This window comes from Dendrobates tinctorius, unplaced genomic scaffold, assembly GCF_039654945.1.
Source record: "Dendrobates tinctorius isolate UK_male_01 unplaced genomic scaffold, ASM3965494v1 ptg000016l, whole genome shotgun sequence".
NCBI classification, from domain to species: Eukaryota; Metazoa; Chordata; class Amphibia; order Anura; family Dendrobatidae; genus Dendrobates; species Dendrobates tinctorius.
This window is the reverse complement of record NW_027361684.1, coordinates 40,399,872-40,688,229: the sequence shown is the minus strand read 5'-3', so window position 1 is coordinate 40,688,229 and position 288,358 is coordinate 40,399,872. Positions and strand designations below refer to the sequence as shown.

The window sequence follows — 288,358 nt, the reverse complement described above, 5'->3', positions numbered from 1 at the left end:
GGACGCCTGAAGTACAGCAACCCCCGGATGTGCGTCACCCAAACCCGCCCTTCGGCGCCGCCCATCGCAGGGGAGACCAAGCCCGCCCCTCAGCGCCGCCCATTATGGGAGAGAGAGGGAAGACGGCGGCGAGCGCGAACCAGGGGGCGGGAAGCAGGAGCCGACGTGAAGAGGAATTGACGGCGGGCGCGTGACCGGGCGGGAGCGCGCAGGTGAGGGGATGCCGCAGCGGCCGCCGCAGCAAAAGGGGCATCGGCGGGCATAACCGCCGATGTCACAGTTTGGAGAGCCTTAAAATTACGTCCCACTCTTTTCGTATTGGAGCAGCAACGGAAGCTGCTATGCTGGGTTTTCAGGATAATAAGATAATGAAGATTGGAAGGTGGGAATCAAAAAGGTTCAAATTGTATGTTCGGCCGAATTTATATGAATGTTAACGTTTTATTCATTTTGTAGGTCCTATAATGGTGTGAATCATCGGACACTCGTATATTTATTGGGCCGAGAGAAGGGCGATGATGAGGTGCTATACAGAGAATCTCTCATTTAATACTTCTTTCCTCCACATTTTTTGGTTTAGCAGAAGAGGAATGTTATGGAAGAATTTGATTGTATTTATGCAACAGCTGTCGGAAAGTCATCCTTATCCGGATTTAATAATTTTGCATTTAAGGGGGAACCATTTGGGTAAAGTTAACACCCTTGATTTGTTAGCCTTCATGAGGAGGGATTTGAGTTTATTAAAAACGGAATTTTTTAAATCAGTTTTCGTATTTTTGGAAATTGTTCCCAGGCTTTTATGGGCAGAAACACAATATGTTGGTTTTAGAAAAAATAAGAAAAAGGGTCAACAGGAGTATGCAGAAGTTTTTGGTGCTGATTGATGGATTTTCTTACAGGCATGTCGATTTGGAGGAAAAGATCCCTGGAATGTACAAAAGGGATCTGGTGCACCTTTCGGATGTTGGCCTGGACATCTTTAACTTGGATCTCCAGGCCATCATCGAAAAATGGCTATGGCGTTTTTGGGGGGGGGCGATGCATGGCGTTTGGATAATCTCCCTGTTTTAGGGAGGATTGGGTCATGAGAGTAATTGTTTAATTCAGTGATGGATATATTTTAATGGTTTTAATGGTTATGATGAAATAAAATTGGTTTTAAGTAACTCAAAATAAACGCAACGGCCATTTTATGCCAAACTTAAAATTCTGTCTCCTGTGTGTTATATATCTTGAGAGTGGGGCCTGTGTTATCATGAACGCCCTCCCCTTAGTGAATACGAGGGGGGTCGCATGATGACATGGCTCCCGTTACTAACAATTTTATGTCAGTCAGATGGTGCGAGTTTTTTGTTTGGAATATAAAGAGTTAATAGTTTACAGTAAGCTGTGCAATGTCATGAGCAGGTTCATATGTTTTGAGGCAGTTGGTCTTCCCGCTCTTTTTGAACCCCTTTTTTGATTGGCTGTCAGAAGAATGAGCAGGAAGAACGTTAAGTATATAATAAGCTGTTTTGAGCCGTTTTTATCAGTTTACTTCAAGAAGATTCAACATCCCTCCCTCCCGCCCTATTAAAAAGTAATTTGTATAGTCGTGTCGTTTATTTGTGGGATAATCTCCCTGTTTTAGGGAGGATTGGGTCATGAGAGTAATTATTTAATTCAGTGATGGATATATTGTAATGGTTTTAATTGTTATGATGAAATAAAATTGGTTTTAAGTAGCGCAAAATAAACGCCATGGCCATTTTAAGCCAAACTTAAAATTCTGACTCCTGTGTGTTATTTATTTTGAGAGTGGGGCCTGTGTTATCATGATGTTGAGATCAATCTCTTTAGGGCCTTATAATCACTTCCAGGTTCCTTGCTCTTCCTTCTACTGCAGTCACATTGGCTTTAAAGCCCCCATTACACACTGCGATATCGCTAGCAATATCGCTGTAAAGTCACCGATTTTGTGACGTTGCAGCGATATTGCTTGCGATATCGCTGCATGTGATACTTACCTCCGACCCGCTCCCCCGCTGCTCATCGTTGGTCGCGCGAGAACTCCCTGGACCATTCCTCGTCGGCCACTGCCTGCTGGGCTTCCTGTGGAGAGATGACCGACGAGCGTGGAGCCGGGCGGGAGGACGTCTGGATCGCCGCGTCTAACAGGTAAGTAGCGACCCCCAACCCCTGCGATGTCGCTGGTGAGATCTGCCTGTGTGGCAGCTCACTAGCGACCACTTAGCGATGCACCAGCGATCCATATCGTCGGGACCGCTGGTGCATCGCTAAGTGTAACGGTACCCTAAGTGTGGGGTCATTATCCAGCTGCAGAATAAATTTGGAGTCAGACGCTTCACTGATGGTATTTCATGATGGATATTTATTTGCCTATGTTTCTCTGTATTTAGGCTGTGCGCTTACTTTGCGTTTTTTTAAGCGTTTTTGATGCGTTTTTCGTGGTCAGACCGCATAAAAACGCTTCAAAGAAGCATCCCAAGCAAAAAACGCGCGTTTTCTGGGAACGAGGCCCGTTTAAAAACGCTAACGTGGGCACATAGCCTAAATCATGACCACTCTTTGAAATGTAGCCCCAAATATGCAAGGACCCTGTGTACAGGTGGAGAAGATGTCTGAACACCCTCTCTGAAGACTCCTGACTGTATAGTTAATGTATGTGACCTATGGTTTTATGTGTTTTAGCCATCTGTAGGCTGGACTTTTCCTGTGTACAGGAAATGGTTAACTGTAGGGCCAGCCCATAGTCTGTGGAGGAGAAACTGGGCACTAGAAGTTAGTTCCTGTTTTTATAGAGAGTCTAAGTAGAGCTGCAAAGAAGAAAGGACACCCTCAGTCGGGTCTAGCCATAATTTTGTGTGTGCCAAGAGCAGACATATAAGAGAATGTGTTCAAGCATTCAAGTAACAGTGGCGGCAGTTCTCAATACCACAGCCAAAATGGGGTACAGGGCCGGACTGACCATCGGGCCCTTCTGGCAAATGCCAGAAGGGCCGGTGCCTGTAGCTGTAGTGGGCTGCTGGATCCGTTCCTGCTTCCAGGGCACTGCACAAAAATGCAGGGGCCCCCTCCTGCAATGACGCCACATGGATACAGGCAGCACCGGCAGCTCAGGTGTCGCAGAGTGATGATGTACGCTGCGGTCACCCAACCACAAGGGGGCAGGAGCGCTCATTATCCCCTCTGAGGACAGGATGAGACGCTGCACGGCCCTTCTGACCCCCCCAGGCAGCTCCGTTCTCAGGCTGCAATTGGCTGCTCTGTGCGCACAGGGACTGTCATGAGGTCACAGGAGGGGGAGGCGTCAAGGGTCACATGATCAGGAGCCTCTGTGTGTGTGTATGCAGGACTCTGCCATGCTGGTTGTAATGGTGCACTGCTAGATGCGGGTAAGTTTCTGTGTGGGGTCAGGAGGGGTTTACAGGGTGGATGTAGCAGAGCCGCGTGTGTACGAGGTGTACGGAGCGGAGCCGCGTGTGTACGAGGTGTACGGAGCGGAGCCGCGCGTGTACGAGGTGTACGGAGCGGAGACACGCGTGGACGAGGTGTAGGGAGCGGAGACGTGCGTGTACGAGGTGTACGGAGCTGAGTCGTGTGTGTACTTGGTGTACGGAGCGGAGCCACATGTGTATGGGGTATGCAAAGCGGAGCCGTGTGTGTATGGGATGTTCGGAGCGGAGCCAAGTGTGTATGAGGCATACAAAGCGGGCTTTTCGCACAGACACAGGAGTACACGGCGGAGCCCCGAGGAGCATTTTAAAACTCGCACATGACATTCCACAGGAAGTGATGTGCTGGAAGCTGACCGGAAATGAGATAATTTCATGAGGAGATTGTGACAGAACTAGGAATGCTTTAGATCCATCACCATGTCCTCCGACAGCGCAGACAGCAAGATCGCCTTGGAATCGGGGATGGCGGCCATGTGAGCGGATCATGATATCTCCTGCATCGGGAGGCTCAGGTGGGCTCTACAATGGGAGCTGGGTTGCTATAGTATCTTTATAGAATCTTTCTTTATTTCTTTCTCTCTGTTTCTTTCTGTCGCTGTTTTTTCTTTCTCATTCTCTGTTCTGTCTTTCCCTCATTTTATTTCTCTCTCTCTGTTCTTTATTTCTCTCTCTAATCTTTCTTTCCCCTCTTTCTTTCTTTCTTTCTTTTTCTTTCCTCTCTTTCTCTCTGTTCTTTCTTTCTTTACTTCTTTCTTTCTTTCTCTCTGTTCTTTCTCTGTCTCTCTCTGTTCTTTCTTTCCCCTTTCTTTCTCTCTCTGTTCTTTCTTTCTCTCTGTTCTTTCTTTCTCTCTCGCTCTCCTTTCTTTCTCTCTCTCTGTTTTCTTTTTTCTCTCTTTGTTTTCTCTCTTCCTTAGTACCACTGTGCCCACAGTACCAGCAAATGTGCCCATGATGCCAGCCACTGTGCCCTCAGTACCAGTCAGTGTGATCAGCAGTGCTAAAAGGGTGTGGTTGGGCATGGACATGGGTGTGACTAGTTGTGAAATGGGTGTGGCCGGGGCAAGGCCTAAAATTTGCAGTCTTTGTCCCTCTTTCCCTTCTCAAAAGTTGGGAGGTATGATAGGGGCGGCTATGACCAGGGGTCTGGTTGCCCAAAGGATAGCAGTTATGCCAGGAATTATGTCACCTTGCGTAAAAAAGGGGACAGAGCTTTGGGAGGAGTACTGCAACGAAAAGCAATAAATAGGACTGAGCTGAAATACTGGGCACAGCTATGACTACATGTTATTTAGTCGTGTTAATCTCTCACTTCTTGTAACCTACAAGTGTACAAAGATATTATATAGTCACCATGTGACTAGTGGGCCTGTGTAACTTCAAATGCCAGGGCTGAATTATAGTCCCAGTCCGGCCCTGATGGGGTACCAGCTGAAAGAGAATTTTGAAGCAAGTCTCCGTGTTAGGCCGGGGTCACACTTGCGAGAAACTTGCACGAGTCTCGCGTCTCAATACCCGGCACTGCTGCCGGCACTCTGGACCGGAGTGTACGGCTGCATGTATTTCTTGCATCAGTGCCAGCGTCAGGATGTATTTTGTGGGTGGAGATAGCGCACAATGTGTATGGCTCCCAAAAGATGGCATAAATATCCAAATGGCTCCTGGCAGAAAAAAATATTCCCCACCCCTGATTTAAAACATAGGACATCCAGGTAACGTGACCCCAGGACTAGAGAGATAAAAACAATGTTTGAAAAATTGAAAGGGGTTCACATGGTGGAATAAGCCAGGTCTGAGTGTGACGTCTCTAGTTGTAATCCTTCATCTTTGCTTTTATTTTTCATCCTGCACAGACAGTCATCACTTCTTCCAGCATGGACTCATCTCTGCATAAAATAACACATAGTTATCTAGAGCCCCGCTTCCAGAACACCTTCCCCACTTTTTCCCTTATTCTATACTACACAGCTGAATGTATCAATAAATACAGTTGAATTTCTATGTAAGTCTATGTTACAGGATGTAAGGAAACAAAGGTAAAACAGATAATACAGTATTACACGGAGGACATCAATATCATTTATGTATCATATCATTTATTGCTTTCTGTACAATAAATGCCTACTGTACAACCACAATTTAAAGGGAACCTGACACCTCCAAAAATTATATTTTTCTGCAGATTTATGGTAGTTGAAATCTACAGGTAAAAAGCACTTATTCTCCCAGCAGCCGCTGGCTTCCAGTCATCAGGGCAGTGAAGGGACCTGTAGAGAGAAAAAAACACATATCTAATACAGATAAGATAATTAATGGGTTATTCCCATCTTCATAGATGGATATGTCAGATACTGCTTGTAAAAATAAGTACTTTTGCATATTATTTCTTATCAAAATTTGCAGACTTTTTAAAAATTTTAACAGTTTTTTCTTTTGTTTACAGTTCGTTTCTTAGGAGACCGACCAACTCTGCTGTCTAGCTTATAAGTACTGTGCTGAAACTAGCTGAGATTAGGAGACAGTGCGCTCCTGGTCTCCATCAACTCAGTGATTACAAGCCTCATAGAAAACTGGGAAGCACTTTGCATGTTTTGCTTTTTAGTATCAATAGTACCGCTAAATAAAGAACAAATGATACCGCCAGATCATGAGCACTACTAATACCACTATACTACTAATGAAGGAATGAACTGGAGCAATGTACTAGGGTCAATGCTACTGCCATACAGTGACCATAGAGTGTCAGACTAGCTCTGGAGACTGTATAAGTGAATACAGAAATATCCTGTGACTCACAGGTGACGTTCTCTCTTCTTGTAGTTATTAATTTCCCTTTCTTCATCTGATCCAGATCACTATGATGATTTTGCCCTACAGAATGTAGCACGCAGAAATGTTTGTCTCATAGCTTTTTCACTATCCACCATTTAACCCTTTAGAAGAAGGAGCACATGAATGTTAATGCCATGTGTTCCTGTCCTGAAGGTCCAGGTCTGCCAATCCCTCTATACATTAATAATGTCCCCTTTGTGTCTCTGTAACACTCCTTTATCGCATTTCTATCATAGTAATGGAAACTCCCTGATACCAGGATAGGATGGGGGTCGCATGGTAACACAAGCGCTGTCTGGTTGTATTGTGGATTTTTTATTTGGTTAAAAATATGGCGTTTTCAATGGTCGCTGTAAATCACTTAGCAAGGTCAACAGGTCACTTAAGTCAGCTGTGAATTCTCACGTTCAAACCTCTTGCAGCTGGTATTTTTGGCGTTCTTTTTTCCAGGTGCTGATTGGTCACTTTAAAAAAAAGCGGAACAATTAGGAAGATAAAAGACCGAAGTCTGTGGTTCAACGTAGCTGTGCCAAACAGCTAAAGGCCCCGTCACACATAGCGATCTCGCTAGCGAGATCACTGCTGAGTCACAATTTTTGTGACACAACAGCGATCTCACCAGCGAGATCACTGTGTGTGACAACGATCAGCGACCGTCCCCCTGCCGGGTATCGCTGATTGCTGCAGGAAAGGCCAGGACTATTCTTTGGTCGCTGGTCTCCCGCTGGCCACCACGCATCTCTGCGTGTGACAGGCGGGAGATCAGCAATCTGCTGGTAACTAATGTACACATCGGGTATCCAAGGGGCGTGCGTCCCTTAGACACCCGATGTGTATGTTAGTTACCAGCACGCTGATGCAGGGAGCTGGTAGCTAACGTACACATTGGGTATCTAGGAACGCACGCCCCTTGGATACCCGATGTGTACATTAGTTACCAGCTTCTTGCATCAGCGCGCTGGTTACTAACGGGCATCGCTGTGCTGATCGCTGGTGAAGCTGTCTGTTTGACAGCTCACCAGCGATCACATAGCGATTCACCAGCGATCCTGACACATTGATATCGTTGTCAGGATCGCTGGTGAGTCGCTATGTGTGACTCCAGCTTAAGCTATGGAAAATCTTTAAAGCTGACATGTGCCTGAAACAGCCGCGGGTGGAATTGCGATCCATCCGCGGCTGTTAACTAGTTACATGCCACTGTCAATCTCTGACAGCGGCTTTTAACTCGCCCTTATCGGAAGTGTGTTGTAAATCCCAACTATCGGTGACATCGTCACATGATCGCGGGTCACCGATGGTTAGCAATAACAACCGTAGGTCTGAAGAAGACCTCTATTTTTGTCATTACCAGATTGCTATGAGCACCACCCCGTGGTCGGCACTCATAGCAAGTGCTCCTTTCTGCTCCACACAGGTGATCTGATCATCGCCTTTGTGTAGCAGAGGCGATGAGACAACTGAAGTTTCTAGTCTCCCATGGAGACTATTGAAGCATGCAAAAAGTAAAAAAAAGTTTTAAAAAATATTGAAAAAATAAAACACAATAAAAAAAATCAAATATATACATATTTGGTATCGCTGATTTCAGAATCACCCGATCAATATAAAAAAAATTAACCTCATTGCTAAACAACGTAACGAGAAAAAAAATTTAAAAACGCCAGAATTACTTTTTTTGGTTGCTGGTACATTGCAATAAAATGCAATAACGGGAGATCAAAAGATTGTATCTGCACCAAAATGATATCAATAAAAAGGTCAGCTTGGTGCACAAAAAATAAGCCCTCACACAACCCGAGATCACGAAAAATGGAGACACTGTGGGTATCGGAAAATGGTGCTTTTTTTTTTTTTTTACAAATTTTGGATTTTTTTTTTTCAACACTTAAATAAAAAAGTACCTACACCTGTTTAGTGTCTTTGAACTTGTAATGACCTTGTAGAATGAAAACGGCAGGTCAGTTTTAGCATTTAGTGAACATGGTAAAAAAAAAAAAAAAAAGGTGGAATTGCACTTTTTTTTGCAATTTCACTGCACCTGGAATTTTTTTTTAACCATTTTCCAGTGCACAATATGTTAAAACCAATGGTGTTATTCAAAAGTACAACTCATCCTGTAAAAAACAAGCCATGGGGGGCGTGGCCAGCGATTGAAGGAGCAGGACGTGCCGGCCTGAGCTCCTCTCAGGAAAATAATAACCTTCCTGATTCAGGGCTCTCTATAGCCGAACCGCCCTCATTGGGTGCCGAGGTACATTGAAAGGGACCTGGAGGATAACCCCCGTTGTTCCTGGGTCCGCCCGGTGCCTCAGGACAAGGAACACACTCGTGGCCTAGCTACAGGCCTGAAGCCTGCCCGGGTCACATCGCGGCTGCTGCGGTGCTGGGGGTCTCGAGGCGCCCTTCCTGTGACCGGGGACCAACGGTGGGAGAGAGGTGGCCACTTACCTTCTGCTGCCGTCCGGCGATCGCGCGGGGGGGAGCTCTCTCCTGGAAGCCAGGCACGCCGAGGGAGACCGCGGAGCTTGCTGAGGCCTATACATCCGGCGGAGCCGCGGCCTGGAGTGGGCGGGCGACCCGTGTCGTGAGAGGTGATAGATCCAGAGGTGACACCAGGAATGCGGTGAGGAGGAGGAGGCTGGCTGCTGCTGTGTCCTGGAGGTGGGTGACTGGCTGGGGCTGCGGGAACACGGGACCACTCCAGATTGCAGGAGGACAGCAGGAGCCATATTGTGGTCCACTTGTAGGACCCTCTCTGATTAGCAGAGTGCCTGAAAAGATGCGGGAGCCCTGCTGTATCCCGACCCTGACTATCAGAGGGCTATACAGTATGTTCTACCCAGTCCCCAATTGAAGGAGAAGCTTTGAGACTGTACGAGTTAATATAATCTCCAGTGATACCTTGTCTTTAGGTATAAGGACTCCACCTGCTGGCTACTTGATGCAATTGCACATACTTAAAAAGAAGGAAGAGAGAATATTTTCTTTTTCTCCTTTACCTATTCTCTTTTGTCTGTTTTCCTATTTTGGGATGTTACTCTGACCAACAGGCTCACACGCCCCCTTACTCCTGTAAAATTAAAGGGGTATTGCAACAGATCTGCACTATAGACATACTCTGTTCTATAAAATTTACCCCATATCTTGCTAAAATCCAACACGGAGGGCATGGACGATCCTGGTGGACTATAATTATGGAACACTAGATCTGTCACCACGGGCACAAGTATGCAACTAACCATATAAGTAATTGTCATGCGATAACTTTCAGAACGCAGGAGGTCTCTGAGCAATGCATCCCAAAAAATCTGCTACATCAGAAAGCAACACCCGTCCGATCACACAACTGATGACTCAACGTACAAAATCAGCTAATCGCACTATGTCAGCGTCACAATCAACCTCATTGAACATCGGGAGCTCCCCCCCAGAGGTCACAGCAAACTAACTTGACTACGCCAACAAACATGATTCCAATGACAATGGAGGACCTCCTGGCTACCATTCAGAAAACTTTCAGAGCTGAGTTATCTTCTGCTGTAAGCAATTTCACGCAGCAAATCCAGGATATTGTTCAAAGAACCAATGATTTGGAAAGAAGAATGGATGATACAGCAGATGTCACTGAACATAATAGAGAGCAACTACAGGAACAAGATGCTAGGCTCGAGTTCCTAGAGCTAAAGTGTGAGGACTTGGAAAATCGTTCTCGCCGAGGTAATATTAGAATTAAAGGACTGCCGGAAAGTAGCTCCAATCTAATGGAGGTTGCCTCAAATCTCTTCTGCACCCTCCTGCCCCAAGCAGACCCTAATTCTTTAAAAATAACCAGAATCCACAGGGCCTTGGGAGGTCCCAAATCTGATGCCTCACCTAGGGACGTTGTCCTTAAAATGCACCATGAAGAATCCAGAGACCTGATTCTTTCCGCTGCTCGAAAACTGAACAACTTACCAGGTGTCCCAGATACCGTATCTCTGTTTCCTGATATTTGCCCGGCAACTCTAATAAGGAGAAAAGCCATGAAAGATATAACTCTAGCCTTAATAAAAGCAAAGATTAAATAAAGGTGGGGATTCCCACTTGCTTTAATTTTCTATGGCAACTCCACCTATTCTCCAAGAAATTACGAAGAAGGGAGAAAAGCGCTGGAGAAAGCATTTCTGATTTGGGAGCCCTACCACAGAGACAGAGACCGCGCAGAGAGTGGATGGAAGTTCGCCATACTAGACTAATAGTCTAATTCTCGAGTCCACTATTGACGAATGTGCTGGAATATTCTCAAAGAGCAGCCAAAATGCTGAGATATCGTTCTGATTACCATTACTTTTCGATGCTTTTTATAACAATTTATGAATAATATTGTTTCCTTTTCCCATTAGTGGAGTGTTGTGCCCCTGGAGTAAATATGCCACTCCATTTTGGGCTGTTACTGCCTATGGTTCTGTGGCGCCCCTGATGTTCAGTCACCACAGAGGTACTGCACCTTCTCCTAGGGTGTAGTGCCCCACCATCCAGGTAAGGTGGGAACTCCTAACCACAATCCACATCTGCATCCCACACAACAGGGTAGTTCAGCACACCACGCAGTGGGTCCTCTCTTGCCCCCAGATTCTCTGGGAGCACCCCTGGTGGTTCCCTGCTTGGAACACTGGATGTGCTGGGAGGTGGGTGGAGTTAGATATAAAAGAGGGGGAAAGTGTAGAATTACAGGTCAGTCTGATAGGAGGTCAGGCGAGGAAGACAGTCAGTCAGGAGAGTCTGAGGACTGGTCTGGGAGAAGAGAGATCCCTAGAAGAGAGATAGAAGAAGGAGTGCTGCAGCTGCCTCAGTGACCTGAGCCAGCTGGCACGGGAAGGGGAGAAGAAGGAGAGAGACGTAGAACTGTAATCTAAGCTTCCATAGGAGAGAGAGAAAAGGGAACAGAGAGGACGTGGGTTAGAGTGAGAACCCTGCCTACAGGTTCCAGAGCAAGGCTGGGGCCCGGTCCCTGAGGTTGTACGAACACTTATGGTTCTGCAGCAGACACCGGTGGAGTAGTTGGCTGTAAATGCACTACTCCCAACCAAGACTTGAGGACACAACAGCAACACGGATAGAGAGCCGGGAGTGAGGCGTTCCCGAAGCAGGCTACAGCTGTCTGCCGTACAAGTAGAGTTCTAGGAATGTCTGTCAAGAGGCATTCCAGGGTAACTAAGTACTGGAGTGCTTCCCACTAAAAGGCGCATTTGGAGGAGTAGTAGAGAGAGGCACATGTTGGTGGAGTGTTGGAAGGGAGCATTCCATCTTGCCTGGAGGTTGGCTGAGTCTCTTCCCCGGAGGACACGGCACAGAAGCAGGCACTTGTGTGCACTACGAACTGTGAGTGAGTAAAGCTTTGGAACTGCAAGCCTTGGGGTCCTCCGCTTATTCACGCGCCAACACCACCAGCACCGCTACATCTGAGTATCAGCACCTAAACTGCCTGCGCTACTCCTACAGCCTCTTATTCACACTGCCCTGGGACTATAGCTTCACCTGTGGGGAGCTTTTACATCTTTGCTGCACCATATCATCAGTCCCAGTGGATCTGCATGCAGCGTTGGCTTAACATCTTATTTGCCAAACACCACAGGTGGCGTCACGAACTATTCATATAAACCCTTACATTAAACCACCATTTTATTGGGCGCCCAGGGCCACGAACCGGGTCACCGCCACCGCAGCATATCCCCCTGACACCGGCCCGGTACCGAGTACCCCACAGCCCTGGGAGGGCGACCCAGTTCCACTGATAGTGGGCCGGCGCACTATAGCCCACAAACTGGTCATTGGTTGTGACCATTTCTCTTGTATTTTTTGTTACCTTTCCTTCCCTTCTTTCCCTAAAAGAGTGTTGATGAGATGTAAAAATATTTTTAGTTTTGTGACTAAGGTGAAAATGCTTGTTCCAGGTCGTAGTTTAATTAGAAATTTCATTAGAACCTCTCTATACATACCTAACGTATAAGGTGCTATAGCACAATGTTAGGGGGTTCAACTCCCCGATAAAAAGAAAACGCGCCTTTATTGATTACCAGAAACATTCCCCTGATGTGCTATTCCTACAGGAAACTCATTTCTCTAATAACTCATCTCCCAAATTTTTTCATAAGCTTTACTCGAGATTTTTTCTTGCTACCCATGATAAAAAAACGAGAGGTGTCGCTATATTGCTACATAATTCCTTCCCATTTATAAGATAAGATAAGATAATCCTTTAAAAGTCCCACCATGGGGAAATTCAGAGCATTACAGCAGCAAGGCAGGAACAAGTACAGATACAGATGCATAAAGGCATTACATTGACAGTAGGTAGGTACTATACGAAAAAAAAGATACAACCGGACTATCACAACTTTGGATCTATCAGTTCACTGTTTGGGTCGTTCTCCGTTTTGGACAGTGCTGGTTATACAGCCTAACTGCAGCAGGAAGGAAGGACTTTCGATAGCGCTCCCTCTCACATTTAGGATGAAGTAGCCGGTCACTGACAGTACTGCACATCTTTGTCACGGTCTCATGCATGGGATGGGAATCATTCTGCACCATGTAGCTCACCTTGGCCAGTATCCTCCTGTCGCCTACTTCCTGAACTGGATCAAGGGGGCATCCCAGGACAGACCTGGCCCTTCTAATCAGTTTATCCAGCCTATTCCTATCCCTGCTTGATATGCCACTACCCCAGCACGCCACACCAAAGAAAATGACTGATGCCACAGCAGAGTTGAAGAAGGATGCAAGGAGTGCCCCTCTAACTCCGAAGGCTATCAGCCTTCTGAGCAGATAAAGCCTACTGTGGCCCTTCCTGTACACTGCATCCAAGTGATGGGCCCAGTCAAGCTTATTATTGAGGATCACACCAAGGTACTTATTTATACAGGAGGGTTTGGTCATGGACACAGAGGGTAGATATAAAATCCTTTGGGGCACGGTCCAGGAGAGGCGACTCTGTCTTGTGAATTGCTATGCACCCCCGACATTTCAAATGAAAACAAATGTATTGCAAGATCTTTAAGGTCCATATCCTATGATACTCTCATATGGGGGGGGGGCGATTTTAACCTGACTATAAACCCAACCCTTGATAGCTCTAATAAGGATAGGCCTGACATGTCAAGGAGGGAAAAAACTATCTTTGGCAATATCTTGCAAGCTCGTCTAGTGGATACATGGAGAGAATCTCATGGACAATCCACAGGTTATACCTATTTTTCTAGAGCTTTCCATTCATACTCCAGGATTGACTGGATTCTAACTAATTCAGAAAACATACAGTCATTGATGTATTCCAGACATGTCCCCTCCTCTTGGTCCGACCATGATAGCATACTCTCTGTATTTAAATTAAGCGTGGAAACTGCACGTCTGTATACCTGGAGACTGAATCAATCTTTGCTTTCTGATCCTCAAATGCGAATAATGGTTGAACATGAGCTCAATGCCTTCTTCCACTCTAATATCACCCCGGACACCTCTATGGGTAATGTATGGATGGCTCATAAAAAATATGTCACTGGTGTACTCATTAGGATAGCATCCCAAAAAAAGAGGAATCGTCTTAAGGAGCAATTGACTCTCGAGAATGAACTTTATAAATTAGAAACCGCCAATCAGTCACACCCCTCTCTATACTTAACTAAGCGAATCTATGACTTAAAACTACAACTAAACACTTTGCTAACGACTCGTACGGAAAAAGCAATCTAATAAAATGGACCAAATGCTTGCTCGAAAATTAAAACAGAAAGAGCGATTAAACTCTATTTTCTCCATAAAAGATGAACAGTCCAAAACTACTTTTAACCCGAACAAAATTTACAAAATATTTCAAACTTATTATCAAAAACTATACACTGATAGCACAAATTTTTCATTGCCCAAATTGGAAGATTTTCTAGCCAATGTACCACTACCTTCCCTAACTCCGGCTTACTTTGATACATTACATTCCCCTATCACTGAAGAGGAAATCACTTCTACTATAAACCATCTTAAAGCTGGGAAGGCTCCGGGCCCCGACGGGTTGACCGCATTATAGTATAAAAAATTTTCAAATATTTTATTAAAACATATACAAACATATTGCAATAATATGCTAACAGGCCAAGCAATGCCGTCGAAATTCTATACGGCGCATATCACTGTCATCCCAAAACAAGGGAGAGACCTATTGCTTACAAAAAATTACAGGCCAATATCCCTTTTGAACGTGGATCTTAAGATTTTCTCCTCCATAATAGCCAATAGAATTAATAAATGCCTACCTAGTCTTATTCACAAAGATCAGGTTGGATTCATCCCAACCAGACAAGCCCCGGATAATATCCGTAAAAACCTAAACCTTATACATAACGCCAACAAACGTAAAACCCCTTTAACCTTGCTAGCTTTAGATATAGAGAAAGCTTTTGACACCGTTACTTGGTCATATATGTTTAATATCTTGCACAAAATTGGGGTTTCACAACAATTAATCGACTCACTTAAACTTCTATACAACACTCCGGTTGCCTATTTAAAATTACCCTCGACTACTCCAGAACCAATAATTATCGGCAGAGGAACCAGGCAAGGGTGCCCCCTATCTCCAGCCCTATTCGCTCTAGTTATGGAACCACTAGCGCAGAAGTTCCATTTACACCCCGATATCACAGGCCAAACTATAGGTAGACATGAATACAAGGTCAGTCTGTTTGCGGACGACCTACTTCTGACCATGACAAATCCGAATATATCCCTGCCGAATCTCTTAAATACACTTAATTCTTTTGAGGAAATCTCAGGCTTAAAGGTCAACATTGATAAATCAGAGATTATGTTTCTGAATACTCCTCCTGCCGAACAAGCTTCAATAGTGGAGAACTTTCACTTCCGACATGCAAAACATTACATTACATATCTAGGAATTAACCTTACTCTATCTATTTACATAAGTCCACGCTATGTAAATATAATTATGCTCCCCTCTTCCAAAAACTAATGCAATCTTTGTCAAAATGGTCATCTCCATCGCTTTCCTTTTTGGGAAGGGTGCACTCGGTTAAAATGGTTACTTTACCTCAATTTCTATATCTGTTCCGATCCTTGCCTATTTCAATACCTCTAATGACATTCAAAATGATACACTCGCACATACTACTTTTTGTCTGGAACAATAAAAAGCCCTGTATTTCCCAGCAAATTCTGTTTAGACACAAAAGACAGGGAGGAGTCTCGCTACCAAATTTTACTCTTTATTATAGGGCAGCTCAGATCGTCCAGCTGGCAGGGGTAAACGCGCAACAACACACACCCATATGGCCACAAATAGAAAACTCCCAAATAGCACCTTACTCCTTGGAGAGTCTAATTTGGGCCACGGGGCCTTTACCGAAAGATCTGGCTTTACATTCGCCATATACTTTTCACTCCCTGCAAATCTGGAGAGCGACTAGGTTCCAATTTGCATTGCAATCTCATCCCTCTCCTCTCCTGAACCTGTTCAATAATCCCATGTTCCCACCAGGAGTTACATCCCGAAACCACGTATGGTGGCAGCAGAATAAGCTAACTAGGCTACAAAATTTAACTACCCACTTCAAACTAATGTCAAAACAAGAGTTCATCGCAAAATACCAAGTGCCGAGGTCTGAGACATTCCGACTTGAACAAATTTTTCATTTCCTGCAAAACCGAACGGTTGGCTCCTCAAACGTACAACCTACAACGTACGAATTAAAATGTCTATATGACCCACTTGGCAACGGCCTTATATCCCATCTTTATTCTATATTTAACAAACCCAGAGATTGCCTGAAATTGAAGACTATGGAGCAGTGGGAGGCAGACCTACGAATCTCCCTCACACCTCAAAGGTGGTTCAGATGTTATGAAAATATAATGAGGGGCAGTAATCAAGTTTCAATTACTGAGACTTCTCTTAAATTGTTTTTTAGAATACACTATGTACCCAGCTTCCTGCACAATATTTATCATTCGGTTCCTGGCAACTGTTTTAGAGGGTGCACTGATGATGGATATACTCTCCATATTTGGTGTCCGATAGTGAAGTCTCTATGGAAAGATGTAGTAAAATTAATTGATACTATCTTGGGTAGGAAACTACCTCTGTCACCGTCGGTTCTTCTGCTCGGGGACAGACCAATCAATGCTAACAATAGGACTTGCTGTCTCGTTGATTTTATTGCTATGGCAACAAGAAATCACATAGCTAGCAGATGGAAAACCAGTACGCTCTCAATCACGCAGGTGAGGAGAAGGGTCAATCTGATAATGTTATATGAGAAAATAGAAACCATCAGATCTGATTCCTTTGAAAACTTTCGAGGTATCTGGGATCCTTGGATTCAGGCACATAGAGATGATGACCTCTCCAAAATGATATCTCTATCTATATAATATACTGGCATGGCAGTGGCTCCTTACAATCAGAGACTCTAAAGCAGGTACACTGGTGTCCCACGTTGGTATTTCTCGTATTATCGACACTCACTTTAAATTCCCCACTTTCCCTTCCCATCCCATTAAGTTTAACTTAGTTGTGTTATAATTGTCTTTCTACACATATTCTAAATGAAGATTCTGTAGTCAAGGATACCGTATGACTTTAAGTGCCTTTTTCTTTCTATGTATTTCCCCCTGCGAGGGGATCCTTGTACTCTAATGTGATTGTATTTCATGTTAAGTGATGTTTTCATTTCAATAAACTTGTTGAAACTAAAAAACAAGCCATCACATGGCCATATTGACCGGAAAATAAAAAGTTATGGCTCTGGGAAGAAGGGGAGCAAAAAACAGAAGTTCAAAAACTGAAATACCCCTGGTCGTTATTGGGTAAAAATAAAGGATTTAGCACATTAATATATTTGTATTACAGGTGAGTAATAGTTTTTTACAGGTCCCCAGTCCAGTGGTCACCTCAGTAGGCCTATTCATACTTGCCATCACCCCAGGCATCTCTTCTGATTAGTAGACCCAGCCCTATTATTCAGAAGTGCTGGGGATGCCAAGAGAAGCTTCACATTGTTCCGGTGACAACCCCCGGACTGCCAACACCACGGCTGGACCAGGATCCTATAAATGGATTTTCTCAAGTCTAATTTGTAGGATTTATACACCCATATTTTTCCACACAATTGTCACTCTGGCAGTAGTTTTGCACCCATCACATTCATGTCCCACCCTTCACGTTCACCCTTCATACATGCACTTATTTCGTGTATCAACATCTAAATGTTTGCAGACCTTCCTTTCCATCACCATTCAAACTCCACACGTGATTTATTCCCTTACTCACATAAAAACATCAAATACAACTAAATCCTAAATGTTTACAGTTTTCATATTTAGTGAAGAATCTTACCTTTTCTTGGAGCTATAGATATCAATATGTGAATATACCTCTTCAAGGCAGCAGGTGGCAGTGTAAGCCCAATTTTGAGAACAATAGGCTGCATTCATTGCTGTAGCCAGGGCCGTATTTAGAGTTTATGCTGCCCTAGGCACTTTTCTTTCACATATCAGTTTTTTGCTATCAGTCACAATCCATCGTTTTGTGAAAAAAACGGATCAAGCAAATGATGGCGCTGGATCCGTTTTTTTCTCATAGACTTGTATTAGCGATGGATTGTGACGTATGGCCACACGTTTCATCCGTCTTTCGACGGATCCGTCAGAAATTCTGTGTCCGTCAGCTGGATACAGTGGACACAGTAAAGTTTTTTGTGTACGTCGGAAAGTCGGACAGAGATGGATCCAGCGCCATCCGTCGTTGGTTATAATGGAAGCCTATGGGCGCAGGATCCGTCGCTGTCCGTCAAAAGACGGATCCGTCGCCGGATTCCGTTTTTTGCAACTGAGCATGCCCAGAATAATTTCTATTCCTTTAATTTAACCCCAAAAGCCATTCTGACACAAATCTCTCTCATTCTCTAGAATTTTATTCCTTTAAATTCCTACAGCGACTGATGGAAAAAAACTGATGTGTGAATGTGGCCTAAGGCTATTTTCACGTCAGCGATTTTTTCCATTCGTGGCAGATCCGGTAGTTTTTCCACATCTACCATGTGACGGATCATTTACGGCAACACTGTGTTTGGCCTCATTCATTACCTATGGGATTTGCGGACATGTGCGGCACTTGCAAAGTATATATAGTTTTAGACTGACCACTTTTTTCCTTTGCACAAAATCATCCACATGCATGACAATGCACCATCTCATGGTACAAAGCTTACCTCTGAGTAATTGGCTGCTATGGACATACAAGTAGAGAAAACCATGGTGTGGCCAACAGTCTCCCCTGATCTCAGCCTTATTCAGAAATTTTGAAGTACCTTTAAGCCAAAAATCTAAGATAGTGGGAGGCAGTAACCATCAAAACAGCAGCTCTGGGAGTCAATTCTGACATCCTACAAAGAAATGCAAGCAGAAACTATCCAAAAACTCACAAGTTCAATAAATGCAAGAACTAAATCAGCCGATTATCATGAAAAGTCGAAGGCCGACTGAAACACGAAACCCAATGTAAGTCAATGGGGAAGAAATGTCGGCAGGGAGTGGAGGACAGGAAACACACCTAGAGTGGCCATTTTAATGCCAAAAGCATCAATTCTTATTACTTAAGCTTGTCAACCTTAATTTACTTTATAATAATAGTTAGACATTGAAAACTGGTGGTTATTTGGCTAAAGTTGTGGGGGGGGGTAGTGCTGGCTCCAGATTTTCATGGGCCCAGGGCCAAAGAGTGTCACTGGGCTCCTTTAACACGTGACACAATTCATGATCCTTTGATACGGCAGAGAAATAGCGGTACAGTACAATGAAAAATACTTAAATTCTTACATCACATGACTGATATCCATGTTAAATTCTCCAATAGCTCCAAAAACAGACAGTATATTCCTCCATACAGTATTATGGCCACTGCATAGTGCGCCATACAGAGTAATGAGGCCCATATATTTCTCCATACAGAATCATTGGTCCCATATAATGTTTGATACAGTATATGATGAGCTCCACATAATGCTACAGTATATGTTGTTCACCATGGATGAAGCTCCAGTGTCTTATGGGCCCAAATAATGCTCCATATATAATGGGCCCCATTTCTAATGCTCCAGTGTATAATGGGCCCTGTAAATGCTGCTCCAGTGACTGATGTCCACCTTTGGAATGCTACAGTGTATGGTGGGCCCCAGATATCATTCTCCAGAGTATCGTGCTCCCCAAAAATTGCTCCCAACCTTTAAAACAATTAAATAAGTCTCCTCGCTAGGGAATCCCTGTACTCTGGACTCCTCGTCGTCCCCATCTTCCATCTCTCTGCACTTGGACTGTTTAGGCAGAGGGCGTACAGACGTGATGTCATCGCGTTCTTTGACCAGAATGTCACTGTCAGGAAAAGTGTTTGGTTTCCGGGGGCAGTAAGTTGCAAAGCTGAACCTTAAAGGAATGTCCAGAAGGGCACCACCAGGAGGGAGTGGAGCCTGCAGCCTAATTGGACTCAACACGGGCAACCTCAACCATGCCATCCACAAAAAAAGCTGCACAGATTGCAAGCTTAATTCCGTTAACGAACGAGACTCAGGCATGCCCCCGCGGTTCGCGTCCAGCTTACTAGAGGGACACGCGAGGCTCTGGCACGCAAGATCGGCCAATAACAGGTCTGTCATGCCCTTACATGTCCGGGGCTGCACGCGTGCTACAATGAAAGGACCAGCGTGTATCGCTTACAGGTGCGGATAACACGCTGAACCCCGTTAGTGATGGGGATCTGGGATTACAATTCTTCCCCACGAACAAACATTTCCCAGTAAGTGCAGGTAAACTGTAATTCCAGAATTAGGCCTAAACGGCATTCCAGAAAGAATGTGAAAAAATTAAGTGTCCAAACCACAGGTGCTGTAGCTTGCTTAACAGCTGGGCTCCTCTGCTGAGTAGCACACAGTTCTTACATAAACAGTCGACATAGCTTGGTTCACGGGTGGCCAACTCTGCTGAGTAGCATACACAGTTACTAGGCCCAAAGTATTAAGTGGTGTAAATGCAGTCAAAAACTGGTTCTTTCATAAACAGGCGGCATAGCTCGGTTCACGGGTGGGCTCCTCTTCTGAGTAGCAGACACAGTTACTTGACCCAAAAGGATTTTCAGGACAATATGTGGTAAAAAATTATTAGAAACACACACGGTGTAGCTCCTTCACAGGTGTACTACACCGCTGGCTACCAGACACCGCTACTATGCCCTAAAACTGTCTATTATCATTGAAAACCATTATTAATGTGAAAAAAAAGATATGCTTTTGTTTAACGAAACGTTCTCGAACGGAAACTCGAACAGCCGAATTTTAATCAAAGTGTTGTAGTTCGACGAACGGATCTAACACCGCCCAAAACAGCTAGAATTTGAACTTGGCCAACAGTTCCACTCAAACACCACTCATCTGTAATCAGGAGGCAGACTCAGACAGTCTCAGGCACAGTATGGATTCGACAAGATTGCAGAAAGTTGAGAAAGGGTATAGTATCACCGGATAACAGGTATATATAGCATAGTTTAAACATTTAAAATCTCCGTGTTTATTTCCGGAGTCCGACAAAGACACTCACAGCCTCAGTATGGATTAGACAACAATCTAAAAAGTAGAAAAGAGGAAATGTTTTTGAAGCGTACACCAGTATACACTGTTGGGGTATTTTTAAATCTTCATATATATTTCTGTCTCAGTAAGACAGTCCAGACTCTCCGCAAGAGGAAACGAGATGGATAAAAGTACAGACATAAAGTCGAGTGATTGCAGAAATTTAGGAATTACTAATCGGGAAAAACTCCCGGGAGAATTCTCAGAGGTGATGCTGACCCTCATTTACTTTGTGTGTGGAGACAGTGAAAACAGTTCTTTGTGAAGAAAGGGTTGCTGTATCGCAGTACCGTTGATCCCATCACCGTTACTCATCTCCATCAAATTTTGATCACAGGGAGAGATGTAGACATGGTCCTCACTGCCTATCATAATCTGTCAGGTAACTTTGGAGTGCAAAAGACAGAAGCCACAGGCTGTAGGCGATTCTATTGGATTGGCTTGAGAGGGCACATTTAAAAATGTGGGCAGGAATGTCACATGTCTGTGAGTAGGAAAACTGTGAAAGTTGATGATAAACCACCACTGCATCTTATTGTGAGTCGACGTCCATAAGATCCAATGGATTGTAATGAATAAGAAAATGCTCACACAAGAATTGAATTTACTAAATTGATTTACTATATAAAGTGATAAGATCAAATAATAAACAATATAAAACTATAAATACATATGCATTAATCAGAAACAGGCATTATTCATAGACTATCTGAATAATGTAATGTATGAATAATGCCTGTTTCTGATTAATGCATATGTATTTATAGTTTTATATTGTTTATTATTTGATCTTATCACTTTATATAGTAAATCAATTTAGTAAATTCAATTCTTGTGTGAGCATTTTCTTATTCATTACAATCCATTGGAACCCTTACAATACAAATTGGTGTCAGAAGTGGGATTGTTTTGAATAAAAATGTTTGCAAAATTGAATAAGTTTGTTAAGAGTAGGAAAGCAGTTGAGAGTAGTGTTAGATCTTTGCCAGAATGGGTGTTACCAGGAAAGTGGACTGAAATGGCACAGGAATGTAACAAGTATATGGAGGGACAGCAGTTATCAAATCCCCAGGAAGTTGCTGCAAAATTTGATCTCTCAAGGTATGATGCAAAAGAGCAGAAAGCTGCAGCAGCTGTTGGATGGATTTTTGTGCAAGTGTCCCAAAGATTACAGATGGAGATAGATGATTTGCGTTTAGAGCTGCATACAGCTATAGAGCAAATGAATAAGCGTACAATCAGCCTTGAGAGACCAATTGAAACAGCATGACAATATGCAAAGGAATTTTGAAGCTTATGTATTGAAAAATGTGAATAAGAATAGGCGCAGGAGGAGACAGCGGCCAGTGTCAGATATTTGTACTGCACAGATTAGAACCATGATTGCACGCGAGAAATGGTCAGATTTGCTAGAATGGGAAGGCTCCGACAGCGAGACAAATGGGGAAGAAAAGCAAGCCAGACCGATTGTGACTACTAAAACTAGGAGAGAAGTCACACAGCGTAGTGGAGATAGGATGGATGCAGGAAACGCAGCTACAGGAGCAGAAGCTTCAATGACCGAAGTAACTAGGAATTATACAGCCGGAGAATTATCAGAATTAGCTACCAGGTACAGGCAGCAAGCAGGAGAACCTTTGTTAGCATGGATTCTCAGATTATGGGATCAGGGAGCCGATACTATAATTTTGAACCGTCTTGAGGCAATAGGACTTTGTAGTATTTGTACTGATCCTATGGTACGTCTAAAAATGAGACGTGCAAGGGACACTGCAGAGACTTTCTCTTTGCTGCATTTGGTGAGGGATTCTGTGGCACAAGTGTATGACTCTCCCATGGAATTAATACCACAGACACGATGGGAGACTCTTGCAGATGGAGTTCAGAGATTGAGAGAAATCGCAGGTATAGGTGGCATAACTCGCAATCCTTTGCCTGATCTGAATGATCACTTTGCTGTTGTTGAGGATTGGAAGGGACCAGATGCTGCAGTATTGACAGTATTGATGAAGAATAAGTTCATAGAGGGTGCCCCAGCGTCATACAAAGCCCCATTGTTCACTATGTTCAGTGCACTTATGGGAAATTCCACTACTGTCTACACAGCATGCAATCTAATCTCCCAGCTATCAGCTCTAGAGAGAGCAAAAGTATCAAAAAATAGTACAGTAAAGAGAGTAGATCAAGAAAGGAGAAAAGAGGATGATACTCAAATTAGAAAGAGCAGGACGGAGTTGTTTTGTGACCTGATAGCTAGTGGGGTTCCATTCCAGGAGATAGATGGGATCTCTACAAGTGACCTGTAGAGGAGATGGCAAGATCTGAGGAGGAAAGGTAAATTGCAACTCGCCAGACCCAAGAGGGTGGCGACAAATGAGATAGGGGGTTGGAAAGATAGAGGTGGGACACCTGATGGAGGCATGCAAAGCCCCCACTGTAACCACCCCTTGCACTCTTCCAATACCATGGCATACTACACCCCCAGCCAAGATTCCCTCCTGGACTAATTATAAAAGTAATTGAATATCCCTGAAAATTGTTGTTTGAACAGTTTTGCCATTTTTTGATGTCTAATGATGTTTGTTTTTATTCTAGAGTTTTTTATGAGAAATACTCCTGTGAGCATACTATGAAGTATGCGCTGGCTGATATATGATGATAAATACTCCTGTGAGCATACTGTGACGTATGCGCTGGCTGATATATGATGGATTGGGTTTGGTCTTGGTGATGCATAAATGTGCATTCCTCACCTGAGGGTTTGTAATAGACCTTGATGTTTTAAAAGGCAAAAGACCACAGCAGATATAAGATGATTCTGTATGTGGGAGCCATTGTGAGAGAAATCTACAAGGCAAAGAGGGAGTGACCGTACAGACAATGAATTTAAGACTGACCTAAAGTTAGATGACTGATAATATACTGGGGGGAGAGACAGAGAAAGAGATGTGACAGACCAGAGAGGGCATGAGGACATGAGACTATCTGAATAATGTAATGTATGAATAATGCCTGTTTCTGATTAATGCATATGTATTTATAGTTTTATATTGTTTATTATTTGATCTTATCACTTTATATAGTAAATCAATTTAGTAAATTCAATTCTTGTGTGAGCATTTTCTTATTTATTACAATCCATTGGAACCCTTACAATACAGACTGGAGTGTACGGGCGACCGGCGGATGTGCGAGCACAGTCTTCGGACTTTCTGGAGCAGGCCTGTTAACTCTGGATAATTATTGAGGAAGCACTGCACCACCAGGTTCAAGGTGTGAGCCAGGCAAGGTATGTGTCAGAGTTTTGAAAGAGCTATGGCTGCCACAAAATTCCATCCGTTATCACTAACTACCTTGCCTGCCTCAAGATGTAGACTGCCCAGCCATGACTCAGTTTGTCGCTGCAAGTAGTCGGCCAGTACCTCCGCGGTGTGTCTGTCGCCCAAACACATCATCTTCAACACAGCCTGCTGACGCTTACCACTAGCTGTTCGATAGTGGGACACCGAGTGTGCAACACTGGCAGCTGCGGATGGAGTGCTCATGTGACTGCGCTCTTTGGACGAGCTTTCACTTCTGGAGGAGGAGGGTCGAACGCCTACACCCAACTGTTTCCTATACCGTGGGCTAGGCATCACTGTCCCACTGCTGCTGTCCCCTGTGGACCCTGCATCCACCACATTAACCCAGTGCGCAGTGATGGACACGTAACGGCCCTGGCCATGCCTACTGGACCATGCATCTGTTGTGAGGTGCACCTTTCCACTCACTGATTGCTTGAGTGCATGGACAATGCGGTCTTTCACATGAAGGTGGAGGGCTGGGATGGCTTTGCGAGAAAAGAAGTGCCGACTGGGTAGGTCATAGCTTGGTACTGCGTAGGCCATGAGTTCACGGAAAGCTTTGCTTTCAACCAACCGGTAGGGCATCATCTCTAACGAGATTAGTTTGGCAATGTGGGCGTTCAAACCCAGTGTACGCGGATGAGAGGATGAGTACTTTCTTTTCCAACTCATAGTCTCTGGTAGGGTGAGCTGGACTTGAGAGCTGCATATGGTGGAACTAGCGGTGGAAATGGCGGACTGAGAGAGGGTTGATGATGGTGATGGAGTTGGTGTTCTTTCTGATGGCCTAGATTCAGTCTTTCGTAGCGATAACATTGTGATTCCCTGACTGCTTTGGTCTTGCGACGACACCTCAACATTTGCTGCTGGTGGTGTGCTAACCGGTGGACTTACAGTGGGGGAAACGATGTAGCGTTGTTGACTACCTTCATTGGGAGCAGTTGTACATGTGGTACGTGAGGTTTGGTAGTCCGTCCATGCTTGCAAATGCATGGTGGTTAAATGTCTAAGCATGCAACTGGTATTCAAATTTCTCAGATTTTTCCCTCGGCTAAAGGTCTTTGCGCACTTCTTACAGATAACCTTGGCCTGATCATTAGGATTTTGTTCAAAAAAGTGCCACACTGCACTCTTCCTACTATGGAAGACATTTTGAGGCCTTGCACACTGTGCAAATTTGACCGTCTGGCCTTGCTGTCCTGCAACTCTTTTGGCTTTTGTAACTCGTTTTTGGACTGCTCTGGGCCTGCCAGATAACAGCTGTTGCGATGTTGATGCCTGCTGTGGCTGCTCCTCCTCCACTTCTGAGCTATTGGCAGCGGCACCCTCTTCCCCCAATGGATGCCAATCTGGGTCAACAACTGGGTCATCCATCACCTCCTCTTCAATGTCATGTGCACCTTCCTCTGTGTCACCATGTAAGGTGGTGTAAGGTGGTATAGTAAGCGGGAAGGGGCACCTGAGTTTCATCAGGGTCAGATTCTGGCTCAGTACACTGCGAGGACAATGTAGTGCTCTGAGTGAATGTACCAGCAGATAAATATAGTAGTGGCTGTGCGTCAGTGCACTCCATGTCAGATTCTTCTTGGACTGGGTAATTCACGATTTGACTTGATAACCCAGGCATGGTATGTGAAAAGAGCTCCATGGAGTAATCTGTAGTGTGGCCTGCCGCATCCTTTACTTTTGGTAGGGGTGAAGGACACAAGGAAAGGTGTGGTTCCTGACCATGAGCCTCCAATGACGACTCAGTGCTTTTATTTTTTGAAAGATCAGAAAAGGAGGCGATAGAGCTGGAGGCTGTGTCAGCAATGTAAGCCAACACTTGTTCCTGAAGCTCCGGCTTTAAAAGTGGTTTACCTACTCCCAGAAAAGGGCGCCTTCGAGGCCTTGTGGAGCCAGATGATGACGCATGCTCAACACCTCCTGCATTAGGTGCTATTGTGCTTTTCCAACTACCAGCAGATCCACCACCACCACCATCATTACCAGCTGGCAACCCCCGCCCACTTCCACGGCCTCTTCCAACACACTTCCTCATTTTTGGGAAAATGTACCCAAAATACCACCAGCAATATGGTACTGTAAAACAAGGTACAAGGTGTATATAGTATTGGGGAGAATTTGAATCTCCCTACAGACTTGAGGACACTGAACTATTATCTCAGGCCCAGTGTAGATTACACCTCAATATAACAGGCTGAAATTGGATGGTGTATAAAATGTCTATATAGGACTGGGGAGAATTTGAATCTCCCTACAGACTTGAGGACACTGAACTAATATCTCATGCCCAGTGTAGCTTACCCCTCAATATAACAGGCTGAAATTGGATGGTGTATAAAATGTCTATATAGGACTGGGGAGAATTTGAATCTCCCTACAGACATGAGGACACTGAACTATTATCTCAGGCCCAGTGTAGATTATGGGTCGCCCTCCCAGTGCTGTGGGGAACTCGGTACCGGGCCGGTGTCAGGGGGATGTGCTGCGGTGGCGGTGACCCGGTCCGTGGCCCTGGGCACCCAATAAAATGGTGGTTTAATGTAAGGGTTTATATGAATAGTTCGTGACGCCACCTGTGGTGTTTGGCAAATAAGATGTTAAGCCAACGCTGCATGCAGATCCACTGGGACTGATGATATGGTGCAGCAAAGATGTAAAAGCTCCCCACAGGTGAAGCTATAGTCCCAGGGCAGTGTAGGTAAGAGGCTGGAGGAGAAGCGCAGGCAGTGTAGGTGCTGATACTAAGATGTAGCAGTGCTGGTGGTGTTGGCGCGAGATGAATGGAGGACACGCAAGCTTGTAGTTCCAAAGCTTTACTCACAGTCAGTAGTGCACACAGGTGCCTGCTTCCGTACCATGTCCCCCAGGGCAGAGACTCAGCCAACCTCCAGGCAAGATGGAATGCTCCCTTCCAACACTCCGCCAACATGTACCTTCCTGAACGTCTCCTCTATAGCGCCTTGTGGTGTGAAGCACTCCAGTACTTAGTTACCCTGGAATGCCTCCTGACAGATGTTCCTAGAACTCTACTTGTATGACAGACAGCTGTAGCCTGATCAGGGATCCCCTTCTCCGGAGTCCCGGCTCTCTATCCGTGTTGCTGTTGTGTCCCAAGTCTTAGTTGGGGGCAGTGCATTTACAGCCACTACTCCACCGGTGTCTGCTGCAGAACCATCAGTGTTCATACAACCTCGGGGTCTGGGCCCCGGCCTTGCGCTGGAACCTATAGGCAGGGTGCTCTCTTTCCAACCCTCGTCCTCTCTGTTCCCTTCTCTCCTTCGTTCCGTACTTTGCCTTTCTTTCTTATGGAAACTGTAGTTACAGGTCTACGTCTTTCTCCTTCTCTTCCTTTCCTGTGCCAGCTGGCTCAGGTCACTGAGGCAGCTGCAACACTCCTTCTATCCTTCTTCAAGGGATTTCTCTTCTCCCAGACCAGTCCTCAGACTCTCCTGACTGACTGTCTTCCTCGCCTGACCTCCTATCAGACTGACCCCTAATCCTACACTCTCCCCATCCTTTTATGTATCTAACTCCACCCACCTCCCAGCACATCTCGTGTTTTGAAGCAGGGAACCACCAGAGGTGCTCTGCTACCTTCTGAGCCAAGAGCCGCAATGTGGCCCTGCTGAACTATCCTGTGTGTGGGGTGCAGATGTGGAGTGTGGTCAGGAGTTCCCACCTTACCTGGATGGTGGGGCACTACACCTTAGGTGAAGGTGCAGTACCTCTGTGGTGACTGAGCCTCAGGGGCACCACAATTACACTTCAATATAACAGGCTGAAATTGGATGGTGTAAAAAATGTCTATATAGGACTGGGGAGAATTTGAATCTCCCTACAGACTTGAGGACACTGAACTAATATCTCAGGCCCAGTGTAGATTACACCTCAATATAACAGGCTGAAATTGGATGGTGTATAAAATGTCTATATAGGACTGGGGAGAATTTGAATCTCCCTACAGACTTGAGGACACTGAACTATTATCTCAGGCCCAGTGTAGATTACACCTCAATATAACAGGCTGAAATTGGATGGTGTATAAAATGTCTATATAGGACTGGGGAGAATTTGAATCTCCCTACAGACTTGAGGACACTGAACTATTATCTCAGGCCCAGTGTAGATTACACCTCAATATAACAGGCTGAAATTGGATGGTGTAGAAAATGTCCATATAGGACTGGGGAGAATTTGAATCTCCCTACAGACTTGAGGACACTGAACTATTATCTCAGGCCCAGTATAGATTACACCTCAATATAACAGGCTGAAATTGGATGGTGTATAAAATGTCTATATAGGACTGGGGAGATTTTGAATCTCCCTACAGACTTGAGGACACTGAACTATTATCTCAGGCCCAGTGTAGATTACACCTCAATATAACAGGCTGAAATTGGATGGTGTATAAAATGTCTATATAGGACTAGGGAGAATTTGAATCTCCCTAGAGATTTTAGCAAGCTGACAATGATGCTCTCAGTCCCAAGTATGGCAGCAGGCAGCCTTATAAGCAGGACTGTTGCACACAAAAGTGTGGAAAAATGAACGCTTGGTAACTGGGCAAAAAAGAAGATGAAAAGTATTTTTGCTTTTAAAAAAGCAGTTTGCACAGCAGTGTGAAACAGCAATGCAGCTGTCAGGGAGCCTTATAAGGCAGCCTAATAACCAACAGAGCTGATGCACCAAAATATAGCCTCCTCTTGCACTGCACACTAACTGGTGTGTTGAACAGGCAAAATCGCTAGCAGCAGAAGCAGTTTTTTGTATCTTCTTCCCTGCCTAACGCTCTCCCTATGGAATCATCATCAGCAGCAGCTCTCCCTATTCTGAGATCAGCAGAAGTAAGATGGCGGTCGGCGTGCAAGCCCTTTTATAGCCCCTGTGGCACCACACAAAGCAAGCCAATTACTTGCATGCCCTTTTCAAAGATGGCGGTTACCGCTGCCTATGTCATCGCGTTGCCCACAGTGTGCGTCCTCCATCATTGGCTGAAAAACGGCGCTGAAGCATCATTTCAAACGCGACTTTGGCGCCATGGTCGCCGACCTCGTGGCCGACCTCACACTATGGTCAGGTTTCATTTCATGAAACCCGACTTTTGCGAAAGTCGGCGACTTATGAATTTCACCGACCCGTTTCGCTCAACTCTAGTGATAGGTGATATGCTAACTTGTAACTTGGCCAGCTAAGGCTGCTTTCACACTATATTTTCCAATCTGTTTGAATCCTTGAATTTCCAGGACTCCCTGGACAGGCACTAATCTGTGCCAACGTATGTCCACGGACCGTTTTTTAACGGATCCATCATCAGTGACCAGAGATAGGGCTGGAAGGAGCTGTACCTTGCTTCTGAGCATGCTCAGTACAGCAAAACGGATGTGTTTCACAGATGTTTTTTTCACGGATCTGTACAGAGCCCTCTCCATAGACATCCATGTTATTTGACTTGGGAAAGCTACGAATCCGTATCCATCTGTGTCGGCGTTTTTCAAGGCAGCCCAAAATCGGACCATTCTCTGATTCTGGGTGCATGAAAAAACTGACACAAATGGATCAGTGACAAAATCTGACGCACATGGAGCCATAAAGGACCAATCTGTGCCCATAGGGATACATGGGAGGCCAAAACTGATCTGTGGCTATCCGTTTTAAAACGGATAGACACGGATCAGAAATTTAGCAGTTTGAAAGCACAATAACATGTTTTTGATTGAAAAAGCATTTGAATTCAGGAAAAGTGTCCTCTTAGACCGGAAACACACGGTGTGAGATGTATGTGAGATATTTGTACGTATCTTACATGACTCACCTGGGACGGTCGCAGGAGGGAGCATGTCAGCTGTATGTGTTTCTATGCAGCTGACGCACTCATGTCCAGAGAGCCTGCAGCTGTCCCGGGTGAGCCATGCGAGTATCTCGTATGCCTCTCGGTCTGTGTTTCCAGCCTTAGGCTACTTTCAGACTTGCGTTCTGAGGCGCAGCGCAGGCCCGCCGCTAAGCTCCACCCCGGCTGCGCCTCCTCCGGTCAGCTCCTCCTATGGGCGCATGACGCTGCATGCGACCAGCGTACCCTATATTTAGCGTTGGGTATGCTGGCTGTGCGCTGGTATGATTTTGCCAGCACTTGCGCCCTTTTAGCGCTGCGCTGAGCGTGCAAAAATGCAACACAGTGCGTTTGGCGCACGTCGGCGCAGCACCAAACGGGCGCAAGAACCGGCAAAATCATACCAGCGCATGGCCAGCGTACCTAACGCTAAATATAGGGTATGCTGGTCACATGCAGCATCATGCGCCCATAGGAGAAGCTGACCAGAGGAGGCGCGGCCGTGGGCGGAGCTTAGCGGCGGCCCTGCGCCTCGGAACGCAAGTCTGAAAGTAGCCTTAATGCTGCAAAATCAACAAATGGCCATTTGTACATAGTGTATAAGTATAGCAAAATAGCAGTCATTATTCCATGAAGTGCTACAACTCCTTCAGTCAACTGATCTGTGCTGGTGTCAATATTGATGGTCTATTATAATGATAGGATATCAATATTAAAATAAATAAATATTAATATATTAAATCATCAAATAAATCAATTAAAAACACATTTTTAGTGCATATAATGAGCATAGAAAGAGCTAACACAATGCTCCCAGCAAAAATATTCTTGCATAGCTATTATGGCAGCACGGTGGCTCAGTGGTTAGCACTGTATACTGTATGGTGGCTTAGTGCTTAGCAGTGTATATAGTGGCTCAGTAGTCAGCGCAACAGCTTTGTAGCACTGGGGTCTAGGGTTCAAATCACAACAAGGATGGCATCTGCAAAGAGTTTACATGTTCTCCCAGTGTTTGTATGGGTTTCCTACCTCACTCAATAGGATGTTTAGATTGTGAGCCCTAATGGGGACAGTGTTGATGATGTATGTAAAGCGCTGTGGAGTTAATAGCGCAATATCAATTAATAAATATTATTCTTAATATTATGTCACAATACCAGGATCTGAGGATCTTCTGTTTCGAGGTCACGAGCTCTCTGATGCGATGTTGCTGCCTGTCTCGCTGTCTTCCTCTTTTGACACTGCAGTGTGGTGGGCAAGAGAACATTAACTGGTTAATAACAAGAAGTATGGTGTCTGTGTACTAACTGAACTATAAACTCTCCCCATTCCATTGTCCAGCAGACATTGGAGGATTACTATATGGATTTTATTATTCTATTACTGCCCAGTCTCTGACTAAGGGCTCATATTCACTTGCGAGAAATACGGACGAGTGCAATTTGATTAAAAAAAAATATCGGATTGCACTCTGATCAATGTTATTCAATGGGTGATATCTCATCTGCGATTTTTTTCTCAGCTGAAATCGGACTGAGAAAAAAAATCGCAGCATGCTGTGCATCTCGGAAGCGACTCGCCAATATAAGTCATTGGGTATGAGAAGAAAAAAAAATAAAAAAAATCGCACAGCACTCGCACCATGCAATTGCTGTCCGATTTTTACGCACCGGTGGATTTGAAAAGCTGGCAATTCATATGAGGCTACAGTAAAATCACACTGACAGGTTAGAATAGAACAGATCGAATACATGTATACACATAGAATAGGTGTGTAAGATAGATATATATATGTCAGTGACACACACATATATATGTGTATTTATATTTCATACAGAGATATATAGAAGAAAAGTCGGTAATTCATTTGTCGGCTTCTGTAAAATCAATGCAGGAGCCGACATTATAGAAGAAATGGTTTACATACAGTAAAACTATGCAGAATAGTTCAATATATAGATATGTGTGTGTTCAATACAATTAGTATATTGTGTGTGCAAATTATGAGACATTTATGTATTTAATTAAAGATTATTTTCTTGGAAAAAAATTGCATGGGCTCCTGCACAATTTTCTGCGCCAGAGAGGGAAAGTCAGTGACTGGGGGCAGATATTACTAGCCTAGGAAGGGATCATGGTTATTGCTCCCACCCCCCCACCCCACTAAAAACACTCCAGAAAAGGCGCATCTCTAAGCTGCAATGCCTGCACATAAGGAAAGAGACAAAGCGAATCAGAAGAACTATACTACATTTCTAATTGGAGGTATTTGCTAATATTATTATTACACCTACTTCATATTAGGATAGGATCTTGGAGATTGGAATACCCATTTCAATTAAGATGAATCGCCCTATGATAAGGATAACTCAAATCATGCTGCCATAATATGTTCAATGCCAATTTTCACACGTGCTCAGAAGCTCAATCTATCATCTATACCTTCTTGCACTTGAGTGGTGGAGTGATTCCTGCTGTTATGCAGGTTGTCCATTGCCAGTCTATGTTCTAGATGAGAGGTGCCCAAGAAGCCACATAAGAAGCTGAGATTGAACCAAAAGCCCAAACTTATTGATTTATATCCATTTTTAACACTTAATATTGTATAAACTTAAGTATGCTGACTTGCTGCTTCTGTCAATATACAATATATTACGACAGGACATATTGTAACATATATTCTTACATGTAGCAGATGATTAAAACCATATACCTTTATTGACTGCATTTCATAAAGTTTATAAATCACACTGCTGCTGTTATTCAGCCTTGTACCTTGATCACAGCTCCCAACATAAAATGATTTCCCCATAGTTCCCCCACACAGTATGCCCCAACGCAGACTCTCAAACACTATAATATTCCCAAAAAGCCACCCACACAGTATGATGTCCCCACCAGGCCTCCGCCCCCCCACACTGTTTGATGTCCCCACAAAAGCTTCCCATACAGAATATCCTCCCGTATCATGATGTCCCCATAAGGCCCCTCACATAGTATGATAATTCCACACAGCCCTTCACGCAGTACCATGTCCCAACATATGCAATGTGATGCCCTCACTGTTTCCCTTACTATTTAAAAAGATTAAAAAAAATAAAACTACTCACCTAACTTTGTTCACCTGCTCTGTACAGTGTACAGCTAGCACAAGGTAGTGGCATCATCATCATACCTGCTGCGCTCAGACACACAGACACAGTAGTGGGAGAGGGAGCTGATGGCTCCCTGTTCCATCAATGTAGTCACCCATATCTGAATTCTGAGGATGGTGGTGCATCCCGAGTGGTGATATTGAGACGCCCGGTAAAGAGTGGTCGCGTGGTGATGGTTGCCACAGTTTCCAGCCTTTTGATTGTGCCAGGATGCAGACTTTACTGCAACAGTCAAGGGGCCACATGTGGCCCGAGAGCCACACTATGCTCAGGTCTACTCTAGATGTGGGCTTCACTCATCTGCACTGGATACACTAGGAGAACATTGTGAAAAGGATTAAAAACCAGCACAGCACTAATAACAAGTATGTAACAATAAAGTAATATCGGATTCTCATTGAAAACTCATGTTTTTCTAGATGTAATAAAATAGATTAATATTTAATTGTGGAGCACCACTTTATGTATAGTTCATTGGCCCATATATAGACAAGCATTTTCACCTTTTACAGACACAGAGACACCGTGGTAATCCAACTGCTTCATCTCTTTCTCCACATTTACTTACGGTAGTTCTCCATTATGATGCGTGAACCTTAACATTAACTAGGAAAATAACCTCGTATGAGATCTAGACCATATAAAAATTGTACTTTTAGGCCCCTTTAACCCTCTCTTTGATGCCACCCACACAGTATGATGTCCCCACCAGGCCTCTGCCCCACACACACAGTATGATGTCCCCACAAAAGCTCCCCATACAGAATATCCTCCCATATAATGATGTCCCCATAAGGCCCCTCACATAGTATGATAATTCAACACTGCCCTTCACATAGTATCATGTCCCAACATAGCCCATTATGCAGTGTGATGCCCTCACTGTTTCCCTGCTGCGCTCAGATGCACAGACCCAGTAGTGGGAGAGGGAGCTGACGGTTCCCTGTTCCATCAATGTAGTCACCCATATCTTAAATCTGAGGATGGTGGTGCATCCCGAGTGGTGATATTGAGACGCCCGGTAAAGAGTAAAAATTGGACTTTTAGGCCCCTTTAACCCTCTATTTGATGCATTTTTTGTTGCAGATTTGAAGCAACGCTTTTTAAGGGCAGAAAAACAATGTTGATTCTGAACTTACTACTGGTTTGGAAACACGGCTTTAGCATTCTAATTGCTGCCTCTGTTCTACAGCTACTAAACATGATAATTGGGGTTCTTGGTGCTCCCATGGTGTGCCTTAGTGTGAAGGGTTAAAACTAAAATCAGAGCTGAAGTTTCATTTCTCTGAAGGTTTCGTTTCTCCATTTTTGTTGCTGTAAGATACATTTTTGTAATTAGGATGAAAAAGTTCATGTTGTCATGAAACCAGACTGTTCCCATCAGGTGCAAGATAAGGGAACCGGGGGTGTAGAACTCTGAAGAATATGCCATTATACTACTTTTGGATACAGACATATATGTAGTTTTCCTGCAATATTATTGGCTTATAAAGTGAAATGATGCTATTGGTAGTTGAGAACTTTGCATAAATAAGCAAAAGATTATAAAAGAAGTGACTAAAATAAAGGGGACTAGCGATCTGTCTCGATCCTCCCATACAGAGACCCCCGTCTCCGTGTGGTCATTCCCAGTTGCTAGCAACACTCTGTGAATTAATTTGGAAATCACTAGATCAACCGTGAAGGGTTAATTTAGCCCTCCCTATCATTAGAAGCTCAGCGAACCGTTCTGCCCACTGGCATTGCATGTCCTCGCTTCCCTCACTGCTGATTGACAGCTCTCACTTTGCCTGAGCTTTCTCTGCCAACAGTGCTCATCTCAGACAAGCCTGTGATGTTATTTACGAATGAGGGAGGAGGGGGCATGCAAATCCAGTGGGCAGACTGGTGGGACTGAGCCTGATCCTGGGACTGAGCCTCAAAGCCACGGCAAGGGTGCATCCAGCATCCCAATTCGCATATGTGATAAACTTAAGTTTCTGCAGAACAGGGGTAGCGATTGCAACAATTTTTATAGGCGCTAAATCTCCTTCAAGGCTATGTGATTAGTATATGCTGTCAGTTTTGGCTGTGAGACTCCCTTTAATAAGACACACTGAAATCGTGAAACTATCCACTGCTTTTTGACTATTGCACTCCACCTAGGTGATGGTATATGAAAGAAGTGTAGAAGGCACAAGCTCCTATGTAGGCAAGTCTCTGTTTACCCAAGACACACGTTCTGCTAAGTGGAAACATGGAGTAAAGTTCATGCTTTGTTCTTTTAGGAATTATGTCATTTTGTGGATCTGACCTCTGCTCTGAAGGAAGGAACAATTGATTCATTTATTATTTACCCATTTAGTTCCCCCATGGAGTGTGTTTTCCAACCCTCATAACATGGACTGATCTGTATCTGAGATCTGCTCTCCATAATGCTACTTAGTTCATTCACACTGTTAGGCTGGCGGAACGCACCAAATAATATAGATGTTAATGAGGTGCGTTCGCAGCCTGGGGTCCACCATGCAGCGATGGAAACTGCTGCTAGACACTGGCGGATAGTGGCACTCTCTGGTTATCTCACCCGGAGTGTGCGAGGCGATCGCTGTTACTTCACAAGGTCGCACTAATATAATGTGAGCGCAAGCGAGGTGGTCACAGAACTCTGCCCAGAGGTATGAAGTCAGAGTCCTTCTGGACCCACTTGTGCACAGAGCCGCTGCAGCAGCGCTAGAGAGTGACGCTAGGAAAGTGCCGTGCCCTGTTAGCTGTCACAGGGTGCAGCAGATAGACTTGTACCGCCCAGAGGCACGGGAGATATGGCGGCACTATGGCGCTGACCTTTTTGCTGAACTGGAGCACGGTGGCACATGCTGACTCAGGCTGAACTAACCCTAATGCATACGTATCAAAGGAAGGGGTTATTTAATGAGTCAGTCACCAGTTACACGCATCCGTCATCACTCACACAAGTCTCAACAAAAGTCTATCTTAGGGCATGGCCGAGCGGCCATGCAAACCTTTTATAGCAGCGTCTGTTATGAATGGGTCACTGAGAAGGAGAGCAGGCCCAGGCTAAGTCACAGAAAACCAGAGAGGTTGGCAACTAAGCGGATTGCAGATTGCAGACCCCAGATCCTATCCACACAACTAGCAGTAGCCGTGGAGCATACCTACAATGATCCTAGACGCCTCGGCACAGCCGGAGAGCTAACTATGCCTAAAGCAAGAAAGGGGAATCTAAACTGCCCCAGAGCAAAGGAATAGATAGCCCCCAAACATATATTGTCGGTGAGACAAGATGAAAAAACACAAACGCAGGCACCAAAATAGACTGAGCAAATGATGGGGCCCACACTGACTAGACAGGACAGGAAAGGAAAGACACTGTCTGCAATCACGCAAAAAAACCTGCAAAAAGTCCAACACGTCTGATGCACAAAAACACTGAAGTCGCACGACTTCTCCCCCACTATATCAGCACTCTGGTATATTCTGAAAGCAGAGCAAAAAGAGACCAATCTAACAGGGGACAAAACAAACTGGCACAAGCAGTCACATAAGGGCGGTGATTCAGAACAGCCCCAGCCGGAGCTGACTGACCCGCACAAAGCAGAGATAGACAAAACCAGATCAAATGCAAACAGAATAGCAAATGAACCAATTAGCTGAACCATGCAGGGACAGAGCAGGAGACATCAGACCTCAGGAGGCACAGGAAGAAAATCACCAGCAGGGATAGAGGGAGTCGGCTGTCTTAAATCCCAATCTGAAACCCCAGATCTCCAATCGTCATCCTCATTATCATGTTGCAAGCCTCTGTCAATCAGATCAGCTCCATTACCTCCAGTAACAACCAGAGGGAGCCCAGAAAGAGAACTCGCAACCCCTCCGTCAATCTGACCAGCTCCACTACCTTCAGTAATAACCAGAGGGAGGCCAGAAAGCGAATTCACAACAAGCGTCCTTCCGGGACCTTCCTGACCTTCCTGATGGTCCAATCCGAGCTTAAGAAGGACCTGAGCATGTGACCTCCGATCTCCAATGAGAGATCGTCCCACGGGGGCATGCTCAGTGGACTGACAGGAGGACTTAGTCCCTGGAGTAGCTTGCTGCCAACCAACATGCGTTGATATAGCTGGACCAGAGGTGGCAGCAGCAACCAAACCTACAATGCTGGTGTGAGCAGAGCGCTGGGATCGACGAGTCTGCTGAGCAGGCTCCACTGCGGCCGGAGAGGAACGGGAGACCACCGAAGGCAAAGCTAGGGATTCCTGCTGTGCAGCGACAGGAACCCGACGCCTAACACACACTGACATATTTTCTGGTATTGTATCTCCGTGGACTACCAGTTTACTAGGCTGTAAGAAAGGTTTCATACAAATATTGTGTGAAAAATGTTGTATGATCCTGAAATGTCTAGAGAACCTGTGTAGAAGCATACAATCGCTGGAGCCTGTTACCACGGAGCCTGTACAGATGTGACTCTGGCCACATAATATTCACAATACTTTTTTTTTTTACTTTTGAACTCTATATACATCCGACCACCGCATGATATGGAGACATATTAAGCTACAGTAATGCTATAAAGACTTATGTGGGTGTTGTGTGAATAATAATAATAAAAAATGTGTCATAAGGTAAAAATTCAATATAAACCGTTCTTGTCATTTCAAGTGACTTTTCAGAAGAAGCTTTTATAGTTACCCAGATAATATGGTCCATCAAGTTCAACCAATGGAAAAGAAATTATAAAGTGCAGTGCTATATGTACAACTGTAACAAGGTGGCCCAGGGTGGTAGTCCCAGCAGAATCAACTAAGCCACAGTCAGTGTACACCCTGGTACCTTGTACCGAAATAGGCAGGAAAACATATTCCAGACACCGCTGCAGTCCAACAGGGAGAACAGTTTTAATAACAGAGGTAAATGAAGTACAAACAATGGCTTCCTGCTCTCTCCCTAGCTTCATCCACGGCCGTACCCACAACAGCCACGACAGCCAAAAGAGGCGGCAGTCCACCATGCCGGAATCTGGATGCTTGAAGTCCCTTTGGCGGAGCCCTTACGTAGTCCTGGGGCCCTTGTTACTGTCCTTAGAATCTGTTGCCCCAGACTATCCCCTCCTGGGGTCTGGCAATGCCCCGGCCATTGCTGCACATCTGCCCAGGGCAAACATGCCCAGGTTACTGACAGAGGAGCAGGAACTTCCTGCTCATTCTTGGGGCTGTTAACCTCACCCACCAGGTTAACCCCTCCTATCCCTAACACTAGAAATATGGGACACAGAAACAACATTAATAACAGATTAATACAATTACAGACATTGTACATGGCAAACACAGCACATACATTACATTAACACAGTCAGAGCTGCCAGTAGGAATTTCAGGGCCCCATACTGGCAAAATTTTCGGGGCCCCCTTGAGACTCCGCCCAGGCTCCACCCAGCCCTGTCTCCAACCCTCGAACTGTCCACAGTCCCACCACTCTCTCTTGGAAAAACTCCACTTCTCACCTATCACACATTAACAGTTCCCATCACCAGGTCACACATATAGCCAGCAGCTTTTGCTTTGGCCAAAAGATTTTTTTAAGCCACCACCGTAACAGGGTAGACACTTTTGGCCGGGCCCTACTCTACTGTAACCTATTAAATGTTTGTTAAAATATGCAATACACTTTAGGTATATTTTTATTTATTTTTCAATTTTTAAAAATGACCAATAATATCACATACAAGGGACAAATACCATGGCACCATGTCCAGACCACATATTACCACCACATAGTGACCTATAATACCACATACAAGGAACAAATACTGCTACACCATGTCCAGACCACATATTACTACCATAGTGACCTATAATATCACATACAAGGAACAAATACCATCGCACCATGTCCAGACCACATACTACCACCACATAGTGACCTATAATATCACATACAAGGAACAAATACCGCTACACCATGTCCATACCACATATTACCACCACATATTGACCTATAACAATACATACAAGGAAAAAATACCGCTACACCATGTCCAGACCACATATTACCACCACATAGTGACCTATAATAACTCATACAAGGAACAAATACCGCCATACCATGACCAGACCACATATTACTACCATAGTGACCGAATAATATCACATACAAGGAACAAATACCACCACACCATGACCAGACCACAAATTACCACCACAAGGTGACCAAATAATAGCACATACAAGAGACAAATACCACCGCACCATGCCCAGACCACATATTACCAGCACATGGTGACTGAATACTACAATACTGACCATTAATAAAAAAAACATAATACTATGACCATAAGTGACATTATACACAGGAGATCTGTATTTAGTATGCAGTGTCTGTGTATAGGTAATATAGTGATCAATGACATTATACACAGGAGCTCTGTATATAATGTACATGTAACACAGTGATCACTGGTGGCATTATACACAGGACCTCTGTATATAGTATACAATGTATAGTGTCAGTGTACAGGTAACACACTAACTCACCAGTGATGTCTCTAGGTGAAGTCCTTCATCCTTGCTTTTCATCTTTCATCCAGCACAGATCGCCATCACGTCTTCCATCCAGGACTAGTCTCTGCAGGAAATAACACAGTTATCTAGAGCTCCGCTTGCAGAACACATTACTTATTTTTTCCCAACTTCTACATTACACCACATGAAGAAAAAAAGGCAACATACAGTGGGGCAAAAAAGTATTTAGTCAGTCAGCAATAGTGCAAGTTCCACCACTTAAAAAGATGAGAGGCGTCTGTAATTTACATCATAGGTAGACCTCAACTATGGGAGACAAACTGAGAAAAAAAAATCCAGAAAATCACATTGTCTGTTTTTTTTTCATTTTATTTGCATATTATGGTGGAAAATAAGTATTTGGTCAGAAACAAAATTTCATCTCAATACTTTGTGATATATCCTTTGTTGGCAATGACAGAGGTCAAACGTTTTCTGTAAGTCTTCACAAGGTTGCCACACACTGTTGTTGGTATGTTGGCCCATTCCTCCATGCAGATCTCCTCTAGAGCAGTGTTGTTTTTGGCTTTTCGCTTGGCAACACGGACTTTCAACTCCCTCCAAAGGTTTTCTATAGGGTTGAGATCTGGAGACTGGCTAGGCCACTCCAGGACCTTGAAATGCTTCTTACGAAGCCACTCCTTCATTGCCCTGGCGGTGTGCTTTGGATCATTATCATGTTGAAAGACCCAGCCACAATGCCCTTGCTGATGGAAGGAGGTTTGCACTCAAAATCTCACGATACATGGCCCCATTCATTCTTTCATGTACCCGGATCAGTCGTCCTGGCCCCTTTGCAGAGAAACAGCCCCAAAGCATGATGTTTCCACCACCATGCTTTACAGTAGGTATGGTGTTTGATGGATGCAACTCAGTATTCTTTTTCCTCTAAACACGACAAGTTGTGTTTCTACCAAACAGCTCCAGTTTGGTTTCATCAGACCATAGGACATTCTCCCAAAACTCCTCTGGATCATCCAAATGCTCTCTAGCAAACTTCAGACGGGCCCGGACATGTACAGGCTTAAGCAGTGGGACACGTCTGGCACTGCAGGATCTGAGTCCATGGTGGCGTAGTGTGTTACTTATGGTAGGCCTTGTTACATTGGTCCCAGCTCTCTGCAGTTCATTCACTAGGTCCCCCCGCGTGGTTCTGGGATTTTTGCTCACCGTTCTTGTGATCATTCTGACCCCACGGGGTGGGATTTTGCGTGGAGCACCAGATCGAGGGAGATTATCAGTGGTCTTGAATGTCTTCCATTTTCTAATTATTGCTCCCACAGTTGATTTCTTCACTCCAAGCTGGTTGGCTATTGCAGATTCAGTCTTCCCAGCCTGGTGCAGGGCTACAATTTTGTTTCTGGTGTCCTTTGACAGCTCTTTGGTCTTCACCATAGTGGAGTTTGGAGTCAGACTGTTTGAGGGTGTGCACAGGTGTCTTTTTATACTGATAACAAGTTTAAACAGGTGCCATTACTACAGGTAATGAGTGGAGGAAAGAGGAGACTCTTAAAGAAGAAGTTGCAGGTCTGTGAGAGCCAGAAATCTTGATTGCTTGTTTCTGACCAAATACTTATTTTCCACCATAATATGCAAATAAAATGAAAAAAAAACAGACAATGTGATTTTCTGGATTTTTTTTTCTCAGTTTGTCTCCCATAGTTGAGGTCTACCTATGATGTAAATTACAGACGCCTCTCATCTTTTTAAGTGGTGGAACTTGCACTATTGCTGACTGACTAAATACTTTTTTGCCCCACTGTAGTATCACTCTACACAGTAACAGGACCGCCCCCCCATTTAAAACAGTAAACTCAAAAAAATAAAATAAATACATCACTGTAGTAATAATATCCCTTAATTAGCCCCTATGGTAATAATATCCCCCATCCTGATCCCTGTGTGGCTCATTCCTGGCTTCAGCCATATGTTCTTTCATCCCACCCTCATGAGTATCCATTGTGTCCCATATGATCTCCCCTCCTGCCCCATCTGTCTAAATAGTATCCATCTTGCCCCATGACCCTGCCCCATCTGTCTTCAATCATGCGCCGTGTCTCCAATCATGCCCCGTGTCTCACATTTTGCCCCCTCCTGTGTCTTACTGTCACATTCTGCCCCCTCCTGTGTCTCACTGTCACATTCTGCCCCTATGTCCAGCATTCTGCCCCAGTGTCTTGCATTCTACCCCCAGTGTCCAGCATCCTGCCCTCAGCATCCAGCATTCTGCCCCCAGCGTCCAGCATTCTGCCCCCAGCGTCCAGCATTCTGCCCCCAGCGTCCAGCATTCTGCCCCCATGTCTGCATTCTGCCCCATCTCCAGCATTCTGCCCCAGCTTCCAGCATTCTGCCCCGTCTCACAATCTGCCCCCAGCGTCCAGCATTGTGCCCCCAGCGTCCAGCATTGTGCCCCAGCTTCGAGCATTCTGCCCCATGTCCAGATTTCTGCCCCAGTCTCCAGCATTCTTCTGCCGCATGTCCAGCATTGTGCCACAGCTTCGAGCATTCTGCCCCATGTCCAGAATTCTGTCCCAGTCTCCAGCATTCTTCTGCCCCATGTCCAGCATTCTGCCCCATCTCACAGTCTGCCCTCAGGTCCAGCATTCTGCCCCCAGCGTCCAGCATTCTGCCCCATGTCCAGCTTTCTGCCCCAGCTTCCAGCATTCTGCCCCATTTCACAGTCTGCCGCCAGCGTCCAGCATTCTGCCCCCAGCGTCCAGCATTCTGCCCCCATGTCCAGCATTCTGCCCCCAGCGTCCAGCATTTTGCCCCCAACGTCCAGCATTCTGCCCCCATGTCGGCATTGTGCCCCAGCTTCAAGCGTTCTGCCCCATGTCCAGAATTCTGCCCCAGTCTCCAGCATTCTGCCCCAGCATCCTGCCCCAGTCTCCAGCATTCTGCCCCAGTGTCCAGCATTCTTCTGCCCCATCTCACAGTCTGCTCTCATGTCCAGCATTCTGCCCCCATCATCCAGCATTCTGCCCACAGCGTCCAGCATTCTGCCCCAGCTTCCAGCATACTGCCCCGTCTCACAGTCTGCCCCCAGTGTCCAGCATTCTGCCCCCAGCATCCAGCATTCTGCCCTCAGCGTCCAGCATTCTGCCTCAGCTTCGAGCATTCTGCCCCATGTCCAGAATTCTGCCCCAGCATCCTGCCCCAGTCTCCAGCATTCTGCCCCAGCATCCAGCATTCTTCTGCCCCATGTCCAGCATTCTGCCCAGTGCCCGTCTCACAGTCTGCCCTCATGTCCAGCATTCTGCCCCAGCTTCCAGCATTGTGCCCCAGTGTCCAGCATTCTGCCCCCAGCATCCAGCATTCTGCCCCCAGTGTCCAGCATTCTGCCCCATCATGTTCAGCCTTCTGCCCCAGTCTCCAGCATTCTGCCCCAGCGTCCAGCATTCTTCTGCCCCATGTCCAGCATTCTGCCCCATCTCACAGTCTGCCCTCACGTCCAGCATTCTGCCCCAGCATCCAGCATTCTGCCCCCAGCGTCCAGCATTCTGCCCCCATCTCACAGTCTGCCTTGGGCCCCCAGGATCGCCGCTCTCATAAAAAAATAAATTTCTTCTTACCTTGTTATCTGGCCACTCTCCAGCGGCGAGGCTGAGGCTCCATCCCTTTCCCAGTCCCAAGTGGCACACTCACTGACTGAATGAGGAAGTGGAGGATCAGAGCAGTGTGTGACGTCAGGTGAGGGCGGCGCTGTGGCTGAACCATTGTGCAGGGGGGGGAATTGCGGCGCTGGCTGGACCACGGTGCGGGGGCGGGCCTGCCCGGGGGGCCCAGCAGGCGCTGGGTCTTCATTTTGAAAAAAGCTGCAGTAGCCTGAATAAAATGCAGGGGGGCCCTAGCGCAGACCAGGCTGTGACTATGTCGCCTTTTTTTCTTCATCTGGTGTAGTTTAGAAGTTGGGAAAAAGTTAAGTCGTTCTCTGCAAGCAGAGTTCTAGTTAACTGTGTTATTTCCTGCAGAGACGAGCCCTGGCTGGAAGACACGATAGTGGTCTGTGCTGGATGAAGATAAAAAGAGAAGATGAAGGACTTCACCTAGAGATGTCACTGGTGAGTCAGTGTGTTACCTGTACACTGACACTATATACAGAGTTGCTGTGTACAATGTCAGCAGTGATCACTGTATTACCTATACACTGGCACTATATACAGAGTTCCTATGTATATTGTCACTGGTGATCACTGTATTACCTGTACACTATACACAGAGCTCCGGTGTATATTGTCACTGATGATCTCTGTATTACCTGTACACTATACACTATATACAGTGCTCCTGTGTATATTGTCACTGGTAATCACCATATTACCTGTACACAGACACTGCATACTAAGTACTGATCTCCTATTGTTTTTCTTATTATTAACCCCTTCACCCCCAAGGGTGGTTTGCACGTTCATGACCGGGCCAATTTTTACAATTCTGACCACTGTACCTTTATGAGGTCATAACTCTGGAACGCTTCCATGGATCCCGGTGATTCTGACATTGTTTTCTCGTGACATATTGTACTTCATGTTAGTGGTAAAATTTCATTCAAATAACTTGCGTTTATTTGTGAGAAAAATGGAAATTTGGTGAAAATTTTGAAAATTTCGTAATTTTCCAACTTTGAATTTTTATGCCCTTAAATCACAGAGATATGGCACCCAAAAAACTTGATAACTAACATTTCCCACATATTTACTTTACATCAGCACAATTTTGGAACCAAAATTTTTTTTTGTTAGGAAGTTATAAGGGTTAAAAGTTGACCAGCGATTTCTCATTTTTACAACACCATTTTATTTTTACGGACCACATCACATTTGAAGCCACTTTGAGGGGTCTATATGATAGAAAATACCCAAAAGTGACACCATTCTAAAAACTGCACCCCTTAAGGTGCTCAAAACCACATTCAAGAAGTTTATTAACCCTTTAGGTGCGTCACATGAATTTTTTTGAATATTTAAAAAAAAATGAACATCTAACTTTTTTTCACAAAAAAAATACTTGAGGTTCAATTTTTTTTATTTTACCAAGGGTAACAGGAGAAATTGGACTGCAAAAGTTATTGTGCAATTTGTCCTGAGTACGCTGATACCAGATATGTGGGGGGGAACGACTGTTTCGGCGCATGGCAGAGCTCAGAATGGAAGGAGCGCCGTTTGACTTTTTCAATGCAAAATTGTCTGGAATTCAGATCGGACGCCATGTCACGTTTGGAGAGTCCCTGATGTACCTAAACAGTGGAAACCCCCTACAAGTGACCCCATTTTGGAAACTAGACCCCCCAAGGAACTTATCTAGATATGTGGTAAGAACTTTGAACCCACAAGGGCTTTACAGAAGTTTATAACGTACAGTGGTACAATTAAAAAATCATATTTTTTCCACAAAAATGATCTTTTCACCCCAATTTTTATTTTCCCAAGGGTAACAGGACCCTAAAAGTTATTGTGCAATTTGTCCTGAGTACGCTGATACCCCACATGTGGGGGTAAACCACTATTTGGGCGCATGGCAGAGCTCGGAAGGGAAGCAGTGCCATTTGACGTTTTTGGCTGGAATTGAGATCGGACATCATGTCGCGATTGGAAAACCCCTGATGTACCAAAACAGTGGGAACCCCCCACAAATGACACCATTTTGGAAACTAGACCCCCTAAGGAACTTATCTAGATGTGTGGTGAGAACTTTGAACCCCCAAGGGCTTCACAGAAGTTTATAACATAAAGCCGTACAATTAAAAAATCATATTTTTTCCACAAAAATGATCGTTTCACCCTCAATTCTTATTTTTCCAAGGGTAACAGGACCCTAAAAGTTATTGTGCAATTTGTCCTGAGTACGCTGATAACCCACATGTGGGGGTAAACCACTATTTGGGCGCATGGCAGAGCTCGGAAGGGAAGCAGCGCCATTTGACGTTTTTGGCTGGAATTGAGATCGGACACCATGTCGCGATTGGAAAACCCCTGATGTACCAAAACAGTGGAAACCCCCCACAAATGACACCATTTTGGAAACTAGACCCCCTAAGGAACTTATCTAGATGTGTGGTGAGCACTTTGAACCCCCCAGTGCTTCACAGAAGTTTATAACGCCCGGGCGTGAAAATAAAAAATTCGTATTTTTTCCACAAACATGATCTTTTAGCCACCATTTTTTTATTTTCCCAAGGGTACCAGGAGAAATTGGACCCCAAAAGTTGTTGTCCAATTTGTCCTGAGTATGCTGATATCCCATATGTGGGAGAAAACTACTGTATGGGCACACGTCGGGGTTCGGAAGGGAAGTAGTGACGTTTTGGAATGCAGACTTTGATGGAATGGTCTGCGGGTGTCATGTTGCCTTTGGAGAGCCCCTAATGTACCTAAACAGTGGAAACCCCCCACAAATGACCCCATTTTGAAAACTAGACCCCCTAAGGAACTTATCTAGATGTGAGGTGAGCACTTTGAACCCCCAAGTGCTTCACAGAAGTTTATAACGCTCGGACGTGAAAATAAAAAAATCATTTTTTTCCACAAAAATGATATTTTTGCCCCCAATTTTTTATTTTCCTAAGGGTAACAGGAGAAATTGGACCCCAAAAATTGTTTTGCAATTTGTCCTGAGTAGGCTGATACCCTACATGTGGGGGTAAAACACTGTTTGGGCGCATGGCAGAGCTTGGAAGGGAAGGAGCACCATTTGACTTTTTCAACTCAGAATTGGCTGGAATTGAAATCAGACGCCATGTTGCATTTGGAGAGCCCCTGATGTGCCCAAACAGTGGAAACCCCCAATTCTAACTCCAACCCGAACCCCAACACACCCCTAACCCTAATCTCAACCCTAATCTCAGCCCTAACCCTAGCCCTAACCCTAACCGTAATGGAAAAATGGAAATAAATAAATTTTTTTTTATTTTATTATTTTTCCCTAACTAAGGGGGTGATAACGAGGGGTTTGATTTACTATTTATGGCGGTTTTTATGTTTGGCGGCTGTCGCACGCTAAAAGACGCTTTTTATTGTAAAAATAGTTTTTGCATCACCACATATTGAGAGCTATAATTTTTCCGTATTTTGACCCACTGAGTCATGTGAGGTCTTATTTTTTGCGGGACGAGTTGACGTTTTTATTGGTACCATTTTCGGGCATGTGACATTTTTTGATCGCTTTTTATTCGGATTTTTGGGACGCAGAATGAACAAAAACCAGCGTTTCATGAATTTCTTTTGGGGGGGTGCGTTTACACCGTTCCGCGTGCGATAAAAATTGATAAAGCGGTTTTATTGTTTGGGTCAGTACGGTTACAGCGATACCTCATTTAGGTCGTTTTTTATGTTTTGTCGGTTTTATGCAATGAAAACTATTTTATAGAAAAAATAATTATTTTTGCATCGCTTTATTCTGCGAGCTATAACTTTTTTTTTTTTTTGCTGATGATGCTTTGTGGTGGCTCATTTTTTGTGGGACAAGATGACGTTTTCAGCGGTACCATGGATATTTATATGCGTCTTTTTGATCGCGCGTTATTACACTTTTTGTTTGGCGGTATGATAATAAATCATTATTTTTTGCTTTGTTTTTTATTTTTTAAGGGGTTCGCTAAAGGGGTTAACTAATGGGACAGTTTTATAGGGCGGGTCGTTACGGACGCGGCGATACCTAATATGTGTACTTTTATTGTTTTTTTTTTTTTTTTTTTTTCAAAAAATGGATTTAATTGAGGGAATATTTTTTTTTTTTTGTAATTTATTTGGCGATTTTTTTTTTAATTATTTTAACACTTTATTTTTTTTTACTTTATTAAATAGTCCCAGGTGGGACATCACTGTTCTGTGACAGATCGCTGATCTGTCAAATCACAGATCACTGTGACAGATCAGCGATCTGTCACAGGCAGTGCACAAGGCTCCTCATGCCTGCGCTTTGCAGGCACTGAGGAAGCCAGCTTCCTGCAGGCCCCCGAAGGCCCCCGTCACCATCTTGGATTCGGGGGCCTGCAGGAAAGGAGCCCCCGGCAGCAGCGCTGCAGATTGCGCTGCCGTGGGGGGCTCAGGGAACCACGGAGGGAGCCCCCTCCCTGCCGATGCTTCCCTTTAACCCCCGGTACACTGCGATCATGTTTGATCGTGGTGTGCAAGGGGTTAACGTGTCGGGGGCGGTCCGTGACCGCCCCTGACACATTGTGCCGGGTGTCAGCTGTGATAATCAGCTATGAACATAAGGATGAGTGACCTCATGGAGATCAACATCCAACACTGCGGAGACACCATCACATGTTTCTCAACGCAGTGATCTAGAGCAATGCCCCCATCCCTTATGGGAAATATGCAAAAGCATGTAAATCAACAGCCGCGGAGACACCATCACATGTTTCTCAACGCAAGCAATGACTAGCCAGGTCTTTCCCCGGGAAGGAACAACCACGGGAAGGGCAGTCTCCAATGAAGGAAACCACCTATGCCAAAACATGGTATCCATCCACAGACAGCTGTTTCGGGGTATTGCCCCTCATCAGTGTGGAGTAGGAAACTGGCTAGTAGGAGCAATGCCTAGTGAAAGGCTATGAACATAAGGATGAGTGACCTCATGGAGATCAACATCCAACACTGCGGAGACACCATCACATGTTTCTCAATGCAGTGATCTAGAGCAATGCCCCCATCCCTTATGGGAAATATGCAAAAGCATGTAAATCAACAGCCGCGGAGACACCATCACATGTTTCTCAACGCAAGCAATGACTATCCAGGTCTTTCCCCGGGAAGGAACAACCACGGGAAGGGCAGTCTCCAATGAAGGAAACCACCTATGCCAAAACATGGTATCCATCCACAGACAGCTGTTTCGGGGTATTGCCCCTCATCAGTGTGGAGTAGGAAACTGGCTAGTAGGAGCAATGCCTAGTGAAAGGCTATGAACATAAGGATGAGTGACCTCATGGAGATCAACATCCAACACTGCGGAGACACCATCACATGTTTCTCAACGCAGTGATCTAGAGCAATGCCCCCATCCCTTATGGGAAATATGCAAAAGCATGTAAATCAACAGCCGCGGAGACACCATCACATGTTTCTCAACGCAAGCAATGACTAGCCAGGTCTTTCCCCGGGAAGGAACAACCACGGGAAGGGCAGTCTCCAATGAAGGAAACCACCTATGCCAAAACATGGTATCCATCCACAGACAGCTGTTTTGGGGTATTGCCCCTCATCAGTGTGGAGTAGGAAACTGGCTAGTAGGAGCAATGCCTAGTGAAAGGCTATGAACATAAGGATGAGTGACCTCATGGAGATCAACATCCAACACTGCGGAGACACCATCACATGTTTCTCAACGCAGTGATCTAGAGCAATGCCCCCATCCCTTATGGGAAATATGCAAAAGCATGTAAATCAACAGCCGCGGAGACACCATCACATGTTTCTCAACGCAAGCAATGACTAGCCAGGTCTTTCCCCGGGAAGGAACAACCACGGGAAGGGCAGTCTCCAATGAAGGAAACCACCTATGCCAAAACATGGTATCCATCCACAGACAGCTGTTTCGGGGTATTGCCCCTCATCAGTGTGGAGTAGGAAACTGGCTAGTAGGAGCAATGCCTAGTGAAAGGCTATGAACATAAGGATGAGTGACCTCATGGAGATCAACATCCAACACTGCGGAGACACCATCACATGTTTCTCAACGCAGTGATCTAGAGCAATGCCCCCATCCCTTATGGGAAATATGCAAAAGCATGTAAATCAACAGCCGTGGAGACACCATCACATGTTTCTCAACGCAAGCAATGACTAGCCAGGTCTTTCCCCGGGAAGGAACAACCACGGGAAGGGCAGTCTCCAATGAAGGAAACCACCTATGCCAAAACATGGTATCCATCCACAGACAGCTGTTTCGGGGTATTGCCCCTCATCAGTGTGGAGTAGGAAACTGGCTAGTAGGAGCAATGCCTAGTGAAAGGCTATGAACATAAGGATGAGTGACCTCATGGAGATCAACATCCAACACTGCGGAGACACCATCACATGTTTCTCAACGCAGTGATCTAGAGCAATGCCCCCATCCCTTATAGGAAATATGCAAAAGCATGTAAATCAACAGCCGCGGAGACACCATCACATGTTTCTCAACGCAAGCAATGACTAGCCAGGTCTTTCCCCGGGAAGGAACAACCACGGGAAGGGCAGTCTCCAATGAAGGAAACCACCTATGCCAAAACATGGTATCCATCCACATACAGCTGTTTTGGGGTATTGCCCCTCATCAGTGTGGAGTAGGAAACTGGCTGGTAGGAGCAATGCCTAGTAAAAAGACTATATGAAGAGGAGGATGAATGAACTCATGGAGATCAACATCCGACACTGCGGAGACACCATCACGTGTTTCTCAACGCAGTGATTCTACAGCACTGCCCCCATCTCCATGAGTTCATTCATCCTCCTCTTCATAGTCTTTTTACTAGGCATTGCTCCTACCAGCCAGTTTCCTACTCCACACTGATGAGGGACAATACCCCAAAACAGCTGTATGTGGATGGATACCATGTTTTGGCATAGGTGGTTTCCTTCATTGGAGACTGCCCTTCCCGTGGTTGTTTCTTCCCGGGGAAAGACCTGGCTAGTCATTGCTTGCGTTGAGAAACATGTGATGGTGTCTCCGCGGCTGTTGATTTACATGCTTTTGCATATTTCCCATAAGGGATGGGGGCATTGCTCTAGATCACTGCGTTGAGAAACAAGTGATGGTGTCTCCGCAGTGTTGGATGTTGATCTCCATGAGGTCACTCATCCTTATGTTCATAGCCTTTCACTAGGCATTGCTCCTACTAGCCAGTTTCCTACTCCACACTGATGAGGGGCAATACCCCAAAACAGCTGTCTGTGGATGGATACCATGTTTTGGCATAGGTGGTTTCCTTCATTGGAGACTGCCCTTCCCGTGGTTGTTCCTTCCCGGGGAAAGACCTGGCTAGTCATTGCTTGCGTTGAGAAACATGTGATGGTGTCTCCGCGGCTGTTGATTTACATGCTTTTGCATATTTCCCATAAGGGATGGGGGCATTGCTCTAGATCACTGCGTTGAGAAACATGTGATGGTGTCTCCGCAGTGTTGGATGTTGATCTCCATGAGGTCACTCATCCTTATGTTCATAGCCTTTCACTAGGCATTGCTCCTACTAGCCAGTTTCCTACTCCACACTGATGAGGGGCAATACCCCGAAACAGCTGTCTGTGGATGGATACCATGTTTTGGCATAGGTGGTTTCCTTCATTGGAGACTGCTCTTCCCGTGATAATCAGCTGACACCCGGCCGCGATCAGCGGCGCTCACCACGTGGGTGCCGCTGATCGCGGTAGACGTACTATCCCGTCCATGGGCATAGGGGCCCGGGTCCCATGGACGGGATAGTACGTCTGATGTCAGGAAGGGGTTAATCATCAGCATTGTAGTATTCAGTCACTATGTGGTGGTAATATGTGGTCTGGTCATGGTGTGGTGGTATAAGTCTCTTGTATGTGCTATTATTCGGTCACTGTGGTGGTAATATGTGGTCTGGACATGGTGTGGCTGTATTTGTTCCTTGTATGTGGTATTATAGGTCACTACTGTATGGGGTGGTAATATTGTGTCTGGTTATGGTGCGGTGGTATTTGTCTCTTTGGATGTGATATTATTGTTCATTTTAAAAATTGAAAAATAAATAAAAATATACCTAAATTGTATTGTATATTTAAAAAAAAAAAAAAATTAATAGGTTAGAGTAGGGCCCTGCCAAGAGAGTCTACCTTGTCATGGTGGCAGATTAAAAAAATCTTTTGGCCAAAACAAGAGCTGTTGGCTATATGTGTGATCTGGTGATGAGAACTGTTAATGTGTGATTGGTGAGAAGTGGAGTTTTTCCAAGAGAGAGCGGTGAACTGTGGACAATTCGAGGGTTGGCGGTGGAGCCTGGGCAGAGTGTCAATGGGCCCCGAAAATTTTGTCAGTATGGGGCCCCGAAATTCCTAGTGGCAGCCCTGACCAGGACTCCACTTATTTGGAGAATGGGGATCCTTTTCTCCCTCAATTAGTACTCTAGAGACCAAGAGACCCTGGCACGCCTGTAACTCTGAGTGTTATAGCTGGCTGCATTTTACAATGCCCGTTTTTGAGACTCATTTTGCTTTCCTTGCCCACATGCTGTTTATTTTATATAGACATATGGGAAAAATTGAGTTACGATATACATACTCTACCTATAGGATACTCTCAAACAATAATGAGAACCGTCTAAGAAACAGAGAGCTTATTTGATTCCATTAACAACAATATACTCCAAAAAGTTTTCAGTAATCAAAAGACTTGCTTCCGTAAAAGTGCAAATTATCTTTATTAGGCCTCTTTCACACTTCCGTTTTTGTCTCTCTCTCTTTTTCCCGGCCAGCGGTTCCTTTAAAATTCTTCATTCTGCGGATCCGTCACAAAACGGATCCTGTGGCATCCGTTAACATCAGTTAGGAACGGATCCGCTTTTCCGCCTTTTTGGCGGATTTTAACTGACACAGAAAACTGAAGTGTGAAAGAGGCCTTAAGTGTAACAATGATATTTCTATAAAATAAAATCAAGGCTAAAAATTAGCGTAATAAGGAACAAGCGGGCAATCATACAACCATAATGCCATGGAGGGCGTCAAAATGAATGTAAGTAGACATGTAAACATACATCAATTGCTAAAGTGCATAGTGCAATATACAGCAGCATAATATAGCCAATTGTCATGCGTGTATGCAGACGGTAAAGACAGGCCAAAGTAAGGAAGAGGGTCAGAGATTAATCATCCCACAACATCACACTGAACAACATGTAACAACCAATCGGCGCAGACACGCTTTAAAGACTCCGGCCGCATCTGCAGAGCGTGTGGAGGCGGAACCTCCCCTGGAACCGCGACATCATATCCGGCGTCAGGAGGCGGGTGGATGGAGAACAAGTGTTCTGTCCATCTACATACTCTTCGCCCCCCACGGACGCCTTCTATGACGCGCGCCAAAGGGAGGACTGTCGGCAAATGCTACCCGCGGCAGGGAGAAGCGTGACCTCACACATAAATATCACATCGTCGCCATATTGACAAAGGGCAAATAGATGGGCAGGAGGGCAGGAGATAAGGAGCCCAGGGCAAAAACAAATCTCAGCTGTTCAATATGTAAATACATCGTCGTTTTCTTAAGAGAACGTTTCTTGGCCCCACACGATTCATTCCTCCATGGTCACCTCCACGATTTTCCAATTCCATTTTTCGCAAATATATGGCGGCAACACAATTACTCCATCAAACATCATTTGCTGCATCCATGGTTATTAGTACGGGGGATATATATCATGGTAGTGTTATAAAGAATACCCAATCATATAATATGTCAGGATGACGTCCGCTATATAAAAAAATAAAGGAAACACAAAAACACACATATTAAAATCAAATTAAAACGACTACCGGAACACCAAAAAATGAGCCCACTGAAAAAGACAAAGGGCAGCAAAACACCTCATAAAAATGATGAAAAACTAAGTTTTTCATTAAGACCATGTGGGGTCATGGTGTTAAGCCTAATAATCCACTTACATTCAAGTTGCGCCAGTCGGCGCTTCAGATCCCCACCTCTAATACCAGAATGTAACCGGTCAATACCCCTAACTTTGAGGAGATCCGAATCACAGGAATGGCGCAACCTAAAGTGGTGGGGAAGAGTCTTCAGGGACGCCACGTCATCAACTGATAGGGCTGCCTTAATGTCCCTAACGTGCTCCCTAACACGAATCCGAAGTTCCCTAGAGGTTAAGCCCACATAAATTAACCCACATGGACATGTCGCATAATATACTACATAGTCACTGTGGCACGAGATGTATTCTCTTATTTCAAATTGCTTTTTACCATCAGATGTACTGAAGCTCTTTTCTCTAATTATATTACGGCATGCTAGACAGGAGCCACATGGAAAACAACCACGGTAAGGTCTCCCAGTGTGAACCGGAAGAGAAGACTTAACCACATAGTGGCTCCTCACCAGCATATCTCTCAAACTGCTACTCCTTCTCGCTGTCATAAGTGGTCTCTCGGGGAGTAACTCCTCAAAGTATGGTTCTGTTTTTAAAACAGACCAATGTTTATTTAGTATAACGTGAATCACATTCCACTTGTTGTTATACGTAGAAATAAATCTAATTTGATGTGATTCATCCTTAAGTCTGCTGGAACCCGACAGAAGCCGGCCACGGCAAGATGCCCTAGCCCTTTGATATCCACGCTTGACACAGCGCTGGCTGTAGCCACGCGCACAAAATCTATCACGAAGGTCCAGAGCCTGTTTCTCAAAACGCTCATCCGTAGAGCTTAAGCGCCTGATCCACAGGAACTGGCCTATCGGGAAGGTGTATGGGCGGATGAGGCGTGCAGGAGGGCATTTACCGACGTCTCCTTACGAAAGACGTCAGTTTGAACCCTACCCCCACCCCCAACAAAAATCTGGATGTCCAAAAAATCAATACATTGTTTATGGAATTTATATGTAAGTCTGATATTACAATTATAGGCATTAAGATGCCCCATAAACCTACAAAGATCATCACTTGAACCCTGCCATATGATCAAAAGATCATCAATATAACGGTACCAAGCCTGTACCGAGGACGCGGCGCATGCACCATCGCCGAAAACCTCCCTCTCCCAAAAACCAAGAAAGAGGTTAGCGTACAACTGTGCACAAGCCGCGCCCATAGCGGTACCCCGCTTCTGAAGAAAAAAGCGATCTTTAAAAGTAAAAGAATTATGCGTCAATATAAATCTTAATAGCTTAAGAACCAAGGTTTGAAGGGTACCATCCAGATTACTTGTACTTACATAAAATTCAACCGCCCTTAGACCATCCTGATGTGAGATACACGTATACAAGGACTCTACGTCCGCCGTGACCAGCCACATGTCATTCTCCAGCACAAGGCCATCCAGTCTCAGGATGACTGGGAGGGGAGCGTCTCCACCAAAGGATGTAGATAGTAATCAATAAATTTACAAATGGGGTCGCAAAGTCCTCCCACGCCAGAGACAATAGGACGTCCAGGCAGAACTAACGGATCCTTATGTACCTTTGGTAAAAGATACAGTGTAGGTATCACCGGAGACTGGACAAATAGACCTTCAAAAACTTTCTTTGTGATAACTCCCCGAGATAATGCATCATCAAGAATCTTAAATAGTTCTTTCTGGAAGGAAGAGACAGGATTGAAAGAAAGTGCTTCATATGCCTCTTTGTTTTTTTAATTGAGTAAATGCTTCACGCTCGTACATCATGGTAGGCCAGACCACCACATTTCCCCCCTTATCAGCAGGTTTAAACACTACATCGGTTAAAGATTTTAATTCCAACAGTGCATTTCTCTGTGCCCTCGTTAGATTATCATTTCATCGTTAGATGATTATCATCATCGTTAGAGACCTTTCTGAGATCCTGCATCACTAATCTACAGAAAAGCTCAACTTGAGGACAGAGAGATAAGGGAGGGAATGTGGTGGATCTAGGAAGAATACAAGTGGGAAAATTACCTGTAGGAGTTTCAGAACTTTCATTCCCGAGTTCCTCAAGAATACGCAAGGCCTCCTGCTCAGCCATGCTATTGAGATCCAAATTAGAATCATTTCTAGAATGTAGTTTTTTGAAAATCAATTTTCTAGAGAAGAGAAAGAGATACTTCACTGCAGTAAAAAAAATCAAAATTATTATTAGGGACAAAAGTCAAACCCAATTTTAGAACTTCACACTGTGTAATCGTTAATTTATGTGAGTACAAATTTTTTACCTCAAGATTATTCTTACTCTTCTTTTCCAAAGATTGGGGTGGAGTAGTTTTCCTTTTATGATTATTTTTACTCCTAGTATTGTTTGCCACCTTAGTTGGTGCAAACCGCTCGTTCCATTTAGTACCTCCACATGCCCCCAACATGGAATCATCATCCACAGATGAAGCTGAAGAAATAGAGTTTGACCTTGTCTGTAAAGACTGTCCCTTAATCTTCTATCCAGACGCTTTGCGCCATCTATATACTTTATTGGTTTTATAGTCACCCAGATCTCTCTGGTATTTCTTTGTTTTAGCTTGAACAATCTCTTTCTCCCATTTCTGAAAATCCACATCAAGTTGACCATTCAATTTGGTCATAGCATCAGGTGTCAGCTGTTTAGTCAATGTTTCCTGAATGTTACCAATTTCTTTTTCAATTTCCTTAATGGCATTTTCATTTGATGTAATGAGCAATTGCATAAATCCCCTTGAACAAACTTTGGCCGTTTCTTCCCACTGACTCTTAAATTCATCATTATCCAAACTGAAAGAAGGGAAGACTTGCACTCGCAAACCTCTTGGGATTAACCCTTTTGATACGTAGCGTTCCAAAAAAGACTTATTCCACAACCACCGTGTACGTTTGTTTAACATGCCCTTTAACTTGACAATGAGCTCATCGGTGTCACCTGATTCGGAATTAGATACCAAGGTTGTATCCTCACTAAACACTTGTTCCAATTTTGTCAGCCACGTTTTATCCCGTGCCTGAAAATCCATCTGACCCAAAGAAGATGCTGTGAAAATACACAGTAAACAATTAATATGGACATATGGGAAAAATTGGGTTACGATATACATACTCTACCTATAGGATACTCTCAAGCAATAATACCTGAGCTGACTTGATAACTTTTTTTGCTTTTATAGATCTATTCAGCTCTTGTCATTTTTAAAATTACGAGCTAAAAACCCTCAGATTTACACTTTCTCAATCCTCTTTTTTGTCATTAACAACCTTCCTAAATGTAGCTGTAAGCCATGTGGGGTTTAATTTTGGTCATATATCACTATCTGACAGAAGCTGCTGCTAGTCAATGTCCTGAAGTGCAGACTTCGACTTGAGAATTTTGGCATTTTTAAAATTGAGTGTTTTTGCCCATCTTACTTGAGTTCGTTTTCTATAGTTTCAGCAAAATGAAATGACATTGTGGTCACTGATATTAAGTTATCATTAGACATTAACAGATTGAACAGAGCACCTCCTCTTGTTGGGTCTTCCACAATCTAGTCCATAAAATTATCCCACAACAAGCCGAGGAACTTTATCCCTTTGCAGATGAAGAACCACAACCCCAGTCAATACCTGGGTAGTTAAAATCTCCTAGAACCACTACTATACCAGCCTGTGCTACCTTCCCCATCTAAATATGCAGTTGACCCTCCAAATCTTCAGTGATGTTGGAGGGGGTGGAGTATCTGTAGATTACACAAAAATAATTTTCAGTCTTTACTGAAATTACTCTTTGTAAATTCTGCTCACAAGGCTCAAACTTCCTCAAAATCACTCCACCTCTACTGCCTATATCACGCTCACTTTCATTTCTCTTCCTCTTTTGCTATTTGCCATCTTTCCAAAACAGAATAAATCCAGGAAGATTTACAGCCCACCCATGAGAAGAGTCCACCCAGGTCTCTGCCACAACAACTAAGCCAATCTGTTTCTCCAGTACCAAGGACTCAAGCGCTTCATTTTTTTTCCTATCAGACTCCTGGGATTTGTGAACATACACTTACAGGTGATTCATTAAGGAGCATAAGCACCTTACTAAGTTGCATCATTTTTGGGCAACTTGGTAGCTGCGCAAAACTATTACGACTTTTGGTGTTTACATGCCACTTATGCCAATATGTGTGTGGTGTGGGCAGGACGTGACATGGTCATGATCACCTGTAAAATTCATCATAAGTTACACCACTAGAATGACATAATTTATTCCACAAATGTATGCCAGCACCTTGGCATGACATACATTTCTGGCGACAGCACACGCTGGATACCAGATGCATCTGATTTATTAAGTGGCAAACAAGGATTCCGGTTGGTGTACTCCAGCAAATTCTTTAAGACTTGGGTGCGCTACGCCAGTCTTATGAATTACCACCTTTATGTCTTCTTCCAGTTTTCCACATTCACTTTCAGAAATGCTAACTCCCACAAATTTGTGGACATGTGTTGTGACGACACAAAGTTTACCCTTAATTATGCCAGACTTATTATACAGTAGGTCACGTGACATGAGCCACTGTTCATATGAGCCTGTACATGTATACTCATGTTGTATGTTAATCTGTGGCATGCCTGCTGGTTAGGTATTCTATCAGCTCCCTCCAGTTTACTAGTCTACAGCCCTTGGAGGATAAAATACACAAGTTAATTGAACAATCTTTGTTAATTTTGTTGAATGCTTGCTGATTACATATTGTATCAGCCCCTGCTGTTTACTAGAGGACAAATATGCAGTTTAATAGAACATGAGGTATTACCTCCCCCCACCTTTCCCCACTGACTTGGGATAATGCCATAACGTTTGAATGACAGTTGTGGGTATAAAAGGGACATCTCTCCCTCTCCAGTGAGACTCTACAGAACAGCCGAGGAACCATGGCTTCAACTGGTAGAATACAGATATGCTCCACTGCCCATTACTGAACCCATAACAACATTTGAAGAACCCAAGGTGGGACAATCAGGTCACCTGGCCACATACCTCAGTGTGCTCGGTCAGGTTCCTAAGCTTGCACCTACCGCCTCTCTATGGTTGCCCAACAAAAGCGGGGTGCTACTGGTTGGGGTAGTTGGCTCTGGATGCCCCAAATTTGCAGATGTTCAAATCCCCGGCGAGGCAGCGGAATGGTGAGACACTGAAATTTGCACTCTCTTGTGCATTTGCTGGGACTGTACTATATATTGTTGACTGTTGGTGATCCAATAAAGTATTACCACAGTGTGTTCGTCTCACCCTGTGTTGTCCGAGTTGTATTATATCCACGGGGAAGGAGTACAGGCACTTCAGTGGGCTGAGCTCTGGCCCATGCGGTCTTTCTAAAGACAGCCAAACCAGTGAATGAGACCCTCATGTCTCCATTGTTTGCTTGAAACACATGGAACTCCCTGTCTACTACCCTAATCATCCTCCACTATAGTCTAATCCCGGCCATACAAATTAGATGGCTGTCGGCTGATGGTTCGTCCACAGCGATAGCAGCTGCTTACTCTACCATACACAGGAGCACTCATTCGGCCGAGCGCTCCTGCTCCGTGTGAAGGTCACAAACTGACAGATTTGCCAGTGGCTTTTCTCTGGGAGAACAGTCTGATAGGTAGTCTGAAGTTGGACATACACAATCAACATTCTCCCCTGACCATAAGTTCGCCGACGCCCACATACACATTAAGCTGTCGGCCAAAGTCGTCGATATCGAGGGGAGGGGATGCGGATGGTGGTTCTGGCCAACATTAATCTAATCCGTATGTGGTTTTGACACCTCTCTTCCCCTTTATTTTCTGTCTTGTCTCTCTTCCTGGTTTAAGTACAAATACTGAGCGTGAAAAGAAATAACACCATTTCAGTCCATTTTATGATTTGCATCTTATATTTTCACTAGGTTTCCCCTCTGCATGCTCAATCTATAATTATTAGTTGGTTTCTGATTTACTGGGTGGAGACCAGCAGCTAAGACGATTCCTATACACAGTACACAGACAGGAAATTCCTGCTCTTCTTTATGCATATCACACCCACAGAGTCAGCATGGAGGTCATTATACCGCACTGCTGACTAGTGTAGCTGTGAATCCAGCGTCAGGATTAGATAAATACACTGTGCCCTCTCCCTCACTATGTTTCTCCCCTATAGACTTTAATAGGCAGCTGTAAACCAAAGATTATTGCAGTTTTTCCAGAGTGTCTCAGAAGTGGAGAAAGAATATTTCTATAAGATACATTACAATGTTGGTTATGGTTATATTTTCTTGTCCTCTTGATTTAAGCAAAGTTAGTTGAACTACAGTGAGTATCTGGATTATACAGTGCCTTACGAAAGTATTTGGCCCCCTGGAACTTTTCAACCTTTTCCCACATATCATGCTTCAAACATAAAGATACCAAATGTAAATTTTTGGTGAAGAATCAACCAAAAGTGGGATACAATTGTGAAGTTGAATGAAATTTATTGGTTATTTTAAATTTTTGTGGAAATTCAAAAACTGAAAAGTGGGGCGTGAAATATTATTCGGCCCCTTCAACTTAATACTTTGTTGCGCCACAATTTGCTGCGATTACAGCTGCAAGTCGCTTGGGGTATGTCTCTATCAGTTTTGTACATGGAGAGACTGAAATTCTTGCCCATTCTTCCTTGGCAAACAGCTCGGGCTCAGTGAGGTTTGATGGAGATCGTTTGTGAACAGCAGTTTTCAGCTCTTTCCAAAGATTCTCGATTGGATTCAGGTCTGGACTTTGACTTGGCCATTCTAAAGGGGGCTTCACACATAGCGATATCGCTAGCAATATCGCTAAAGCGTCACCGATTTAGTGACGCAGCAGCGATATTGCTAGCGATATCGCTAAATGTGATACTTACCTTCGACCGGCTTCCCCCGCTGGCTATCTCTGATCGTGCGAGAACGTCCTGGGCCGCTGCTGGTAAGATCTGCCTGTTTGGCAGCTCGCTTGCGACCATTTAGCGATGCACCAGCGATCCTGAATGGGTCGTATCGTTGTCGGGATTGCTGGTGCATCGCTAGATGTAACGGGACCCTAACACCTGGATACGTTTATTTGTGATCCATTCCATTGCAGATGATTTTGCTTTATGTTTGGGATAATTGTCTTGTTGGTAGACAAATCTCCGTCCCAGTCTCAGGTCTTTTGCAGACTCCAACAGGTTTTCTTCAAGAATGGTCCTGTATTTGGCACCATCCATCTTCCCTGTTCCTGCTGAAGAAAAGCAGGCCCAAACCATAATGCTGCAACCACAATGTTTGACAGTGGGGATGGTGTGTTCAGGGTGATGAGCTGTGTTGCCTTTACGCCAAACATATTGTTTGGCACTGTTGCCAAAAAGTTTGATTTTGGTTTCATCTGACCAGAGCACCTTCTTCCACATATGTTTGGTGTGTCTCCCAGGTGGCTTGTTGCAAACTTTAAATGACATTTTATTGATATCTTTAAGAAATTGCTTTCTTCTTCCCACTCTTCCATAAAGGCCAGATTTGTGCAGTGTAAAGGCCCCGTCACACTAAGCGACTTACCAGCGATCCCGACACCGATATCAAGGTGTCAGGATCGCTGGTAAGTCTCTATGTGATCGCTGGTGAGCTGTCACACAGACAGCTTCACCAGCGATCAGCACAGCGATGCCGAGCGCCCGGCATCGCTTGCCATCGCTGTAGAAAATAGATTCAAAATAAAAAATATAGTTATTCTCACCTTCCGATGTCCCGTTCAGCCATCCTCTCTCCACGCTCCGGTCCCAGTGATCCTTTGCACGAATGACCGCGAGATGTCACGGTCTCGAGGGATAACAAAGTCTTGCGGTCATTCATGCAAAGGATCACTGGGACCGGAGCGTGGAGAGAGGCAGGATGGCTGAACGGGACATTGGAAGGTGAGAATAACTATATTTTTTATTTTTTTATTATTTTTTTACACCTGATCGCTGGTCTCCCGCTGTCACACACAGCGATGCGTGCTGGCCAGCGGGAGACCAGCGACAAAAGAAATGTCCAGAGATTTCTTGCAGCGATCAGCGATACCGGCAGGGGGGCCGCTCGCTGATCGCTGTCACACACAGCGATCTCGCTGGTGAGATCGCTGTTACGTCACAAAAGTTGTGACTCAGCAGCGATCTCGCTACCGAGATCGCTTAGTGAGACGGGGCCTTAAGACTGATTGTTGTCCTATGGACAGACTGTCCCACCTCAGCTGTAGACAGGGCTGCCATCAGGGCATGACAGCTCTTACATGTGTATGGTGCCCAGAGATTAGGGGGGCCCGACCACGCTGGCAGCCCGGTCTGCGCTAGGGCCCCGCTGCATTTTATTTCAGGCTTCTGTAGCTTTTTTTAAAATGAAGACCCAGCGCCTGCCGGTCCCCCCGGGCAGGCCCCCCCGCACCATGGTCCAGCCAGCGCCGCAATTCCCCCTGCACAATGGTTCAGCCACAGTGCCGCCCTCACCTGACGTCACACACTGCTCTGATCCTCCACTTCTTCATTCACTCAGTGAGTGTGCCACGTGGGACTGGGAGAGGGACAGAGCCTCAGCCTCGCCGCTGGAGCGTGGCCAGATAACAAGGTAAGAAGAAATTTTTTTTTTATGAGAGCGGCGATCTGGGGGGGCTCAAGGCAGACTGTGAGACGCGGGGGCAGAATGCTGGACGCTGGGGGCAGGATGCTGGACACTGGGGCAGAATGCTGGACATAGGGGCAGAATGGGACAGTGAGACACAGGAGGGGGCAGAATGTGACAGTAAGACACAGGAGGGGACAGAATGTGAGACACGGGGCATGATTGGAGACACGGCGCATGATTGAAGACAGATGGGGCAGAGTCTTGGGTCAGGATGGATACTATTTAGAGAGATGGGGCAGGAGGGGAGATCATATGGGGTACAATGGATACTCCTGTTCTTGGAGAACAGGAGAAGGCCCAGAAGACTGGAGAAGAGCAGATGTTGTTCCTATCTTCAAATAGGGGAAGAAGGTGTACCCAGGCAACTATAGGCCGGTGAGTCTGACTTCTATACCAGGAAAGATCTTTGAACAAATTATTAAACAACATGTATGTCAGTACCTGGATAAGAATGAAGTGATTAAACAGAGTCAGCATGGGTTTGTAACTAATAAGTCATGTCAGACTAACTTAATTTCCTTCTATGACGGAATCACTGATTGGGTGGATCAAGGAAATGCTGTAGATATAGTATATCTTGACTTCAGCAATGCATATCTCATACAATCCTTATTGAAAAAAATGACTAAGTATGGAATGGACAAGGCAACTGTTAGGTGGATTCATAACTGGCTTAGTGATCGGACCCAAAGAGTGGTCGTAAATGGCTGCACATCCAGTTGGAAGAATGTCTCAAGTGGGGTACCACAGGGCTCTGTCCTGGGCCCTGTATTGTTCAACATCTTTATCAACGATTTAGATGAAGGAATTGATGGTAAACTGATTAAATTTGCGGATGACACAAAGCTAGGAGGGATAGCTAATACTAGAGAAGAGAGAGGATTCAAAAAGATATAAATAAACTGGAGAAGTGGGCAGCAACTAACAGAATGGTTTTTAACAGGGAAAAATGCAAAGTACTACATCTGGGCAATAAAAATGAAAAAAGCATATACAGAATGGGAGGAATAGGCCTAAGCAACAGCAGATGTGAAAAAGACTTGGGTATACTAATAGATCACAGACTGAATATGACTCAACAGTGTGATGCAGCAGCAAAAAAGGCAAATGCAATTCTAGGATGTATTAACAGAAGCATACAGTCTAGATCACGTGAAGTCATTATTTCCCTCTACTCCTCTTTGGTCAGACCTCATCTGGAATATTGTGTCCAGTTTTGGGCACCACATTTTAAAAAAGACATCAACAAACTGGAGCAAGTTCAGAAAAGAGCGACCAGAATGGTGACCGGTCTGCAAACCCTGTCTTATGAGGAAAGGTTGCAGGATTTGGAAATGTTTAGTTTGCAAAAGAGAAGACTGAGAGGAGACTTAATAGCTGTCTACAAATATCTCAAGGGCTGTCACATTGTAGAAGGATCAACTTTATTCTCATTTGCACAAGGAAAGACTAGAAGCAATGGGATGAAACTGAATGGGAGGAGACACAGATTAGATATTAGAAAAAACTTTTTGAGGCTGTGTGCCCACGATGCGATTTTTAAGCGTTTTTGCCGCGATTTTCGGCGCGAAAATGCTTAAAAATCATGTACAGAATGCCCCTCATGCATTCCTATGGCATTCCGCACATGCTGTGCTAATGCTGCGCTTTTTTCCGCGGCGGAATCGCATAGCGGAAAAAAATCGCAGAATGGTCATTCTTTTGTGCGGAATCGCAAAGAATTGCCATGATTCCGCACCCATAGGAATGCATGAGAATCGCTTACTTCCCGCATGTGGCTATGCCCACCATGCGGGAAGTTAAGCGACTCATGTGCGGTTGGTACCCACGGTGTGGAGAGGAGAATGTCCTCCAGGCCCTGGGTACCATACCTCTGTAAAAAAAAAAGAATAAAAAATAAAAAATCGGGGTATATTTACCTTCCGACGTCCCGCGCTGCCTTCCCGGCCTAAGTGTTCCCAGTAATGCCTTGCGGCAAAGTCCTGTGATGACGTAGTCTTGCGTGACTCTCGCGGTCTCGCGAGATCGCTATAGTAACGCGAGACCAACGTCATCACAGGTCTCGCAAGGCATTACTGGGAATGCTGTGGCCCGGGATGGCAGCGCGGGACGTCGGAAGGTAAATATACCCCGATTTTTATTTTTTTTTTTATCATTTTTAACATTTTATCTTTTACTATTGATGCCGCATAGGCAGCCTCAATAGTAAAAAGCTGCTCACACTCGTCAAACACTATGTTTGACGAGTGTGACCAACCTGTCAATCACTTTCCAAGCGATGCTTCAAATCGCTTGGAAAGTGCTTGAGAAAATCGCGGCAAAATCGCGAACAGAATCGCGGTGAAATCGCGCGGAAAAAACGCGATTTCTGGGAAGGAGTCCGGTTTTTAGTGTGCGTTTTAACACGCAACGTGGGCACATAGCCTGACAGAGTGATCAATGAGTGGAACAGGCTGCCACGAGAAGTAGTGAGTTCTCCTTCAATGGAAGTCTTCAAACAGAGGCTGGACAGACATTTGACTGGGATGATTTAGCGAATCCTGCTTTGAGCAGGGGGTTGGACCAGATGGCCCAGGAGGTCCCTTCCAACTCTACGGTTCTATGATTCATGAGGGTGGGATGAGAGAACATATGGCTGAAGCCAGGAATGAGACACACGGGGATCAGGATGGGGGATATTATTACCATAGGGGCTAATTAAGGGATATTATTACTGCAGTGATGTATTTATTTTATTGTTTTGAGTTTACTGTTTTAAATGGGGGGGCGGTCCTGTTACTGTGTAGAGTGATACTATGTTGCCTTCTTTTCTTCATGTGGTGTAATGTAGAAGTTGGGAAAAAATAAGTAATGTGTTCTGCAAGCGGAGCTCTAGAAACTGTGTTATTTCCTGCAGAGACTAGTCCTGGCTGGAAGACATGATGGCGATCTGTGCTGGATGAAAGATGAAAAGCAAGGATGAAGGACTTCACCTAGAGACATCACTGGTGAGTTAGTGTGTTACCTGTACACTGACACTATATATTGTATACTATATACAGAGGTCCTGTGTATAATGTCACCAGTGATCACTGTGTTACATGTACATTATATACAGAGCTCCTGTGTATAATGTCATTGATCACTATATTACCTGTACAGACACTGCATACTAAATACAGACCTCCTGTGTATAATGTCACTTATGGTCATAGTATTATGTGTTTTTAATTAATGGTATTAATGGTCAGTATTCAGTGGCGGATTATAATGAGGTCAATTTGGGCAGTTGCCCCGGGCCCAGTGGGGTTAAGGGGCCCACAGCCCAGGCCAGTAAATTGCCCCATTATAATCCGCCACCGCGCAGGGCCGGATTATAGGCAGGGCAGGCGGGGCTTCAGCCCCGGGGCCCCCACCACAAGAGCTTCTAAGGGGGCCCCCACCACATTCCCGCTGGCTGCTGCAATGGCACTCCATCTTCTCCCCACCTAAAAGTGAGTGACCGTGGGGGCGGCATTATGTGCTCTGCTACCAGCAGCATCTACAAGTAGCGTGAACGCTGATGCTGCTGGTAGCGTGCAAAGGCTTGTGATGAGATCACAGGAGGTAAGGTGTCAGGGCCCCCGATCATGTGACCCCTGTCTCCTCCCCTCCTGTGACCTCATCACAGGTCCTGTGCGCACAGCACAGAGCACTAAGAGCAGCCATGTATGTGGAGTGCGGCTCTGCAGGTGGAGGTCGGTGCTGGAGGCTCCATTATTCTCTATGTGGAGTGCGGCTCTGCGGGTGGAGGTCGGTGCTGGAGGCTCCATTATTCTCTATGTGGAGTGCGGCTCTGCGGGTGGAGGTCGGTGCTGGAGGCTCCATTATTCTCTATGTGGAGTGCGGCTCTGCGGGTGGAGGTCGGTGCTGGAGGCTCCATTATTCTCTATGTGGAGTGCGGCTCTGCGGGTGGAGGTCGGTGCTGGAGGCTCCATTATTCTCTATGTGGAGTGCGGCTCTGCAGGTGGAGGTCGGTGCTGGAGGCTCCATTATTCTCTATGTGGAGTGCGGCTCTGCGGGTGGAGGTCGGTGCTGGAGGCCCCATTATTCTTTATGTGGAGTGCGGCTCTGCGGGTGGAGGTCGGTGCCGGAGGCTCCATTATTCTCTATGTGGAGTGCAGCTCTGCGGGTGGAGGTCAGTGCCGGAGGCTCCATTATTCTCTATGTGGAGTGTGGCTCTGCGGGTGGAGGTCAGTGCTGGAGGCTCCATTATTCTCTATGTGGAGTGCGGCTCTGCGGGTGGAGGTCAGTGCTGGAGGCTCCATTATTCTCTATGTGGAGTGCGGGTGGAGGTCAGTGCTGGAGGCTCCATTATTCTCTATGTGGAGTGTGGCTCTGCGGGTGGAGGTCAGTGCTGGAGGCTCCATTATTCTCTATGTGGAGTGCGGCTCTGCGGGTGGAGGTCAGTGCTGGAGGCTCCATTATTCTCTATGTGGAGTGCGGGTGGAGGTCGGTGCTGGAGGCTCCATTATTCTCTATGTGGAGTGCGGCTCTGCGGGTGGAGGTCGGTGCTGGAGGCTCCATTATTCTCTATGTGGAGTGCGGCTCTGCGGGTGGAGGTCGGTGCTGGAGGCTCCATTATTCTCTATGTGGTGTGCGGGTGGAGGTCGGTGCTGGAGGCTCCATTATTCTCTATGTGGAGTGCGAGTGGAGGTCAGTGCTGGAGGCTCCATTATTCTCTATGTGGAGTGCGGGTGGAGGTCGGTGCTGGAGGCTCCATTATTCTCTATGTGGAGTGCGGGTGGAGGTCAGTGCTGGAGGCTCCATTATTCTCTATGTGGAGTGCGGCTCTGCGGGTGGAGGTCGGTGCCGGAGGCTCCATTGTTCTCTATGTGGAGTGCGGCTCTGCGGGTGGAGGTCGGTGCTGGAGGCTCCATTATTCTCTATGTGGAGTGCGGGTGGAGGTCGGTGCTGGAGGCTCCATTATTCTCTATGTGGAGTGCGGGTGGAGGTCGGTGCTGGAGACTCCATTATTCTCTATGTGGAGTGCGGCTCTGCGGGTGGAGGTCGGTGCTGGAGGCCCCATTATTCTCTATGTGGAGTGCGGGTGGAGGTCAGTGCTGGAGGCTCCATTATTCTCTATGTGGAGTGCGGGTGGAGGTCGGTGCTGGAGGCTCCATTATTCTCTATGTGGAGTGCGGCTCTGCGGGTGGAGGTCGGTGCCGGAGGCTCCATTATTCTCTATGTGGAGTGCGGGTGGAGGTCGGTGCTGGAGACTCCATTATTCTCTATGTGGAGTGCGGCTCTGCGGGTGGAGGTCGGTGCTGGAGGCCCCATTATTCTCTATGTGGAGTGCGGGTGGAGGTCAGTGCTGGAGGCTCCATTATTCTCTATGTGGAGTGCGGGTGGAGGTCAGTGCTGGAGGCCCCATTATTCTCTATGTGGAGTGCGGGTGGAGGTCAGTGCTGGAGGCTCCATTATTCTCTATGTGGAGTGTGGGTGGAGGTCAGTGCTGGAGGCTCCATTATTCTCTATGTGGAGTGCGGGTGGAGGTCAGTGCTGGAGGCTCCATTATTCTCTATGTGGAGTGCGGGTGGAGGTCAGTGCTGGAGGCTCCATTATTCTCTATGTGGAGTGCGGGTGGAGGTCAGTGCTGGAGGCTCCATTATTCTCTATGTGGAGTGCGGGTGGAGGTCGGTGCTGGAGGCTCCATTATTCTCTATGTGGAGTGCGGGTGGAGGTCGGTGCTGGAGGCTCCATTATTCTCTATGTGGAGTGTGGCTCTGCGGGTGGAGGTCGGTGCTGGAGGCTCCATTATTCTCTATGTGGAGTGCGGCTCTGCGGGTGGAGGTCGGTGCTGGAGGCTCCATTATTCTCTATGTGGTGTGCGGGTGGAGGTCGGTGCTGGAGGCTCCATTATTCTCTATGTGGAGTGCGGGTGGAGGTCGGTGCTGGAGGCTCCATTATTCTCTATGTGGAGGTCGGTGCTGGAGGCTCCATTATTCTCTATGTGGAGTGTGGCTCTGCGGGTGGAGGTCGGTGCTGGAGGCTCCATTATTCTCTATGTGGAGTGCGGCTCTGCGGGTGGAGGTCGGTGCTGGAGGCTCCATTATTCTCTATGTGGTGTGCGGGTGGAGGTCGGTGCTGGAGGCTCCATTATTCTCTATGTGGAGTGCGGGTGGAGGTCGGTGCTGGAGGCTCCATTATTCTCTATGTGGTGTGCGGGTGGAGGTCGGTGCTGGAGGCTCCATTATTCTCTATGTGGAGTGCGGGTGGAGGTCGGTGCTGGAGGCTCCATTATTCTCTATGTGGTGTGCGGGTGGAGGTCGGTGCTGGAGGCTCCATTATTCTCTATGTGGTGTGCGGGTGGAGGTCGGTGCTGGAGGCTCCATTATTCTCTATGTGGTGTGCGGGTGGAGGTCGGTGCTGGAGGCTCCATTATTCTCTATGTGGTGTGCGGGTGGAGGTCGGTGCTGGAGGCTCCATTATTCTCTATGTGGAGTGCGGGTGGAGGTCGGTGCTGGAGGCTCCATTATTCTCTATGTGGAGTGCGGCTCTGCGGGTGGAGGTCGGTGCTGGAGGCTCCATTATTCTCTATGTGGAGTGGGGCTCTGCAGGTGGAGGTCGGTGCTGGAGGCTCCATTATTCTCTATGTGGAGTGCGGCTCTGCGGGTGGAGGTCGGTGCTGGAGGCTCCATTATTCTCTATGTGGAGTGCGGCTCTGCCGGTGGAGGTCGGTGCTGGAGGCTCCATTATTCTCTATGTGGAGTGCGGGTGGAGGTCGGTGCTGGAGGCTCCATTATTCTCTATGTGGAGTGCGGCTCTGCGGGTGGAGGTCGGTGCTGGAGGCTCCATTATTGTCTATGTGGAGTGGGGCTCTGCAGGTGGAGGTCGGTGCTGGAGGCTCCATTATTCTCTATGTGGAGTGCGGCTCTGCAGGTGGAGGTCGGTGCTGGAGGCTCCATTATTCTCTATGTGGAGTGCGGCTCTGCGGGTGGAGGTCGGTGCTGGAGGCTCCATTATTCTCTATGTGGAGTGTGGCTCTACGATTCGTGACCCCCGTCACGTGACGAGGGGGGCCCACAGAGTCTGAACTGCCCCGGGCCCTGGCTACCCTTAATCCACCCCTGTCAGTATTGTAGTATTCAGTCACCATGTGCTGGTAATATGTGGTCTGGGCATGGTGCGGTGGTATTTGTCTTTTGTATGTGCTATTATTTGGTCACTTTGTGGAGGTAATTTGTGGTCTGGTCATGGTGTGGTGGTATTTGTTCCTTGTATGTGATATTATTCGGTCACTATGGTAGTAATATGTGGTCTGGTCATGGTATGGCGGTATTTGTTCCTTTTATGAGTTATTATAGGTCACTATGTGGTGGTAATATGTGGTCTGGACATGGTGCCATGGTATTTGTCCCTTGTATGTGATATTATTTGTCATTTTTGAAAATTGAAAAATAAATAAAAATATACCTAAAGTGTATTGCATATTTTAACAAATATTTAATAGGTTACAGTAGAGTAGGGCCCGGCCAAAAGCATCTACCCTGTTATGGTGGCGGCTTAAAAAAATCTTTTGGCCAAAGCAAAAGCTGCTGGCTATATGTGTGACCTGGTGATGGGAACTGTTAATGTGTGATAGGTGAGAAGTGGAGTTTTTCCAAGAGAGAGCGGTGGGACTGTGGACAGTTCGATGGTTGGCGGCGGGGCTGGGTGGAGCCTGGGTGGAGTCTCAAGGGGGCCCCGAAAATTTTGCCAGTATGGGGCCCCGAAATTCCTAGTGGCAGCCCTGGCTGTAGATCTCTGCAGTTCATCCAGAGTGATCATTGGCCTCTTGGATGCATCTCTGATCAGTCTTCTCCTTGTTTGAGATGAAAGTTTAGAGGGACGGCCGGGTCTTGGTAGATTTGCAGTGGTATGATACTCCTTCCATTTCAATATGATCGCTTGCACAGTGCTCCATGGGATGTTTAAAGTTTTGGAAATCATTTTGTATTCAAATCGCCTTTAACCCCTTCCTGACATCCGACGTACTATCCCGTCCACGGTACCCGGGCCCGTATGACCGTGGACGGGATAGTATGTCTACCGCGATCAGCGGCGCCCACGTGGTGAGCGCCGCTGATCACGGCCGGGTGTCAGCTGATTATCACAGCTGACACCCGGCACAATGTGTCAGGGGCGGTCACGGACCGCCCCCGACACGTTAACCCCTTGCACACCGCGATCAAATATGATCGCGGTGTACCGGGAGTTAAAGGGAAGCATCGGCAGGGAGGGGGCTCCCTCTGTGCTTCCCTGAGCCCCCCACGGCAGCGCAATGTGCAGCGCTGCTGCGGGGGGCTCCTATCCTCCAGGCCCCCGAATCCAAGATGGCGACGGGGGCCTTTGGGGACCTGAGGAAGCTGGCTTCCTCAGTGCCTGCAAAGCGCAGGCATGAGGAAGCCTTCGGCACTGCCTGTGACAGATCGCTGATCTGTCACAGTGATCTGTGATGTGACAGATCAGCGATCTGTCACAGGACAGTGATGTCCCACCTGGGACTATGTAATAAAGTAAAAAAAAATTTAAAAAAAAATGTAAAAATAAATTAAAAAAAATCGCCAAATAAATTAGTAAAAAAAAAAATATTCCCCAATAAATTCATTTTTTGAAAATAATAAAAAAAACAAACAATAAAAGTACACATATTAGGTATCGCCGCGTCCGTAACGACCTGCCCTATAAAACTGTCCCATTAGTTAACCCCTTTAGCGAACCCCTTAAAAAATAAAAAACGAAGCAGAAAATAATGATTTATTATCATACCGCCAAACAAAAAGTGTAATAACGCACAATCAAAAAGACGCATATAAATATCCATGGTACCGCTGAAAACGTCATCTTGTCCCGCAAAAAACGAGCCACCACACAGCATCATCAGCGAAAAAATAAAAAAGTTATAGCTCGCAGAATAAAGCGATGCAAAAATAATTATTTTTTATATAAAATAGTTTTCATTGCATAAAACCGACAAAACATAAAAAAACGACCTAAATGAGGTATCGCTGTAACCGTACTGACCCAAAAAATAAAACCGCTTTATCAATTTTACCGCACGCGGAACGTTGTAAACGCACCCCCCCAAAAGAAATTCATGAAACGCTGGTTTTTGTTCATTCTGCGTCCCAAAAATCGGAATAAAAAGCGATCAAAAAATGTCACGTGCCCGAAAATGGAACCGATAAAAACGTCAACTCGTCTCGCAAAAAATAAGACCTCACATGACTTGGTGGGTCAAAATACGGAAAAATTATAGCTCTCAATATGTGGTGATGCAAAAACTATTTTTACAATAAAAAGCATCTTTTAGCGTGCGACAGCCGCCAAACATAAAAACCGCCATAAATAGTAAATCAAACCCCTCGTTATCACCCCCTTAGTTAGGGAAAAATAATAAAATAAAAAAAATGTATTTATTTCCATTTTTCCATTAGGGTTAGGGCTAGGGTTAGGGTTAGGGCTGAGATTAGGGTTAGGGGTGTGTTGGGGTTCGGGTTGGAGTTAGAATTGGGGGTTTCCACTGTTTGGGCACATCAGGGGCTCTCCAAATGCAACATTGCGTCTGATCTCAATTTCAGCCAATTCTGAGTTGAAAAAGTCATATGGTGCTCCTTCCCTTCCAAGCTCTGCCATGCGCCCAAACAGTGTTTTACCCCCACATGTAGGGTATCAGCCTACTCAGGACAAATTGCAAAACAATTTTTGGGGTCCAATTTCTCCTGTTACCCTTAGGAAAATAAAAATTTGGGGGCAAAAATATCATTTTTGTGGAAAAAAATGATTTTTTTATTTTCACGTCCGAGCGTTATAAACTTTTGTGAAGCACTTGGGGGTTCAAAGTGCTCACCACACATCTAGATAAGTTCCGTGAGGGGGTCTAGTGTCCAAAATGGGGTCACTTGTGGGGAGTTTCAATAGTTTAGGTACATCAGGGGCTCTCCAAACGCACATGACACCCGCAGACCATTCCATCAAAGTCTGCATTCCAAAACGTCACTGCTTCCCTTCCAAGCCCCGACGTGTGTCCATACAGTAGTTTTCTCCCACATATGGGGTGTCAGCGTACTCATGACAAATTGGACAACAACTTTTGGGGTCCAATTTCTCCTGTTACCCTTAGGAAAATGAAAAAATTGGGGACTAATTGATCATGTTTGTGGAAAAAATACGATTTTTTTATTTTCATGCCCGGGCATTATAAACTTCTGTGAAGCCCTTGGGGGTTCAAAGTGCTCACCACAGATCTAGATAAGTTCCTTAGGGGTTCTCGTTTCCAAAATGGGGTCATTTGTGGGTGTTTCCACTGTTTAGGTACATTAGGGGCTCTCCAAAGGCAACATGACACCCGCAGACCATTCCATCAATGTCTGCATTCCAAAACGTCACTACTTCCCTTCCGAGCCCTGACGTGTGTCCATACAGTAGTTTTCTCCCACATATGGGGTGTCAGCGTACTCAGGACAAATTGGACAACAACTTTTGAGGTTCAATTTCTCCTGTTACCCTTGGGAAAATAAAAAAAATGGTGACTAAAAGATCATGTTTGTGGAAAAAATACGAATTTTTTATTTTCACGCCCGGGCGTTATAAACTTCTGTGAAGCACTGGGGGGTTCAAAGTGCTCACCACACATCTAGATAAATTCCTTGGGGGGTCTAGTTTACAAAATGGTGTCATTTGTGGGGGGTTTCCACTGTTTAGGTACATCAGGGGTTTTCCAATCGCGACATGGTGTCCGATCTCAATTCCAGCCAAAAACGTCAAATGGCGCTGCTTCCCTTCCGAGCTCTGCCATGCGCCCAAATAGTGGTTTACCCCCACATGTGGGGTATCAGCGTACTCAGGACAAATTGCACAATAACTTTTAGGGTGCTGTTACCCTTGGAAAAATAAGAATTGAGGGTGAAAAGATCATTTTTGTGGAAAAAATATGATTTAATTGTACGGCTTTATGTTATAAACTTCTGTGAAGCCCTTGGGGGTTCAAAGTTCTCACCACACATCTAGATAAGTTCCTTAGGGGGTCTAGTTTCCAAAATGGTGTCATTTGTGGGGGGTTTCCACTGTTTTGGTACATCAGGGGTTTTCCAATCGCGACATGATGTCCGATCTCCATTCCAGCCAAAAACGTCAAATGGCGCTGCTTCCCTTCCGAGCTCTGCCATGCGCCCAAATAGTGGTTTACCCCCACATGTGGGGTATCAGCATACTCAGGACAAATTGCACAATAACTTTTAGGGTCCTGTTATCCTTGGGAAAATAAAAATTGGGGTGAAAAGATCATTTTTGTGGAAAAAATATGATTTTTTAATTGTACCGCTGTACGTTATAAACTTCTGTAAAGCCCTTGTGGGTTCAGTGTTCTCACCACATATCTAGATAATTTCCTTGGGGGGTCTAGTTTCCAAAATGGGGTCACTTGTAGGGGGTTTCCACTGTTTAGGTACATCAGGGACTCTCCAAACGTGACATGGCGTCCGATCTGAATTCCAGCCAATTTTGCATTAAAAAAGTCAAACGGCGCTCCTTCCATTCTGAGCTCTGCCATGCGCCGAAACAGTCGTTCCCCCCCACAAATCAGGTATCAGCGTACTCAGGACAAATTGCACAATAACTTTTGCAGTCCAATTTCTCCTGTTACCCTTGGTAAAATAAAAAAAATTGAACCTGAAGTATTTTTTTTGTGAAAAAAAGTTAGATGTTCATTTCTTTTTAAATATTCAAAAAAATTCCTGTGACGCACCTAATGGGTTAATAAACTTCTTGAATGTGGTTTTGAGCACCTTAAGGGGTTCAGTTTTTAGAATGGTGTCACTTTTGGGTATTTTCTATCATATAGACCCCTCAAAGTGGCTTCAAATGTGATGTGGTCCTAAAAATAAAATGGTGTTGTAAAAATGAGAAATCGCTGGTCAACTTTTAACCCTTATAACTTCCTAACAAAAAAAAATTTTGGTTCCAAAATTGTGCTGATGTAAAGTAAACATGTGGGAAATGTTACTTATCAAGTTTTTTGTGTGCCGTATCTCTGTGATTTAAGGGCATAAAAATTCAAAGTTGGAAAATTGCGAAATTTTCAAAATTTTTGCCAAATTTCCATTTTTTTCACAAATAAACGCAAGTTATTTGAATGAAATTTTACCACTAACATGAAGTACAATATGTCACGAGAAAACAATGTCAGAATCACCGGGATCCATGGAAGCGTTCCAGAGTTATGACCTCATAAAGGTACAGTGGTCAGAATTGTAAAAATTGGCCCGGTCATGAACGTGCAAACCACCCTTGGGGGTGAAGGGGTTAAATTTCTCCACAACAGTATCACGGACCTGCCTGTTGTGTTCCTTGGTCTTCATGATGCTCTCTGTGCTTCAAACAGAACCCTGAGACTATCACAGAGCAGGTGCATTTATACTGAGACTTGATTACACACAGGTGGATTATATTTATCATCATTAGTCATTTAGGACAACATTGGATCATTCAGAGATCCGCAATGAACTTCTGGAGTGAGTTTGCTCCACTGAAAGTAAAGGGGCCGAATAATATTGCACGCCCCACTTTTCAGTTCTTGAATTTCCACAAAAATTTAAAATAACCAATAAATTTCGTTCAACTTCACAATTGTGTTTCAATTGTTGTTGATTCTTCACTAAATATTTACATTTGGTATCTTTATGTTTGAAGCATGATATGTGGGAAAAGGTTGAAAAGATCCGCGGGCCGAATACTTTTGCTAGGCACTAATATATATATATGTGTGTGTGTGTGTGTGTATATATATATATATATATATATATATATATATATATATATATGTGTGTATATATATATATAGCATGTTTTTTAATTTTATCTTTTGTCCACACGAAAACAAAAATAAAATAGGGATATATTTTATATTGATCTGGTCACTAGATTAAAATCACTCATTCAACTCAGTGGGCTTGCGAAAAAAAAAAAAATATCATGATTCCTCATGATTGTCATTGAGTACTTTTTCTTCCCATGTGCAAAAAAAATAAATAAAATGTATATCTGAATGACACGTAATTTTACCATTAGTAAAACAATATTAATATATCTAAAATATGACAAATAATATATATAAGATGGTGAGCGCTTCTGTTTAGCGGTGGATACACTGAAATTTCCCAGAGAAAACTTTATTAACAAATCAAAATGAAAATTCTGCAGACAATAGATAATCACCAAATGCATCCAGTATATCAGGGTGGACGTTGAGAAAATCAGCTTTCACAGACAGACCTAGGGACAGACAGTGCCCTCTCTAGGGTTATAAAGATACTGAAGGAAGTACCGATCACAATTAGAGGAAACTACACAGGAAACTGGGACTGCATGAATGATAATAGAGGATGCTAAAGACTTGTCATATGGGAGCTTGGGACACATTATTAGTGTGACCTAACAGAAAATGCAAATCGTAGAAGCCTTACTCCACATGAGAACGAAAAAAGCTTTCCCACTCTACCTGGGTTAAATGACAAAATGTAAAGAGTCTCTGATAGTGTGATATTACAAATTATTCTCATTGTAGGATTTTTTTTCTAGCCCTTTATCATTCAATGTCCCCACAGAATATTCTTGAGGTGTTCAAAAATGACAGCTTTCTAGTTGAAAAATTCTCCTCCAATGGAGAGTTTTTGGCGGACTCCATCACGAGCTGCAGCGGCAAACACTTTTTTTTTAAATGTTATAAAATGTGATGGAGGGAAAAAAACAAAACATTAAAAAGAAGCACTGAATATATGAAGAACAAGGTGGCTTTACAATAGCAAGCAATAGCTCAAGCCACATTTTTTTAAGCAATTTTTCATGTTTTAGAAGCAGCAGACCCACTCAAAAAAAAAAATAAATCTTTAAAAAAGTGTGCACTTATCTTTGGATTCCCAAGTAAAATTTTCAGAAACTCAAATGGCACCCTAGGAAAATAAACAACAGCAAACCTGACGTGTGATTCCACCCTATGGGTTTCACTTTCCTGTCTGGTCAAAATTGGCTGTTGTGACACCGGGAGCATGCTGGCCAGTACACCTGCTGTCCCTACCATATGTCACACAGCTTCTGGCACTTAAGACAGGATTTGTTCACAAGACTGTCGCACAGTTGCCTCAACAACTTCACCATGGACTTTCTGTATCCAACGTCAAGTTGGGCAGGAGAACAGCATTAGAGAGACGGTTTCAGATACATGAATTAAATAACTTTTTCATAGTGTAGGACGTAGGTGTAATTTTTTTTGTCCACTTTTGCAACCATATTTTTATTTTCTCAAAGTAGGTACAATTCAAATTGCTGCAATTTTGGCTGAAAAAAAAAACAACAATCTGGTAACAGATTGTATGGCAATAACAGGCGATTCCGTCAGCTAAATAGGAAAGGGTTCTTTACAGTTAGAGCAGTAGACTGTGGAATGCCGACCACAAGAGGTAGTAATGGCTGACACCAACTTTAAAAAAAAAAAAAAAAAGGGCTGGATGATTTCCCCTCATTGTGGGCTATAGATAATTTAGTGACAAAATGAACAATTGGTGGAGAAAGGTTGAACTTGATGGACCTAGGTCATTTTTCAACCTGTATAACAAACTGCATCCACCTTACACATTAGATCATCAGCTGGTTCAGTAAAATAGCAAGTCCAGCTGACATTCATCCAATGTGTATAGCCATTTTAAAGACCCAGATGCCCATTAGGCCTCATTCACACGTCAGTGTTGATTGTACATGTTGGATCAGTTTTTTGTACAATGATGCAGCCATAGCCTATGGTGTTCTGCACATGTCCGTTTTTTTCTGGTAGCGGAGAGGACGTTAGTGTTTAACATTGCAAAGTATAGCAGAAGCTTTGTCCTTCATTTCTTTATCCATCTATGAAAAACACAGATGACATTGATGGTAAAACCGGTCACACAGATGACCCACTGTTCCAAAACACTGATGACATTGGTACTATTACACCCCGCCCCACTGGCGTCAGTGTTTCATGCCAGACACCATAGCTCCAGACTTTTGACTGCAGTTGCCTCATTATTCTGAAAAGCTGCCATTTGGGTTCTGTCGAATATTTTGTTTTGCTTTAGATGAAAGCACCTGACGGAGAAAGCAAGGGAGTCAGACACAGTGAAAAACTAACAAAAAACAACCATCATACGGTGCCACTAGCAACCAGTAAGCTGTATGAGGGATCTGCATTCTCTAATAGTTATGAGATGTAGTTTATGGGCACAGGGTAACTAAATGAGACAACCCTTTGAATATTTCATTACTGTATTCTTATCGTAAACACGGTTTTTTGTATTTTTTTTTGTATTTTTTAGTTTATATTTCTAAGTATATACTTAATTGTATATTAGCCTGTAGGTGGCAGTGTTATTGAAGTCAATGATTTTGGAATAATTTCGTTCTTGTGACAAGCTCACATTCAGTTACAAAAAAAAAAAGCCATTAAGATAAGCAGAATTAATGGAAGTTTGGCTAGAAATGAGCCTTTTCCACAATTTTAAGCCTTTCATATATAACTAGTTTTACATTTAAATGCAATTTCTCAGGACATCCTCGCAGCATAAAGGGGACTCTATAAAGGCAGAAGTACATTTATAGATTAGTTAATAGTCCAGTATCTTTATTTTCCTAGTTGTGAGATTTTTGTAACATTTACGGTCACAACAAAGCCTTCTTGTGTAATGTAGATATTCCATGTGATCATGCCATGCTTTGTGTCCAGAATATAATGTCCCTTGTTTGGACAAGGAGATAAATGGTCAAGTTTATCCTCCTCCGTCCATGGCAGATGGAAACTTGGAGATATTCTCCCCAAATAGAACATCCAAGAAAGGTTGATGTTGACCAAATTTTGCATTTATGACTTACTTCTTCGTAGATCATTTTACACGATCTGTTTTGCCATTTTTTCCCTTATGCACATGTAAGCACTCATGGAAAAGCGTCCGGCTTAAACAGTTCTTCCCACTTGAAATGACAAGAAATCTGAGCAGAGCAACCGGACTTGTAAGAAACAAACAGCGAGGCTGCATCCAGTCACTTGACTCTCTGCAATCACAGCTGCTGACAGATGCATATCCAAGTCACTAAAAATATCACAGTCTCCTGGTGTCCAGTTGTCAAAGTACTACGCCTGCTGCCAGAACTATTGGAGGTGAAAACTGTAATGCAAACTAAGCCCCCCAGACAGCCAGGATGTCTCAATTTATTAGCTGCAGGACAGGGCCACATCCCCAGAAAGTGACCTTCCTGCAATGCTAATTACATAGCAGAGGTGACAGAATTGTCAGCGAACAGACAAACCTTCCTGGACAGAAATAGGCTCCCTCCTTAGAGATTGTTACCAAATCCTTCCTAACATCTGCTAGATCTGCTGTTACACAGTTAGCAGATCTATAAAGTTCAACCAAGAAATAGACGAGGACGAAGATATAAGGAAGAGAATCGGTAAACTTAAAAATTCTGTTTCCCCATTTTGATCCAGAGGAAATGAAAAAAAAAAACAAAAAAAAACAAAAAACACAAAACCATAAGAATATCCCTTCCGATTCCGAGCAGAGATATCGGATCAACATTAAAAATAAGGCTTACCGTATTTACAATGAAATAGGAACTGGGTAGAGAAATCATCTAAGCCAAAGGCTTACGAGTGTCAATATTGTGTAGATTGCTTCCATCACCTATGCAATTTAGATCACGTAATCTGGTAGCAGATCAGATTTATCCAGTAAGGCCAAGGTCACACTTGCAATTGCAATGCGAGAAACTAACGCGAGTCTCTCACCTAAGCACCCAGCACTGCCTCCGGCACTTGGATCGGTGTGTGCGGCTGCATGTATTTCTATGCAGCTGAGCACTCCGGTCCCGAGTGCCGGCGGCAGTGCCGGGTATTGATGCGCGTTTTTCTCACATTGTAGTTGCAAGTGTGACCCCGGCCTAAAAGCTTTCGTAGAAGGGTCTGTTAGAACTGATGACACCGCTGTACTTACTTTTATAAACCATGTTAAAATGTCTGTATAATCCTGGTATTAATACGAATCTTAAGAGTCCAGCTTAAAAGTGAAGGAGTCCAAGTGTATTCTGTACCCATGCAGCCTGACAGCTTATACTAAGCAGTGTGAGGTGAGAGCTCAGTAGCAGAGACACTGAGCTTTTAATCAGGCTAGATGGGTGGAGATTCAGTGTAAGATTTCATGGAAAAAAGCTTATGTATCCATTCTAAAGCATATTTTCAGTTTCCATCCTCCCTGCTGCTGCTGAAATCTTACACTGTTCAGTACAAGCTGCATTTAAAAGTCCAGCTTGGACTCCACTTTTTAGCTGGACTCATAGTATAATCTGGATTTTACAGCCATTCTGACATGGGTTTTTCAATGTAAAGTGCAGCAGTCATATCCAAGTGATCAATTTAACATTGTAAGCAATTTGTATTGTAAAACCTGATGACAGATCTACTTTGAAGAGAATCAGTCATTAGGATTTCACACTCCCCCCACAATCTATTTCTATCTACATTTACCTCATTCAAAGACAAACCCAACAATACTTTTACATGGGCAGTCTGTTCCTTTCTTACTGAGAAATCAGCTTTTGAGTCGATATACAAATGAGGCTGAAGGACTATGGTAGATCTGAAGCCTCTATCACTCCAGCTCTGTTCCTCACTAGCGCCACCTCATCCTACTTGACTGACAGTCTTTATTCTGTGTCACTTCAGGCAAAGGAGCTGTCAGTGAAACGGAAGAAGGAGTTAGGGTTGGGTAAGGAAAAGAGCTTGAATGTGAGGGCGAAATCCTGCTGACTTATTCATACTGGATCTGCACAAGTTTAGCTGCAATAAGGGAGCCCCAGCCATTTTCCAAATAAAGTGGTAAACTGCCACATTATCCAGTATGGGAATGGCTTTCTCCGTACTGACAATTTTACAATAGCCTTCACAGGGGTGAGCTGGTTATCATTCCTTACTATTGTTGTAGAACCAATATGGTCGCTCTGTGGGTTTGTCACTCAACTTTCTGAAGGCTGGGTCCACATGCAGACTTTTTGCAGCATATTAGCAAATAGTTGTCACAAGACCATGGCTGTTGATGGGAATATACTGAGACGTATGTACAAGAAATTACTAGAAAGTATTAAAGATTTGAAGTTTCAAGAAATAAATGAAGTGCTTATGTACAAGCCACCAAATTTTGTCCAATTCTATCCCATGACTTAATGGAGAATAAGTGAGCATTTGTTTTTCAGAAATCAGCCAGTGAAAAGAGGCTGCCAGTCACCAGACAAATTAGGAAAACAGGTGAAAGGAGTTTTACACTTGCTTTAAAAAAAAAATTCCTTTTTGGCAGCAGATCATCTTAATGTCATCAGCAAATTGCATTTTAGAACATATTGCCCTTTTCTATTTCACTAAATGGTTCTGGCAAAGTTTTCTTTGTGCAGACCCAGCAATTGGAGATAAAACTCATGAGTAGTTTGGACCATGTGGGTCGAACGTTAGGGTGTGTGCACACGCTTCGAATTCTGCTGCTGCTGGAGTGTAGCAGAGCACCTTTGGTGGCTCCCTGCTTGGAACACTAAACGTGCTGGGAGGCGGGTGGAGTTAGAATACATAAAAGAGTGGGAAGGTTTAGGATTTCAGTTCAGTTCGGAGTCAGTCAGAGAGGAGTGAGGAGAGAAGATCCCTGGGAGAGGGATGGAGGAAGGAGGTGCTGCAGCAGATCTCAGTGACCTGGGTCTGCTGGCACGGGAAAGGAAAGAAAGAGAAAGACATTGAACAGAAACCTGATCTTCCATAAGAAGGAAAGACTAGTACGGAACGTAGAAGTAAAAGGGAACAGAGGACGTGGGTTAGAAGAGAACCCTGCCTAGAAGTTCTAAGTGCAAAGCCGGGGCCCGGTCCCCGAGGTTGTATGGACACTAATGGTTCTGCAGCAGACACCGGTGGAGTAGTGGGCTGTAAATGCACTACTCCCATCTCAGACTTGGGGCACAACAGCAACTTGGATAGTGAGCCGGGACTTCGGAGTAAGGAGTCCCCAAAGCAGGCTACAGCTGTCTGCCATACAAGTACAGTTGTTGGGAACATCTGTCAGGAGGAACTAGGAGTACTTCACACTTAAAGGCACTATAGAGGAGACGTTCAGAAAGGCACATGTTGGCAGAGTGTTGGAAGAGAGCATCCTATCTTGCCTGGAGGTCGACTGAGTCCCTGACACAGCACGGAGGCAGGCAACCTGTGTTTACTACAGACTGTGAGTAAAGCTTTGGAACTACAAGCCCTGGTGTCCTCCATTCATTCCTGCGCCAACACACCTAGTACCGCTACATCTAGGTACCAGCTTCTACACTGCCTGCGCCTCCCCTCTACCCCTGCATCTACACTGCCCTGGAACCACAGCTCCACCTGTGGGGAGCTTCACCATCTTGGCTGCAAAACACCACCAGTCCCAGAGGATCTGCATGCAGCGTCGGCTTAACATCTCACTTGCCGAACACCACAGGTGGCGTCACAAACTATTCATTCAATTAACTACATTTCACCAATCTCCCTATTACTTGGGCGCCCAGGGCCACGGACCGGGTTACCGCTGCTGTAACATTCCCTTCTGAGAGACCGGCCCGGTACCGAGTACCCCACAGCCCTGGGAGGGCGACCCAATACCATGGGGGTGTCTTCTACCTAAGGATATTATGCAGCTCATCATATGGATGGCTAGGTGAGCCACGGTACATTGAATAGATCAGCTGTTTGTTGATTAACTCTTTTTGTCACCATTGTTCTGACTTGGGTACTCTTTGCTCTGTTCTGCTATTGTGCTCTGCTTGTAGTCTGTGGCCATTCATCTTGTGGATCACGTATACCCATACATATTAACTGACATATAAAAAATATTTTATTGTACATTTTACTACTTATGTAATAGATGAATTTTTGTATTAATAAATACTTATTTTTTCATTGTATATGGTAAACTCATTTTTCTCCATATCTTTTACCTGCCTGTTAGTGGTTAGATACAAAATTTTGTTTTTTGTTAAGTCCTGGATATACCCTTTAAGGTGTTCACACGTAGTGCTCATACAGTGATGTGACATTAAAAAACTGACCTATGCTTTTACTAGTGGGTCAGTCCCTCGATCCTTGTTCACATTCACGTCACTTGGCAAGTGAAAAGGTTTTAAATACTAGAGTAGGTACTGTCCCACAAAGGTTGCCGTGACGTGGCGGGATGGCTTGCACATTATTTTGATCAAAATTATGCTTACTAAATACCCTTATTATTATTATTATTACCTTTATGCATTATTTGCAGTTTATTTTTTACTTTTTATTTCAGGATATTTGTGCTTTTTGCTCTTTGTTTTCAGTGATGTGACATTGTAAAGTAAGATGTAAATTAAATATAGTCTCCAAAGCTGAAAATGATTATGTTAACAGTGTAAGAAATTAGTGTAGTTTAATATCAGTCGATAAGCAGTCTCCAATCTCCTTTGCTCCAATCCTGACATATAAACTTATACAACATAATGCTTAATGCACACATTTACCAACACAATAAAATCTACATTGCATAAAAAGTCAGTGCATACACAAGAGCACTACTAAGAGGAGGTGTAGAAGAAATGATTAAAAAGTGGTAGAGTGACTGTGACCATATTTCATCAATTTACATCTGTGCATAAATAGAAAAAAAAAAAAAAAGATCTAATCATGTCGTGGCATCTACTATAAGGGTGCAAACGATTAATTCAACTACAGTAAAAACATCAATGATCAGCACTCAAAGGGAACAAGTCAGCTCTCCTGACATATTGCATTAAAATATTTCTCTGCAGAGGTATCTTTAAAAAAAAAAACAAAACAAACCAAAACAAAAAAACACGACTTTTGTTGTGCTGTCCCCTCTTGGAAATGTATTTATACATGCCAAAAGACATTACCTGTGTCAATCCACACGCCAATAATTGGAGACAATGTTAGACTGTGTAAAGACACATTCTATTGACCAGGTTAATGCCTTCTTGGGAAAAATATACAGAGAAATATCATAATACCGAGATCTATGAAAAAATGATCCAGAATTGTGATTTTAGAATAAAATAGATTTAAAAAAAAATGGATGTTTAGTTTTAAAATAAAAATGTAAAAATTAAATATATAACGCAGAATATGCATACTCATGGCAACTGACTATAACACGTCGGCTATATCACTTTCAAACAAGAATATATTTATGTTTGTGAGGACAATAAAAACTTGACAAAGCTTTAACTAGATGAAGTCAAGTGGCATAAAATTTGCTGCATTCTTAATTAGCTACCCAATATCATGGGAGTAAAAACTTGATTCTGTATAAAAACCAGTATACACAGCCCTTTCATCAGAGGTCTTTTCATGTGATTATTGAGGGCACATGGAAACCCTGCAAGTCTGCTCTCCAATAAGGGCATCCAATGACAAGAGGACACATTGGAAAATAGAGAATTTCCACTCTATTATTTGGCTTTTGCTCAACATCACTTTTAGCCCAGCTCCTTTTGCACGGATTGGGATATTTTATAGGAACATTAGGTATTTGTCATTTGGCTTGGAAGACGCTTCTACAGTTTATGCTCCGTGTGGTGGCGTAAAATAAAAACAGACCTAAGACCTCTTATTAAAGAAAAGAACCCTAAAATGAAAAAGAACAAAGCTGCAGTGCAATCACTTTCACAAGAATGAAGTGTGTCCCAGTCCATTAGCACCAGACTGATCATCACAGCATTGGCTCACTTCTCTCTAGACTTTTCATTTCCTTGCAGCACAGGCTTGGTTGGTTTCAGATGGCTAGACAATGAGCCACCAGGGTGTCATTCAGAAAGACTGCAAACCTAATCACAACACATGCAGAGGTGACAAACCCAACACACCCCTCCATTTTTGTCAAACATTAACTGTCCATGGTTTAAAAAAAAAAAAAAAAAGAAAAAGAAAGAGTGGCCTGAGCACCTTGCGGACATTCCTGTCTTATCTGCCTCTCAGAAAGGAGACCATGGTGTCAAGACATGTTGTTAAGTGGCTGCTGTGATAAGATGAGGCTGAATGGAGGAAACATGAAGCAGTCACTGTTTAATGAATGGAAAACACGACCAGAACAATCCACGCTGGATGGAGAATCACTCAAAACGTCGTAGGTGGTTGTAGAGAGACTGCACGTAGGTGAATACACACATTGGGTCCGGCTTCCTGCCCATCATCAGCATGTCGTCTACTTCAATAAGTCTGTCACAATGAGCCAGTTTTCTGAAATAAGAAGAAAGAAAAATCATTAACTTGACCAGTGATGTATGGGAACCGTGGATAAAACACTGGGAACATCAACCTATCCTAGCCTACCAGACTGGGAAAAAAGCAGTGTACACTCACTGGCCACTTTATTAGGTACACCATGCTAGTAACGGGTTGGACCCCCTTTTGCCTTCAGAACTGCCTCAATTCTTCGTGGCAGAGATTCAACAAGGTGCTGGAAGCATTCCTCAGAGATTTTGGACCATATTGACATGATGGCATCACACAGTTGGCGCAGATTTGTCGGCTGCACATCCCTGATGCGAATCTCCCGTTCCACCACATCCCAAAGATGCTCTATTGGATTGAGATCTGGTGACTGAGGAGGCCATTTGAGTACAGTGAACTCATTGTCATGTTCAAGAAACCAATCTGAGATGATTCGAGCTTTATGACATGGCGCATTATCCTGCTGAAAGTAGCCATCAGATGTTGGGTACATTGTGGTCATAAAGGGATGGACATGGTCAGCAACAATACTCAGGTAGGCTGTGGCGTTGCAACGATGCTCAATTGGTACCAAGGGGCCCAAAGAGTGCCAAGAAAAAATTCCCCACACCATGACACCACCACCACCAGCCTGAACCGTTGATACAAGGCTGGATGGATCCATGCTTTCATGTTGTTTACGCCAAATTCTGACCCTACCATCCGAATGTCGCAGCAGAAATCGAGACTCATCAGACCAGGCAACGTTTTTCCAATCTTCTACTGTCCAATTTCGATGAGCTTGTGCAAATTGTAGCCTCAGTTTCCTGTTCTTAGCTGAGAGGAGTGGTACCCAGTGTGGTCTTCTGCTGCTGTAGCCCATCTGCCTCAAAGTTCGACGCACTGTGCGTTCAGAGATGCTCTTCTGCCTACCTTGGTTGTAACGGGTGGCAATTTGAGTCACTGTTGCCTTTCTATCAGCTCGAACCAGTATGCCCATTCTCCTCTGACCTCTGGCATCAACAAGGCATTTCCGGCCACAGAACTGCCGCTCACTGGATTTTTTTTCTTTTTCGGACCATTCTCTGTAAACCCTAGAGATGGTTGTGCGTGAAAATCCCAGTAGATCAGCAGTTTCTGAAATACTCAGACCAGCCCTTCTGGCACCAACAATCATGCCACGTTCAAAGGCACTCAAATCACCTTTCTTCCCCATACTGATGCTCGGTTTGAACTGCAGGAGATTGTCTTGACCATGTCTACATGCCTAAATGCACTGAGTTGCCGCCATGTGATTGGCGGATTAGAAATTAAGTCTTAACACACAGTTGGACAGGTGTACCTAATAAAGTGGCCAGTGAGTGTATATGGATGCTCCTTATTAAAGGGGATCAGTCTTATAAGTAATATATATCACTTCCGTACTTGCTTTAATATAATTAAGACATACATGTGCTCATCAATACAGGTCACCAAGAAAAAACATGACCGTCTCGGAAATAACATTTCTGCGTAAAGTACACTGCAAAGTTCCTTCAAAATTATTACACAAAAAGCCACTATTAGTGCTGTTACATGTGTGTGAGCTGTGGTAGATGCATGGTTCTGCCTCTCTACTTGCACCTTCAACCATGGTAGGTACAGTTGTTCAAATAAAACTATCCTTCCCCATTACCCAGTAAGCACGAGAGGGTAGGGTCCTCTACCCCTCTGTACCGGTCTGAAAATTTCCTTCATGTACGTGAGATGTATGAAACCCCTCACATGTAAGGAACCACAAATTTAATGGTTCTTTAAAAATAAATAAAATACTCCACAAAATACCAATGTGTGAAAGGGATGTCAGGCTGTATTCTACAGATGTGCAAATCAAATTTGCCTCAATTTTTTTGCAACTAACTGAGTCCAGGCTTTACTGGACAATCTTCAGCATCTCCTAAGCTGACAAGAGACGTGCCGGCAGGTGTCGGGAGACGTTGAAGACTGCTCAGTATAGACCTCACCGGAGATCGGGAAGATGCTGCATGGTTGGACAGGTGAGGCCCACAGAATGGAATAATAAAATTGCTTTGCATTTAATGGAAATTTCTGGCCAAATTCAAGACAACTGCCAAATCCTAATTTCAGCAGATTCGCTCATGCCTAGAGGGCTCACATGGAGTGGTTAAGGTGCACGACACAAAAAAAAAAAAAAAAACACAACAAGGTTTTACCACTGTGAGCTGCAATGTGGTAATTGGCTGTGCACTTTTTACTGCCATTTAGCATATAAAAGTTTTGAAAAACCATGAAGAACATGAAAAACTACCACATCGCAAAACTGAAGCCAACAGTGGTTCAGGTGTGGTTAAAATCATAGTGAAGAAACAGCATGTAGTTTTTCAGATAAGTGTGAATACACCTTCCACCAACCATACCAATTATGATTGACTGCCCAATGTACAGTTGCTTCTTGTTTTGGTTCTAGATTGAAAATTAACAGTTCATTATAATGTTCATATAAACCTTCTACTTTTAGAAATACATGAAGTGACAGGTTTACCACTCCTCCTTCTAAACTGTATTAATTACATCAAACCAATATGTCAGCCGTCTCTTTTATATCAGCTTAGGGACAGCAATTTAGTCCAACAGACTTCTTAACTTAGTTAATGAGATCTCAGCATTTCTCTCCCCCCCCCCCCCCCCCCAACAATGTGAATAAACATAATGGTCTCTTCGAAATGCGACTCTTCATTAGCAGAATACTGGGTACTGGTGTAGATTGTTTTATCCTGTGCCACATGGCTCATATAAAGCTCAGTTCATTTCTGACCCAAGCTGCAGATTAGGATTCATAACTGCTGGATTTATGACACCAAGGGCTCCCAAATCTCTGATTACATGGAGGGGATGATGATGAGGTTTGATGAAGCGTTGAGAACAATGCCAATTGCAGCCACCTGCTCTTCATGTGCTTGGATTTAGCCAGTGCTGACAGGGCTCAAGTCTGCAAAAACTGAGATTTTTGTCATTTTAGATTAGAACAGGCAAGTCAATCCCGCCTTAAAATAAGATGCAATCCTATTTGATGTGACAAAAAAAACCCTAAACCATTTGTTAAATGGGTTTTTAACTTTGGACCCTGCGTTTTTGTTAGAAGCCTACCCCAAATGGCCAGAGATGGCTAGGCTATCCCAATGCTCAGAGATTGCTAGGCTGCCCCAATGGTCAGCTGTGAGTCAGGTTGAAATCTCCTGCCGTGCTGTCTCAAGTGTGGTGCCCCATAATGTGACAACCCAGAGTCCGGTTGTCACAGTGACATTACCTCCCTCTAATGGGTAAAGTCATGCTTGGAGGTAGAAAGGAACCCCCATGCCAGGCAGCATAGATTTAATCACAATTTCCAGATGCAGGTCAGAAAAGGGAGATGCCTTATAAATTCTGGCCAGCAGAGGGGGTTGGTGAGTCAGCTAGAAATTAGCTGAGGGAGTTGTCATGGAAACGAAACAGCTGTGAGGAGAAAGGACAGTTTAAACGTGAGGACGTGAGGTAAAGAGATCGTTCTGGAAGATCCTGTCAGATAAAGACAGGCAGCTGATCTGTGAAGAGGGAAAGGACAAGAGCAGAGACAGAGACTCTAGGGAAGCTAAAAAATACTGCATATAGCAGACCTCTGAGTGAAGCGCTAATAAAGAGAAAAGGGACATCAGAGTCCTAGGCTGACAGGAGCTGTACGCCCTGATAGCCGAATCTGAAAGTACAGGGGATTGTAAATTCCTGTGCATATTAATCACCTGAGGGCATGGCAGCGGATAAGGAGCCCGGGGCCGACGGTGAAGAGAACAGTACCCATGGAACAGGCTCACGCTGACAGCCGTACAGGTTAGTGAAACCATCACGAATAGAGGTTTGCAGCATAGTTATATACAGCGGAGACCCACACACAAAGCGCAAAAAGGAAGGTCCTAAATCCCCACCTGGCAAGGTGGATCCCCTAAATGCCTCCAGGCGAGCCGGACTCATTCCAATCACCTGTATGTGGTACTCCGGACTGCAACCTATTACCAGTAAAAGGTAAAGAAACTGCACCTCTCCGTGTCTCTCATTTATCTGCACCCCAACGTTTATAGCCATTTTTACTATTTAACATCTTTGCCCTGGGACTATTGCTCTACCTGTGGAGGGCTACAACATCATAGCTGCGCCCAAGATCCATCCCAGAGAAGCAACACCGCAGCGCTGGTCACCTCTGACTAGAATACCACAGGTGGCGTCACGTATTTCACCATCTATAAACATTATCTTTATTTTTACCACATAAATACCACACAACTTTCCCCTATTCCATTTACTGGACGCCTCTGGGCCATGGACCGGGTCGCCGCCGCCGTGACACCGTCCCCCATTGAAGTCGACGGGCCCGGTACCGAGTACTCCCAGGCCCCGCGGGGCGCTCCAACAGTCTATGGGCTGCATGTTTAATACCGAGTGCCAGGGTGGTACCACTTTACTGCCCTATGCGGCGGCCAACCCTTTCCCCTGGCTGAAAGCTTTGGTTAAAGCATTGAGTCTTCAGAGAAAGAATCTGTGGGCCACTCTCCACTCTAAGCTTTAGGAACACAAGCTTTCTTGTCATTGAAATGTATAATAGAGTTACACAGAATGAAGAGGTATTTGCTGGAGGCACATTGACACCACCACTTCATTACACAGCAGACACCTAGTAACATGAATTGTGAAGAATTACCATGTCAATCCTACTATTTAGCACATCAATCCTGCACCCTTCAGGTAACAAGCACTGCAGAGAACAGTAATTGTTGGATCAATGGTGAGGAGCTATACATAGGAGAGAGAGAGGACTTCTACCATGCAATCTCTGTTGAAGGGAATCTGCCACCAGGTTTTTGCCACCCCATCTGGAAGCAGCATAATGTATAGAAGAACATCACGATTCCAACTATGTACACTGCTCAAAAAAATAAAGGAACACTAAAATACCACAAACTAGATGTCATTGAATGAAATATTCCAGTTATAAAGCTTTATTCATTACATAGTGGAATGCATTAAGAATGAAAAAACATAAAAATGATCAATGTAAATCAAAATCAATATTCCATGGAAGTCTGGATTTGGAATGATACTCAAAATCAAAGTGGAAAATGAAATTACAGGCTGATCCAACTTCAGTGGAAATGCCTCAAGACAAGGAAATAATGCTCAGTAGTGTGTGTTGCCTCCACATGCCTGTACGACCTCCTTTCAATGCCTGGGCATGGTCCTGATGAGAGATGTTCTCCTGAGGGATTTCCTCCCAGACCTGGATTTAAAAGGAATCTGTCACCCAATTTTTCGAGTATCAGCAGCCGGCACTGCCATCAGCGGCTTATCTACAGCATTCTGTAATGCTGTAGATAAGCCCCCGATATAACCTGAAAGATAAGAAAAATGAGTTTGATTATACTCACCCATGAGCGGTCCGGTTTTAGTCCGAGGGGTGTCGCGGTCCGGTCCGGCGCCTCCCATCTTCTAACGGTGACGTCCTCTTCTTTGCTGCCTGTCGTGGCTCCTGCACAGGTGCACTTCTCTGCCCTGTTGAGGGCAGAGCAGAATCCTGCAGTGCGCAGGCGCCGGGAGAGGTCCAGCGCCTGCGCACTGCAATATTCTGCTCTGCCCTAAACAGGGCAGAGCAGTGCACCTGTGCAGGAGCCACGACAGGCAGCAAAGAAGAGGACGTCACCGTTAGAAGATGGGAGGCGACAGACCGCAACACCCATCGGACCAAGATCGGAACCGCCGCCCGGTGAGTATAATGTAACTCATTTTTCTTACCTTTCAGATTACATTGGGGGCTTATCTACAGCATTACAGAATACTGTAAATAAGCCCCTGATGGCAGTGCCGGCTGCGAATACTCGAAAAATGGGGTGACAGATTCCCTTTAAGCAACAGACAACTCCTGGACAGTCTGTGGTGCACAGTGGCGTTGGTGGATGGAACAAGTCATGATGTCCCAGATGTGCTCGATTGGATTCAGGTCTGAGGAAAGAAAGGTCAGGCAAGTCCATAGCATCAATGCCTTCATCATGCAGGAATTGCTGACACACTTCAGCCACAGGAGGTTTAGCATTGTCATGCATCAGAAGGAACCCAGAGACCAGTGCACCTGCCTATGGTTTCAAAATGGGTCTGAGGATCTCATCCTGGTACCTAATGCAGCTAGGGTACCCCTGGCTAGCACATGGAGGACTGTGGTGCCCTTCAAAGAAATGCCTCCTCACACCATTACTGACCCACTGCCAAACCAGTCATGCTGGAGGATGTTGCAGGCAGCAGAACATTCTCTGCGGTGTCTCCAGACTCTCTCATGTCTATCACAAGTGCTCAGTGTGAACCTGCTCTCATCTGTAAAGAGCACAGGGCGTCAATGTCAAATCTGCCAAACACTGTGTTCTCTGGCAAATGCCAATCGTACTGCACGGTGTTGGGCTATGAGCACAACCCCCATCTGTGGACGTCAGGCACTCAGACCATCGTCATGGAGTCGGGTTCTAACCATTTGGGCAGACACATGCACATTTGTGGCATGCTGGAGGTCATTTTGCAGGGCTCTGGCAGTGCTCCTCCTGTTCCTCCTTGCACAAAGACTGAGCTAGCGGTCCAGCTGCTGGGTTGTTGCCCTCCTACGGCCCCCTCCACGTCTCCTGGTGTACTGGCCTGTCTCCTGGTAGAGCCTCCAGCCTCTGGACACTAAGCTGACAGACACAACAAACTTCTTGCCACGGCTCGCATTGATGTGCCATCCTGGATGAGCTGCACTACCTGAGCCACTTGTGTGGGTTGTAGAGTCCGTCTCATGCTACCACGAGAGTGAAAGCACAACCAACATTCAAAAGTGACCAAAACATCAGCCAGAAAGCATTGGTACTGAGATGTGGGCTGTGGTCCCCACCTGCAGAACCACTCCTGTAATGACGGTATCTTGATAATTGCCAATAATTTCCATCTGTTGTCTATTCCATTTGCACAACAGCATGTGAAATTGATTGTCAATCAGTGTTGCTTCCTAAGTTGACAGTTTGATTTCACAGAAGTGTGATTTACTTGGAGTTATATTCTGTTGTTTAAGTGTTCCCTTTATTTTTTTGAGCAGTGTATTAGTTTACTGGGTGCAGCAGTTGTGACTCAGTGTTTTTGGATGTAGCAGAGCTCAGAAATCTGCTCCTGCCAGCTTTCTGTGTACATGGTTTACTGACAGTGAGCTACTTATCAGAGGAGGTGGTGGGGTTGGACCAGGGCTCAGTCAAGCATCAGTCCAGGCAGTGATGAATGTATTTTGCGCACTATAAGATGCACTTTTTCCCAAAAAAATGTTGGTGAAAAAGGGGGGTGCGTCTTATAGTCCGAATGTACTTACCAAGAGTGTCGCGGCGGCAGGAGTTGGGGCAATTTTGCTGGTCTTGGGCTGGGAAGAGGGGGTGGTCGGTGGTCCGACGCTGTAGGGCGAAGATCTGACTCCCATTCCAGGCCGATATCCCATCTCAGGTGCAGAGATCTTAACCTGCCAATGCGCCGCCTCAAGCGGCCATTTTCCCAGAGGCCACCACATTGCAGCAATAGATGTGCTTTCACAAAATGTCGGCGGAGCCCCCCGCACCACCAAGCACCGCTGAACCTGCCACACAAGCCAGGGTTGGGAGTCATTGGACCACTAAACACCTCTTGTGACCCCGCTCCACCAGTGTTGCCGATCCCTCCCCTTCCCCCAGTAATTCGGACTGTAAGACGGACCCCCATTTGACAATAACTTTTTCTCTATTTTCCTTCTGGAAATTTTGCTTGTCTCTTATGGTGTGATGCATCTTATAGTCCAAAAAATACGGTATTTTTGGTGATAAAACCTTTCCGTGGCAACAACAGCATCCAGCCGCATAAGTGTCACATCCCTGAAATCTGTCTCAGCCCCTATCTTGTGCAATTCTCAGATTGCATAGCAAAAACCTGCTGACAGATTACCTTTATCGCATCGAATGACACCAAACTATGCTTGTCAACATCTTTATGAAGATATTCTCTTAAGTGGACCTTGTACACTGCAGGATTTATGAAAGTACTCAGTCTTAGTTATGATCAAGCATGGCAGAAAGCAATTCTGAATCACTGTATTCGGCACTAATATAAGGGCATCGTCCTTTGTATCTGCAAAGTCTAAAAGCGATAGGAATCAACATAGGTCAGGTTCATTCAGTGCAGATTTGTGTCTGCTTGTTTGTATGCCTGTTAAGTGACTATTATCCTGCAGGCTTGTTGAATTGGGGCCTAAACTTTATGTGTAGGTTATCAATCACATGCAGACTTTATGATACGGGTGCATAAAGCTCAATGTGGGGCCATACAATACATCCATATGTCTCAGCATGGATACAGAGGCATACTAAGTTTTGCAATTATATGGAAGCAATTCTCATTGAATACATTACTTCTAAGGCCGGGATCACACATGCGAGAAACTCGAATGAGTCTCACGAGTTAATACCCGGCACAACCGCCGGCACACGGATCGGAGAGTGCTGCCGCATAGCAATACATGCAGCCACACGCTCTGCTCCCGAGTGCCGGGTATTAACACGTGAGACTCGTCAGAGTTTCTCGCATGTGTGATCCCAGCCTAAGGGAAAATACAGTCATGAGATGGTGCTGCACTGAGGCACTACATGGCAGTAAACTTACGGGTCACCAAGCCCGGCCAGTCTTGGTGCATATTTATCTCCAACAGACTCTCCATCAAGTCTATTAAGGTGAATGTGCCTCTAAGAATTTGGTTCATCTTCCAATGCGTGTTCACCAGTGTCAGAAATGTGCTCTCTAGGCTGGGATGGGGGTGAATGAGTACATTTATACAATAATTTACATCACATTTGTGACAAATAATGAATGTGTCGAGGCGGTGTTCCGTATGGCCCCTCCCGCTAATATTTGCCAATTTGACAAAAAGTTAGCGGAGCTGCAGTAAAACTAATTGTTGCAACATTTGCATAAGTTTTGAACCAATGTATTAATTTATATAGCACCATTAATCCCATAGCATCCCTGTCCCCATTGAGGCTCACAATCAACACATCAGTATGTCTTTGGAGTGTGGGAGGAAACTGAAGAACCCAGGGGAAACCCATGGAAACACCGGGAGACCATACAATCTCCTTGCAGATGTTGCCCTTGAACCCAAGACCCCAGCTCTGCAAGACAACAGCGCTAACCACTGAGCCACCATGCTGCCTATTGCCCTAGGTGACTACTACTCAACAATATCTCTAAGAAATACTGCTGCTACTACTACACTGAGATCAAAATATGGAAGTATCCATAACGTCACACAGATCAGCAAACCTGCAATTCACAAGAACGGTCTCCTGGCAGGTGGTCCGTATCTACATAACAGATTCAGCATATGGCCATTACTAAGCAAAAAACACCACAAAACACATTTACTGTAACAGAACCGTGATTGTCATCAGTCTTTCACCAAGTTATAGGTAGTTAATAATTATGTTTTCATTCCCAAAGAGGATCACATTTTGTAACCAGCAGGTTAATGTATAACTGGCTGATCCCGACAAGATCTCGGAATAGATTGTATCCCTGCACCATGTTGAGCCATTTGATGCCTAGGAACGGTAGTAGTATACGATACATCACACATAGGAGCTGCTGCCGAAAGAACAATACTCTGCCTTTAGATGACATTAGGAATAGAAACCCGACAACAGATCGCTCCTCGTACAACCTACTCATGGTGTCAGCCACACACATGAGGACGTTTATATCCCACTGTAATGTAGCGGTGCTTGCCGAAAAGAAAGCTTTCAGAATGGCCACAGAGAGAGGCGCACATAGCACACGCATGATCGGCACCTCCTTGGGGAAGAGCAGAGGGGGCTCAGATAGGATGAAGTCATTCTGAAAACATTTCTGACACTAACACAAGAACGGAGCCCGGGGGCATGTGTACTCAGAGCAAAAGTGATTACATGTGCCAGCCAAGGTTCACACCGATATGGGACCGACTCCGATGCCCCCCTAAGTGTGAAGTATGTGCAGACCCCTGGGCCCTTCAGCAAAGTGTTCAGCCTCAGGTTACTGTGCATAGGCAAGAACGCCAGCATTTCTCATATTCTATATATAACAAGTAGTAACAGGATAGAAAGAGCAGCATTCCCTCTAAGCACAGATATACATGACCTCTACTGCATAACAGAGCAGAATATGGGAAACTATACCGTACAACGTCAGAAAACCTCCAGGTCAACAGCTATCGACCCTACCCATCTAGCCACAAAAACACCCTCCCGATGTGTACTCTCCGGATATGTGCACACGTTAAGCATTTGCTGCAGACTTTTCCACACTGAAAACGCACCTATTGGCAGGACAACACTGCATAACACACACACTTTTCATTCATAATTATTTTTCCATTCCATAGATTGGCTGAAAAAGACTGGACACATGCTGCACATCTGAAACGGCTCCAAATCTGCAAGGAACAGAACAGCAGCGTGTGCATGAGAGGATAGAAATCACATGCACTTTGCTGGGACAGTAAAAATTTTTTTTTTTTTTATGGCAAAAACCCGTTGTGTGAATATTCCCTTAAAATGAAAACCATTTCACTGAATTTCACCTAAAGTGAACCAAATATAATGCAATAGTGTATGTGACCATTTACCTACCGACCATCCATCCACCTACGTACCATCCATACAGTGGGGACAAACGTATTGGGACATGACATGTACAGGAGCTTTTATCACATCCCATTCTAAATCCATAGGCATGATTATGGAGTTGGCTCTCCTTTTGCAGCTAGATCAGCTTCCATTTTTCTGGGAAGCTTTTTTTCTACAAGATTTTGGGGTCTCTATGACATATGTTGCCCATTCATCCGCAAGAACATTTGTGAGGTCAGACACTGATGATGGAGGAGAGGGCCTGGTTCGCACAAACAAAGCTGCTGGATGGAGTTGAGGACAGGGCTTATATTTTCTTATGAATCTATAAGGATCTGCCGAGTACAAACAAAGTTAACATTTATACAAGGACAGCCTATATAGATACACTCGGACTGACAGAAGCTCTAGTGCCCATCACTTAAACTCTTCCAATGGCCTACGTGACGACAGATTTATGTTGTATTGTTAAAGCTTTGCATGTGAACGGCACAAACGTCAATGAATTTCATGTGCAAAATACCAACGATTAAACTGAGAGGACTATAAATGTTGCATATTTATTGGTCATACAGTGGTGCATTTTGTTAAAAAGGGAATCTGTCCCCAGGTTTTTGCTATGTAATCCGAGAGCAGCATTGTATAGAGACGGAGAATGTTTCCAGTGATGTGTCACTTACTGGGCTTCTTGCTGTCATTTTTATAAAATCCCTGTTTTCTCCGCTGCAGATGCAGCATGCTTTGAATGCATTGTGCATAAGCAGAAATATGTCAATCAGTGCTGGGGGTGAGGTTATACGGAGCGGGTGGACTACATGGCACGAGATATCTAGTCCTCTAGTCATAATCTCCTTCTGATAAAACACAGATTTTATTGAAACATCACACAGCCGAGTAGTGGACATCACTGGAATTAGGGTCTCAGTGCCTACATCATGCTGCTCTCAGATCACATGGCACAAACTTGCTGACATATTCCCTCCCGATTGTTGTATGCATGAAAGTGTTTTAGAATGTGTAGAGGTAACAGCAGGACCGGACCTGCATGTTGAGCTGCCCACTTCAGGGAGAATACCCAGCTTTCCACCAGGATTCACTATTACCTAAAATATTACAGTTTATTTAAAGAGCCCATTTCTAGGAAAATGAACTTCAATTGCAATGTGCAAAAACATGATCTGAAGAATTTCCAGAGGATTTTACATTTCAAGGCTTTATTCAGAAGTCAGTGATTTTTCTGGTTGGAAAAAACGGCACTAATTTCATCAGTGTCTTGTATCCTATTTTCGTCAGTTTGGTCATTGCGCCAGTTTTTTACCATCAGGATTTCATCAGCGATTTTCTGGCTTTCAGCTTCACTACATGTGACAGACGTCGAGTCTGATTGACGTCACAGAAGATTCTTCAGGTCGCAGCACCTTTTATTGTAATAAGTGAAGCTAGCTTCAAAGGCAAGGCAGGGGGGATCCATGACAGCTACATGGTAAAAGGATACCCGAGGTATTCGGAAGCATGACAAAATGATGTGCAAGGAATCGTTCAGATCAGGTTCAAAACTATTCTATCCACCATGTTCAAAGGAATTTCTTTCCATCCAGTCATGTGTTTTCTATTGCAAACTGACTGAATCATGATTTGTTTAACCTGACTTTTTGTTTCTGTAACACGACGACACGGATTTCCCTTTTCTTATAATGAATAAGGATTACATAATATTAAATACACTTTCCTTTAGATTGACTTTGTCCTGCGTGAGACATACTTTTTGTCTACTCTAACGCTGCACGGATACATGGCCGCCTTCACAATCACAGCAGGAAATGGTGTCAGAAAACAAGCTATTCTTGCAGATGAGGATATTCGGTATCCTTCCATGGATACAGCCTTTGTGAGGGTAGAGGCAAAGTAACAAGAATGTAGCTGAAGGGTGTAGAATGACTTCACTAAGCAATTAAGCAATTTGTGCCTAAACCAGCTTTAGAAGGAGTATGGACCATTGTATATTTATCCAATTAGGCTGAAACTTGTAGATTCGCTTAATCTTTAGATTCATTTCTTCTCTGATACAAAGCTCCTTTTCCTCCCCATATAAGAAACTCTCCGACTACTAGAAAATAGTTCAAGAAACAGAATGTTGAACCTAAAAACGCCAGACTGATACGTTTGAACAATTTTCTTGCAAAAACTGGGTGACATGTGGCAGCCATGACCCACAACAAAGGCAAGAATGAGCAGGTCAAGTTTCTCTTAGCATCTTTACCCGATGACCTATTCACTATGTTTCTCATCTACCTACAAAATAGGTGCTAAATGTTAGATCGCGGAGGCCCAACTGCTGCCACTACAGTGATCACCAGGGTGGGAGAAGCCACTCCTCGTCTTCTGACCATGGTTTTCATAATTCCTAGTGATTGAGTGGTGACCACGTGTCATCAAGATGGCCTGCTGGTACTTACCACAAGCTAGATACATAACATTTAACAGAGGCTGGACAGACATCTGTCTGGGATAGTTTAGTGAATCCGGCATTGAGCAGGGGGTTGGACCAGATGACCCAGGAGGTCCTTTCCAACGCTACCATTCTATGATTCTATGAACATTTACTCCATGTTTGACTAGCGTTATAAAGGAAAATCCCTCCACCATGTTCAGGAGAGAATATGAGCGGCTGGACATAGCTGAAGTTGGGAAAAGCTGAACCTCCGGCGATCCAGGAGAGAATATGAGCGGCTGGACATAGCTGAAGTTGGGAAAAGCTGAACCTCCGGCAATCCAGGAGAGAATATGAGCGGCTGGACATAGCTGAAGTTGGGAAAAGCTGAACCTCCGGCAATCCAGGAGAGAATATGAGCGGCTGGACATAGCTGAAGTTTGGAAAAGCTGAACCTCCGGCGATCCAGGAGAGAATATGAGCGGCTGGACATAGCTGAAGTTTGGAAAAGCTGAACCTCCGGCGATCTGCAATGATCAGCATGGTTTTATACTATAAAAAGATGCTGTCCAGGTGGAACTAGGACTTTAATATTTCTACATTTATAGGGTATTTGTAAAGACAAATGTGCTCAATCACACCTTCTCACAAATAAGATCTCCTGCCTTCAATCTTTTAAAATAAACTTACTAAACCAGGAAGAATTCCGTATAATAAAGGTTTTGCACAATCCGGGGAAACGGTTTTAAATAACTGCTGTGACTAAGCAGCGGGGAGATGTATTTTTCTGCACATGATTGCGTTTCCCATATAAAAGACCATTACGCATAGAAAATCATAAAATCTTGTTAATGAAAAGCAAACGTTAGATTGGCTTAACAAACAATGATTTTGTTGTGTGACAGACTAGATTCCCGCTGACCAGCGCAATGGAAAGGACACACCGCGGGGCCTCTCGATGCAGCTCATCTGATTGATCTCAAGCTTATGCTCAGAGAAAAAAAAGTGACAGCAATCACCAGATTTGATGTCAAAACTGAAAAGAAAGCTTTTTCATGCCTCCATGCAATCTAGCAACATTTTGACTTACAAATACAAAGATCAAAATGCGGCTTGTTTTTTTGTGCGTGGCTGACGGAATAAAAATAATTTTTCAATTTTACTATGAATCCTTGTGAGTATCAATTTCTACACCAAATGGATTCTTTGGTTTTGTGACTATAGCGCTCGGTCTCAAAAGTGTGCCGCGGGAACCGTTCCTTGTTATTAATCCATACTCACGTCACATTCACAATGTTTCCCGCCATAAGAATGATATTCCATTTATACAAGGAAACACAAAGGCCACAAAGATATTCAGCAAAGTCACTGGGTCTAATTCTGTTCTGTCCTTTGTGAACGGAGGTGGGAGAGCATATCAGTCAGGCTTACACAAAATATTATCCCGTAGCGTCCCCAACTTTTTACTTTTGCTTGGAAAAGGCTGCAACAATATCTTGATTTTCTGCATAAAAACGGTAACTTGTGATACTCAAAACACAATCTAAAATCAACCACCTACCTACGAGAGGAATATACACTGCTATCTATGTGCAGATACTAAATTATAGCCTAATGTGCAAGAAATTCCATCCCATTCTCCACTGCCGAGACTGAATGAAAGTTACATAAAAATGCCTTTGTCATGTGAAAAAAAAAAATCATACCAAGAAAAAATAATTTCAGAACTTTCACCTTCACTGTCACCCATAATCTGTACAAATCCATTGAGAAACAAATCATTTTGATAGGAAAATAAAAACCAAACTAAAATATGGCTGCATAAAGTGTGAAAACCCTCTTATTCACAGTGACTGATTAACCCCCTGAAAGGTTTAGCTGTTCTAATAAGGAGTTTCCTGACATTTTCTTAGTTACATTTTACAGCAAACAGCCATGGTCCGAAAACAGGTTACAAGACTGCAAAGGCATCTTATTGTTGAAAGTGATCAATCAGGAGAAAAGGTAGAAAAATAAACTCCAAGGCATTAAATATACCATGAAACACAGACTCATCAAGAAGTGTCTTACATTTTACACAATATTGACATTATATTGAACTGATCATTCCTCAAAAATTGTTGACAAGACAAGAAAATTGATCCAGGAGGCTGCCAAGAGGCTTGCAGCAACATTAAAGGAGCTGCAGGAATTTATGACAAGTACTGATTGTATACTGCATGTGACAAGAATCTCCCATATTCTTCATATGTCTGGTCTGTAGGCTTAGGAAGCAAGATGGAAGTATTTTCGTACAAAGAAAAACACCCAAGACTGGCTATGCTTTGTCAAAGCCTACATCACATCTGCCAAAAGCATGTGGGAAAACATGGTATAGTCTGCGGAGATCAAGGTTGACCTTTTTAGCTAGAATTCCAAAACATAGGTTTGGCACAAAGTCAACACTTCGCATCACTAAAAGAACACCATACACACAGTGAAGCAATGTGGAGACAGCATTATGCTTTGGCCTGTTTTTCAGCATATGAAACTGGGGCTTTAGTCAAGGTGGAGGGAATTCTGCACAGTCTCAAATATCAATTTTGTATCATAACCTTTAGGTCTCTGCTAAGAAGCTGAAGACTAATTTCACCTTTCAGCATGCTAACTACCCTAAGCATACCTCTAATTCAACAAAAGAATGGCTTTATTAGAGGAAGATCAAAGTTTTGGAATAGGCCAAACAGAGAACAGACCTGAATAAATATTAAAAATCATTGAGTTGACCTGAAAAGGGCGGTGTACCCAGGAGAGGCCCGCGCAATCTGTCGGAAGATTAGGCAAAAATTGCCAATTCTAGATGAGCCATACTGATAGACTCCTACCCAAACAGAATGAATGTTGAGGTACCCTTTGAATTTATGACAGCAAAGTACTAGCTTGCGGATGTGCATAGTTATGCAAATGGCGAACACAAGGAAAAATAAATTTGCCAAAAATTTACAAAAAGCGAACAATTGTTGGGTAACTCACCAAACCCTGACTAATGCACTGGCAGGATACAGCAAAGCCCCAATGATAAAGGCTGGGGCAGCACAGGTGCATTCCACTGATGACGGTGGGTTGTGAGCTTATCTGCTTTGGCCAAAATAGTAACCAATACCCCATTTTTTTATCATTTATCTTTTTTCACTTTTTATCATTTTTACAGGATACAGCTTAGCCCTTTATGTTGGCTTGGTTTTTTGGTGTGACGCATGTATACAGTGCTGAGCGGCCCGCCTATTTTGGCGTCATTGATAGGCTGCTCAGACACTATGCATCACACTTATCAGTGTGACTTATGTCTTATGCAAGCCTTATTAGTGTGCATTTCCCACTAGGCAGCCAGACCTTGATGGGTTAACTGGCTGTCTTCATCAGTGGAATGCACTTGTGCTGCCCCAGCCTTTATCATTGGGGCTTTGCTGTATCCTGCCAGTGCATTAGTCAGGGTTTGGTGAGTTACCCAACAATTGTTCGCTCATAGTTATGCAAAGAAATCATTTTAGTGGTCTATTCTAATACCCAAAAAGATTTTAGTCTGTTTTTCAATTGAATTACATAATTATAAGTGACCTTAAAAAAGAAAAAGATCTGAAATGGCTATTCTTGGTAGGATTTTTTTTATTTTACATGATAAAAACCTGGAATTTTAAAAGGGGTGTGAAGATTATTCAGATCCACTGGAGGAGTAGTACTCACTCAGCTGTAGAAAATGCTTGTTCAAAGTTGTGCTTATGATTTGAAGGCACCAGAGCATCGTAGTCAAAATATTCTGGGAAGAAAGAGTGGACCAGAGCACAGAACGCCATCCCATCACTCCAGCTGGATGAAAAGTTCTGCAGATCAATGTTCTAAAAGACAAAACAAACGATCACTCCACACATAATTGCAATAAAAAGATTGTGATAGAAAACTGAATTGAGATGCGCTTTTCACATATAATTATTCTGGCGCGCACTTCATTATATTGTATAAATTGTGAGTAAAGAGCACTGGGCTTGAGGAGAGTGTATTCTCTGTGCATTATGTCAGTGATATTGATTTAAAGGGGAAAAAAAAAAAAACTTCCATGGAGGTCAAAGCACTAATGTCCCAACTAAGATGTTCCCAAAACTGCTATTGGTAAGAGAAGTTTCATAAGTCCGCAATCACTGGCCCGAGTAAACATGTCACCCAAGAGTCAATATACTAGCAAAATGCTTATTGGTCAGCCCATTGGATGTGGGCCATTACATTACCATTGTTGGCAGCACATGGGCTCATGTAAATGGTGATGTGCTGCTGACAATACCCGTACTGAACGGGGACAAAACGACCTCATTAACAATTATTCTGTCCCCAGAAAGCTGTGTTGGTCCTGTTCAATCAGATAATAAATGACCAAGGATGGAATTCTATCTAGTCACTGCTTGTAACGCGCAGAATAATGCTTACATGTACCAGTGTTTTTGCATCTCATCTTTTCTCTAAGTATTTATTAAGGGGATTTTTACAATATGGGGAAGGGGAAAAATAATAAGAATACAAACATATGTGTATCCATTCTGAATAGACATAGAAGTATAACGAAGGGAAATCTCATCTTTTGACAGCAATTTTATTTTAGATATAACTTCATTCTTATTGAATTTTTAAAATAAAGTTACAGAACAGGAAAACAAACAAACGAAAAAAACTTAGAATAGTAGCACAGAATACGTAACAGTATAACTTGGCAATCTACCAACAATAAGGATTGGACTCAACACTGAAGAATCCACATCTTACGATCATATTTTGACAAGGACAATTTCACAAGAGCAGGGGAGACAGGGAATATTTCTAATTCAGCACAGATTACTGAACTACTCTTCATAACAAAGACTACGAACAAGCTCTTTGTACCCAATATGTGTTCCAAATAGTCCAGACTGCTCATGCATGCACTGGACCCCAGGAGGGAGAGAAAAGCTTTAAACACTAGAACCACTAAAAATTTGACAACCCTAGAACAGCGGGAAAGGGTCATTTTGACTCTCATTAGAAATATAGTCATGGCCAAAAGTTTTGAGAAGGACACAAATATTAATTTTTACAAAGTCTACTGCTTCATTTTTTCTAATGGCAATTTGCATATACTCCAGAATGTTATAAAGAGTGATCAGCTTAACAGCAATTACTTGCAAAGTCAATATTTGCCTAGAAAATGAACTTTATCCCCCAAAACACATTTCAACATCATTGCAGCCCTGCCTTAAAAGGACCAGCTAACATCGTTTCAGTGATTGCTCCATTAACACAGGTGTGGGTGTTGATGAGGACAGGGCTGGAGATCAATCTGTCATGATTAAGTAAGAATGACACCACTGGACACTTTAAAAGGAGGCTGGTGCTTGGCATCATTGTTTCTCTTCTGTTAACCATGGTTATCTCGAAAGAAACACGTGCAGTCATCATTGCACTGCACAAAAATGGCCTAACAGGGAAGAGTATCGCAGCTAGAAAGATTGCACCTCAGTCAACAATCTATCGCATCATCAAGAACTTCAAGGAGAGAGGTTCCCTTGTTGCCAAAAAGGCTCCAGGGCACCCAAGAAAGACCAGCAAGTGCCAGGACCGTCTCTTAAAAGTGTTTCAGCTGCGGGATCGGGCTACCAGCAGTGCAGAGCTTGCTCAGGAATGGCAGCAGGCAGGTGTGAGTGCATCTGCACGCACTGTGAGGCGGAGACTCTTGGAGCAAGGCCTGGTCTCAAGAAGGGCAGCAAAGAAGCCACTTCTCTCCAGAAAAAAGATCATGGACAGACTGATATTCTGCAAGAGGTACAGGGAGTGGACTGCTGAGGACTGGGGTAAAGTCATTTTCTCTGATGAATCCCCTTTTCGATTGTTTGGGACATCTGGAAAACGGCTTATTCGGAGAAGACGAGGTGAGCGCTACCACCAGTCTTGTCTCATGCCAACTGTCAAGCATCCTGAAACCATTCATGTGTGGGGTTGCTTCTCAGCCAAGGGAATGGGCTCTCTCTCAGTCTTGCCTAAAAACACAGCCATGAATAAAGAATGGTACCAGAATGTCCTCCGAGAGCAACTTCTCCCAACCATCCAAAAGCAGTTTGGCGATCAACAATGCCTTTTTCAACATGATGGAGCACCTTGCCATAAAGCAAAGGTGATAACTAAATGGCTTAGGGAACAAAACAGAGATTTTGGGACCATGGCCTGGAAACTCCCCAGATCTTAATCCCATTGAGAACTTGTGGTCAATCATCAAGAGACGGGTGGACAAACAAAAACCTTCAAATTCAGACAAAATAAAAGCATTGATTTTGCAAGAATGGACTGCTATCAGTCAGGATTTGATCCAGAAGTTGATTGAGAGCATGCCAGGGAGAATTGCTGAGGTCCTGAAGAAAAAGGGTCAACACTGCAAATATTGACTTGCTGCATTAACTCATTCTAACTGTCAATATAACCTTTTGTTACTCATAATATTGTTGCAATTATATTTCTGTATGTGATAAAAACATCTGGCAAACACACATAAAAACCAGAGGGCAGCAGATCATGTGAAAATATAATATTTGTGTCATTCTCAAAACTTTTGGCCATGACTGTACACTAAAAACTTCCAAATGGGAATTTTAATAACCTATTTATTTCACATAATCTTTCAATAGACTGAATCAACTAAAGACTTTTTTTTATTTACACAAAAGTTTCACTGTTCTTGTACATTTTCCACAAACAGCTTTGTGTCACTTCTTGCAGAAATCACTTGCCTCATTGCCTTTGCAGAGACGAGACCTATTTGGCACTTCTTCAGTTTCCTAGATGGCCCTGCTAGTGCAGCTTCGTATACTTGACATGGTCCTTCCTCTTGCGCTTTGCTTCTCTTCAGTTCATTAGCCAGTTGAAGAACGAACTTTTCATATCATCTTTTTGTCCCATACCTGATTATAGATGACCTATCATCTAGCCTGATGAAGAGACCTGAGTAGTCTCGAAAGCTTGAAATTTGCTACCATCTTTTCAGTTAGCCATTAAAAGGTATCAACCACTGAGGACACTCAATTCTAAATATTCTTCTTTAGATGACCTAGGCATTAATTGACATCATATCCAAGATGTTGGAAGAAACATGCATCCGCCATCTCCTGCATGAATTCTGAGTGGTATATTTTCACGTCATTTGGTCAACCACATCCACTCTATACATTGTGGAGTTATAGAAGGTTAGTGAACTGAGAAGAATGTCATTTTTCTTTTTCATCCCTTGGTACACAGTCAAGGTGGAGTCTGCATTTCCAATTGGTCAGAGGATGGTGGTAGACTACACTTCAGCATTGCCGTTTTTCAGCTCAAGAGGAATTTTACAGTGAATCTTATTTATTGTCCCCATCAATTTTGTTTTATTCTCTTGGAGCTGAAGTTGAAGAGACATGAAGAAATTGTCTGTCGCCACGTTCCTTCCTTGGTTTAGAAATGGATCCATGAGGTGGAAAACACTGTACTCTCCCCAGTGGCTGCTTGTTCGGACGGGCATAGTTTTTTCCGTGATATGGAAAGGTGTTGCAGACATTCTTTGTTTCTACATCTGCAGCAATCCAGAATTTGAGTCCATATTTGTCTGGCTTGTTTGCCATAAACTGAATAAATTTGCATCTTAGTTTGCTTGGAAGTAATTGTTTATCAATGGTTATGTTTTCTCCTGGGCGGTTACAACAAAGGCAGTTTTCCATAAACTTTTCCCAAATTTCAGAGACAAGTGCGAACATGTCAGTTGATACACAGGTTGATTTCTCATTAAAATAGAGGAATCTTAGAAGCTCCCGAAATCAGTCCCTCGGCATCATGACCTTGATGAATTTTATTCCCCAAGAATGTGACCAAAGATCATCCAGACAGGTATTCTTTGCACAAAAAGTACCTCGGGTGTACATGATGCCGATCATTGTCTCAAACTCCTGAAGTGACATACTCCATTTTTTGTTGTTTAGTTAGAATGAATTAATTACAGAATCATCCACTTGATGACAGGCGTATGTAGTAAGACCTCCTCGCTCTTTTAGGACATTCAGATCTCCTCCAGATAATGATGAGTTGGCATCTATGATTTCCCATTCAGTGCCATCTTTTGCAACCATTGTCAAAGATGAGGCATTTGACTGAGCCTGCCGAGATGGTTAAGGCAAAGATTGTGGTAGATATGGATTCACATTCATTTCTGCAGACAACTCCTCCTCATTTGGACCTTCATCCTCACTTGTTTATGGTAGAAAAATCAACATCTGAATCAGATACATCACTTTCTGATTCAACATTCAAATTTTCTAGGAAAGACAAAATCGTTTCCCTAGAGATATGAAGTTGATCAGACATGATTGAAGACGTCAAGGCCAGATTACAAAGTCTAAATGAAAAACTGAACACTATGAGAGCTAAATAGGACAAGTTTGGACCTGCTAAAACAAGTGTCAACATTCCCTGCTGTCTGAAACATCATACATTAGCATTCAAAGGAGAAATTTCACTGGGGTCAAATTGACTGTTCTGGGTATATTACACAAAAAGTCATGAAGAAAATATATATTTTGTAGGTTGTAATATATACTGCAAAGAGAACAAAAAATAAAGTCACAGTACTTGGAGGAAAATGGTAAAAAACTGAATAAATTATTGAAGAAAAAATAAAGGTAAGAGGTTATTATGACCCCTTCCAGCGTTCTAGGGTAAAAAAAATCTTTAATTCATAAATGGCCATTTCTTTAAAAAGTGTAACTGTGCTTTCAAATAACTTTTCAGAAAAAAGTTGCGCTATTACATGAGCAAGAACACAATTTTTTTTTTACCATTATGTGTCTTGTGTCCTGCATTTTCACCAGTTTTCCTTTTGCATGCTCTATCTGTGATCTGCTAGGTGGTTGTGGACAGAGGGGGAAGAATACGAGCTGCAGTGATTTCTCCCACAGGCAGCACAGTACAGAGAGGGGAATGCCTGCTCTTCATTAACTTTTTAGCTCAGAGACAAGCTGCATCAACATGGAGGACATTATACAGCAGAGCTGAGCTGTTTTAATCTGAATCAAGCTCTGATGTGAGACAACATATGTCTCAGAACTCTGTACAGTGTTTTTCTGTCTGCCTCTATCGCCTTCCCTGCTGCTTACTCCTCCTTCCCTCTCCATAGAGTATAATGGGTGGCGTCACAGGACACCGGCAATCTGTCTCCTCTGAGCACAAGGAGCTTGAGCTGTACTATTGATTTACGCAAAGTTTGTTGAAAGTACAGTTCCTTTTTAAACACTTTATCTACCCGATATTTACCAATGTATTCTAGAAGTATATGGTTATGAAAACCCTTCAGAAGTCCTATCATAGTAGATTTTACAGAGTTAATCATGGACCTCTATGAAATAGTTCATGTAGCCAAATCATCATAGTAGTAGTAGTATTTTGGCGAAACTATATGGAAGACTAGAAAATAAACTATTAAACACACAATAGGCCCCCCCAAAAATAAAAATGGGTATTAACTTAAAAGAACTTAGAAAGCAATGTTTGGTTATAAATACAATAACCACTAAAAAAGTATAACCCATACAAATATTTTATTATAATTTAAATATTTAAAAGAATTTTTTTTTTTACAGTGCATCAATACTACTGGACATTTTACAAAGTGAGGGGACCAGCATCATACATAGTATTCAGTAGTGTTTTTAAGCCTAATCTAGCAAGTTATAGCCAACAACTACATATCATAAAAATCTAAATGTCACTTTTCCACATATAATAGGCATAAATAGTAAAAGCAAGCAGGATGGCAACACTTACATACACGCCTCCTGATGAAGTTTTAATACGAAACGTGCGTTGGGGCGGTGGGGACCTGTCTCATCATTTTTATATATGTAAGTGTTGCCATCCTGCTTGTTTTTACTATTTATGCCTATTATATGTGGAAAAGTGATATTTAGATTTTTATGATATGTAGTTGTTGGCTATGACTTGCTAGATTATGCTTAAAAACACTACTGAATACTATGTATGATGTTGGTCCCCTCACTTTGTATAATGCCCGGTAGTATTGATGCACTGTAAAAAAAATTATTTTAAATATTTAAATTATAATAAAATATTTTTATGGGTTATACTTTTTAGAGGTTATTGTATTTATAACCAAACGTTTTCTAGAAAATAAATTAGAAGTATTAATTTTTATGTCATACTTCGCTTTTTTTTATTTCACAACTGTATATAAAACACAGACAAGCAGCTGGATTCTGCAGGAGTCGACATCCCACCTTGTAGCCAATGGTTTTAGAGCGGCACCATTCCAGGAGGATCTGCTTAATGCTGCTGGCACTGGCGACTCCAAAACTCTGAGACCTTTTCAGCTTCACCTTGGATTCCCCCTTGTGTCTATGAATAGCAACAAAAGGAGATTAATAATCTGAGGCTTGAATATGCAGCACGAGCGCGCTATGCTTTTATATGTTTTTCTAAACGATTTCATAGTGAGAAGTTTTAGGAAAGAAAAAAGCCAACAAATTACCATTTCAACAACTTCCATACAGGTTGTCTAGCTTAAATACCCTATTAAATGAAAAAAAATCAAGTCTGATGGAGTAAAAAAAAAAAAAAAAAAAAATGTATCCACACTACTACAGCTGGGTTATAGAAGTATATACTCGCAGACCAAATACTTCTGGACGTTTCCTACAGATGTATCCAGTGTAGGCTATACGCTGAATATAAAAACATTTGCAGTACATATCCCTCACTTGTCCTGATCGTGAAAGAGTAACCTTCGTTTTGATTTTCATTTCATAAAACAATAGTACATGTGAAAATAAGTAACTTTGTAATGTATCTTATCAGAGAAATCGGCTTCTTTCTCTGCCAGAATTGATCAGTCATTATCAAAATTCACAATTTGAGGTTAAATCTGTAGTCAGAGAAGACAGACTCTCCCATTACTGAGATAGGAGATGGCAGTTGTTATTAAAGGTTCATCTCCCTCAAAGATCCTTCTACAGTCTCATCTGACCTAGCCAGGCAATGATTATAGGGCCCTTTACACATAGCGATATCGCTAAAGCGTCACCGATTTTGTGACGCAGCAGCGATATTGCTAGCGATATCGCTACATGTGATACTTACCTCCGACCGACTCCCCCGCTGGATATCGCTGATCGCGCGAGATCAGCCTGGTCCATTTCTCATCGTCGGCTTCCTGCTGGCGCCAACGAGCGAGCCATGGACGCAGGTGGAAGACGGTCACCCTCGCCGCTGCTGCATCGCTAGTGAGATCTGCCTGTTTGGCAGCTCACTAGTGACCATTTAGCGATGCACTAGTGATCCTGACCGGGTCGTATCGTGGTCGGGATCGCTGGTGCATCGCTAAATGTAACGGGGCCTTAAGTCTGCAGGCAACAAAGACTATATCCATTCTAGTATTGTACAGAAATATAAAATACAATTGCAATATATAAAACGTACAAGGTCCAGGTCTCCCAGTAATTTAGGAACTAAATGAAAAATTTGGCAGAAATTTTAATTAAGAAATAGATCTATAGAGACAGATCTATAGAGACATCCATTTATCTAATGTGTTGTAAGACTAACATATGAAAGTACTTGTTACATAAATAACACATAACAATGAAAATCTATTTTATCCCTCAAGCTAAGCAATGACCCCAATGTACATAAGGAAAACAAACTGCATCACTTGCATTTCCCATAGGATTCAACACTCCCAAATTTACATTGAACTTGCTGAAAATGTCTCCAAACACACTAAAGTATAGCAGCTTAATACAAACATATATGAGAGCAAAGTAAAGTTTATAATAACCATAAAAAAAGGGAAAAGGCCACCCACGGGGGTAAAAGTACAGATGGTTCATATAACTTATGAATGATCAGACACTGTATGAAAAACACTCCAGAACCCAACAGTGAAGTCTACATTACAAATTATGCCAAACACTGCCCTGCGCCTGAAGGCAGCCCTGTGCAAAGAAGTAGACAGGCAAAATATATAATGTAAACTATTATAAGTATTTTTAAAAGTTAAAATACGTGTTGTTCACATTGCATTAGAGCAGTCCGTTCAACGCATGCGTTAAACGGACTGCGCTAACGCTACTTCTTATTCAACGCATGCGTTAAACGGACTGCGCTAACGCTACTTCTTATTCAACGCATGCGTTAAAACGGACTGCGCTAGCGCTACTTCTTATTTTGATCACGTTATGCGATTGTGCTAGCGCAGCTGCTCCATCTGCGCTAGCAGTGACGGGCCCTCGAAGGCTGCAGACCGCGTCCGAGGGTCCGTCACAGCATGACGCACATCGCTAACGCATGACGATTATGACATACGTTAGTGATGCGCTACGTCATGGCAGTCTATGGGTGCGTTAACGGATGCGTTACATCGCGTTAATGCCGCGTTGTAACGCAATCCTTTAAACGAACTACCATAACGCTATGTGAACCTGGCGTAACATTCTGCAGCGCTTTTCAGTTTGCACACATTATCATTGCTGTTCCCATTGGGGCTCATAATCTAAATTCCCTATCAGTAAGTATTTGGAATGTGGGAGGAAACCAGAGAACCCGGAGGAAACCCACGCAAACACGGGGAGAATATACAAACTCATTGCAGATGTTGTCCTTCGTGGGATTTGAACCCAGCACTCCAGCGCTGCAAGGCTGCAGTGCTAACCACTGAGCCACCGTGCTATAATTATTATAATTTGATTTCCGGAACCATGACAGCACCAGCAGAAGAAAAAAAATCTGCCCCCAAGAAAAGGAAACCTACAGAATACAAAGGCAGAATTATCTCCGTATGCCACATTGTGTTTACATAGATTAAGAGATAGCCGCAAAGTTTAAAGGTACTGTCACACTTAGCGATGTACCAGCGATCCCGACCAGCGATATGACGCGGTCAGGATCGCTGGTACATCGCTAAGTGGTCGCTAGTGAGCTGCCACACAGGCAGATCTCACCAGCGACATCGCAGGGGACGGGGATCGCTACTTACCTGTCAGACGAGGCGATCCTGCGTCCTCCCGCCCGGCTCCACGCGTCGCTCGTCGGCGCCACAGGAAGCGCCGCAGGAAGCCGACGACAAGAAACAGTCCAGGACGTTCTCGCGCGACCAGCGATAACCAGTGGGGGAGAGGGTCGTAGGTAAGTATCAGACACAGCGATATCGCTAGCAATATCGCTATAACGTCACTAGTTATAGCGATATTGCTAGCGATATCTCTTAGTGTGACAGGCCCTTAAGACATGATAATGCCGAAAAGACTTTCCTTCCAGAGGAAATCGAGCATCCCAGATCCAGATAGTGCTTAAAGTAGAGCCCCCGTTACACATAATGTGTCCCAGTGATCCCAACAACGATCCGACATGATGGGATCGCTAGGACATCGTTAGTCTGATCGTTGGGGAGCTGTCACATAGACAGCCCCAGCAATCAGGACCAGCGACGCTGGCCGCTGGTTTCTAATGTAAAGGTACACGCTGGTTTTCAAGGTAAACATCGGGTATCTAAGAGGTCCGGCGCCTCCCATCTTTTAGCGATGACATCCTCCTCCTTACTTCTCCGCAGGCATACTATATCTGCCCTATTGAGGGCAGAGCAGAGTACTGCAGTGCACAGGCGCCGGGAAAGGTCAGAGAGGTCCGGCGCCAGCGGACTGCAGTACTTTACTCTGCCCTCAATAGGGCAGATATAGTATGCCTGCGCAGAATCCGCGGAGAAGTAAGGAGGAGGATGTCATCACTAGAAGATGGGAGGCGCCGGACCGAACTGGACCACCGGGTGAATCATAGAATCATAGAGTTGGAAGGGACCTCCTGGGCCATCTGGTCCAACCCCCTGTTCAAAGCAGGATTCGCTAAATCATCCCAGTCAGATGTCTGTCCAGCCTCTGTTTGAAGACTTCCATTGAAGGAGAACTCACCACTTCTCGTGGCAGCTTGTTCCATTCATTGATCACTCTAACTGTCAAAAAGTTTTTTCTAATATCTAATCTGTGTCTCCTCCCATTCAGTTTCATCCCATTGCTTCTAGTCTATCCTTGTGCAAATGAGAATAAAGTTGATCCTTCTACAATGTGACAGCCCTTTAGATATTTGTAGACAGCTATTAATTAAGTCTCCTCTCAGTCTTCAGTTTTGCAAACTAAACAATCCCAAATCCTGCAACCTTTCCTCATAAGACAGGGTTTGCAGACCGGCCACCATTCTGGTTGCTCTTTTCTGAACTTGCTCCAGTTTGTTGATGTCTTTTTTAAAATGTGGTGCCCAAAACTGGACACAATATTCCAGATGAGGTCTGACCAAAGAGGAGTAGAGGGAAATAATGACTTCACGTGATCTAGACTGTATGCTTCTGTTAATACATCCTAGAATTGCATTTGCCTTTTTTGCTGCTGCATCACACTGTTGACTCAAATTCAGTCTGTGATCTATTAGTATACCCAAGTCTTTTTCACATGTACTTTTGCTTAGCCCTATTCCTCCCATTCTGTATATGCTTTTTTCATTTTTATTGCCCAGATGTAGTACTTTGCATTTTTGCCTGTTAAAAACCATTCTGTTAGTTGCTGCCCACTTCTCCAGTTTATTTATATCTTTTTGAATCCTCTCTCTCTCTTCTCTAGTTTTAGCTATCCCTCCTAGCTTTGTGTTATCAGCAAATTTAATCAGTTTACCCTCAATTCCGTCATCTAAATCGTTGATAAAGATGTTGAACAATACGGGGCCCAGGACAGAGCCCTGTGGTACCCCACTTGAGACATTCTTCCAACTGGATATACAGCCATTTACGACCACTCTTTGGGTCCGATCACTAAGCCAGGTATGAATCCACCTAACAGTTGCCTTGTCCATTCCATACTTAGTCATTTTTTCAATAAGGATTGTATGAGAGACTTTGTCAAATGTGTTGCTGAAGTCAAGATATAATCTAACTTGTTTTTCACATCTTTCAGGTTACATCGGGGGCTTATCTACAGCATTACAGAATGCTGTAGATAAGCCCCTGATGGCGGTGGCCGCATCTCATAGGGCAAAAATGAGGTGACCGATTCCCTTTAAATTTATTAAATTTGATTAAATCTAATATAACACAAATTCCCTTTAAGTTTCTTTTCTACATGTCAATTCCTAAAGCATTTTTTGACTAAAAAAAATAAAAAGCCTCCAAATTTGGTCACTAGATTTATAAAAAGTAGAAAAGCTACAAAACCCACAAACTTCTTCACTGTATGAATAAGGCCTTTAAAAGATGGCTTGGTAGATATTTTGGGCTAAAGTTCTGAACACTAAAGTAAGATATATACCGTATATACTCGAATATAAGCCGAGATTTTCAGCCCTTTTTTTGGGCTGAAAGTCTCCCTCTCGGCTTATATTCGAGTCATATACACCGGGGGGTCGGAGGGGGAGAGGGGGCGGGGGTGTCATGTCATACTTACCCGTCCTGACGCTGTCTCTTGAGCCCCCAGCTTCTCCGCGCTCTCTGTTCCTGCCTTCAGCGGTCACGTGGTACCGCTCATTAAAACTCATGAATATGCGCATATTCATGAGTTTTAATGAGCGGTATCACATGACCGCTGAACGCAGGAAGAGAGAGCGCGGAGAAGCTTGGGGCTCAAGTGACAGCGTCAGGACGGGTAAGTATAGCGATACTCACCTGTCCTGCGTCCATGGCTGCTTGCTGCTGTCTGTCATCGGTCAGTGACTTGAGACAGCAGAGGGCGCGGTGACGTGATTAGTGCGCGCCGCGCCCCCTGCAGTCTGAACGTCACTGACTGATGACGTGGCAGATAGCGGTGAGCAGCCATGGACGCAGGACAGGTGAGTATCTGACACCCAGCGACGGAGAGGTGAGTATGTAATTTTTTTATTTTTACATGCTGCAGCAGCGGCAGCACATGGGGGAATAATCTTTAGGAGCTTCTAATGGGGGCAGTATATGGGGGAACAATCTATGGAGCTTCTTATGGGGGCAATATATGGGGGAATAATCTATGGAGCTGCTTATGGGGGCAGTATATGGGGGAACAATATGGAGCTTCTTATGGGGGCAGCATATGGGGGAATAATCTATGGAGCTTCTAATGGGGCAGTATATGGGGGAATAATCTATGGAGCTGCTTATGGGGGAAGTATATGGGGTAACAATCTATGGAGCTTCTAATGGGGGCAGCATATGGGGGAACAATCTATGGAGCTTCTAATGGGGGCAGCATATGGGGGAACAATCTATGGAGCTTCTAATGGGGGCAGCATATGGGGGAACAATCTATGGAGCTTCTAATGGGGGCAGCATATGGGGGAACAATCTATGGAGCTTCTTCTTGGGACACCATATGGGGGAATAATCTATGGAGCATTTCCCACCCTAGGCTTATACTCGAGTCAATAAGTTTTCACAGTTTTTTGTGGCAAAATTAGGGGGTCGGCTTATACTCGGGTCGGCTTATACTCGAGTATATACGGTAATAGTCCAACTATGCCCTATTAATATTATTGATCTAAAAATATGATCATTGCAATTATGTAAATTTCGTCCCTTATATTATGTATCTATGCACGCAAAAAACATGGATTTTTATGAGTACTCACCGTAAAATCCTTTTCTCCGAGACGCTCATTGGGGGACACAGATACTGTGGGTGTATGCTTCTGCCGCTAGGAGGCTGACACTAAGTGAAAAAAAGAGGTTAGCTCCTCCTCCGCAGTATACACCCTCGCCCCTATTGCGGGCGGAAATCAGTTTGGTGCCAAAGCAGTAGGAGGACAAAAAATCAGCCTTAATACAGGTACAACATGTCCAAAGGAAAACACCACCCCTATATCAAATAAGAAAACACATTCATTTAAACAAGAGCCAACTGGCTCATAGGGTGGGTGCTGTGTCCCCCAATGAGCGTCTCGGAGAAAAGGATTTTACGGTGAGTACTCATAAAAATCCATGTTTCTCCTTCGTCTCATTGGGGGACACAGATACTGTGGGACGTCCTAAAGCAGTCCATGAGTGGGAGATTGACTCACCGATCCAAGCTACATGCACCTCCTGTTTAAAGGTGCGCCACCGTTGCTTGGAGACTCCTTCTACCCAGGCTTGCATCCGCCGAGGCCTGAGTATGGATATTATGTTTGGCAAATGTGTGCAGGCTGGACCAGGTTGCTGCCTTGCAAACCTGTTCTGTCGAAGCCTGGTGCCGAAGCGCCCAAGAGGTGCCCACCGACCGGGTAGAGTGCGCTGTGATCCCTGTCGGAATCGGCGTGCCTCTAATGCAGTAGGACTCCTGAATAGTCAAACGAATCCATCTGGCTATGGTCGACTTTGCGGCAGCGAGTCCCTTCCTGCGTTCTTCAGGGAGCGCGAACAGCGTGTCCGTCTGAGGAAAGGGTGCCGTCCGTGACACGTACCTCCGGAGGGCTCTTACCAGGTCTAACGTGTGAAGAGCCTTCTTCCCCACGGTGCACCGGTGCTGGACAAAATGAAGGCAAAGCAACATCTTCAGTGATGTGACAAAGAGGACACGACCTTCGGCAGAAGAAGAGGGGCTGGTCTGAGGACCACCTTATACCTATGGAAAGTGAGGAACGGAGCTTGGCAGGATAGAGCCGCCAGCTCTGAAACCCGCCTGATGGAAGTGATGGCCACTAGGGGAACAACTTTCCAGGAAAAGTACCTTAAAGCGATATCCTGAAGCGGTTCCAATGGAGCTTCCTGCAGAACACTTAGGACCATGTTAGGAACCCAGGCGTCCATCGGCGCCATATAGGGAGGTATCAAGTGGGACACTCCCCGGATGAAAAGTTTTCACCTGCAAATTGGTAGCAACCCTGCACTGGAACAGGACGGATAAGGCCGACATTTGTCTCATGCGGAAACCTGGGGCAAAGCCCGAGTCTAATGCTCTACCGACTGAGCTATCCGGGCTCTCTGAGCCCGACTGGAGAAAAACCAAGATGTTGGAGATTGAGAAACTTAGCGGAGAAACACCGCGGCCTCGACATCAAGCAAAGTACACCTTCCAGGTGTGGTGGTAAATTCATGCTGAAGCAGGCCTCCGGGCGCTAATCGTTGTAGCGATCACCTTGCTCCCGAACCCTGCCTGGGTTAGAATCCAAGATTCAACGGCCCTGCCTTCAATCACAGGGTCCCTGAGTTCGGGTGGCAAATTAGCCCTTGAGACGGTAGATCTGGGCGCTCTAGCAGGCGCCCAGGAACATCGGCGAGCAGCTGCCTTAGATCTGCGTACCACGCTCCACGGGGCCAGTCTGGGGCCAGCAGAATCGCCGGGCCCCCCTTCCGTCTTGATCCCTTTGCTGACTCTCGAGTAGTGGCAGTGGGGAAAATAGATATGGGAGGCGATACTGGTTCCATGGTAGAACCACGCGTCCACTGCGAATGCCTGCGGGTCCCTGGCCCGAGCGACATATGTGGGCACCTTGGCATTCACTCTGGAAACCATCAGGTCCACATCCGGAGCTCCCCACAGTTGACAAATCTGTTGAAGAACTTTGGGATGTAGAGACCACTCTCCGGATGCAAGACCCTGCCGGCTGAGGAAGTCTGCCACCCAATTTTCCACGCCCGGGATGTGGACAGCCGAAATCACCGAGTGGTTTGCTTCGGCCCACTGAAGAATGTGCTCCACCTCGCGCATGGTTGTTCTGCTGCGGGTGCCCCCCTGACAAATTATGTAAACCACCGCCGTGGCGATGTCCGATGGAATCCGGACGGGGCGGCCTGCTAGAAAGTGATGAAACTTCTGCAGAGCCAGCCGAATTGCTCGTATCCCCAATAAGTTGATCGGGAGGCGTGCCTCCTGTGGCGACCACCGTTTCTGGGTTGTGTGGTGGCGAAACACCGCTCCACAACCGAGGAGACTGACATTGATTGTCATTATCAACCCATGACATGGGGGGAACGGTTTCCCCTAGGCCAGAGAAGAACTGGTTATCCACCATCCGAACGACTGCCTGACTTGAGAGGACAGTTTGCACCACCGATCGAGCGTGAAAGGATTCTTGTCCCAGGCTGACACGAGGCGTGCTGCAGGGGGTGAAGGATGGAACTGGATGAAAGTTATCGCTTCGATTGCTGCCACCATTTTCCCTAGGATCCTTATCGCGGATCGGATGGTATGAGGGACTGGTTGGCGTAGTGTCCGGACTCCCTGCCGGAGACTAGCGCCCTTTCCTGAGGGAGAATTATCAACCTTCAGCAAGCGTCGAAGATCATTCCTAGGAAGGAGATCCTCTGAGCTGGCACAAGGGATGATTTCTTTGCATTGACCAACCATCTAAGCGGCAAGAGTATCTAGCATGATGTTGACACCTTCCTCACATGCCCGTATTGACGGGCCCTTGACCAAGAGGTCGTCCAGATAAGGCAAGATGACTATGTCTCGAGAATGTAGTGTGGCCCTGACAATTGCCATAACCTTTGTGAATACTCTGGGAGCCGTGGCTAGCCCGAAGGGTAGCGCTACGAACTGCAAATGCTGAACGCTGATGGCGAAGCGTAGCCACCTCTGATGAGGAGGAAAAAATGGGAATATGCAGAAATGCGTCCTGGCTGTCAATTGAGGCCAAGTATTCTCACTGCTCCATGACCGCTATGACTGAACATAGAGACTCCAGCCGGGAATGTCTGATCCTGATGAATTTGTTCAGAAGCTTCAGGTCCAAAAAACAGGCCTGACAGACCCGTCCTTTTTGGGAACTGCAAAAAGGTTGGAATGAAATCCCTGAGCTCTTCTGTGTTCCGGCACTGGAACAATGACTCCGTTGTGCAGGAGCGACTTGATGGCTCCCAATAGAGCCCTTACCTGGGTATCCACCCTGGGAAGCCGGGAAAGAAAAAACCATCTTGGAGGGTATCTGACAAATTCTATTTTGTAACTGGAGGACACCCAATTCTTTTACCCATGCGTCGTGAGCGATGTTGGCCCAGACGTGGTGAAAACAGAGTAGGCGGCCGCCCACTTTGCTGGTGTCGTCTGGTAAAGACCTCGAGTCATTTGGCCGATGATCCTTAGGATCTGGGTCCCCTCGATCTGGCCTGTTGAGCACGCATTCTCCCCAATGGGTTGGCTCTATATGGCCTGCTGCTCCCTATCCTGATTGGGGCGGCCTGAGGTGGCGGAATTGGGCCCCATAGTCCACCCGGAGTCTTTTAACGCATGACCCCGGACCGGTCTCCTATTCGGGTCCCGGACCAGGCTCAGGCTGCTTAGCGGCCACCACCTGACCAATGCTGTCACGCCCGGCCTAGAATGGCCGGTGGCACTGCGAAAGGCCCGAAAACGTGCCTGAACCGGGAGACGAAAAAACGATTTAACCTTCCGTTGAGGGAGAGACCCGCTCTGTCCTCCTGTGGAGTCGGAGATAAATTGATACAAAAATTGGCGGCCGCACCGATAAGGCAGGGAAGTCAAGGACTTCTTGGAAGTAGAATCGGCCCGCCATGTCCTCAACCACAGGGCTCTTCAGATAGAGATTGCATTAGCGGCAGCAAGTGCTGAACAATTGGCCGCATCCAAAGACGCATTCAATACATAATCTCCGGCCATCGTCATCTGACATTTGACCTCCGAGATCTCTGCAGGTAGATCCTGCTCCTGCGTGACCTTGTTTAATGTTTCTGACTATGATATCATAGCCTTGGCTACCCAAGTTGCTGCGAACGAGGGAGCGAGTGCAGACCCGGACGCCTCATATACTGAACGACCTAGGCTCTCAATAAGGCAGTCAGTGGGATCTTTAATCGAGGAAACCCTATGGACAGATAACCGGGTCTTAGTGGCCAGGCGTGAAACCGGAGGATCCACTATCGGGGATTCCATCGATTGTTTACGGAGGTCTGGAGCAAACGGATAACGTTTCGAGTGCCTTTTAACCCGAGAAAAAAGCAATTTGGGACGTTCTCTGTGCCGCTGCACTATGTCCTCAAACTCAGGGTGAGAGGAACAAATTCTGTGCAGCCGCTTCACCCGTTTACCTGCCACTTTACGCCCCGTAGCCGCTGCGGTATCTTCCTCAATCCCCAGGGTCTGATTGATGGCTTCTATGAGGCTGTCCACTGTTTCACGTGACCCTGGAGTGTCCAGGTCCATGGGCTCATCTGAGTCACAATCTGAGGTCTGCTCGCTATCAACCACTGGTGACGGGGAGCGAGAAGCAGATCTTACGGATGCCGAAGGCACCGGATAGACTGGGCGACACCGTGTGGATTCGTTTCCCCCGGGTCTGCCTGGAGTGAGGGTGGCCCCTGCAGGCCGGAGGCTCCTGTGAGGTGGAGGGTTCCCTCTAAAGGCGGCGAGACACTGTCCCTGCCCCTATCTGGGGCTTGAAGGGATTTTATTGCTCTCGTAAGCGACGCCATATACTGTGACAGTGATCGGGCCCACTCCGGGGCATTTGACACATTGGTCGCGGTCGCAGGGGAGGGCTCCTGGGCGCGTTTTGGATTCGCATAAATGCTGCTCTGCGCCCGCGGAAACGCAGACCGACAAGAGATGCATGCCGCGTAAAAGAACGTGTGCGTCTTTGCTTTTGTTCGGACATGCTGTATCTGTCCGCTGCTGGGGATATGGGGAGGAGGTAGCCTCTCGGGCAGCACTTACCCCAGTCCTGCGCCCCCCCATCCTGGATGCTCCTTTAAATCGCATGCCGACATCTATGGCGCGCACCAGCCTGTAAAATCGCTCTAGGGGCGGTACTCCCATCTTGCGGCCTAGCCCGTGCTCTGAAGCCGGGGCCTCGATTTTTACCGCCGCCGAGTGCGGGGCGGGCTGCCGGAAGTGACACGCGGCCCGGAGGGCGGAACTTCCGGCCGCGGCCTAGCTCCGGCCGAAGCCGCGGCCTCAATTTTTCCCATACCCGACCGGGGGGGCGCGGTACCAAAAGTAGCACTACTGACCGGCGCAGTGTTCCTGTCCTGACGGATCCAGATCCAGCAGGTATGTGAGGGGGTCTTTGATAAAAAATAGGACGGTGCAGGCACCCTAGCTCCATCTAACCCCTTCAGGGGGTGAGGAGAGGGACCGTCCGCCACCTTGCAGCACCGCCGTCTAGCGTTGGTGGAGCAGTGGGGGCCACACAGGCTAGTCTTGTGCCTCTGTGCAAGCCCATGGTTTCAATACCTAGGGGTGGACAGGGCTAAGTCTGGCATAATGTCCCACGTCGCGGGAGAGGATACGTGGAGGGATACTCGCACGTGGTCGCCCGTTGATGGTTTGGGGAAATCGGATCCTTTCAATAGGATGCGTTGCCCCTGTCTTATCTTCATAAAATAAAAAACAAAGAAAAAAATAGATGTCTGGGGAAAAGTCCCAGAGATGTCCCTCGGCGCGGGAAAGGATACGCGGAGACGATACTCAACACGTGCTCGCCCGTTGATGGTTTGGGGAGATCGGACCCTTTCAATAGGATCCGTCGCCCCTGTCTCATCTTCATAGTAAACTAGAAAAAAATAGTCTGGAGAGATCCAGACTGTGTGTGCCTCCATAGGACACTAAGCAAAAAACTGATTTCCGCCCGCAATAGGGGCGAGGGTGTATACTGCGGAGTAGGAGCTAACCTCTTTTTTTCACTTAGTGTCAGCCTCCTAGCGGCAGAAGCATACACCCACAGTATCTGTGTCCCCCAATGAGACGAAGGAGAAAACTGTTTCATACTGCCATCAATGGAACACTGCATAAAAGGGATAAAAACGTGAGCACTCCCATCCTGTAAAACATCTTTATTCAATTCCATTCTTCTTTACATGACTCTGCAATGAAGCTTCCACCCTGCCGAAATGTGCCCACTAGTTATATTTCCCTCCCAATGTGTTGGCTAATGTATGGCCGTTGTCTATATTTAGGTTTGAAAGAATAGTAAACTACATTTTCAATTTTGCATCAGTCACAAACATTTTTAAAGAACATAAAAACCACTCGTCTATAAAATACTAAATAAAATGTAGTCTGCCGAAATATTCTAAGCATGTAGTCACAAGATTAATAACCAGTGCATATTTACCCAAGAGATAATCATCCTTGACTACTCCTGTACCTGTCTCTGAAAAATGTAGACATCACAGACCATACAGCGCATGAATTCCATTGCCAAGAGGTACATTTTCTGACATACAGTGCACTTTCTTAAATGCAAGCTGAACGGATCAATGAGAACATTATAAATTAAAAGCAAGGCACCCACAGTGGTTAAATCTGCTAGCTCTATACATATAAAAATAGTTAAAAGCTATGAATGATGGATGGCAGTCTAATATAATCATATTTACTTTCAATGTTATCTACGCATACATACAGTGGCAACTAATGATACCGTCACATTTAGTGATGCACCAGTGATCCCGACAACAATTCGACCCGGACAGGATCGCTGGTGCATCGCTAAATTGTCGCTAGTGAGCTGCCAAACAGGCAGATCTCACCAGCGACATAGCAGCGGTCGGCCGTCGTTACTTACCTGTCAGATGCGACGATGAAGACATCCTCCCGCCTGCGTCCATGCGTTGCTCGTCGGCGCCAGCAGGAAGCCAGCAGGAAGTGGCCGACGAGAAACGGCCCAGGACGTTCTCGCGCAATCAGCGATAACCAGCGGGGGAGCCGGTGGGAGGCAAGTATCACACATAGCTATATCGCTAGCAATATCGCTGCTGCGTTACAAAATCGGTGACACTTTAGAGATATCGCTAGCGATCTCGCTTAGTGTGACGGCCCTTAAGAGTTTGGGCACCCCTGGTCCAAATTACTGTTATTTTGAACAGTTAAGCAAGTTGAAGAAAGGAAAGGCCTAAAGTTAAAGATGACATTTTCTTTGTATTATAGGCAAAAAAAAGTCAATTCTTACATTTTAAAAACTACAAAATGGAAAAAGGGCCAATGCAAAAGTTTGGACACACTTGGAAATCTGTGTGGTCAGATAACTTCGACCAAGGTTTCAGACTGTAAATTAGCAGATTATGGCTTGTTCACCATCATTGTTAGGAAAGGCGAGGTGATGCAAAATTTCTCAGCTTTATAAAAACCCAGCCTCTTCTAGCCTTGTACCAAAAAACAGGAGCCATGAATTATTCTAAGCAGCTGCCTAGCACTCTGAAAATGAAACTGGTGGCGGCCTACAAAGCAGAAGGCTATAAGAAGATATCAAAGCATTTTCAAGTTGCCCTTTCTTCAGTTCGAAATTAACAAATGACATTAAACAGGAATAGTGGAGGTCAAGCTAAAGTCTGGAAGACCAAACAAAATTTCACCAGTGAGCTGCTAGTAGGATTGTTAGAGAGGAAAATCAGAAACCCCACTAGACTACAAAAAACCTTCAGAAAGATTTAGGAGACAGAGTTGTGAAACATTGCTCTACTGTTCAGGGACACCACACAAATATGGCCTTCAAGAAAGTTAGAAGGAAGAAAACCTCTCCTGCGCACTCACCATAAAATTCAGAGTCAAAAGTATGCAAAAGAACATCTAAACAAGCCTGATGCATTTTGGAAACAAGTCCTGTGAACTGATGATCAAAATGTTTGGTGGAAAAAGGGCACAAAATATCAGGAAAAAACATCCTGTCAATCATTAAGCATGGGAGTCGATCAATCATGCTTTGGCGTTGTGTTGCAGCAAATGGCGCAGGGAACATTTCACGGGTAGAGGGAACAATGGATTCAATTAAATTTTAACAAATTCTTGATGCAAACATAACATCTGTGAAAAAGCTGAAGTTGAAAAAAGGATGGCTTCTTCAAATGGATAATGATCCTAAACACATGTCAAAATCCACAATAGGCTACCTCAAAAGGCACAAGCTGAAGATTTTACAATGGCCCTCACGGTCGCCTTGAACTGAACATCATTGAAAATCTGTGGCTAGACCTCAAAATAGCAGTGCATGCAAGACAACCCAGGAATCTCAAAGAACTGGAAGAATGGATGAAAATTCCTCAAAAAAAGAATTGAAAGACTCTTCGCTGGTTACAAAAAGTGTGGGTATGTACCATGCAGGGTGGCCAAACTTTTTCCTAAGTCCATTTTTCTTTTTGTAATTTTTAAAACCTAAAAAGATGAAAGGAAAAAATAAAATAAAAATATATAAATAAAATCTATATCTATATATATTTTTGGGCTGAAAATACAAAGAAAATGTGTCATTTTTAACTTTAGGCCTTTTAGAGATCATTTCATCTTCACCTTGCTTAACTGTTCACAACAGTAATGTTGACCAGGGGTGCCCAAACTTTTTCATGCCACTGTATAGTAATACACTGTCCAGCTTAGGACAGGATCTTGGCAAATTTATGCTCAATGACAGAAGGAGAAGAACGGGCGACCAGTCTGGACACATCTTTCTATTGACCAGCGACTGCAAGACAAAAATTTTAAAGACAGGTCTTGCCGGATGGTGACCATTTGCTAAAGCACCATTCCAGTGTTTTATTTATTTTTTTACTTCAGAACTTTGTGTCACTAATCTAAGATCCTTGACCCAGAAACCTTCCACTTACCCATCGCCCTCCTCAGCTCTTTGCAGCATACTGGTCCCATGCCGCAATATTGTGACCACAACTTCTCACTGACTGGAAGTCAGAAGTAATGGTTACTTACCCTCAAAGTAAAGCTATGAGAGCCTTGTTCTGACTCTTATAGACTTACATTGAGTTATGACTTCCTGAATGCCAAGCAAACACTGCAACAATCCCGCAGGTCACAAACTGCTGGAGACAGACCGGAACGGTGCCGATAGAAGATGAAGACGGTGGCTGGTAAGTGATGAAGACTAGGGGCAGGAAACATACATCAGAAACACCACTCCAGCGCTGCATTAACACCCCTCCCTCCCCCAAAGTTTGGGCTTTAAGTTTCACCTCACAAACTTTTGTTTGGTTAAAAACCACTATCTTTGATCAACTTTGGTTTATATGCATGGCCACGTTCAGGTCATTCTAAAAACACGCAGCGTAGGGAGTTTGAGTGGACTACAAGCTGCCGTTTACTGCAACCTATTGCTTGTGAATAGAACAAGTTACAATAGTCAGTAGTTGATGAGAGGAAGCATACTGGCAATTCAATTTATTGTACCTGCTCTTCTGCATCACTGAAATGCTGCCTCTGATAAACAGTGATTAAGATACATTTTTACATAAAAGAGTTTTAGCACCACTCCAGCATTTTTTTTTTTTCATTGCAGCACTGGAGTGGTGCTTCTATTCTAAAAGGTGCCCGCACTTAGTCTTAAGGCGCTTTCACATTGCGTTGTGTCCCCCCCATCGGGCCAAAAGTCCGAAATCCCCCTCAAAACGGGGTCTGGACGTATGCACCGACGGGGCCACAGACTGCAATTGACGGCAGAGTGAACGTGCTCTCTGCAGTGTGTTTTTTTCCCCAAGAGTGTACTCCTACAGGAGGCGGACACTCAGACGTAGTAGACTGCGTCTAACAACACTTTGTCAAACTTACCTAAATAGGAACATAAATGAAAGAAACTTAAAAGGGATAGGTGACAAATGTTAGATTGATAGATATCCCACTGATCACTAGGTTGTATGCTTGATTGGCAACCTTTTAAAACTCTCCTAAGCCGCAGTCTTGGAGAAAGAGGGGTAATCGAGTTAACAGTTTTTGAAAATGGTACGGTGAAACTCCCTGCAATCTAGTGACATTTAGGAGATAAAAGATTCTGGCTGGAAAACATGCTAATAATAATAATAATAAATTTTATTTCTATAGCGCCGACATATTCCGCAGCACTTTACATTTCAGAGGGGATTTGTACAGACAATAGACATTACAGCATAACAATAATCACAAAGATTATAACAAATACCAAGAGGAAAGAGGGCCCTGCTCGCAAGCTTACAGTCTATGAGGAAAGAGGTAGACACGAAAGGTGGGTGGTAACAGTTGTCCTGATTGTATGGACCAGCCATAATGTTAAGTGTGTAACAGTACAGACACAGAGGGCTAATGGATGCATAAAGCATGTGGGAACATGATGCGGGGAACCTGGTTATGGTAAAACTTTTGGCTGTGCCACACAGGGATAGATTAGGTTAATGTGTTGAGGCGATAGGCTAGTCTGAATAAATGCGTTTTCAGGGCACGCTTAAAATTGTGGCGATTGGGGACTAATCGTATTGACCTGGGAAGTGCATTCCAAAGAATTGGCGCAGCACGTGTAAAGTCTTGGAGACGGGAGTGGGAGGTTCTGACTATTGAGGATGCTAACCTCAGGTCATCAGCAGAACGGAGGGCGCGGGTAGGGTGGTATACTGAAACAAGGGAGGAGATGTAGGGTGGTGCTGAGCCATGGAGGGCTTTGTGGGTGAGGATAATAAGTTTATACTGAATTCTGGAGTGGATGGGTAGCCGGTGTAATGACTGGCACAAGGTAGAGACATCGGTGTAACGATTGGTGAGGAATATAATAATAATAATAATAATCTTTATTTTTATATAGCGCTAACATATTCCGCAGCGCTTTACAGTTTGCACACATTTTCATCACTGTCCCCGATGGGGCTCACAATCTAAATTCCCTATCAGTATGTCTTTGGAGTGTGGGAGGAAACCGGAGTGCCCGGAGGAAACCCACGCAAACACGGGGAGAACATACAAACTCCTTGCAGATGTTGTCCTAGGTGGGATTCGAACCCAGGACTCCAGCGCTGCAAGGCTGCAGTGCTAACCACTGAGCCACCGTGCTGCCCAATAGGAATATGATCCTGGCTGCAGCATTCAAGACAGATTGGAGAGGGGAGAGTTTGGTAAGAGGGAGACCGATTAGAAGAGAGTTACAATAGTCGAGACAAGAATGAATAAGAGAAACAGTAAGAGTTTTTGCAGAGTCAAAAGTAAGAAAAGGTCGAATTCTAGAAATGTTTTTGAGGTGCAGATGACAAGAGCGAGCCAGTGATCGAATGTGGGGGGCAAAGGAAAGCTCGGAATCAAGTATGACCCCAAGACAGCGGGCCTGTTGCTGGGGAGTAATAGTGGAACCACACACAGAAATGGCAATGTCGGGTATAGGTACATTAGTAGAGGGAGGAAACACCAGGAGTTCAGTCTTTGACAGGTTCAGTTTCAGATATAGTGAGGGCATGATGTTAGACACAGCGTTTAGACAATCGCCGGTGTTTTCTAGAAAGGCTGGCGTGATGTCAGGAGAAGAAGCGTATAATTGGGTGTCATCAGCATAGAGATGGTACTGGAAACCAAATCTGCTGATTGTTTGACCAATAGGGGCAGTGTACAAGGAGAAGAGGAGGAGGGGGCCTAGAACCGATCCTTGAGGAACCCCAACAGTAAGGGGAAGGTGAGAGGAGGAGGAACCGGCAAAAGATACAGTAAAGGAGTGGTCAGAGAGAAAGGAGGAGAACCATGAGAGAACGGTGTCCTTGAGGCCAATGGAACGGAGCATAGTGAGGAGGAGCTGATGATCCACAGTGTCAAATGCTGCAGAGAGATCCAAGAGAATTAAAATGGAGTAATGACCATTTGATTTAGCTGTTAGTAGATCATTGGAGACTTTAGTGAGGACAGTTTCAGTAGAGTGTAAAGAGCGGAAACCGGATTGCAGAGGGTCGAGAAGAGAGTTATCAAAGAGATAGCGGATAAGACGGGAGTGGACCAGGCGTTCCAGGAGTTTAGAGATGAAAGGAAAAATTAGAGACAGGTCTATAGTTAGCGGCACAGTTTTGGTCGAGGAATGGTTTTTTAAGTAGTGGATATATGATGGCATGCTTAAATGAGGAGGGAAAGATACCAGAAGAGAAAGAGAGGTTAAATATTTTAGTTAGGTGAGGGGTGACAGCAGGGGAAAGGGACTGAAGGAGATGTGACGGAAATGGGTCACTGGTGCAAGTGGTTGGGCGAGAAGATGCAAGGAGCCTGCTTACTTCTTCTTCTGTGACTGGTTCAAAATCAGAGAGTGAGCTAGATGCAGTGGGGGAGGGAGGACAGTGCATGGTATGAGGTGATTGGGAGATAATTTCCTGTTGAATCTGGTCAATTTTATCTTTGAAGTAATTGGCCAGATCGTCAGCTCCGAGCTCCGTGGTTGGGGCCTGTACTCTTGGGTTGAGTAGAGAATGAAAAGTGTCAAAGAGACGTTTCGGGTTATTGGACAGTGAGGTGATGAGGGTGTTGAAATAGGCTTGTTTGGAGAGGTGAAGGGCAGTGTTGTATGTTCGAAGCATAAACTTAAAATGGATGAAAATGCATGCTCCATAGGTTTGTGAACTTATACTATGTAGTATAGTGCTACTATATAAAAGGTGTGCATGTAAGGAACATTTCTCTTACTTGCTACTATCTTGTTCAAATTTCTCAAAGAAGGCTTTACGAACTTGGGTTCCAGAGGATCTTGGCAATGTTTGTGATCTCATTAACTCACGCTTCTTCTCAGGTTGACGATTCAGGGTTGGAGGTGGAGAGTGAGATTTTGGAGTAACATCAAAATACCTGTCTGTGCTGCAAAGCAAACAAAGACAACATTGACTACTGAGCTACGTGAACACCACATTACAAATAATGAATTGCAGTCGGAACAATAAATCCTACATGATCATTGAAAGCACATGTACCACCTACTGTTACAACAGAGCTTTCCATTCTTTGTCAGAAATGAATAATGCACACACCAGTCACTAAGCACATTGTATTTCCAGAACAATAAAATGCATAAGAATACACTTTCCAATGAATGTAACCACATTATTGTGTGAACTGATCAAAATAAAGTCTAAGCACATGCATACATGAACGAGAATTAAACGTAAAAAAATATCAAAAACAAATATGGTTGCCTTACTACAGCTAGAAAAACTTTTATTCAGCATATAAAACAAACTTTCTATGTAACACACATCATGACAAGGGCTATGCTTAAGCCCCCTATCCGCATTAAACTAATATTGTCTGAACCTATCAATATCGGACAGATTTGGCCGACAAATGCAGGTGTGGAAAACCTTTTTTCTGCAAAGGGCAATTTGGATATTTATACCATACTTTGGGGGCCGCACAAAATTATTAACTTGAAAATGACCCTGCTATATTTGTTCAAACATTTAATTAACTTTTCTCTAACGTGATGGCTGGAGCTGCATCTCTTCGGTGCGACATGTGGTGTTATGTGGTATGGATGATGTTGCTACTCGTAACTGCTTTCTCAGTCTTAGGCTGGTTTCAGACTAGCGCATTTTACAGGCAGCGCACGGCGCTGCTAATCCCCGCCCTCTGCCCGCCCCGTCCGGTCATTTCCTCCTACTATCGCACACGGCTGCATGCGATCTGCGCACCCTATCTTCAGCATAGCGTGCACTGGCAGGATTTTTGCGTGCGCTGCGCACTTTTGAAGGTGCGCCGAGCGCACCAAAATGCAACATGGTGCGTTTGGCACACACCGGCGCACCTTCAAAAGTGCACAGCGCACGCAAAAATCCTACTAGCGCACGGTCTGCACACCCTATGCTAAAGATAGCGTGCGCAGATCGCATGCAGCCATGTGCGATTTTAGGAGGAAATGACCGGACGGGGCAGGGCTTAGCGGCGCCGTGCGCTGCATGTAGAATGCGCTAGTCTGAAACCAGCCTTACGTCAGTCTGGAGAGCAGGCAACTATTTGCAATAAGTTTTGTAAAGAATTTGCAGCAGTAAGTTGCACCTGAACACAGATGTATATTACACTGCAAGTCTAGATACATTAGGAAATCCATCACTGCTCGCATTACATTTATAAATCTTAAGCACTGGGAGCTCTGCAGAATACATCACACAGGAGACACAGAGGCTGCTATATATACATCACACAGGAGACACACAGCTTAGGGCATACACATCAATGGAGATGCTGGGCATATACAGTATGTCACTGGAGACACTGGGCTGGGCATATACGTCACTGGAGACAAGACCGGTGAAAACAAGTTAAGTATTTGCTTTGTGATTTCTCCTGACACAACTGATGCCCTAAGAAACCTGAAATATGAATAGAGGCTCATCATAACTAGACAACCCCTTTAAGCCCATACCACAGTTTTAATTAAAAGACAGTTTCTTCTTTGGTTAACGTGGAATCTGCAGAGTTTATTTTAGCGTTCAACAATGTTTTACCGTCCTTGACAGTGTGTTTAGCTTAGGAAATGGCAGTGTGATAATTACAATTGTGTGCAGGTAAAAGTGACAGGCTGACAGTTTCTCTTTCCTTTTTTCAAAAGGCCTCAGAGGAAAATTAAACACAGTGTAAACTATCCTATGGAAAAAAAGGCATGATGCCTTAGAAGCTGAGGCTTCTAGGGTTCTGTAACAATGTCATTCAATATTTTCCATATGATTACATGCAAGCATTCCAGCAGAGAAGGAAATGCTGCAGCACGTAGCACAAACCTCACTGTAATTTGGCTGGGAATTTTAGCTGTGTTTTTAACAAGCAGCCTATGACTATATATGAACATAATTCAGAGATCTTTCAACCCTATAAAAGACAATTTTCAAAGCCGTCAGCATTTTAGAGCAGCTTAAACTTTCTTACGTTGATGGCAACACAGAATGATCAGCTACTTAAATGGTCAATGTGGTTTCAAAAACATCAATAGTGCAAGAAAATATAAAAAAAACCTTTGAATTACCGTTTGTCTCAAAGAAATATGTTTTTTTCCCCACTTAAATGCCACATCTTTTTAACTCCCCACTGAATTCCTTATCATTTACTTTGGGAAAAACAAAACACAACCTCTTGAAATTCATCTTGTTCAAGACAGACTGCCAACTGTGGGAAGAGAACAGCTGCCTATTGAAGTCAGAAAAGAGTGGAGAGGCACAGTTCGCTAGAAAGGCAGAGCGCAGAAGCAGCTTTCTAGTAAATATTGATCTGACCCCAGAGATGGATTCACTGCCACACTGCTCAGTACTGTAGCAAGAATTTCTTTATGCTACTGTTGCTTATGAACATGTGTTATATGAGATCAGAAGAGCAGGAATCCCTTATATTTCTGTCTAGTGTGTATGCGATACAGGGACGCCATCAGGGCATTACTGCCCTTACTGCTGTATGGGGCCTGGTGAGCAGCAGTACAGAGGTGGGCTGGAAGGTCTGGGGTCCCGCTCTTGTGCTTCTGGTCACCGGGCCCCATCGTGCACTAAAATGCTGTGCATTGCGGCGCACATGTTAGCGCTGGGACTCTGCTTCCTCAGTCTTCTCTGTACTTCCGGTCTGATGACATCATCACGTACTTGCTGACATGTACTGGACACTGGAAGCAGAGCTGCGCTGCTGGGGAATGACTGTAAGGCAAGTATGAAAAAGGATTGTTTTCTTAAATTGGTGAGGAAGGGGACTGCACATGATGAAGTTGGGGGTGTAAGGGGGACTGCAGATGATGGAGGGATAAGGTGGACTGTACATGATGAAGTAGGGGGGGTAAGGGGCTCCTGTGTATAATGGCACTTTGTATTGTGTTTTTTTTTATTAATGATCAGTACTGTAGTATTCAGTCACTATGTGGTGGTAATATGTAGTCTGGTCATGGTGTGGCGGTATTTGTTCCTTGTATGTGGTATAATTTGGTCACTATGTGGTGGTAATAAGTGATCTGGTCATGGTGTGACAGCATTTGTTCCTTGTATGTGGTATTATTTGGTCACTCTGTGGTGGTAATATGTGGTGTGGTCATGATGTGACGGTATTTGTCCCTTGTATGTGGCATTAATGGTCATTTAAAAAATTGTATTCCCTTAAAGAAAAATACATAAAAAAAAATGATATTTAATAGGTTAGAGTAGAGTGCTGCCTGGCCAAAAGAGTCTACCCTGTCATGGTGGCGGCTTAAAAATTCTTTTGACCAGCACAAAAGCTGCTGGTTATGAATGTGATCTGGTGTTTGATGGTAACTGTCAATATCTAATTGGTGAGGACTTGGTGGAGAAGTTGAGTTTTCCAAGAGTGGACGGTGGGACTGTGGAAGATTCCAAGGGTGGAGGCGGAGCTGGGATGGAGCCTGCGCTGAGTCTCAAGGGGGCCCGAAAATTTTACCAGTATGGGGCCCCAAAATTCCTAGTGGCAGCCCTGATGGGAAACATCATAGAAGATAATCTATATCCAAGAGCTTAGGGACAATAATAATAATCAGCGATACAGCCTGCAATTAAAACTGGAAAAAAAAATGCAGGATACAAGTCATATAATGGACAGAAATAGCATTAGTCTAATCTGAGCAGAATTAAAATTGCAAATCGACTTTAAAGTTCAACGACAAATTCGTACTGAACTCTGGGTCTTAATATTGAAACCACAGGTCCCCAAAAAGTGTTTTAAAATTATATTATATATATATATATATATATATATATAAAAATAATATATATATTCTCCTCCAGCTTTCCATGTATAATGGTCCAATCATTGTACTTTTGCAGGGTAGTACTGTAAAGTAGCAACCCAACAGCATAATGTTGCCACAACTATTTATAGTGAAGGTGTTGTCTTTTTTGTGGTGTAAGAGGATGGGAGGGTTTGGTTTACAACCAACTTTTGTTTTTAATATCCACCCAAAAAAAGATGCTACGATTGATCAGACAACAACATCTTCTCTTACTAAAATTAATGGTTTCTCCATAGCTTTTTTGCACTCCCATAGTGTTTGCAAAGTGTAGGCATAGTTTTCATTTTTTCTTAGTAACAATGGCTGTCTTTTTGCCATTTTACTACAAAACTGATTGCTGAAGGACCAGGGAAACAAATTTTGTATATCTGTTCAAAAGAATTACAGCCCTTTTCAAGGTTTTCCTCACTAGTGCCTACAGTACATAGTCCATCTTTTAGAGGAAACCTTGCGCGGTGTCTTATGCTTTGCCAATCTTTAAAAATCTAAAAAGATTGGAAGGGTTACATTTGGGGTAGAAGGCGGCTTTAACTGTGTTTCTATGGTTAGTGATTAGCAGTGTATTGTATCTATCCTTTGACTAATATGCGGCTTTCTATAAGTTATTCATTATATATAATTTTTGCCAGTAAAAAACATATACCAAATCAGTAGTTGGGCATTTAAAGAGCATCTGTTAGTAGAATCAGCCCTCCTAAGCTGTCTATTTGGGCATGTAGGTCATAAAAATGTCTTATTCCAGAGAAATCCAGGTTTTTCTTATATGTAAATGAGCTGTTAACATCTATGGGCCAGACACAAAGCTCCCTGAGAATCCGCCTTCAGAAATAATTTTTAAAATAAAAAGGAGAGTTACCTAAGTAAGTTTGATTAAATACATAAATAATGAATTCTCTAATCTCTATTAATGCACAGTTGTCATTTCAATAAACTTTTGACATTAGTATTGAAGCATACCAAACGTTTTGACAGATGGGGATCCGTGGGTCCAGATTACCAACAATCGATACAATAAAGTAGCAGAAGCTCTCAGCCGATCGCCTCAATCACCAACTATACTGTAGTATTTCTATGGTGTCTGTCTTCAGTATCAATGGAGAGCAGTGCTCGGCTCAGGGCTTTTTAGTGATTAGTCAGGAGATCACCAGTAGACGTCCTCAAACAAGTCATTTGACATGTCTCCAGGACTTGTCAAAACTTTTTTTTTTAAATGAATGACTTTACAGAGGTATTTGGTGAACTTTTCTAAACACCTGTTTTGTTAGATCTGTACCAGCTCTTGGGATCAGATAGTGAAGAGCCTTACCAACTATACACATTTATGCACGCAGGGCATAGGTAAGTTATGTGCAGTGTCTCACAAAATAAAGACATGTACAGTATGAATGCTGCATATATTCACAGTCTACTCTTCCCTGTAATTACTGTCATCAAGTGTGCAAAATATATTACCTGTTCAAATAATTGCACGAAACCCTTGTAAAAAGACCATTTCTCTTAAAGAAGACATGTCCTTATCTTCAGGCCAAGCCATCACTCATTCCCTGTCAGATGCAGCATTACATATTGGCACAGGCAGAGTCATACTGATGTCTTGAAAATCCAGAATAACCAGTTTTTTGGGTGGAAGTTCCTTTTTGTTTTCAATGATTTCTAAAGGTTTGATGAAATTGTTGCTTTAGGATTTTTGTGACTACCATCTTCACAGATGAAACGAGATGGAAGAATAATTTCCTTTGTGACAGGAATCCAGACCGACGGGGTGCAGAGACTTTGTCACCACTTGTGATAACAGGTCTGGGGATCAATGCTGTTATTTTTTCTTTTCACGGGATTTACAGATTTTAGTCTATAGGACGGGATTAGGTACAAATCCGGAGCTCATTATACAGAAAATGGTCAGAGAAGCTTCTTATAAACTATGATAACATATAGACAAAATGCACCCAGAAATCATAGTGAACTTATGTCTTTCACCTTCTACCAGTAGAGAAAATGATCTGGCGGAAGGTCTTTAATAAATCGTGTAAACCATAAATCAATATGACTTATAAAAAAAACATTTAGTACCTAATCCCAAACAGCAAATATACTGGATAAATGTTAAACCATAAATTCTATACATTTACCAGTATCCATGTCGCGTACATTGAAGTGAAAACGGCAACACCAAAATACCCAATAAAGCTGCTACCAACTAAATGGCATGCAGATAGGGTCTGATGAAGACATTGAAGGGGCTGCAGAACGAACACGTGCCATGGCTTCTTCAAACAGCTAATCCGTGTGAGTGCCAAAAATCATACCCCCCTACCCCCACTAATCGCTTATCTAACCATATTGCTTATCTAACCATATACCACTCTTTCAATGATGCAGATTGACTTACAAGGTAATCTATGCGCGTTTAATTGGAATCTGTCAGAAGAATCAACCCTCCAAAGCCGTCCACATGGACATGTAGGTTATAAAATGCTGAATTAAATGATACCTTGATATCTGGGATGCCTTATTCTCAAGAAATTCACTTTTTTTAAAAAATATGTAAATGAGCTGTTAATACTTATGGGCCGGACATATCTCCCCCAGAGAATCTGCCTTCAGGGATTACTCTGAAGGAGGCGTTGGCAGCGTCTGACATGTAGATCATCAGGAGAGCAGACTGTCAGTCATTACAGGTCTCGGATTGGTAATGCTCCTTTTTATTAAAATAAACTGGATGCAGATTTTAGGGGAGATGTCAGCCCCATAGGTCTTAACAGCTCATTTAAAATTTAAAACAAAAATGTGGCTTTCTCTGGAATAAAAACATTGGATTGCGGATACAGTGCGTTGCGAAAGTATTCGGCTCCCTGGAACTTTTCAACCTTTTCCCACATATCATGCTTCAAACAAAGATGCCAAATGTCCATTTTGGTGAAGAATCAACACCAAGTGGGACACAATTGTGAAGTTGAACGAAATGTATTGATTATTTTAAATTTTTGTGGAAATTCAAAAAACTCAAAAGTGGGGCGTGCAATATTATTCGGCCTCTTTAACTTAATACTTTGTTGCGGCACCTTTTTCTGTGATTACAGCTGCAAGTCGCTTGTGGTATGTCTCTATCAGTTTTGTACATCGAGAGACTGAAATTCTTGCCCATTCTTCCTGGGCAAACAGCTCGGGCTCAGTGAGGTTTGATGGAGATCGTTTGTGAACAGCAGTTTTCAGGTCTTTCCACAGATTCTCGATTGGATTCAGGTCTGGACTGTGACTTGGCCATTCTAACACCTGGATACGTTTATTTGTGAACCATTCCATTGTAGATTTTGCTTTATGTTTGGGATCATTGTCTTGTTGGAAGACAAATCTCCATCCCAGTCTCAGGTCTTTTGCAGACTCCAACAGGTTTTCTTCAAAAATGGTCCTGTATTTGGCTCCATCCATCTTCCCATCAATTTTAACCATCTTCCCTGTCCCTGCTGAAGAAAAGCAGCCCCACACCATGATGCTGCCACCACCATGTTTGACAGTGGAGATGGTGTGTTCAAGGTGATGAGCTGTGTTGCCATTACGCCAAACATATCGTTTGGCATTGTTGCCAAAAAGTTCGATTTTGGTTTCATCTGACCTTCTTCCACATGTTTGGTGTGTCTCCCAGGTGGCTTGTTGCAAACTTTAACCCCTTCACTACCAAGGGTGGTTTGCACGTTAACTCCCGGGCCAATTTTTACAATTCTGACCACTGTCCCTTTATGAGGTAATAACTCTGGAACTCTTCATGTTAGTGGTAAAATTTCATTCATATAACTTGCATTTATTTGTGAAAATAATGGAAATTTGGCGAAAATTTTTAAAATTTCGCAATTTTCCAACTTTGAATTTCTATGCTCCTAAATAACAGAGATATGGCACTCAAAAAACTTAATAGATAACATTTCCCACATGTTTACTTTACATCAGCACAATTTGGGAACCAAAATTTTTTTTTGTTAGGAAGTTCAGGGTTAAAAGTTGACCAGCGATTTCTCATTTTTACAACACCATTTTACTTTTAGGGACCACATCACATCTGAAGCCACTTTGAGGGGTCTATATGATAGAAAATACCCAAAAGTGACACCATTCTAAAAACTGCACCCCTCAAGGTGCTCAAAAACCACATTCAAGAAGTTTATTAACCCTTCAGGTGCTTCACAGGAATTTTTTGAATGTTTAAAAAAAAAATATGAACATTTAACTTTTTTTCACAACAAAAATTACTTCAGGTTCAATTTTTTTTATTTTACCAAGGGTAACAGGAGAAATTGGACTGCAAAAGTTATTGTGCAATTTGTCCTGAGTACGCTGATACCTGATATGTGGGGGGAACCACTGTTTGGGCGCATGGCAGAGCTCGGAAGGGAAGGAGCGCCGTTTGACTTTTTCACTGCAAAATTGGATGGAATTCAGATTGGACACCATGCCACGTTTGGAGAGCCCCTGATGTGCCTAAACAGTGGAAACCCCCCACAAGTGACCCCATTTTGGAAACTAGACCCCCCAAGGAACTTATCTAGATATGTGGTGGGCACTTTGAACCCCCAAGGGCTTCACAGAAGTTTGTAACGTACAGCCGTACAATTAAAAAAAATCATATTTTTTCCACAAAAATGATCTTTTCACCCCCAATTTTTATTTTCCCAAGAGTAACAGGCCCCCAAAAGTTATTGTGCAATTTGTCCTGAGTACGCTGATACCTCATATATGGGGGTAAACCACTATTTGAGCACATGGCAGAGCTCGGAAGGGAAGCAGTGCCATTTAACTTTTTTGGCTGGAATTGAGATAGGACGCCATGTCGCGTTTGGAAAGCCCCTGATGTACCAAAACAGTGGAAATCCCCCAATTCTAACTCCAAACCTAACCCTAATGGGAAAATGGAAATAAATAAAAGAAAATATATTTTATTTTTCCCTAACTAAGGGGGTGATAACGGGGGGTTTGATTTACTATTTATGGCGGGTTTTTATTTTTGGCAGCTGTCATACGCTAAAAGACGCTTTTTATTGTAAAAATAATTTATGCATCACCACATTTTGAGAGCTATAATTTTTCCATATTTTGACCCACCGAGTCATGTGAGGTCTTATTTTTTGCGGGACGAGTTGACTTTTTTATTAGTACCATTTTCGGGCACGTGACATTTTTTGATCGCTTTTTATTCCGATTTTTGGGACGCAGAATGAACAAAAACCACCGTTTCATGAATTTCTTTTCGGGGGTGCGTTTACACCGTTCCGCGTGCGGTAAAATTGATAAAGCGGTTTTATTCTTCGGGTCAGTACGGTTACAGCGATACCTCATTTATGTCATTTTTTTGTGTTGTGGAGGTTTTATGCAATGAAAACAATTTCTACATAAAAAATAATTATTTTTGCATCGCTTTATTTTGCGAGCTGTAACTTTTTTATTTTTTTGCGGATGACGCTGTATGGCGGCTCGTTTTTTGCGGGACAAGATGACGTTTTCAGTGGTACCATGGATATTTATATGCGCCTTTTTGATCGTGCGTTATTGCACTTTTTGTTCGGCGGTATGATAATAAATCATTTTTGCTTCGCTTTTTATTTTTATTTTTTAAGGTGTTTGCTAAAGGGGTTAACTAATGGGACAGTTTTATAGGGTGGGTCATTACGGACGTGGCGATACCAAATATGTGTACTTTTATTGTTTTTTTTTATTTTCAAAAAATGAATTTATTAAGGAATTTTTTTTTTTTTTTTCTTTTAAATTATTTTTACACTTTTTTTTTACTTTACTGTAATGTCCCATGGGGGACATCACTGTCTTGTGACAGATCGCTGATCTGTCACATCACAGATCGCTGTGACAGATCAGTGATCTGTCACAGGCACTGCTGCAGGCTTCCTTATGCCTGCGCTCTGCGGGCAGTGAGGAAACCAGCTCCCTGCAGGCCCCCGAAGGTCCCCGTCGCCATATTGGATCCGGGGACCTGCAGGGAAGGCGACCCCCGCAGCGGCGCTGCACATCGCGCTGCTGTGGGGGTCGCAGGGAAGCACGGAGGGAGCCCCCTCCCTGCCGATGCTTCCTTTAATCCCCGATACACCGCGATCGTGTTTGATCGCGGTGTGCCAGGGGATAACGTGTCGGGGGCGGTCCGTGACCGCCCCTAACACATTGTGCCGGGTGTCAGCTGTGATAATCAGCTGACACCCGGCCGCGATCAGCTGCGCTCCCCCCGTGAGCGCCGCTGATCGCATTAGACGTACTATTCCGTCCTTGGGACTTAGGTCCCAGGTCACATGGACGGAATAGTACGTCCAACGTAGGAAAGGGGTTAAATGACACTTTTTATGGATATCTTTGAGAAATGGCTTTCTTCTTGCCACTCTTCCATAAAGGCCAGAATTGTGCAGTGTACGACTTATTGTTGTCCTATGGACAGACTGTCCCACCTCAGCTGTAGATTTCTGCAGTTCATCCAGAGTGATTATGGGCCTCTTGGCTGCATCTCTGATCAGTTTTCTCCTTGTTTGAGATGAAAGTTTAGAGGGACGGCCAGGTCTTGGTAGATTTGCAGTGGTATGATACTCCTTCCAATTCAATAAGATCGCTTGCACAATGCTCCTTGGGATGTTTAAAGTTTTGGAAATCATTTTGTATCCAAATCCGGCTTTAAACTTCTCCACAACAGTATCACGGACCTGCCTGTTGTGTTCCTTGGTCTTCATGATGCTCTCTGTGCATCAAACAGAACCCAGAGACTATCACAGAGCAGGTGCATTTATACGGAGACTTGATTACACACAGGTGGATTATATTTATCATCATTAGTCATTTAGGACAACATTGGATCATTCAGAGATCCACAATGAACTTCTGGAGTGAGTTTGCTGCACTGAAAGTAAAGGGGCCGAATAATAATGAATGCCCCACTTTTCAGTTTTTGAATTCCCACAAAAATTTAAAATAACTAATAAATTTCGTTCAACTTCACAATTGTGTTCCAATTGTTGATTCTTCACCAAAAATTTATATTTGGTATCTTTATGTTTGAAGCATAATATGTGGGAAAAGGCTGAAAAGTTCCAGGGGGGCAAATACCTTGATACAGTGCGCTGCGAAAGTATCATTTTACTCAACTTTCTATGACCTGAATGCACACATAGATGTCTAAGGAGGGCTGATCTTACTGACAAATTCCCTTTAATTGACTGTTCACAAAAGCAGATACAAACTGTATGGGAAAAGAACGATCATTAATGCAATCAATCAAAACACAATACACAACAGGCGGCTCTGACCAGGCACTTGCAGTGGAGATGTATGGCCAGGAACAGAATCCCTTGCCGATAACATATAATTGCTTTATGTAAAAGACCTAACCAGCAGGAACTTGCCCGGTAAACTTCCATACAAAAAAAAAAAAAATTTAATATTATGAATCCTTCAAAAAAAGAATCTGCCACCACTTTTTCGTGTGAACTAAGCTTAGGATAATGGACAGTTCTTTATAAGAATTATGCCCATTACTTTTCCAATCCCCAAGTATGAGTTTGAGGCTGAGAGACCGTTTTATCGGCTTTATTCTTATTTCTTCAAACCAACGAGATGACTGCTGCAGTAGATTCTGTTTAGAGAGAAAGTAATGTTTCTCCAGCAATGGTGACAGGGCTTCTTCAAATTCATCCTTCAGACGCTCTGCTCAGGTATTGTTTTCCTGGGCTATGGATGAGTTAGTCTCATTAATCCTTTAAACCACATTGCCCAAGCGAGCACTAAATGCTGGACGGTCTATAAAAAGAAGAGACACCGACACACGAGAAATATTACATACATACCTTTCAGAGATTACCGAGGAGTTTGAAACACTGTAACTTTGTGTGGATTTTGTAGCAGATATGGTTCTTTCTATAAAAAGAAATAAATTATTTTTGTGATATTTAAAGTAAATATAAAAATGTTCAGATTCGTTTAATCAAGTACAGGAACTCAAATCTGTGATCCAGACGTATAAATACCTTACATGAAGGAAGGGACAACATGACGCGTCTGTTAGCCCGGGGTCACACTTGCGAGTGCAATGCGAGAAAGTCGCACGAATGTCTCGCCTCAGTAACCGGCACTGCCGCCGGCGGTTTGGACCGGAGCGTTCAGCTGCATAGAAAGACATGCAGCCGCGCACTCCGGTCCTGAGTGCCGGCAGCAGTGCCGGGTATGGAGGCGCGAGTTACTCGCATTACAATCGCAAGTGTGACCCCGGCTTAAAGCTGCGCTCACACTACAGATGCACTGTACATTGAACACTTTCACACAGAACCTATAGAGAAGCATGGTCATGAAGCCATCATCACCCATGTTAAAACAGCTTTCGTTGCCCATAACAGTGCAAAATGTCCAAGATGTGTCCCAATTCTAATGAATGGTAACTTGCCATGCATGGTTTCTCCTTCATTAGCGTTCTGTCAGCACTACTGGTGCAGAAACTTACTTCAATTCACTTCCCAGAATGCATTGTTCATGCCATAATCCAATGGTGGCTTTGCCTGCCTAAAATTTAAAAGTCCACATTTCTGGTATATCATGACTAAAGGTGGTGGACACACCCAAAATGAGTCAGTTGTTTTATTGGTGTAAGCCAATATTAATGTTATTTGGAAATTTAACATGTATCAATAAAGAAGATTTTTACATCCGTGGAGCTGGATCGCTCTTCCTTGTTTCCGCCTTCCTATTATGCCTTTAGTCAGTTTGAGAAATAGGAGAGTTGGAGCAGTGGGACAAAGACCACCTTCCTGTAATCTGTCTCAGCGCCTTTGCTGCTATAAGCAGATTATACTTTACAACATGCAGTTAGAAAGAAGGGAGACAATTAGGTCCTGATTCATCAAACAGTCTCTACGGCAATTCTTTTTTGCGTTTTTACACCAATCTTGCCTGGCTCTGCCAACTTTATGGCTGGTCAGAGTGGGCATTGTAGAGAGCGGCAGACAAATTAATCAATTTATGGCACAAAAGTGGAGTGAATTATGAAAAAAACCCAACCATACTCAACTGAAAAATGTACCAAATTAAACTAAACTAAAATGTTAAATTTGACACATCTTACTCCAATGTACCCTTCATCAAGACTGGTGGGTAAAACTCCAGTCTTCATGGATTATGGGGGTAGAGTATGGCACTTTGGAGTAATTTTGGGGGGATATGACATCATAAATTTTTTATGTGAACACACTGAAACAAAGCATGTGATGCATTCCTCACCACTGCTTTCAGTCCGCTTTTTTCTGCTGCTTTTATTTGAAGTACGGTAATAGAAGATTTTAGAGTTCTGAATTTATTAAATACTCCATATTAAATCGGTCTTTAAATCCATCAGCTTTTCTGATATTTCAACCTTCATAACTAATGAAACAGTTTTTTTTTTGCACTGTGACTTTCCAGATCTTCCTTCTACATTGACAACTGGGTGTTAACAATTGAGAGGGGGTCTCTGCGCACCAACACTGTCCAATCATTTACCATATCTGAATGTCACAAGGCAAACACCACCACCCCCCAGTTGGTAAATTCTTCCTACATTTTTCTAAAAACAGGAATGTCACAACACTATTAAAAAAAATGCTTTATAGTTTAGTGGGGAAAATCATTTACTAACAAACAGATCCTAATCAACCACAACAGAGCATAGTTTAAATGCCAAAGTTTACATGCCACCTGCATGTATATACACACACAACACCTAACGGTGATACAATAGTGTGCAACTAATTAGATAAGTATGTTAAAGTACAAGGAGAGACTCCAAATAGGGCACTTACATGTTTGTGTACTAGTCACGCTGGCTTCCCCGTCGCCCCAACGCACGTTTCGCTTCTTCGTCAGGAGGCGACTCTCTTTGTAATTGTACACAGGCTGTGCCTGTTTGAATTAAATAATTACAGTTTATGCTAATTTTATTAATATGGGCAAACGTGCAATATGGCTCCCTGTTTGGATAGCAGTAGCCCTGTCATGTCATCTGTGAAGATTTTGTATTTTTGGATATCACTCTGTAGCAGTTTGTGCTTAATAAAATTTGTAAACTTTGGCAATTTAAACTATGCTCTGTTGTGGTTGATTAATATTGTTTTGAGTTTTTGCCGTAATAATTTATTGTTTTTTTTTTTTGTGTTGTTAACAAACAGATCCTGTATGAAGAGGTTAAAAAAAAGAATATACATAATTTTAAGTGTATATATATTTTTCCATGTGCTGTCGAAGCTTTTTTGTAAGCATGAATAACTCCTGACATAAAACAAGCTATTACATCATAACTTATACCAGGTTTAGCTGAAAGAGGAGAAGGTTAGTAAATGACAAGCACATGTAGACAAATTCCACCTTGCTGGGATTATGTGTTGGAACTCTGATGCCTGCAGCGCATTAAATTCAGGCACCAACTGTGATGCTAATAGTTTATACTTAATGGCTATATTTCGCATGTCATCATATAATCCTTCGCCTTACGGCACTGAGGGAATTAAGAGTTTGAGAAGTAACAAGTAGAATCTCACCCGAGTTTGCCGTTACACCCATTGTCCTGACAATGCTGGCATTCCATGTCCTGACAGCACCTATCAGTTACACAAAGCAGAAAAAAATAGATACAATGAGGTGTTTAGATACCAATACTTAATCTTCACATTTACCTGGTCATCAGTCAATATTCACAATGATGTCATCCAAGTAATACCCATTTCAATGGAAAGTTTTTGCATAAAGGAAATCTGTGAGCAGGTTTTTGCTACATCATCTGAGAGCAGCATCACGTAGGCAAAGGGACTCTGAATCCAACAATGTATCACTTCTTTTACTGGGTGCAGCTGTTATGAGACAATGTTCATTCTAAGACATAGCATGAAGCAGAGCTGAGAGAGATAACCCCACCCACACCAGGTTTTCTATATACTGTCTACTGACAGTAAGCTGCTTATCACAGGAGGGGGCGGAGTTTGACAACTTTGCAGGTTCCAGCAAGTCAGGGCAATGATAATGTCCTAGTGATAAAACCTTTATTGTAAAGCAAAAAACAGCACACAGCCGGATAAGTAACACATAGCATGTGGTAGGGGTTAAAACACCGAACTCAGCAGTTTTCAGATTACATAGAAAAAACCTACTGGAGATTCCCTTTAAATACAAGGCTGTAGCAGTACAGTAGCGGCAAGAAAAGGAATATTCATATTCACTAGTAGGATTTTTATGGATAAAACGTGCGCTGCCAGACCATCATTCCTTACAAGTTGTGTGTTTAATATATTTATTTCCCAACGCGTTTCGAGGTCATAAAAACCTCTTCCTCAGGGGATGACATGTCATCCCCTGAGGAAGAGGTTTTTATGACCTCGAAACGCGTTGGGAAATAAATATATTAAACACACAACTTGTAAGGAATGATGGTCTGGCAGCGCACGTTTTATCCATAAAAATCCTACTAGTGAATCTGAAGATTTATGGCCACAGCGTGGTCATTTGGATGTGCAGCAAGCTGACCGTGTTTCTTTATGCCTGTTACTCTCCTATATATGGTGAGTATATTTTATTTTTTGAAATCTTGGTTTTCTCAGATAAGACCCTATTGCGCTTTGTTTCCTTGCAGTTTCAATTATAAGAAAAGGAATATGAAATTCTATTGGGATTTTTTCTTGTTTTATAAAAAGATGTTAATAGAACCAGGACAGAGCACTTGTACTTGGTTTGAACAATCACTCTTTGCTGACAGAGTCCCTTTAAAGGGTCCCAACAGGTATTCTCACTCATACAATTATAGCAACACATGTGAAAAGACAACTGCTTGCAGGATGGTGCAGGCGCCGATGCAACCATATGGTGGCCAACGATCATCATGTACGTGTCCAGTTAATGAAAAGGAATGGATGAAAAGAAATGGATTAACAATGCTGGCTGACCATTGTACAGTTGCCTCAGAGTCTCTCCATACCAACTGTCATATCAGACAGGAGAAAATGGTTGGTAGGACACCAACAAGACAAAAGTGCCTCTGCCATGTAAAATGTACCTATGCTAATTATCATTACCAGTACTATTTATGATTGACGGGGGAATAATGGCCCTTATTGAAGAGACCCAGTAGTGTACGAAGTCTAAAGGTAGGTTTAGATTACTCTATTTTGCAGCATTACACGCCGACCCAACCGTAAATAGCCTGTTTTTTAAGGGCAGGTTGTAATCATGATGCACACTGAATGAGTTTGTAATAAGTCACTGGTTGCACATAGACAGATGTTCCCAGCAGTGCGAGTCCTGTTTAGAGTTGAGCGAATTTGATCGGGACAGGGCTTATTCAGCAAGCTATAGCGATTACCAAATAGGCTGCAGAGGGAGCCCGGCTTCCTGGATCGCTCCGGCTGATCAGCTGTTCTGCTCCACAGCTGCATGTGTCGCGGCTGTGTGACAGTCACAACACATAGGCTCTCCACGCATGTGTCGTGCCGGTCACACAGCTGCGACACATGCAGCTGTGGAGGCGAACAGCTGATCAGACGGAGCGATCCAGGAAGCCGGGTTCCCTCTGCAGCCTATTCGGTAAGCGCTATAGCTTGCTGAATAAGCCCTGACCCGATCAAATTCGCTCATCTCTAGTTCCTCTTCACAGAGGACGATGTGCTGCTAAGAACGATGATCTCGTGTCAAAACGAAAAGATCATTTCATCAGATGAATGGGCGCTTTGCTCGCTCATCGGGTGATTGGCAGCCTGTTTACATTAAAGGTAAGCGGTCCTAGGAACACTTGTTATAGTGTAAGGATGCTTTTATTTAAAGGAAATGCAAGAGAAAAAGAAAAAGAATGCAAAGGAGAGGATAAAAGACGAGGCACCCATCTGTAGACAGTTCCAGAGTTCCTGTCCCTTATTACAGAGGAGGGTAGCTTGGTAGAAAGAAGTACCTTAGAAAAATCAAAGCTCACTGACACAAGTCAGCTGTATATGAAGATTTATTAAATGATAATGCTTTATGAAAAAAAAAAAAGAAATGCAAAAATACCTATCAAACGATAATTCTTCATACACAGTGGTGTTTCTTCAGTCGCAGTCAGTGTATGTCCCTTTTAGCTGCATCTCCGGTGACTCATTTAACAGGCAGTGCTTTGATCTGCACTGATAAGGGGCAAGAAAGCCAAAACAGAGCTCCCTACAAATGGACCTCTCTTCCTTTGGGAGGAAACTCTTGTTTGGTTGATAAGCTAATGTGCTTTATATGATCATGAAAATGGTTTAGTCGATGGTACTAAAAATGATCTGTAATGACTGATGGATATCTGCTCATTGTGTTGGAGTGCTCATACGTTCATGTGTCAACATTTTTCTTGGCATAAATGAATCACACATGAATGTGTGACTCTAGTCTTTAACCCAATGGCCTACTTGTACATATGGCAGTTTCTTCTTGTTGCCTCACCCATGTGTACCTTTGGGTCACGAATGGGTCAGCGGCTGATAGAAAAGTTCAGTTCGTAATACAGAAACAAATGACGTTATAAAGCAGATTATACTAGCCGGTCTTTCACACATGAGAATGTGAACAAACATTTTTGTCTTGACATTTTCTTAACTTCTAGAGCTTGCGCTATACTTGACAAGTCTGACATTTTAGGATAACAAACCCCATGTCAGATACATAGGTTATTTCATCAGTGAGCCAATACTCTGCTAAAAGATTGCATACAAATATACCTAAAATGTTGATTTAGGCAGAACCCTACATTTTAATAAGCAAAAGCAAAATAAACTGGAATTTGTAGGCTTCATCACCAACAGTTGGATAAAACCAATCATCTATGCCAACAATTTATCAATGCATTTTTTTCCGTGTGTTCGCAAAAATACCCTTAGAGAGTGAAGCATAAATGGGCTGTCCGGTACAAAAAACAAAACAAAACATGAATTTCATCAAAAAAACGGCACCACACTTGGCCAATAGGTTGAGCTGCAGCTCTTCCCAATTCACTTGAATAGGAGTTGCAATTGTGGATATCATCCATGGACAGTTGAGGCGCTAACCCAAGACAACCCCTTCAAAAGCTACTTTTCTGGCTTTGCTTGAGGTTTGTTTGTTTGTTTTGTTTTTCATAGTCCAGCTTGGGAGTTCTTCCACAGGCTAAAAAGCTGAAAATATTACAAAAAAAAATTGCAAAAAAATTGCATGTGATTTTCTACAAAAAAAGAAGAATGATTTCATTAATATTTGATAACACAACAAAATGCCAGAGCATTGAATCTGAATAGGCTGGCTGTAATAGTAGCCAATGTAGGGGACTTTTGCCCCAATCGTGACAGCCTCATAGGCATATAGGCGGCACGTGTCCAGTCCATGTATTGTGGGCCATACTCCGACCACAAAGTTATCATGTGGGAATGCAACCTAAGGTTATATATAGATGGACTGAGGTGGAGACAAGTTGTTGAAAGTGTATGTTATTGGCTCAGTGGTTAACCTTGTTGCTTTACAGAGCTGGGGTTCTAGGCTCAAAGCCCACCAAGGACAACATCTACAATGATTTTGTATCTTCTCTCCATGAGTTTCCTCCGGGTTCTCCAGTTTCCTCCCACACTCCAAACACAAACTGTAGGGAATGTAGATTGGGACAATGAATGTAAAACACAGCGGAATATTATGGTGCTAGAATATTGATCAAAATTTCCTTTACAATACCAAGACTTATCATTTCTCAAAACTTGGAAATATTATACGTCCTCAGGTTAGACAAGCAGCGGACCATTTTGGTAAGGAATGTTGTTCAACACATGCAAGTAAAATATTGTGTTGTCACAGCACAAAGGCCAATCTCTCACATCAATGAACTAGGATACCAGCCAACCACCTTTTAGTCGAGGACAATTGAAATCTCTCCTAATGACTGATAATTTTTACCCAATTATCAGTTACAGAAGTGTGATATGCTTGTAGTTGAAGGGAACATGATTGATAATCGGCCAATTATGTAGGATGTTCTCAAAGAAATTTAACTTAATTCCAAAGGAAAGCAAAGGAAGGTGCCAGAGGGAGAAAGTGAAAAACTAGAGCTGCAGACCACGAAAGGTCTTCTAAACAGAAGCCGAAAGACTAAAGACTGGATCTGTACTCTACCATTAAAGTGGATAGTTGTTCAAAAGTTGTATCCATACCTTTAAAACATTCAATAATTAGACAAAACTATTGTTGGTGGTAACTTTTGAAGTTTAAAATAGAGGTATAGGTACTAAATAATACAGTCCGATCACTTAGGGTCCCTTTAGACCAACCAATCGGCAGAACAATAATAAGACCACCTATGGGCAAACTTTTACCGGTTGTTTGAATGTCTGTTTACACAGGCAGACCAAAGGAAACCATGAGCACTGAGCATGCATTTTTCACCTTCATCAAGAAAAATGATCAATTAAGCAGATAAAAGATAACCATACTAGGCCGTGCATCGTCTGTGTTAATAGGACTCATACCACAAGGCAAGATGATCACGACATGAGCGCTTTTAAAACAGTTTGTTCGCAGTTATCTTGCTGGTAATGTAAACTTTTTTTTTTGCCATGGAAAAAAAACACAAAGGACAGAAAAAATGCACAAAAACGGAGCATGTGAGCAAGCCTTTTCAAAAGTATAAAAAATAAAAAGGGAAAATGTACGTTCTATTATAATTTTACCCCAAGTATATAAGCTATACCCCTTCTAATAAGACAGGGAATAGCTAATTGATCACAGGGGTCCAATCACTGGAACACACCCCACCGATCTTGATAACGATGCTTTGTAGAGCACAGTGTTAAGGTACTGTCACACTTAGAGATGCACCAGCGATCCCGACCTGCGATATGACGCGGTCAGGATCGCTGGTGCATCGCTAAGTGGTCGCTAGTGAGCTGCCACACAGGCAGATCTCACCAGCGACATCGCAGAAGGCGGGGGTCGCTACTTACCTGTCACACTAGGCGATCCTGACGTCCTCCCGCCTGCGTCCACGCTCGTCTCTCCACAGGAAGCTGACGACGAGAAACGGTCCAAGACGTCCTTGCGCGATCAGCGATAACCAGCGGGGGAGCGGTCGGAGGTAAGTATCAGACATAGCGATATCGCTAGCAATATCGCTATAACGTCACAAAACCTGTGACGATATAGCGATATCGCTTAGTGTGACAGGCCCTTTAATGAATAGAAGATAGAGCATGTACCCCCTGCAGTCCAGTCAGTGTCTATGGGACAACGTAGAAGACTAAAGAGGCAGCAACTTTTTGATCTGAAAATAATATGGATAGCCGTCCACATACAACTTCTAATAGGATATATCTGGGTGGTGCACAGCTTAAAATATAGCCTGACTTCAAAATGTAGGAATAGAAATGCAGAACTCACCCATATCCTTTGAATGAAAAGTTTGTAGTTTCTCTTCTCCCCTGTTTTAACCCGTTTTTACCTGCTTGCCACGAAGAAGGATGTCCATGTGTGTGAAATAAAGGACTGTTAATTCAAAGGATATGGGTGAGTGCTGCATGTCTATTCCTACTTTCTGAAGTGTCTATAGGACTGTCAGATATTCCTGGGGGCAGTTGAGGCAATGCTTATGGGGACAATGTATGAAAGTTATCCCTTCTCCAGAAAGAAGAAAAATACTCTATTAGCAAGATCCAAGTTTGGCTAATATGAAATTTTATTCCTTTTAAAAAGGAGATCAAAGTGCTAAACAAAGACCTGGGCCACCATTTAGATATATAGAGGTCCCTTTCCACAACATTTTTTGGCTTTGTGTTAAAAGGGTTTCCATTTTGAAAAACCAAAACAAAAACCACACACTCTTCCAGGTCTGTAGACTTGGCGCTGGAACCAGGTAAGAGGAGTAAATCAGTTTGTTTTTGATAAACGAACTGCACCTGTGGACATGGGTTTTCCCATTTAAGCCACCCTCAAACCTTTATTAAGTGTTAGGGCTGCAAATGAGTGGAACCCATTGGAAAACTTGAAATGATGGCGAAGAATTCTTAGGTTGTTCCCAATACCAATTTATATGGGCAACTGATTTGGGCATATAACTTTTCTTCTGAATGCTCACCTTGTGTATCGCTTTGTCTTGATGGCATTTCCATGGAACTTTTTGGTTCTGAGGTTTGTAGACGGATGCTGCCATTGGAAGTGGTAGAGTGAGGGTCTCCACATACTTTCGTCACTGCAGTGACCGGCATGTGTGGCATTCTGACTGACATGGCTGGCAAGTGTCCCTGTGTTGGAGGCGTGGGAGCCTCGGAGACAGAATCCAATGGCATCTTCGCTTTCTCTGTTGAATGTGTATGAGAAAAAGTATTAGATAAAAAAAAAAAAAAAGTCATTCAATAAATCAAGCAACATAAAAAAGGACCTTCTCTATATGGCATTGCTTCAGGAAATGTACACCATCTGAGATTATAAATCTACAATAAATCTACAATGCTCTACACTGCAGCCATTAAAGTATAGAAGAAAAGTGGCGCTCCTTGTGTGATGCCGTTATCCGCGAGGATAGAGTTAAGGATTGGCCATCACCGGGGTGGAGGACATGATGTGTGAAGGGAATGAAAGATGTGGCGAGTCTTGGACGCTGCTGAAAATTATTCCAAGAAGCAAGGATAAAAAACGGTTTAATCTTGCAACGTGTTTTGGGGTAGAATTTACTAAATAGACTGGAGTAAACTGTACTCCGAAACACTTTGCAAGAACAGTTTGTTTTTAATCCCCACCTCCTGGAATAATTTTCGGCAGCACCCAGGATCCACCACCCCTCTCCTTCCCTTTCTATTAAGCATAGAGGCACCAAAGATACAAAAGGTACCCCAAAACAACATTTAGAGGCCTACTGTTTTCACTAACTTCACTGTACAAAGTGAACGATTAATGTTGTGCTACGTCTTCTGTATACATACCAGCGTATGGTTGATGTCCATTTTCCACAACCGAGTTAGTAGTTGGCTTTGCAGCATCAACATCGTTGTTTGCCTCTGGCACGACACTCTGCCAAGGAAATGAACCAAATGTAACATGAATATGCCAGTTCATAGCCAATTTGTAATCACGTTTAAAGCACAAGGGTACAGATTATGTCAACTTGAATAATAGCAGGATTATAGAAGGCTTACAACCTAATACACTTTCACACTGGATGGCTAGCCAGGGCTTTATGAGATTTTACTGGAGTTATGTAGAAGAGTGCAGGGATTACATTAATGCTATGCTCAGTCAGTAAAAGATAGATTACTACTGCATCAATGTCAAGTAATAAGAACATTTGTGGGGATACTACTAATACTACATAAACTGCTATTCGTAACGTTAACAGATGAGGCTAATTGTTACTACATGTACTCAAAAATAGAGACTAGGTGATGTGACTGTGGACACTATGCCCAGGGCAGGGCCTATGGGGCGCAGCATGACACTGGGGTTCCCTCCAGGCCTACTCTAAACATACCAGTATATACATTGTGCCAACATTTTGGGTTGTCGGACTTCTACAATAAAAAGGTACATTTTAGTGCTCTTCCCCCATACCCATCAGCTTTACTGAATATGGGAACAAAGTACTTGGACTTGTCCAGTAAGGCCTTTTTCACATTTCCGTTTTTTGACGCCAGTGTAAATCCGCCAGAATGTGAAAAAACGGATCCGTTTCCGTTGAGAGAGCGAGAAAGAGATGCGCACTTAAAAATAGTGGACCGTCAATCCAAAACAACGTTTCAGGGTCCGTCTGGTCCGCTCGGGAACTGCTAAATTTTTCACGGATCCTTCAAAAAACGGATGCAACGGACGACCGTCAGTCAAAATCCGCTGATAATGCAAGTCAATGGGAAAAAAACGGATCCGTTTTTTTGCAAAACGGCAGATTTTGACTAATGGCAACAAATGGAAATGTGAAACAGGCATTAGCCTGAATTTAACCACATTCTACACAGCTGTCCAACTTCTAAAAAAAAAAAAAAAAATAAATATGTTTAAGGTAGCAATATGCATATTTACAAGCTCTAAGGCTGTGTGCCCACGTTGCATTTTTTAAGTGTTTTTGATGCGTTTTTCGGGGTCAAACCGCATCAAAAACGCTTAAAAGAAGCATCCCATTCATTTTAATGCATTTTGGCCTTTTTGTGCCAATGGATGCGTTTTTTACCGCTAAGGAAACGCTTAGCGGTAAAAAACGCAGCATGTTCATTAATTTCCGCTTAGGTCCGCGCTTTTGGCTATTTCCTATAGTCCAGAAGACGCGCTGAAAAAAAACGCATAAAAAATGCGCAAAAATCACGGGAAAAAAACACACTGAAAAAACGCGCGTTTTCTGGGAAGGAGACACGTTTCCTGAGCATTTAAAAACGCTACCGTCGGCACATAGCCTAATTTCTGTGGCTTCAGTGCTGGCTACTTAGGTGATCTCCTCCAGATGGGAAGCCATTTCATCCTGTCTGAGTCACTTGACTGCTGCATCTAATCACTCTATTCAGCATTCAAAAGGGGCTACATCTCTTCCCGTCCTGGCATAGACAACCATGCCCGTGCTGGAGTCAGAGGTTCCACCCAGTGAGCATACAGAGATTGTAAGCATCCATGCTGTTGGAAACATATGTTTATTAGTTGGACAATCATTTAAAGACGTTGTCCACTACTTGGACACCTACTACTCATACCCCACACTTGGTCCTAAAAATAATAAAAAAGGAAAAGAAAAAAAAAAGAATGGAATCCATGATAGCCCACACACAAGAGGAAGCTAACAAAATGGCTGCAAAATGGTTTCATTGGGAATTCTTATCCTCACCAATGCCCCAAAATATGCTAAGATAGATACTATGTTATCCTTTTACAATATTTAATAAGCCGGTATCATAGTTCATGCTCCGATTGCCTTAGTCATTTGTCCTAATGGACCCTATAAACATTTCTTCTCTTTTCTCTTCTCTGTCTTGTTATTTAGGCTAAACAGGTTGTCAATTGTCTTTTGCAAACTACTGTTGATACCGTATGGAGTTGTTTGTTTTCGTGTTACTACACAATTCTCTATTTCAGTAGTTACTATTCCATATGGCGTGCACGTTTTTGTTGTGTATTATAAAGCAATAAAATTTTGAATAAGAAAAAAAAAAAAGAAAGCAAGCCTATACTCACCTCCCGTGCCGGCGCAGTTACCGTGGTGTCGGCACTTGCGCTCCCTGAGGCTCTCGTGTGGTTGTTGTGACATGTAACGCCAGTGCCCAATCAGCCCTGGCGTCACTGTCCCCGCTTCTTGTCGAATTGAACACGCAGGGGAAGTCATCGATCAGCTGCAGCCTGGACTTCCTCTTCATGTTTGATTTGGCCAAAGGCAGAGACAGTGACGCCTGCGCAGATTGGGCGCGGGGTCACGTGTCACAATACCGCATGAGAGCCCTGAGGAGAGCGAGTGCCGACGCTGCGGGAACAGTGGCGGCACAAGAGGGGAGTATAAGCTTTATTATTTCATTAGGGCCAAGTGAGGGGTATGAGAAGGGGTTGTCCTAGTAGTGGGCAACCCTTTTAAGAATTATTTCCATAGATAGAGAAAATGGGCATTGATGCCCTCAAACTTGCCTAAGATTAAGACATTTTCTGCTCTAACAGAAATAAAAATACAAGTCCTAAATGGGAGAAAGAGTCTACAAAAAAAATAAAAATTTCTTACAAGGAATCTGTCAGATCACTCATGTTACCCAAACCACAGGCATCATGACCAGACTCCAGAGTTATTTCAGCAGTGTCTGTCTTACTCTAAAATGCTGCATATGTTCAGGGAAAATATACTTTGAAAAGTTGGCCGGGAATTTTGTGTCTCAGATGACAAGTCCAAGGCAGGTACCCAGTAGTAGCTTCTTCCTCGCAGGTCTCTCCCAATGTGTGCACAGGTAGGGAGACCTGTCAATCTGAAATACCGGTATAGGGACAAGCTGGACTACTCATCCGAGAGACAGACCCAGATTCCTCAAGACTTACGCTTTGCATGCCCGTCTTAATGAAGAGTGCAGTGCACCAAGTTAATTAAAAGGTGTATGCCTCTTAATGAGGAAGGCACATTTTCCAGTTCCAAGCACTACCAAAATACTTTTACTCCATTTAGGGCCTGCAGTGATACATTTGTCAGCCCAACTGGCCAAGCTATTCCCATTTCTTCCAAGAGTTGGTGTAGAGTGAAAAAAGTTTACAAAATGACAAAAGCCAAACTATGTCAACATTCTAAGCAGTTTTACAACAGAAAACTGGAGAAAACGACTTCAAGGATCTTGGCCTTGGTCCCCAGCCGGCTTTTTAAAGTATGCTCGTTTCACCGCTATAGGAGCAACAATGCGAGTTGGTTTATTTCTGTATTATTTATATTGCTCTTTGCTCAACAAGTTCCCCTTACGAATTTCCATTGTCATACGGTTTTATACGATCCCTTACAGGGCTAAAAAAAAAAAAAAAAACGTACACAAGGAGTGATCAACATTTTGAAACCAGGCAACATAATGTAAAGTATATACTTTTGTAGCAGAAGGTGGGAGCCTCTGAATACATCCGTTTCCTGTAAAGAAGGTGATGCAGGATTGTATACAAAGGGCTGGTAACAAGCACCTACTAGCACAATCATGCAGGACTCTAGTGCGCTGGCCAAGGAAAGATGATGTTATCACACAAACGCAATGTGCAACATATTACAGAGAATGTGGACGTTTAAAGCCATGTATATAATATACAGTGCATATATGTGTAATAATGTAGGTATACAAAATTATCAAAAGAAGCAAAAAACTTAATAATGCAAGTCTTAAAAGAAATCATTAATAGACACTATTTAAACCTCTTCCCAACCGGGTGATAGTACACTATTTTTTTTCTTTTTTTTTGGAGGGGGGGGGGGGGGGGAGGTAACAGTGTTCAGTGCTCAAAAAAATGACCTGGCAATATAATTGTCCAGTTCACTACGATTGTAATTTTCTTTTATCATTTAAGTGGCAATTTTTTCTTCCTCGCAAATGTGTTAAACAATAGGACTCTTGAAACAAAAGCGTGGCATATACTTGACATACAAATGCAACAAACCCTTCACATAACGAGACAGCTTCTAAAGGGAACCTGTCATTTTTAGGCAGCATGACACCGCAAGAGGCTCCTGTGAAAGGCCTTGTCTGCTAGGTGGGTCGCCTTTAGCTTCTCCTTTCCGTGCTTCATTTGATTGGCAGACAGGTCTCTATGCACACATAAGGAGAGACAGGACAAGCAGAGGCAGATGGGGAGAACTAAAGCTACGTTACCACGATGAGTTATTACCAAGTTTGATGATTGCAGATTTTCTGCACCTATTAAGTAAATTAGGTTACCTGTGTTTTTTAACACATTTTTTAGGCTACTTTCACACTTGCGTTTTTTTGCGCTGCGTGCGCAGAGCAAACGTGCATAAAAAAACGCATCATGCGTGTTTTTTTTTTTTTTTTTTTTTTAAACGCATTTTTTTTTGCGCATGACCATGCGCACGTCAGCTCTCCCATAGACTTTAATGTGTTTTCGGGTGAATTTTGTGCGCATTGCGTGCGCATGCATTTTTTTGAGACAGGTCGGACGCACAAAAAATGCAACAGGATGCATTTTGTGCGCCCGGGCGCCCACTAAAAAAAAAACGCATGCGCATACAAATGCGTACAAACGCATGTCACTGCGCACCCATGTTAAGTATAGGGAAAAAAACGCAGCACAAAAAAACCCAAGTGTGAAACCAGCCTTACATGTGTTTTTATTGTGTTTTTGACACTGCAGTTTTTTGTGTCACGATCCAACAGGGGTCAGTACAGCAGATGGCACAACACACACCGGGATGGAAAAAGGGAGAGGAAAGCCCTAACAATAGGGAAGTAGGGACGGGGCACCTCCTAGACAACAACCTGTGCCTATCCCAAAGCTCCTCTAATGCCCTGTGCGGGTCCTTCCCCCTCTGCCGTTGTCACATGCCTAGTTCCTTGCTGTCACTTCACTATACCCTGACTAGTGCACTGGCAAGCTCCACACAGCAGAGGACACGGATCCAGGACCTCACGCAGCCAATACACTGATGGCACTAGAGAGCTCCCAACTCCTCAGATGGTCTCCAGAGAAAAACTCTATCACCAACAGTCAGCTGACGCATCAGGTGACTAAAGGATGGTGGGTGTGGTCACCACTCACATGAGCTGACCAGCAACACGCAGCTGCCAGTAAGGAAACTGACATTAACCCCTGCTGGCCCAGAAGTAAAAACCACGTTTAAATTAAAGCAGAACCAGAGCGGTCACTACTCCAAAACTGAGTTGTGACATTTTGTCTTCTTGGGATGTCATGTTTTAAGCAAAGCTGATTATTTTTTACGCTTTCTGGTATTTGGCTTTGATAAAACTTTATTGATACAGTCATGTGTGGATTACACGCATTTTTTACCTGTGGATTACACACATCTTGTGCAAGTCTATGAGAAAAACCTGCACATAAAACTGAGCGTATCTGCAAGAGAAATTGACATATTGGAGATTTGAAACATGCACGCATCTGTTAAAAAGAAGCAGAGGGCATGAGGTTCCTATAAATCCCATCCACTTTGCTCTAAGACGCAGTGAAAATAGACAGTGTCAAAAATGTACCAAAAACTTGTCATGGGAACTCAGCCCAAATGTCTTTATTTGGTCCCTTTAACTTCACGTAAAAACCAGATTAGGGCTCAGATTCGTCAAGACTGGTGTTTTGAATGGCAGTCGACGAATGGTAAGCTGAAGTAAAACACGCCAAATTCACAATCCCTGTATTTAATAACACGTCACCAGTCTTTGGGAAAATCTTCATTTGGACAAAATTGATAACTTTGTTTGTCATGAACTACCTTGGCAGGTATAGGACTATATAAAAACTTTAAGGGTTAAACTACTTTGCGTTTGTACTATAATGTATAATGTATGTAATTGTTTATAAAATCAAATAAAAATAATCTGATTTAAAAAAAAAAAAAAAATTAAAAAACCCCCGCCAAATTCAATAAGAGTCTGGTGCTACCATGAGATATGTACACTCCAGTCACAGACAAGCATACAATTCTGTCATACTTTATGCCACTTGTGTAGGTCAAATTTGTGCCAGTCAGACATACCTCCCTACAAAGAAATGTTGCAAAAAAAAATGCAATCAAAATATCTTGTACCCCAAATTGGCATCAATAAAAACATTGGCTCACCGTGATGCACTTTTGGCATTGCCGTAATCGCACTGACTGGGCCACATCACATTTCCAAGTCATTTTTACCGTACAATGAATGCCATAAAAACAAAAAAAGGCATTTTTTTTATTTTACCATTTCATCCCACTACAAATTTTTCAGTACAGTGTACAACAAAATCAATGTCATCATTGAAAACTACAACTTGACCCCCACCAAGAAGTCCTAATACATCTATGTTGATTGAAAACAAAAAGAAAAAAAAAGTCAAGCCTCTTGTAGAAAGGCGTTGAAATAAACAAAAAAAGTTCAAGAGGAAAATTCCCATGTCATTAAAGGGTTAAAGAAAGTGTGAGACGTTTATATAGATAATGAAGGCATCTGTGTGTATCTAGAAGTTCTCTATGGTATTAAACATGATGGTGGGTAGATGACCTCATGGCGCAATGAAGTCTACAGCTGCTTTACTTCACATCAGCCTCCAACTCTGCACCAGGACACCGATTAACCATTAGACACGATTACTCTGCACACAATAATCTGACACCCATCATTCTAAAGGGGACTTTACACATAGCGATATCGCTAGCAATATCGCTAAAGCGTCAACGATTTTTTGACGCAGCAGCAATATTGCTAGCGATATCGCTACATGTGATACTTACCTCCGACCGACTCCCCCACTGGCCTGGTCCATTTCTCGTCGTCGGCTTCCTGCTGGCGCCGACGAGCGAGCCATGGACGCAGGCGGAAGACGGACACCCTCGCCGCGTCTGAAAGGTGAGTACGGCCGCCGACCGCTGCTGCATTGCTAGTGAGATCTGCCTGTTTAGCAGCTCACTAGCGACCATTTATCGATGCACCAGCGATCCTAACCGGGTCGTATCGTGGTTGGGATCGCTGGTGCATCGCTAAATGTAAAGGGGCCTTTAGAAGGGTTCTGTGATCCCAGACCTTTAAAAACTTTCTATTAGGCTGTGTGCCCACGATTTTTAAGCGTTTTGCCGCGATTTTCGGCACAAAAACGTTTAAAAATCGTGTACAGAACGGCCCCCATGCATTCCTATGGCATTCCGCACATGCTGTGCTAAAGCTGCGCTTTTTTCCGCGGCGGAAACGCATCGCGGAAAAACTCACAGCATGATCATTCTTTTGTACGGAATCGCAAAGAATTGCTGCGATTCAGCACCCATAGGAATGCATGAGAATCGCTTACTTCCCGCATGTGGCTATGCATTGCCCACCATGCGGGAAGTTAAGCGTCTCATGTGCGGTTGGTACCCACGGTGTGGAGGAGAGGAGACTGTCCTCCAGGCCCTGGGTACCATACCCCTGTAAAAAAAAAAATAATAAAAAAATCGGGGTATATTTACCTTCCGACAACCCGCGCTGCATTCCCGGCCTAAGCGTTCCCAGTAATGCCTTGCAGCAAGGTCCTGTGATGACGTAGTCTCGTGTGACTTTACCGGTCTCGCAAGATCACTATAGTAACGCGAGACCAACGTCATCACAGGTCTTGCAAGGCATTACTGGGAACGCTGAGGCCCGGGATGGCAGCGCGGGACGTCGGAAGGTAAATATACCCCGATTTTTAATTTTTTTTATCATTTTTAACATTTTATCTTTTACTATTGATGCCGCATAGGCAGCCTCAATAGTAAAAAGCTGCTCACACTTGTCAAACACTATGTTTGACGAGTGTGACCAACCTGTCAATCACTTTCCAAGCGATGCTTCAAATCGCTTGGAAAGTGCTTGAGAAAATCGCGGCAAAATCGCGAACAGAATCGCGGTAAAATCGCGGTGAAATTGCGCGGGGGAAAAAAACGCGCGATTTCTGGGAAGGAGTCCGGTTTTTAGTGTGCGTTTTAACACACAACGTGGGCACATAGCCTTACTATAATATCTAAAAAGGTTAAACAGCCAACGGAAAAACAAAAACAAAAATAGAATGCGTTTTTGTCCCAATTTCCCATCTTTCTTCGAGTAAAGATGGGCTATGGATGGCCATTAATGGTAATTCAATGATTCAATTACGGTAATTTAATGAAGATAATTTAAAGTAATAGAATATTTGCCATTTAAAGCGTACCTGTCAATATTAGTGGCCTAGTGACTGTTCAGAATAAGCAGTAAAACATTATTTCTGGCCATTCTAAAAAGACTTTTATTCTGTATATTACAATACCTTCCTCCTCTGTATGGTCTCTCTCTCTCTCATCTGTTTTATGCTAATCAGAGGAAAATAAAGGCTGATATTTCTTGTACACAGACATGAGCGATTTCGCTCTTGTTCATTTGGAGCACGTTCAGAACCAGCAGCAACAATATGAACATTATGCAGCATCACTTAGCAGTGCAGCTGTGCATGCAGCTCGGGGGTGAGAAAAAAAACACTATCTGGGAGAGTCAGTGTCTCTTTTTCAATCTGCTTCTCCAACTTAATTGGAAAAAGAAGCATATTTTTTTCAGATAAAATATATTACAATGTTTATATCTGCTTGTACTATTAATTTATACAAAACTGGTTGAAATATCATTGGCATTTAAGTTTCTATCAAAGTCAGATGACTTCATTCTTGAGAGCCATAAAGTTGACATATTTCATGCAGCTATGCAAGATAAAACCAAAAAAATGGCTGAAGTGATTTTTCACTTTAATACTTCCTTCACACAAATAAAAATGTTAAAAACAACAACACCACCACACAAAGCCTTATATGCACTGTTTTTCACATTTACAAATTACACCAAGCGGAAAAAAGAAAACGTATTTAAAAAAGTTCAATAAAAATGGCACAAAAATGCAGCACTTGTAAAAATCAAAAAATGTAAAAAATGTTTTATGTAAAAAACAAAAATGCTTGTAATAAAGGATTAAGATCAGAGTTTGTTACAAGCCAATAAATAAATAAAACTCCAAACACAAAGTATGTAAAGAAGGTCGATTTCTAGCCCTGATGGGAGGGTCAACTACTAATACACAAAAAATATTTTCCATCAGCTCAGGTTCCAGAAATCTTTATAGGAGCAAATAGTTTCCCAAATATCTGATTCTACCAGCTCTCCGCCATCTATAATGTTAGTTAAAAATTAGTAGACCTGGTATTATGTTACGCAACCAGTATAAGTATTGTTGCTTCATTTATCTCTGACTTTTCGATTCTGTTCTCAAGACAGGTTCATTCTGAGAGCGCAGAGCCTGTAATGGATGGCGGCTGTGTATTTTGGTCACTGAGCGGGTCCCTTAACCTCTGAAACTTAATTTAGAAATACTTCCCCGATTAGGCTTTAGACTCCATCACAATGTTCCCCGTGTTCAGCAAATAAATGTATCATTGTGGGTGCTATCAGGACAACACATACCACAGAGGCCCATCCTCCCACTTACACGGACACTTCTGTTTGGAAGCCTGCCGAGCATCTGCAGCCAGACACCCCTGGCTACATGATAGCACCAGCTTCCTTGTCATCACTCCAGAGCCAACTCCACATAATCAAGACCAGAGAGAGGAGCAAAATACGTGTGTACTCTCATCTAGCATATGTAATAAAGAGAACAAGAACTAAAATAAAAAAAGGTGGAAGAAAAAGTGTGGGAAAATTAATCATTCCTGCAATATATATATTAAAATTCATAAAGTTGTTTTACATTTAAAAACACACAAAGTTGTAACTTTGAAGGTATCGGAAAATATTAGGAAATTGAATAACACCACCTGTAAGGAATTTGGGTCATAAAAGAGAGAAGTCATGGGAAACAGAGTTCACATCCGGTATTCTGTGGATGTAGAAAGCAGAAGACTGGTTTGCTCAACCTATTAGCACAACGTGGAGCCCCATCAATTACCCCGAATTGAAATCCTGACGGTTAAAAGAGGTGCGAATCTCAGTGCTTCCCTAATACAGTGAAATCGCAATCCTAAAAATGGAGAGATCCAATTGAATATTGTTGAGTTACTAGTAGCACAATCAAAGAAAGTGCAAGATAGTCCATGATGTCAGCGAAACGCGATGCTGTTAACTAGAACATCCAGAATTTCTGCAGTAGTTCACCCATGACAAAAAAAAATAAAAAGTGAAAAGGTAGACCATAAAAAGTAAACGAGTTGTCCCAACCCATTTAGAAATGTATCCACCCACTTCATCATCTCGCGGTCATTACTCCATTTGCAGAAATCCATTGAGATTAGCGGATATTGCCTTACACAGTACTGTTAATATGCTATATTACACACCCCTACTCTTAAGGGTCTCTGCGAAGACCTTGTATGCTGTGTAAGCAAACCAAATATTGTACCGCTATAGGTGGTCAATTAAGTGAATGATCACAACCTTAGTTATTCTTATCAACTTTCTGGTAGGTGTTTCCAAAGCGCTGTGGTATTACTATATGTTTTGCAGTGATTTTATATAGCACTGTGCTTTACATTTTCATAAACAGCAGAATTGAACATAAACAAATTGCAATATGTTTTGGATAAATATGCCTCAAAACTGCTCAAATCTGTCTACAGTGAATAATGAATTTTCACCTTCTGCTTACAGAAGTCTATCGAGAGAGAAGGGCAAGAAACTGGTGAGCAACAGGAACAGAGAAAACCCAAAGTGAAATAGCTCAAGTTTCTAGTGCAGAGGAGAAGGAAATACTTAAAATGCAGAGTATACACCATATAATGGCCAAAAATAATGTTATTCCTTTTATACACACACGTCAACTCACCCTTAAGTCTCTGAAACGACAGTGTACTTTATTAATTACAAATATACATATATTTTTATACATTCATTCAAATGAGCTTAGCCATGGCTGTGCCAATTTGTCACGATCGATAGCTGCTGTTTAGAGAGCGCTCACCTCTAAGGGCATATTCACATGTGGCAGATTTATTAGGTTCATCTGAACTGGGCTTGTCAAAATCGATGTGCTTCCCACCATTTGGTGAAATACTTTACACATTAAATCTCCTACATGTGAATTCACCGTAAGACTAAATTCACATGACCATTTGTTTTCTCTCAACCTAGAAAATTGGTCCCATAATACCGATCAGACTCTTTCCACAGACCCATAGAGGTGAATGGGTGACTGCCATCCAATTTTCGGAGGCAAACCGTGCATGCTACAATTTTAACCTCGGACCTACTCGGTCCAAGGAAAAAAAAAAAACGAGTGCTATCCGGCAAAACGACGGAGAGCGCTCATCCCATTTTTCTGGTCACATGCCCCAACATGCGGTTCCCAGGTGGGAGACTTTACCCCAAGATGTCCATAAGGCATTTGGTCATGAAGACCTTCGCGATCGAGATGGGACAGCTCACCTTTCTCCTACCCTTGGAGCTGCCCATGAATAGAGATGAGCGAATTTGTTTGAATTTTGTCCTCGAATGTGATTTTGACAAATTCGAGCAATACTTGTGCTGAATGTATGTCTTATGATTGAACATATTCGGTCATTTCTACTACCATTGACTCTAATGACGTTCGGCTGTGTTCGACAAATCTTGCAAAAACAATATTCAGTTCCGATCGTATTCGGAACCGAATCCGAACAAATTCGCTGATCTCTACCCATGAATGACCCTACACACTGGGGATGTTGATACAAGCATAAGTAAACAGAGACTGGAGAAAAGTGATATAAATCATGTGTTGTAATGCTATGACCGCACTGATAAATATATTTGTTAAACTTACATTGCATTAATGAACAACAGCTGCACAGATCAATGTTTTACTATGGCAAATAGATCACCGCTCCCTACTGCACAAATACACAAACGGTGACATGTGCTATGCTGCCACTATGGACTCAGACTCCATCTCTGTTTGAGTAGACACACAAGTTTAAAAGGCAATAAACGGCATTCCTTTGTGTTAGTGATCTCTCATCAATGATTAACTGTACCATCCTCCTGCGTGCAGCGGCTGCGTCACACTCAACAATACTATTTGGATCCAGGCCGCAGTAATTTACAGGCCGGCTCCAGCGTTGGCTTACATGTCATAACATTCACAAGTGCTGTGGTCGTACTAGAAGTCTGCCTGCCAAAGAACAACAGTTTATTAACGCCATCATCTAATGCTCCTTAGACTCCCAAGCATAAATAATCTCAGGACAAATGCACCACATGCTGACGTAACTTACTGACTCAGAAGGCAAGCAGCAAGCTACAGCTTGTGGAGTGCTGAGAAATCATAGAATCATAGAATCGTAGAGTTGGAAGGGACCTCCTGGGCCATCTGAGCCAACCCCCTGCTCAAAGCAGGATTCACTAAATCATCCCAGTCAGATGTCTGTCCAGCCTCTGTTTGAAGACTTCCATTGAAGGAGAACTCACCACCTCTCGTGGCAGCCTGTTCCACTCATTGATCACTCTGTCAAAAAGTTTTTTCTAATATCTAATCTGTGGAATCAGGTAGCATCCTCTACATAATCAAGTCAATTAGGAGAATATTCACACACAGCAGATTTGTTGTAGACATTTCTATCAAATTTATCCCCATATCCATAATTTATTGAATGTTGGGGACTTCCCACTGATCGGGCCCCCACCGATCCGGCGATAGACTCATCTGAATTGAGAAAACGTCAAGTACAAGCTTCTTAGCGCTCTTCACTAGTCATGGAACTGATAGAAATAGCCACGTACAGTACTTGACTGACCAGCAGTCCCATAGAGAATGAAGAGCGTAGAGGTGTGCTTGGTCAACCTCCATTCCAATGAACCTACTTGTCCATATTATTGGGGGATTTCATCTGCCGGACTCCCCAATGACAAGTTATATCCTATTCTATGGAAAGAATAACTTTTGAATATTGGTAAAACCTTTTTAAGTCCTGCAATTTGCGAGGAGGTGCTTCTATGGATCAGATAACTTTATCCCACACAAGCATGGAGACTTGTCACAAAGTCTACAATCAAGGTCGCCCAAGTGAGTCTACGGATCTGAGAAAACAGGAAAAGAAAAAAAAAAAAAAAAAAAAAAAAAAAAGACAAACAGCACTCAGATGCCATCCAGGTGCTGTCAGTTTTTCATAAGCTTTTTGATGAGAAGCTTGAGAAATCTCCAACACTTTTTAATTTCATCCATGATAAACTAATGAAACTGAACAACTGATGGTAAAAACTGATAGAACTTGGAACATATCTAGCATATGAGAAAAATCAGACGTGAGAAGGAGCCCTGAACCTTGTCAAAGTAAGGCTATATTGACACATTGGTATAACACGTCCCAATGGTGTCATTTTACTTTCTCGGACAGTATACGGACCCATAGCGTTTCAATGATGCACACACACACACAGTGTTAAAAAAACAAATCTATGTCTCAAGTCCGTGAGAATCAGAGCAGGTACTAATCGCATCAGTTTCACGGATCAGACTCGGCCATTAATGACTATAGAGATCCATGTGAAACAGATGACACACAGAAGTCAGTTTTCCATCAAAGTTTTATCAATTATTAACGGATAAATTGTTAAGAGTCAATGGTAATAATAATAAAAACCTTCAGACGGTCTACCAGTTTTAGTTGGAAAAAAATAACGGGTGAGAAAATAAACTGATGCAACCAGAAGGCAACTAGTATGACACTTGACTGCAAGCCATCTTGTAAACTTCCGCATATGCACTGTGCATCTCTGAAACCGGGAAGTATACAGGGCTGGTTACGCAGGGAATTTGCTCCTACATCAGAGATTGCTGCTGGGTTTAAGAGTATGGGGGACCTGACAGGTTACCTTTAAAAGTCGCCAGGGACCAAAGTGCAAAAGGGACTAGTCAAACAGGCAGGGACTAGTCAGCTTTTTCTCACCTGATCCCATTAGGTGACAGGTTTCTCCCTGCGTGTGTGCATAGAGAGAGACCTGTCACCCCAAGGGAGCAGGCCATCCGATTAGTCTCCCATGTAGCTAATGGTCCCGTCACACACAGTGATCTCGCTAGCGTGATCGTGCTCAATCGGCCTGGGACATTTTTCGATCGCTGGTCTTCCGCTGGCCAGCGCGCATCGCTGCGTGTGGCAGCGAGAGACCAGCGATCAGCAACGCTGGAAGCTGGTTTTTAATGCAAACATCGGGTATCCAGGACCCGCGGCTCCTGGATACCCGCTGTTTACCTTGGAAGCCGGCGTACACGCTGGTTTCCAAGGTAAACAGCGGGTATCCAGGAGTCGTGTGGCTCTTACATACCCGATGTTTACCTTGGAAACCAGCGTGTATGCCGGTTTCCAAGGTAAACAGCGGGTATCCAAGAGCCGTGGCTCCTGGATACCTGATGTTTACATTAGAAACCAGCGTCGCTGGTCCTGGTCGCTGGAGGGGCTGTCTTGTGAGAGCTCACCAGCGATCAGTCTAATGACGTCCCAGCGATCCCATCATGTTGGATCGTTGGTGGGATCGCTGGGACATCGTTATGTGTAACGGGGGCTTAAGTTACTGGCGACTCTTAAAAGTATGTTTTTCTCTAAAATGCCGCAGAGTTTCAGAATCAAACATATGCTACCTGTGGATCGGGCAGCTGTCAGGTTTACTTCAATCAGTTCCTAACAGGTCCATTCTCATACACAGCAATTTTAAGAACTAATATATCCCAAACCATTACGGGAACAAGTTCCACAAGATAATCAATGCTATTTACTGCATCTTTGAGTGGTTTTAAGGTTATGGCTGCCTGATGTATTTGGCAGGAAACATACAGTACATGACTAATAAAAGATACAAGAGGTAGATTAAAATGTTAGAATCAGGAGGCAGACGTCTGCTGATGTGAGCAAATATTGTGCAAGTAACCCGACATACAGGTGCTTCTCACTAAATTAGAATATCACCAAAAAGTTAATTCAGTTCTTCAATACAAAAAGTGAAACTCCTATATTATATAGAGCAGGGGTCCCCAACCGCCGGTCCGCGGCCCAGCACCGGGCCGCTGCAGTGCCCTTGCCGGTCCGCGGACACAAGGGGAGCCAGGGGCGGTCAGTGGCGTAGCGGGGGGCTGGGGCGGCGCACAGCAATTCTTAGCGGCGGCCAGGGAGCGATCCAAGCAGCTCCGCTGCCTGCAAGAGGGAATAGCAGGAGCGGAGCTGCAAGGACCCGTCCAGCTTCCTGCCCGCCGCCCGCGCTTCCTGTCTCTGAGTGACACAGAGAGGAGAGCGCCGCTGCTGTGTGAGAGCAAGGACGCGCGGGCGATGCTGCGACAGGTGAGAGGAGAGAGGTGGTGTGTGTGTATATATAATGTGTGTGTGTGTGTGTATGTGTAATGTGTGTGTGTATGTCTGTCTGTGTGTGTACATGTGTGTGTGTATGTATAATGTGTGTGTGTGTGTGTGTGTGTATGTATAATGTGTGTGTCTGTGTGTGTGTACATGTATGTATGTGTGTGTGTGTGTGTGTGTTTGTGTAGCCTGGCCCTGGAGGAGATGGGGACATGAGGAGAAGGCCATGAGGGGAGTGATGGAGAGACGGCAGTGATGGGGTGAAGGCAATGATGGGGAGAAGGGAGTGATGGGGTGAAGGCAATGATGGAGAGATGGCAGTGATGGGGTGAAGGCAATGATGGGGAGACAGCAGTGATGGGGTGAAGGCAATGATGGGGAGAAGGGAGTGATGGGGTGAAGGCAATGATGGGGAGAAGGGGGTGATGGAGCACTTATTCAAAACCTATGGTGAGTTGAGTCACATTATAAATGTTATTTAATTATAAGTATGCACTGCTACACTACAACCGCGTCCATAGCCCCGCCCCCTTATGACCAAAAGCCCCGCCCCTGCCACACCTCCATCCCCGCCCTGCCGGGCCACGGAAGAATGGTCTTGCTTGAAACCGGTCCCTGGTGCAAAAAAGGTTGGGGACCACTGATATAGAGTCATTACACACAGAGTGATCTATTTCAAGTGTTTATTTCTGTTAATGTTGATGATTATGGCTTACAGCCAATGAAAACCCAAATGTCATCATCTCAGTAAATTAGAATACTATATAACACCAGCTTGAAAAATGATTTTAAAATCTGAAATGTTGGCCTACTGAAATGTATGTTCAGCAAATGCACTCAATACTTGGTCGGGGCTCCTTTTGCATCAATTACTTGTATATAATCATTGGCACCACAACCCAAAGACTCATCACATTTGGCCTAAATAAACCGTTTAGGTCAAGACTGGACACAATGGTAAATGACAAAAAGTATGTCAGGTGTAATTTATGCCATAAAATCTAGTGACAATAGAGAACTGGAAAAGAAAAAAACCTCAAAAAGAGACTCAGTACTAAAGCTTTTGTTCTAATGGCATGTATGAACAGTTAACCTATATTCCAGATTAGATAAGGAATCTACCGGAGATTTAATAATATTTCTGGAACAGTTCAAGAAGTTAATATTTAATTTATGAAATCACAGATAAAGATAGAATCAGACATGAATCCGAATGTGGCCGATACACAAGGAACCTTTCAGGACAGCATGCAGAGAACAAGCTTCCAACTTGGGAAAAGCTGGCAATTTTGCATTTACAATTGCCATGTTGATGAAACAGAACCAATGTTTCAAGGGGGTTATCTGGGACTTTTTTGTTTCCCGAATTTCCGCTAAGCTCTTAGCAGGTAACTGTGCTGTCCTGGGACGATCTCTACCGTCTCAGAGTGGTCGCAGACAGTTCCTTCCACAGAATCTTCAGCTGTCTATGACATGTCAACAGCAGTTCCTTCTCTTCTGCTGTGGATGGGGCATCACAACATCACAACTGAGGTCATTGATTGACAGCTGGCTCAGTCTAAAGCAGCAGGGAGTCGTCTGTCAGTCAATGTGGCGCAACGTAAAGTGTAGTCGACTGTGGTTTAATAGAATTTAAAAGGACTGCATAAATTATAAACTACTGTCATAACACCGCCAGAGAAAACATACTTTGAAAAGCTGGCAGGGGACTAGGCATCTCAGATGACTAGTGTGAGGCGGGTCAAAGACTGACAGGTCTAACCATTTTTGTACATGGCGAGAGACCTGTATAAGGGCAGAGAGAAGCTGTTTGGTACTACCTTCGGACTAGGTCAGTTCCTGGCCCACTTTTCAATTAGTCTTGGGCTGTCTATTGGCAGCTTCTACCACCCTGATACCCTTAAGCCACAAGTCTTTCTACATAAATACAGTGCCTTGCGAAAGTATTCAGCCCCCTGGAACTTTTCAACCTTTTCCCACATATCATGCTTTAAACATAAAGATGCCAAATGTTGTAAATTTTTGGTGAAGAGTCAGCAACAAGTGGAACACAATTGTGAAGTTGAACTAAATTTATTGGTTATTTTAAATTTTTGTGGAAATTCAAAAACTGAAAAGTGGGGCGTGCAACATTATTCGGCCCCTTTAAATTAATACTTTGTTGTGCCACCTTTTGCTGCGATTACAGCTACAAGTCGCTTGGGGTATGTCTCTATCAGTTTTGTACATTCAGAGACTGAAATTCTTGCCCATTCTTCCTTAGCAAACAGCTCGAGCTCAGTGAGGTTTGATGGAGATCGTTTGCAGTTTTCAGCTCTTTCTACAGATTCTCGATTGGATTCAGGTCTGGACTTTGACTTGGCCATTCTAACACCTGGATACGTTTATTTGTGAACCATTCCATTGTAGATTTTGCTTTATGTTTGGGATCATTGTCTTGTTGGAAGACAAATCTTCGTCCCAGTCTCAGGTCTTTAGCAGACTCCAACAGGTTTTCTTCAAGAATGGTCCTGTATTTGGCTCCATCCATCTTCCCATCAATTTTAACCATCTTCCCTGTCCCTGCTGAAGAAAAGCAGCTCCACACCATGATACTGCCACCACCATGTTTGACAGTGGGGATGGTGTGTTCAGGGTAATGAGCTGTGTTGCCTTTACGCCAAACATATCGTTTGGCATTGTTGCCAAAAAGTTCTCTGCAGTTCATCCAGAGTGATCATGGGCCTCTTGGCTGCATCTCTGATCAGTCTTCTCCTTGTTTGAGATGAAAGTTTAGAGGGACGGCCGGGTCTTGGTAGATTTGCAGTGGTATGATACTCCTTTCATTTCAATATGATCGCTTGCACAGTGCTCCTTGGAAATCATTTTGTATCCAAATCCAGCTTAAAACTTCTCCACAACAGTATCACGGACCTGCCTGTTGTGTTCCTTGGTCTTCATGATGCTCTCTGTGTTTCAAACAGAACCCTGAGACTATCACAGAGCAGGTGCATTTATATGGAGAGTTGATTACACACAGGTGGATTATATTTATCATCATTAGTCATTTAGGACAACATTGGATCATTGAGAGATCCACAATGAACTTCAGGAGTGAGTTTGCTGCACTGAAAGTAAAGGGGCTGAATAATATTGCACGCCCCACTTTTCAGTTTTCGAATTTCCACAAAAATTTAAAACAACCAATAAATTTCGTTCAACTTCACAATTGTGTTCCACTTTTTGTTGATTCTTCCCCAAAAATTTACATTTGGTATCTTTATGTTTGAAGCATATGTGGGAAAAGGTTGAAAAGTTCCAGAGAGCCGAATACTTTCGCAAGGCACTGTAAATAAGATGAAAAAGTGTCAGTTGTAGGAATTGGGGAGGGAAGAAGCTGCCAGGGAACAGCGTTTGTCTAGTCATTTAAGCCCCAGTCCTTCACTGGCTTTTAAAAAGTATATTTTCTCTAACAATGCAGTGCTGAAGATTAAAACATATCCAGCTGCACTGACGCAGACCCAGATTCATGCTGCCAGTGGTTCGTCCAGCATAAATCATTTCACAGAATCCCTTTAAAAGGTCTAAACAAAAAAAACCCAAAAAATAATACACTTACCTACCACACCCCCATCGTCCCACACTGGTCTCCTGGTTTTCTCTTTTATTGGGGTAACTCCAAGTGACCGCTGCAGCCAATCAACAGCCACTGATGATGCAGACTTCACATCAGTCAGTCGGAAGATACAAATTGCTCTTCTGGGTCAAGGTTTGGAATGTGAAGGCTGCAGCCAATTAGTGTCGTCTCATTGGTTACAGCGGTCACAGGATGACCCCTGCCAAAGAGAAAGACAAAACAGAGGACACAGGCAGTCATGCAGCCAAAGTCTGGTAGTATAGTGTACATTAAATCATAGATCATAGAATCGTAGAGTTGGAAGGGACCTCCTGGGCCATCTGGTCCAACCCCCTGCTCAAAGCAGGATTCGCTAAATCATCCCAGTCAGATGTCTGTCCAGCCTCTGTTTGAAGACTTCCATTGAAGGAGAACTCACCACTTCTCGTGGCAGCCTGTTCCACTCATTGATCACTCTGTCAAAAAGTTTTTTCTAATATCTAATCTGTGTCTCCTCCCATTCAGTTTCATCCCATTGCTTCTAGTCTTTCCTAGTGCAAATGAGAATAAAGTTGATCCTTCTACAATGTGACAGCCCTTTAGATATTTGTAGACAGCAATTAAGTCTCCTCTCAGTCTTCTCTTTTGCAAACTAAACATTCCCAAATCCTGCAACCTTTCCTCATAAGACAGGGTTTGCAGACCGGTCACCATTCTGGTCGCTCTTTTCTGAACTTGCTCCAGTTTGTTGATGTCTTTTTTAAAATGTGGTGCCCAAAACTGGACACAATATTCCAGATGAGGTCTGACCAAAGAGGAGTAGAGGGAAATAATGACTTCACGTGATCTAGACTGTATGCTTCTGTTAATACATCCTAGAACTGCATTTGCCTTTTTTGCTGCTGCATCACACTGTTGACTCATATTCAGTCTGTGATCTATTAGTATACCCAAGTCTTTTTCACATGTGCTGTCACTTAGCCCTATTCCTCCCATTCTATATATGCTTTTTTCATTTTTATTGCCCAGATGTAGTACTTTGCATTTCTCCCTGTTAAAAACCATTTTGTTAGTTACTGCCCACTTCTCCAGTTTATTTAAATCTTTTTGAATCCTCTCTCTCTCTTCTCTAGTATTAGCTATCCCTCCTAGCTTTGTGTCATCAGCAAATTTAATCAGTTTACCCTCAATTCCTTCATCTAAATCGTTGATAAAGATGTTGAACAATACAGGGCCCAGGACAGAGCCCTGTGGTACCCCACTTGAGACATTCTTCCAACTGGATGTGCAGCCATTTACGACCACTCTTTGGGTCCGATCACTAAGCCAGCTATGAATCCACCTAACAGTTGCCTTGTCCATTCCATACTTAGTCATTTTTTCAATAAGGATTGTATGAGAGACTTTGTCAAATGCTTTGCTGAAGTCAAGATATACTATATCTACAGCATTTCCTTGATCCACCCAATCAGTGATACCGTCATAGAAGGAAATTAAGTTAGTCTGACATGACTTATTAGTTACAAACCCATGCTGACTCTGTTTGATCACTTCATTCTTATCCAGGTATTGACTTACATGTTGTTTAATAATTTGTTCAAAGATCTTTCCTGGTATAGAAGTCAGACTCACCGGCCTATAGTTGCCTGGGTCCACCTTCTTACCCTTTTTGAAGATAGGAACAACATTTGCTCTTCTCCAGTCTTCTGGCACTTCTCCTGTTCTCCAAGAATTTTCAAAGATTATGGAGAGTGGTTCAGAAATTTCTTCTGCTATCTCCTTCAGTACTCTGGGGTGTAATTCATCTGGACCTGGAGACTTGAATTCATTTAGGTTAGCTAAGTGTTTCCTCACTATCTTTCTGTTTATAGATATCCTGGATTCTTCTATTCCCTTAATAGGACAGTGAATAACAGTTGGTGCTACATTTCCTTTCTGAGAGAAAACAGATGCAAAATAGGAATTTAAAAGTTCAGCCTTCTCAACATCCTGTCTTACCATTTCATCATTTTCATCCTGTAAAAATCCTATAGCATCTTTGACTTTTCTTTTACTTTTGACATATCCCCAAAATCCTTTATTATTGCTTTTGACATTTCTTGCAAGCCTCAATTCATTTTCAGCTTTAGATAATCTGATTTGTGCCCTGCAGATTCTGCAGACAGCATTATATTCTTCTTTAGATATGCCTCCCTCTTTCCATTTTATAAACATTTTTTTCTTCCTTTTTAGCATGTGCTTAAGTTCTGTGTTCACCCATCCTGGTTTCCTTAAATGCTTCCTATTCTTCCCTCTTTTCGGAATTGTTAACAACTGTGCTTTGAGAATTTCATTTTTCAAGATTTCCCATCCTTCCTGGACATTTTTGTCTTTAAGGATATCCAGCCATTGGATCCCTCCAATTATCTTTCTGAATCCCTTAAAATCTGCCTTTCTGAAATCTAACCTTGACGTCTGAGTCTTCACAGGTCTTCCGCCTCTAGTTATCCAAAATTCTAAAATAGCATGGTCGCTACCTCCTAGGGTTCCAGCCACTTTTACCTCCTCAACCATTTCCTCCCTGTTTATAAGGATTAGATCCAAGGTAGCAGTTCCCCTTGTTTTCTCCCCTACCTTTTGGAAGATAAAGTTGTCAGCAAGAGAGGATAAGAATTTCCTTGACCTGTTAGTTTTGCCTGAGAGAGATTCCCAACAAATGTCTGGATAGTTGAAATCTCCCATGACAACTATGTCATATTTTTTGGAGAACTTGGCCATTTGATGCATAAAGAGTTCATCCATATCTTCAGCTTGCACAGGCGGCCTGTAGTAAATGCCTACAATGGTGTCCTTTCCATTGTTCTGTCCTTGTATTCTTACCCAAACAGTTTCCACAGAACTCCCAGTCTCTGAAGCTTCAATCTCTGTGCAGAAATACGCGTTTCTAACATACAATGCAACACCCCCTCCTCGTTTATCAAGTCTGTTTCTTGCAAATAAGTTGTATCCTTCTAGTCTTGTATTCCAATCATGTGTATCGTCCCACCAAGTTTCAGTGATTCCAATGACATCATATTTCTTTTCCTGTGTTAGTAGTTCCAATTCTCCTTGTTTGTTGCCCATGCTTTGTGCATTAGTATAGAAACATTTTAGTTTGTGATTGGTTTCTCTTTCTCCAATATTTTTATTAATTAGATTCTTTCGTCTTTGTTCTTCCTTTCCACTTCTATTAGCAGAGTTCTCAATAGCATTTGTCAGGTGTATGGCTTTTTCTGGTCTTTTGCTTCCCTTCCCATGTTGTTCTAGTTTAAAGCTCTCGTTACAAGTGTAGCAAGGCGACTTCCAAATACATGCTTTCCAGTCTTCGTATGGGTGCACCCCATACATTAATATTTATTAGTGTATAGCAAATAACATACGGCGTGGTATAGATTTATGGGACACTGTTGAATAGAATTGCCTATATGAACAGTCAGGCCCTATTACTACAGCACAGATACACAAAAATTCAGCTACCCAAACAGTGCTCTGGAACAATTTTAAAATTTAAGAAAAAAAAAAACAAAGACAAAAAAATAACCACAAAACTTAAAAGATTCTGTTTAAGATTAATTAAATATTCCAAATCTGTTTTGACATGATCTTGTAATGTGAAGACACGGCCGTAATGACGCTGTCATACTGGTTACATTGATATCTTTGGTGAAGAAGTCCGCTTTGTTGTTGCTCTTTAACCACCATTTGCAGTTTTCGGCTTATTAGATTTTGGTGCACAGGGGCCGGACTGTACACGGGGGGTCTTTTCCTGTCTGTGATTCCCCGGCCCCCCTGTCTCCAGTCTGTGATTGATCTGCCTCCTCAGTTTAAGATCTCAGCAATGGCCGGTCATTCATAGAATGGAGGGGCCGGGAATCACAGACAGGGAGGAGAAGACCCCCATGTACAGTCCGGCCCCTGTGCACATATACCTAATTAGCAGAAAACTTCAAATGGTGATTAAAAGATGCAGACTTCTTCTCCAAAGGCATCGATGTAACCATTATTACAGCACCATGACAGCCACGTCTCTACCTTGCATTACAACACTGTGCTGACAGGTTCTCTTTAATATAGAAGTCGCTGTCTCTAGTTTGCATACAAGTGATTGAAGCCAGATAATTGAACATAGGCTAGACAAAGATGATTACGCCTTGATACTTCTGGCATGCAGCACATGCTTGCCGATTGAAGCGTACACAAATGGACAGGCTGGGCTGTCTGCTGTCATTCCTGTGCATTTTAATAAGATTCCTCCTTCCCTTCGAGTTTACAAGCCGCTCTGAAACAAAAGCCTCAGGCAACGACAGGTGCAAATTCAGAGCGGCCGAAACATAACACAGAAGGTCCTTCGAAAACACTAGGTTATTGAAAAGGATTTCTGCTGAAAAGCAAATGTAACCTTTCCCATAATAACGGGCTTAACCCGTCACTTACCAGCAAGTCCCCAGCCTCCTCACTCATTATTTAAGTATTTTAGTGCATCACAAGAAATTGGAATGTGCTCAAATTACCGCAGTTCATGAGCCGTAAAATAAATGTGGTGAAAACATTATCCTTCTGGAAACTACTGAAGGTTATGGAGGGGGCAAACTACACATGAGACTGCCGAGTAGGCCGGTAGTGTATGGCAGTGCTGTGCTATTTGACCTTGTCACTGCAAGTGTAGTCACCAAGACAGTCTACTTTATTCTTAGGTTTCTGTGGGGGCCATGATTGCACATTTGGAACTTTGTGCTGAGATTTCTTCATTAAAGACAGTTGAAAGTTTTATTAAATCTGCTACTGTGACGATATTCACAGAAGGAGCCGGCATACAGCGATGTACTCCGCATCTGTGCACAGGCTGAAAATGGTACATTGAACTACATCGAAGCAGCGAAACATTTAGGAGACTCAAAGGTCGACTATAACCTTACTTCCTACAAGTCAGGGGAGAAAAGATTTTCATATGGCTATGTTCACACACCCTTTTTTTTTGCACGTTCTTGAGCAAAAAAATTTTTTTACACAGTATCAGCAAAAGCCATGAGATTTCAGAAAACTATGCACACGCTTTTTTCCCCTCGACTAAATTTGAGATCTGTATTTTTGCTGCGTTTTTTGGTTAAAAAAAAATAAACTTTGTAAAATTTGTCGACAAATCAGGCATGTATGTCATCCGGGTCCAAAAAAAAAAAGAGGCAAAAACGGAGGAAAACCTTTTAAATGCAATGTTTTTTAGTGACGCAAAAGCAAATTATGGCTGCAGAAGAAAAAAAATAACGCTACAAAAATGGCATGTGAACATAGCCTTAATAAAAAACCTTCACACCTCCAACAGCTACAGGTAAAAAAAAAAAAAAAAGTGCAAAAATTGTCTACATTATCATAAATTTGTCTCCCATTATTTTCCTGTCACACTGAGGGTTTCCTCCGGGTACTCCCACACTCCAAAGACATACTGACAGGGAATTTAGATTGTGAGCCCCAATGGAGACCGTGATTATGATATCTGTAAAGTGCTGCAGAATATGATAGCGCTACATAAGTGAGTGAAATAAACAATACAATATGAAACCAATGGGAATTTTACTGCCTTTAGAATCCATGCTGCATAAATACATACATATACACACACACACTGGTAAATGTAGATGTTAGAAATACTTCTGATAAAATAAGCCTACTAGGCCTCCTAATAAATAGGCTTGCTGGATTGAGGTCGATTGCCAAGTACAATAATCACCAACATCTTGACTAGATTAAAGTTGCACAAGTCATAAGAACAGGTCTTGTTTTGAGGCACGTTAAAGTGAGTCCCATTTATAAAATGAGCGTAAAGCACATGAGCATACTGTTCCCAGAAACCAAGATAATGCTTTCATTTCCAGCAAGCAAACTTGGCAAGAAACGATGCACATTCTTTAATTTGCGCAGCTAATTACGCCATTTCTGTGTCATTCTATTTGCGGATTTACAGAAGTTGTCTATAAATCAAAGATTTACCAACCTGCTCCTTCAGTTCAATGCATTTTACGTTTGTGTGCAAGATTGATAGCACATGGACCTAGACAACTTAAAGAGGTTGTCCACTACTCGGACAACCCCTTCTGAATCCATGGGTTTCCATCCAATAAAATAATAACACCTATACTCCCCTCTGGTGACGATGCCATTCCAGCGATTGACAGTGACTCTCCCGAGGCTTGCGTGACATAATGTCAACTGTTCCCTGTTGTCAATCAGCGTTGGCTTCACTCTCTGTCCTTTGGAGTAATCAGACTATCGGAGCTGTGGCTGCTCGCTAACTTCCTAAGGATGTAAATTCCATCCGTAGAAGAGGAGAGAGAAGCCAGCGCTTATTGGCAGCAGGCATTGCATCACAAAATCACGGGAGCCCCTGGAGAGCTAGTGCCGACACCATTGGAACGGCTCCGGCACCGGAGGAGAGTACAAAAGTGTTATGTCACATGACAGTCCTTACCGATGGTGCGTGTGCATAATATACGGTATACAACAACAAAGATTGCCGCATGCACTTTTTTTCTCCCCCGGTCAGACCCGTCCATTGTAAGTTAAAAAAAACCAAAAAAAAAACAAAACAGTATTTTACACTCCCAGCAAAGTGAAAGATTTTCAAAACCTCATATACACTTATTTTTGATTTGAAGCAGTTTCAAGCCTGCAGCATGTCAATTCTGGCATTAATGCAGGAAAGAAAAAAACAAAGTGGTAAAATTGTGCGGTTTTTATGCAGGGACAGGACAGCTGCAAAGAAATGCATGGAACTGTCACACTCAGGTCGGGAGAGTCACTGGCCAATCTGTGCACTGCGTTCAGAGCTCGTTCCGATTTACACAGCCATTTGACTGCGCCTTAGTCAGCCCTCCAAGCACACCTGCTTTAGTAAATACCGCTATTTCCCATGAAGTCACAATGCTGGATGGCCTTTTCTTAGAACTCTGCTCTGCCACCAAGTAATACTACATTTTCTCTACAGTGGACATGTGTAGATCTCTGGTTGGCAATGGCTCTCTAGCTAAAAGTAGCCATCAACAAATAGAGTATAATCGTGCAAGCAGCTCTGCCATACAGTATAAGTAATGCAATGTAATTACCAAGTTACTCCATATTTATTTGAAAAGGGAGGTTTTTTTTATAAATTGACAAACTATCCTTATGTGGTGTTTATTAGTATTAGGCCGGGATTACACATGCGAGAAACACGGCCGAGTCTCGCATGTTAATACCCGGCACTGCAAACAGCACTCAGATCAGAGCGTGCGGCCGCATAGCAATACATGCAGCCGCATGCTCCACTCCCAAGGGTCGGAGGCAGTGCCAGGTATTAACATGCGAGACCGTGTTTCTCGCATGTGTGATCCCGGCCTTAGATTGGTATACAGAGTGTAACGTTCCTCCTTGCGGAGAGCAACACGTCAAGCCTGACATGCCGAGGTGAAGATTCTTAAGCCACAATGCTCCTCTGGGAAATATGCAAATTGTTGTCTAACCCAGATCCAAAGGAATGTTACCCCTTGGATCCTGGGTCAGCCGCCTCTCACCCAGCCAAACCAGATCTCACACTGTTTGCACTGATGAGGAGCAGTACAACGAAACACAGTGTCTGCAAATTGAGATTTTGGTTTTGACTTATCTTAAGCCATGCGTCAAGGCTCGTTATAAAGTTGATATTGACTTTTAGGATCATTACTTCCTATAGGTGGCGCTAGAGTTGAGGTCCTCCTCCTCTCTGAAGAGACAATTTGCATAATAGAGTGGGGAGGTTGAGCTGACGGACAGGTCTGCCTGTAGTGAAGGGCAGAGGGATAGCTCAGTGTAGGAATGAAAGCACTGAGATGTAGAGAAAAGGGTGCCGTGCTGTAGTGTGACCATTAGAGGGCAGTGGGGAGCGTAGGAGAAAGTGGTTATGTAACTGCCAGGGGTCAAGGTTACTGCCATTTGTTAAGAATAACTGTCAGGTAATAGTGGGCAGAGCTACCAGGGCTGGTAGTATAAAGGCTGAGGGAAGGTTCTAGAAGTTCCAGTCAGCCAGGGGAGCTCACTAGATAGGAGGGATTGCCGTAGCGAGGAAGACGGTAGAAGGCCCTCAGAGTAACTGACAGTGGAGACGGTCAAGGGGGGTGGCCCAATGGACATCAGCGGCAGACAGAGACGGTCTGAGAGTAACAAGTAACGCTGTACTTTGAATGGTGAAGCGCTGTGGTGAAAGTGCCTAGGGCAGCCACAGTGGGAAGAGCCACAAAGGACACCACAACGGTGAAACAAAGGAAGTGAAGGTATCCGGGTCTGTGTAAAAAGGAAATGTGAAAGTCCTGTAGTGAAGTGTGGAAGTCATCAAAAGGCGGTGAATAAAAAGGGACCTGTTGAACTCAATTTCTGTCTCAGTCTCCAGTCTGTCGGCATCAAGAAGTGGGTCACCCCCCAGTCCCGTTGGATCAGCACCACCTAATCGCCTCCCTCGGCCCCGACCCTACATTAGTTTGGTGGACATCCCCTTCACGGTTAACAATACACAGTGCCATACCTGTAGTCACCACTGTGCCCAATATTACAGCTCAGCCACTTTAAATTGTATGCAATGCTGTAGCAAACTGTAATACAAGGGACAGCCACTAGCGAACGTACGGAGCCACGCGAGGTAGAGAAAGACACGGATTGGCATGTCAAACAGCAGATCAAGGGTGGGTGATGTGGTTTAGACCCCCATCACACAATCTGTAAAATGGCATAAAGAGAGAATTTTTCTTTTTATTCTACCTATTTCAGGTCTTGTCAAATACTATTTTCATTGAAGAAAACAGTGTAAAAAAATTTTGAAAATCCCTTGAAATATGTCAACATTCTCTTGAAATTGCAGCACACAATTTGGTTGGTAAAGGACAAATTACCACTGCCATGCAGTCCTTGCTGTGCCCCCTACTTCACAATAAAGGTCAGTCTTAATCATCCAGCACTAATCAAGGGGGGATTAAGTGCTCCCACTGTCTATTAAAGAGGTATAAGCCATTAATCACACAAGCAGCTATCGCCTCCCATGCTGGAAGCAGTTCCAGCTGTAAGCGCTGCCTCAGGGGAATGCACAGAGCCAGCTGCGGTGAAGTGATGTCACCGGGAACCAATGGAGGCGGCTCTGACAACAGCTGTCTGGACCAGCAGACTTATTGCAGGATGCAGTTTACATCTAAACCCATTTCCTAGAACCAGACTTTGTATATCACAAGTGATTAAGAAAAAAAAAAAATGTTCCTGAATACTTGACGAAAGCACATAATATATTTAACCCTTTATTACTTTTCCATATACTGTAACCAAAAAAAAAATATGTGTACATAAATACTTAGCCCCGATACATGCATTCGTTATTAGGTCATGTTCAGAGTTGAAGATTTTATTGCAAAAGATCAGCAGAAAAACCCATTCACATGAATCATCCACTGTAAATTTGAGGACATACGGTGGATTTTTCAATCCTCAGCTTGATTATTTCACGAGATCTACCTGTGGAGTTTTGAAACTAAAGGTCTGTTCACAGTAGATGATTTTGAGGGATTAAAGATCATCAAATGGCACTCAGCGATCTTTAAATATCCACCATTGTTCTGGGCAGCGCAAGTCCCTTTTACACAGGATGTGCTGTCGAGAATGATGATCTACTGTGGAACCCAAAAGATCATTTCAACCGACCAACAAGCATTTCGATCATTTTTCAGGATATCGACTGCCTGTTTAGACTGCGAGATTATCATGAAAAGATCATTCCTCGTTCACAATAATTTTGCAATGTAGATGGACCTTAATACTCCCACAAATTAATTCCAAAGGCCCTTTGGTAGTAAAATGATAAGTACACAAGACTGACCTAAACGAGAACATAGCACCACCATAAATCTAGGCGTGCCTATACAGAAATCCAAATGTTTGTAGACGCTTTCCAAAAATAAACAGAAGAAAAGCTCGTCAACATACGGTTAGACTTTCTTTATGCTGCCAATTCCGTTTGGCAGATCAGATGAAATAGAAATTCAGTACTTTCTAGGAGAGTCATTGGTATGTGGAGTGTATAAACCCTGAGATCTACAGTGACAGAACTAAGCATATGTGCCAGTGCCAAACTCCAAAGCTTACACACATCAAATTTTGCGATTTTCCCCTCAGATCCCCTCTTTTGTCGACACATTACCCTTTTGTACAGTCTGAGAGAATAGACATATGGATGCTGTTTGGGTGGGCAACACTGGTAAAACAGGGAATGACCAAATGGCGATGTTATGGATAAGCCATGCTGCTTCATGTGCATGAATTATCCCTGACGCTTTTAGAATTAAGTACAATTCAGCAACACAAATAGGTTTAAATGGAATCTGTGTCAGTAGGATAAACCCTCCTAATTGGTCTATATGGGGATGCAGGCCATGGGAAGCTAAACAAAATGACATCTTGTTATTTGTGATCCGATGTCTTAGGCCCGAGAAATCCATGTTTTTCCTAATATTTTAATGAGGTGTTAAGATTTATGGGCCTGGAACATATCTATTTGAGAAACTGCCCCCAGAGCTTATTTTGAATGAGAGGGCACATTACCCTTGTGATGTGTAATGGCTGAGTCTTTCTTGATTTCACTGCAGACTTGCATGTGATTACAGTAACAGTGCAGCAAAGCTCAGCCGTGTCTCTTTGCAAACACATCTAAAAGGTGTCGTTCTCCTCTCACTGTACTTTCAGCTCATCCCCTCGCCCCAAACAGTCTGCCTGAGATAAAAGATTTAAAGTAACCAGTCACAAAAAAAAACAAACAAAAAAAAAACAACGGCTATTAACCTGCAGATACGGGGTTAAGTTAATTTTTTTCCACAGCGTACGGCTAAGGGAAAGTGCCGAGCAGGCTAATACCCCCATATTTGCAGGTTAATGACGTTTTTCTGGTGACTTGTTTCCTTTTAAGAAATGTTAGTTGCAGTCAGGCACAGCTCTGCAGACAGGGCTATGAGAGGAGAGCCACAATTACCGATGCGTTTGTAAGGGGACAAATCTCAGCTCTGCTGTACTGTACCGCGTTAGTTGATATCATCAACAGCTCTGCAGTGAAATAGGTAAAACAGGTTGTCAGTCACTGTAAGTCTTATTTAAAATAAACTCTGAAGGCAGATTCTCAGGGAGATCTGTGTCCGGCCCACAGATCTTAACATCTCATTTACAAGTAAAAAGGTGGATCTCTCTATAATAACATTTCGGATTGCAGATATCAAAGTATAACAATTTATTAAGGCAGGCATTCCGGTAAAAATAATAAAAAGGACCTACAATCCTGACTGTTCTTGGTTTAGTCTGTAGAGCGTTAGAATATAGTTGTTTTTTTGCAAATTACTTGTGGTGGTACACTAGGCATAGCAATGTGAAGCAATTTACTTGTATGAAACCACAAAGTAGCAGCTACACAGAGTGAATATTGGCCACAAAACCAGTGTCGCATCCACAGTCACCATGCAGTCTCAGCCTAAAACTAACCTCATCAGGGGATATAAAAGGACAGACGCTGCTGTCACGCTCGGCTCACTGACACCATTGCACAGCTCAGGGACAGTTCTTAATGGAGGGAGAGAGTGCTTGTCCAGGCCTCTGTGTGCACAGCTCAGACAACACCAGCAGCAGGGCAAAGAGGAGAGGCAAGGGAGACAGTGAAGGCAGGGGTACACTGTCAAAGGCCTGGGCCAATTTCAAGACACCCTCCCAGCATCCAGGCCCTGATGATCGAGTATTTTTGACAAGAAGGGAAAAGTTTTTAAAGATGGTTGCACAATACCTAGAAAACCAAAGCATCGTACTCCCTAATTGCCCTTCTATCATTAAACTAATGGGTCTCAAAGCTGAACACATGGCATGAACTGTCCATCTATGCCTTGGGGGTGTTGACCTGCCCTGCCACTAACGTCTTGTCTGAACGTGTTTTTAGTGCTGTCGGGGGGGTGGTCATAACAGACAGGTGTTTTCAACTGCTAAAGAAAATGCTGACAGGCTCACTCAAAAATGAACAAAGCCTGGATTAGTGTAGGGGTACCACTATATAACTATTTGAACATACACTCACTGGCCACTTTATTAGGTACACCTGTCCAACTGTGTGTTAAGACTTAATTTCTAATCAGCCAATCACATGGCGGCAACTCAGTGCATTTAGGCATGTAGACATGGTCAAGACAATCTCCTGCAGTTCAAACCGAGCATCAGTATGGGGAAGAAAGGTGATTTGAGTGCCTTTGAACGTGGCATGATTGTTGGTGCCAGAAGGGCTGGTCTGAGAATTTCAGAAACTGCTGATCTACTGGGATTTTCACGCACAACCATCTCTAGGGTTTACAGAGAATGGTCCGAAAAAGAAAAAAAATCCAGTGAGCGGCAGTTCTGTGGCCGGAAATGCCATGTTGATGCCAGAGGTCAGAGGAGAATGGGCAGACTGGTTCGAGCTGATAGAAAGGCAACAGTGACTCAAATTGCCACCCGTTACAACCAAGGTAGGCAGAAGAGCATCTCTGAACGCACAGTGCGTCGAACTTTGAGGCAGATGGGCTACAGCAGCAGAAGACCACACTGGGTACCACTCCTCTCAGCTAAGAACAGGAAACTGAGGCTACAATTTGCACAAGCTCATCGAAATTGGACAGTAGAAGATTGGAAAAACGTTGCCTGGTCTGATGAGTCTCGATTTCTGCTGCGACATTCGGATGGTAGGGTCAGAATTTGGCGTAAACAACATGAAAGCATGGATCCATCCTGCCTTGTATCAACGGTTCAGGCTGGTGGTGGTGGTGTCATGGTGTGGGGAATTTTTTCTGGGCACTCTTTGGGCCCCTTGGTACCAATTGAGCATCGTTGCAACGCCACAGCCTACCTGAGTATTGTTGCTGACCATGTCCATCCCTTTATGACCACAATGTACCCAACATCTGATGGCTACTTTCAGCAGGATAATGCGCCATGTCATAAAGCTCGAATCATCTCAGATTGGTTTCTTGAACATGACAATGAGTTTACTGTACTCAAATGGCCTCCTCAGTCACCAGATCTCAATCCAATAGAGCATCTTTGGGATGTGGTGGAACGGGAGATTCGCATCAGGGATGTGCAGCCGACAAATCTGCGCCGTGTGATGCCATCATGTCAATATGGTCCAAAATCTCTGAGGAATGCTTCCAGCACCTTGTTGAATCTCTGCCACGAAGAATTGAGGCAGTTCTGAAGGCAAAAGGGGGTCCAACCCCTTACTAGCATGGTGTACCTAATAAAGTGGCCAGTGAGTGTAGATGTGTATGAGGCCCTCCTTTATGTCTAATACAGGGCGTATCTGAGTCACTGTTCCATCTAATTTTTGGCAGTTCTAGCTTCCCTCATAAATTACACTGAAATTTCCAATTTAATAAACAGAAAAATTCAATTCTGGTTTACTTAAATAATTTTTTTTTTTTTTTTAAATCCTTTTTAAAATGTTGCCTTATATACAAGTCACTATGCAGGAAATATATTTCTTAACATTTTTTACCCTGTAAACTCAAATTTGTCGTTGATTATATGAATGTTCTGTCAGTCCGCTAAGTGGAGTAAAAGTGTGACACCATTGTTGTAAGCAGCGGTCTGGTAGTCAGAGATGCTTCTACGGGTCTTCCCCATGCTGTTCTCCTTCCATTTCGACATTTTCACTGCTCCCAAGACATTTGCAGGGTTTGCGGGAAAATGCTCGGATTTCCCGTTGACTCCCATTATACTCGTTAGGAATTGCTCGGTTTGAGTAATAAGCATCTGGGCATTTTAGTGCTCGCTCATGCCTAGTAATCAGGGATGTGTGGCCGTGGCTTACTCCCCTTTTCTTATTAAAAACACTGAGCACACATCTGTATGGGGAAATGGCAGGAACGTTTACGAAACATGCCCTCGTCTGGCAGCTAAAGATGTATGACCACGTATAGAATTACCGTATGTCCAATTTCCCTTCAACCAAAACCAAATTAAAAAGTTTGTCTGGCAAAAATTTTAATCAACTAACCGAAAACTGATCTGACCTGCATAAAAATCATGGTTTGCCAACTCCTTTATCATTGCTATGGATCCATGTGTACAGCATGTGAATGAGAGCCGAAAGAAAATTGTATTATATGAAATTGGAGGGTTTTATTTTACAAGAAGCAGACAGATGAGAACGATAATCTCTACTTCTATCCTCATGATATTTTTGTTTTTAAAAACCCTGACAATCCAACCTCACAGATCCTGGAATTGCGGTGAGTAGGTGGAAATCTGTACATGTAAAGGCGCTCACCTGTAATTCTGCTTTGAATTCGACTTCTATACAGTAAAGGTATCTGAATGTCCTATGAATCACGGTATGGAAGAAATAGCAGAAGGACTTAACCAACTAATTAGATGAAACATGCTTGCGTGTAAGCAGAGTTGCCATAACAATGACTAACGGCTTTTATCAGCAGGAATATCCTACATTTTATTGCACCTTTACCAGAAAATGTTACAAAATGTAAATTCACTTGTCACCATATTACCTACAATATAGCAGAAAGGAAAATCTGACTAATATAATAGCTTCTGGGGTAAATGTAATGGATGTGAATGAAACGCATGCTGGCTCAGCGCTCATATTAGGTATAATTTCCATTTTGATCACTGGGAACCAGCAGTAAAACGTAAATCAGCCCTACAATCTATTCTCAGATTGGTAGGACTATACATAGTGAAGTTTGAGGTGCAGCTATTTTTCTTAGCGCTCATTCAGACATCCGTTTTCCAGTACTAGCAGTGTTTAGGGAGCTGTCCATCTATATGTCGGATTTGTTTGGTTTTTTTTGTCGGGCCAAGTGGTGCGTGCAGAATCACAGAGACATGCCTGATATTGATACGGGTGTCGAACTGAAAATCGCCAAAGCAAGTCTATGGGTCTATGAAAAAAATAAATAAAATTTAGACAGCACACAGACGCCATCAGGCTGTTCTCAACAGAGAAAAACTGATGACATTGTTGAACTCGGTCCATTTTTCTCATACGTGAAAATAAATGGGCGTCAATGAAGCCTTGTATTTGGAAATATTCCCTCTACAAGCATGACCCATCAGAAGAATAAAGCATCTGCCATTGTGCTGTAAACATTGGGATGGTCCTAGGGTGCAGCGCAGGGGCTTGTGAAGAAACACAGAATTACAGAAGTCAGATTATTAAGGATAGGTCTCAATGGAAACATGGACTGGTTCCAATAGAAGTCAAAATAATGAAAACGGCTAAGTCCAGAAATTCTTAACTACAGTCTTTTCTGAAAACTGCAGTTTTTTTCTCTAATTTAGTGTTTGCATGTATACTATGGGGTATTCGTTTTACTTTTAATGCAGAAACTATGCATAAGAAGGAGCAATAAATGTCACAATGCTTTACAAGGTTTTGTTCACACCAACTATCCATTCAAATAAAGTGCGTCTACAGCTTAGCTTCATGACTGTACCTTGAATGCCAATGCATAGAGCCAGTGTGACTACTTAGTACGGAGCTGTACAACCTCCTTGTAAGCTTTTAGGTTCCATAGCTATGACCAAGATTATCGAAATCAAAACTAACGGCAAAATACTGGAGTAAAAGATTTTTAAAGTCACAAAATTTAATCTTGGTGTCTTTGTGTCCATTTATCCCAGCTATGCCAAAATGGATGGAACTGGGGCAGGACGAGGCGCAGTAGGGTCGTTGTGCCACAGCTCTTCTAATTCACGACGAGCTGTGGCATTCCGTACGTCAGAAATCTCACCCCAGTCCCTCGGGGGCGTGAAGTGAGAATCAGGAGCATCCACCACACCCCCTCATCAAAACCTCTCAGAATTATTGACAGTTTGAAGAATCTGGGCCAAAGTCTAATCAATCATGCTGTTTTTCCTGCAGTGGTATGATCAGTGCACCAAGTTTATAGGGCGGTTTTGTAATTATGGTCTGGTTTATTTGCTATTTAGTTTACTCCCTTTGCTTATATTACACCAACATATTCAACAAAAAACAGATGTAAAACTCATTGAATCCTATTCATTATTGCGCAAATATAGCGGCACGGCGGCTCAGTGGTTAGCGCTGCAGCCTTGCAGCGCTGGGGTCCTGGGTTCGAATCCCACCAAGGACAACATCTGCAAGGAGTTTGTATGTTCTCCCCGTGTTTGCGTGGGTTTCCTCCGGGTACTCCGGTTTCCTCCCACATTCTAAAGACATACTAATAGGGAATTTAGATTGTGAGCCCCATCGGGGACAGTGATGATAATGTGTGTGCAAACTGTAAAGCGCTGCGGAATATGTTAGCGCTATATAAAAATAAAGATTATTATTATTATTAAATATACTCCATCCCCCTTGGATTGATTTTATGTACGTCCATTTTCATGGAACGTTTTTGCAGAACAAGAAGATTTTGCACTCTATTAAAAAAAATAAAAAATAAAAAAAAAAATAAAAAAAAAGGTTAGAGGCAAAAATAAACAGCTTTTTTTTATTTTACACAAAATAAATGAACTGCATGCGCCATCTCAAAAGACTTTGGCACAAAAACTATCAACAAATACCACAAGCCAAAGAAAGAAGAGGTGAAAAAAAACAAAACAAAACAGATTTTACCTATAGTTTTCATTAAAAGTACTTACAAGTTTGTGTGGTCTGCAAATACAGTAGACTTCTTATGACATGCATAAAAGAGTAGCACACTCATACAAAATGATGTTTTTTGCAATGTTTGCAGCTTCAGTTTTCATTTGTTTTGTTTAGGGCTTTCAATCAAATGTTTCTATGGTTACAAAAGTGCAATTATAAGCATTTCAGCGCTACCATGAGTCCAGTGTCTGCCAACAGTAAAGTACAGTGTCTTACGAAAGTATTCAGCCCCTGGAACTTTTCAACCTTTTCCCACATATCATGCCTCAAACATAAAAGATACCAAATGTAAATTTTTGGTGAAGAATCAAAAACAAGTGGGACACAATTGTGAAGCTGAACGAAATTTTTTGGTTATTTTAAACTTTTGTGGAAATTCAAAAATTGAAAAGTGTGGGGTGCAATATTGTTCGGCCACTTTAACATAATACTTTGTTGCGCCACCTTTTGCTGCGATTACAGCTACAAGTCACTTGGGGTATGTCTCTATCAGTTTTGTACATCGAGAGACTGAAATTCTTGCCAATTCTTCCTTGGCAAACAACTCGAGCTCAGTGAGGTTAGATGGAGATTGTTTGTGAACAGCAGTTTTCAGCTCTTTCCACAGATTCTCGATTGGATTCAGGTCTGGACTTTGACTTGGCCATTCTAACACCTGGATACGTTTATTTGTGAACCATTCCATTGTAGATTTTGCTTTATGTTTGGGATCATTGTTGGAAGACAAATCTCCGTCCCAGTCTCAGGTCTTTTGCAGACTCCAACAGGTTTTCTTCAAGAATGGTCCTGTATTTGGCTCCATCCATCTTCCCATCAATTTTAACCATCTTCCCTGTCCCTGCTGAAGAAAAGCAGGCCCAAACCATGATGCTGCCACCACCATGTTTGATAGTGGGGATGGTGTGTTCAGGGTGATGAGCTGTGTTGCCTTTACGCCAAACATATCGCTTGGCATTGTTGCCAAAAAGTTCGATTTTGGTTTCATCTGACCAGAGCACCTTTTTCCACATGTTTGGTGTCTCCAAGGTGGCTTGTTGCAAACTTTAAACGCCACTTTTTTATGAATCTTTGAGAAATTGCTTTCTTCTTGCCACTCTTCCATAAAGGCCAGATTTGTGCAGTGTACGACTGATTGTTGTCCTATGGACAGACTGTCCCATCTCAGCTGTAGATCTCTACAGTTCATGCAGAGTGATCATGGACCTCTTGGCTGCATCTCTGATCAGATTCTCCTTGTTTGAGATGAAAGTTTAGAGGGATGGCCGTGTCTTGGTAGATTTGCAGTGGTATGATACTCCTTCCATTTCAATATGATCGATTGCACAGTGCTCCTTGGGATGTTTAAAGTTTTGGAAATCATTTTGTATCCCAATCTGGCTTTAAACTTCTCCACAACAGCATCACGGACCTGCCTTTTGTGTTCCTTGGTCTTCATGATGCTCTCTGTGCTTCAAACAGAACTCTGAGACTATCACAGAGCAGGTACATTTATAGGGAGACTTTATTACACACAGGTGGATTATATTTATCATCATTAGTCATTTAGGACAACATTGGATCATTCAGAGATCCACAATGAACTTCTGGAGCGAGTTTGCTGCACTGAAAGTAAAGGGGCCGAATAATATTAAAAAAAGAGAAGAGCCAGCACTGCCAGTGGTCAGAACGCATAACATGAGGTGCATATGCACATATCTTACTGCATTCAAAATGAGACATTTAGCAAAATATTGATCAATATATTGAGCCACCCCGCCACGGCAATCTCATATGGGGGGTCCTACTCTACATTTGTATTTATTCACTGTGCCATTGCGGCCTCCTAAATGTTTTAAAAGCAAGACCATATCAAATACAATCCATACATGGAGCATGACTGCATCACTCCCGTGCAGCCAGATGGAGCAGGTGCAGATGAAGGCCAACCAGGTCTGAACACAGACATCTCAGGCTTGACCTCCACACACTGCCTGTCCAGCAAACACAGATGAAGGGCAATGCAGGCTCAGACATGGATGCAAAAATAAATGAAGCCTGGGGCAGGGCGGGGCTGCCGTGAGTGTGCACAGCAGCCTAGATCAATCACAATAAACACAGAAAAGATGGCGAACATGACCAAGCGTGCACGGCAACAGTGGTGGTCAGCCACAAAACCAATTTGCAATAAAAAAAGAGAAGAGCCAGCACTGCCAGTGGTCAGAACGCATAACATGAGGTGCATATGCACATATCTTACTGCATTCAAAATGAGACATTTAGCAAAATATTGATCAATATATTGAGCCACCCCGCCACGCCAAGGCAATCTCAGATGGGGCAATCTCATATGGGGCCGTCCCACGTGGTTCTATATAACAAATGGACGCAGTATCCACCGAGACCCTTGGATTCGCGGTGGATACTGCGTCCATTTGTTATATAGAACCACGTGGGACGGCCGCAGGTGCCTCCTTGCAGTGTTGGTGTCTCCCTTAAAGCCCAGTCACTAAGAGCTCACAGTACAACTTATTGTACATTGATGAAGGTCCTAGACCGAAACGTCTGTATGTATGTACTGCAATTCATTAAAACCACCTTTCTGCATCAGAATCTTTTTGGTGTGTGCCAAGTCTATTTAAATTGAAGTTCACGGATTGGGATCCTACTTGTGCACCACCTCCGTTTACCAGGGTTGTGCCAACGGTTTTGTACTAATGGGTATAGTACTTTGACTTGGGATAAGTGCAATATATGGCTGAACTATGCAATTATAGCTATGTTACAATAATTTGTATCCCTCTTGGTCCCTTTTCATCCCTTGTGTGCCCCATGTTTTTTGCTCATGTACTTTTGTGTTCAACTGACCTTTATCTCACTGCTTTCCTGATTCCTGATCAATTATAATAAAAATGTTTTTTATTTTCATAATACATTGTTCCGGACTTTTTTTGATCGTTTTTGTTTCTCATATATGTGGTATCTTTCTGTTTGAAGCATGATATGTGGGAAAAGGTTGAAAAGTTCCAGGGAGCCAAATACTTTCGCAAGGCACTGTATTTTGAGTCAATTCATGAGTGGGGGCTTTTCAGCCAAAGGAGTGAGCTTGCTTATGACTGGGATGATTTAGCGAATCCTGCTTTGAGCAGGGGGTTGGACCAGATGGCCCAGGAGGTCCCTTCCAACTCTACGATTCTATGATTCTTTTCCTAAAAACACTGCCATGAATAAAAAGAATGGGATCTAAACAGACATTAGCTTGCGAAGGTATTCCATCCCCCTTGGCCTTAAGGCCCCGTTGCATTTAGCGATGCACCAGCAATCCCGACAACGATACAACCAGGTCAGGATCGCTGGTGCATCGCTAAATGGTCGCTAGTGAGCTGCCAAACAGGCAGATCTCACTAGCGATGCAGCAGCGGTCGGCGGTCGATACTTACCTGTCAGACGCGGCAATGATGACTTCTTCCGCTGGCGTCCATGGCTCGCACATCGGCACCAGCAGGAAGCCGACGACGAGAAAACGGCCCAGGACGTTCTCGCGCGATCACCGATATCCAGCGGGGGAGCCGGTCGGAGGTAAGTGTCACACATAGTGATATCGCTGCTGCGTCACAAAATCGGTGACGCTTTAGCGATATCGCTATGTGTAAAAGGCCCTTTAAACATATTCTCTTACAATAATATTTACACACAGGTTGTAAAGCAATTCGATTTTCTGTGTGATACATCAGCACTAGTCTTAATTTATGCCTAGATTTTTCTCAGTTCATTTCACCAACTTAAGTTTAAGGGATCAAAATAGCTAAAAAGTGGTTTGTGTATATGTATTCATCCCTTTTGCGATGAAGATCCTAAAAATTACTGGCGCAAGGTAATTACCTTCATAAGTCACATGATTAGTGAAAGGACGTCCACCTGTATGCAATCCAAGTGTCACATGGTCTGTCAGTATATACACACACATTTTCTAAAAGGCTGCAACAACATTAACCCCTACCCCTATTAACACTACCAAGGGTGGTGTGCACGTTAACTCCCGGGCCAATTTTTACAATTCTGACCACTGTCCCTTTATGAGGTCATAACTCTGAAACGCTTCCATGGATCCCGGTGATTCTGACACTGTTTTCTCATGACATATTGTACTTCATGTTAGTGGTAAAATTGCATTCAAATAACTTGCGTTTATTTGTGAAAAAAATGGAAATTTGGCGAAAATTTTGAAAATTTCGCAATTTTCCAACTTTGAATTTTATGCCCTTAAATCACAGCGATACGGCACACAAAAAACTTAATAAATAACATTTCCCACATGTTTACTTTACATCAGCACAATTTTGGAACCAAAATTTTTTTTTGTTAGGAAGTTATAAGGGTTAAAAATTGACCAGCGATTTCTCATTTTTGCAACACCATTTTATTTTTACGGACCACATCACATTTGAAGCCACTTTGAGGGGTCTATGTGATAGAAAATACCCAAAAGTGACACCATTCTAAAAACTGCACCCCTTAAGGTGCTTAAAACCACATTCAAGAAGTTTATTAACCCTTTAACTGCATCACAGGAATTTTTTGAATATTTAAAAAAAAAAAATGAACATTTAACTTTTTTCACAAAAAAAATACTTCAGGTTCAATTTTCTTTATTTTACCAAGGGTAACAGGAGAAATTGGACTGCAAAAGTTATTGTGCAATTTGTCCTGAGTACGCTGATACCTGATATGTGGGGGGGAACCACTGTTTCGGCACATGGCAGACCTCAGTAGGGAAGGAGCGCCGTTTGACTTTTTCAATACAAAATTGGCTGGAATTCAGATCGGACGCCATGTCGCGTTTGGAGATGTACCTAAACAGTGGAAACCCCCCAAGTGACCCCATTTTGGAAACTAGACCCCCCAAGGAACTTATCTAGATATGTGGTGAGAACTTTGAACCCACAAGGGCTTCACAGAAGTTTATAACGTACAGCGGTACAATTAAAAAATCATTTTTTCCACAAAAATGATCTTTTCACCCCCAATTTTTATTTTTCCAAGGGTAACAGGACCCTAAAAGTTATTGTGCAATTTGTCCTGAGTACGCTGATACCCCATATGTGGGTGTAAATGACTATTTGGGCGCATAGCAGAGCTCGGAAGGGAAGCAGCGCCATTTGACGTTTTTGGCTAGAATTGAGATCGGACACCATGTCGCAATTGGAAAACCCCTGATGTACCAAAACAGTGGAAACCCCCCACAAATGACACCATTTTGGAATCTAGACCCCCCCAAGGGTAAAAGGAGAAATTGGACCCCAAAAGTTGTTGTCCAATTTGTCCTGAGTACGCCGATACCTCATATGTGGGAGAAAACTACTGTATGGGCACACGTCAGGGCTCGGAAGGGAAGTAGTGACGTTTTGGAATGCAGACTTTGATAGAATGGTCTGCGGGTGTCATGTGCGTTTGGAGAGCCCCTGATTGTACCTAAACTATTGAAACTCCCCACAAGTGACCCCATTTTGGAAACTAGACCCCCCACGGAACTTATCTAGATGTGTGGTGAGCACTTTGAACTCCCAAGTGCTTCACAGAAGTTTATAACGCCCGGGCGTGAAAATAAAAAAAAACATTTTTTTCCGCAAAAATGATATTTTTGCCCCCAATTTTTTATTTTCCTAAGGGTAACAGGAGAAATTGGACCCCAAAAGTTGTTTTGTAATTTGTCCTGAGTAGGCTGATACCCCATATGTGGGGGTAAAACACTGTTTGGGCGCCTGGCAGAGCTTGGAAGGGAAGGAGCACCATTTGACTTTTTCAACGCAGAATTGGCTGGAATTGAGATCAGACGCCATGTTGCCTTTGGAGAGCACCTGATGTGCCTAAACACTGGAAACCCCCCAATTTTAACTCCAACCCTACCCCCAACACACCCCTAACCCTAACCCTAGCCCTAACCCTAATGGGAAAATGGAAATAAATACATTTTCTTTTAGTTTTATTATTTTTCCCTAACTAAGGGGGTGATAACGGGGGGTTTGATTTACTATTTATGGCGGTTTTTATGTTTTGCGGCTGTCAGACGCTAAAAGACGCTTTTTATTGTAAAAATAGTTTTTGCATCTCCACATATTGTGAGCTATAATTTTTCCGTATTTTGACCCACCGAGTCATGTGAGGTCTTATTTTTTGCGGGACGAGTTGACGTTTTCATTGGTACCATTTTCGGGCACGTGACATTTTTTGATCGCTTTTTATTCCGATTTTTGGGACGCAGAATGAACAAAAACCAGCGTTTCATGAATTTCTTTTGGGGTGTGCGTTTACACCGTTCTGCGTGCGGTAAAATTGATAAGCGGTTTTATTCTTCGGGTCAGTACGGTTACAGCAATACCTCATTTAGGTGGTTTTTTTATGTTTTGTCGATTTTTTGCAATGAAAACAATTTTATATAAAAAATAATTATTTTTGTATCGCTTTATTCTGCGAGCTACAACTTTTTTATATTTTTGCGGATGACGCTGTATGGCGCTCCTTTTTTGCGGGACAAGATGACGTTTTCAGCGGTACCATGGATATTTATATGCGTCTTTTTGATCGCGCGTTATTGCACTTTTTGTTCGGTGGTATGATAATAAATCATTTTTTGCTTCGTTTATTTTTATTTTTTAAGGGGTTAACTAATGGGACAGTTTTATCGGGCAGGTCGCTACGGACGCGGCGATACCAAACATGTGTACTTTTATTGTTTTTTTTATTTTGAAAAAATGGATTTATTGGGGAATATTTTTTTTTTTTTTTTTACTAATTTATTTAGCGATTTTTTAAAAATTATTTTTAACACTTTTTTTTTTTTTTTTTACTTTATAACCTTGTCCCAAGTGGGACATCACTGTCCTGTGACAGATCGCTGATCTGTCACATCACAGATCACTGTGACAGATCAGCAATCTGTCACAGGCAGTTCTGCAGACTTCCTCATGCCTGCGCTTTGCAGGCAGTGAGGAAGTCAGCTCCCTACAGGCCCCCGAAGGCCCCCGTCGCCATCTTGGATCCGGGGGCCTGTAGGGAAAGAGACCCCGGCAGCAGTGCTGCACATTGCGCTGCTGTGGGGGGCTCAGGGAAGCAAGGAGGGAGCCCCTCCCTGCCGATGCTTCCCTTTAACCCCCGGTACACCGCGATCGCGTTTGATCGCGGTGTACAAGGGGTTAACGTGTTGGGGGCGGTCCGTGACCGCCCCTGACACATTGTGCCGGGTGTCAGCTGTGATAATCAGCTGACACCTGGCCGCGATCAGCGGCGCTCACCACGTGGGCGCCGCTGATCGCTGGGACGTAATATTCCGTCCATGGTAATTAGGTCCAGGGTCACATGGACGGAATATTACGTCCATTGTAGGTAAGGGGTTAAGCAAGAGACACCACTAACCAAACACCATAAAGAACATGAAGATCTCAAATCATGTCAGGGAAAAAGTTGTTGAGAAGTGCAAGTCAGGGTTGGGCAATTTAAAAAAAATAAAAACAAACAAAAAAATATTATACAGTATATCCCAATCTCTGATGATCACCATCAAATCATGATCAAATGGAAAGAACACGGTACCACAACAAACCTGCCAAGAGAGGGTTGCCCACCAAAACCCTCAGTCAGGGCAAGGAGGGCATTAATCAGAGAGGCAGCACGGAAACCAAAAGTAACCCTGAAGGAGATGCAGAATTCCCAAGCAGAGACTGAAGTACCTGTCCATACAACCACAATAAGCCATACACTCTATAGAAGTGGCCTTTATGGAAAAGTGAGCAGAAAAAAAAGCAAGCCTCTTACACAAAAAATTTGTAAGGCTCATTTTCAACAGCAAAAGGTACCCATATATGATACACTTAGGGCAAGAACTTCTGAAAATCCGTATAGAAACAAAGAAAGGGCTGAAAAGAACCCTAAGATTATATACCCATTCAAAATTTAATTTTATTCAGCATGATTAAAACACATAAGAAATCAAGTACGGTAATAGCTTAGAGGCTGCTGAACAAACATGCAGGGAGATGTAATGCGGTGGAGACGCCATAAACAAGCAATTTTACCCTTAAGTACATACTATACACCAACATTCTCTGTTTAAAACTGATTGGGGAAGGTTAACCCTTAGTATCTTTATTATCTCAGGACTGATATTCGTACTTTATGTGTGTAGCATAAGGTGTTTATTGCAGTTTGTATTTAATAACGTCTCCCTGCATGTTTGTTCCGCAGCCTCTAAGCTATTACTTGATTTCTTATTTATAGGTTTTAATCGTACTGAATAAAATGTAATTCTTAATGAGTATATACTCTTTGGGATGTTTCTTAACCCTTTGTTTCTATAAGGCTTATTTTCAGTTTGCTAAAAGATATATGGGAGTCTTCCCAAATGTATGGAGGTAGATGCTAGGGTCAGATGAGACCAAAATTGAACCTTTAGGCCACCAAGGTAAACACCATGTCTGGCGCCAAACCAACACGGCTCATCACCCCAAGAACACCATCCCCACAGAGAAACATGGTGGTGGTAAAATCATGCTGTGGGGATGTTTTTTGGCAGCAGAGACAAGGAAAATGGTCTGTATCTAGGGGAAGATTGATGGTGCGCAATACAGGGATATTCTTGAGCTAGAACTGTCTCAGTCTGACAGTGATTTGAGACTGGGACAGAGGTTCACCTTTCAACAAGACAATTTAAAGTATACTGCTCAAGAAACACTCGATTGGTTTAATGAGAAACATGTAAATGTCTTGAAATAGCCTTGGCAAATCCCAGACCTTAATCCAAGTGAGAATCTGTGGTCAGGCTTGAAGATTGTTGTTCACCAGAGTAAACCATCCAACCTGAAGGAGCCAGAGCAGTTGTGCCATGAGAAATGGGGAAAAATCCCAGTGGCAAGATGTGGAAAGTTCATAGACTTATCCAAAGCCCCTTACAGGTGTAACTGCTGCAAAAAGCTGCACAAAAGCACCGATTTTAGGGGGTGAATAGTTAGGCACACTGAAGTTTTCAGTTATTTTGTCCTATTTATTGTTTGCTTCACAATAAAAAAACCCAAATGTTCACAGTTGTAGGCATGTTCTTTTCATGAACTGATGCAAACACTCAAAAAAGAGTGAAATTCTAGGTTGTGAGGTTGCAAAACAAGAAAAATGCCAAGGAGGGGAATACTTTCGCAAGCCACTGTATGTACCAGGATGGAGGATATATATGGGCGGGGACACGGTCCAAATCTTACATCGGTGCCCATCAGAATCTAGTTACGCCACTGGATCTAAAACTCATCCAATAAAAACTTCTCCAAACAAACAATCTTGGAGTAATTTGGCAATGAACATTGCTTTTTACAGCATGATTGAGATGATGTCACAAAAAGCATAACTAAATGGCTCAGTAAACAAAACACTGAAATTTTGGTCCCATGGCCAAGAAACACCCCCAGTCACAGTCCCAAGACAACCTGTGGCCAACCCTCAAAAAGTGAGAGAGCAAACAAAGACACAGAAATTGTGATAGCCTCTGAGCACTGACTAGGTAAGAACGGGCAGTCATCAGTCAAGGTTTTGTCCAGACCGCGCCAGGAGGACAGCTTGGGAACGGGGACAGGTGAATATCGCTATACTTACCCGTATAGCGATATTCACCTGTCCCCGTTCCCAAGCTGCTCACCGCTGTCTGTTGCGTCCTCTGTCTGTGATGTTCAGGTCAGAGGGCGAGGTGACGTTGTTAGTGCGCGCCACGCCCTCTGCTGCCTGAATGTCACAGAGATGACGTGGCAGACAGCGGTGAGCAGCGTGTGAACGTGGACAGGTGAATATCTCAGGTGTCAGGTCCTGAGCCAGCAGTGACGGAGAGGTGAGTAGGTCTTTTTTTTTTTTTTTTTTTTTGCAGCAGCATATGGGGGGCATATTCTGTGGAGCATCTTATGGGGGGCATATTCTGTGGAGTATCTTATGGGGGCATATTCTGTGGAGCATCTTATGGGGGCCTATTCTATGGAGCATCTTATGGGGGCATATTCTATGGAGCATCTTATGGGGCAGCATATTCTATGGAGCATCTTATGGGGCCATTATTAACCTTTATGGAGCATTATATGGGGTGTATTTTGTATGGAGCATCTTATGGGGCCCATCATGAACAGTATGGAGCATTATATGGGGCTCCTGATTCAATATAGATATTCCAAAACATTTAACCTACTGATGTCTCAATTAATTTTACTTTTATTGGCATCTATTTTTATTTTTGAAATTTACCAGTAGCTGCTGCATTTTCCACCCTAGGCTTATACGCGAGTCAATAAGTTTTCCCAGTTTTTTGTGGCAAAATTAGGGGGTGAGGGGGGTCGGCTTATACATGAGTATATACGGTAATCAGTTTACATACAGGTTTTCAATATCTCCGGAAATAGAGAGGAGGCGACTGAACGGTCTCATATAACATAACTAGAACAGATATAGTAGGAAATAGATCACCAAAGAAGCATAAATATTAAAGTTACTAATACAAGCCGCAACAGAACACGAACGCAGGAGAAACTTCCCAAACTATACGCAGAGCTGTCTGCTGTATTTTTGGCATTAGAACAGTTCTACAAAGAAAATTGACTGGATTCTCAAGAGCTTTACAGGAATGGTATTCTACAAAACATGACTAACATACATTCCTCAACATAAACTGCAGAACCAAAAAAGAAAAGTTATAGACATATGGAATTCACAGGATCGATACTTCTTGACGATATGCAAATGATGAAAAAAAATGGGAACAAAAATGTCAAAACATAGATTTATTCAGCATCAAGCACCACACACAGAAATGTACATACGTCAAAGAACTTATAAATGGTTGTCTGAGGAATATTCTGCCACACTGAATACCCTTGGGCAACCCCTGCTGTCAGCTCCCTTTGCAGTTGCTGACCACTGACATACCAAATGTGCTGAATGGGAGACAAGTCCTAGAACGTTGAGGCCATGCAGGCATCGGTCAGAAGCACGAGAAACACATACCCTGGTATTGTTGGGTCGGAAAAAAGGTCCGGAGACACTTTGTAGAAATAGCTGTACCACTGGTTCCACTACCAAGTCAGTGAAACACAGATGTTTACGGTAAGTTCACACTGGGCGTTTTTCAGTGTTTTTTTTTTGCAGCAAAACCTGATCTCTTGGCAGGAAAGAAGAATGTTTTCTGCGGCATTTTTGATGATAAAAGAAAAATAATTTTTTTCAAGGTAATATGAGCAGATTACGGATGTATAAAAGGAGATGACTAATGAATATGTACGTGGTCCTGATAATATTTCACAGCTATTTGGAGTACATGGACTAATCAAGTTCATTGAAGGTTTTTTCCTACTTAGTTACAGTTCAATTTTACATGGAAAAATTGGGCAAGAACTGAAGCAGGACAGCACGTCCATTGGGAATTAGGTGACATTGGAGGGTGGGCTGCTATCAGCTTACGGTACTTTTGATAGCAAGTCCTTTAAATTTAGCCCGAGCGCTCGGGTCTAATGGATTCTGTATATACATTCCTATGATCTCCATACATTACACAGCCGGTGGCTGTATTATTGCGGGGAGAATCATCATAGTGACAACTATTGACCGATCCACCTTTTTTACCATGATAAATCAGACAACCTGCAGCGATGAAAAGGGGGAGAAGAGGATGGAAAACATTACCAAGCTATTCCAGCCGCACTACATGGAGCACAGCAGGTGACTGTCAGGATGTGGTGAAACATTGTTCTTTATGGCAATGTCATGATGGCGACACAAACTGATCATCACAACAGGAGGAGAATGTGAATCACTACAACATATATGTACTAGGATACTTCCAGGGGGGAGTCCGGTATAAGATCCAACATACATTATGGTCCTTAACTCCTGAGTCTTCTAGAATAACTCATACACCACTGGGAGGTTTTGCTAGTATGGGAGCAATTTTACAAAAAGAATGATTCCCATCATAAGAAAATAAAAGTCCCCCACTACTCCGAAAATTAGACTTGTCCCAATACAATTATAGTCTGTAGTCTAAAGCCCCCGTTACACACTGCGATATCGCTAGCAATATCGCTGTAAAGTCACCGATTTTGTGACGTTGCAGCGATATTTCTAGCGATATCGCTGCATGTGATACTTACCTCCGACCGGCTCCCCCGCTGGTTATCGCTGATCGCGCGAGAAGCTCCTGGACCATTTCTCGTCGGTCGCTTCCTGTGGCGCCGACGAGCGACGGGGGCGGGTGGACGCAGGATCGCCGCGTCTGACAGGTAAGTAGCGATCCCCGTCCCCAGCGATGTCGCTGGTGAGATCTGCCTGTGTGGCAGCTCACTAGCGACCACTTAGCGATGTACCAGCGATCCTGACCGCGTCATATCGCTGGTCGGGATAGCTGGTGCATCGCTAGGTGTAACGGTACCCTAAGCCCGCAAGGGCAGGGCCCCTCACCCCTCTGTGCGAGTCTGCCATTAGTAGTTTTGTCACTGTAATTTACATTTATATTTTGTACGTAACCTTCTCGTGTACAGCGCCATGGAATCAATGGTGTTGGAAACCTAAAAAAAGTTTTCTCTGCACTTAGAATTGGAACAACAAACTACCGTAAATTATTTAGTAAATTGTGCATAGTCAAATTAATCAACACATATGAAACAATGTAACACAGGGTATTAAAAAAAGACAGCTTTCTAACACGTTATAGGCAATAATTTTTTTTTTAATTTTTTTTTTTTTTTTTTTAACATTAGAGAGGCTTTTGTGAAACAAACTATGTACCTTGTGTAAAGCAAGTATTCTGATGACAAATCAAACAACCACAAACAATCAACGTATGTTTTTTGTTATGCAAATTGCCTTTCAGAGAGGAAGAGGACTCTATAGCGCCACCTGTCGGAAGTAGCAATCCTACAAGTCAATATCGACCCTTTAAATGTTACTTAGCATAAAAGCCAAATCAGAATCTGAATTTGCTTGTTTTTTTAGTCATTTTATTGCATTTTTTTATGCACTTCTTAAATGCAGGGGGATTTTTTTTTTATTTTAAATGACATGTTTTACCAGGAATTGCCACAATTTTGTTTTAGCCAGAGGAAGCACATTTCAAAAATCACAAACCACAGAAAAAAGAAAAAAAAAAGCAGCATGGAGACCCAGCCTTAGTTTTGTGATATTTTGGCGTTGAACACTCAATAACAAATAGCAATATTCTTATTTTAAAACAAAAAATAAGATCATCAATATTTATAGCAAATAATAATAAACGCTCCAAAGATAGAATAATCCCTAGAAAAGACTGAATAGTCACAACAAACCCCGGCACCGCTGAGCAGGGACATTTGGATTACCTGAAACGCACAGGACATGCTGAGGATAAAGCTTCTGCGTAGCCTCTCTGCGGGACAGTCTGACACAATTACTGGGCAGGGGGCTACTTAAAGTGGTCAGCTATTTTTAACAATGGCATGAAAGGGGGAGGAAGGAAGGAATTCTACACCAAATGACCAGCAGTGAAAGACACAAGGGGAGCTCTAGATATAGCCACTCGATTAAAATTTCCTGGCAATGCTGCATTCTCTGAAGACATTCATTTAGGGAACAGGAACATCTTATTGAGTTATTTCATTTCATTAATTTTTTTTGTACTTTGCTGTCATTATACATGAAACTACACAACGTCTGACCTCTTTTTAATGAGAAAAGACTTCCATTTAATTCCCACAGCCTTGTATGTTCCATTATGCATTATTTCATCAAGTTACCGTACATTCTGGGCATTTTTTTTCCTGTAAGAATTTATTTACACAGTGAGATCAGTTGTTTTTTTCTTTGCGCAATCTTGGAGTACAAAAGTTGCAAAAACGGCGACAAGACAACAACCTGTGAAGACACCCGAAAACCATTTCCAAGTATATTACAGCCTCAGCGTGGTCCAGACATTGGTCCAATGACTCAAAGTAACAGTGTTGCAGCAATCTCAAGAATGTGCCGTCTTACACTTTTCGCAATCTCTGGAAGCTTAAGAAAAATAAAGGAGCAAAGTAGCAAAGACTTCACAACATATTGCAACGATTTAAAACTAGATTTCCGCGCAGAGGCTCAGAATCATCAACCTAGACTGCATTCACACCCTACCTGCACCCTCCATTCTTCTAATAACCTAAGATTTACATCCCCAATAATCCGAACTTCCCACTCCAGTCTCCAAGACTTCGCAGGTGCTGCGCCAATTCTTTGGAATGCACTACCCAGGGCAAGTCGATTATTCCCCAATACCCACAGTTTTAAGCGTGCCCTAAAAACACATTTCTTCAGACTGGCCTATCGCCTCAACATACTTCTCTAACTATCCCTGTTTTTTCCCATACAACATTTTTTTCAAAACCAGGTCCCTCGCATCATCTGTTCTCACACCCTTCATGCAATTAATAGCCCTCGGTGTCCGTTCACATACTGGTTGGTGACTGGTTCATGCAGCATTACATGAGCACACTATTTATTACATTGATGGTTGGACTGTACCAATGAAATCAATTGTTACCATTCACCTTTCGTGTCTACCTCTTTCCTCATAGATTGTAAGCTTGCGAGCAGGGCCCTCACTCCTCTTGGTATCTGTTGATTTATGAGATGTTATTCTGTAATGTCTTTTTTTGTCTGTACAAGTCCCCTGTAAAATGTAAAAAGTTCTGCGGAAAATGTTGGTGCTATAGAAATAAAATTATTATTCTTAACTGATTGTATAGGGCGGATTCATTAAGACTGGAGCAAGAGGCGCACGCCACAATGAATTTGGCACATCTTCTCCATGACGTATGCCTCGCCAGAAATGCTACACCAGTCAACGCGATGAATTTCACATGTGGGTGTAGCCATGCTACGGCTCATCAACCTGCTCTGCCTATTTAGGCAGAGCTGCTTCAAACTTGCACAAATGTTTTGCAACCTTATAAAGTGTTTTAAGCCAGTCCTCTGTCAAAAAACTTTGATGAATTGCCCCTATGTACGCCAAATATTTTGGTATAAATTTTGAGACATTTTAGTGGAACATGCGACTTTTTACACTAAACAGTTGCAAAACATGTTCAAGGCAAAAACGAAGAACATTTTTTAATTTTGTGCAAAACTCACAAACCATCTGCAACATTTTGAAGAATTCGGCACAAAAAAAAAACAAATTAAAATAATGTGACAAAAAAAAAGTGACTCTCCAACTGCGAGATCTGTATGAACCAGAACAAGTCCTATTCTGATCCATCTTTGCAGATCAGACTCGTATATACAAGCCACCAAAGGGATCTGTAAAACACGGATACAAAACGGAAGACTTCTTTCAGTCAGTTTATTCCAGATGGTAAAATTCACACTGATGCGGGAATGTAGCCTTACAGGAAAGTGGCTGTAATATACTGTACACTGCTCAAAAAAAAAAAAAAAAGAAGAAAAGAAAGGAGGGGGGGGGGGGGGGGGACACAAACAACACAATGTGATTCCAAGTCAACCACTCTTAAGTGAAATCAACCTGTCTAGTTATGAGGAAGCACTGATTGTGAATCCATTTCTCCTGCTGTTGTGCAAATGGAACAGACAACAGATAGAAATGATAGGCAATTAGTAAGACAACCCCTATAAAAGGAGTGGTTCTGCAGCAGGTGCCCACAGACCATTTCTCTGTTTTCATCCCCTTTGGCTGTTTATCACTGTTGCATTTTGTCATTGCTCTCACACCTAGAGGTACAATAGCATGAGGCGGTGTCTAGCAGAAGTTGCTCAGGTAGTGCAGCTCATCCAGGATGGCACAGCAATGCGAGCTGTGGCATGAAGGGAAGCTGTGTCTGTCAGCGCAGAGTCCAGGGCATGGAGCAGATGGAACTATGCATCAGCTCAAACTGTCAGAAACAGACTCAATGAGGGTGGTTTGAGGGCCCAACGTTCACAAATGGGTGTTGTGCTTACAGCCAAATACCATGCAGGGCAATTGCCATTTAACAGATAACACCAAGATTGACAGATTACATATTAGCGCCCTGTGCTCTTCACCGAGTAGAGCAGGTTCACACTGTGCACATTTGACAGAGTCTGGAGACGCCAAGGAGAATGTTCTGCTGCCTGCAACATCCTCCAGCATGATCAATTTGGCAGTTCAGTAATGGTGTTGGAAGGAATTTCTTTTGAGGGTCGCAAAGCCCTCAATGTGCTAGCTAGAGGTACCCTGAATGCTATTAGGTACCGGGATGAGATCCTCACACCTGTTGTGAGACTATGTGCTGGTGCACTAGGCCCTGGGTTCCCGGTGATGCATGACAATGCTAGGCCTCATGTGGCTGAAGTGTGTTGGCAGTTCCTGCATGATGAGGGCATTGATGCTTTGAACTGGCCTGCCAGTTTCCCAGATCTGAATCCAAACAAGCACATCTGGGACATTATGACTTGTTCCATCCACCAACGCCACGTTGCACCATAGATTGTCCAGGAGTTGACTGATGCTTTAATGCAGGAGTTGACTGATGCTTTAATGCAGGTCTGGGAGGAGATCACTCAGGAGAACATCCGCCGTTTCATCAAGACCACATCCAGGCATTGTAGGGAGGTCATACAGGCACACATTACTGAGCATCATTTCCTCGTCTTGAGGCATTTCAACTGAAGTTGGAACAGCCTCTAATTTGATTTTGCACTTTGATTTTGAGAATCAGAAGAGAGAGCAGAAATGCCATATTGGAGTTCAGATTTTGTTGGACTGGTTTTGAGGATGCCATGGCACACTGGAAGAGCCCCTGAGGTGCCAGAACAGAAATCCTCCCCATAAGTGACCTTATTTTACAAACTACACCCTACCAATGAATCCATGTAGGGGTGCAGTGATCATATTTACACATGTGCCTCACAGAATTTTATACCATTGGGCAGTGAAGAAAGAATAATTACATTTTCACCACTAAAGTTCTAGCCTCAAGTTTTCGATGTTTCTAAGGGCTAGCAGGAGACAGAAAAAAAAAAAAAAAAAAGGACCTCAGTTTGTTGTAAAACTTTCTTTTGAGTGCGCCAATACCCTACATGTAAATCGGGAAATACTTTTGAGGTACAGTGCGAAGATCAAAAGGGAAGGAGCGCCATATTATAGTGCAGATTTTACAGTTATGGTTTGCTGGTGCCATGACCCACTGAGTGAACCCCTAAGGTAACAGAACAAAAGAACCTCCCATAAGTGACCCCATTTTACAAACTAATACTCTCAATGAATTCATCTAGGGGTGCAGTGATCATATTGACACCACACATGTCGCAGAATTTTATACCATTGAGCAGCGAAGAAAAAAATAATTACATTTTTGCCGCCAAAATTTTGCTGTAGCCCTAGATTTTACACTTTCACATGGGGAAATTGGTAAAAATGGCAATGAAATTTGTTCCACAATTCTACGGCTGAATGTAGAAATACCCCATATTTGACTGTAGAGTACTGCTTAGCTATACGGCAAGGCTCGGGAGGGACGGAGCACTATTTGCCTCCTTGAGCGCAGACTTTCCTATAATAGTTTGTGGACTCCATATACAGAGCCCCTAAGTGCTAGAAGAGCAAAATACTACCTCAAGTGATCCTATTTTGATAATTATACTCCTTTGGGAATTTATCCACATGTATAGTGACGATTTTGACTCCATGGATGTTTTCCAGCTCTTGCTTCTGGAGACAAGCACCCGTAAAATTATTGCTACAGAAATGTCAAACGTGGATGCTAAGTGTGGTTTAGGCACACTGGGGCTAAGAAAAACAAGGGAGGCATTTGGATTTAGGAGAGCAGAATTTACCGAATTTTGGGGGCAATGAATCATTTTGCTTTTCAATAGCCTTAGTACTAGCACTATTGTGGAAGCCCCCTATATTTCCTCTAACAGATGACAGACCTGAGAGTGGGCTTGATTTTTTGTGGATTCAATTGAAGCCTCTGTTCTTTGGTTGGAAACATTTGGGATCGCATTTATCCTGCGCTCTGCGCTGAGCACTTTGGGGTTTCCATCTAAATCACCAAGTGACGTGATTGAGATGAAGGCAGAGTTACTCTGGACTATGTCTGGCTTCTGTTCAGCAGTATCCTTTTCAGAAGTGCGCAAAACTGTGGGCACCAGGCTTTTATGCAGGCCTAATAAGAAGGACAATGTTGGATCACAGGTCAAACATTGTCCACATCTGCCATCGGGGGTTCCGTCTGAATCAGATATTTCAGAGATTTATACGTAAATCCCGATGCAAGTGCTCAGCATAGAGTGCAGGATAAATCTGAGCCAAGCCTGACTGTGATCTTTGAAGCAATACCAGATTCATAGCATTTATGTTTGGCGGCTGTCACACACTAAGACGACGCTTTTTATTGCATTGCCATATTTTGACAGCTTTAATTCATCCATATTGCGGCCAAGTGTCATGTGACAGTTTGTTTTTTTGCTGAACGTGTTTTTATTGGTACCATTTTTGGGCACATGACATTTTTTCTATTCTGATTTTTGGGAGGCAGAATGAACAAAAAACAACAATTAAGGAAATGTTTCTTGTGGTACTCAATGCTGTTCCGCTTGTTGTAAAATAGATAAGGCAGCTTTAGTCTTCGAGTCAGCACGATTACAGATACACCACATTTATATAATTTTATAGAAAATTTTTTTCTCCCATCGCTGTATTCTGGGAGCCATAACTTTTTCATTTTTCTGCCGATGGAGCTGTATGGTGTTAGGCTAATTTCACACTTGCTTTTTTTTACAGTGCGTTTTTCCCGCAAAAAAACGCATTGAAAAAACGCATACAAATGCTGCGTTTTTTTCAAGCATTTTTATGAGCATGCATGAAAAAAACGCAGCGTTTTTATGCGTTTGTATGCGTTTTTAGTGCGTTTTTACCGCGTTTGCGGTTTTTTCCAACATTAGGTGGCCCCTCACACTAACCCAAACCATGACTTTACTAACCCTAACCCTGACCCTGACCCTAACCCTTAACCAAACCATACTAACCCTAACCCTTAACCAAACCATACTAACCCTAACCCTGACCCTAACCCTAACCCTTAACCAAACCATACTAACCCTAACCCTGACCCTGACCCTAACCAACCCTAACCCCCCTTAACTAACCCTAACTCTAACCCAAACCCCTAAATTCCATTGTCCAACTAATGGTTAAAAAAAAAAAACGCATGCGCAAAAAAACGCATACATAAGCATGCCAATGCGCACATATGCGCACCCATAGACTTATAATGGGTGTCTTGCTGTAAAAAAACGCATTGCGCGCATGCGTTTTTTTGAGGCAAGTCGGACGCCCAAAAAATGCAACAGGATGCATTTTGTGCGCCCGAGCGCATACCGCAAAAAAACGCATGCGCGTAAAAACGCGTACAAACGCATGTGTATGCGCACATAAGCGCATCCCATGCAAAGTATAGGAAAAAAAAACGCATGCGCTATTTAGCGCTAAAATACCGCGAAAAAAAACGCAAGTGTGAAACCAGCCTTAGGCTGGCGGAACGCACCAAATAATAAAATGATAATTAGGTGTGTTCACAGCCTGGGGTCCACCGTGCAGAGATGTTAAACTGCAGCTAGTTAATGGCGGAGTGCAACCACTCACCCGGTGTATACAGAAGCGAACTGTTACTTCAAAGAGTTCGCTGGCACCAATGCCGGAGCCTGTTAACTCCACAGGACTCGGCAAATGGAGCACTAGTGTAGAGTCTCAGGACTCTGCCCCCAGTACAGGGATAGAGTCCCTCTTGACTCACTAGCGTGCGGCACCGCAACTGCGTTGCCAGCAAAACAGATATATTTATAAACAAGCGTGCAAGTGTGCACAGAGCCGCTCAGGCTGACGTCGCCACTCTCCCCGGATTGGGCAGATAAGCGCACAGGTTGCGCACGGTGCTGCACAGGCAGTGGCTGTTACTTGCCGGCGTTGCCGCGGTACTACAGTGCCCCACAGGGGGCGACACCATCAGACGCGTGTGTGCTGAGAACTAGGAGCACAGTGGCATGAGCATAGCCACCCGTTGGCGTTGACTCTAACTCTGAATTCCTAACACAAACACAACCAGAGGGAGGGAATCATTTCATTTCACAGAAGTTTGACTTATTTGGCGTTATATTCTGCTTAAGTGTTCCCTTTATTTTATTGAGAACATACATATATATATATATATATATATATATATATATATATATACACACACATACATACATACATACACACACACACCAAAAGTTTGGACACACCTTCTCATTCAAAGAGTTTTCTTTATTCACATGACTATGAAAATTGTAGATTCATTCTGAAGGCATCAAAACAATGAATTAACACATGTGGAATTATGTAATTAACAAAAAAGTGTGAAACAACTGAAAATATGTCTTTATTCTAGGTTCTTCAAAGTAGCCACCTTTTGCTTTGATTACTGCTTTGCACACTCTTGCCTTTCTCTTGATTAGCTTCAAGAGGTAGTCACCGGAAATAATAATAATAATAAATTGTATTTTTATAGCGCCGACATATTCCGCAGCACTTTACATTTCAGAGGGGATTTGTACAGACAATAGACATTACAGCATAACAATAATCACATAGATTATAACAAATACCAAGAGGAAAGAGGGCCCTGCTCGCAAGCTTACAGTCTATGAGGAAAGAGGTAGACACGAAAGGTGGGTGGTAACAGTTGCCCTGATTGTTTGGACCAGCCATAATGTTAAGTGTGTAACAGTACAGACACAGAGGGCTAATGGATGCATAAAGCATGTGGGAACATGATGCGGGAAATCTGGCTATGGTAAAACTTTTGGCTGTGCCACACAGGGATAGATTAGGTTAATGTGTTGAGGCGATAGACCAGTGTGAATAAATGCGTTTTCAGGACACGCTTAAAATTGTGGGGATTGGGGACTAATCGTATTGACCTGGGAAGTGCATTCCAAAGAATTGGCGCGGCACGTGTAAAGTCTTGGAGACGGGAGTGGGAGGTTCTGACTATTGAGGATGCTAACCTCAGGTCATCAGCAGAACGGAGGGCGCGGGTCGGGTGGTATACTGAAACAAGGGAGGAGATGTAGGGTGGTGCTGAGCCATGGAGGGTTTTGTGGGTGAGGGTAATAAGTTTATACTGAATTCTGGAATGGATGGGTAGCCAGTGTAATGACTGGCACAAGGTAGAGGCATCGGTGTAACGATTGGTGAGGAATATGATCCTGGCTGCAGCATTCAAGACAGATTGGAGGGGGGAGAGTTTGGTAAGAAGGAGACCGATTAGAAGAGAGTTACAATAGTCGAGACGAGAATGAATAAGAGAAACAGTAAGAGTTTTTGCAGAGTCAAAAGTAAGAAAAGGTCGAATTCTAGAAATGTTTTTGAGGTGCAGATGACAAGAGCGAGCCAGTGATCGAATGTGGGGGGCAAAGGAAAGCTCGGAATCAAGTATGACCCCAAGACAGTGGGCATGTTGCTGGGGAGTAATAGTGGAACCACACACAGAAATGGCAATGTCGGGTATAGGTACATTAGTAGAGGGAGGAAACACCATTAGTTCAGTCTTTGACAGGTTCAGTTTCAGATATAGTGAGGACATGATGTTAGACACAGCGTTTAGACAATCGCCGGTGTTTTCTAGAAAGGCTGGCGTGATGTCAGGAGAAGAAGCGTATAATTGGGTGTCATCAGCATAGAGATGGTACTGGAAACCAAATCTACTGATTGCTTGACCAATAGGGGCAGTGTACAAGGAGAAGAGGAGGAGGCCTAGAACTGATCCTTGAGGGACCCCAACAGTAAGGGGAAGGTGAGAGGAGGAGGAACCGGCAAAAGATACAGTAAAGGAGCGGTCGGAGAGATAGGAGGAGAACCATGAGAGAACCTTGTCCTTGAGGCCAATGGAACGGAGCATAGTGAGGAGGAGCTGATGATCCACAGTGTTGAATGCTGCAGAGAGATCCAAGAGAATTAGCATGGAGTAATGACCAATGGTCTTCCAACAGTCTTGAAGGAGTTCCCAGAGATGCTTAGAACTTGTTGGCCCTTTTGCCTTCACTCTGCGGTCCAGCTCACCACAAACCATATCTATTGGGTTCAGGTCTGGTGACTGTGGAGGCCAGGTCATCTGGCGTAGCACCCAATCACTCTCCTTCTTGGTCAAATAGCCCTTACACAGCCTGGAGGTGTGTTTGGGGGTCACTGTCCTGTTGAAAAATAAATGATGGTCCAACTAAACGCAAATCGGATGGAATAGCATGCCGCTGCAAGATGCTGTGGTATCCATGCTGGTTCAGTATGCCTTCAATTTTGAATAAATCCCCAACTGTGTCACCAGCAAAGCACCCCCACACCATCACACCTCCTCCATGCTTCATGGTGGGAACCAGGCATGTAGAGTCCATCCGTTAACCTTTTCTGCATCGCACAAAGACACGGTGGTTGGAACCAAAGATCTCAAATTTGGACTCCTCAGACCAAATCACAGATTTCCACTGGTCTAATGTCCATTCCTTGTGTGCTTTAGCCCAAACAAGTCTCTTCTGCTTGTTGCCTGTCCTTAGCAGTGGTTTCCTAGCAGCTCTTTTACCATGAAGGCCTGCTGCACAAAGCCTCCTCTTTAACAGTTGTTGTAGAGATGTGTCTGCTGCTAGAACTCTATGTGGCATTGACCTGATCTCTAATCTGAGCTGCTGTTAACCTGCGATTTCTGAGGCTGGTGACTCGGATGAACTTATCCTCCGCAGCAGAGGTGACACTTGGTCTTCCTTTCCTGGGGCGGTCCTCATGTGAGCCAGTTTCTTTGTAGCGCTTGATGGTTTTTGCCACTGCACTTGGGGACACTTTCAAAGTTTTCCCAATTTTTCAGACTGACTGACCTTCATGTCTTAAAGTAATGATGGCCACTCATTTTTCTTTACTTAGAATTTGTATTATGGCAAGAAAAAAAGCAGCTAACAGTCTATTCAATAGGACTATCAGCTGTGTATCCAACAGACTTCTGCACAACACAACTGATGGTCCCAACCCCATTTATAAGGCAAAAAATCCCACTTATTAAACCTGACAGGGCACACCTGTGAAGTGAAAACCATTTCCGGTGACTACCTCTTGAAGCTCATCAAGAGAATGCCAAGAGTGTGCAAAGCAGTAATCACACAAAAGGTGGCTACTTTGAAGAACCTAGAATATAAGACATATTTTCAGTTGTTTCACACTTTGTTAATTATATAATTCCACATGTGTTAATTCATAGGTTTGATGCCTTCAGAGTGAATCTACAATTTTTATAGTCATGAAAATAAAGAAAACTCTTTGAATGAGAAGGTGTGTCCAAACCTTTGGTCTGTACTGTGTAATATAATATATATATATATATATATATATATATATATATATATATATATATATATATATATATATATATAAAAATTTCACGGCCCATAGTCCAACATTGGACAGAGTGCGATCAGATGTATTGCCACATTGTACTCGGACCGAAGATACACCCATCTGCCCCTGCCTTTACACCAAGTTCCCATGATTAGATTTCTGATGCCGAGTCTCATGTCCACTGAACTTTTTTTTTTACATTTTTTTTTTTAAATGCTCTATAAAATTTCCCCGTGGTACGTGTTTCAAATCTGCAGCATGCGAATTCCTCTTGCGGAAAAGCTGAGTTTTGTGTGTGGATTTTCCTCAAACTTGCATTAGATGTGGAAAATCCACAGGTAAGGCCTGTTTCACACATCCTTTTTTCAGCTCAGTCGAAATCTGCTAAAATGGCGGAAAACGGATCCGTAGGCGGATTGAAAGAAACGGGTGGCACCGGACCGTTGTGTTGACGGATCAGTGTAAGGTTGAATTTTAATGGAACCCGTGCCGAGAAAACGAGAGAGAGAAAACGAGAGAGAGAGAAAACGAGAGAGAGAGAAAACGAGAGAGAGAGAAAACGAGAGAGAGAGAAAACGAGAGAACGAGAGAAAACGAGAGAGAGAGAGAACGAGAGAGAACGAGAGAGAACGAGAGAGAACGAGAGAGAACGAGAGAGAACGAGAGAGAACGAGAGAGAACGAGAGAGAACGAGAGAGAGAGAGAGAACGAGAGAGAACGAGAGAGAGAGAGAAAGAGAACGAGAGAGAGAGAGAGAAAGAGAACGAGAGAGAGAGAAAGAGAACGAGAGAGAACGAGAGAGAGAGAGAGAGAACGAGAGAGAACGAGAGAGAACGAGAGAGAGAGAGAACGAGAGAGAACGAGAGAGAGAGAACGAGAGAGAACGAGAGAGAGAGAGAACGAGAGAGAACGAGAGAGAGAGAACGAGAACGAGAGAGAGAGAACGAGAACGAGAGAGAGAGAACACGAGAACGAGAGAGAGAGAACACGAGAACGAGAGAGAGAGAACACGAGAACGAGAACGAGAGAGAGAGAGAACGAGAACGAGAGAGAACGAGAACGAGAGAGAACGAGAACGAGAGAGAGAGAGAACGAGAACGAGAGAGAACGAGAACGAGAACGAGAGAGAACGAGAACGAGAACGAGAGAGAACGAGAACGAGAGAGAACGAGAACGAGAACGAGAGAGAACGAGAGAGAACGAGAACGAGAGAGAACGAGAACGAGAGAGAACGAGAACGAGAGAGAACGAGAACGAGAGAGAGAGAACGAGAACGAGAGAGAGAGAACGAGAACGAGAGAGAGAGAGAGAACGAGAACGAGAGAACGAGAACGAGAGAGAACGAGAACGAGAGAGAACGAGAACGAGAGAGAGAGAACGAGAACGAGAGAGAGAGAACGAGAACGAGAGAGAGAGAACGAGAACGAGAGAGAGAGAACGAGAACGAGAGAGAGAGAACGAGAACGAGAGAGAGAGAACGAGAACGAGAGAGAGAGAACGAGAACGAGAACGAGAGAGAGAGAACGAGAGAGAGAGAGAGAACGAGAGAGAGAACGAGAGAGAGAACGAGAGAGAGAACGAGAGAGAGAACGAGAGAGAGAACGAGAGAGAGAACGAGAGAGAGAACGAGAGAGAGAACGAGAGAGAGAACGAGAGAGAGAGAGAGAGAGAACGAGAGAGAGAGAGAGAGAACGAGAGAGAGAGAGAGAGAGAGAGAGAGAACGAGAGAGAGAGAGAGAGAGAGAGAGAACGAGAGAGAGAGAGAGAGAACGAGAGAGAGAGAGAGAACGAGAGAGAGAGAGAGAACGAGAGAGAGAGAGAACGAGAGAGAGAACGAGAGAGAGAACGAGAGAGAGAACGAGAGAGAGAACGAGAGAGAGAACGAGAGAGAGAACGAGAGCGAGAACGAGAGAGAGAACGAGAGAGAGAGAGAACGAGAGAGAGAGAGAGAGAGAGAACGAGAGAGAGAGAGAGAACGAGAGAGAGAGAGAACGAGAGAACGAGAGAGAGAACGAGAGAACGAGAGAGAGAGAACGAGAGAGAGAGAACGAGAGAGAGAGAACGAGAGAGAGAGAACGAGAGAGAGAGAACGAGAGAGAGAGAACGAGAGAGAGAGAACGAGAGAGAGAGAACGAGAGAGAGAAAGAGAACGAGAGAGAGAGAGAGAGAACGAGAGAGAGAGAGAGAGAACGAGAGAGAGAGAGAGAGAACGAGAGAGAGAGAGAACGAGAGAGAGAGAGAGAACGAGAGAGAGAGAGAGAACGAGAGAGAGAGAGAACGAGAGAGAGAGAGAACGAGAGAGAGAGAGAACGAGAGAGAGAGAACGAGAGAGAGAGAACGAGAGAGAGAGAACGAGAGAGAGAGAACGAGAGAGAGAGAACGAGAGAGAGAGAACGAGAGAGAGAGAACGAGAGAGAGAGAACGAGAGAGAGAGAACGAGAGAGAGAGAGAGAGAGAGAACGAGAGAGAGAGAGAGAACGAGAGAGAGAGAGAGAACGAGAGAGAGAGAGAGAACGAGAGAGAGAGAACGAGAGAGAGAGAGAGAACGAGAGAGAGAGAGAGAGAACGAGAGAGAGAGAGAGAACGAGAGAGAGAGAGAGAACGAGAGAGAGAGAGAGAACGAGAGAGAGAGAGAGAACGAGAGAGAGAGAGAGAGAACGAGAGAGAGAGAGAGAACGAGAGAGAGAGAGAGAACGAGAGAGAGAGAGAGAACGAGAGAGAGAACGAGAGAACGAGAGAGAGAACGAGAGAGAGAGAGAGAACGAGAGAGAGAGAACGAGAGAGAGAGAACGAGAGAGAGAGAACGAGAGAGAGAGAACGAGAGAGAGAGAACGAGAGAGAGAGAACGAGAGAGAGAGAACGAGAGAGAGAGAGAACATAAATGCCATAAACATAAATGCCTTCATAAATGCCAAACATAAATGCCTTCATAGTCACCCCTGAAACCCACCTGTCACACCACAACCAGACACTGCTGTACATGAGATCCACGGACAAACAACCCATAGAAAAGCCATACCTGACCAGTCTACACAACCAGCCACCATCCTACAAGTGGCCCAAACAGTTATCCACTGAATACACCAACATGACTAACAGAACCGAGATCCAAGAGCTACTTGTAAATTTCAACACAAGTAGTTACGCATCAAACCAGCAAGGGGTCAACGGGGCAGTGAATGACTTTAACAACATCCTATACACCATGGCAGAGCTAGCAGGCATCAGAAGAACCAACCCCAAGAAACCAACAAATAAACAAGGCCAAAAATGGTTTGACAAAGAATGTAAGTCACTACGCAACTCCCTAAGGGTAGCCTCAAACCAAAAGCACAGAGATCCAAACAACAGGGACCTAAGAGCGGCCCATGACATCCTACAGAGGCAATACAAACGCACTCTCAGGGAGAAAAAACAGAGGCATATCTGCCAAGAACTACAGAAGCTTGAGGACTCCCTCCAGGACAACTCATTCTGGGAGACCTGGAATCATATCGGCACAAAGCCCAAGCAGAGCACCCTCCACATCCAAAATGGCAACATCTGGCACAGCTACTTCAAAGGCCTCTACAAGAACATACCAGAAGAAGACCTAACCCCAGAACAGAAGCACCTAACCACTAAACTCAGTGACATGGAGGAGACAATCAAAGACTTCCAAAATCCTCTGGACATACCAATCAGTGTGCTGGAAATAAAAGACAGTATCAAATTTATGAAATGCAAGAAGGCCGCGGGCAGTGACGGCATCCTGCCAGAGATGATCAAATTCAGTTCCCCAGATATACATGCAGCACTGGCAAAACTATTCACCCACATCCTGAGTGCTGGCTACTTCCCAAAAAGCTGGAATCAAGGTCTCATAACGCCCATCTACAAGAATGGAGACAGATATGATCCAGCAAACTACAGAGGAATATGTGTTAACAGCATTCTGGGAAAACTATTTAACAGCATTATTAACAAAAGGATCATCACCTTCCTCACCCAGCGGGACACCCTCAGCAGAAGCCAAGCTGGGTTCATGCCAAACCATCGCACCACGGATCACATCTACACCCTGCAAAGCCTCATCAAGACCCACATCCATAGAAAAAAACAGGGGAAAATATTTGCATGTTTTGTGGACTTCAAGAAGGCCTTTGACTCAGTGTGGCACCCAGGTCTGTTCCTGAAACTCCTGGAGAGTGGAATAGGTGGCAGAACCTACGACATCATCAAGAGCTCATACACTGAGAATCGGTGCAGCGTGAAGGTGAATGGAAAGAGGACGGCCATCTTCCAGCAGTGCCGTGGGGTAAGACAGGGCTGCAGCCTGAGCCCAACTCTATTTAACATCTACATAAATGGACTGGCAGCGGCCCTGGAATCCTCCTCTGCCCCAGGTCTCAGCCTGCACGACCGAGAGGTGAAGATCCTGCTGTATGCAGATGACCTCCTGCTGCTTTCCCCAACCGAGAGAGGCCTCCAAGATAGCTTGGCCGTGCTGGAAACATTCAGCACCACATGGGCGCTGCCCATCAACCAAAAGAAGACCAAAGTCATGGTGTTTCAAAAGAGGAGTTCTAAAGAAACCTCCACTTCCTCCCTCACACTAAATGGTGCCACGCTAGAGAAGACAAGCAGCTATACCTACCTCGGTCTGGAGCTAAGCCAAACCGGGAGCCTCAAGCAAGCAGCAGAGACCCTGAAAGGGAAAGCATGCAGAACCTTCTATGCCATCAGAAGACAAATGTACCACCTCAAACCACCGGTGAGAGTCTGGCTCAAGATATTCGACAGCGTCATCACACCTATACTGCTACATGGCAGCGAGGTATGGGGTCCAGCAACCTATCCAGACCAGAAAAAGTGGGATTCCAGCCCATCCGAAGTCTTCCATCTGGAGTTCTGCAAATATCTCCTCCAGGTACATCGCAGCACCTCAAACATAGCCTGTCGGGCAGAGCTGGGCCGATTCCCCTTATGGCTCACTATACACAAGAGGGCGCTATCACACCAAGCGCATATACAGAACAGCAACCCCAGCTCCTAGCATCATAAAGCCCTGCTGAGCCAGAGCCAAGAGCAAGCCAGGAACCTCGGCAGCCAGCTCAACCAATGTCAGCAACACACCCTAACTAAAGCCCAAATAAAAGAGATCTCAGAGAGCTGCAAGATGCAATACATAGAGGGTTGGAAGAGTGAATTGGAGAACTACACACTGGCTCCATACCTGGAAAGGCTACGCCACCCCAAAGACAGGCAGACCCTGAGTATATACAGATTAAGCGCCCACAACCTAGAGGTGGAAACAGGGAGGCACCGACAGACATACAAGCCACGAGAGAACAGACTGTGCCAGCACTGACAGCAGGGGGCTCTGGAAGATGAGGTGCATTTCCTGCTGCACTGCAACAAATACTCAGCAGTGAGGGACTCCCACTTCCAGAAACTTACCACCCATACCCCAGACTTCCCATCCATGGACGAGGAGAGGAAACTCTGCATCCTACTGGGGGAAGAAGAATCAATGGTGGAGGTCGCCGCCCAATATGTCACCACATGTCATAAGATGAGAGGAACTAAAGACCTCCAAATGGACAATCACTCCCCAAATTTTGCCCCCAACACCCCATCCCCACTACCCTAATCCACTCCCCTGCCACACTTCTTTTCTTGCTTTGGCAACACTAATTGTATTTTGGTCCTGCCAATAAAGCCTATTTGAATTTGAATTTGAGAGAGAGAACGAGAGAGAGAGAGAGAGAACGAGAGAACGAGAGAGAGAGAACGAGAGAACGAGAGAGAGAGAACGAGAGAACGAGAGAGAGAGAGAGAACGAGAGAACGAGAGAGAGAGAACGAGAGAACGAGAGAGAGAGAGAGAACGAGAGAACGAGAGAGAGAGAACGAGAGAACGAGAGAGAGAGAACGAGAGAACGAGAGAGAGAGAACGAGAGAACGAGAGAGAGAGAACGAGAGAACGAGAGAGAGAGAACGAGAGAACGAGAGAGAAAACGAGAGAACGAGAGAGAGAGAGAACGAGAGAACGAGAGAACGAGAGAGAGAGAGAACGAGAGAGAGAGAGAACGAGAGAGAGAACGAGAGAACGAGAGAGAGAGAGAACGAGAGAGAGAGAGAACGAGAGAGAGAACGAGAGAGAGAGAACGAGAGAGAACGAGAGCGAGAGAACGAGAGAGAACGAGAGCGAGAGAACGAGAGAGAACGAGAGCGAGAGAACGAGAGAGAGAGAACGAGAGAACGAGAGAGAGAGAGGGAGAACGAGAGAGAGAGAGAACGAGAGAGAGAGAACGAGAGAGAGAGAGAGAACGAGAGAGAGAGAACGAGAGAGAGAGAGAGAGAGAACGAGAGAACGAGAGAGAGAGAACGAGAGAACGAGAGAGAGAGAACGAGAGAACGAGAGAGAGAACGAGAGAGAGAGAGAGAGAGAACGAGAGAGAGAGAGAGAGAGAACGAGAGAGAGAGAGAGAGAGAACGAGAGAGAGAGAGAACGAGAGAGAGAGAGAACGAGAGAGAGAGAGAACGAGAGAGAGAGAGAACGAGAGAGAGAGAGAACGAGAGAGAGAGAGAACGAGAGAGAGAGAGAACGAGAGAGAGAGAGAACGAGAGAGAGAGAGAACGAGAGAGAGAGAGAACGAGAGAGAGAGAGAACGAGAGAGAGAGAGAACGAGAGAGAGAGAGAACGAGAGAGAGAGAGAACGAGAGAGAGAGAGAACGAGAGAGAGAGAGAACGAGAGAGAGAGAGAACGAGAGAGAGAGAGAACGAGAGAGAGAGAGAGAACGAGAGAGAGAGAGAGAACGAGAGAGAGAGAGAACGAGAGAGAGAGAGAACGAGAGAGAGAGAGAACGAGAGAGAGAGAGAGAACGAGAGAGAGAGAGAGAACGAGAGAGAGAGAGAACGAGAGAGAGAGAACGAGAGAGAGAGAGAGAACGAGAGAGAGAGAACGAGAGAGAGAGAGAGAACGAGAGAGAGAACGAGAGAGAGAACGAGAGAGAGAACGAGAGAGAGAACGAGAGAGAGAACGAGAGAGAGAACGAGAGAGAGAACGAGAGAGAGAGAGAACGAGAGAGAGAACGAGAGAGAGAACGAGAGAACGAGAGAGAGAACGAGAGAACGAGAGAGAGAACGAGAGAACGAGAGAGAGAACGAGAGAGAGAGAGAGAGAACGAGAGAGAGAGAGAGAGAACGAGAGAGAGAGAGAGAACGAGAGAGAGAGAGAACGAGAGAGAGAGAGAACGAGAGAGAGAGAGAACGAGAGAGAGAGAGAGAACGAGAGAGAGAGAGAGAACGAGAGAGAGAGAGAGAACGAGAGAGAGAGAGAGAACGAGAGAGAGAGAGAGAACGAGAGAGAGAGAGAGAACGAGAGAGAGAGAGAGAACGAGAGAGAGAGAGAGAACGAGAGAGAGAGAGAACGAGAGAGAGAGAGAACGAGAGAGAGAGAGAACGAGAGAGAGAGAGAACGAGAGAGAGAGAGAACGAGAGAGAGAGAGAACGAGAGAGAGAGAGAACGAGAGAGAGAGAGAACGAGAGAGAGAGAGAACATATTTCTCAGCCGCCAGAACGGGATTTAGGGTTAAGTTTCCGGCAATGGCAATTCTTCCGGGCAAATGCGGATCCGACCAGCAAAAAAACATTTCAGTGTCCGTCCAGTCATGTCAGCGGACGCCAAAATTTTGACGGATCCGTGAAAAAACGGATCCTACGGATGACCATCCGTCAAGATCCGCCGATAATGCAAGTCAATGGGAAGAAAAACGGATCCGCCAAGAAAAATGGCGGATCCGGTTTTTTTTGCAAAACGGCGGATTTTGACTGATGGTGACAGACAGATGTGTGAAAGAGGCCTAATATACACATATGTTGCGAAGTTACAGTAAAAACACATAGTGCACACATGACTGTACCAATAAAAATGGCAAAGCCAAATAACAGGAAGTATCAAAAACAAAGCAGCTTTATTTAGAGCATGACATACCAAAAACACAAAAACCGCAGTGTCAAAAAACACAATGAATAATAAAAAAAAAATCACAAGCAACCTAATTTACCCATTAGGTGTAGAAATGCTGCATAAATCTGCAACATCAAAACCTCACCAAATACTCATTATGTGGGAAAAAAAAAAAAAAAGATATATTCATGGTGGAAAGAGAAGCAAGAAGACTGGACAACTGACCTGAGCACAGCTAGGAGTGGCAGGGGATAGGTGGAGGGCCGCTTTCACACAGAACGGGGGGGGGTGGTACTCCCATCTCCAAGATCCTATTTCCTTATGTAGGATTATTATCATTAACCCCTTCGCACCCGAGCCTGTTTTTGCCTTCGTGACCGGGCCAATTTTTTCAATTCTGACCAGTGTCACTTAATGAGGTCATAACTCTAGAACGCTTCAACGGATCCTACTGATTCTGACATTGTTTTCTCATGACATATTGTACTTCATGATGGTGGTAAAATTTTTTAGATATGATCTGTGCTTATTTGTTAAATAAATCAAAATTTGGCGAAAATTTAGAAAATTTTGCAATTTTCAAACTTTTAATTTTTATGCCCTTAAATCAGAGAGTGATATCGCACAAAATAGTTAATAAATAACATTTCCCACATGTCTACTTTACATCTGCACAATTTTGGAAACATAGTTTTTTTTTTTTAGGAAGTTATAAGGGTTAAAAGTTGACCAGCGATTTCTCATTTTTACAACAAAATTTGCAACACCATTTTTTTAGGGACCACCTCACATTTGAAGTGAGTTTGGGGGGTCAATATGACAGAAAATACCCAAAAGTGACACCATTCTAAAAACTGCACCCCTCAATGTACTTAAAACCACATTCAAGAAGTTTATTAACCCTTCAGGTGCTTCACATGAATGAATGGAATATGGAAGGAAAAAATAAACATTTAACTTTTTTTCACAAACATTTTACTTCAAAACCATTTTTTTTTATTTTCACAAGTGTAAAAAGAGAAAATGAACCACAAAATTTTTTGTGCAATTTCTCCTGAATACGCCAATACCCCGTATGTGGGGCTAAACCACTGTTTGAGCACACAGCAGAGCTCAGAACGGAAGGAGTGTCGTTTGACTTTTTCAATGCAGAATTGGCTGGAATTGAGATCGGATGCCATGTCGCATTTGGAGAGCCCCTGATGTACCTAAACAGTGGAAACCCCCCACAAGTGACCCCATTTTGGAAATTAGACCCCCACAAGGGACTTATCTAGATGTGTGGTGAGCACTTTGAACCCCCAAGTGTTTCACTAAAGTTTATAATGTAGAGCCGTGAAAATAAAAAAAAATCATTTTTTTTCCACAAAAATGATCTTTTAGCCTCCAATTTGTGTTTTCCTAAGGGTAACAGGAGAAATTGGACCCCAAAAGTTGTTGTACAATTTGTCCTGAGTACGTTGGTACCCCATATGTGGGAGAAAACTACTGTTTGGGCACACGGTGGGGCTCGGAAGGGAAGTAGTGACGTTCTGAAATGCAGACTTTGATGGAATGGTCTGCGGGCGTCATATTGCATTTACAGAGCCCCTGATGTACCTAAACAGTGGAAACCCCCACAAGTGACCCCATTTTGAAAACTAGACCCCCCAAGGAACTTATCTAGATGTGTGGTGAGCACTTTGAACCCCCAAGTGTTTCAGTAAAGATTATAATGTAGAGGCGTGAAAATAAAAAAAATCATTTTTTTTCCACAAAAATGAACTTTTAGCCCCCAATTTTTATTTTCATAAGGGTAACAGGAGAAATTGGACCCTAAGAGTTGTTGTCCAATTTGTCCTGAGTACGCTGGTACCCCATATGTGGGAGAAAACTACTGTTTGGGCACACGGTGGGGCTCGGAAGGGAAGCAGTGACGTTCTGAAATGCAGACTTTGATGGAATGGTCTGCGGGCGTCATATTGCATTTACAGAGCCCCTGATGTACCTAAACAGTGGAAACCCCCAATTCTAATTCCAACCCTAACCCCAACACACCCCTAACCCTAATCTCAGCCCTAACCATAACCCTAACCACAAACCTACCACCAACACACCCATAACCTTAATCCCAGCCCTAGCCCTAACCCTAACCTGTGTACCTGCTTTTTTTTTTTCTTTACTTTTTTTATTTTTGTGACAAGATCGCTGCCCTGCGATCTGACTCATAGTAACGCCACTTCTCCTCTGATCTCACACTGACAGATGATCAGAGGTGAAGAAGCAGCGTTACTATGTGACAAGATCGCTGCCCGGCACATAATAACGCGACTTCTCCTCTGATCTCACAATGACAGATGATCAGAGGTGAAGCAGCGTTACTGTGTGACAAGATCGCTGTCTGGCACAGTTGTGCCAGGCAGCGATCAGCTGTGCCAGGCAGCGATCTAGTCACACAGTAACGCTGCTTCTCCTCTGATCATCTGTCAGTGTTAGATCAGAGGAGAAGCTGCGTTACAATGAGTGAGATCGCCGGGAAACAAGCAGCTTTCCCAGCGATCGCTCCCATTGGCTGCTGTGACGCTGACGTCATCAGGACCTGAATCAATCAGGTCTCGATGACGTTGGGGGTCCCAGCATGCATTGTGCACCGGGATCCCCGCGTTGTAAGGTATGTGGGGGTCCCGGGGGGCACAAAACCGCCGACAGTAGATAAACGTCGTCGCTGCACAATGCCCAGCAAGCGCCAACGTTTATCTACTGTGGGCGGTCGGGAAGAGGTTAATAATCTTTTAGCAAATACATTTCTAATTGTAGTACAGTTCTTCTGATAAGCTATGTCACTTGCCCCATGTGCAAGGCATTGCACTAACTTAGGCATCCATGCTTATGGCCACACACACAGTAACAGATAGTTGTTAGTGGTCGTGACCTCAAATAGCAAAGCCCTGCACATGGGGTAATATAGAAAATCAGAAGAACTATACTACATTTGTACTTGGAAGTATTTGCCAATAGTATTATTACATCTACTACATATTGGGATACGATCTTGAAGATGGGAATATCTTGAACATTTTGAAGACAAAAGCTTAATATATCCCAATCTAGAGCTGTAATTTTTTTTCAAAAGAATCCTAGCAAAAAAAATAAATTCAGTTCCAAGTTTTATCATGCACACATCAGGATGGAGGAGTCTAACACACTCTTCTGACCCTTCCCCCTCAATCCTGGCGAGGACATAAAGTCTTACAAGGCTGTGGTGACCCGTCAGCTTGCTGTGCAATATCCTCTACTTTCCCATCGAGCACCTGGGACGTATCAAGCCTGACACATCACATGAAATTACTAATGGGAAACCTTGTCAGATTTTCCAGACTACATCTGTGAACTCTCTCGGCTGCGCTCTTGCTACATAACATACGAGTGTCTGATGCAGATGAGAACACGACCTGAGGCCACTTTTACATGAACCTATTGGTCATCCGCCTATTATACTTAAGCATGCGAGGACAAAATGCATGCACATAATAAAAATCCACAGAACCTAGGCTATATTTCCCCATTTTGTGGATTGAAATAGCAATTAAAAGTGTTAAAAATCAAAGTGAGGTGACCGCAGCAGCCAAACACTGGGCTCAGCTGATGTAGACAGTCAAGGCTCCTTAGAGAGTAGACATTGACTTTTAGGATCGCTACTTCCTATAGGTGGTGCTAGAGTTCTAGTCCTCTTCCTCTCTGAAGAGACAATTTGCAGTTTTCTGGATGAAACTCAGACCATTTTTCACACCCTCATCCGCAGCCGACCTCAGCCCATTTTTCATACCCTCATCCGCAGTCGACCTTATACACAGTATAGATATCTTTCCCCATTTAGTTGTAGGGATTGTTATTTTTTAGCTGCCATAAGAAATAACGAACAGAGGGCAAAGTCAAGCTTACGTGTATGAGGCTATAGGTCAGTATAGTATATAAATGTGAACAATACTCTATATCTTAGGGCAATAGTGGATGGTTACACACCATAATAGTATTAATATAAAAAAGGTGCTGAAAAATCACAAATAGAAAATTGTAGTACAAAACTTTATTGAGCACAGTTAAAAAAAGACAAAAAATGCTCATGTCATTTTTAACTATTCTCAATAAAGTTTTGTACTACAAATTTTCTATTTGTGTTTTTACCACACCCTTGTTATAGGATTAAAAGGTGAAGTAGAGAACTATACTTAAAAAGGGACCGTCAGCACAGAACGACTGTTCAAGCCAAGTACAGGCGCTCGGTGCATCCAGGTGTGACTAATCGTTTATCTACACCTTCCCACCTGCTTGTTTTCCATTTCCTCGTTTATCTGCTTCCATAAAGCCAGACCTGTCAGTCAAAGAAGAGGGATGGGGACTGAGGGAAAACAAGCAGGTGGGCAGGGGTGTATAAACCTTTGGCAGCGCCATGAAGTATTCAATGGCGGGACTTCGATTGAACAGTCATTCTGTGCTGACAGTCTCTTTAACCTTTTCATGAACGGAGCTTTTTTCGTTTTTGCGTTTTCGTTATTTTTGCTCCCCTTGTTCCCAGAGCCATAATTTTTGTTTTGTGGTCAATATGGCCATATGAGGGTTTGTTTTTTGCAGGACGAGTTGTACTTTTGAATGCCACCATTGGCTTTAACATATCGTGCAAATTCAAAGTGCAGTTAAATTGCAAAAAAAGTGCAATCCCACAGTTTTTTTGTTTTCACCATGTTCACTAAATGCAAAAACTGACCTGCCATTAGGATTCTCCAGGTCATTACGAGTCCATAGACACCAAACACGTCTAGGTTCTTTTTTATCTAAGTGGTGAAAAAAATTCTATACTGTTAAAAAAAAAAAAAAATTGTGCCATTTTACGATACCTGTAGCGTCTCCATTTTTCGTGATCTTGGTCCTTCTTAAGCCGGGTGTCCGTTTGGGATTCAGAGACTCTGCCACTATTCACACTAGGTAGGTTTTACCGTTAGTGTAGTTACTGTCTCAAATGGGTACACCTTGCCGTGGTGGGACAGCTTTATACTTTTTTGATCAAAATAGTGTTTACCAAGTACCCTATGTTATTTAATGCACTTGCTTTTTTTACTTATTTATTTTCATTTGGGTATATACACACATAGTTTTTTCCTTTGGTTTTGCTTGATTTTACGATACCCATAGCGTCTCCATTTTTCGAGATCTTGGGTTGGGTGAGGGCTTATTTTTTGCATGCCGAGCTGATTTTTTAATGATACCATTTTGGTGCAATTATGATCTTTTGATCGCCCGTTATTGCATTTTAATGTAATGTCGCGGCGAACGAAAAACGTAATTCTGTTTTGATTTTGTTTCTCACTACACCGTTTAGCAATCAGTTTAGTCCTTTTTTTTTTAATTGATAGATCAGGTGATTCTGAACGCGGCGATACCAAATATGTGTATGTGTGATTTTTTTTTATTGTTTTATATTTTAAATACTTTTTTTTATATACTTTTGCCATGCTTCAATAGCCTCCATGGGAGACTAGAAGTTGTCATAATCCGATCAGCTCTGGTACATACAGGCGATGATCAGATCGTCTGCCTGTAGCAGAATTGCTGACTTGCTATGAGCGCCAACCACTGGGTGGCGCTCGTAGCAATCCGGCACTGACAACCATAGAGGACTCCAGGAGACTTCTGGTTGTCATGCTAACCTATCGGTGACCCACGATCACATGATGGGGGGGGGGGGGGATCACCAATGGTTGGATTTCAGGTCCAATGGCCAGAAGTGCGAGTTACAGTTGTGGTCAAAAGTACTGACACCCCTGCAATTCTGTCAGATAATACTCAGTTTCTTCCTGAAAATGATTGCAAACACAAATTCTTTGGTATTATCTTCATTTAATTTGTCTTAAGTAAAAAAAACACAAAAGAGAATGAAGCAAAAAGCAAAACATTGATCATTTCACACAAAACTCCAAAAATGGGCCAGACAAAAGTACTGGCACCCTCAGCCTAATACTTGGTTGCACAACCTTTAGCCAAAATAACTGCGACCAACCGCTTCTGGTAACCATCAATGAGTTTCTTACAATGCTCTACTGGAATTTTAGACCATTCCTCTTTGGCAAACTGCTCCAGGTCCCTGATATTTGAAGGGTGCCTTCTCCAAACTGCCATTTTTAGATCTCTCCACAGGTGTTCTATGGGATTCAGGTCTGGACTCATTGCTGGCCACCTTAGAAGTCTCCAGTGCTTTCTCTCAAACCATTTTCTAGTGCTTTTTGAAGTGTGTTTTGGGTCACTGTCCTGCTGGAAGACCCATGACCTCTGAGGGAGACCCAGCTTTCTCACACTGGACCCTACATTATGCTGCAAAATTTGTTGGTAGTCTTCAGACTTCATAATGCCATGCACACGGTCAAGCAGTCCAGTGCCAGAGGCAGCAAAGCAACCCTAAAAAAAAAGGGAACCTCCGCCATGTTTGACTGTAGGGACCGTGTTCTTTTCTTTGAATGCCTCTTTTTTTCTCCTGTGAACTCTATGTTGATGCCTTTGCCCAAAAAGCTCTACTTTTGTCTCATCTGACCAGAGAACATTCTTCCAAAACGTTTTAGGCTTTTTCAGGTAAGTTTTGGCAAACTCCAGCCTGGCTTTTTTATGTCTCGGGGTAAGAAGTGGGGTCTTCCTGGGTCTCCTACCATACAGTCCCTTTTCATTCAGACGCCGACGGATAGTACGGGTTGACACTGTTGTACCCTCGGACTGCAGGGCAGCTTGAACTTGTTTGGATGTTAGTCGAGGTTCTTTATCCAACATCCACACAATCTTGCGTTGAAATCTCTTGTCAATTGTTCTTTTCCGTCCACATCTAGGGAGGTTAGCCACAGTGCCATGGGCTTTAAACTTCTTGATGACACTGCGCACTGTAGACACAGGAACATTCAGGTCTTTGGAGATGGACTTGTAGCCTTGAGATTGCTCATGCTTCCTCAAAATTTGGTTTCTCAAGTCCTCAGACAGTTCTTTGGTCTTCTTTCTTTTCTCCATGCTCAATGTGGTACACACAAGGACACAGGACAGAGGTTGAGTCAACTATAATCCATGTCAACTGGCTGCAAGTGTGATTTTGTTATTGCCAACACCTGTTAGGTGCCACAGGTAAGTTACAGGTGCTGTTAATTACACAAATTAGAGAAGCATCACTTGATTTTTCGAACAGTGCCAATACTTTTGTCCACCCTCTTTTTTATGTTTGGTGTGGAATTATATCCAATTTGGCTTTAGGACAATTCTTTGTGTTTTTTCATTTAAGACAAATTAAATGAAGATAATACCAAAGAATTTGTGTTTGCAATCATTTTCAGGAAGAAACTGAGTATTATCTGACAGAATTGCAGGGGTGTCAATACTTTTGGCCACAACTGTAAATGCCGCTGTCAGAGTTTGACAGTGGCATTTAATGGGTTAATAGATGGGGGTGAATCGCGGTTCCACCCACGGCTATTCCAGGCACATGTCAGCAGTTCAAAATAGCTGACATGCCCCAGGAAAGATGTGGGCTCACCGCCGAAGCCCACATCAAAGGGAGGGAGTCCGACATCGCCATAAATTTACACCCGATGTAGCAAGGGGGTTAGAAGGGACTGTCATCACAGAATGACTGTTCAAACTAAGTACCGCCACATGGTGCAAAAAGGAGTGGTCAAACATTTAAAATACATCTTCCTACCTGCTTGTTTTTCATCCATCACCACCCCTTCCCTGGCTCCATGACAGTTCTATGTGGGCATATAGGCAGAGACCTGTCAGTCACTGTCAGCGAGCGGAGAGAAGCCGCCGGGGACCTGCCTGTCCAACTAGTCACCCACGCAGTTTGGTCCCCAACAGCTATTAAAAGTATGTTTTTCACTGAAATGCTTAAGCATTTCAGAGTCAAACATACATGGCTATGATCACACAGCCAGGGAATAAGGTTAGTGTGCACTCAGTCCAGGCTATGAGGTGCTGGTGTAACGGACCTGGCGGTCACAGTAGCAATAAACTAGAATTCACCACACACTTGTGGATTATCATTCAAAATAGCTTATATTTTATTAGCAACATGTGGGAGCATAACAGAATTAAGAGGTAGAAGCGATAACATGACGTTTTGGCTCCTCCAGAGCCTTAATCACAATATCGCTGTAAAATAAAAATAAATGCGTAGGCCAAAAATTACAAAGAACAAAAAAACCATCTAATACATAGATGAAAACAAAATAACAAAATAACACATCCCAGTGAATATACGTAAATTATATACAGTACATATCAAGAAACAATATATACCATTTACACTCGCGTATAGGCTGAGATTTTCAGCCCATTTTTTTCAGCTGAAAGCCCCCTCCCTCTCGGCTTATACGCGAATCATATACCGGGGATCGGCCGGGGAGGATGAGCGGGGGGTGACGGAGATCATACTCACCTCTCCTGGCATGTCTCTGCAGCCCTCCGTGCTTGTTCAATGTTGTCGTCGTGCTGTTCTTCCTGCTTTCAGCGGTCACGTGGTACCACTCATTAAACTCAAGAATATGCACATATACATGAGTTTAATGAGCGGTACCACGTGACCGCAGAAAGCAGGAAGAACAGGGTGCCGACAACATGGAACAAGCACGGGGGGCTGCAGAGACATGCCAGGAGAGGCGAGTATGACGGGGGGAGCCATATTCACCTACCCACGTTCCACCGCTGCGCGTCGCTCTGCTGTCTTGCGTCCTCTGGCAGTGACGTTCAGGTTTGAGGGCGCCATGACATAGTTAGCACGTGCCCTCTGCCTGAACAGTCACTGCAGAGCCTGCAACGCTGATGAGCAGCAGCGACGAGGTAAGTATATAGTTTTTGTTTTTTTTTAATTGAGGCAGCGGCAGCAGCTAAATGACGGGATTACCTTAGCTACCTGTGCAATATGAGAATGCACTGGGGCCACTGTACAGCATTATACGGGGCCACCAATCACTGTGCAGCATTATACGGGGCCACCAATCACTGTGCAGCATTATACGGGGCCACCAATCACTGTGCAGCATTATACGGGGCCACTCACTGTGCAACATGATACATATTATACTGATGTCTCAATTAATTTTACTTTTATTAGTATCTATTTTTATTTTTAAAATTTACCAGTAGCTTCGGCATTTCCCACCCTAGGCTTATACGCGAGTCAATAAGTACTCCCAGTTTTTTTGTGACAAAATTAGGGGGGGGGGGGTCAGCTTATACACGAGCATATGCGGTACATTGAAGATAATCTCATATTAAAGGGAATCTGTCACCTCATTTTTGGCCCATGAGATGCGGCCACAGCCATCAGGGGCTTATCTACAGCATTCTGTAATGCTGAAGATAAGCCCCCCCGATGTAACCTGAAAGATAAGAAAAACAAGTTAGATTATACTCACAAGGTATGGTGGTACTGTGCTTCCCATTTTCTAGCGAAGACGTCCTCCTTCTTACTTCTGCAGCAGCTCCTGCGCAGGCGTACTTTATCTGCCCTGCTGAGGGCAGAGTAAAGTACTGCAGTGCGCAGGCGCCGGACCGCTCTGACCTTTCCTGGTGCCTGTCCACTGCAGTACTCTGCCCTCAACAGGGCAGATAAATTACACCTGCGCAGGAGCCGCGGCAGAAGTAAGAAGGAGGACGTCTTCGCTAGAAGATAGGAGGCGCCGGACCGCGACACCCATTGGACCGGACCCCCGGGTGAGTATAATCTAACTCGTTTTTCTTATCTTTCAGGTTACATCGGAGGCTTATCTACAGCGTTACAGAATGCTGTAGAGAAGCCCCTGATGGCGGTGGCCGCATCTCATAGGCCAAAAATGAGGTGACAGATTCCCTTTAATATGTATTTAATTTACATATATTCACTGAGATGTGTTATTTTGCTTTCATAGAATCATAGAATCTATGCATTAGATCCTTTTGTTGCTCTATGTAATTTCTGGCTTATGCATTTCTTTTTATTTTACAGCGATATTGTGATTAAGGCTCTGGTGGAGCCGAAACGTCGTGTTGTTATTGCTTCTACCTGTTAATTCTGTTATGCTCCCACATGTTCCTAATAAAATATAAGCTATTTTAAATGATAATCCACAAGTGTGCAGTGATGTATGCTGCTCACAGTTTGTGCAGCAAGTATCAGCTGACAGGTTCCCTTAACCCCTTCACCCCCAAGGGTGGTTTGCACGTTCATGACCGGGCCAATTTTTACAATTCTGACCACTGTCCCTTTATGAGGTCATAACTCTGGAACGCTTCCATGGATCCTAGTGATTCTGACACTGTTTTCTCGTGACATATTGTACTTCATGTTAGTGGTAAAATTTCATTCAAATAACTTGCGTTTGTGAGAAAAACGGAAATTTGGCGAAAATTTTGAAAATTTCGCAATTTTCCAACTTTGAATTTTTATGCCCTTAAATCACAGAGATACGGCACACAAAAAACTTGATAACTAACATTTCCCACATGTTTACTTTACATCAGCACAATTTTGGAACCAAAATTTTTTTTTTTTAGTTAGGAAGTTATAAGGGTTAAAAGTTGACCAGCGATTTCTCATTTTTACAACACCATTTTATTTTTAGGACCACATCACATTTGAGGTCACTTTGAGGGGTCTATATGATAGAAAATACCCAAAAGTGACACCATTCTAAAAACTGCACCCCTTAAGGTGCTCAAAACCACATTCAAGAAGTTTATTAACCCTTTAGGTGCGTCACAGGAATTTTTTTGAATATTTAAAAAAAAATGAACATCTAACTTTTTTTCACAAAAAAAATACTTCAGGTTCAATTTTTTTTATTATACCAAGGGTAACAGGAGAAATTGGACTGCAATATTTATTGTGCAATTTGTCCTGAGTACGCTGATACCTGATATGTGGGGGGGAACGACTGTTTCGGCGCATGGCAGAGCTCAGAATGGAAGGAGCGCCGTTTGACTTTTTCAATGCAAAATTGCCTGGAATTCAGATCGGACCCCATGTCACGTTTGGAGAGTCCCTGATGTACCTAAACAGTGGAAACCCCCTACAAGTGACCCCATTTTGGAAACTAGACCCCCCAAGGAACTTATCTAGATATGTGGTGAGAACTTTGAACCCACAAGGGCTTTGCAGAAGTTTATAACGTACAGCGGTACAATTAAAAAATCATATTTTTTCCACAAAAATGATCTTTTCACCCCAATTTTTATTTTCCCAAGGGTAACAGGACCCTAAAAGTTATTGTGCAATTTGTCCTGAGTACGCTGATACCCCACATGTGGGGGTAAACGACAGTTTGGGCGCATGGCAGAGCTCAGAAGGGAAGCAGCGCCATTTGACGTTTTTGGCTGGAATTGAGATCGGACATCATGTCGCGATTGGAAAACCCCTGATGTACCTAAACAGTGGAAAGCCCCCACAAATGACACCATTTTGTAAACTAGACCCCCCAAGGAACTTATCTAGATGTGTGGTAAGCACTTTGAACCCCCCAGTGCTTCACAGAAGTTTATAACGCCCGGGCGTGAAAATAAAAAATTCGTATTTTTTCCACAAACATGATCTTTTAGTCACCATTTTTTTTATTTTCCCAAGGGTACCAGGAGAAATTGGACCCCAAAAGTTGTTGTCCAATTTGTCCTGAGTATGCTGATACCCCATATGTGGGAGAAAACTACTGTATGGACACACGTCGGGGCTCGGAAGGGAAGTAGTGACGTTTTGGAATGCAGACTTTGATGGAATGGTCTGCGGGTGTCATACTGCCTTTGGAGAGCCCCTAACGTACCTAAACAGTGGAAACCCCCCACAAATGACCCCATTTTGGAAACAAGACCCCCTAAGGAACTTATCTAGATGTGTGGTGAGCACTTTGAACCCCCCAGGGCTTCACAGAAGTTTATAATGCCCGGGCATGAAAATAAAAAAATCATTTTTTTCCACAAAAATGATATTTTTGCCCCCAATTTTTTATTTTCCTAAGGGTAACAGGAGAAATTGGACCCCATAAATTGTTTTGCAATTTGTCCTGAGTAGGCAGATACCCTACATGTGGGGGTAAAACACTGTTTGGGCGCATGGCAGAGCTTGGAAGGGAAGGAGCACCATTTGACTTTTTCAACTCAGAATTGGCTGGAATTGAGATCAGACGCCATGTTGCATTTGGAGAGCCCCTGATGTGCCCAAACAGTGGAAACCCCCAATTCTAACTCCAACCCAAACCCCAACACACCCCTAACCCTAATCTCAGCCCTAGCCCTAACCCTAGCCCTAACCCTAATGGAAAAATGGAAATAAATACATTTTTTTAATTTTATTATTTTTCCCTAACTAAGGGGGTGATAACGGGGGGGTTTGATTTACTATTTATGGCGGTTTTTATATTTGGCAGCTGTCGCACGCTAAAAGACGCTTTTTATTGTAAAAATAGTTTTTGCATCACCACATATTGAGAGCTATAATTTTTCCGTATTTTGACCCACCGAGTCATGTGAGGTCTTATTTTTTGCGGGACGAGTTGACGTTTTTATTGGTACCATTTTCGGGCACGTGACATTTTTTGATCGCTTTTTATTACGATTTTTGGGACGCAGAATGAACAAAAACCAGCGTTTCATGAATTTCTTTTGGGGGGGGTGCGTTTACACCGTTCCGCGTGCGGTAAAATTGATAAAGCGGTTTTATTCTTCGGGTCAGTACGGTTACAGCGATACCTTATTTAGGTAGTTTATTTATGTTTTGTCGGTTTTATGCAATGAAAACTATTTTATATAAAAAATTTATTTTTGCATCGCTTTATTCTGCGAGCTATAACTTTTTTATTTTTTCGCTGATGATGCTGTGTGGCGGCTCATTTTTTGCGGGACAAGATGACGTTTTCAGCGGTACCATGGATATTTATATGCGTCTTTTTGATCGCGCGTTATTACACTTTTTGTTTGGCGGTATGATAATAAATCATTATTTTTTGCTTCGTTTTTTATTTTTATATTTTAAGGGGTTAACTAATGGGACAGTTTTATAGGGCGGGTCGTTAAGGACGCGGCGATACCTAATATGTATACTTTTATTGTTTTTTTTTTTATTTCCAAAAAATGGATTTATTTTGGGGAATATTTTTTTTTTTTCTAATTTATTTGGCGATTTTTGTAAAATTATTTTGACACTTTTTTTTATTTTTTTTTTACTTTATTTCCCAGGTGGGACATCACTGTCCTGTGAATCACAGATCACTGTGACAGATCAGCAATCTTTCACAGGCACTTCTGCAGACTTCCTCATGCCTGCGCTTTGCAGGCACTGAGGAAGCCAGCTTCCTGCAGGCCCCCGAAGGCCCCGTCGCCATCTTGGATTCGGGGGCCTGCAGGAAAGGAGCCCCCAGCAGCAGCGCTGCACATTGCGCTGCCGTGGGGGGCTCAGGGAAGCACGGAGGGAGCCCCCTCCCAGCCGATGCTTCCCTTTAACCCCCGGTACACAGCGATCATGTTTGATCGCGGTGTGCAAGGGGTTAACGTGTCGGGGGCGGTCCGTGACCGCCCCTGACACATTGTGCCAGGTGTCAGCTGTGATAATCAGCTGACACCCGGCCCCGATCAGCGGCGCTGACCACGTGGGCGCCGCTGATCGCGATAGACGTACTATCCCGTCCATGGGCATAGGGGCCCGGGTCCCATGGACGGGATAGTACGTCGGATGTCAGGAAGGGGTTAAAAGTGATACAGTGGCTTGCGAAAATATTCACACACACTCCCCACCCTGGCTTTTTATCTATTTTGCTACATTATAACCTGTATTAAATATTTTTGTAATCCGATTTGCGTGTGATGCATCACCACTAAATAGACTAAGTTGGTGAAGTGAGAAAAATATAGGCATAAATTAAATTTAGGAGATAAAATAACTAAAAACTGGCACTCACATATGTATTCACCCCTTTTTCCATGAAGCCCTAACTTCTGGTGCAAACAATTACCTTCACAAGTCACATGCTTAGAGACAGGAGGTCCGCCTGCGGGCAATCCAAGTGTCACATGATCTGTCAGTATATATAAACATTTTCTAAAAGCCACAGAGCCTGCAGCACCATTAAGTAAGAGACACCACGACGACACCAAGGAGACATCCAAACAAGTCAGGGACAAAGTTAGTGAGAACTACAAGACTTGTTTGGTTTATGGAAAAAAAAAAAAAAAAAAAAAAATCCCACTTTCTGATGATATCCCGGATCACAATCAAATCCATTATCATCAAATGGAAAGAACATGGTACCACAGCAAATCTGCCAAGAGACGGCCGCCCACTAAAATTCTTAGCCCGGGCAAGAAGGGCATTAATCAGAGAGATACACAGAGACAAAAAGCTAACCCTGAAGGAGCTGCAGAGGTCCCAAACAGAGACGGGAGTATCAGTCCATACAACCACAATAAACTATACTCTACATAGAGGTGGCATTTATGGAAGAGTGAGCAGAAAAATAACCTTTACTTACACATAAAAACTATAAGGCTCATTTTGAGTTTGCCAATTCATGTAGCACACTCCCCAAATATATGGAGGAAGGTGCTTTGGTCATGAGACCAAAAATTGAACTTTTTGTTCACCAAAAGTAAACACTAAGTCTGGAACCAAACCAACACAGCTCATCATCCCAAGAACACTATTCCCACAATGAAAAGTGGTGGCAGCATCATGCTGTGGGGATGTATTTCAGCAGCAAGGACAGGAAAAATGGTCCGAGACGCAAGGAAGATAGATGATGCAAAATACAGGGATATTCTTGAGCAAAACCTGTTTCAGCCTGCCAGTGATTTGAGATTGGGACCAGCAAGACAATGACCAGAAGCATACTGCTAAACAGGGCTGTGGAGTCGGTAAGCCACAGTTGCGACTCCGACTCCTGGATTTTATCAGGCTCCGACTCCGGCTCCTTCATAAATGGCCAATTCATAACAACAAATTTACTGTTGTAAAATATTAAACATTGTGCTTATTCAGTTTCTCACCATCATATAAGTAATCAGACCACTTAGAGCAAAAACTACATTTATTAGAATACAATTAGAATATAGCAAATAACTTTTATAAACTTTTCTAAACTGTAAGTAAATATGCAATAAACACTTTTATGCAGTTAATAAGAAGAAATCTATAAATTTGTCCTCAGAAAAAGTATTGCCTCTGTCAGATCCTCCTTCATGGATGCCCTCAAATCTGATCTAATTATTTTGAGAGCAGAGAACAACCTCTCTACACTAACTTGTGTTGGTGGCAAAGCAGTAACCACTCGGGCAACATCTCTGACAATGTCAGGATACAGAGGAATCACTTGTTGCACTGTTATTTTTGATGAACGGTCAAATTTCTCAATTTCTTTTAGTGCACATGAAAAATTCTGCTGAAATGTACTGGCTGTGTTCCTTGATGGGGATGACTCTTCTTCTATGCGGGAACGCTTTGCACGGTCCTTGTGATCCAAATATTTTTCGAAATTAAATTCTTCATCAGTTGATGATGAGGGTGAAGATGTGGCAGGACGACCAAATTCTTCTTGTTCCTCCTGACTGTTCTGCAACCCTTTCATCCTTACTGCTATTTCAAACAGAGCTTCTTTTCCTTTACTTAGCTGTTGATCATCTAGAAGAATCTGATGCATTGGGTCTACATAAACAACTGCCAAAAGAATGTTATTTTGTAATAGTAGCTCCTCTCTCCGTTTCATTGATGTAGCAATGCCACTTGCAATTAACCCTCCTCTTTGGGACAGGCGAAACATCAGGTTCTTCCACTCCTTTAAGAAAATACCTGGAGTTAAGTCCTCTGCTTGTAATTTTTTAGTCACTGTAAATGGGTGCTCTAGCAATTTTTCCAGCTCAGTCACCTGATTCCACTGACTTTCATTTAGCGTCAGTTGAGGGTTAGCCATGTCTACAAGAAAGGTTTTCAGTTCAACCAAGCGCTGAATCATTAAGTAAGTACTGCCCCATCGTGTGGCTTGATCAATAATTGCCCTTTTTCCAGCACGTCTCTTCAAAATTGAGTCAACTTTAGGGGTTCTGGCAACAGTAGCCAATTTTCTCACCTTGCCAATCAGTGCAGCAGCATGTCCTTCTTGCAGACTGTCTCTTAAAGCCAGCTGTAGCGTATGCACAACACAGCGCATGTGATGAATGAAAGAACATATTGACACAGTTTCAACAAGATCATCTAAATTATCATGTTGCTGTTCATCTGAAGCAACTTCAGTTTGCTCCTCAGTTACAATACTGTGTTCCTCTATTTCAAACATTTCTGTGTCTGTGGACCCAGAATGTTCTTCTAGCTGCTGGTCACCATCATTACTCTCATTCATTAGCTTAATAGTACTTATCATATTTGAAGCATTGTCAGTTACGACAGAAAGAACTTGCTCTTTTTTAAGTTCATAGTCTTGCAGAACCTTTTCCACCAAGACCTGGAGAAACTCACTGGTGTGATGAGCTTTGGTGTCTTTTACTGCCAATGTCTTGGTAACTATTTCATTTTTGTCACAAACAAATCGGACATTGATGGCAAAATAGTTCACTCTGTGACGTGTGCAGGCATCCATTTTAAAGAAATAGAAAGCGTCCCTTGAGAGTTTTTTTAAGTTCTTCCTTTTGTTTAAAAGCTTCTTCGATTACTAATTTTCTAATACTCTCTCTCTCCAGAGAAACACCAAGCTTGCGGGCCATTTCCCCATTCAGACACATAAAAGCTGGTCGTGAAAATAATGAAATAGGCACACTATCCTTTACAACAAGCTCCATGATCTGTTTTTTAAATGTATCTACTGTCATTGTCACAGTAACTTTGTCACTGACAAAATATCTTGCAACTGATGGCTGCAAAGTTCTCTGCTCCTTTGTTTGGCTGGAAGAGCTGGGCACTGGTTCATTGGTTTGGATGCAGTCTCTCTCATCCACTGCTTTCAGTACTTCTGGATGAAAGCGCTGTAAATGTCTCTTTAGATTAGAAGCTCTGGTAGGAGCATTTTTATCTTTGCCTGAATATGCACTCATCTTGGCTTCACAGCATTTGTTTTCGTCTGGATCATTTGTCATACACTGACAGACATAATGTTTTCTATCTTGAGTGATGGTGAAATGTTCAAATACAGCTGATTTAATGTGATGCTTCTTTGACATTCTCAGGTTTTTAATTCTGCATTCACAATCCAAATGACAATTGTTTTTCCTAAAAACAATTGTACAAAATTATTGCCAGGTCGTACAACTGATATAGTGGTCAGTAATACTGTTATTATTCCTCATGTACTCACAGTTAACTGATGAAAAGTTTGTTGAAAGGATAATACTTCTTACAGTCTTCCTCTTCTGAGTAGCAGGCAGCAGTGAGATGCTTGGAAGACGCACACCTAGTATGATCTAGTCTAGAGGAGGAGCTTTACTACTAAGAATTTGCAACACATTTTCACTTTCAGTTTCATACATTGTAAGTAGGGGGGTTGGGGCAGCATGAGGTTAACCAAGTATAAGATTAGATAAGGGCAGTGGAGAACAGTGACACACAAGAAGTAAGAAATGTCTCTATCTCCAGCAGAACTGCTTATCACTGTTGTTCATAGTTTGATAGAACATATATATTTGAGTAACATTTATAAAATTCATATGAAAGTTCAATTATGAAATATTAATACTTTTTTTTAAAGCTGGAGTCGGAGTCGGTACATTTCTACCGACTCCAATCAAAACTAACTCCGACTCCACGACTCCGACTCCACAGCCCTGCTGCTAAAGCAACAAGAGTGGTTTAAGGGGAAAAATGTAGATGTTTTGGAGTGGCCTAGTCAAAGCCCAGACCTTGATCCAATTGAGAATCTGTGGTCAGACTTTAAGATTGCTATTCAACAGAGGAAACCATCTAACTTAAAAGGAGCTGGAGCAGTTTGCATTGAGAAATGGGCAAAAATCCCAGTGGCAAGATGTGTAAAGCTCAGACTTATCAAAAGTGATTTGCAGCTGTGATTGCTGCAAAATAAGGCTCTACTAAGCACTGACATTATGGGGAGGGAGGTGAATCGTTATGCACACTGAAGTTTTCAGTTATTTTGTCCTACCCATTTGTTCTTTGCTTAATAAGAAAAAGAAAATCAAGTGCTCACAGTTGTTGGCATATTCTTTACATTAACTGATGCACAATCTAAAAAAACAAATCCAGTTAAATTATAGGTTGTGAGGTAGCAAAACATGAAAAATAGCAAGGGGGGAAAGGGTCTCGGGGGTGAATACTTTTGCAAGCCACTGTACCTATCTGACATTTATGCAATAAACCGAACAGAAGAAGTTTTTCGGAGAGTACCGAAGTATTTTGTAACTGGGAAAAATCTTTTTACATTCATGTTTCAGCATTTAACAACATACTTTTTTAGAGACTCATGCCCCCAAAATTCACGTACATGCTTGTAACCAAATATTTCTCTATAAAAAGCAATTCTAGCTTGAAGTCCTAATCTTGAGTGCCCCTAACGCAAGGGGCACCCAAGCTCGCCTTCTTGCACAAATTATTTCTAATGGTGAAGATGCTGGGGTCACGTACCTTGCCTTAACTCCTGAGTCTGCCCTCAGTCTGTACCCTTTCCCCACCCAGGAAAAGGGAAGTAGTGTGTTGTGAACACTTGTGACATGACTTCTGAGTTTGGGCTCCCTCTGGTGGTTGCTGCGGGTAATGGAGCTGGTCAGGTTGACAGAAGTCAAATCACCTGAAGAGGATGATTGGAGGTCAGGTGTTACAGACTGGGAAGATTTAAGTCAGCAAGCTTCCCTCAGTTGTTGCTGGTGATTTGGTTTTCTTCCTGTTCATTTTGAAGTCCGCTTTCCCCCTGCTTGGTCCTGCATCGTTCAGATAAGTTATTTGTTTGCTGGAATCTTTTTGCATTTGATCCAGTTTTTGCCTTTCTCTGCTTTCTGCTTTACTGTGTGGGCTCATCATTGTTCCATGCTGAGACCAGTGCTGGACCCCGTTCCATATGCCACAGCTTATGTCAGTCTGTTCAGTATTGCTAGTCCCTTGTTATATCAGTATCTTTTGTTTTGCTTCCAGTTTACACCAGAATTCTGATCTAGTGTGGGAGAGGTCGCGTGGCCTCAGTATTTTTGCGTATCAGACATGTTGGATTTTTCTTAGGGTTTTTTGCGTGATTGAAGACAGTATCTTTCCTGTCCTGTTCTAGCTAGACAGTTTGGGCCCCATCAATTGCTTACTCTATTTTCTGCCTGTGTTTGTGCCTCATCTTGTCTCACCGGCAATATATGTTTGAGGGCTATCTATTCCTTTGGGGTTCTACTCCGGGACAGTTTAGGTTTCCCCTTTCTTGCTTTAGGCTTAGTTAACTCTTTGGCTGTGCCGAGGCGTCTAGGGCAGTGTAAGTACGTTCCACGGCTAATTCTAGTTGTCTTGTTAGTTTTAGGGGTCTGCAATCCGCTTAGTTACCAATCTTTCTGGTTGCCTAGCTTATTCCCCGGCTATCCTCCTCGGTGACCTAATCATAACAGTAGTGTACCGTAAAAACACCAACAAGACTAACAAGGTAATAAGAACAGAGGTAACGAAAAATACCAAACATACAAATATACTCACACTTAGAACAGAGGTATGCAACAGGGAGTGATGGATGGAGTTAAACCAAAGTAAGAAAAGAAAAAGGAATTATCACACACTCAAAACCTAGCAACAGTCAGATAAATCCAAACGCCTTCTCCAATAATAACCAACAACAACCTCCAGCCAAGAAGCATACACTACTCTGACAATGAGTGCTAGCCAGGATCCACATAATATAGGAGATGGGAGTGGCTAACAGTGCACAGCTAGAGCCTTAACACTCCAGGACTTCTCAACAGAGCAGATTAACCCCTACACTGCCAAAAGAAAATTTACACAGTTTATTAAGAAGGTGAAGGGCTTCTAATCAGTGCAGGAGTAGCAGAAATCAGACGCTGTGGTTTTCTGGCTCCTCTCTTGTCGTGGTAAACCCATGACACCTACTTTATGGGTGATCGCCTAGATATTATGCCTGTGTAATTTGCAGTTCACAAATAAAAATGGACCGTGACAGGTGTGCTTTTTATTCTAGTAACTAATCAAAATTGCATATACAAGTCACGACAGCAGATGGGTGACATCCGTGTGCTGACCGTTAACTGTTGTAAAAAGGTTTACAATTTTTTTTTCGCAGATGAAAAAGTCACTCATGAAACAATGATACTAAAAAGGGACACTTGGACCCAACGCCAATGACGATCTGATCCAAAACAGATGACAATAGTGTGAATGAGACTTTACCCAGTACGTCTCTCCTCCAACAGCTTCTAAAGCATTAGCTACTATTCTGACGCATGCTACAGGCTGAAGTAGGGCTGGACTGGGTTTCTTGCAGACAGACTGAACCACATGACAATGTTACTGTTCATTGCTGCAGTTTCGCTGTTTTTATCAGGTTTAACCTGCGCTTGCCTCAAAACCACAGAAATTAGTTGCATCACCACTAAGCCACAATACACCCCAAGGCTGGCCACATTAGAAAGCTGTCAGGCAAACACTCATTCAGCTAACCGTTCTCTCTCTGGACCCCTTCATACACATGAACGCTCTACAAGTAACACATGAGTTGTTAGAAACTGCATAAGCGTATGTTCACACGATGGGGTTTTTTAAATCCAGGAAATTTGTTTAAAAAGCATTTCAAAAGTAGATTTCGAAAGAGGGTCAGCTTCAAAATCTGCACCAAAAACTTGGAGATTTTAATTCTGCCACGTCAGTGTAGGCAAAAGTCCCCCTAAATCAAGTGTACGAGGGTCTATGAATGTATTTACCAGAACCGCTCCTGCCGTTCAAGAAATGGACACCGAAGACAAAACATGAACGGGGCCTCGGGCTAAGTTTCCGATGTGCATTTTGAAAACTGGATTTTCACCAGCATTTCTTTCTGCACTTTATATGTTTTAAATAAAACTCCTTTGTTTGGAAACATCCTTTAGGCCAAGTTACGTAGCTTTGATAAAAATTGGTAAGAGTGAGCTGTGGATTATATACGTTTTTGTATGTGAATTTCTCTCATCTTATTCAAGTCCATAAAAAAAAAAAAATCATCAACTAAAAATGCACATTTAGATTTGTGATATTTATATATATATCTGTGCAGACGTTTCAAAACATGAAGGGTTCACCGATACCAGCAAAGGGAATGTGAATCCTTAAGTTGCTTGTTTGTGACTTGCAGATTTGTCAATTCTTACAGCGCTTTTGCTGCAGATTTCACACGTACTAATGAATGGGGGAAGAATCTGCACAAAAAACGCATGCAAAAAAAAAAAAAAAATTAGGCAAAAACATATTGCTTGCTGTGTTTTTCCTGCCAAGAAATGAAGAAATATTGCAGAAAATTTCTGCACCAAATACTAAAAAGTGTGCACATACGCTAAGAAAAAAGTGAACGTGCTGCAGATATCAAAAAACACACTGTAGGTAGGTGTTAAAAAAAATAAATAAAATAACTGTATGAGATTTACACAAATGGAGAACAGTTCACACACTGCGTTTGTGAGTTTTTTTCCACCAGGTTTTCAAAGGTAAACAATTCAGCACAAGCAAAGTGAATGAGATTTATGACAGCTCACGCTGCTTATTTTTTTCTGCACGGATTTGAACCATCAAAGCAGGTCCCCCCCCCCTCCCAAGTCTGCAGCACGTTACTCCTTTCATGTTTTTGCAACTTCTTCACCCAGGCTACTACGAATGGGAAAAAAAAAATAAACAAATAAGGGTATGTGCACATGTTGCGGATCCGCAGGCATTGTACAGTACAATGCAAATCAATGGGATTTCAAGACCGCAGTGCACATGCTACGGACTTTTCTGCGCGGATTTGCTGCGGTTTTAAATGCGCAGCATGTAATTCTCCGGATTACGCAGCGGTTTCACACCTGTTCCATTGTCCGGGTATCAAACCACAGGGGAAAACCACTGACAAATCCACAGGTAAACCGCAGGTCACTTTACCTGCGGTTTTCCCTGCAAATCTGCACGGAAAAATCCGCAGATGATTCCAAACTGTGTGCACTCACCCTTAAGGCTGTGTGCACACGCTGCGGATTCTGCTGCGGTTCCGCAGTGGATTTGGCCGCTGCGGATCCGCAGCAGTTTTTGCTGCGGTGTACAGTACCATAATATCCTATGGATATTAAAAACCGCAGTGCAGACGGTGCAGATTTTTCCGTGCGGTTTTGCTGCGGTTTCTAAACGGCAGAAAGAATTGACATGTCAATTCTTTCTGTGGATTCCACTGCGGTTTGCCATCTCCTCCATTGTGGAGATTACAAAATCCGTACGGCCAAATCCGCACCCAATCCGCAGCGTGTGCACATACCCTAAACCACAGCAAAACTGGATTTTATACAGCGGTTTTCTTGCCAACACTAGTTATTGGTGCAGAAATATCTAGTGAAGCACGGGACTGATCTGCAGCAGATTTCCACTATGGTAGGAGCTCTGCTTATTACAGTCCCAGCAATATGGAGACGTCATATTATAATAATATCTCATCTACACATAGTGGAAAATCTGCAGAGAAGTCTTCAGCGGATTGGAGCTATGCAGCAGCACATGTCACTATTATCACGGTGCACAGATCGTACAAGGGAGGACCTGATGCAGAACAGCGCGGAGGCAGATGCCGGACTGACCTGAGCCTTGGAGGACACTGACAGCAGCGCGTGGCTGGAGAACCTGGTCTGCGCCTCCACACTCAGCCCTGCTGCCCGGCTCAGTGCTTCCACCTGGCGGCTGAGCTTCTCCACCTGCTCCCGGAGACGCCGATTCTCGCACTGCAGGTCGGTAACAGATCGGGAGAGCGGGGCGGCCAGCCGCAGCACGTCCTCCAGCTGCCTCTCCACCCCGCGCCGGAACTCCTCCATCTCTGCCTGCAGCCCCTGAACCGTTCCGTGCAGCGGGCATAAGTTGTCCTTGTCTGGCATATTCCTGCAGCTCACCGCCGGCCACACCGACGCCTCCAGTCCCTGGTGATCCATAGTGCGGGGCGCAGCAGACGGGCAGTCACTCTTCTACCTCCGCGGCGCCGGGCACATCACACGCTCAGGTCCTGCACTGATGACTGACACCTAGTGCCGCGGCCGCCACTTCCGCCTGAGTGCGGAGAGGTGAAGTGTGCGGAGGTCACCGCGGTGGTGGGCACCTGTCACCGGGTGTGAAGGCAGGAGCTCAGGTGCTGCTGCTGCAGGGTGGGAAACCCCGTGTACCTGACGGCGTGTAGCGCGCTCACTACAGGGCTACACCGTATAGCACTACTGACCACTGCCCCTGTATACAGCTACACTACTCCTGTATACTGCTACTGACCACTGTGCTCCTGTATACTGCTACACTACTCCTGTATACAGCTACACTACTCCTGTATACTGCTACACTACTCCTGTATACTGCTACTGCCCCTGTATACAGCTACACTACTCCTGTATACTGCTACTGACCACTGTGCTCCTGTATACAGCTACACTACTCCTGTATACTGCTACACTACTCCTGTATACTGCTACTGCCCCTGTATACAGCTACACTACTCCTGTATACTGCTACTGACCACTGTGCTCCTGTATACAGCTACACTACTCCTGTATACTGCTACTGCCCCTGTATACAGCTACACTGCTCCTGTATACTGCTACTGACCACCGCTCCTGTATACAGCTACACTACTCCTGTATACTGCCACTGACCACTGCCCCTTTATACTGCTACACTGCTCCTGTATACTGCCACTGACCACTGCCCCTGTATACAGCTACACTACTCCTGTATACTGCTACTGACCACTGCCCCTGTATACAGCTACACTACTCCTGTATACTGCTACTGACCACTGCCCCTTTATACTGCTACACTGCTCCTGTATACTGCTACTGACCACCGCTCCTGTATACAGCTACACTACTCCTGTATACTGCTACTGACCACTGTGCTCCTGTATACAGCTACACTACTCCTGTATACTGCTACTGCCCCTGTATACAGCTACACTGCTCCTGTATACTGCTACTGACCACCGCTCCTGTATACAGCTACACTACTCCTGTATACTGCCACTGACCACTGCCCCTTTATACTGCTACACTGCTCCTGTATACTGCCACTGACCACTGCCCCTGTATACAGCTACACTACTCCTGTATACTGCTACTGACCACTGCCCCTGTATACAGCTACACTACTCCTGTATACTGCTACTGACCACTGCCCCTTTATACTGCTACACTGCTCCTGTATACTGCTACTGACCACCGCTCCTGTATACAGCTACACTACTCCTGTTTACTGCTACTGACACTGCTCCTATATATTACTACAGACCACAACTCCTGAATACTGCTACTGTCTACACTATATCACTGAGCACTGCCCCTATATACTGCCACTACACTGTATCTTTGCCCCTATATACTGCCACTACACTGTATCTTTGTCCCTATATACTGCCACTACACTGTATCTTTGCCCCTATATACTGCCACTACACTGTATCTTTGCCCCTATATATCGGCACTACACTGTATCTTTGCCCCTATATATCGGCACTACACTGTATCTTTGCCCCTATATATCAGCACTACACTGTATATTTGCCCCTATATATCGGTACTACACTGTATCTTTGCCCCTATATATCGGCACTACACTGTATCTTTGCCCCTATATATTGGCACTACACTGTATCTTTGCCCCTATATATCAGCACTACACTGTATCTTTGCCCCTATATATCGGTACTACACTGTATCTTTGCCCCTATATATTGGCACTACACTGTATCTTTGCCCCTATATACTGCCACTACACTGTATCTTTGCCCCTATATATCAGCACTACACTGTATCTTTGCCCCTATATATCGGCACTACACTGTATCTTTGCCCCTATATATTGGCACTACACTGTATCTTTGCCCCTATATACTGCCACTACACTGTATCTTTGCCCCTATATACTGCCACTACGCTGTATCTTTGCCCCTGTATACTGCCACTACGCTGGATCTTTGCCCCTGTATACTGCCACTACGCTGGATCTTTGCCCCTATATATCAGCACTACACTGTATCTTTGCCCCTATATATCGGCACTACACTGTATCTTTGCCCCTATATATTGGCACTACACTGTATCTTTGCCCCTATATACTGCCACTACACTGTATCTTTGCCCCTATATACTGCCACTACGCTGTATCTTTGCCCCTGTATACTGCCACTACGCTGGATCTTTGCCCCTGTATACTGCCACTACGCTGGATCTTTGCCCCTATATACTGCCACTACACTGTATCTTTGCCCTTATATACTGCCACTACACTGTATCTTTGTCCCTATATACTGCCACTACACTGTATCTTTGCTCCTATATACTGCCACTACACTGTATCTTTGCCCCTATATACTGCCACTACGCTGTAGCACTGCACCTCCACACGGATCTGTAGGACTATGAAGGAGATGCTCAGTCAGGGGAGGGAGGGATGGAGGAGGAGGGTGGGGGGAGTCTTGCTCTCCTGTGTTACTGAGCTTTGCCAAAATAAACAGCCCCTTATCTATCTCCAGAGGAAAATAAGAGGAGGGGTGAGGTGACAGCGATGAGCACAGAGGCTGAAGGGGACGGATAATAAGAGCTCCTTTATCTCATTGTCATGGGGACATAAATATTGAGGAATATACAGACTAGCACTACAGCTCTGGCTAATGGATAATACAATAGTAACTAAAATAAAATAAAGGGAACACTAAAATGCCACATCCTAGAGATCATTGAATGAAATATTCCTGTTGCAAGTCTATTCATTACATAGTGGAATGTGTTGCGAACAATAAAACATAAAAATGATGAATGTATATTAAAATTAGTGTCCCATGGAGGACTGGATTTGGATGCTCAAAATCAGAGTGAAACATCAAATTATGGGCTGATCCAACTTCAATGGAAATGCTTCAAGGCAAGGAAATGATGCTCAGTAGTGTGTGTGGCCCCCATGTGTCTATATGAACTCCCTACAACATCTGAGCATGGTCCTGATGAGGCGGCGGATGTTCCCCTAAGGTATCTACTCCCAGACCTGGATTAAAGCATCAGTCAACTCCTGGTCAGTCTGTGGTGCAACGTGGCGTTGGTGAATGGAGCGAGACATGATGTCCCAGATGTGCTCGATTGGATTCAGGTCAGGGGAACAGGCAGGCCAGTCCATAGCTTTAATGCCTTCATCATGCCGGAACTGCTGACAAACTTCAGCCACAGTCTGAGCAGACACGTGAATGTTAGTGTCCTGCTGGAGGTCATTTTGCATGGCTCTGGAACTGCTTCTTCTGTTCCTCTTTGCACTAAGGAGGAGGTAGCTGTCCTGCTTCTGGCTTTTTGCCCTCCTATGACCCTCTCCACTACTGGTGTACTGGCCCATCTCCTGCTATCTGCTCCTTGCAATGGCCACTGTGCTGACAGACACAGCTACTCTTCCTGCCACAGCTTGAATTGATGTGCCATCCTGGATGAGCTGCACTACCTGAGCAACTTCTGTGAGTTGTAGACACTGCTTCATGTTACTGTACAGTACATCTAGGGGTGAGAGCAATGACAAACTGAAAAAGTGACCAAAAAACAGCTAAAAAGGATGAGAACAAAGAAATGGTCTGTTGGTCACCCCCCCAGCAGAACCACTCCTTTATAGGGGTTGTCTTGCTAATTGCCTATCATTTCTACCTGTTGTATGTTCCATTTGCACAACAGCGGGAGACATTGATTCAAAATCAGTGTTGCTTCATAACTGGACAGGTTGATTTCTCAGAAGTGTGATTGACTTGGAATTACATTGTGCTGTATAAGTGTTTACATCTGTGCTTTATTTTTTTGAGCAGTGTGTATATGTATGTGTATGTACACACACACACACACACAACATCTTATACAGCTGAGTGCCTCAAACATGCAAACACTGGCAACAGACACATAAAATACATATGAGCAAACATGCAGGGACACCTTTACATTACACCTAGCGAAGATTTTCTGACATCCGATCCTCTATTCATAGAGCTTAATTTGGATGTAACACCTCGGCGAACGGACCCCGCTGCGACTAAAAGTGTGGTACTTTTTTGGTCCTTTCAAAAGTCAATGTCATTTGTGTGTGAAATCTAGTAACTAAACCACCAAAAACAAATGTGACAATTGCAAGAAATTTATGTGAATGAGCACTATAAGAAGATGTGCAATTCTTGTGCCAAATAATTACTTGTTTTTTCATAATACACAAGTAAATGTTTAAATTTGTTGATAACTAAAAATGTTTTATCATCATTCAGCTAAGGTCTTGTATTTTTAGTTTCTAAATAAAGTAAAACATCTACAATATGTTGTTTATTTTTCAATATGAAAACTGGGGACACGATTAATTTTGTAAGTATTTTGTCTCGACTAACTGAAGGTTAACCAAAACAAATAAACATTAAGTTTATAGGAACGTGTTTAGCATCAGCATATATTGCAGCTTTTCCTTAAGGTACTGTCACACTTAGCGATATCGCTAGCAATATCGCTATAACTTGTGACGTTATAGCGATATTGCTAGCGATATCGCTGTGTGTGATACTTACCTACGACCCGCTCCCCCGCTGGTTATCGCTGATCGCGCGAGAACGTCCAGGACTGTTTCTCGTCGTCAGCTTCCTGCGGCGCTTCCTGTGGAGCCGGGCAGGAGGACGTCAGGATCGCCTAGTGTGACAGGTAAGTAGCGACCCCCGACCGCTACGATGTCGCTGGTGAAATCTGCCTGTGTGGCAGCTCACTAGCGACCACTTAGCGATGCACCAGCGATCCTGACCGCGTCATATCGCTGGTCGGGATCGCTGGTACATTGCTAAGTGTGACAGTACCTTAAGGCAAGCAAAGGACTGGACAAGGTTTCTCAGAAAACCTATTTTTCATTGAAGTAATGTCAGAGGACAAGTCCAATTAGACAGTGGCGTAACGACCACTGTCGCCGCTGCGACTGTGTCCGGTGGGAAACTTCAACTGGATGTGCGTCTGCGGATGCACATCCAGCTGAAGTGTATTGCCCTGTGCAGACTGATCGGTCCCTGCGCTGCAATCCACGTTGTCGGCCCAGGAGAGTCCAGCAGCTGACATCAGCATGCATGTAACCGGGTGGCGCATGGCAATGACGTCGTGTGCTCCTGTCTCACACTGAAGTCAGCTGCCGGCTTACAAGAGGACGAGTGTGGCTGGAGAGTGAAGGAAAGGTGAGTATTTATTTTATTTTTAAATCAGTGGCCATACTAGTACATGGATGACTGTTGGGGTGGTGCATTATATTTTATGGGGTGCATTATACTATATGGGTGACTATGGAATCTACATTATACTATATGGAGGACTATGGAATGTCCGTTATACTTTATGCAGGACTATGAGCTGTGCATTATGCTATATGGAGGTCTATGAGGTGTGCATTACACTATATGGAGGACTATGGGCTGTGTAGTATGCACTATGGGTGTGTATTATACTATATGGAGGACTATGAGCAGTACATTATACTTCTAATATGGTGTCCCATGTCTTCTAGGTATAACCATAGGTGAGTATGGTATATTCCTTTATTTTTTTTTACACATTAAAGAACAGCGGCAGAACAAGGGACAAATATGGAGGGCAAATATATATATATATATATATATATATATACACTCACTGGCCACTTTATTAGGTACACCATGCTAGTAAGGGGTTGGACCCCCTTTTGCCTTCAGAACTGCCTCAATTCTTCGTGGCAGAGATTCAACAAGGTGCTGGAAGCATTCCTCAGAGATTTTGGACCATATTGACATGATGGCATCACACGGCGCAGATTTGTCGGCTGCACATCCCTGATGCGAATCTCCCGTTCCACCACATCCCAAAGATGCTCTATTGGATTGAGATCTGGTGACTGAGGAGGCCATTTGAGTACAGTAAACTCATTGTCATGTTCAAGAAACCAATCTGAGATGATTCGAGCTTTATGACATGGCGCATTATCCTGCTGAAAGTAGCCATCAGATGTTGGGTACATTGTGGTCATAAAGGGATGGACATGGTCAGCAACAATACTCAGGTAGGCTGTGGCATTGCAACGATGCTCAATTGGTACCAAGGGGCCCAAAGAGTGCCCAGAAAAAATTCCCCACACCATGACACCACCACCACCAGCCTGAACCGTTGATACAAGGCAGGATGGATCCATGCTTTCATGTTGTTTACGCCAAATTCTGACCCTACCATTCGAATGTCGCAGCAGAAATCGAGACTCATCAGACCAGGCAACGTTTTTCCAATCTTCTACTGTCCAATTTCGATGAGCTTGTGCAAATTGTAGCCTCAGTTTCCTGTTCTTAGCTGAGAGGAGTGGTACCCAGTGTGGTCTTCTGCTGCTGTAGCCCATCTGCCTCAAAGTTCGACGCACTGTGCGTTCAGAGATGCTCTTCTGCCTACCTTGGTTGTAACGGGTGGCAATTTGAGTCACTGTTGCCTTTCTATCAGCTCGAACCAGTCTGCCCTTTCTCCTCTGACCTCTGGCATCAACATGGCATTTCCGGCCACAGAACTGCCGCTCACTGGATTTTTTTACTTTTTCGGACCATTCTCTGTAAACCCTAGAGATGGTTGTGCGTGAAAATCCCAGTAGATCAGCAGTTTCTGAAATTCTCAGACCAGCCCTTCTGGCACCAACAATCATGCCACGTTCAAAGGCACTCAAATCACCTTTCTTCCCCATACTGATGCTCGGTTTGAACTGCAGGAGATTGTCTTGACCATGTCTACATGCCTAAATGCACTGAGTTGCCGCCATGTGATTGGCTGATTAGAAATTAAGTCTTAACACACAGTTGGACAGGTGTACCTAATAAAGTGGCCAGTGAGTGTATATATATATATATACAGTGGGGCAAAAAAGTATTTAGTCAGTCAGCAATAGTGCAAGTTCCACCACTTAAAAAGATGAGAGGCGTCTGTAATTTACATCATAGGTAGACCTCAACTATGGGAGACAAACTGAGAAAAAAAAATCCAGAAAATCACATTGTCTGTTTTTTTTTTTCATTTTATTTGCATATTATAGTGGAAAATAAGTATTTGGTCAGAAACAAAATTTCATCTCAATACTTTGTGATATATCTTTTGTTGGCAATGACAGAGGTCAAACGTTTTCTGTAAGTCTTCACAAGGTTGCCACACACTGTTGTTGGTATGTTGGCCCATTCCTCCATGCAGATCTCCTCTAGAGCAGTGATGTTTTTGGCTTTTCGATTGGCAACACGGACTTTCAACTCCCTCCAAAGGTTTTCTATAGGGTTGAGATCTGGAGACTGGCTAGGCCACTCCAGGACCTTGAAATGCTTCTTACGAAGCCACTCCTTCGTTGCCCTGGCGGTGTGCTTTGGATCATTGTCATGTTGAAAGACCCAGCCACGTTTCATCTTCAATGCCCTTGCTGATGGAAGGAGGTTTGCACTCAAAATCTCACGATACATGGCCCCATTCATTCTTTCATGTACCCGGATCAGTCGTCCTGGCCCCTTTGCAGAGAAACAGCCCCAAAGCATGATGTTTCCACCACCATGCTTTACAGTAGGTATGGTGTTTGATGAATGCAACTCAGTATTCTTTTTCCTCCAAACACGACAAGTTGTGTTTCTACCAAACAGTTCCAGTTTGGTTTCATCAGACCATAGGACATTCTCCCAAAACTCCTCTGGATCATCCAAATGCTCTCTAGCAAACTTCAGACGGGCCCGGACATGTACAGGCTTAAGCAGTGGGACACGTCTGGCACTGCAGGATCTGAGTCCATGGTGGCGTAGTGTGTTACTTATGGTAGGCCTTGTTACATTGGTCCCAGCTCTCTGCAGTTCATTCACTAGGTCCCCCCGCGTGGTTCTGGGATTTTTGCTCACCATTCTTGTGATCATTCTGACCCCACGGGGTGGGATTTTGCGTGGAGCACCAGATCGAGGGAGATTATCAGTGGTCTTGTATGTCTTCCATTTTCTAATTATTGCTCCCACAGTTGATTTCTTCACTCCAAGCTGGTTGGCTATTGCAGATTCAGTCTTCCCAGCCTGGTGCAGGGCTACAATTTTGTTTCTGGTGTCCTTTGACAGCTCTTTGGTCTTCACCATAGTGGAGTTTGGAGTCAGACTGTTTGAGGGTGTGCACAGGTGTCTTTTTATACTGATAACAAGTTTAAACAGGTGCCATTACTACAGGTAATGAGTGGAGGAAAGAGGAGACTCTTAAAGAAGAAGTTACAGGTCTGTGAGAGCCAGAAATCTTGATTGCTTGTTTCTGACCAAATACTTATTTTCCACCATAATATGCAAATAAAATGAAAAAAAACAGACAATGTGATTTTCTGGATCTTTTTTTCTCAGTTTGTCTCCCATAGTTGAGGTCTACCTATGATGTAAATTACAGACGCCTCTCATCTTTTTAAGTGGTGGAACTTGCACTATTGCTGACTGACTAAATACTTTTTTGCCCCACTGTATATATGGGCCGGTTCAAATCATGCACTGGGGCCCACCAGACTAGTTATGCCCCCTTTCAGACATGACATTTCATAAGTAGACGACTATATTACAATCATAATTTCTAGCCTCTGTTTATTGTATGTCAAGGAAAAAGCATCCAAAGTATACATATGAAAGGGGAACTGAAACCATAGTGATCAGTTCACAAATACCTATGTTTAGATGATTATTTTGTCCTAGGAGTAATAACTGTTGTTAATGAAAGTAGCTACCCTCCTGGTACATCTAAAAATGTAAAGAGGGTGAATTGTGTGTCACCCCAAATGTGCTTTAGGAGGAGGTAGCAGTGTAATATTGTAAATCTTTCCCTATATGGACGTTGTGTGATTTTAGGTCACTGACCACCGCTGTAGCATTGTGGAATAGTAGAAATGTTGTGCTTTTCCATAATCAGTTGATACTGCAGTCGGCCCGTGCCTCCGAGATCTATGCTTTTATATTCTGTGTTCTGGTATAAAAGAGCACTCTTTAGGCCTTACTGTTAGGCGCCGGGTTCCTGCAGCTGCACGGCAGGAATCCGGAGCCATACATCCAGCGGTCTCCCATTCCTTTCCGACCGCTCAGGGACCTGCACAGCAATCTCGGCGATCCAGGCGCCCTGCTCAGACCCGCTCTCTGGGTCTGGATGTGGCTGCCACCTCTGGACCAGCAATGGTAGCGCAACCTGCTTTGCAGGAAACCACTCCAGAGGCTAAGTCCTCTCGTCGCGCTACTGGGCATGCCCACGAGACGATCTCCCAGTGGAGATCAGGGGTCATGTGCTCAGGTCCTTCTGATCTGATTGGCCCATCTCAGAGGTCCGGAAGGTCCCGGAAGCGCATGGCTATAAAAGGCCCGCATGGCCGCTCGGCCATGCGCTAGTATAGACTATACTTGCCATGTGTGAATGGTGACGGATGTATGATTCTGGTGACTAACTCATTTGAAACCCCTTCCCTCTGATATTACGTATGTGGTTAGGGAATTAGAGTTATAGTCAGCACCAGCCAGTGGCAAGCCATACGCCACAGTGCATACCGCACCGCTACACTAGCGTAGTGTTATGCCTCACGGCACTGTCGTACAGCGGCAGTAGTTACCGCCGCGCTGCAGTTAGCACTTACCAGCGTCCGCGGTGGCCAACTGAGACCTGTGAAGCTAACAGGCTCGGCGTTTATGCTTTATACTAAAGCGCCTCTGTGAGTTTAACAGAGTCCGCTCTGCGCACCTCGGGTGACGTTTAACCCGAGCGCAGTATACCGCCATATAGCGAGTCTGCCATTACTCAGCAGTGGCTGTTACACCTACTGCACGGTGGACCCCGGGCGGCAAACGCACTTCCTATTATTTATATTTAGTGCGTTCCACCGTCCCTAACACTTACAGAATGTAATCAATATCCTTAACTTTTTCCAATATACTTGCTAAGCAGCAACATAGCCTTATGTGGACCACGTTTATCTAAATGGCTCCATAAAGCACTACATTTCCCCTGAAATGTCGTATGGCAATTTTTTTCTAGCAAAATCAACTGCTCCCATTTAAAAGAGATAGCACTGAGGCAGCTCCTTTAAGCTGTTAGTGGATCCACTTATGATAGTTGTTATTTAAGCTCAAGTCTACAGACAACTTTAGAAGTTCTAATAAAGAGGGATGATGCAGACCAAAATATGTTGGGACATTTGATATCGACATTACTCGGATATTACTCCTTGTTTATGAGGTTCAGAATAAGCATTCACAAATTATCCAGCAACTTGTGTGAAATCTAAGTACATTGGATGGTTATTAGTCATCTTCAATGGACAGTACAGACCAATATCTTAATGGGGGGGTGAAAAATATGGGGGGATTTAATGGCAGCTTACAATCCTCCTTCAGCATTTGTAGCTGTAACAGGACACCTGGCTCAGCAAGTGGTCCAGTCCCACCAGCTAGTATCCTAGCTCATACAGGATGACCACCTGTGGAACCCATACTCTGTGACTGCTTCATGCAGTCAGGTAGGATTTCATAAGTGAGTGAAGGAGAATATGGAGTTATTATACGTCGTAGCCATACACCAGTTACATTTTCAAGATCTCTGGAACAGGCCGAACTCCCTTCAGGATCTCGATACATTCTAGCATACCAGAGTGGGGAGATATGCAGACCAGCTAGAAGAAGCCAGGTAGCGAAGCTGTGATTGGTCTCCAAGCATAACGGGGTCGGATCCAATGGCCCCAGAAACGCCGCCCAATGACCTTTCATTGGGACGTTATGATCCTTCATAGGTTTTGGGAGTTTTAGCTACAAACATCCAGGGGAGGGGAATAAGGCCCATCCCAGGAGCGAAAAGGAGTGGCCGACCAAGGGGTTACATGCTTATGCAAGGTCATGTGCTCTCTCTTTGTCGTGCTTGCTGTTCAGTTCTAAAGGGGAAACCATGTCAAGTAACATGCTGGAAGAAACTGGAACCAGCTGGCAGCCACCTGCCCCCATGCGGCCCAGCACACATGATCGAACATCAAACCAGTAACTGACATGATTAATCTGCATATCTTTTCTACTTCACCTCTATTTGCATATCTGACCATTGTATATGTATAACCATTGTGTATATAGTGTATTGTCTAGTGTGCCCTTAAGGTGATTAAATATATGATTTAATCTTGGGCTGGTCTTTTATCACGAATCCACACATCCACGTTATCGGTTTTAACGTCGCATGCTACCAGGGCTGGTTTCTGGCCCGATTTAATCCTGTTAACGGACTGGGCTTATATCTAACAAAGAACTAGTATCAGTCCTACCAGAACTTTGTTTCACTGGTGCTAGTGAAAGGGGCCACTTAGCCTGTCAGGGTTTTGAGTGAGTGTGGTGCCACGTCAGTGGCTGCATGGACCACATTCTCTCATTCCCCGTGCCTCCCTGGGCCTGTGGTGACAGGAAGTGTCTGTGTAAAATTGTACCAAGTTGACCTTACGTGTCCTTGGTGGGTGCGAAACATCACGTTGGTGCAAGTGAGTAAACTGTACCGCGTGATCCCTTAATAGTGACATCAGGATTGATGGGGAGGTGCAGATTCATCACAGAAGGTATTTTTTGCAGCCCAAGTGGTAGGAATGACCTGTTGCTCATTGAATCCAAAAATGTATTAGTGTTCAGTATGTGTGACCTGATTTACCATCACAGATAAGAACTTCTTGTGCGCACCGCTTCCTGATTGTCATATGCACCATAAATATTGAGAAATATACAGACTAACACTAACTATTTATGTGACTACCAGTAGACATAATAAAGCAGTAGATTATTCTGATAGGTGTTTACACAGACTAGTAGCAGCACAAATAGGGCTGGGCGGTCATAATTCACTTTGTGATTTCTGGTTTTGTCATACAGGCTATAATACCTGAGAAATGTACTATTAGCTTTAGAAGATTTGTGCTAGGAAGTATTTATTACGAGTGATTTGATTTATTCCAGCATAGACACATAATAGGAATGAGTATTATTTTCCACAACCAATTTTGCGTGGGTTTCCTCCGGGTGCTCTGGCCTCCTCCCACATTCCAAAGACATACTGATAGGGAATATAGATTGTGAGCCCCATCGGGGACAGTGATGATAATGTATGCAAACTGTAAAGCGCTGCAGAATATGCTAGCGCTATATAAAAATAAAGATTATTATTATTATTATTATGTACCCTCCTTCAGACCAGTGCTGCATCTCCAGTGCTGCCCTGATCTCCTGGTGACAGCATGTCGCCATCAGCTTGTGCTGTCTGCATCAGCAGAGTCACTCAGACTAGTGAGACTATACCACTGTTTGTTAGTGTTACCATTGCAGCCTATATGAAATCAAAGTAACAGTGCTGGAGACACATTGCTGGACCTGGGGAGGGTGAGTATATTTTGGTGTTTTACCATGACCTGAACTGGCAGACAAAAGTTTTCTGAAAGGGGACAACACCTTTTAGATCATGTTCACCTAGACTCCATGCACATGGATGTTAAATGTCGTATAGAGCTGTAATATGGCATTCAGGAAACGTATTTATTTATTTTACTTGCTCATATAGCGCCATTAATTCCACCGCGATTTACAGATATCAGCACTGTCCTTATTGGTGCGCACAATCCAAGTTTCCTAACAGTATGTCTTTGGAGTGTGGGAAGAAACTGGCGTGTTCGTGATTGGAGGCAATCCATACAGGGGAACGCAAAGCAGCAGTGCTACTCACTGATCCGCCATGCTGCTCGTACACAGTATATACACCTTCTACTTCCATATGTTATATGAAGGATTATAAACTTTTTTTTCCCTCTCAGATTCCTAATGAACGCAACAGAAATGTGATTCTCAAGTAATATTACCTGTAAAGGGAAATTCAGTTATATAGTGCTATAGGTAATATCCTATGCAATAAAGTCAGACTTAAAGGTGGCTGAACAGCTATTCCACCTGTATCCTATGCAGTTCTCTATATGGAAAGCGGCATAAGCTGTGACCAGTTGCCACTGGGGTCAGTTTATTTTCTGAGAGTACAAAAAGATGTTCATGCGAAAAGTCAACATACCCGATTCCCAATTCTTTTTTCATCTGACATCAGTTACAAGGGATACTACCGCACATATTAAATTGTTGGCCAATATTCTGAATCCCCATAGTAGCCATCCAGCATCTTTCCTTATTGAGGCTTATATGGCAGTTTCCAGTAATCTTATCTTACTTGGAGTTTAGCTGATGTTAGTTTATGATCCATCTTATCTTTAATTCATGTGTTTCCTGGTGCTTGCAATTAGACACAGTATCCAATGTGAACAGGAAAGACAGTGGCAGAAAGCACAAAGGAAGAACAAAAACAGCAGCCTGAAGGTGCTTTACTAGAGATAGAATAAGAGGCTCTTCAATACATATGAAAAATCCACTTGATTACGTATTTGTGTCTTCAGAGAGAAGAATTGGTCCGTCCTACTGAAATTGCTTGAGAAAAGACATTCCTGTTGTGAAGGACTGAATTATCCCCTATTTTACATAGCCAACTGTTCTCTTTAAGATCAGCACCACTTTTCACGGCTCTTTACAGCTTATAAGGCCTCTTTCACACTTCAGTTTTTTGCATCAGTCAAAATCTGCCAAAAGGACGGATGGCGGATCCGTTTTAGTACTGATGACAACGGATGCCACCCGTCCGTTTTTTTGACGGATCCGACAAATGAACAATTTTAAAGGAATCGCAGCCTGGAAAAGGAGAGAGAGAGAGAAAGAAAGAGAGAGAGAGAGAATTTTTTTTGTCCGGCACCCAGAAAGAATTTCGGGTTAAATAAGTGTCTGGAGGATCCGCCAGAGAAAAAAACGTTGCAAGCTCCGTTTTGAAATCTTTGAGGATGGTGACGGACAGCAACTTTTGGCGGATCCGCAAAAAAACCGGATGCAACGGACGGCAATCCGTCACAATCCGCCAATAATGGAAGTCAATGGGGAAAAAAACGGATCCTCAAAAGAAAATTGCGGATCCGTTTTTTTCAAAACCTGGCGGATTGTGACTGATTGTAAAAAACTGAAGTGTGAAAGAGGCCTTACTGACTTGCTCAGTAACTCATTCATGCTACATCCTTAATTTTAAGGCTAAGGGAAGCATGTATCAGAGTCTGGATTTATTATTATTATAGCGCCATTTATTCCATGGCGCTTTATATGTAAAGAGGGGTATACATAATACATACAAGTACAATAATCTTAAACAATACAAGTCATGACTGGTACAGGATGAGAGAGGACCCTGCCCGCGAGGGCTCACAATCTACAAGGGATGAGTGAGGATATAGTAGGCGAGGGGAGAGCTGGTCGTGCAGTCAGGTATATTTTTGTGTTGGAGCATTTCAGGAAAATATAGTAGAGGTGAGCTAATTCATTTGTCCAGTGTCCTGGTCCAGTGTCTAGTTCAGTCATACCTGGCAGCTACAGTTGTGGCCAAAAGTATTGACACCCCTGCAATTTTGTCAGATAATACTCAGTTTCTTCCTGAAAATGATTGCAATCACAAATTCTTTGGTATTATTATCTTCATTTAATTTGTCTTAAATTAAAAAACACAAAAGAGAATGAAGCAAAAAGCAAAACATTGATTATTTCGCACAAAACTCCAAAAATGGGCCATACAAAAGTATTTGCACCCTCAGCCTAATACTTGGTTGCACAACCTTTAGCCAAAATAACTGCGACCAACCGCTTCCAGTAACCATCAATGAGTTTCTTACAATGATCTGCCGGAATTTTAGACCATTCTTCTTTGGCAAACTGCTCCAGGTCCCTGATATTAGAAGGGTGCATTCGCCATTTTTAGATCTCTCCACAGGTGTTCTATGGGATTCAGGTCTGGACTGATTGCTGGCCACCTTAGAAGTCTCCAGTGCTTTCTCTCAAACCATTTTCTAGTGCTTTTTGAAGTGTGTTTTGGATCATAGTCCTGCTGGAAGACCCATGACCTCTGAGGGAGACCCAGCTTTCTCACACTGGGCCCTACATTATGCTGCAAAATTTGTTGGTAGTCTTCAGACTTCATAATGCCATGCACACGGTCAAGCAGTCCAGTGCCAGAGGCAGCAAAGCAACCCCAAAACATCAGGGAACCTCCACCATGTTTGACTGTAGGGACCATGTTTTTTTCTTTGAATGCCTCTTTTTTTCTCCTGTAAACTCTATGTTGATGCCTTTGCCCAAAAAGCTCTCCTTTTGTCTCATCTGACCAGAGAACATTCTTCCAAAACGTTTTAGGCTTTTTCAGGTAAGTTTTGGCAAACTCCAGCCTGGCTTTTTTATGTCTCGGGGTAAGAAGTGGGGTCTTCCTGGGTCTCCTACCATACAGTCCCTTTTCATTCAGACGCCGACGGATAGTACGAGTTGACACTGTTGTACCCTCGGACTGCAGGGCAGCTTGAACTTGTTTGGATGTTAGTCGAGGTTCTTTATCCAACATCCGCACAATCTTGGGTTGAAATCTCTTGTCAATTTTTCTTTTCCGTCCACATCTAGGGAGGTTAGCCACAGTGCCATGGGCTTTAAACTTCTTGATGACACTGCGCACAGTAGACACAGGAACATTCAGGTCTTTGGAGATGGACTTGTAGCCTTGAGATTGCTCATGCTTCCTCACAATTTGGTTTCTCAAGTCCTCAGACAGTTCTTTGGTCTTCTTTCTTTTCTCCATGCTCAATGTGGTACACACAAGGACAGAGGTTGAGTCAACTTTAATCCATGTCAACTGGCTGCAAGTGTGATTTAGTTATTGCCAACACCTGTTAGGTGCCACAGGTAAGTTACAGGTGCTGTTAATTACACAAATTAGAGAAGCATCACATGATTTTTCAAACAGTGCCAATACTTTTGTCCACCCTCTTTTTTATGTTTGGTGTGGAATTATATTCAATTTGGCTTTAGGACAATTCTTTTTGTGTTTTTTCATTTAAGACAAATTAAATGAAGATAATAACAAAGAATTTGTATTTGCAATAATTTTCAGGAAGAAACTGAGTATTATCTGACAAAATTGCAGGGGTGTCAATACTTTTGGCCACAACTGTAGATGGGAGGTCTTCATACGTCTTACCTTCCATTTGTTTTGTCAGGGCTGGCACGACATTGTTTGTGCGACGTGACGCAAAGATAACCATGCGCCAACCGTAGCCAATCAAAAGCCACACCGGGGACACTTGAAGGTATGAGATTTGTGGGCCTCCCGTCTTACTGCCAGGTAGGCACAGGACTGGAGTACCATGAATAGATCCACTGATTTCTTACATTTAGAAATTCTGGCCAGGGACCATAGCCAGAGATGAGACTAGACCGGTGCTACAATCCTGCAGCCAGGCTCTAGCTCATGCTGTCCGTGGTTTGGGCAACATAATTCAATTGACAAGTTCTCTTTAAAGGGTTATGGAATGTGGTTGTCCAGATTTGATAAGCTTTTTACCTGGTGCATTGACATACAGTATCAAAGTATTTCTGCAAAAAATTATGGTTGATCAACTGAATATACTGTACATATTTTTGCTTTTACGTTATGAAATAATATAGATTGGCTAGAGAAACGTACTTACAATCTTACCATCCTATCCTGTATGGAAGATGCAGTTACAAAAATAATAATATCTATGGAAAAAGTAATGTAAGCCGAGAAGTTAGAAAGTCAATGACTTCTGTAATACAGACAATGTGCGGAATTCAGAGCAATATTCAAACAAGCAGAGGAATGTACCAGTGGGAAGAGCTTCACTTCATTATAATATTCTGAAGCAGGCGTACAGAATGGTACACAGTGACTATTTATCGGAGGATAAGAGATATGGAATCAGATCAAAAATTCTTGGTGACGGCTTCAGGACTGTAAACAGAGAAACACTTTATCCATACATGGCTGCCTTGTTCTTTGTTCAAATATTATGGAAACTAGCTGGAAATATGATGATAATCACGATAATTGCTTTGCTTAATACTACACATAACAATGTTCTACTTTTTTAGGCTATACAACTCTGACCCCTTAAAATGAACCCTAGTGGTGACCCCGCAGCAAAATGCAACACGAGGTCGCCGCAATGTCAAAAGGACGCATGCGGCGGCAAAAGCATACCTGCACACGGCCTGTGTACCCAATGCTAAAGATAGGGTACGCAGTCTGCATGCAGCGGCATGAGCCCATAGGCGGAGCTGACCGGAGGAGGCAGAGCTTCACGGCGACCGTCCGCTGCGCCTCCAAACGCTAATATGAAACCAGCCTTAGGCTCATCTTCTACAAGACTCTTCTCCAGCCAGTTAACTCATTATCCATGCTGTCCAGTTTCTACCAAAAAACTTCTCCTTCCTCAGTCCTGTGAATTCTGTTGTCATTGCTTTTTCAGCTCTGCTGAAGTGTTATGCTACTAGTTACTAACTTTTTGTTGCTAACTAGCTCTGCTGTGCTAATTTATAAGCTCCTCTCCCCTAACAAGTTATGCTCAGTCAAGCTGCAAATTGCAGAATCAATTCTGCTTTCCTGGTGCTATTGCACACTACAATTCTGCTGCTCCTGTGTTTAACCACATCCCTGCTGCAAGTTACCATATTGCATATACTTGTCTACAATTGCTGCGTGCAGCCTCACTCCAGCTACTAATAGTGCTTCTCCCTGACTTTCTGCTGATTCCATTACTTTCCACATTTTTTATTAAATGTAAGATCCACACAATACAACGTCTTATGCAACACAATAGATGGAAATCCTCTTCTATACTAATCAGGCATATGGAAATAGGTTCTTGTGACGATACAACATCTTTAAAGAGTCAACAGAAAAAGGTATTTGATTTGACTAATGTAGAGCTTGTGTAAAAGATCTTTATTAGACTTTCAAGTCAAATACGGACACAGGAAAATATATATTAACCATATAAACAATTATTAACTTCAGTGGCAGTCCCATCTCTGTGTTGTAATGTTCAGACACTTAAACAGCTACTGTCAGGGTTCCACCTACGGTACTTACATTGTTCTGCTGGTCATTAATAGAGATGAGCAAGCACTAAAATGCTATTTACTCATACTGAACAATTTCTAATGCTCGTGTTCTCCCTCTGAGTAACGAGTATAATGGGATTCAATAGGAAGTCCAAGCTTTTTTATGCAGAACCTACAAGGAGTTCTGGGGAGCAGTGAATATGTTGAAATGGATGAAAAAAGTGCTGAATTGAAGGAGAACAACATGGGGGAGAACAATGATGCCACTCTTTTACTCCTATATAAGGGCAGACAGTAAATCATTCTAGACACAATATTCCAGATGAGGTCTGACCAAAGAGGACTAGAGGGAAATAATGACTTCACGTGATCTAGACTGTATGCTTCTGTTAATACATCCTAGAATTGCATTTGCCTTTTTTGCTGCTGCATCACACTGTTGACTCATATTCAGTCTGTGATCTATTAGTATACCCAAGTCTTTTTCACATGTGCTGTTGCTTAGCCCTAGTCCTCCCATTCTGTATATGCTTTTTTCATTTTTATTGCCCAGATGTAGTACTTTGCATTTTTCCCTGTTAAAAACCATTCTGTTAGATGCTGCCCACTTCTCCAGTTTATTTATATCTTTTTGAATCCTCTATCTCTCTCTTCTCTAGTATTAGTTATCCCTCCTAGCTTTGTGTCATCAGCAAATTTAATCAGTTTACCCTCAATTCCTTCATCTAAATCGTTGATAAAGATGTTGAACAATACAGGGCCCAGGACAGAGCCCTGTGGTACCCCACTTGAGACATTCTTCCAACTGGATGTGCAGCCATTTACGACCACTCTTTGGGTCCGATCACTAAGCCAGTTATGAATCCACCTAACAGTTGCCTTGTCCATTCCATACTTAGTCATTTTTTCAATAAGGATTGTATGAGATACTTTTTCAAATGCTTTGCTGAAGTCAAGATATACTATATCTACAGCATTTCCTTGATCCACCCAATCAGTGATTCCGTCATAGAAGGAAATTAAGTTAGTCTGACATGACTTATTAGTTACAAACCCATGCTGACTCTGTTTAATCACTTCATTCTTATCCAGGTACTGACATACATGTTGTTTAATAATTTGTTCAAAGATCTTTCCTGGTATAGAAGTCAGACTCACCGGCCTATAGTTGCCTGGGTCCACCTTCTTCCCCTTTTTGATGGAACAACATTTGCTCTTCTCCAGTTTTCTGGGACTTCTCCTGTTCTCCAATAATTTTCAAAGATTATGGAGAGGGGTTCAAAAATTTCTTCTGCTATCTCCTTCAGTACTCTGGGGTGTAATTCATCTTTCATCATACATTTTTTTCCTGTATAATGACTTGTGTATAAGGCAAAATGTAAAAACGATTTAAAAAATATAATTTAAGTAAACCAAAATTGAATTGATTAAAAACTTGAAAATTTCAGTGAAATTTATGCAGGAAGCAAGAAGTTCCAAAAATAAGGGCCTCAGAGGGACTTGGATACATCCTGTATTAGACATAAAGGAGGGCCTCATATGCATTCTGTTCAAATTGTCATGTGCTACTCCTAGACTCCTAAAGGTTATGCACTAAGTGCAAATCCTGCCAAAAAATGACAAGCGGAGTCATCCAGACGCCCTTGAAGGCACCATCTGTAGTGCCTCATTCGAATAATGTAAACAAAGTGTAATTGTGATACTCCTAAACTCATAAAAGCTCTGCACACAGCCTGTTTAGCTTTTGGGCTTGTGGTTGGATTGCTCAATGGCCTTTCATTCCAAGGACTGTTGTAGCGACAGATGAACGCTGTGTCGGGACAAGGATTTGGAAGTGCCTGATGATGGTGCTTCAGAATGTGCAAGGACAGGGGACTTGGAAGCACCTAGCACAGGGGAAGAGACAGTGGTGTCACCCGCTGACAGTGCACCAATCGTGGATCCAGACGTTTGGCCCACCAAGTCGGGTGCTTAGATGACATGTGCCTGATCATGATGTTGGTGGTTAGGCTCTTAGTGGTCAGGCCCCTGCTGATCTTGGAAAAGCACAGGTTACAATTGACCATTTTTGGTCTCAGACTTCTCTTTAAAAAAGTCCCATAATGGGGAACACCTAAGTTTTTGATGGAGAAATTCAGGAGTGTCATTGCTCTGCGGAATAGTTGCCCACCTTCTCACACTGGTCAGGCCACAGAATCTTCCTGCCTGTTACGGTGCTGCTGATACATCCCCCTCAGCGCTGCTGGCCTCGCTCTGCTGCCAAATTCCAACTTTGGGTTGGTGACTTTGTCATCCACCACATCGATTTCCACTGCCGCACCCTAGTCCTCCTGACTTGGTGACTTAACAACAACCTGACTTATTGGCAACTGTGTCTCATCGTCATCTTCCTTTTTAGACAAAATTTGACATTTCCCACTGTCATGTTCTTGTGGCCGTGGCTGCTCAATGTTTTGTGCATCACTAAATGGCATCTCCTCCTGTCCCTATTGGAAAAAGCAGTGTGAGCTGCCCCAATCAAGAAGTGAAGATGCAAAAAGCTCCTAGGTGTGACGTCCGTCCGCGAATCTGCGCTGCAATAGGGACAGCACCCCGAGAAACCCCGAGACCCTTAACCCCTATACAGGGATCTGGAATTGTAGCAAGGCCCAGGGGGTGGCTGTCTAGAGGAGCAGTGGGCCAGAGCAGGACGGTCGCCAAGGGAAAAAGGCAGGGAACCAAAAATGTAGACAGAAATCGGGAGAGCTGCGGAGGTACCGAATCGGCAGGCAGTGGCAGAGTAAACAGTCCAGGCCAAGGTCACAAAAACGGGAGAATGGCAAAGGTACAAAAACGGCAGGCAGTAGCAGAGTCGAATATCCAGGCCAAGGTCACAAACCAGGAGAGTAGCAGAGGTACAAAATCGTCAGGCAGTAGAGGGGTCAGAAATCCAGGCTGAGGTCAGAGTCAAACAATAGCAAATCACACCGTAGTGCACAGGGGATCCAAAAATATATCCAGCGGCTTGCAAGACCAGTCCCAAGGTATTTGAGGGATCAGGTCATCCCTCACAGGTTCCCGGACTGATGATGTCATCAGGACCGCCCCCCAGGAGCAGGCCAGATGGTGATGCACCAACCCCTTCATGACAGACAGGAACGGAGCCTGCGTCCACCAGATGCCTGCGCAGAAGCCCCTTCTCTGCTGCCGCCACCACTCGGGCGCCAACCACGGCGCCTCCCAGTGGCCGAGGCAGGAACAGCAGGCCCCGAGTCAGATGACGACGTGACAGTCTGGGGCCTTGTGGTGGCCGAGGTCAGGACAGCAGGCCCCGAGTCTGACGGCGATGTGACGGTCTGGCGCCTCCTAGTGGCCGAGGTCGGGACAGCAGGCCCCCTCGAGTCTGACAGCGACGTGACACTAGGAAAGTCCTATTGTGTCACTAGTGCCCTGGGACTCAACATGGTGGGAGGAAGGAGAATCAGGGCAATGATTAAGTGATCTAGGCTGTTGGCTGGTGAGACTGGACCATGTGGAAGACTGGGTGGTGCTGCCAAGCATGCTGGAAGCATTATCTGCTATCAAACTAACCACCTGATCACACTACTGTTGCTGCACAAGTACCGTGCTTCCCTGCAAAGTGGAACAGGAACATATGTGTCATGGATGGTCGTGTTTCTTGTGGTCTGACAACAGGTGTAGTCGCACTTGCCTTATGTCCTTGGTGTCTGCGTGCACCATCATCAGTATTAGCACTTCCTCATCCATTACCACGCGCCTTACACATTTTCTAATTGCTAGGTCTCTGGACACCAAGTTTATTTTTAATTTTAAAAAAAATGGTCCCCTACAGCAGTCAATAGCACGGCGCCTCCCAGTGGCCGAGGCAGGAACAGCAGGCCCTGACTCAGACGGCGAAGTGACAGTCTGGGGCCTCCTGGTGGCCGAGGTCGGGACAGCAGGCACCGAGTCTGACGGCGATGTGACGGTCCGGCGCCTCCTAGTGGCCGAGGCCGGGACAGCAAGCCCCGAGTCTGACGGCAACATGACAGTACCCCCCCTCTAAGAGGGGCCTCCGGACCCTCAAAACCCGGTTTGTCAGGGTGAAGGAGATGAAATCTCCTTATTAATGCTTTGGCATGGATGTCCCCCGTGGGGACCCAGGACCTCTCCTCCAGGCCGTAGCCCTTCCAGTGTACAAGATACTGTACGGACCCTCTCACAAGGCGGGAGTCAAGGACACCCTGGACTTCATACTCCAAGGTACCCCTGACCAAAACAGGAGAAGGAGGGGACTGGACAGGATGAATTGGGGAGCGATACAGTTTGAGGAGAGATTTATGGAACACGTTGGGCAATTTGAAAGACTGAGGGAGTTTTAAATGGAAGACTACCGGGTTAATCACCTCTATAATTTCGTATGGACCAATAAATTTGGGACCCAGTTTGGCAGACGGCACTTTAAGCTTGATGTTTTTGGTGGAGAGCCAGACCTTGTCTCCAACTCCCAGGTGCGGCCCCTTACATCGCCGTCTGTTCGCAGCCGAAGCCTGTCTAACCTGGGCCCCTTTCAAGTTTGAATTTACCTAGACCAAATCGTTTTTAAGCGATGTATATTTTTCTCTACCCCAGGGAGCTCTGACATCCTGGCCGAGAAAGAACCAAAGCGCGGATGCAGTCTATGGTTGTAGAAAAAGGGGGTAGTCTTAATGGAGCCCTGGTTATTTAGGGCAAACTCAGCTAATGGCAGATGTTCCACCCAATCGGACTGATGTTCTGACACATAACAGCGAAGGTATTGCTCCAGAGCCTGGTTGGTAAGCTCAGTTTGACCATTGGTTTCGGGGTGGTAGGCCGAGGAGGACAACTCAATACCAATGCGTTTGCAGAACGCCCTCCACAACTTTGAAACGAACTGGGTACCCCTGTCGGACACAATATTGACCGGAGCACCATGCAGACATACAACATGCACAATGAACAGTTTACTCAAAGTTTCAGAGTTAGGTAACCCCGACAGGGGGACAAAATGACACTGTTTGCTGAACCTGTCCACCACCACCCAGATACACGTTTTCCCATCTGAGGATGGCAGGTCCGTAATGAAGTCCATGGAGATGTGGGTCCATGGACTCTCAGGGGTGGGCAAGGACTGGTGCCAGCCGGCAGGGCGATTATGGGGGGGACTTGGCGCGGGCACAGACTTCACACGCTAAAACATAGTCTTTACAGTCCTTAACCACCGTCGGCCACCAAAAATTCCTAGTTACCAGCCTGGTGGTATTATTGAGACCAGGATGACCTGCCAGAACAGAGTCATGCGATTCTTTAAGAATTTGTAGGCGAAACATAGCCGGAACAAACAATTTTTTGGGGGGCGTAGTGTCAGGAGCTTGTTCTGGGGACCTACGGATCGCCTCCAGAAGGTCCAAAGACACTGCCGACACAACGATCCCATTGGCCAATATCGGGACTGGTTCACAGTCCTCGGCTTGTGAGGGGCAAAAACTGCGAGAGAGGGCATCGGCCCTCACATTTTTAGTACCAGGGCGGAAGGTGATTATGAAATCAAACCTAGAGAAGAACAAGGCCCACCTTGCTTGTCTAGGATTTAGTCTTTTAACAGACTCCAGGTAGGTCAGGTTCTTGTGATCAGTAATTACAGTGATCTTATGTTTGGCGCCCTCGAGGGAGTGGCGCCATTCCTTGAAGGCCCATTTACTTATTGCCAATAGTTCCCGATTACCTATATCATAGTTTTTCTCAGTGGAAGAGAATTTGCGGGAAAAAAAAGCACATGGACGAAGCTGAGTGAGGGATGCAGTGCCTTGCGATAGCACTGCTCCCACTCCGACTTCAGAGGCATCTACTTCTACAATAAATGGGCGGTCCAGATCAGGCTGAACCAAAACCGGGTTGGCCACAAAGCACTCCTTTAGCGTAGAAAATGCCTGAATTGCCTCAGGGTTCCAATTGGCCACGTCTGCCCCTTTCCGGGTCAAATTCGTGAGTGGTTTGGCAATTTCTGAGAAACCCCTGATGAACTTGCGGTAGTAATTAGCAAACCTTAAAAATCGCTGCAGCGCTTTTAGCGATTTGGGTTGTACCCAAGCTTTAATAGGTTGGTGTTATGAATGAGTCACCGAAGGAGGAAAAAACAAAAATACAAGCTAAGTCCAGAAAACCGGAGAGGTTGGTAGCTATCGGATTGCAGACCCCTGATCCTATCCACAACAACTAACAGTATCCGTGGGGGGTTCCTACGATGCCCTAGACCCCTCGATCACAGCCGGAGAACTACATAGCCTTAAAGAAAGAAAGGGGAAATCTAAACTGCCCCAGAGCAGACCCCAAAGCAAAAGGCAGCCCCCAACAAATAATGACGGTGAAGCAAGATGAAAACACTAACACAGATAGAAAGATAGGTTGAGCAAATGGGGCCTAATGATGGGGCCTAAGCTAACTAAAAAGGACAGGATAAAAAAGCTGCTGTCTGCAATCCGTAAAAAAAACCCTACCAAAAAATGTCCCAACCGTCTGATAGGAAAAACAGGCCCTGAAGTCGCTAGGACTTCAAAAAGACTATATCAGCACTCAGGTAAATTCTGAAGACAGAGCAAAGAGACAAACTGATCAGATACAAAAATGGAAGTCAGCACACCCCTGACCGGGGATGGCTGAACTCCAAAAAACAAGGTAAACAGAACAAAACTAATAAGTTCAATAGCAGAGCAAAAACTTATCTTTGGGAAGCAGGAATCAGACTGGTCTCCAAGAATCCAGCAGAGAAATCACCAGCGACTCAGAAGGGCGTCGGCTGCCTTATATCCAGTCAGAATTTCCTGATACCCAGTCATCATCTACCAGATCAGGTGTTTGGTAATCAGCCTCACTACCTTCCTTCACCAGAAGAGGGAGTTCTTCAGACATCGACGGTGAAGGGGAAAATGAACTCACAACAGGTTGGATCTTGGCAGGATCCATGCGGAACCCTTTGCCTGAGACCATGTACCCTAAAAACTGTACCTCCTCAGCAAAAAAAAAAACAAAAAAAGACACATTTCTCTAGTTTAGCAAACAAGGAGTGTTCTCGCAGTCTCTGCAGCACAGAACAGACGTGTTGAGCGTTTCACAGGGTCAGTAGAGTAAATCAGAATGTCATCCAAATACACGATGACATACACCCCACAAATGTCTCTGAAAATATCATTAACGAAGTTTTGAAACACGGCAGGTGTGTTACTGAGTCCGAACGGCATTACAAGGTACTCAAAGTGGCCAAGGGGTGTATTAAACGTGGTTTTACACTCATCCCCCTCTCTTATGCGGACCAGATTATATGCCCCCTGGAGGTCAAGTTTAATAAACCAACGGGCTCCCATTAGCTGATTAAAAAGATCAGGGATGAGTGGAAGCGGATACTGGTTCTTTATAGTGATTGTGCTTAATTCCCTGTAATCAATGCAAGGTCTGAGACCCCCATATTTGTTCTCCACAAAGAAGAACCCGGCCCGAACTGGTGAAATGGATGGTCTAATAAACCCTTTTTTTAAACTGTCTGCTATATAGTCATTCATGGCCTGACGCTCTGGACCAGAGAGATTAAATATTCTCCCTTTTGGACGATGTGACGGTCCGGCGCCTCCTAGTGGCCGAGGCCGGGACAGCAGGCCCCGAGTCTGACGGCGACGTGACACTAGGAATGTCCTATTGTGTCACTAGTGCCCTGGGACGCAACATGGTGGGAGGAAGGAGAATGAGGGCAATGATTAAGTGATCTAGGCTGTTGGCTGGTGAGACTGGACCATGTGGAAGACTGGGTGGTGCTGCCAAGCATGCTGGAAGCATTATCTGCTATCAAACTAACCACCTGATCACACTGCTGTTGCTGCACAAGTACCGTGCTTCCCTGCAAAGTGGGACAGGAACATGTGTGTCATGGATGGTCATGTTTCTTGTGGTCTGACAACAGGTGTAGTCGCACTTCCCCTATGTCTTTGGTGTCTGCGTGCACCATCATCAGTATTACCACTTCCTCGTCCATTACCACGCGCCTTATGCATTTTCTAATTGCTAGGTCTCTGGACACCAAGTTTACATTTAATTTTAAAAAAATTGGTCACCTGCAGCAGTCAATAGCATTTTATTGGAGTTTAAGGCCACCGTTATGTAACATAAATCATATAATACTCTATGGATGAGTAATTGATTCCAGAAACATTTTTGGAGTGTTATATAATGCCGAAATGTACCACAGACCACATAATAGTATATGTTTCCAAGATTTTTTGGAGAGTTATATAACAGAAATGTTCAATAAAGCACCTAATAGTCGATGAATGACAAAATAGTCATTTTTTTTTCCCCACAAAAATAAAAATGTGGTCAACTGCCGCAGCTATATATTTAGCAATGGACTGCAAAGGCCTAATGCCTGCCTAGAGATTGTATTCAGCCACTCTCCCTGCTCTTGCACCTTTCTTTACCTCCCTTGGCTTAATGCAGCATGTATCTTATAGAAACAGCAAAGCACAAAATTAGCCCTTATAAGGACTGCTAGTATGATGGTTTAGCTTCAGCACCAGTATTAACACTACAGGACTCTGATCCGTTAAACTCTGCACACACAGTCCTGGACAAGTACTCTCTCCCTCCAATAACAAGAGTTACAGGGCTGTGCAATGGTGTCAGTGTGCTGAGTCTGGCGGCTCCTCTCCTTTTATAACCCCTGATGATGTTACACGGCCAGTCAATTACAGTAATGCCAATACCAAGTTGGCCACGGAATTACATTAACGTGCAGGCAATCCTCACATGCCTATTGGCTGTGTAAGAGGCACCAAACATGCGGGACGAGATTTTAAGTTTTACATCGAGCACCTGATAATGCTCGCCCAGTAACGCGCACATCCGAGCACGTAGATACTCAAGTGATATCCGACTATCATAAAGTACATTCGCTCATCCCTAGTCATTAACTGTGCTGTACATTAGTGCATATTTCTGGCACCAGACATTCATCTTATAGTTAGGAGTTGACGTACAGCTCATAAGTAGTGTTGAGCGATACCGTTCGATACCCCAAAATATCGTATCGGATGGTATCGCCCGATACGAAAAAAATATCGGGTATCGCCGATTCCGATACCGGAAGTCCCATTCAAGACAATGGGACTTCCGGTATCGGAATTTAAAAAAGCCCTTTATTTCCTTGTTGGCTAATTCTACATAATTGAAAACAAATAAGAATCATGTAGAATGTATTGTGGGAGGTGGAGGAGACATTAAAGGCATAGTGGTTTATTCAAATCACATGGCATAGCATTAAATCCAATTTTTTTTTCAAGACATACGGAGTTAAAAAGATATTGACTATGTTAACCTTTTTTATATTTTGTCAGATATGTATGTTTCATAACTTCCATGCTCTTCACCTTCTTTTGTACTTCTCCCACACTTTCTCCTTCATGATCCGCAGCAGTAGCATTTTTTTCATCAACTTTTTCTTCACCTTATTCATCATCATCTTCTTCTTCTTCTTCCCATTAATTTTTTTTTTCCATTCTTCATATTCTTCTTATTCAGCTATTATTAATTTTCATATGCTATTTCATCATCTTCTTCCTATTCTTCTTTTTCTTCATTTTCTTATGGTGACAGGCATTCCTGTAGTACTTATCTATAAAAGTTATAAGATTACACCTTACATTCTGCCTGTCACTAAAGATTTACAACAGGATTTGTCCGCGTTCAGTTTGGCCTGCAGCAGCAGGCATTTTCCAGGGGCACCACGAGGCGGAACGGACTCACCCCCATTTACTGCTTAGTCTTCTGCTTATAATTTTGATTTCTTCTATGCTGATTTTTAGTCTTATGCTTAATGTTCTTCTGCTTTTGCTTCTTCTGCTTCTTGTTCTTCTGTCTTTTGTTCTGTATCTTGGTGGTTGTCTTCATGTTCTTTGTCCTCTTGGTCATATTATTTAGGGTCATATTTCTGGTCTTCTTTGGTGTGGTCTTCAGGGTCGTCGTCATCAGGGTCGTCGTCATGGAGATCAATACGGATTACCAAAGACAATTTCAAAAAGCTTGATCTTGGAAATGTAGCAGAAGGTACAAGAAGACTGAGAAACTGGCGAGAACCAGCTGACAGTACTGGAACCCGGATGGGTAGCAGAAGGAACAAGAGCCAATGGCACTACTGAGGACCATCTGACGGTGCTGGACCACGGTTACTAAGCAGAAGGTACCTGTGCTAAAAAGCACTACCAAGGACCAGCTGACGGTGCTGGACCTCGGATACCGAGATGGAGGCACCTAGGCCAAAGGCTCTGGCGAGAACCAGCTGACAGTGCTGGAACCCGGATGGGTAGCAGAAGGAACAAGAGCCAATGGCACTACCGAGGACCAACTGACGGTGCTGGACCACGGTTACTAAGCAGAAGGTACCTGTGCTAAAAAGCACTACCAAGGACCAGCTGACGGTGCGTTACCACGGATACCGAGATGGAGGCACCTAGGCCAAAGGCTCTGGCGAGAACCAGCTGACAGTGCTGGAACCTGGATGGGTAGCAGAAGGAACAAGAGCCAATGGCACTACCGAGGACCAACTGACGGTGCTGGACCACGGTTACTAAGCAGAAGGTACCTGTGCTAAAAAGCACTACCAAGGACCAGCTGACGGTGCTGGACCTCGGATACCGAGATGGAGGCACCTAGGCCAAAGGCTCTGGCGAGAACCAGCTGACAGTGCTGGAACCCGGGTGGGTAGCAGAAGGTACCCATCCAAAGCAAAGTAGCCAGGCCGCAAGCCAGCCGCAGTTACCGAAACCCACAGTCCTACATGGGGTCCATGTCCCATTGGCACTACGGATCCAGCCTTCAGTGCCAGTTCCCGCAGCCCACATAGGAGTCACCTAAACTGCAGGCACCGTAGAGTCGGCTAACCCGGCCGCAAGACGACAGGACAACGGATTGTTGGCATAGTGACCTTGACACTACCCGGAAACAGCTGGCGTGCTGGAACCAGGCTGGGCAACAGGGAGTACCCGTGCCAAAGACACTGCCGAGAACCAGCTGACGGTGCTGGAACCCAGATGGCTAGCAAAAGCTACAAGAGCCAATGGCACTACCGAGGATAAGCTGACGGTGCTGGACCACGGTTACTAGGCAGGAGGTACCTGTGCTAGAAAGCGCTACCAAGGACCCGCTGACGGTGCTGGACATTCGGATACCGAGATGGAGGCACCTAGGCCAAAGGCTCTGGCGAGAACCAGCTGACAGTGCTGGAACCCTGGTGGGTAGCAGAAGGTACCCATCCAAAGCAAAGTAGCCAGGCCGCAAGCCGGCCGCAGATACCGAAACCCACAGTCCTACAGGGGGTCCATGTCCCATTGGCACTACGGATCCAGCCTTCAGTGCCAGTTCCCGCAGCCCACATAGGAGTCACCTAAACTGCAGGCACCGTAGAGTCGGCTAACCCAGCCGCAAGACGACAGGACAACGGATTGTTGGCATAGTGACCTTGACACTACCCGGAAACAGATGGCGTGCTGGAACCAGGCTGGGCAACAGGGAGTACCCGTGCCAAAGACACTGCCGAGAACCAACTGGCGTTGGAACCCAGGGACAATCATGGTGAAGGCCGAGGCCTACTTGGTGGTAGTTTTAGATTGTTTGTAGGCTACAACAAACTGTCAACGTGCTCCAATTAGGCATCTGTCTCCACTCTGTTTCCAGGATTTCACGTAACCACCAACACCGCCAGTTTATGCGTACAGTAGCCGTCTTCCCAATCCACGCGTGTTCCTGTGTTACTGGGGTTCTGTAATGTCAGCAGATCCCCTGATGTGTGTCTGCAATGTCTCCTGCTCTGTCCACATTCCCACCACTTGCAGTGGGAAGGTGGACAGCGCAGGAGACAGTGCCGGACACACATTGGGGGATCAGCTCACGTAACAGAACACAGGAACAAGTGTGGAATGCGTGGACGGCAACTGTGAGCAGGAACTGGCGGTGTTGGAGGTCAGGGGAAATACTAGAGAGAGAGTGGAGACAGAGGCCAAATCAGAGAATGTTTAAATGTGAAATAGTTACAATTTGGAGGCAGCAGCAGTTTGCCCTCCACACAGCAGGGGATCAGCTGACATTACCGAACCCCACTTTCACATGAACAAGTGTTTTTTTCTGTGTGGACAGCACTTCCGAGCACCATCTGGCGTTGTTGGAGCCCAGGGACAATCATGGTGCAGGCCGAGGCCTACTAGGAGCCAGGTGTAAATCGGAGGTATTTTGACTTTGGAGGGAGCAGGACACTTTGCCCTCCACACAGCAGGGGATCAGCTGACGTTACCGAACTCCACTTTCACATGAACAAGTGTTTTTTTCTGTGTGGACAGCACTTCCGAGCAACAACTGACGATGTTGGAGCCCAGGGATAGTCATTTTGTAGGCTGAGGCCTACTTGGAGGCAGTTTAAGATAAGACATTGTTAGAATTTGGAGGCAGCAGGAGAGTTTGCCGTACACACAGCAGGGGATCAGCAGACGTTACCGAACCCCACTTTCACATGAACAAGTGTTTTTTTCTGTGTGGACAGCAGTTCCGAGCACCAACTGGCGTTGTTGGAGCCCAGGGACAATCATGGTGTAGGCCGAGACCTACTTCGTGGCAGTTTTAGATTGTTTGTATGCTACAACAAACTGTCAACATGCTCCAATTAGGCATCTGTCTCCACTCTGTTTCCAGGATTTCACGTGACCACAAACACCGCTAGTTTATGCGTACAGCAGCCGTCTGCCCAATCCACATGTGTTCCTGTGTTACTGGGGTTCTGTAATGTCAGTAGATCCCCTGATGTGTGTCTGCCACTGTCTCCTGCTCTGTCCACATTCCCACCACTTGCAGTGGGAAGGTGGACAGCGCAGGAGACAGTGCCGGACACACATTGGGAGATCTGCTCACGTAACAGAACACCAGGAACACAGGAACAAGTGTGGAATGCGTGGACGGCAACTGTGAGCAGGAACTGGCGGTGTTGGAGGTCAGGGGAAATACTAGAGACAGAGTGGAGACAGAAGCCAAATCAGAGAATGTTTAAATCTGAAGTAGTTACAATTTGGAGGCAGCAGCAGTTTGCCCTCCACACAGCAGGGGGATCAGCTGACGTTACTGACCCCCACTTTCACATGAACGAGTGTTTTTTTCTGTGTGGACAGCACTTCCGAGCAACAACTGACGATGTTGGAGCACAGGGATAGTCATTTTGTAGGCTGAGGCCTACTTGGAGGCAGTTTAAGATAAGACGTTGTTTGAATTTGGAGGCAGCAGGAGAGTTTGCCGTACACACAGCAGGGCATCAGCTGACGTTACCGAACCCCACTTACACATGAGCGAGTGTTTTGTCTGTGCGGACAGCACTTCTGAGCACCAACTGGCGGTGTCGGAGCCCAGGGAAAATCAGGTAGTAGGCCGAGGCCTACTTGGAGCCAGGTGTAAATGTGAGGTTGTTTGACTGTGGAGGGAGCAGGACACTTTGCCATACACACAGCAGGGGATCAGCTGACGTTACCGAACCCCACTTACACATGAGCGAGTGTTTTGTCTGTGCGGACAGCACTTCTGAGCACCAACAGGCAGTGTCGGAGCCCAGGGAAAATCAGGCAGTAGGCTGAGGCCTACTTGGTGGCAGTTTTCGATTGTCTCTAGACTACTACTAACTGTCAACGTACTCCAATTAGGCCTCTGTCTTCACTCTGTTTCGAGTATTTCCTCTGGCTTCCAACCATGCCAGTTGTTGCTCTGAAATGCCGTCTGCACAACCCACACTTGTTCCTGTGTTACTGGGGTTCTGTAACAGCAGCTTCTCCCTAGAGGTGAGTCAGGCAATGTCTCCTGCTCTGTCCACTTTTCCACTACAAGTAGTGGGAATGTAGACAAAGCAGGAGACATTGCCGGACTCACCTCTGGAGATGAGCAGATGTTACAGGACCCAGGTAACACATGAACAAGTGTTGATTGTGCAGACGGCACTTGAGAGCAGAAACAGGCGGTGTTGTAGGCCGGAGGAAATACTCAAAACAGAGTGGAGACAGAGGGCAAATCAGAGAACATATTAAATCAGAGGTAGTCAGAAGTTGTAGGCAGCAGAAGAGTTTGCCGTACACACAGCAGGGGATCAGCTGACGTTACCGAACCCCACTTACACATGAGCGAGTGTTTTGTCTGTGTGGACAGCACTTCTGAGCAACAACGGGCGTTGCTGTAGCCCAGGAAATAAAGTTCAGGTCATAGAAACATGAACACAACAGGAGACCTGGATCCTGTTGCCAGCCAATTATTTATTCTGGAAGAGGACTGGCAAATTCAGGTGAAATCCAGGCCTTGTTCATTTTCAGAAAAGTAAGCCAGTCAACATTATCGGCGGATAGTCGCGTGCGACGGTCTGTTACCACACCACCTGCAGCACTAAAGACACGTTCCGATAATACACTGGCAGCAGGGCAAGCCAGCACCTCCAATACATACTGGCTAAGCTCTGGCCATGTATCCAGCTTAGAGACCCAATACTTGAACGGGGAAGAGCCGTCTGGGAGTACACTAACAGGGCAAGACAAGTAGTCTGTCACTATCTGACAGAAACGTTGCCTCCTGCTGACTGGAGCCGTCTGTGATGGTGTAGCCGTTTGTGGCGGTCCCACAAAACTTTTCCACATTTGGGCCTTGTCCTGCGGCACTGCCTCTGCTACCTCTTTGTGCAGAGCTTCCTCCACTGCCTCTACCCACCTGGCTGCTTTGAAAAGCACTACCAGCAACACATGCGGGGGGAATGGAGAACATGATGGCCTGCACAAGTGTTTCTTGGTACTCCCGCATTTTACGCTCCCAGTTCAACTGTGGTATGAGGCTTTGTAAGTTGTCCCGGTAGCGAGGATCTAGGAGGGTGTACACCCAATAATCAGCCGTGAGGAGAATGTTGGCGATGCGGCTGTCATTTAACAAGCACTGCAGCATGAAATCAACCATGTGCTGCAGACTGCCAACTGGACCGGAAACGCTGTCCCCAGCTTGAGGCAGCATCTCAGCCTGCTCAGCATCACCCCACCCTCGCTGTACACACTGACTACTAGAGCCTTGTGTACCTCCCTCCTCTGGAGAGATGTGTTCCTCCTCCTCCATTGACTCCTCTTCATCCTCCTCACTAAGTGTCCCCTGCCTGGGCCTTTGTGTGGAAGCACGTTGCACAGACTTGCCAGAAGCAGATGGCATTTCTGACTCCTCATCCTCGACCTCTTCAAAAACCTCCTCACTTAGTGCTTGTAAGGTTTTTTGAAGCAGACAGATAAGGGGGATAGTCATGCTGACTAGTGCATCATCTGCACTGGCCATCCGCATGGAGTCATCGAAGGCACGCAAAACTTGGCAGATGTCCCTCATAGTGGCCCACTCAGTGGTGGTGAAGTGTGTCCGGCGCACAGTGCGACTTGTTTGCGCCTGATGCAGCTGGTACTCCATTACTGCTGCTCACACAACCGCTCCAACATATGTAACGTTGAATTCCACCTGGTGGGGAGGTCACATATGATGCGATGTTCTGGCAGGCGGAATCGGCGTTGCAGAGATGCAATGCGCGATCTTGCCATGCTGGAACGCCGCAAGTGAGCACACTCTAGGCGAACCTTGTGCAGCAGTGCATCAAGATCCGGATAGTCCCTCAGAAAGCTCTGCACGACCAAATTGAGCACGTGTGCCAGACATGGTATGTGAGTGAGGTTGCCTAGGCCCAGAGCTGCCACTAGATTTCGGCCATTGTCACTCACTACCAAACCAGGCTGGAGATTCGCTGGCACAAACCACACATCGCTCTCCTGCTTGATGGCATTCCAGAGCTCCTGTGCTGTGTGGCTCCGATTCCCCAAAGAAATTAATTTAAGGACGGCCTGTTGACGTTTGGCCACACCTGTGCTCATATCTGGCCTAAAAGGCTCATGCAGTGCTGATTCGGAGGAACTAGAGTAGGAGGAGGACTCAATATGTACAGACTGAATTCCTGCAATCCTTGGAGTTGGCAGAATACGTACAGAGCCACTCTCCAGATCGGTACCCGGCTCCACAACATTGACCCAATGGGCAGTGAGGGAAAGGTATCGTCCCTGTCCATGGCTACTGGTCCACGCATCGGTGGTCAGGTGGACCTTGCTACTGACGGCGTTTAGTAGCGCATTTTTAATTTTTCCCTCCACATGCTTTTGCAGGGCAGGGACGGCTTGCCTGCTGAAATAAAAGCGGCTGGGCACATTGTATTGTGGAACTGCCAATGACATCAAGTTCTGGAAGGTGTCAGTCTCCACCAGCCTGAATGACAGCATCTCAAGGGCCAGTAGTTTGGCAATGCCGGCATTCAGAGCCAGTGCTCGGGGATGGTTTGCCGAGTATGGCCGCTTTTTCTCCCATGCCTGTGCTACCGATTGCTGGTGAGAGCCTGGGAGTGTGCTGATGACTGAGAACGTGGTTCAGTGGGTGGAATTTCACTGGGTCTCTGGACAACAGTGGCAGTGGTTCTTCCATGGCGTTCCAGTGAGGAAGCTGAACCAGCTGTGTGTGAGCTGGAGGAAGAGGCCCCAACACGAGCTGAAGAGGTGGTAGGTGCTGCTGAAGGTTGGCCTACATCTTCAGTGTGTCTGTGTAACGCCACCTCGTGCTTGGTACGCACATGTTTCCACATATTTGTGGTATTGAGGTTGCTCACATTTTTCCCTCGTTTAACTTTCTGATGACACAGCTTGCATTTGACAAAGCAAATGTCATCTGCAACTGTGTCAAAAAAAGACCACGCACTGCAAGTCCTGGGAGCGCCCGTTTTCTGTTTTGGAAGAGGATTGCTCCTCACGGGTGCCAAAGTGGAGGCTACAGGCAACCAAGTCTCCCCCGCCCTCTCCCTCCTCTTTTGGCCGTTCGGGGAATCTCTTCCTCAGAGCTGCTCCCACCACCTTCCTGTGGCTGACGCCATGATGGGTCAAGGACCTCATCATCTCCACTCCCCTCTTCAAGCACCGGCTGGTCCTGGGTTGTCTCGCCAGCACCGTACGCACCAGAAATTGGCAACTGAGTCTCATCATCATCAGATGAGCACTGAGGTGTGCTGACAATAGGCACTGGCCCACCCACCTCTTCAGATTCCGAGGGACAAAGCAGTTGCGCATCACTCCATACTCCCTCTTCTTCACGCTCTAGAATGCTGCTTGGCTGGCCATCTCCTTCCAAGCCAACAGATTCTGAGAACAGAAGTAAAGATTGAGATGGCTCCTGTCCAGGGCTCTCAGACTGCCTGGGCAATTTGGCAGGTGGTGAAGAGACAGATGGTTGCTCTTCAGTGCTCTGGTCGTAGGAGGATGCGGAAGTCATTGAAGTGGATGCGTTAGCTGCCATCCATCCGACAACGGCTTCAATTTGTTCGTCACGCAGCAGTGGGGTACGGCGAGGTCCTGCAAAGCTGCGCATGAAGGACTGTTGCCTGGTAAAAGTGGGGGATGCCGGGTCACTGGTGGCCGCAGCAGACACCGAATCCCCATGTCCTCTCCCTGCTGAATCCCCCCGTCCTCTCCCTGCTGAAACTCCACGGCCACGACCACGTGCCTTACTCCCTGCCTTCTTCATCTTGGTAGACTGATAGGCAGAAAAGTAAAAAAGGGGTGGCTTAGTGTTCTTATTCCTGAACACCTGCTAACCAGTATAAGAAACACTAATTTGGCTAAGAGTGTGTGTACTACACTTTAATATGATCTAATGTGGCCTACACAACTCTAAAGTGGAGTGTTTGGTGAACTTTTTTTCTTTTTTTTTTTTGGGGGGGGGGGAAAGAAAAGGATGTGACCAAAGTTTGAAAGCTATAGTATCACAAACTTTTTGGAGCGATTACAATGCAGGAAGCTAACCTACAATGCAATTGATGAGATGAGGCTCCAAAAAATAGGGTGATACTAGTCTGGCTGGCCCTGAAGGGCACAAGCCAGAAAAAAGGCTCCTCTATCTAATCCTATATAGTGTTTGCAACCAACCAATGACAATGGATGCGGATGGAAGCACACTAATATAGGAGCAAAAATCTGGACAAATTAGCTGCAAAAAAAGGACTATGTATGAGGCAGTGACGCACGCTGAGCTGACTACAACCAGCTGCACTCACACACAGAGAGACCTATCAGACAGCCAAAAACAGTGCAGAGAAATGGGCTGTAGCACTGAAAGGCTGCTGAAAGGCTCCGCTGTCCACTCCTTTAGTGTTTGCAACCAACGTATATGGATACCTATGGAAGCACACTATACAGGAGAAAAAAAAAGCAGCAATAAAAGAAAAATGTGTATGAGGCAGAGACACATGCTGGGCGGCCTACAAGCAGACGTGCCTGCAGGACACACTACACAGCGTGGGTCTGCACTCACACAGCCCTTGCAGACAGCTTTTAAAACAGCGCTGCTGGGCTACAAAAATGCTACAGTGGTGGATTATGTAGCCTGGGTAGAGCAATAGATATGTTTGATGATCGCTATTTCTAACTGTCCCTCACAGTCTTCAACAGCAGCCTGTCCCTAACTGAATTCACAGCAGAGTGAACCCGAAATGGCGGCTGCTGCGGTTTTTATAGTGCATCATGACATGATTTCAGCAGCCAATCACAGCCATGCCAGTAGTTAACATGCCTAACAGGATGTGCCCACACTTCTGAGGATCCCCATTGGCTGAATCAAATCGAGCGGGCTCCTAGCATTATGGGAACTTCCGATTCCGGTATTCGATATGAAAAAAGTATCGGAACTAAGTATTGGAATTCCGATACAGCGAATATCGTCCGATACCCGATACTTGCGGTATCGGAATGCTCAACACTACTCATAAGGGCTCACAAACAAATCTTGAAGTTAGTACAGCAGTGAAAGGAGGCTCTGTGAGGTGCCATAAGAACAGGGATGTCAGAATTTATTACTGACTTTACAACAGAATACTGTGGTTAAAAAGTCACAAATTGTGGCGCATGCCATAATTTGATTTTTTTTTTTACTCATCATCACTTTTAAAAAAAATTGAACAGGGCTTAGTGGGAGAACCCTCTTGTGGCCCAACAAATTAACTGTATTTACACTAAAAATTGACAAACTATAAAAAAGCCCATAGCAGAAATAGATTTGCTTTTGTTATTTATTTTTTATGCTTACTTATGTAGTGCCATCATGTTCCGCAGCGCTTTACAGATATTGTCATCACTGTCCCTATTGGGGTTCACAAACTAAATTCCCTATCAGTAGGTCTTTGGAGTGTGAGAGGAAACCGAAGAACCTGGAGGAAACCCACGCAAACACGGGGAGAACATACACATAGAATCATAGAATGGTAGAGTTGGAAGGAACCTCCAGGGTCATCGTGTGCAACCCCCTGCTCAATGCAGGATTCACTACACCATCTCGAACATGTTGTCCTTGGTGGGATTTGAACTCCGGATCCCAGTGCTGCAAAGCAACAGTGCAATATTTCACAGGTAGAGAGATTGTCTCTGTATAGGTATGAAAACCAAAACTAAGTCACTGTGTCAACATCTGTACTTATTGATTAATATTGATTAATTAAAATATAACCTGGTAACCTTAGATAAGTACAGAGGTTGACACGGTGATTTAGTTAAAGCAACAGTGCTAACCACTGAGCCACTGTGCACAGACAGGCAATTGTATTATGCTACTTAATAAATTTGTTGCATTTTACCCCGTCTAACTTTTGACTAAGACTAGCATTTGGAAAGCCTGTCAAAGTTAAAATAGCAGATATTAGATATTATTTTTTTTATGTTGGATTTGTACATCATCTGATAAAAAACAGCATATATGCCTCAATATGAAATTGTAGCTACAAAAAAGCACAATAACACAGACAGTCAATAGACCTCATCTTGTAAGACAAACCACTTACATCCATCCTATGTTCTATTAAATGACATTTTCTTGATTACATTGATTGACTCAGTTGACCTTAGCACGCAGTTCGAGAAGCACGTATTGGATTTGAGGAAGACAATTTGCGTATGGCTGAAATATTAATTGTATTTGAGTGTCATTAGTACGCATGAGCTATGCGGTCTATGAGCTTATTTCTACAGGTGTGCAAGAGTTTATTTTCTGATGGTCTACTGAGCATCCAATGCCAAAACTAATGAGACCATTGCCACTACAAGTCTTCCATGCTGTATTGTGTGTTTTACAAAATTAGAAAGTCTAGTGACTGTTAAAAAAGAGAGCATCGGAAAAACCATGTATTACATAGACTATGACATCATTCCATAATTGTTTACTAAATTGTTTACAATTAGATGTGATTAACATTTAGATTGGTGTACAGGAAACAAGCTTTAATTTGATGATGTCAGTGAACGGACGCAGGATGCATAAATCACTCCAATGTGAGACTGAGCTACACATGACTGGCAGACAATTTATTAGAAAAAAATACCTAAAAAGCAGCATTTAACAGTAAAACTCATTATAACTACATCTCTCTATTTTACTGTCTCTATCGAACAAAAAGTAAGGGGAAACAATCAGTCCCTAAATTGTGAGTAGCTGCCCAACTTTTCTTTTAAATTAACTCTTCATGACCATTTGTGCATTCATTTTTACTCCTCCCTCTCACAAGAGCCATAACTTTTCTTATTTTTTCTACCTACATTCCTACATGAGGGCTTGAGTTTTACTTTTGAATAACACCGTTCATTTCATGACATAATGAACTGGAAATCGGGAAAAAAAAATTCTCATTTGCTTATTATATGGTAAAAATGACCTGGCATCATGATTCTACAAGTCATTAGAATTTTGGCGATACAAAATAATGTGCAAAATAATTCAAAAATGTGTAAAAAAAAATTTGCTTATGTAGCCTTTTTCGGATATCTTTTTCTCTTAAGGGAGGTCAGCTGTATGAGGGCCCATTTTTTGTATGGCAAACTGACATTTTTATCCGTCATATTTTAGGGTACATACCGTAAGTCATTTTGATCGCCTTTTGGTGTATCTTTTGCAAGAGGTGCAGTGACAAAAAAATATTGGAGTTATGCTTAGCTTCATTTACAGCATTTTTTTTTAAATTTATTACTCTAATTTATATTTTTATAGCCTGACGTTTATAAACAGTGATACCAAATATATTTATTTTTGTATTTATTTTTACATTGGAAAAAGGGAGTGATTTTAATTTTTTAAAATTTTTACTTATGGTACTTGAAATTATGTTTCTTTGATCGCTTGTTCTGTATAGTGCAGTACCACAGTATTGAGATGTATTTTGGTTTACAGAGAAAATGATCATCTCCCTTAGGCCTGGGTCACATGACGTATGTTCTCTCATGCGAGAGAGAATCGAGCTGATTAAGCAAATGACACTCAGTTCAAACTCTGTCAGAGACTGAGCCGAGTATCAGTGCTCTGTACTCCAATCCTCTCGCATGAAATATTCAGGGCACAGGTGCTGAGGATACGGAGAAAGTAATTTCTCTCTCTCCTCCATTGCCGAAATCCGCGGTAATGTGACTAAACTGGGGTAACATCTGAGTACAGTCCAATGTTTCACACACACCCATAGACTTATAAGGATGCATACGATCCGATTCTTGGATGCACCCGCAGCATGCTCAGATTAATACTTGCAGATCTGAGCTTTCCCATAGATTAACTCTGTACTGAGTGCAATCCGATAAAACATTGCATAGCGTTCGGCTGTGTTATATGCTTCTGTGAGCAAGGTCTTAAAGGGAACCTGTCAGCAGGATTGTGCATAGTAACCTACAGAGAATGTTAGGTCGGCGCCGTTATACTGATTAAAATGATACCTTGGCTGATGAAATCTGTCTTGTGGTTGTCTCTTAATCTTTATTGTTTTGTGTTAATGATATGCTCGCGTCCTAAGGCGGAGTTGGTGTATGTGGTGCTCTGATTAGATATTCATAATGCAGACTGCTGACAGGTCACTGATCTCTCACTGACCTGCCCCCTAGTTTGCATAATGAATACCATCACATACTGAATATAAAAAAAAAAGAAGCTTCTGCAACCGGCCGTGGCAACTGCGCTGCAGCATAATTGCATGGTTACTGTGCACTTAATCCTTTTTGCTGATTTGATTGAGAGAGAAAAAAAAAGCAAATTTGAAAATGGCGCCTGCGCATTATGAATACCTAATCAGAGCACCACATACATGAAGCACGCCTTAGGGCACGAGCACAAGACGGATTTCATCAACCAAGGTATTATTTTATTCAGTATAACGGCGCTGACCTGACACTGTCTGTAGGTAACTGTGCACAATCCTTTCCCTTTAAGCTCAGCCTGATTTAGGTTTTCACAGAAGTATAAAGATAGCAGCCATAGAAACCTTCAGCAGGCTCCTGGCTGTGATGGCGACCCATCAATACCCAACGATTAGAGTTGAGCGAATTTGTTGGGGTCCCTGCTTATTCGGCAAGCTATAGTGCTTACATTAAAAGCTGCAAAGGGAACCCAGATACATCGAGGACGCTGGCTGACCTGCGCCGCAGCTGCATGTGTTGCGGCTCTCTCACTGTCACAGCACATGTATGGAGAGCCCAACACACAGGCTCTCCATGTATGTGCTGTGACTATGACACAGCCGCAACACATGCAGCTGCGGCGCCAATCAGCCAGCATGCTCGATGTATCTGGTTTCCCTCTGCAGCTTATTCGACAAGCGCTATAGCTTACCGAATAAGCAGGGACCCCAACAAATTCGCTCAACTCTACCAGCAATAATGTCATAGGGGGCCTGTGTGCACCAAAACTGCGTGCCGCCCAGATTGACAGTGGCAAGTTGGCAGCAGCATTCAAAGAGTTTAAAAAAAGCGATTTGAACCAGCTCCAGTCGCTGCTGTTAGGCCACGTGTACATGTTGAGTATTTGGGGAGTTTTTTATATCAGTATTTGTAAGCCAAAACCAGGAGTGGAACTGTAAGGCAGCCAAGGTGGTAGTCTTGGCAACGAGCTGTAGTGTTCCCACACCCTGGAGCCCCACAGATGAAATATAATGTCCCTTCTGCTGCACATGTAGTGTGCACAGCAGTACACTCACATTCACTGTCAGTGTCCCCTCGGCTTCTGTCACTCCGGCTCTGTATCCACGAGCTCCACAAACCATTTCAGAGATAATGTTCTTTTGCAATCGTTCAACTTTACTTGACAGTAGGGTATCCATCATAAGTGTAGCACAGTGTACACAGAGTGGCATCGCTCAAGCTTTCCCTACCTTCCCGGCAGCCTCTGTTCTTCCTGACAAACTCTCTCTCTATTCTGGCAATCCCTGCCTTGCTTCAGTACAATCTTTGTTCCGTCCGTGCCTTCAGTCGCACCAGCTTCCTACATTCCCTTATCCGGTTTCAAAAGGAAAAGGTGCCCACCTGCACGATTCTCAGTGTGGGGCCCTTTCCTGCCATAGCAGCTTTATCCCCATGGCTTGCAGACTGTTTCTCTCACTGCTGCTCCTTACTCCTTGCCCTGGGCAAGGCTTCCCGGATCTGCTCACTAACCAGGAAGTCTCTACCCTATATCCTATTGCTTGGCACTAAACTACTCTGTTAACTCCTCCCCACTGGATAACCCCTATGCTTCCTGTACCTAAGCTAACACTCCTAATCCCTATCTCTATTATGCCCCCTCTATTCTAACCCCACTATTGTTCCTATTCTATCCCTAATGCTGCACGACACACAAAGACATTCACATTACAGCAACATTACATGAACACATTTACATTGATAAACATTAGAGAACCAAATAATAGACCAAAGAGGGGGGAAATATATGAGGGTCCCCGTCACCTCCTTACAGAACAATCAGAGGAAAAGTATAATAGAAACACGTCACCACTTCTGTATTTATCACCCACTCCTGGTTTTGGCTTACACATACTGAGGTAAAATAGTGACCAAATAGTCAATGTGTGAACGTGGCCTAAGAGGTGGATGTGAGAATCAAATTTCTAAAGACAAGATGAGAATTTGGTGTGAACAGGCCAGCTCAACAATGAAAATGAATCAAACGTTTTGGATTTCAACACCTATTATTTTGTTCCTACTGATATGAAAGGTGCCTGAAAGTAACAAGTTCCCCTTCTCCCCATTGGGCCATGTCCACACACTCAATATTTGGTCAGTATTTTACCTCAGTATTTCTAAGCCAAACCCAAGAGTGGGTGAAAAATACAGAAGTGGTGACGTGTTTCTATTATACTTTTCCTCTGATTGTTCCACTCCTGGTTTTGTCTTACAAATACTGAGGTAAAATATTGACCAAATACCGAACGTGTGAACGCTGCTTTAGTATAAGAATCACGGTTATGGACTTTTATAGTGCCCTACTGATTATACATATATTTTACAAAATAAATGCAATTTTAGGCATTTGAGAGATTTTTAGTTGCACAGTTTTCATACCGGAGATCCTTTTCTTTTGTATGTAGCTTGTGATTTTTTTTTCCAGAAACCAAGCCCAAAATGACAATTTATTCCCAAGGAAACAAAACAAACACAATACCAGGAACTCAATTAGCTAAAATGCCAATACATCAATCAAGATACATAAAAGACAAAATCATCCTGATAAAAGTTACTTTCAGTTTTTCTGTTGCCTTCTCTTTTTTTGTTTGAGAAGCATTCCTCTATATAATTACACTCACTGGATGTTTTCCTAATTAGATGCTGACATACCACCCAAGTGCTTTACATTCCTCTTTTTAATCTGGGCAGGAGGAGATTGGGATAAGAAGCCGCCCTCAAGGGTTCTTAATTATCAATGCTATTCATCTGCAAGGTGCTCACACACTGTGAAGTAGAAATCTTGTCTTGAAGTGTAGCAAAGGTATTCCTCACATGGTCTCTTTATAAACTAGTGACATCTTTACACGGTTGGTACATTGAGGTTTATAAAATACTGTTGGTTTGATTACCAGCACCAGTATGGATCTGACCTCTCCTGACAATTTCAATCAGAAATGTGGTGAAAAAGAGTGATTTTGCTTGTTGCGTTTTTTTTTTTTTCCCCAAAATAGTACATTTTTTGGGGGGAGTGGTTTATTATTTTTTTTTAGGCAAAAATGGTTGCTGCCAGATGTTGTTACTCACCATTAAAAAATGAAATTTCCAGCATTTTTAGGCTTTTTATGTTTTTCTAAGATTATGTGCACACAACATCATTTTCTGGCAGATTTTGCTGTGGAAACCGCCTGAAAAACCTTTCAAAAGAGTTCAATAGAATGAACATAAGCAATGTTATATAAAATGTTATAAAAATGACCTGCAGTACACATGTTCAATATGAAAAACATGGCGTTGAAGTCTAAAATGTATTACAAAACATACAGCTTTATGGAACATTGAGGCACAGAAAAGATAAAAACATGTAACGGTACAAGATCATGATTCTAGTGAGCAATGGGTAGAACAGCGTGAGTCTCTCAGGTAGGAGATGTATAAGAGTCAGGAAGAGCAAACACAAATAACATGCATCAATTCCTGAAAAAGTGCTAGTACTTTAAAGTTTATAAATACAATATATGCCCATCTGTGTAGGGGGTACCGGTGGAGTGGCGCTAATGTAGCCCAAACTTGGGAGCTGTCTAAGGTGGTCAGGGTGGTAGTCGTAGCGAGGAGCTGTTGTGTTCCCACACCATGGCACCCCACAAAAAACATAATGTCCCGTCTGTTGTATGTAATATGTGTGAAGTAGGACACTCACATTAATCCAGCAGGGAATGCGCAACCGTGTGCAAAGAAACTTGGAGGAGGGTGAGGGAAAGAAAGTCACTGAAATTGCGACCGTGATGGTCAGTACCGACACTCTGTTTTCGGTACAGCTCAGGGCTCCTTGCCCTTCAGGAGACACAGAACAGTCTCTCATTTTTGTTTGGTGCAACTGGCACAATACATAATCTTAAAAGGGGTCGCTTCTATTCTGCACCGTCCTTGTGACCAGAGTAGTGGGCCGCATTTTGACCCTGCACAATTATAAAAGTATGGCCCAAGGACCCGTTGGAGGAGGACTCCCCGCTGCTTCTTCTACTACTCCTCCCTTCATCCAGCACCTGGCTTGAAGCCTCCCACTCTTGTGACCCGACTGTGTTACTCTTGAAGGCGCCTCTGCCCTCTAACTCGTCACAGGAGCTGCGACAGATGGCAGCAGAAAATACTGTGCTTCTCACGCCATCTCTCCTCGATGCAGGAGACCACTGTGACCGCCACGGTATATGGTCCCCTAGGCCCGTCCTCCTTTATGAAGACCACTGTAGGGTTCTGTAGGGGACCCTTGCAGGTAATCGATCCCACGTTGACATACACTTGGTCACTGATCTCGGCTTCCTGTATGAATGCAAATCCCTTGTTTTCGTTATAATATTTGATTAGGCCATGGGTCCTCCGACTGTTCATGGCTCCTTCCCCGGGGTGCCGCAGCTCCTCTTGAATTTGGCATTCCTGCCGTTTCTTCTCCTCTATTACTCCTGCCACCCACCGAGTTTCTTCCTCTGTGGGAGCCTAAGGTTCACCTGGTTAGCCGATGTAGTGAGATGCAGGAAAGGAAGCGGGTGCCGAGACATGGGTAGGGATGGATGTGGAGGCAAGAGTGGGTGCCAAACTTACTGCAGAACCTGTATCCGTCCGAGATGATCTTCCGGTTCGGCCGTGTGCATTAGGGACCACAGCTCCACGGCCACTTGAATCAGGCGTCCCGACTGCTTTCTCTGGCTGCTGTGGATAAGGACTCTCGTCATTTCCTATTCTTCTGCTCCCAACATTCTTCTTCACCGGCCGGCTGAACGGGAACCAGTCTTCCGGGAGCAGCCGATCCGTCCAGGTTTCTGCTTCATCCGCTTCCACCTTCCACAAGCCTCCTGGTCAGAAATCCAATTTCGTCTGTAACAAGGACTGCTCCCAGTCTTGCGACTTGCTCTGCAATGACGTCTCTCTTTCGGAAACGATGTCCCTGTCTTACGGATTACGCCCGTTCATGGGTGAAGCCGCTTCCAGCTGCCCCGCCCATTTGGTTTTAGACTCCTCCCGTTCTTCAGGAATATGCTGCAATGGACAGGGCTTCTTTCTTCGCTGCTTCCACTGCAGACGGGCACCACTCACCAGGGGATGTGACCTAGGCTCAGGCCATTGCTTCTGCCAAGCCGGTCTTTTCATCCTCTTCGGTTTAGGGAGCCACGATGGGCGGCACTACTTCCATCTTTCACACCATCATCCACCATTTTAAAGTCTCTAATGGTCACCATCTTTTCCATTCTGGGGGTTCCTCCATTCTTCAAATGCGAGGACTCTAAATCCTGCTGACTACACCAATTTTGTGAGGTGGCCAGGGTGGTAGTCATGACAAGGAGCTGTTGTGTTCCCACATCCTGGCACCCCACAAAGGAAATATAATGTCCCATCTGTTGTATGTAATATGTGCAAAGTAGGACACTCACATTAGGCTCCGGAGTTCCTTCTGATTCTGTATTCCCAGTTCCGGAGTCAGAGTTCACACAAATAATTCCAGACTCTGTGTTCATACTCAAAAGTTCAACTTTACTTGAAAATAGGGGTTTTGGGACAAATGTAGCACAGCTCACATTCATTTGCATTCCGTAAGATCTCCCTGCCTTTTCTGACTACTTCCGTCCCGAAGACACTCTTTTCCCTTCTGCACCTTCCGTGCCCCTAGGTCCACCATCTTCCCTTATTCCCCCGTCTGGTTTCCCTTGGAAAAGGTAAAAGGTGCCCGCAGCTTTGCCTAGTCTGGGCCGTAGGCCCCGGATCATCTCATTATGATTACTGCATTAAATGGTGACCGCCCGCACGCTGGTTTTCCTGGGGTCCCGCACTGCCTCAGCAATCTCCAACCCCATGGCTAATCTGACTTCCTTCTCCTGTTGCTACATCACTCATTCTGCCCCTAATCAGGAAGTCTCACCACTATATCTCATTGCTCTGCACTACACCCATCTCTAGCTCCTCTCAACATGGCAAACCCACTATTTTAGCTATGCTTATACTGGCACTATCATTCCCTATCTCTATTGTGCCTCACTAAACTATACCCAATACTATGTTATTCTACAGTTACCCTCTTATTTTATCCTGCACATCTTTCCCTATTCTTGTAACAATATCAAAACATACATTAGATGTAAAACCCTTATGCAATATAACATTCACAAATTATCAAGATACATGTAAGCATCTTTTACATTACTTGAATTTAACTGTATACTCATGGACATTGCGGGGAGATGCGCATGACAGCTCCTGTCACACCCTTGCACCTGGATAGGTTAGTAAATAGTAATAAGCATCAGACCATCTGCATCAATGCATATAATTTGAAAAAGTGCTCTTATTCCTGATTCCCCAGGAGAGACAACACGTAGCCAGCCTCAACACGCGTTTTGCGTTGGCTTTGGATCGCCCGCCAGGGCAGTGGGGTACTCGGTACTGGGCCGGTATCTCAGAGGGAAGTGTCACAGTAGCGGTGACCCGGTCCGTGGCCCTGGGCGTCCATGTAAAAGGGGTTAAGCGTGGCTGGTTAAAGTTTATAAGTGGATGATATGTGGCACCCCTGAGGATTCAGTTGCAACAGAGGTACTGCACTTCCTCCTGAGGTGTGGTACCCCACCATCCAGGTAAGTTGGAGGCTCCTGACCGCGCTCCAACACTTGCATCCCACACAACACAGTAGTTCAGCAAAGCCACATTGCGGCTCCCTGCTTGGAGTGTAGCAGAGCACCTTTGGTGGCTCTCTGCTTGGAACACGAAACGTGCTGGGAGGCGGGTGGAGTTAGAATACATAAAAGAGCGGGAAGGTTTAGGAGGAGAGTTCAGTTCAGTTCAGTTCAGTTGGAGTTGAGTGGAGGAGAGTGAGGAGAGAAGATCCCTGGGAGAGGGATAGAGGAAGGAGGTGCTGCAGCAGATCTCAGTGACCTGGGTCTGCTGGCACGGGAAAGGAAAGAAGGAGAAAGACATTGAACAGGAATCTGATCTTCCATAAGAAGGAGAGACTAGTACAGAATGTAGGAGTAAAAGGGAACAGAGGACGTGGGTTAGAAGAGAACCCTGCCTAGAAGTTCTAAGCGCAAGGCCGAGGACTGGTCCCCGAGGTTGTATGGATACTAATGGTCCTACCGCAGACACCGGTGGAGTAGTGAGCTGTAAATGCACTACTCCCATCTAAGACTTGGGAGCACAACAGCAACTTGGATAGTGAGCCGGGACTCAGGAGTAAGAAGTCCCCGAAGCAGGCTACAGCTGTCTGCCGTACAAGTATTGTTCTTGGGAACATCTGTCAGGAGGAACTCCAGTGTAACTCAGTACTAGGAGTAATTCACACCAAAGGTGCTATAAGAGGAGACGTTCAGAAAGGCACATGTTGGCGGAGTGTTGGAAGGGAGCGTTCCATCTGACCTGGAGGTTGACTGAGTCCCTGACCCGGAGGACAGAGCACGGAGGCAGGCACCTGTGTGTACTACAGACTGTGAGTAAAGCTTTGGAACTACAAGCCCAGGTGTCCTCCATTTATTCCTGCGCCAACACACCCTGTACCACTACATATGGGTGCCAGCTTCTACACCACCTGTGCCTCTCCTCTACCCCTACATCTACACTGCCCTGGGACTACAGCTCCACCTGTGGGGAGCTTCGCCATCTTGGCTGCAACACACCACCAGTCCAAGAGGATCTACATGCAGCGTCGGCTTAACATCTCACTTGCCGAATTACAGAGGTGGCGTTACAAACTATTCATTTAATCAACTACATTCCACCATTTCAATTCCCCCATTACTTGGGCGCCCAGGGCCACGGACTGGGTCACCGCTGCTGTGACACATCCCGCTGACACCGGCCCGGTACCGAGTACCCCACAGCCCTGGGAGGGCAACCCAGATACGTGACGCCACCTGTGGTGCTCGGCAATGAAGGGGTTAAGCCGACGCTGCAGGCAGATCCTCTGGGACAGATGGTATAAGGCAGCAAGATGTAATAGCTCCCCACAGGTAGAGCTATAGTCCCAGGGCAGTGAGAATAGGTGTTGAGGAAGAGGGTGCAGTGTTAGGCACAGAGATGTAGCAGTGCTGAAGGGGTTGCAGGAAGAAGGCAATGACACAACAGGGTGCAGTTTACCTTTACTTTGCTTTGCAAATGCAGTCCAGGTTCCAGATTACAGATGGAACAGGAGTTGGCCAGCCTGGAAGCAACTCAGGAATCTCTCTATGCAGAAGGGTTATGTAGTCTCCTTTCTAGCGCTTATCTGAGGTACATGCAGTATTGAGTTACACTGAAGTTCCTCTTGCTTGCTCTTTTAGAACCCCCTTGTATGGCAGACAGCTGTAGCCTCCTTCTTCTGGCTCACACGTTGCTGTTGTGCCTCCGAGTCTTATGTGGGAACAGAGCTTTTACAGCTTCCTATTCCTCCGGTTTCTGCTGCAGGATCATCAGTTTCACAAACAGCCTTGGGGACCGGACCCCGGAACCATGCACCACACTAGAAGTGAGCCTGAACTCTGCTCAATCCTCCAGCTCTTCGCCCTCCTCACACACTTTGCCCTCCTCACACGAACTAACTAACTTCCCCTTCCTGGCCCCCAGAGAACAGCTCTTCCCCCAGTTTTGGTTCAGAGCTCCCTCTGCTGGCCTGGAGTGTGAACTGTGCTGTGTGTTGTATTTACCTGACAGAGAGACCCTTTATTGCTTCCAAGCATGACATCACCCTCCCTAGGAGGAAGGCAATGCCACTGTGGCGACCATACCCCCGGGGGCGCCACATTCCCCCCAGTGCAATTCAGTACTCCCGGACTGAAGAAAACATGCAGAACATATTAAAATATGAACAATTGTAAATGTAACAAGATTTCAAAAATGAAAAATTACAAAAACGCAAAGCTCAAAAATAGTCCTTGTGACGATTAGTCCATGCGTCAATGTCCATGGTCCACTTCCTGAGCAGTTGGTAAACTATGTACAAGTAGAGTTTTGACCACACATAGTCCTGTGGTCCAACTGTCCATCAAAACAAACTGAGATTGTTCAAAAGTTCTTACAGAGTTTCTGTAGGCACATAAGCTTGAAAACGTGCATATTTACATGTACAGTTTACATTTTCTATTTGCACTTTACTCTCTATATCTAACTGGGATCTCACCTTTTGTACTA

At 43.9% G+C, this 288,358-nt stretch overlaps 1 protein-coding gene and 1 long non-coding RNA gene across 2 annotated transcripts; both read right to left on the bottom strand.

Annotated features, from left to right (window-relative positions):
• Window positions 1–5,531: 5,531 nt before the first annotated feature.
• On the bottom strand, window positions 5,532–9,216 carry LOC141078127 (uncharacterized). The gene is made up of 2 exons (XR_012227662.1): window positions 8,739–9,216; window positions 5,532–5,722 (listed from the first exon to the last, which is right to left on the bottom strand). It is a non-coding gene; the product is annotated as an uncharacterized lncRNA (long non-coding RNA).
• A 73,338-nt stretch (window positions 9,217–82,554) lies between these two features.
• Window positions 82,555–239,801, bottom strand: SMTNL2 (smoothelin like 2). Its single transcript, XM_073565712.1, has 9 exons — window positions 238,753–239,801; window positions 148,885–148,972; window positions 148,041–148,262; window positions 141,493–141,552; window positions 138,778–138,847; window positions 126,874–127,041; window positions 107,821–107,938; window positions 101,237–101,388; window positions 82,555–84,397 (listed from the first exon to the last, which is right to left on the bottom strand). Exons 1-9 carry the CDS (start codon window positions 239,095–239,097, stop codon window positions 84,271–84,273), a joined length of 1,350 nt encoding a protein of 449 aa, XP_073421813.1. The 5' UTR covers window positions 239,098–239,801; the 3' UTR covers window positions 82,555–84,270.
• Between the last annotated feature and the right edge of the window lie 48,557 nt (window positions 239,802–288,358).

Bases quoted from the DNA above. Each gene is read 5' to 3' on its own strand.
- SMTNL2 (XM_073565712.1), bottom strand. From the start codon at position 239,097: ATGGATCACCAGGGACTGGAGGCGTCGGTGTGGCCGGCGGTGAGCTGC. The intron at 148,263-148,884 runs GTATGTATACAG...CACATTCAACAG, and splicing joins TGGACATCAACCATACGCTG to AGAAAGCGAAGATGCCATTG. The intron at 141,553-148,040 runs GTGAGCATTCAG...TGTAACTGATAG, and splicing joins AAGACAAAGCGATACACAAG to GTGCTGTCAGGACATGGAAT.